At 53.2% G+C, this 288,358-nt stretch overlaps 1 protein-coding gene across 1 annotated transcript; it reads left to right on the top strand.

The window, feature by feature from the left end:
• Positions 1–82,678: 82,678 nt before the first annotated feature.
• Positions 82,679–236,759, top strand: LOC137373356 (trichohyalin-like). The gene is made up of 13 exons (XM_068038179.1): positions 82,679–82,824; positions 98,091–98,348; positions 184,121–184,355; positions 189,990–190,196; positions 190,899–191,164; positions 193,853–194,063; positions 196,863–197,069; positions 199,254–199,460; positions 202,686–202,892; positions 204,438–204,644; positions 211,566–211,817; positions 213,429–213,635; positions 236,439–236,759. The coding sequence occupies exons 1-13, from the start codon at positions 82,679–82,681 to the stop codon at positions 236,757–236,759; spliced, it is 2,931 nt and encodes a 976-aa protein (XP_067894280.1).
• Positions 236,760–288,358: the final 51,599 nt, after the last annotated feature.

Here is a 288,358-nt window from a genome sequence, read left to right as displayed (position 1 = left end):
AGAGCCTCAGTGACTTCCTTTATGAAGCAGTGTACTGAAATTTGAGAGGCGGTAATATTCCCAGAGCAGCCTGGAAGGAGCCGGACATGTAAAAGGTAAGAGCCATGGTCACTTTGACAGCACAGGCAATGTCGTCTTTGCCTTGTTTCGAGGTTGCAGTGGTGGCTGCAGGAGTTGGTAGATTTCAGTCACAACCCCTTCAACAAAGACATCTCATGCATTGGTCCTTGCTGAAGTTGAGGTCTTAGAATTGCTCCCTAAAAACTCTGGGCAGATATGACCTCCTGCTGAGAGCTCTTCTGACCCTCCTCCCTCTTCTGCCAGCTTGTCCTGCTCTGTGTAGCCTCTCATACAGCTGAATATGTGTTCAACAACATGAAGAACCCTGCACCTGTGCTACGTAAGGGGATCATAAACTACTTACAGGTTAGTTGCTATATTATTTCTCCGGCTGCTGGTGTTATTCTACATGTTTTTGGAGCTTTTCTATATTTGTCTAAACTTTCAGTAGTTTACAGGGAGTGAACTGGCTGGTCCTGAAGTACTTTTTTTGGTGTTTTAAAGGCATTTGCTGAAATAAGTTGCTTCCAGCTTTTGGAAGCCTGGTAGCCCTTTCTCTTGGAATTGAGCATGACTTTGGGAGGTGAAGAGAGGACATTGGCTGGAATGTGGCATTCTAAAATGGCAGTGCTGGCATCAAATCAGTGTTGCACATTGATTGTTGTCATAATTTACCTGCCCTGCATACTGCCAGTGGTCATTAGGTGCATACACGCTAGTTACTGTACCAAGCTGGGGTCTGCTGCATGTCCCATCTGAAGTGTAGGTGCGCATCTAGGACCCCATTTGCAGCTAGTAGGAGTCTGATTAGTGCTTAAAAAGCGGGCCCAATTTCTCCCACAAAGATTCTATGTAAACCATTGGTGTATATTTGAAATTCTGCCCACAGTCTTTCACAGGTTAATCTGCACTACTAGCCTTAACTTTCCTTTCATCTCACATTGAGCTATATACAAGACTTACAGCAATGAGCTGTCAGCAAATAAATACATTAGAATCTCATCCGTCATTACTGTTGCTTTAAGTACTCTTAATGATGGTCACGGTCCTCATTAAATTCACATTAGGACTTGTTTATTTGATATGCCAGCTTTTTGTGACTCTAACCATAATGTAGTTCCCATGATTCACTCCCCACTCAGTCGCTGACAATATTTATAACTAATCTGCACAATTGCAGATGGATATCTTTATTGATGTGCCCCACAGTTTGGGCACTGTGCTCCCCTGCTTCCATTCAACAGTTTTACCTCTGCTCTTACCTCAGCTGACCATCACTACTGTTACTGTGCTGTTCTGATAGGCAGAGTCACTTTGCTCTTTGTGTGTGTGTGATAACATCAAAAAGAAAGAACTTGCACTTATACAGCACCTTTCACAACCTCAGGATGTCCCAAAATGCTTTACAGCCAATGAAGTACTTTTGAAGTGTAGTCATTACATTGATGTAACGTAGGAAACGTGGCAGACAATTTGTACACAGCAAACTCCATCAAAGAGCAAGGTGATAATGATCGGATAATCTGTTTTTTGTTAAGTGATGGTTGAAGGATAAATATTGACCAGGACACCCAGGAGAACTCCGCTTCTCTTCAAAATAGTGCCGTAGGATCTTTTGCATCCAATTGTAAGGGCAAATGGGGCCTTGATTCAAAACCTGATCCAAAAGACAGCAACTCTGACAGTGCAGCATTCCTGCAGTACTACACTAGAACATCAGCCTGGATTATGTATTTAAGTTCCTGGAGTGGGACTTGAACCCACAACCTTCTGAGTTAATGATAACAATGCTACCAACTGAGCCACTATTTTTACTACGCAGCTTGAATTAAATTCAGTTAGCTGATGAAGTAAAGATAGGCTTGCGTTTATGTCCCTTTTTACCGTGTCCCGGTAATGTCATGAGGTACTTCATGTACAAGGAAATCCATTTGAAGGGAAGTAACTTCTGTGGGTAAATGCAGCAGTCATTTTGTACCAAACACGATTCTATGTACAGCAGTTGACCTGTTTTAGTGGCATTGGTTGACGGCAGAATTACCTCGATGGGCAGGTTAAGTTGAAAATTATCCATCAAGTCTTCAGAAGCTTTGGAAAGGGTCCAGAGGAGGGCCTCAAGATTGACTTCTAGTTTAAAGCATCTTGGTTACCAAGATACACTCAAAGAACTGGGTCGGTATACTTCAGAGGAGGATATACACAGGGCTGATTAAATCAAAGCTTATAAGATGATGAAGGGAGAAGATTGTGTTTGTATAGACAGATTGTTTCAACCATATAGGTTAGGGAGGACGGCGGCCCAGAGGAATAATCCCCGATGTCCTGTCCAATAAACAATTTATCTGAAGAAGGGTCACTGACCTGAAACGTTAACTCTGCTTCTCTCCCCACAGATGCTGCCAGACCTGCTGAGTATTTCCAACACTTTCTGTTTTTATTTCAAATTACCAGCATCAGCAGTATTTTGTTTTTATTTATCTGGTCATTTATCACATTGCTATTTGTGGGACCTTGTTGTGCACAAATTAGCTGCTGCATTTCCGACATTACAGCAGTGACTCGGTTTTAAAAAGTACTTTATTGACTGTAAAGCGCTTAGGGATGTCCTGAGGTTATGAAAAGCACTCGGTCAAAGCAACTCTTTCTTTATTCTTTCAGCACTAGATTGCCAATCGCATCCAGGCCCCAGGATAGCTGGTGGAGCAAATGGGAAATCTCAGACTGGTAAAAGTGGAATGCTTTTGTGAAACTGGGACCAAGGCATAGTTTAGAGGCAGAGTAGACCAAGCTTAGCCTGACCTTGGCCCATGCTATACCTGACGTAGGATGTTTGATTCTGAGATAAAAACAAGAAATGCTGGAAATACTCAGCAGGTCTGGCAGCATCTGTGGAGAGAGAAACAGAGTTAACGTTTCAGGTCAGTGACCCTTCATCAGAACTGACAGAGCCAGAATTATCTTTTATTCATTCATGGCATGTGGGTGTCACTGGCCAGGCCACCATTTATTGCCCATCCCTAATTGCCCTTGAGAAGGTGGTGGTGTGCAGCCTTCTTGAACCGCTGCAGTCCATGTGAGGTAGGTACACCCACAATGCAGTTAGGAAGGGAGTTCCAGGATTTTGACCCAGAGAGAGTGAAGGAACAGCGATATAGTTCCAAGTCAAGATGGTGTGTGACTTGGAGGAGAACTTCCAGGTAGTGGTGTTCCCATGCCTTGTGCATTGCTGCAGTGCATCTCGTAGATGGTACACACTGCTGCCACTGTGCGTCGGTGGTGGAGGGAGTGAATGTTTGTAGATGGGGTGCCAATCAAGCGGGCTGCTTTGTCCTGGATGGTGTCGAGCTTCTCGAGTGTTGTTGGAGCTGCACCCATCGAGGCAAATGGAGAGTATTCCATCACACTCCTGACTTGTGCCTTGTAGATGGTGGACAGGCTTTGGGGAGTCAGGAGATGAGTTACTCACTGCAGGATTCCTAGCCTCTGACCTGCTCATGTAGCCATGGTATTTATATGGCTACTCCAGTTCAGTTTCTGGTTAATGGTAGCCCTTCGGATTTTGATAGTGGGGGATTCAGCGATGGTAATGCCATTGAATGTCAAGAGAAATGGTTAGATTCTGTCTTGTTGGAGATGGTCATTGCCTGGCACTTGTGTGGCGCAAATGTTACTTGCCACTTATCAGACCACGCCTGGATAGTGTCTGATGAGTGTCAGATAGAGGAGCAGATATGTAGACAGATTTTGGAAAGATGTAAAGGTGACAGGGTTGTAGTGGTGGGTGATTTTAACTTCCCCTATATTGACTGGGACTCACTTAGTGCTAGGGGCTTGGATGGGGCAGAATTTGGAAGGAACATCCAGGAGAGCTTCTTAAAACAATATGTAGATAGTCCAACTAGGGATGGGGCCGTACTGGACCTGGCATTGGGGAATGAGTCCGGCCAAGTGGCCGAAGTCTCAGTAGGGGAAGCATTTCGGGAACAGTGACCATAATTCCGTAAGTTTTAAGGTACTTGAGGATAAGGATAGGAGTAGTCCTCGGGTGAAGGTGCTAAATTGGGGCAAGGCTAATTATAACAATATTAGGCAGGAACTGAAGAATTTAGATTGGGGGCAGCTGTTTGAGGGTAAATCAACATCTGACATTTGGGAGTCTTTCAAACGTCAGTTGATTAGAATCCAGGACCGCCATGTTCCTGTGAGGAAGAAGGATAAGTTGAGCAAGTTTCGGGAACCTTGGATAACGAGGGATATTGTGAGCCCAGCCAAAAAAAAATAGGAAGCATTTGTAAGGGCTAGAAGACTGGGAACAGACGAATCCCTTGAGGAATATAAAGACAGTAGAAAGGAACTTAAGCAAGGAGTCAGGAGGGCTAAAAGGGGTCATGAAAAGTCATTGGCAAACAGGATTAAGGAGAATCCCAAGGCTTTTTATACGTATATAAAGAGCAAGAGGGTAACCAGGGAAAGGGTTGGCCCACTCAAGGACAGAGGAGGGAATCTATGTGTGGAGCCAGAGGAAATGGGCGAGGTACTAAATGAGTACTTTGCATCAGTATTCACCAAAGAGCAGGTCTTGGTGGATGATGAGTCTAGGGAAGGGAGTGTAGATAGTCTGGGTCATGTCGTTATCAAAAAGGCGGAGGTGTTGGGCGTCTTGCAAAGCATTAAGATAGATAAGTCCCCAGGGCCTGAGGGAGGCAAGGGAAGAAATTGCTGGTGCCTTGAAAGAAATCTTTGTATCCTCATTGGCTACAGGTGAGGGCCCAGAGAACTGGAGAATAGCCAATGTTGTTCCTTTGTTTAAGAAGGGTAGCAAGGATAATCCAGGAAATTATAGGCCGGTGAGCCTTGTGTCAGTGTAGGGAAATTATTAGAGAGGATTCTTCGGGACAGGATTTACTCCCATTTGGAAACAAATGAACTTATTAGCGAGAGGCAGCATGGTTTTGTGAAGGGGAGGTCGTGTCTCACTAACTTGATTGAAGTTTTTTGAGGAAGTGACGAAGATGATTGATGAAGGAAGGGCAGTGGATGTTGCCTACATGGACTTCAGTAAAGCCTTTGACAAGGTCCCTCATGGCCGACTGGTACAAAAAGTGAAGTCACACGGGATCAGAGGTTAGCTGGCAAGATGGATACAGAACTGGCTTGGTCATAGTAGACAGAGGGTAGCAGTGGAAGGGTGCTTTTCTGAATGGAGGGCTGTGACTAGTGATGTTCCGCAGGGATCAGTGCTGGGACCTTTGCTGTTTGTATTATATATAAATGATTTGGAGGAAAATGTAGCTGGTCTGATTCATAAGTTTGCGGACAACACAAAGGTTGGTGGAGTTGCGGATAGTGATGAGGATTGTCAGAGGATACAGCAGAATATAGATCGGTTGGAGACTTGGGAGGAGAAATGGCAGATGGAGTTTAATCCGGACAAATGTAATGTAATGCATTTTGGAAGATCTAATACAGGTGGGAAGTATGCAGTAAATGGCAGAACCCTTAGGAGTATTGACAGGCAGAGAGATCTGGGCGTACAGGTCCACAGGTCACTGAAAGTGGCAATGCAGGTGGATAAGATAGTCAAGAAGGCATACGGAATGCTTGCCTTCATTGGTCGGGGCACAGAGTATAGAAATTGGCAAGTCATGCTGCAGCTGTACAGAACCTTAGTTAGGCCACACTTAGAATATTGCATACAATTCTGGTCGCCACACTACCAGAAGGATGTGGAGGCTTTGGAGAGGGTACAGAAGAGGTTTACCAGGATGTTGCCTGGTCTGGAGGGCATTAGCTATGAGGAGAGGTTGGATAAACTTGGATTGTTTTCACTGGAACGACGGAGGTGGCGGGGCGACATGATAGAGGTTTACAAAGTTATGAGTGGCATGGACAGAGTGGATAGTCAGTAGCTTTTTCCCAGGGTGGAAGAGTCAGTTACTAGGGGACATAGGTTTAAGGTGCGAGGGGCAAAGTTTAGAGGGGATGTGCGAGGCAAGTTCTTTACACAGAGGGTGGTGAGTGCCTGGAACTTGCTGCCGGGGGAGGTGGTGGAAGCAGGTACGATAGCGACGTTTAAGAGACATCTTGACAAATACACGAATAGGATGGGAATAGAGGGATACAGTCTCCGGAAGTGCAGAAGGTTTTAGTTTAGACAGGCATCAAGATCGGCGCAGGCTTGGAGGACCGAATGGCCTGTTCCTGTGCTGTACTGTTCTTTGTTCTTTGTTCTTTGAGTTGTGAATGGTGCTGAACATTGTGCAATCATCAGTGAACATCCCCACTTCTGACCTTATGATTGAAGGACATTGATGAAGCAGCTGAAGATGGTTGGGCCTAGGACACTACCCCTGAGGAACTTCTGCAGTGATGTCCTGGACCTCAGATGATTGACTTCCAACAACCACAATCATCTTCCTTTGCACTAGGTATGACTTCAACCAGCAGAGAGTTTTCCCCCTGACTCCCATTGACTCCAGTTTTGCTAGGGCTCCTTGATGCCATACTCGGTCAAATGCTGCCTTGATGTCAAGGGCAGTCACTCTCACCTCACCTCTTGAGTTCAGCTCTTTTGTCCATGTTTGAACCAAGGGTGTAATGAGGTAAGGAGCTGAGTGGCCATGGCGGAACTGAAGCTGAGCGTCACTGAGCAGGTTATTGCTGAGCAAGTGCTGCTTGATGGCACTGTTGATGACACCTTCCATCACTTTATTGATGATTGAGAGTAGACTGATGGGGTGGTAATTGGCCGGGTTGGACTTGTCCTGCCCTTTGTGTACAGGACATACCTGGGCAATTTTCCACATTGCTGGGTAAATGCCAGTGTTGTAGTTGTACTTGAACAGCTTGGCTCAGGGCGCGGCAAGTTCTGGAGCACAGGTCTTCAGTACTATTGCCGGAATATTGTCAGGGCCAAAGCCTTTGCAGTATCCAGTGCCTTCAGTCGTTTCTTGTTGTCACATGGAGTGAATCGAATTGGCTGAAATCTGGCATCTGTGATGCTGGGGACTTCAGGAGGAGGCCGAGATGGATCATCAACTCGGCACTTCTGGCTGCAGATTGTTGCAAATGCCTCTGCCTTATCTTTCGCGCTGATGTGCTGGGCTCCCCCATCATTGAAGATGGGGATATTTGTGGAGCCACTTCCTCCAGTTATTTGTTTAATTGGCCACCACCATTCACGGCTGGATGTGGCAGGACTGCAGAGCTTAGATCTGTTCCGTTGGTTATGGGTTCAGTTAGCTCTGTGTATTACATGATGCTTACACAGTTTGGCACACAAGTAGTTCTCTGTTGTAGCTTCACCAGGTTGACACCTCATTTTGAGGTATGCCTGGTGCTGCTCCTGGCATGCCCTCCTGCGCTCTTCATTGAACCAGGGTTGGTCTCCTGGCTTGATGGTAATGGTAGAGTGGGGGATATGCTGGACCATGGGGTTACAGATTGTGGTTGAGTACAATTCTGCTGCTGCTGATTGCCCACAGCGCCTCATGGATGCCCAGTTTTACATTGCTAGATATGTTCACAATCTATCCCATTTAACACGGTGATAGTGCCACACAACACGATGGAGGGTATCCTCAATGTGAAGGCGGGACTTTGTCTCCACAAGGATTGTGCGGTGGTCACTCCTACCAATACTGTCATGGACAGATGCATCTGCGGCAAGCAGATTGGTGAGGACGAGGTGAAGTATATTTTTCCCTCGTGTTGGTTCCCTCACCACCTGCCGCAGACCCGGTCTAGCAGCTATGTCCTTTAGGACTCCGCCCGCTTGGTCAGTAGTGGTGCTACCGAGCCACTCTTGGCGATGGACATTGAAGTCCCCAACCCAGAGTACATTCTGTGCCCTTGCCACCCTCAGTGCTTCCTCCAAGTATTGTTCAACATGGAGGAGTACTGACTCATCAGCTGAGGGAGGGCGGTAGGTGGTAATCAGCAGGAGGTTTCCTTGCCCATGTTTGACCTGATGCCATGAGTCCTCATGGGGTCCAGAGTCGATGTTGAGGACTCCCAGGGCAACTCCCTCCCTACTGTATACCACTGTGCCGCCACAGTAGGACAGGACATACCTGGGAATAGTGATGGCAGTATCTGGGACCTTGTAAGGTATGATTCTGTGAGTATGACTATGTCAGGCTGTTGCTTGACTAGTCTGTGGGAAAGCTCTCCCAACTTTGGCACAAGCCCCCAGATGTTAGTAAGGAGGATTTTGCAAGGTTCACAGGACTGGGTTTGCCATTGTCGTTTCCAGTGCCTTGGTCGATGCTGGGTGATCAGTCCGGTTTCATTCCTTTTTATTGACTTTGTAGCAGTTATATACAACCGAGTGTCTTGCTAGGCCATTTCAGAGGGCATGTAAGAGTCAACCTGTAATAGGTTTTAAGCAAGTAAAGCGGGGGTGGGGCAAGAGATAACAAAAGAGAAGGTGTTGATAGGACAAGGTCACAGAGAATAACTGACCAGAAGGTCATGGAGCAAAGGCAAACGATATGTTAATGGTGTGGTGAAAGACAAAGCGTTAGTACAGAGGGTGTTAATTGATAGAAAAATGAACAGCCCTGGCCCCAAGCACAAACATGAAAAAAACAGTGGGTAGGCACAGTAGAAACAAACTAAACAAACTAAAAATAAAAATAAAAATAAAATGGGGGCCCATCATGCTCTGAAATGATTGAACTTAATGTTCAGTCCAGCAGGCTGTAGTGTGTCTAATCGGTAAATGAGATGCCGTTCTTCGAGCTTGCGTTGATGTTCACTGGAATGCTGCAGCAATCCCAGGACAGAGATGTGGGCATGAGAGCAGTGGGGAGTGTTGAAATGGCAAGCAACCGGAAGCTTGGGGTCATGCTTTCAGACTGAGCGGAGGTGTTCCACAAAGTGGTCATCCAATCTGCATTTTTGTGAGCAGCGAATACAGTATACTAAATTGAAAGAAGTACAAGTAAATCGCTGCTTCACCTGAAAGGAGTGTTTGGGGCCTGGGATAGTGAGGAGAGAGGAAGTAAATGGGCAGGTATTACACCTCCTGCGATTGCAGGGGAAGGTGCCGTGGGAAGGGGACGAGATGGTGGGGGTAATTGAGGAGTGGACCAGGGTGTCGCAGAGGGAATGATCCCTTCGGAATGCTGACAGGGGAAGGGAGAGGAAGATGCGTTTGGTAGTGGCATCACGCTGGAGGTGTTGGAAATGGCGGAGGATGATCCTTTGGATGTGGAGGGGTGGAAAGTGAGGATAAGGGGAACCCTGTCGCGGTTCTGGGAGGGAGGGGAAGGGGTGAGGGTAGAGATGCGGGAAATGGGCCAGACACGGGTTGAGGGCCCTGTCAACCACAGTGGGAGGGGAATCCTCGGTTGAGGAAAAAGGAAGACATATCAGAAGCGCTGTCATGGAAGGTAGCATCATCAGAGCAGATGCGTCGGAGACGGATTCTGATGCTGATTGTTCAAGAACCACATATTCCATTCCTTAACATTCAGCAATGTCAAATGAAACCTCCGCACAATGGGGCTCATGATTTATTCATTAACTGTAAAACGACTGAGAGTATGTTTGGATTACACTCATTACCACACCTCCCCCCACCTAGTCAGCAAGGCATTGCCTTCAACATAGGATCCATAATCATACTTGCTCTGTTAATGCTCCTTTCCCCAAATAAGCTGTTGAGGCTGGGGTCAACTGAAAATTGTAAAACTGCAATTGATAGATTTTTGCTGGCAAGGGTAAAGATGGATATGGAGTTAAGATGCAGGTCAGCTAATTGGATAGGGGAACAGGTTTGAGGGGCAAAATGGCCTACTCCTGTTCTTATGTTTCTTCTGCTGCTAAACCAGGATAACTGGGAATTGTTCAATTCCTTGCATGACCCTATATTCCCTAGGTTTCTAGCTCACCTAAATCTCTCATTCTAGGACTCTGATATTGAATGTAAAAGCAGAAGTGGGATATTCAATTTGACTAGATTACAAAGAATACTTCTTCCTGTTTAGAACTCCAAAGTGCTGAAACAGGCTTTAATGGAGTTGACTATATTAAAGGATAGTTCCGACTTAAATGTTTAACGAGGTTGAACAGATCCAAGACTAGAGATTTGAATGTTATAAGTGTAATTAGTTAGAATGCTGAAACATTCAACTCTTGATTACCTTATAATAGTTTCAGTGAAAGGCAGAAGTTTTCTTCTAATTTAAAGTTACGAAAGCACATTGGAACAAGAGTAGAAATTTCAGTCCCTCAGTTCTATTTCGCCGTTCAGTTAGATCATGCCTGATCTTTATTTTAACTCAGTTTACGTGCCTGGGTTCCATAACCCTTAATAACCTCACCTAACCAAAATATATCAATCTCAGTTTTGAAATTATCCATAGATTCAGCCTCAGCAGCTTTTTGGGGGAGCTTTGTCAAAGAAGTCGGTTTTAAGCAGTGTCTTACAAGAGGAGAGAGAGTTGGAGAGGTCTATGGAGAGAATTCCAGAGTTTAGGGCCTAGGCAGCTGAAGACACGACCGCGAATGATGGCACAAAAAGGGCGGGATGTACAAGAAAAAATATTTCCTCCCTCTTGCGGTCTGTGTTTCCTGTCCTCAGCTCTGTAAAGCATTCCGAAATTTGTACATGAGGAGTGCTACAGAACTTGTTGAGTAACAGTGGAACCCTTCACATTCTCTTGAACACAGGTATCTGAAAACCAAGACATCTAACAACGCAGCAATCCCTCAGTACTGCACTGCCAAGTACTTACTTGGGCAGTGTGGAAGGGGATTGACTGGAATCCTCATGAATTAGAATTAAAATTTCAATCAAAGTGAACATCTCAAATGAACTTAACAGAGGACAAGACAAGCTGTGAGGTAATGATGAGGGGATGATCAGCTTAAGTTTAAAAGATTCCAGATTATATAAGGAAGGAGTGTCTGAGAGAGATAAAGAGGTCTTCAGTTTTGTGGTCCCAAGAAAGGCCAGCTTAGACTCGCATATTAGTCTTGATTGCAACAGTGAGGACACAAGGAGGAGATGGAGTACAGATTATAAAGCAGGGGTCGGCAACATGTCCGTACACGGACACCAGTAGTCCGTGGTTAAAAATTTTGAGATCCTTGATAATTTTAAATTCAGGGATGAGAAATTTCCACCAAATGGTGGATTTACATTATCGGGGTTTTGGAAATCCACCATTGGCTTCTTCCTTTACCTGCTGGGTATTTATTTCAAATTTCAAGCATTTGCAGTAATTTGCTTCTGTTCTAGTTAGAGACATCGGCGAAGGACTGATCACCAGCATTAAAGATGGCTGTAGTTGTTATTAGCATTGACTGAAGGTGCTATGCCAGTATTAAAGGTGGCGGTGAATATGCATTGAGCAATGGCACGAAAATGCGTCTCTTCACCAGCCAATAAACATACAGGACCCACAGAGAGAGGAGACATGTTGGGGAGGGGGGCGGTGGTGGTGGGAGGGGTGGCACAGAGAGACAGGGAGGACACAGAGATGGGGGATACAGTTGGGGGGACACAGAGAGAGGAGGGGCACCAAGATGGGGGGACACAGAGATGGGATCCACAGAGAAGGAAGGAGGGACATGGGGAACACAGAGAGGGGGGACACACTGGGGTGGGGGGGCACACAGAGAGGGGGAACACAGAGAGGCACAGAGAGAGAGAGAGAGACAGACTCAGAGACACAGAGAGAGAAAGACAAACAAGGGGAAAGATAGACAGACAGACACTAAGAGAGAGGGATACAGACACTGAGAGAGAGGGAGACAGACACAGAGAAAGAGAGGGAGACAGACACGGAGAGAGGGAGGGAGACAGACACAGAGAAAGAGAGGGAGACAGACACGGAGAGAGAGAGGGAGACAGAGAGAGAGAGAGAGAGAGACGGACACAGAGAGGGGAGAGAGAGACAAATATAAAGGGGGACATTTTATGCTCTCCCCCGCAGCTGGTTTGGAGGGGGACAGAGCATAAAATCGAGTGGGATGGTGGCTGAGGGTGGGGGATGGGGGGAGGGGAGTGCTTTGCCACCACCATCCTGCCTCTGCTGAAATTTAGTCCGGGGTGGGAAGGCCTGTGAACAACCTTCCCGCCCTGCTGCCAATTGTCCCTCTTCCCACCACAGTCGCACTTACCTGTGCAGTGGGTGCCCTGTCACCACACGGGAAGCACAGTAGGGTCGCCACCAACAACACCACCCCCCCCACCGCCCTTGCTGCCGACCCCTTCCCCCCCTCCCCCGTGACCCCCCGCCCCAAGAGATCCCTCCCACCCTGACTTACCTGAGGCCTGGCTCCAGCGACGCAGCTCGGCCTCCGGTAGGTGCAGCTACAGCAGCAGTCACTGCCTCTGCGGTGGTGCTGCAGCTGCCAGGCTTTGATTGGCTGGCAGCTCTCCAAGGGCAGGACCGCTGCGACGAGGTCCTAAATCCTATGGAACGCCCGCTACTGTCCACTTAAGTGCCTGATTGGCACTAAATTTGGCAGGCCTTCCAGAAAACAGACAATGAAGAGATCTCGGCGTTGGTTTCCCGTAACGTCGAGACCCCCATCGGCAGTTTAAAATTCCCCCCACAGAGAGTGGGGGAGGAGAGTGAGCGATCAAAATCACTCCTGACAGATGGACATCTATCCGGAATACTCCGTGTTGATACATCAAGTGTGCGGGAAAAAACAATGCCAAATATCTCAGTAAATAGGGGGAAGTGTGTTTTAAATCTGACTGTGTTTTGGTGGCATTAGATTGGCTATACACTTTACGTACATATTAATTGCCCTCATGTCCATGGCTGAGTCAATAATTTTGTCAAATGTCCATGGTGCAACATGTTGGTGTCTATCCCTGTTCTAAAGTGACCAATCCTTGTCCCTCAGAGAGGTCCATTTGTCAGAATCTCTAGAAATGTTTAACTTCTAATCAGGTTTTATTAGAAATTACAGGCTTGTAGTTGGATATGGGCATGCATTGTAATGCTCCCTCACGGGGTGAAGGTCACAGTTTTAGAGCAGTAAGATTGGATTTTCCATAGAAGATGCTGCGGTCCTTTCTGCTTAAGTAACGCTGCAGTTGATTAGATTTGAGACTCGGAGATTTGCTTGGAATTTTCATCGAATTGTTCCGCTTGTCTAAATTCACCAAGGTCACACTCACTTACAAAAAAAAGAAGTCTAGCTATAGGTGGCTCGCTTTGCACAATTGTGAATGCTTTTGACTTGGTGCCAGAGAATCACTCGGCTGACGAGTGCAAGCCAATTTTTGTGAGGTAAACATCGGCATCAAACAGAGTCACAATCAGGTCTGTGTGCTATTCATTAGCTAAATGGTCAGGGTATTGAAAGTCTCCAAAGGGCATTTCTATATTGAGATATATTGATTAGAACTAATTACTCTTTGTTAGAATAATAGAGGCAACAATCCAGAGGGACTAGGATGCAAGATGTCCCCAGCATTAGGTAAAACCAGCTGAATGTATTTGACTCCATTTTGACACAAGAAGCCCTCCAGGTTGTCCTATTCCCCATCCCACATAAAATAAGAGGGCTCAGTATTACCCCCCCCCCCACCCCACCCCAATAATACCTGCTCAGACCATTAGACCCATCCCGTCACCCATTTTTCTGGCCATGCAATCTTTTGGGTGAAGCAAAAGATTATAAAACCTTACGCCATTTTAGGGGGGAATAAAAAGCTCCTGTCCAGCTCAGGAGGCAATCAGCTAAGTTCCAGAAGACCAAGATGACTGACATCATTTGTCCCTGTTAACCCCCCTAACTAATGTCTTCCAATCACAACAGCTTGTCCAGTTCGCTACTTGAACATTTGCAGCTCGTCCACACTCATTGCTTGCACTGGTAACTTAATGCAGAGGTCAACAAGTCTCTGTGGAATGCACTTCGTAGCCTCGAAGCTTTGCTCTGTTCTTTCTCTAATTGAGGAGCCAGAATGAAGAGCCACGTCCTGTGGTGCAGGACACTGCAAAGGTTCAAAAGAATGGTGAAGTAGTTCAAGATTGGGTGCAACTGACCTTGGGTTTTATTGTCCTATTTCAGAGAGTTATTATGGGAAGGAGACACAACAGTAGAGACAGAAAGGGAGAGGAAAATGTAGGATTTGAATGAAAGAACTTGCATTTAAGCAGAACCTTTCATGACCACAGGACTATATGTTTTGCAGCCAATGAAGTATTGTAAATGATGTAAATGTAGTCCCTCTTGTAATGTTGGTAAACATGGCAGCCAATTTTTGGCACAGCAAGCTCCCACAAACAGCAACATGGTTCTGATAATCTGTTTCAAGGATGCGGTTGACAGATAAATATTGGCAAGGACACTGATAAAACCCTGGCCCTCTTCTTTGAAATAGTGCCATGTATCATTTTCTGCCTACCTGAGAGGGCGGATGGAGCCTAGGTTTAACCTCTCATCTAATAGACAGTGTCTCTGACAGTGCAGCAGTCCCTCAGTACTGCACCGAAGTGTCAGCATGGATTATGTGCTCCAATTTCTGGAATGGGGACCGCTGCAGAAGGCTGCAGCTTTCTTCTAGGAGTTAGCTTTACTGGGAAGAGGTTGGTCTGGTAATATTCCAGGTATCTGAGAAGAGGTGCTGCCATTATGTTCCCTCAATGAACTCTCGATGTGAAATCACTGATTCATTCATATAAACAGGACACAGAGCAGCAAGAGCAATAAGTAATTGCTGTGGCAGCAGCTGTCACAGTAGTTTAGAGTCGTAACACTAGGCATGCACCTGGGTTTTCACAATGCAGTGAGTACTTTGCAGGATAACTGGTATTTTAAAAAATTCAACAGGAGATTTCCTGCGAGATTGCTTACTGATGAAAGAATAAAGGGTTTAATGTTGAGGGATGACTCTCGTTCTCTTGCACTTGTCTTCAGAACAGCGCAGGCCGTCCTCTACCTCTCCTGACAGAACAGAGTTCCCCACTACTCTCCTGACGGGCCAGAGCCACCCACCTCCCTTTCCTGAAGAGCAGAGCCTGCTCCCCCCCCAACAACACCAACAACACCCCCACCACCCCACTGCCACCCCCCCCACCGATGGGAGAGAGCCCCCCCCCCAACTCTTTTACAGGACAGAGTCCCTGACCCCTCCCTCTCCTGATGGTACAGTGTTCCCCCTACACTCTTTAATTTCCTGCTTTTGTTACTAATAATGTACAGCATGATTTCACCCATTTGTGTCCAGCAAAACAATGTTGCAAGAGCCTAACGGTACTGCAGGTGGCACTATTGGCATCATGTTATGTGACTAATTGAGCACATGAGTCTTTACCTAAGATTACTACATGGCAGTCCCAGTGTACGGATGTTGGAACTCAATCATAACAGGTATTTACTTTCTAAATAAAGTAAAGTAAGTTTAGAAAGTACAGTAAGTTTCTTCCAGCCTTAGGCAGGGATTAACATGTTCTACTGCAGAGTAGCTGATTAGTTAAGTAGCTAACTAGACCAATCTGGTTGCTGCAGTTTCAGCTTCCAAAAGTATAAATGTGGAGGTCTGGGTGCAGCCTGCAAACGGAGTGCAGATTGCAAGCAGAGTGTGGAGATATGAGTTTGGTGAGTGGGGAGTTCAGTGAAGGGTCCTTTTTTTCGACTTTTTTCACTCTCCAGTGTTTGGTTCTTACTTCAGTGCAGTGGAAGGAGCTGGTTGGTGAGCAACTGGTAAGCTATTCTATTTATAAATCATCTTAAAGTTAAGGTATGGCAGGGCAGCTCAGCTGAGTGGAATGTACAGCCTGTGGCATGTAGGAAATCATGGACGCACCATGTGTCCCAGACAAACACATCTGCAGAAGCTTGAGCTCCGGGTTTCAGAACTTGAGCGGCGGCTGGAGTCACTGTTGTGCAACAGCGAGGCAGAGAACTACATGGATAGCACATTTATGGAGGTAGTCACACCACAGGTTAGGAGCATGCAGGCAGATAGGGAATGGGTGACTGCCGGGTAGTCTAAGAGAACCAGGCAGGTAGTTCAGGAGACCCCTGAGTCAATCTCGCTTGCCAATCATTTTTCCATTTTGGATGCTGGTGAGGGCAAGGGTTCCTCTGAGCAATGCAGCAAGAGCCAAGTTCATGGCACCATGGGTGGCTTAGCTGCATGGGAGGGGTGGAAGAAGAGTGGAAGGGCAACAGTGATAGGGCATTTGCTAGTTAGAGGAAAAGACAGGCGCTTCTGTAACCGCAGACATGATTCCAGGATGGTATGTTGCCTCCCTGGTGCCCAGGTCAAGGATGTCACAGAGTGACTGCAGGACATTCTTCTGGGAGAAGAGGTTGTGGTCCACCTTGGTACTAACGACATAGGTAAGAAGAGGGTTGAGGTCCTGAAAGCAGAGTTTAAGGAGTTAGGAAAGAAATTAAAAAGCAGGACCTCAAAAGCAGTAATCTCAGGATTACTGCCAGTGTTACATGCTAGGGAGCATAGCAATAGGAGGATTAAGTGTTTTAACACGTGGCTGGGGAATTGGTGCCGAAGGGAGGGCATCAGATCTCTGAGGCATTGGGATATTGGGATCTCTTCTGGGGTAGGTGGGACCTGTACAAGATGGACGGATTTCACCTTAGCAGGACCGGAACTAACATCCTCGCAGGGAGGTTTGCTAGTGCTATGGGCGAAGGTTTAAACTAAATTGTCGGGGGGTTGGGAACCTGAGAGGGACCTCAGATTGGAGGGAAGCAAAACTGGTTACAGGAAGTAGAGAAGTAGTAAGCAAAATTGGAAGGCAGACAGACGAAGGCACACATCAAATAGGAACAGAATGAGGAATAATGTTATAACAAAGTTAAGGGCACTCTATCTGAATGCATGCAGCATTCGCAACAAGGTAGATGATTTGAAGGCACAAATCGAGGTAAATGGGTATGATTTAATTGCAATTACAGGAACATAGTTACAGGGTGACCAGGACTGGGAACTGAATATTCAGGGATATTCGTCATTTAAGGGGGATAAGCGAGGGGGGAAAAGGAGGTGGGGTAGCGCTGTTAATAAGGGATGAGAGCAGTACATTAGTGAGAGAGGATCTTTGATCGAAGAAACAAGATGTAGAATCAGTTTGGGTGGAGCTAAGAAACAGCAAGGGGCAGCAAATATCGGTCAGAGTTGTTTATAGGCCACCAAACTGTAGTGGTAATGTTGGGCACAGTATAAATCAGGAAATTAGAACTGCATGTAGCATGCGTGATACAGTAATAATGGACGACTTCAATTTACATATAGATTAGGTAAACCTAATTAGCACTAATGCTATGGAGGATGAATTCCTGGAGTGTGTACAAGATGAGTTTCTGGAGCAGTATGTTGAAAATCAACTAGGGATTGGGCTAGTTTCGATTTAGTAGTTTGCAATGAGAAATTGCTAATTAGTAACCTTGCTGTAAAGGAGCCATTAGGAAATAATGACCACAATATGATACAATTCTACATTCAGTTTGAAAGATATATAGTTCATTCTGAAACTAGGCTCTTAAATCAGAACATAGGAAACTATGAAGGTATGAGGGGCAAGTTGGTTATGGTGGATTGGGAAAATACATGAAAAGATTTGATGGTAGACAGGCAATGGCTAGTATTCAAAGAAGTATTACATAGTTTACAACAAATATACATTCCTCTAAGATACAAAAGCCCAACAGGAAAGGCGAATTAACTGTGGCTAACAAAGCAAGTTGAGGATTGCATTAGATGAAAGGTAATGGCTGCACAGGCAGAAAACAGATCGGTGACCACCAGACGGAGTAGTAGGCACAGGCAGGTAGTGCAGGAGTCCCCTGTGGCCATCCCCCTCTCAAACAGATATACCGCTTTGGATACTGTTGGGGGGGGATGACCTCCCAGGGGAAAGCAGCAACAGCCAAGTTTGTGGCACCACGGAGGGCTCTGCTGCACAGCAGGGGAGGAAAAGGGTTGGAAGAGCTATAGTGATAGGGGATTTTATCGTAAGGGGTGCAGATAGGCGTTTCTGTGGCCACAAACGAGACTCCAGGATGGTATGTTGCCTCCCTGGTGCTAGGGTCAAGGATGTCTCGGAGCGGCTGCAGGACATTCTGAAAGGGGAGGGTGAGCAGCCAGAGGTCGTGCACCATATTGGTACTAACGACATAGGCAGGAAGAGAGAAGAGAGATGCAAAGTGAATATAGGGAGTTAGGCAGAAGGACCTCTATGGTTATAATCTCAGGATTACTCCCTGTGCCACGTGCTAGTGAGGGGAGGAATAGGAGGATTAGGCAAATGAATGCATGGCTTAAGAGCTGGTGTAGGCGGGAGGGCTTCAGCTGCTTGGATCATTGGGATCTCTTCTGGTGCAGAGGTGACCTGTACAAGAATGACGCGTCGCATCTAAACCGGAGGTGGACCAATATCCTTGTGGGGAGGTTTGCTAGTACTACTCGGGAGGGTTTAAACTAGTCTTGCAGGGGATGGGACCCAAAGTAGTAGTCTCTCCAGTGAAATAGTTGAGGCAAATGTAGAGGTTAAAGCAAGCAAGTCCAGTAGGCAGGCCGTGCAGGGGCAGGACAGGGAACGTGGAAGGTCTGATAGGCTAACCTGCATTTACCTTAATGCAAGAAGCCTTACAGGTAAGGCAGGTGAACTCAGAGCATGGATCGGTACATGGGATTGTGATATTATAGCTATTATGGAAACGTGCTTGCCTTCATCGGTCGGGGCATAGAGTATAAAAATTGGCAAGTCATGCTGCAGCTGTACAGAACTTTACTTAGGCCACACGTAGAATATTGCGTGCAATTCTGGTCGCCACACTATCAGAAGGACGTGGAGGCTTTGGAGAGGGTACAGAGGAGGTTTACCAGAATGTTGCCTGGTCTGGAGGGCATTTGCTATGAGGAGAGGTTGAAAAAACTCAGATTGTTTTCACTGGAACGACGGAGGTGGAGGGGCGACATGATAGAGGTTTACAAAGTTATGAGCGGCATGGACAGAGTGGATAGTCAGAAGCTTTTTCCCAGGGTGGAAGAGTCAGTTACTAGGGGGCATAGGTTTAAGGTGCAAGGGGCAAAGTTTAGAGGGGATGTGCGAGGCAAGTTCTTGACACAGAGGGTGGTGAGTGCCTGGAACTTGCTGCCGGGGGAGGTGGTGGAAGCAGGTACGATAGCGACGTTTAAGAGGCATCTTGACAAATACATGAATAGGATGGGAATAGAGGGATATGGACCCCGGAAGTGCAGAAGATTTTAGTTTAGGCAGGCATCATGATCGGCGCAGGCTTAGAGGGCCGAATGGCCTGTTCCTGTGCTGTACTGTTCTTTGTTCTTTGTGGTTGAGGATGGGCAAGACTGGCAGCTCAATGTGCCGGGGTACCGATCCTTCCGGTGTGACAGAGGTGGAGGTAAGAGAGGAGGGGGAGTTGCACTATTGATTAGGGAGGACATTACGGCAGCACTTAGAGAGGAAATCCCGGGGGGAATGTCCAGCCAGGCCATATGGGTAAAACTTAGAAATAAGAAAGGGGTGATCACTTTGATGGGATTATCCTATAGGCCCCCCAATAGTCAGAGGGAAGTGGAGGAGCATATATGTAGGGAAATCAAAGATAGGTGTAGCAATTATAGGGTTGTATTGGTAGGTGATTTTAACTTCCCTAATATTGACTGGGACTGCCTTAGTGCTGAGGGATCAGATGGGGAAGAATTTGTTAAGTGTGTCCAGGATAGTTTTCTGAAGCAGTATGTGGATGGCCCTACTAGAGAAGGGGCTACACTCGACCTCCTGTTAGGAAATGAGGATGGGCAGGTGGTTGATGTGTCAGTGGGGGAGCACTTTGGGACCAGTGACCATAACTCTATTAGCTTCAAGATAGTTATGGAAAAGGATAGGACTGGTCCTCAGGTTGAAGTCCTAAATTGGGGGAAGGCTAATTTCGATGGCATCAGACAGGAACTCTCAAAAGTTGAATGGGAGAGGCTGTTTACAGGTAAAGGGACTTCTGGCAAGTGGGAGGCTTTTAAAAGTGAGATAGGAAGAGTTCAGGGCCGGCATGTTCCTGTTAGATGGAAGGGCAAGGCTGGCAAGTTTAGGGAACCTTGGTTGACGAGGGATATTGAGGATCTGGTCAGGACAAAGAAGGAGGCATATGTCAGGTGTAGGCAGCTGGGATCGAGCGAGTCCCTTGAGGAGTATAGGGGATGTAGGACTACACTTAAGAAGGAAATTAGGAGGGTGAAAAGGGGCCATGAGATTTCCCTGGCAGATAAGATAAAGGAGAATCCTAAAAGATTCTATAAGTCTATTCAGAGCAAAAAGGTAGCGAGGGAGAGAGTAGGTCCCCGTAAGGATCAGTGTGGCAATCTATGTGTGGAGCCACAGGAAATGGGCGAGGTCTTAAATGAATATTTCTCGTCCGTATTTACCGTGGAGAAGGTCATGGAAGCCAGTGACGTCAAGGGAGGTAACAGCGATATCCTGGAGCATATCAACATTACAAAGAAGGAGGTGTTGGAGGTTTTGAAGTGCATTAAGGTGGATAAATCCCCAGGGCCTGACCAAGTGTATTTTAGGATGTTATGGGAAGCAAGGGAGGAGATTGCTGGGGCCCTGGCAGAGATTTTTGTATCATCGTTCGTCACGGGTGAGGTACCAGAAGACTGGAGGATAGCTAATGTTGTGCCTTTATTTAAGAAGGGCTGCAGGGATAAGCCAGGGAACTACAGGCCGGTGAGCCTTACATCAGTGGTGGGAAAGTTATTGGAAGGGATTCTGAGAGACAGGATTTATATGCATCTGGAAAGGCATGGTCTGATTAGGGATAGTCAGCATGGCCTTGTGTGTGGGAAATCATGTCTCACGAATTTGATTGAGTTTTTCGAGGAGGTGACCAAGAGGATTGACGAGGGCAGGGTGATGGACGTTGTCTACATGGACTTTAGCAAGGCCTTTGACAAGGTCCCGCATGGTAGTCTGGTCCGGAAGGTTCGAAAACATGGGATCCAGGATGAGCTAGCAAATTGGATCCAAAAGTGGCTTGGTGATAGGAGGCAGAGGCTGGTAGTGGAGGGTTATTTTTCAGATTGGAGGCAAGTGACCAGTGCTGTGCCGCAGAGATCGGTGCTGGGCCCTCTGTTGTTTGTCATATATATTAATGACTTGGATGTGAATGTAAGGGGCATGATTAGTAAGTTTGCAGATGACACCAAAATTGGAGGTATAGTGGACAGTGAAGAAGGTTGTTTTTTTTTCAGAGATACAGCACTGAAACAGGCCCTTCGGCCCACCGAGTCTGTGCCGACCATCAACCACCCATTTATACTAATCCTACACTAATCCCATATTCCTATCACATCCCCACCTGTCCCTATATATTTCCCTACCACCTACCTATACTAGGGGCAATTTATAATGGCCAATTAACCTATCAACCTGCAAGTCTTTGGCTTGTGGGAGGAAACCGGAGCACCCGGAGGAAACCCACGCAGACACAGGGAGAACTTGCAAACTCCACACAGGCAGTACCCAGAATCGAACCCGGGTCCCTGGAGCTGTGAGGCTGCGGTGCTAACCACTGCGCCACTGTGCCGCCCCGCTACAACAGGATATAGATCAACTGGGAAAGTGGGCAAGGGAGTGGCAAATGGAATTTAACGCAGACAAGTGTGAAGTGATGCATTTTGGGAAGTTAAACCAGGGCAGGACATATACAGTGAATGGCAGGGCCCTGGGGAGTGTTCTTGAGCAGAGAGACCTTGGGGTGCAAGTACATAGTTCCCTGAAAATGGCAACACAGGTCGACAGGGTGGTGAAGAAGGCATATGGCATGCTTGCCTTCATCGACCAAGGCATTGAGTACAAGAGTTGGGACGTCATGTTGCAGTTCTACATAATGTCGTTGGGCTGCATTTGGAGTACTGTGTGCAGTTTTGGTTGCCGCACTACAGGAAGGATGTGATTAAGCTAGAGAGGGTGCAGAAAAGATTCACAACGATGTTGCCTGGTTTGGAGGGCTTGAGTTATAAAGAGAGATTGGATAGGCTGGGTCTGTTTTCCCTGGAGCGAAGGAGGCTGGGAGGGGACATGATAGACGTATATAAAATTATGAGAGGCATAGATAGGGTAGATAGCCAGAGTCTGTTTCCCATGGTAGGGGTGACTAAAACTAGAGGGCATAGATTTAAGGTGAGAGGGAGGAGGTTTAAAGGGGATCAAAGGGGTAAATTTTTCACACAAAGAATAGTGGGTATCTGGAATGAGCTGCCAGAGGAGGTGGTGGAGGCAGGAGCAGTAGAGACATTTAAGAAGCATCTGGACAGGTACTTGAATGAGCAAGGCATAGAGGGATATGGAATTAATGCAGGCAGGTGGGATTAGTATAGATAGGCATTATGGTCAGCATGGACGCGGTGGGCCGAAGGGCCTGTTTCTATGCTGTACGACTCTATGACTCTAATTGGCTGATAAGGTCACCAGAAAAGTGGTAAGCCTGAAGACTGGGAGCAATTTAGAGTCCAACAAAGCAGGACCAAGAAACTGATAAAGAAAGGGAAAAGAGATTATGAATGTAAGCTAGCTAGAAACATAAAGGCAGACTGTAAAAGCTTTTTTGGTATGTGAAAAGGAAACAATTAACAAGGATAAATGTGAGTCCATTGCAGGCAGAGACAGGAGAGTTTGTGGTGGAGAATGAAGAAATGGCGGAGAGACTAAATAATTACTTGTGTCTGTCTTCACAGAGGAAAGCACAGAATCTCTCCCAGAAATACTGCGGAACCAAGGAACTTGAAAAAATGAGGAACTGAGAGAAATTAGTATCAGTAAAGAGGTAGTTCTCAAAAAACTAATTGGATTGAAAGTTGATAAATCCCCTGGACTAGATGAGTTACATCCCAGAGTATTGAAGGAGATGGCTATAAAGTTAATGGATGCATTGGTGGTTATCTTTCAAAATTCTATAGATTCTGGAAAGGTTCCTGCAGACTGGAAGGTAGCAAATGTAACCCCACTATTTACAAAGGGAGCAAGAGAGAAAATGGAGAACTACAGATCTGTTAGTTTGATGTCTGCAGTGGGGAAAATATTCGAATCGATTATAAAGGATAAGATAACTGGATACTTGGAAAATAATGATATGATTGGGCAGAGTCAACATGGATTTGTGAAAGGAAAATCATGCTTGACAAACTTGTTGGAGTTTTTTGAGGATGTTACTTGTAACATAGATAAAAGAAAACCAGTGGATGTGGTGTATTTGGATTTTCAGAAGGCTTTCAATAAGGACCCACACAAGAGGTTTAGTAAACAAAATTAGAGCAAATGGGGTTGGGGGTAATATACTGGAATGGATTGAGAATTGGTTAACACACAGAAAGCAGAGAGTAGGAATAAACGGGTCATTCTCAGGATTGCAGACTATTACTAGTAGGGTATTGCAAGGATCAGTGCTTGGGCCACAGCTGTTTACAATTTATATAAATGATCTGGATGTGGGGACCAATTGCAATACTTCCAAATTTGCGGATGACACAAAATTAGGAGGGAATACAAGTCGTGAGGAGAATGCAAGGAGGTTTCAAGGCAATTTGGACAGGCGAAGTGAATGGGAAAGAACATGGCAGATGAAATATTATGTGAATAAGTGTGAAGTGATCCACTTTGGCAGAAAAAACAGAAAGGCAGAGTATTTCTTAAATTGTGAGGGGTTGGGAAGTGTTGATGTCCAAAGAGATTTGGGTGTCCTTGTTCATGAGTCACTAAAAGCTAGCACGCTGGTGCAGCAAGCAATTAAGAAGGCTAATGGTAGGTTGGCCTTCATTGCAAAGGGGTTTTGAGTACACGAGTAAAGATATCTTGCTGCAATTGTATAGAGCCTTGGTGGCACCGCACCTGGAGTATTGTGTACAGTTTTGGTCTCCTGATCTAAGGAAAGATATACTTGCCATAGAGGGAGTGCAATGGAGGGTCACCAGACTAATCCCTGGGATGGCGGGATTGTCTTCTGAGGAGAGATTGCAGAAACTGAGCCTGTATTCTCCAGAGTTTCAAAGAATGAGAGGTGATCTCATTGAAACATTCACAATTCTTACAGGGTGTGACAGGGTAGATGTGGATATGATGTTTCCTCTGGCTGGTGAGTCTGGAACCAGGGGACACAGTCTCAGAATAAGGGGCAGGCCATTTAAGACTGAGATAAGGAGGAATTTCTTTACTCAGAATCTGGAGAATCTGTGGAATTCTCTATCCAGAGGACAGTGGAAGTTCAATCATTATCCATTTCTGTCTTGAACATGCTCAGATATCTGGATGCTGATATCAAGGGATATGGGGATAGTGGGGAAAAATGACGTAGCGGTAGATGATCAGCCATGATCTGTTTGAATGGCGGAGCAGGCTCGATGGGCCAAATGGCCTACTCCTGCTCCTATTTCCGATGATCCTATAAACTCAAGGTAAAAAGTTGAAACAATTCTAATTTGCATGTTCTTTCAGTTGGGCCAAGCGATTTAGGAAAGGCTGGCATTAACCTCCAGATTGTGGATAGCAACATTCTCAGTGATGTTGATCATAAAACTACCAGGTTATCGTAAAAACCCATCTGGTTCACTAATGTTGTTTAGGGAAGAAAATCTGCCATCCTTGCCTGCTCAGGCCTACATGTATCTCCAGACCCACGGCAATGCGGTTTGTTCTTAACTGCCTTCTGGAATGGCCTAGCAAGCCACTCAGTTGTCTCAAAGTAAGAATAAAACAGGATGGACCACCTGACATCGACCTAGGCATTGGATCTGTTCTCACTAACATCTGGAGACTTGTGTTAAAAAGGGCTAAGCACACTGGACATAGCAAAGGTTATGGGTAGCTTCCAGGTTGTAGTGCTGACGCCTTGTGCTCCAAAACTAGCTGTTCCCCCTAGTCAAGTAGTTCCAGTACAGCTACAACACCGGCATCTACCCTACAATATGGAAGATTGTTCTGGTATGTCCTGTCCACAAAAAGCAGGACAAATCCAATCCAGCCAATTACCGCCCCATCAAAGTGATGGAAGGTGTCACTAACAGTGCTATCAAGTGGCACTTAGACAGCAACAACCTGCTCACTGATGCTTGGCTTGGATTCCATTAGGATCACTCAATTTCAGACCTCATTATAGCCTTGGTCCAAACATGGACAAAAGAGCTGAATTGCAGAGGTGAGGTGAGGTGAGGTGAAGATGATTGCCCGTGACATCAAGGTAGCATTTAACAAGTATGGCGTCAAGGAGCCTTAGTAAAATTGAAGTCAATGAGCATTGGGGGAAAACTCTTCACTGGATGGAGTCATACCTACCACAAATGAAGATGATTGTGGTTGTTGGAGGTCAATCATCTCAGCCCCAGGATATTGCTAGAGTTCCTCAAGGTAGTGTCTAGGCCTAACCACCTTCAGCTGCTTCATCAATGACCTTCCCTCCATCATAAAGTCAGAAGTGGGCATGTTTGCTAATGATAGTACTCTCCCATTCATAACTCCTCAGCTACTGAAGCAGCCCATACCCGCATGCAGCAAGACCTGGTCAACATTTGGGTTTGGGCTGATAATTGGCAAGTAACATTCATGTTATACAAGTGCCAGGTAATGACCATCTTCAACAAGAGAGAGTGTCCAACCATCTCTCCTTTACATTCAACAGCATTATCATCACCAAATTCCTCACCATCAACATCCTGGGAGTTACCATTGACCAGGAATCTTAACTGGTCCAGCCACATAAATATTGTAGCTACAAGGTCAGGTCAGAGGTTGGGAATTCTTCAGTGAGTAACTCACCTCCTGACTCCTCAAAGCCTGTCCACCATCTGCAAAGCACAAGTCAGGAGTGTGATAGAATACCCTCCACTTGCCTGGATGTGTGCAGCTCCAACAACACACAAGAAATGTGACACTATCCAGGACAAAGCATCCCATCCACCATCTTAAATATTCACTCCCTCCACCACCAATGCACAGTGGCCACAGTGTGTACCATCTACAAGATGCACTGCAGCAACTCAACAAGGCTCCTTTGACAGCACCTTCCAAACCCGCGACCTCTACCATCAAGGACAAGGCAGCAGATGCATGGGAACACCACCACCTGCAGGTTCCCCTCCAAGCTACGCACCCTCCTGAATTGGAATTATACTGCCATTCCTTCATTGTCTCTGGGTCAAAATCCTGGAACTCCCTCCCTAACAGCACTTTGGGAGTACCTACGCTACATAGATTGCAGTGGTTGAAGAAGGCAGCTCACCACCACCTTCTCAAGGGCAATTAGGGATCTGCAGTAAATGCTGGGCTTGCCAACAACACCCACATCCCATGAACGAATAAAAAAAAGACCTGAAGTTGACTTGATAGTTGACACATAGGAGGCTGATCTAAAGATTTAATTCTACATTTGAGAATGTCAGAAATATTGAAGAGAACTTCATAAGTAAAGATTTGGGGATGTTGACTCCACCACCTAGTAACTTAAGCTCTTAAATCCCAAAGACCATTTCCAGAATGCCAACTACCATGCATAACAGCTGATCGGAGATGCTACATAGAATAGATGTACAGCAAGTATACGCCTGTACTTCTCTGAAAAACAGCATCTCTATGCACCCTACAACCCCCTCATGAAAACCTCCCTCCTTTCCCTTTGTCTGCATCCTCTCCCTTCAGAACTCCCTACCCAATTCCTCCGTTCCCCTTTCTCTCCTTCCTTTTCCCAGCTGCCGCCTCTCCTCACCCCTGCTGTCTCTTTCCTTCATCTACCATCTGCTTCCAGTTTTCTCCTCACCCTCGAGCACTGAATGACCTTTGGCCACTGTCCTCTACAGTCAAACTTGATTTCACACTATTATTTTTTTTTGCTGATCTCTACTATCTTAAAATATTTGTGCTATTTCTCTGTAAGATGAATGAATGATGGTCAGGCACATCAGGAGGTCAGATGTTTTAGAAAAAAGCTAATAACTGTGAGAAAAGATCATTAAATATAAATGTTTTTCCATTGATGTATTGAACACCAGAATAAATAGATGGCAGTTTGAAGGTCGTGCATGAGATGAAAAGCTTTACAGAGACCTAGTTAAAAACATTGGAAGGTTTAATCTAAAAATGATTTAAAATGTTTGAAATAAGGATAATAAAGTTGGGATGGAACTGGCACTGGTATCAAGAGAGGGCCTTAAATTCTCTGAAAGAATTGGGTAGAAGTCCAAATCAATTCAGGTGGAAATTAGTGTTGCTAAAGGGAAAGAACCAAGAAAGAATTATTGGAACTGAGTGTCGCAGGGAGTGCTTTCACCTCTGAGACCAAGGTTCAAAACTTACCCTAAAGGTACCGCTTAGCTAAGGGCTCCACATGCGTTTGGCAAGTATCATCCCAGTTCCAAATGGCTATGTGTAACCTTTATAATGTTTCAGCCCCAATTTGACCATTCTTGTCAATTAATTTAAAAATGTGGGAATTTGGATGGACTCCCTGAGAGGTGTGCAATCCTCCCAGCCCAGATGTGTTCTCATCACTGTGTCCAAACCATGAAGCACAGGAAGAGAAAGAAATAAAGAACTTGCATTTATCAAGCACCTTTCACGACCTCAGGAGGTCCCAAAACTCTTTACTGCCAATGAAGTACTTTTGAAGTGTAGTCACTGTTGTAAAGTCAGAAACTCAATCATCAATTTTCACACAACAGCAATGGCCAGATCAGCCATGCTTTTTTTTTAAAAAAAAAGTGACGTTGGTTGCAACATCCTAAACTTATGTGCTTAAGTCGTTGGAGTGTGACTTGAACTGTCAACCATCTAACTCAGAAGCAACAGTACTAGCACAGCTAATACCTAAAGAGCAGTTCTAACCTCCCTATTTTCTCTCTCTCTCTCTTGTCTATGAGGTGGGATTGTGGGCAAATGTAATAAGGCCAGATTTCTTACAACTTGACCCTCCCAGGTGCCAGGGTTCGTGATGTCTCGGATCGTGTTTTTGGGATCCTTAAGGGGGAGGGGGAGCAGCTCCATGTCGTGGTCCACGTAGGCACCAACGACATAGGTAGGAAGAGAGATGGGGATTTAAGACAGAAATTCAGGGAGCTAGGGTGGAAGCTTAGAGCGAGAACAAACAGAGTTGTTATCTCTGGGTTGTTGCCCGTGCCACGTGATAGCGAAGCGAGGAATAGGGAGAGAGAGGAGTTGAACACGTGGCTGCAGGGATGGTGTAGGAGGGAGGGTTTTGGTTTCCTGGAAAATTGGGGCTCTTTCTGGGGTAGGTGGGACCTCTACAAACAGGATGGTCTTCACCTGAACCAGAGGGGTACCAATATCCTGGGGGGGAGATTTGCTAGTGCTCTTCGGAGGGGTTTAAACTAATTCAGCAGGGGAATGGGAACCTAAATTGAAGTTCCAGTGTACAGGATGTTGAGAGTAGTGAGGTCAGGGATAAGGTTACAAGGACGCAAGAGGGCACTGGCAAGCAAGAACTTGGTTTAAAGTGTGTCTACTTCAACGCCAGGAGCATCCGGAATAAGGTGGGTGAGCTTGCAGCATGGGTTGGTACCTGGGATCTCGATGTAGTGGCCATTTCGGAGACATGGGTAGAGCAGGGGCAGGAATGGATGTTGCAGGTTCCGGGATTTAGATGTTTCAGTAAGAACAGCGAAGATGGTCAAAGAGGGGGGGGTGTGGCATTGTTAATCAAGGAGAGTATTACAGCGACAGAAAGGACGTTTGAGGACTCGTCTACTGAGGTAGTATGGGCCGAGGTTAGAAACAGGAGAGGAGAGGTCACCCTGTTGGGAGTCTTCTATAGACCTCCGAATAGTTCCAGAGATGTAGAGGAAAGGATAGCGAAGATGATTCTCGACAGGGGCGAGAGTAACAGGGTAGTTGTTATGGGGGACTTTAACTTTCCGAATATTGACTGGAAATACTATAGTTCGAGTACTTTAGATGGGTCAGTTTTTGTCCAGTGTGTGCAGGAGGATTTTCTGACACAGTATGTAGACAGGCCAACCAGGGGCGATGCCACATTGGATTTGGTACTGGGTAATGAAACCGGCCAGGTGTTAGATTTAGATGTAGGTGAGCACTTTGGTGATAGTGATCACAATTTGGTTAGGTTTACCTTAGCGATGGGCAGGGACAGGTATATACCACAGGGCAAGAATTATAGCTGGGGGAAAGGAAATTATGATGCGATTAGGCAAGATTTAGGATGCGTAGGATGGGGAAGGAAACTGCAGGGGATGGGAACAATCGAGATGTGGAGCTTATTCAAGGAGCAGCTACTGCGTGTCCTTGATAAGTATGTACCTGTCAGGCAGGGAGGAAGTTGTCGAGCGAGGGAGCCGTGGTTTACTAAAGAAGTTGAAGCGCTTGTCAAGAGGAAGAAGAAGGCTTATGTTAGGATGAGACGTGAAGGCTCAGTTAGGGCGCTTGAGAGTTACAAGCTAGCCAGGAAGGATCTAAAGGGAGAGCTAAGAAGAGCAAGGAGAGGACAGGAGAAGTCATTGGCGGATAGGATCAGGGAAAACCCTAAGGCTTTCTATAGGTATATCAGGAATAAAAGAATGACTAGAGTTAGATTAGGGCCAATCAAGGATAGTAGTGGGAAGTTGTGTGTGGAATCAGAGGAGATAGGGGAAGCGTTAAATGAATATTTTGCGTCAGTATTTACAGTAGAGAAAGAAAATGTTGTCGAGGAGAATACTGAGATTCAGACTACTAGGCTAGATGGGATTGAGGTTCACAAGGAGGAGGTGTTAGCAATTTTGGAAAGTGTGAAAATAGATAAGTCCCCTGGGCCAGATGGGATTTATCCTAGGATTCTCTGGGAAGCTAGGGAGGAGATTGCAGAGCCTTTGTCCTTGATCTTTATGTCGTCATTGTCGACAGGAATAGTGCCGGAAGACTGGAGGATAGCAAATGTTGTCCCCTTGTTCAAGAAGGGGAGTAGAGACAGCCCTGGTAATTATAGACCTGTGAGCCTTACTTCGGTTGTGGGTAAAATGTTGGAAAAGGTTATAAGAGACAGGATTTATAATCATCTTGAAAAGAATAAGTTCATTAGCGATAGTCAGCACGGTTTTGTGAAGGGTAGGTCGTGCCTCACAAACCTTATTGAGTTTTTCGAGAAGGTGACCAAACAGGTGGATGAGGGTAAAGCAGTGGATGTGGTGTATATGGATTTCAGTAAGGCGTTTGATAAGGTTCCCCACGGTAGGCTATTGCAGAAAATATGGAAGTATGGGGTTGAAGGTGATTTAGAGCTTTGGATCAGAAATTGGCTTGCTGAAAGAAGACAGAGGGTGGTGGTTGATGGCAAATGTTCATCCTGGAGTTTAGTTACTAGTGGTGTACCGCAAGGATCTGTTTTGGGGCCACTGCTGTTTGTCATTTTTATAAATGACCTGGAAGAGGGTGTAGAAGGGTGGGTTAGTAAATTTGCGGATGACACTAAGGTTGGTGGAGTTGTGGATAGTGCCGAAGGGTGTTGTAGGGTACAGAGGGACATAGTCAGGCTGCAGAGCTGGGCTGAGAGATGGCAAATGGAGTTTAATGCGGAAAAGTGTGAGGTGATTCACTTTGGAAGGAGTAACAGGAATGCAGAGTACTGGGCTAATGGGAAGATTCTTGGTAGTGTAGATGAACAGAGAGATCTTGGTGTCCAGGTACATAAAGCCCTGAAAGTTGCTACCCAGGTTAATAGGGCTGTTAAGAAGGCATATGGTGTGTTAGCTCTTATTAGTAGGGGGATCAAGTTTCGGAGCCACGAGGTCATGCTGCAGCTGTACAAAACTCTGGTGAGACCGCACCTGGAGTATTGCGTGCAGTTCTGGTCACTGCATTATAGGAAGGATGTGGAAGCTTTGGAAAGGGTGCAGAGGAGATTTACTAGGATGTTGCCTGGTATGGAGGGAAGGTCTTACGAGGAAAGGCTGAGGGACTTGAGGTTGTTTTCGTTGGAGAGAAGGAGGAGGAGAGGTGACTTAATAGAGACATATAAGATAATCAGAGGGTTAGATAGGGTGGATAGTGAGAGTCTTTTTCCTCGGATGGTGATGGCAAACACAAGGGGACATAGCTTTAAGTTGAGGGGTGATAGATATCGGACAGATGTTAGAGGTAGTTTCTTTACTCAGAGAGTAGTAGGGGCGTGGAACGCCCTGCCTGCAACAGTAGTAGACTCGCCAACTTTAAGGGCATTTAAGTGGTCATTGGATAGACATATGGATGAAAATGGAATAGTGTAGGTCAGATGGTTTCACAGGTCGGTGCAACATCGAGGGCCGAAGGGCCTGTACTGCGCTGTCATGTTCTAATTCTAATTCTAATTCTAATTAATGATTGCCGGGAGTACAGAAATACAACCTGCATGACCCAGCCGCTAATGGATAATACACTAGTAGATATTCCAGGTATATATAGTCTAATTACATACGAGCATATGAATTAGGAGCAGACGGAGACCCCTCGAGCTAAAGGCCGGCTCGGGTCTGCAAATGAAACCTGACCCAAGCCCGACAGAACCATCTGTGTTGCCAGGTCCCGTCGGGTTTGGGTCGGGTAGCCATGCTCTACCTCGAGCCTGCTCCATCATTCAACAAGATCATGGCTGATCTGTTGGTGAACAGGAAAACCTGTAATCAAAGCAAAATACTGTGGATGCTGGAAATCTGAAACAATAACAGAAAATGCTGGAAATACTCAGCAGGTCTGGCAGCATCTGTGGAGAGAGAAACAGAGTTAACATTTCAGGTTTGTGACCTTTCATCAGAACTGGCAAAGTTTTGAATGACATCAAGTTTACGGAAGGTGGAGAATGGGAGGCGGCCAGGAGTGCTTTGGAATAGTTGATAGTTAACAAAGGCATGGATGAGGGTTTCAGCAGCAGATGGGCTGAGGCAGGTGTCACATCTCACGCTGAAGAATCACACTTGAGGTCCAACATCTAAGAAGCTTGAATAAAAAGACTTCTATAGAGTTCTTGCTTACTGCTGCTCACTACAGGAGCATATGCTTATCTAAATTTACAACAACCCCCAGATTAAGTGTTTTCCCCAAAACGCTGAGTTACTTTCAGTTTCATTTCCAAGTACCTTATATTCTTTAATACTCAAGCCCACACATACAATCATGACAGCAGGGAAGAGTTGGGTGATGTTACCATGATGCATGTTTTTGAGATCTCGTAGCTATTGTAGGTGGCTCAGTGGTAGCACTCTCACCTCTGTATTGGGAGGTTGTGGATTCAAGTCCCAATGCAGGGACTTGATTACATAATCTAGGCTGACACACCCTGTGCAGTACTGAGGGAGTGGAGCACTATTGGCGGAGTGTGTCTTTTGGGATTTGATGTTAAATGAAGGCCCTGTTTGCCTTCTCAGGTGGATGTAAAAGACCTCATGGAACTCTTTGAAAAAGAGGAAAGGTTTTCCCAGTGTCCGGACCAATATTTATCCCTCAACCGACACCTAAAATAGATGATCCGATTATCGCTGCTTGTGAAACCTGGCTGTGTGAAAATTGCTGATGCATTTTCGACATTACCACAGTGACGAAACTTCAAAAGCACCTCACTGGCATGTGAAGCGCTTTGGGACATCCTGCGGTTATAAAAAGCAATAATTAATCTTTGCGTGAGGTACATTATCCAAAACATTTTGGAAATCTAGGTACACGACATTAGCAGGGAGACCATTACCACGATCAGGCCACATCCTGAAATAATTCAGTCAAGTTAATGAAGCAGAACCTTTGCTTCCTGAAGCCATGCTGAGAGGCTCGAATACCTACTGTACTGTCTAATTAAGTGATCATAAAACACAGCAGCATCCCTACAAACTGATGTCAAACCGACAGGCCTGTAATTCCTAGTCTCCAATTTCTTCCCTTTCTTACAAACTAGGACTGCATGTGCCTCCCTCCAATCTATTGGCACCAGCCAGACTGCAAAGAGCTAGATGCTTACAGACCAACTTCATCATTTTGTGAAGGACTCAGGGGATAAATAAAGTCACATGCAGCAGCACAAACATCTTGAAGTGCCTTAATCCTAGTGAGGAGTTTATCAACAGTTATTTTGGGTAGAGCAACACTGGAAGTGTGCAACACTGGAAGTGTAAGCTAAAGCAAAGAATCTAGTTTGGTCGTCAACAATGGCTGTAAATCTGACACAGTTAGATCCTTCAAAGAACCAATGTGTTTAATTGTTTCCTGATTTGCAACATAATTGAAAAAAGCTTAGGCATCACTGCTGCAAGTATCGACTATCCCTTTTAGCATTCCGAATTCTAACTTTAGCTATCTCCAGCTGCTTTTATACTCATTCTTATTCTCTTGATGATGTGCCTTTATGTATAGGCAAATACCTTTATTTCTAGTTTAATTTCTCTACCAACCTCCCTATATAAGCATTTAGGCTTCATTTCGCTGCAAACCTTTCTTTTATGTGGCTCACCTCTGAGTCAGAAGGTTCCTCTCCATAGGTGAATGTAGACTGACGCTCCTAGTGCAGTACTGACGGAGTGCTACAGTGACGGAGGTGCTGTCTTTCAGCTGAGATGTTAAGCTGAGATCCCACCTGTCCTCTCTGGTGGCCATAAAAGTTTCCATGGCACTGCTCTAAGAAAAGTAAAGGGAGTTTTCTTGGTGTCCTGGCAAATATTTATCCCATAACCAACATCTCTAAAAGAGCTAATCCAGCCATTATCACATTGCTGTTGGTGGGACCTTGCTGTGTGCAAATTGGCTGCCATGTTTCTTGCATGAAATGATGACTGCACTTCAAAAGTACTCATTAGCTGTAAAGTATTTTGGGATGTCCTGAAGTTGTGAAAGGCGCTATATAAATGTAAGTCTTTCTTTTTAGTCAGCTTTTGCTGGCTTTGCAACATTTGTTTGCGGTATCCATTTCTGTCCGCAGAGGATCATCAAATACTGCCTGTCAGTGGGAGAGGAATGACCCATTTGGAGCTAATCCAGCATGTAGGTAAAAGCACAAAACAGAACAGAATCATTGGTAGCTGTTCCACTGAGGGAAATTCTGGGTGGTGGGGACATTTTTTTAATTCTTTCAAGAGTTGTGGGCATCGCTGTCAAGGCCAGCATTTGTTGCCCATCCCTAAATGCCCTTGACAACTGAGTGGCTTGCATTTCCGAGGGCAGTTAAGAGTCAACCACATTCTGTGTGTCTGGAGTCACATGCAGACCAGGCCAGGCAAGGACAACAGATTTCCTTCCCGAAAGGATATTAATGAACCAGATGGATTTTTAATGACAATCGATGATAAGTCCCTGACACCAATTCCAGATTTTAAAAAAACGAATTAATTGAATTTAAATTCCACCAGCTGCTGTGGTGGGATTTGAACCTGTCTCTCCAGGGCATTAGCCTGGGCCTCTGGATTACTAACTTAATGACATTACCATTGTGCCACCATCTTACCCCAAATGAAGATGGTCCAGTGTATAGTGGAATAAAGATAATTTATGGAACATGCTTTGGTGCCAAGTCTAGTTGGAGATCTTCCTGGAAGTGTCATTACACAACCTCCTGTCTCCAACCACCTCCTACCGACATGCCTGCCATTGGTCAACCAACTTGTCCATATTCGCAGAGAACCGCCTTCTCACACCAATCCCAAAATGAACAGATTCTTCACTAACCAATTGGATGATTCTTGACTGTCAGTCAAACAGCCATTTTTGCAAAGTCCAACCGTTCTTTTTAATGTTAATTCTAAATGTAAAGCACCTATTTGGGGATATATTCAATGAGAAGCTTCAAGAGAATGCATTGTTTTAAACCACAACTAAATGTCTTCCACCACAGATATAGACCAAAACATTTCCACAGAGTGAAAGATATCAAGAGGGAGCCGATATACAACTTCTGCTGAGGGGAAAACTAGGACTTTGTCTAAAAATTAGAGCCAGACATTTCAGTGTGAGTTTAGGAAATACTTCTGCACACAAATGTTTGGAACTTTCTTCCACAAACGGTAATTGATCCTAGATCAATTCATTTTAAAATTGAGATTGATAGATTTTTAAAATCAAAGGTATTAAGAAATATATGTTTAGACTGGCGAAGCTGGGGTTGTTCTCCTTTGAGAAGGTTGCGATGAAGTCCTGATGAAAGATCACAGAACTGAAACGTTAACTCTGTTTCTCTCTCCACAGATGCTGCCTGACCTGCTGATTATTTCCAGCACTTTCTGTTTTTATTTAAGGTTGAGAGGAGATTTGACAGAAATGTTCAAAATAATGAGTAGTCTAGACAGAGGAGATAGAGAGAAACAGTTCCCTTTGGCAGAAGGGTCGGGAGCCAGAGGCATCAGATTTAAATTGACTGGCAAAAGAACCAAATGTGACGAGGAAATACAGTTTTATGAAGTGAGTGCTTACGATCTGCAATGCACTGCCAGAGAGTGTGTTGGATGTAGATACATTCATAGCTTCCAAAAGGGAATTAGATAAAGGTGATAGCTGAAGTCGGGGTGGTAGGTTGTGTCGTACCATTATAACCAGATTGTCTGCTGTCCTCAACAATATGTGAAAAGTAACTCACGGTTATAGTCCAGAAAATATATTGAGCTTTTTCAAAAAGAGGATACGGTAGATTCCATGTATGACAGCGGGATGGTGATATAGTTACATACCTCATAGTATTATGGCAGTAGAGACTTTCTCATGATGCATGATTTTAAGTTTGTTCGCTAACTCTCAACAACAATGGGAAAGAATTTGCAGGGGTAGCGAGACGAGCCAAATAGTTCTTGCAGTGAGTCGGCAGGCAGCAGCAACAGGTGAAGACTAGGCAGCAGCAGCAGGTGAAGACCAGGCAGCAGCAGCAGGACAACACCAGGCAGCAGCAAGAGAACACCAGGCAACAGCAACAGGAGAACACCAGGCTGCAGCAACTGGAGAACATCAGGCAGCAGCAACAGGAGAACACCAGGCAGCAGCAAGAGAACACCAGGCAGCAGCAACAGGAGAACATCAGGCTGCAGCAACTGGAGAACATCAGGCAGCAGCAACAGGAGAACACCAGGCAGCAGCAACAGGAGAACACCAGGCAGCAACAGGAGAACACAAGGCAGCAGCAACAGGAGAACACCAGGCAGCAACAGGAGACCACCAGGCAGCAGTAACAGGAGAACAACAGGCAGCAGCAACAGGAGAACACCAGGCAGCAGCAACAGGAGAACACCAGGCAGCAGCAGCAGGAGAACACCAGGCAGCAGCAACAGGAGAACATCAGGCAGCAACAGGAGAACACCAGGCAGCAGCAACAGGAGAACACCAGGCAGCAACAGGAGAACACCAGGCAGCAGCAACAGGAGAACACCAGGAAGCAGCAGCAGGAGAACACCAGGCAACAGCAGGTGAACACCAGACAACAGCAGCAGGAGAACACCAGGCAGCAGCCACAGGAGAACACCAGGCAGCAGCCGATGAACACCAGACAACAGCAACAGGAGAACACCAGGCAGCAACAACAACAGGAGAACACCAGGCAGCAGCAGGAGAGCACCAGACAGCAGCAACAGGTGAACACCAGACAGCAGCAACAGAAGAACACCAGGGAGCAGCAACAGGAGAACACCAGGCATCAGCAGGTGAACACCAGACAGCAGCAACAGGAGAACACCAGGCAGCAGCAACAGGAGAACACCAGGCAGTAGCAACAGGAGAACACCAGGCAGCAGCAACAGGAGAACACCAGACAGCAGCAACAGGAGAACACCAGGCAACAGCAGGAGAACACCAGACAGCAGCAACAGGAGAACACCAGGCATCAGCAGCTGAACACCAGGCAGCAGCAGGTGAAAACCAGGCAGCAGCAACAGGAGAACACCAGGCAGCAGCAGGAGAACACCAGACAACAGCAGCAGGAGAACACCAGGCATCAGCAGGTGAACACCAGGCAGCAGCAGGTGAACACCAGGCAGCAGCAACAGGAGAACACCAGGCAGCAGCAACAGGCGAACACCAGCCAGAAACAGGAGTACACCAGGCAGCAGCAACAGGAGAACACCAGGGAGCAGCAACAGGAGAACACCAGGCATCAGCAGGTGAACACCATACAGCAGCAACAGGAGAACACCAGGCAGCAGCAACAGGAGAACACCAGGCAGCAACAGGAGAACACCAGACAGCAGCAACAGGAGAACACCAGGCAGCAACAGGAGAACACCAGGCAGCAACAGGAGAACACCAGACAGCAGCAACAGGAGAACACCAGGCAGCAGCAACAGGAGAACACCAGACAGCAGCAACAGGAGAACACCAGGCAGCAACAGGAGAACACCAGGCAGCAGCAACAGGAGAACACCAGGAAGCAGCAGCAGGAGAACACCTGGCAACAGCAGGTGAACACCAGACAACAGCAGCAGGGGAACACCAGGCAGCAGCCACAGGAGAACACCAGGCAGCAGCCGATGAACACCAGACAACAGCAACAGGAGAACACCAGGCAGCAACAACAACAGGAGAACACCAGGCAGCAGCAGGAGAGCACCAGACAGCAGCAACAGGTGAACACCAGACAGCAGCAACAGAAAAACACCAGGGAGCAGCTACAGGAGAACACCAGGCATCAGCAGGTGAACACCAGGCAGCAACAGGAGAACACCAGGCAGCAGCAACAGGAGAACACCAGGCAGTAGCAACAGGAGAACACCAGACAGCAGCAACAGGAGAACACCAGGCAACAGCAGGAGAACACCAGACAGCAGCAACAGGAGAACACCAGGCATCAGTAGCTGAACACCAGGCAGCAGCAGGTGAAAAACAGACAGCAGCAACAGGAGAACACCAGGCAGCAGCAGGAGAACACCAGACAACAGCAGCAGGAGAACACCAGGCATCAGCAGGTGAACACCAGGCAGCAGCAGGTGAACACCAGGCAGCAGCAACAGGAGAACACCAGGCAGCAGCAACAGGCGAACACCAGCCAGAAACAGGAGTACACCAGGCAGCAGCAACAGGAGAACACCAGGGAGCAGCAACAGGAGAACACCAGGCATCAGCAGGTGAACACCAGACAGCAGCAACAGGAGAACACCAGGCAGCAGCAACAGGAGAACACCAGGCAGCAACAGGAGAACACCAGGCAGCAGCAACAGGAGAACACCAGGCAGCAACAGGAGAACACCAGGCAGCAACAGGAGAACACCAGACAGCAGCAACAGGAGAACACCAGGCAGCAGCAACAGGAGAACACCAGACAGCAGCAACAGGAGAACACCAGGCATCAGCAGGTGAACACCAGGCAGCAGCAACAGGAGAACACCAGGCAGCAGCAGGAGAACACCAGACAACAGCAGCAGGAGAAAACCAGACATCAGCAGGTGAACACCAGGCAGCAGCAACAGGAGAACACCAGGCAGCAGCAACAGGCGAACACCAGGCAGAAACAGGAGAACACCAGGCAGCAGCAACAGGAGAACACCAGGCAGCAGCAACAGGAGAACACCAGGCAGCAGCAGGTGAACACCAGACAACAGCAGCAGGAGAACACCAGGCAACAGCAGGGGAACACCAGACAACAGCAGCAGGAGAACACCAGGCATCAGCAGGTGAACACCAGGCAGCAGCAGGTGAACACCAGGCAGCAGCAACAGGAGAACACCAGGCAGCAGCAACAGGCGAACACCTGGCAGAAACAGGAGAACACCAGGCAGCAGTAACAGGAGAACACCAGGCAGCAGCAACAGGAGAACACCAGGCAGCAGCAGCAGGAGAACACCAGGCAGCAGCAACAGGAGAACACCAGGCAGCAGCAGCAGGAGAACACCAGGCAGCAGCAACAGGAGAACATCAGGCAGCAACAGGAGAACACCAGGCAGCAGCAACAGGAGAACACCAGGCAGCAACAGGAGAACACCAGGCAGCAGCAACAGGAGAACACCAGGAAGCAGCAGCAGGAGAACACCAGGCAACAGCAGGTGAACACCAGACAACAGCAGCAGGAGAACACCAGGCAGCAGCAGATGAACACCAGACAACAGCAACAGGAGAACACCAGGCAGCAGCCACAGGAAAACACCAGGCAGCAAGAGGAGAACATTAGGCAGCAGCAACAGGAGAACACCAGGCAGCAATAGGAGAACATTAGGCAGCAACAGGAGAACACCAGACAGTAGCAACAGGAGAACACCAGGCATCAGCAGCTGAACACCAGGCAGCAGCAGGTGAACACCAGGCAGCAGCAACAGGAGAAAACCAGGCAGCAGCAGGAGAACACCAGACAACAGCAGCAGGAGAACACCAGGCATCAGCAGGTGAACACCAGGCAGCAGCAACAGGAGAACATCAGGCAGCAGCAACAGGCGAACACCAGGCAGAAACAGGAGAACACCAGGCAGCAGCAACAGGAGAACACCAGGCAGCAGCAACAGGAGAACACCAGGCAGCAGCAAGTGAACACCAGACAACAGCAGCAGGAGAACACCAGACAACAACAGCAGGAGAACATCAGGCAACAGCAGGTGAACACCAGACAGCAGCAGCAGGAGAACACCAGGCATCAGCAGGTGAACACCAGACAGCAACAGGTGAACACCAGCCAGCAGCAACAGGAGAACACCAGGCAGCAGCAGCAGTAGAACACCAGGCAGCAGCAACAGGAGAACAACAGGGAGCAGCAGCAGGAGAACACCAGGCAGCAGCAGCAGGAGAACACCAGGCAGCAGTAACAGGAGAACACCAGGCAGCAGCAACAGGTGAACACCAGGCCGCAGCAGCAGGAGAACACCAGGCAGCAGTAACAGGAGAACACCAGGCAGCAGTAACAGGAGAATACCAGGCAGCAGCAGCAGGAGAACACCAGGTAGCAGCAGGAGAACAGGAGGCAGCAACAACAAGCGGAGAACACCAGGCAGCAGCCAATGAATAGCAGACAACAGCAACAGGAGAACACCAGGCAGCAACAACAACAGGAGAACACCAGGCAGTAGCAACAGAAGAACACCAGGCAGCAGCAGCAGGAGAACACCAGACAGCAGCAACAGGAGAACACCAGGCATCAGCAGCTGAACACCAGGCAGCAGCAGGTGAACACCAGACAGCAGCAACAGGAGAACACCAGGCAGCAGCAACAGGAGAACACCAGGCATCAGCAACAGGCGAACACCTGGCAGAAACAGGAGAACACCAGGCAGCAGTAACAGGAGAACACCAGGCAGCAGCAAAAGGAGAACACCAGGCAGCAGCAGCAGGAGAACACCAGGCAGCAGCAACAGGAGAACACCAGGCAGCAGCAGCAGGAGAACACCAGGCAGCAGCAACAGGAGAACATCAGGCAGCAATCGGAGAACACCAGGCAGCAGCAACAGGAGAACACCAGGCAGCAACAGGAGAACACCAGGCAGCAGCAGGTGAACACCAGACAACAGCAGCAGGAGAACACCAGGCAGCAGCCACAGGAAAACACCAGGCAGCAGCCGATGAACACCAGACAACAGCAACAGGAGAACACCAGGCAGCAGCAACAGGAGAACACCAGGCAGCAAGAGGAGAACATTAGGCAGCAACAGGAGAACACCAGACAGCAGCAACAGGAGAACACCAGGCAGCAGCAACAGGAGGACACCAGACAGCAGCAACAGGAGAACACCAGGCAGCAGCAGGAGAACACCAGACAGCAGCAACAGGAGAACACCAGGCATCAGCAGCTGAACACCAGGCAGCAGCAGGTGAAAACCAGGCAGCAGCAACAGGAGAACACCAGGCAGCAGCAGGAGAACACCAGACAACAGCAGCAGGAGAACACCAGGCATCAGCAGGTGAACACCAGGCAGCAACAGGAGAACACCAGGCAGCAAAAACAGGCGAACACCAGGCAGAAACAGGAGTACACAAGGCAGCAGCAACAGGAGAACACCAGGGAGCAGCAACAGGAGAACACCAGGCAGCAAGAGGAGAACATTAGGCAGCAACAGGAGAACACCAGACAGTAGCAACAGGAGAACACCAGGCAGCAGCAACAGGAGAACACCAGACAGCAGCAACAGGAGAACACCAGGCAGCAGCAGGCGAACACCAGACAGCAGCAACAGGAGAACACCAGGCATCAGCAGCTGAACACCAGGCAGCAGCAGGTGAACACCAGGCAGCAGCAACAGGAGAACACCAGGCAGCAGCAGGAGAACACCAGACAACAGCAGCAGGAGAACACCAGGCATCAGCAGGTGAACACCAGGCATCAGCAGGTGAACACCAGGCAGCAACAGGAGAACACCAGGCAGCAAAAACAGGCGAACACATGGCAGAAGCAGGAGTACACAAGGCAGCAGCAACAGGAGAACACCAGGGAGCAGCAACAGGTGAACACCAGGCATAAGCAGGTGAACACCAGACAGCAGCAACAGGAGAACACCAGGCAGCAGCAACAGGAGAACACCAGGCAGCAACAGGAGAACACCAGGCAGCAGCAACAGGAGAACACCAGGCAGCAACAGGAGAACACCAGGCAGCAACAGGAGAACACCAGACAGCAGCAACAGGAGAACACCAGGCAGCAGCAACAGGAGAACAACAGACAGCAGCAACAGGAGAACACCAGGCAGCAACAGGAGAACACCAGGCAGCAGCAACAGGTGAACACCAGGCCGCAGCAGCAGGAGAACACCAGGCAGCAGGAACAGGAGAACACCAGGCAGCAGTAACAGGAGAATACCAGGCAGCAGCAGCAGGAGAACACCAGGTAGCAGCAGGAGAACAGGAGGCAGCAACAACAAGCGGAGAACACCAGGCAGCAGCCAATTAATAGCAGACAACAGCAACAGGAGAACACCAGGCAGCAACAACAACAGGAGAACACCAGGCAGTAGCAACAGGAGAACACCAGGCATCAGCAGCTGAACACCAGGCAGCAGCAGGTGAACACCAGGCAGCAGCAACAGGAGAACACCAGGCAGCTGCAGGAGAAAACCAGACGACAGCAGCAGGAGAACACCAGGCATCAGTAGGTGAAAACCAGGCAGCAGCAACAGGAGAACACCAGGCAGAAGCAACAGGCGAACACCAGGCATCAGCAGGTGAACACCAGACAGCAGCAACAGGAGAACACCAGGCAGCAGCAACAGGAGAACACCAGGCATTAGCAGGTGAACACCAGACAGCAGCAACAGGAGAACAACAGGCAGCAGCAACAGGAGAACACCAGGCAGCAACAGGAGAACACCAGGCAGCAGCAACAGGAGAACACCAGGCAGCAACAGGAGAACACCAGGCAGCAACAGGAGAACACCAGACAGCAGCAACAGGAGAACACCAGGTGGCAGCAACAGGAGAACACCAGACAGCAGCAAAAGGAGAACACCAGGCAGCAGCAGGAGAACACCAGACAGCAGCAACAGGAGAACACCAGGCATCAGCAGCTGAACACCAGGCAGCAGCAGGTGAACACCAGGCAGCAGCAACAGGAGAACATCAGGCAGCAGCAGGAGAACACCAGACAACAGCAGCAGGAGAACACCATGCAACAGCAGGTGAACACCAGGGAGCAGCAACAGGAGAACACCAGGCAGCAGCAACAGGCGAACACCAGGCAGAAACAGGAGAACACCAGGCAGCAGCAACAGGAGAACACCAGGCAGCAGCAACAGGAGAACACCAGGCAGCAGCAGGTGAACACCAGACAACAGCAGCAGGAGAACACCAAGCAACAGCAGGTGAACACCAGACAACAGCAGCAGGAGAACACCAGGCATCAGCAGGTGAACACCAGGCAGCAGCAGGTGAACACCAGGCAGCAGCAACAGGAGGACACCAGGCATCAGCAACAGGCGAACACCTGGCAGAAACAGGAGAACACCAGGCAGCAGCAGCAGTAGAACACCAGGCAGCAACAACAGGAGAACAACAGGGAGCAGCAGCAGGAGAACACCAGGCAGCAGCAGCAGGAGAACACCAGGCAGCAGTAACAGGAGAACACCAGGCAGCAGCAACAGGTGAATACCAGGCCGCAGCAGCAGGAGAACACCAGGCAGCAGTAACAGGAGAACACCAGGTAGCAGCAGGAGAACAGGAGGCAGCAACAACAAGCGGAGAACACCAGGCAGCAGCCAATGAATACCAGACAACAGCAACAGGAGAACACCAGGCAGCAACAACAACAGGAGAACACCAGGCAGCAGCAGGAGAACACCAGACAGCAGCAACAGGAGAACACCAGACAACAGCAGCAGGAGAACACCAGGCATCAGCAACAGGAGAACACCAGGCAGCAACAGGAGAAAAGCAGGAGCAACAGGAGAACACCAGACAGCAGCAACAGGAGAACACCAGGCATCAGCAGGTGAACACCAGACAGCAGCAACAGGAGAACACCAGGCAGCAGCAACAGCAGAACACCAGGAAGCAACAGGAGAACACCAGTCAGCAGCAACAGGAGAACACCAGGCATCAGCAGGTGAACACCAGACAGCAGCAACAGGAGAACACCAGGTAGCAACAACAGGCGAACACCAGGCAGCAACAGGAGAACACAAGACAGCAGCTACAGGAGAACACCAGGCATCAGCAACAGGAGAACACCAGGCAGCAACAGGAGAATACCAGGCAGCAACAGGAGAACACCAGACAGCAGCAAAAGGAGAACACCAGGCATCAGCAGGTGAACACCAGACAGCAGCAACAGGAGAACACCAGGCAGTAGCAACAGGTGAACACCAGGAAGTAACAGGAGAACACCAGGCAGCAGCAACAGGAGAACACCAGGCATCAGCAGGTGAACACCAGACAGCAGCAACAGGAGAACACCAGGCAGCAGCAACAGGAGAACAACAGACAGCAGCAACAGGAGAACACCAGGCAGCAACAGGAGAACACCAGGCAGCAGCAACAGGTGAACACCAGGCCGCAGCAGCAGGAGAACACCAGGCAGCAGGAACAGGAGAAAACCAGGCAGCAGTAACAGGAGAATACCCGGCAGCAGCAGCAGGAGAACACTAGGTAGCAGCAGGAGAACAGGAGGCAGCAACAACAAGCGGAGAACTCCAGGCAGCAGCCAATGAATAGCAGACAACAGCAACAGGAGAACACCAGGCAGCAACAACAACAGGAGAACACCAGGCAGTAGCAACAGAAGAACACCAGGCAGCAGCAGCAGGAGAACACCAGACAGCAGCAACAGGAGAACACCAGGCATCAGCAGCTGAACACGAGGCAGCAGCAGGTGAACACCAGGCAGCAGCAACAGGAGAACACCAGGCAGCAGCAGGAGAACACCAGACGACAGCAGCAGGAGAACACCAGGCATCAGTAGGTGAACACCAGGCAGCAGCAGGTGAAAACCAGGCAGCAGCAACAGGAGAACACCAGGCAGCAGCAACAGGAGAACACCAGGCATTAGCAGGTGAACACCACACAGCAGCAACAGGAGAACACCAGACAGCAGCAACAGGAGAACACCAGGTTGCAGCAACAGGAGAACACCAGACAGCAGCAAAAGGAGAACACCAGGCAGCAGCAGGAGAACACCAGACAGCAGCAACAGGAGAACACCAGGCATCAGCAGCTGAACACCAGGCAGCAGCAGGTGAAAACAAGGCAGCAGCAACAGGAGAACATCAGGCAGCAGCAGGAGAACACCAGACAACAGCAGCAGGAGAACACCAGGCAACAGCAGGTGAACACCAGGCAGCAGCAACAGGAGAACACCAGGCAGCAGCAACAGGCGAACACCAGGCAGAAACAGGAGAACACCAGGCAGCAGCAACAGGAGAACACCAGGCAGCAGCAACAGGAGAACACCAGGCAGCAGCAGGTGAACACCAGACAACAGCAGCAGGAGAACACCAAGCAACAGCAGGTGAACACCAGACAACAGCAGCAGGAGAATACCAGGCATCAGCAGGTGAACATCAGGCAGCAGCAGGTGAACACCAGGCAGCAGCAACAGGAGGACACCAGTCATCAGCAACAGGCGAACACCTGGCAGAAACAGGAGAACACCAGGCAGCATCAGCAGTAGAACACCAGGCAGCAACAACAGGAGAACAACAGGGAGCAGCAGCAGGAGAACACCAGGCAGCAGCAGCAGGAGAACACCAGGCAGCAGCAACAGGTGAATACCAGGCCGCAGCAGCAGGAGAACACCAGGCAGCAGTAACAGGAGAACACCAGGTAGCAGCAGGAGAACAGGAGGCAGCAACAACAAGCGGAGAACACCAGGCAGCAGCCAATGAATACCAGACAACAGCAACAGGAGAACACCAGGCAGCAACAACAACAGGAGAACACCAGGCAGCAGCAATAGAACACCAGACAGCAGCAACAGGAGAACACCAGACAACAGCAGCAGGAGAACACCAGGCAGCAGCAACAGGAGAACACCAGGCAGCAACAGGAGAAAAGCAGGCAGCAACAGGAGAACACCAGACAGCAGCAACAGGAGAACACCAGGCATCAGCAGGTGAACACCAGACAGCAGCAACAGGAGAACACCAGGCAGCAGCAACAGGAGAACACCAGGAAGCAACAGGAGAACACCAGTCAGCAGCAACAGGAGAACACCAGGCATCAGCAGGTGAACACCAGACAGCAGCAACAGGAGAACACCAGGTAGCAACAACAGGCGAACACCAGGCAGCAACAGGAGAACACAAGACAGCAGCAACAGGAGAACACCAGGCATCAGCAACAGGAGAACACCAGGCAGCAACAGGAGAATACCAGGCAGCAACAGGAGAACACCAGACAGCAGCAACAGGAGAAGACCAGGCATCAGCAGGTGAACACCAGACAGCAGCAACAGGAGAACACCAGGCAGTAGCAACAGGCGAACACCAGGAAGCAACAGGAGAACACCAGGCAGCAGCAACAGGAGAACACCAGGCATCAGCAGGTGAACACCAGACAGCAGCAACAGGAGAACACCAGGTAGCAACAACAGGCGAACACCAGGCAGCAACAGGAGAACACCAGACAGCAGCAACAGGAGAACACCAGGCAGCAGCAACAGGAGAACACCAGACAACAGCAGCAGGAGAACACCAGACAACAGCAGCAGGAGAACACCAGACAACAGCAGCAGGAGAACATCAGGCAACAGCAGGTGAACACCAGACAACAGCAGCAGGAGAACACCAGGCATCAGCAGGTGAACACCAGGCAGCAACAGGTGAACACCAGCCAGCAGCAACAGGAGAACACCAGGCATCAGCAGCAGTAGAACACCAGGCAGCAGCAACAGGAGAACAACAGGGAGCAGCAGCAGGAGAACACCAGGCAGCAGCAGCAGGAGAACACCAGGCAGCAGTAACAGGAGAACACCAGGCAGCAGCAACAGGAGAACACCAGGAAGCAACAGGAGAACACCAGTCAGCAGCAACAGGAGAACACCAGGCATCAGCAGGTGAACACCAGACAGCAGCAACAGGAGAACACCAGGTAGCAACAACAGGCGAACACCAGGCAGCAACAGGAGAACACAAGACAGCAGCAACAGGAGAACACCAGGCATCAGCAACAGGAGAACACCAGGCAGCAACAGGAGAATACCAGGCAGCAACAGGAGAACACCAGACAGCAGCAACAGGAGAAGACCAGGCATCAGCAGGTGAACACCAGACAGCAGCAACAGGAGAACACCAGGCAGTAGCAACAGGCGAACACCAGGAAGCAACAGGAGAACACCAGGCAGCAGCAACAGGAGAACACCAGGCATCAGCAGGTGAACACCAGACAGCAGCAACAGGAGAACACCAGGTAGCAACAACAGGCGAACACCAGGCAGCAACAGGAGAACACCAGACAGCAGCAACAGGAGAACACCAGGCAGCAGCAACAGGAGAACACCAGACAGCAGCAACAGGAGAACACCAGGCATCAGCAGCTGAACACCAGGCAGCAGCAGGTGAACACCAGGCAGCAGCAACAGGAGAACACCAGGCAGCAGCAGGTGAACACCAGACAACAGCAGCAGGAGAACACCAGACAACAGCAGCAGGAGAACATCAGGCAACAGCAGGTGAACACCAGACAACAGCAGCAGGAGAACACCAGGCATCAGCAGGTGAACACCAGGCAGCAACAGGTGAACACCAGCCAGCAGCAACAGGAGAACACCAGGCAGCAGCAGCAGTAGAACACCAGGCAGCAGCAACAGGAGAACAACAGGGAGCAGCAGCAGGAGAACACCAGGCAGCAGCAGCAGGAGAACACCAGGCAGCAGTAACTGGAGAACACCAGGCAGCAGCAACAGGAGAACACCAGGCAGCAGCAGGAGAACACCAGACAAAAGCAGCAGGAGAACACCAGGCATCAGCAGGTGAACACCAGGCATCAGCAGGTGAACACCAGGCAGCAACAGGAGAACACCAGGCAGCAAAAACAGGCGAACACCAGGCAGAAACAGGAGTACACAAGGCAGCAGCAACAGGAGAACACCAGGGAGCAGCAACAGGAGAACACCAGGCATCCGCAGGTGAACACCAGGCAGCAGCAACAGGAGAACACCAGGCAGCAACAGGAGAACACCAGGCAGCAGCAACAGGAGAACACCAGGCAGCAACAGGAGAACACCAGGCAGCAACAGGAGAACACCAGACAGCAACAACAGGAGAACACCAGGCAGCAGCAACAGGAGAACAACAGACAGCAGCAACAGGAGAACACCAGGCAGCAACAGGAGAACACCAGGCAGCAGCAACAGGTGAACACCAGGCCGCAGCAGCAGGAGAACACCAGGCAGCAGTAACAGGAGAACACCAGGCGGCAGTAACAGGAGAATACCAGGCAGCAGCAGCAGGAGAACACCAGGTAGCAGCAGGAGAACAGGAGGCAGCAACAACAAGCGGAGAACACCAGGCATCAGGCAATGAATAGCAGACAACAGCAACAGGAGAACACCAGGCAGCAACAACAACAGGAGAACACCAGGCAATGGCAACAGAAGAACACCAGGCATCAGCAACAGGAGAACACCAGGCAGCAACAGGAGAAAAGCAGGCAGCAACAGGAGAACACCAGGTAGCAACAACAGGCGAACACCAGGCAGCAACAGGAGAACACAAAACAGCAGCAACAGGAGAACACCAGGTAGCAACAACAGGCGAACACCAGGCAGCAACAGGAGAACACAAGACAGCAGCAACAGGAGAACACCAGGCATCAGCAACAGGAGAACACCAGGCAGCAACAGGAGAATACCAGGCAGCAACAGGAGAACACCAGACAGCAGCAACAGGAGAAGACCAGGCATCAGCAGGTGAACACCAGACAGCAGCAACAGGAGAACACCAGGCAGTAGCAACAGGCGAACACCAGGAAGCAACAGGAGAACACCAGGCAGCAGCAACAGGAGAACACCAGGCATCAGCAGGTGAACACCAGACAGCAGCAACAGGAGAACACCAGGTAGCAACAACAGGCGAACACCAGGCAGCAACAGGAGAACACCAGACAGCAGCAACAGGAGAACACCAGGCAGCAGCAACAGGAGAACACCAGACAGCAGCAACAGGAGAACACCAGGCATCAGCAGCTGAACACCAGGCAGCAGCAGGTGAACACCAGGCAGCAGCAACAGGAGAACACCAGGCAGCAGCAGGTGAACACCAGACAACAGCAGCAGGAGAACACCAGACAACAGCAGCAGGAGAACATCAGGCAACAGCAGGTGAACACCAGACAACAGCAGCAGGAGAACACCAGGCATCAGCAGGTGAACACCAGGCAGCAACAGGTGAACACCAGCCAGCAGCAACAGGAGAACACCAGGCAGCAGCAGCAGTAGAACACCAGGCAGCAGCAACAGGAGAACAACAGGGAGCAGCAGCAGGAGAACACCAGGCAGCAGCAGCAGGAGAACACCAGGCAGCAGTAACAGGAGAACACCAGGCAGCAGCAACAGGAGAACACCAGGCAGCAGCAGGAGAACACCAGACAAAAGCAGCAGGAGAACACCAGGCATCAGCAGGTGAACACCAGGCATCAGCAGGTGAACACCAGGCAGCAACAGGAGAACACCAGGCAGCAAAAACAGGCGAACACCAGGCAGAAACAGGAGTACACAAGGCAGCAGCAACAGGAGAACACCAGGGAGCAGCAACAGGAGAACACCAGGCATCCGCAGGTGAACACCAGGCAGCAGCAACAGGAGAACACCAGGCAGCAACAGGAGAACACCAGGCAGCAGCAACAGGAGAACACCAGGCAGCAACAGGAGAACACCAGGCAGCAACAGGAGAACACCAGACAGCAACAACAGGAGAACACCAGGCAGCAGCAACAGGAGAACAACAGACAGCAGCAACAGGAGAACACCAGGCAGCAACAGGAGAACACCAGGCAGCAGCAACAGGTGAACACCAGGCCGCAGCAGCAGGAGAACACCAGGCAGCAGTAACAGGAGAACACCAGGCAGCAGTAACAGGAGAATACCAGGCAGCAGCAGCAGGAGAACACCAGGTAGCAGCAGGAGAACAGGAGGCAGCAACAACAAGCGGAGAACACCAGGCATCAGGCAATGAATAGCAGACAACAGCAACAGGAGAACACCAGGCAGCAACAACAACAGGAGAACACCAGGCAATGGCAACAGAAGAACACCAGGCATCAGCAACAGGAGAACACCAGGCAGCAACAGGAGAAAAGCAGGCAGCAACAGGAGAACACCAGGTAGCAACAACAGGCGAACACCAGGCAGCAACAGGAGAACACAAAACAGCAGCAACAGGAGAACACCAGGCATCAGCAACAGGAGAACACCAGGCAGCAACAGGAGAATACCAGGCAGCAACAGGAGAACACCAGACAGTAGCAACAGGAGAACACCAGGCATCAGCAGGTGAACACCAGACAGCAGCAACAGGAGAACACCAGGCAGTAGCAACAGGCGAACACCAGGAAGCAACAGGAGAACACCAAGCAGCAACAACAGGAGAACACCAGGCATCAGCAGGTGAACACCAGACAGCAGCAACAGGAGAACACCAGGTAGCAACAACAGGCGAACACCAGGCAGCAACAGGAGAACACCAGACAGCAGCAACAGGAGAACACCAGGCAGCAGCAACAGGAGAACACCAGACAGCAGCAACAGGAGAACACCAGGCATCAGCAGCTGAACACCAGGCAGCAGCAGGTGAACACCAGGCAGCAGCAACAGGAGAACACCAGGCAGCAGCAGGTGAACACCAGACAACAGCAGCAGGAGAACACCAGACAACAGCAGCAGGAGAACATCAGGCAACAGCAGGTGAACACCAGACAACAGCAGCAGGAGAACACCAGGCATCAGCAGGTGAACACCAGGCAGCAACAGGTGAACACCAGCCAGCAGCAACAGGAGAACACCAGGCAGCAGCAGCAGTAGAACACCAGGCAGCAGCAACAGGAGAACAACAGGGAGCAGCAGCAGGAGAACACCAGGCAGCAGCAGCAGGAGAACACCAGGCAGCAGTAACAGGAGAACACCAGGCAGCAGCAACAGGAGAACACCAGGCAGCAGCAGGAGAACACCAGACAACAGCAGCAGGAGAACACCAGGCATCTGCAGGTGAACACCAGGCATCAGCAGGTGAACACCAGGCAGCAACAGGAGAACACCAGGCAGCAAAAACAGGCGAACACCAGGCAGAAACAGGAGTACACAAGGCAGCAGCAACAGGAGAACACCAGGGAGCAGCAACAGGAGAACACCAGGCATCAGCAGGTGAACACCAGACAGCAGCAACAGGAGAACACCAGGCAGCAGCAACAGGAGAACACCAGGCAGCAACAGGAGAACACCAGGCAGCAGCAACAGGAGAACACCAGGCAGCAACAGGAGAACACCAGGCAGCAACAGGAGAACACCAGACAGCAGCAACAGGAGAACACCAGGCAGCAGCAACAGGAGAACAACAGACAGCAGCAACAGGAGAACACCAGGCAGCAACAGGAGAACACCAGGCAGCAGCAACAGGTGAACACCAGGCCGCAGCAGCAGGAGAACACCAGGCAGCAGGAACAGGAGAACACCAGGCAGCAGTAACAGGAGAATACCAGGCAGCAGCAGCAGGAGAACACCAGGTAGCAGCAGGTGAACACCAGACAGCAGCAACAGGAGAACACCAGGTAGCAACAACAGGCGAACACCAGGCAGCAACAGGAGAACACAAGACAGCAGCAACAGGAGAACACCAGGCAGCAGCAACAGGAGAACACCAGACCGCAGCAACAGGAGAATACCAGGCAGCAACAGGAGAACACCAGACAGCAGCAACAGGAGAACACCAGGCATCAGCAGGTGAACACCAGACAGCAGCAACAGGAGAACACCAGGCAGTAGCAACAGGCAAACACCAGGAAGCAACAGGAGAACACCAGGCAGCAGCAACAGGAGAACACCAGGCATCAGCAGGTGAACACCAGACAGCAGCAACAGGAGAACACCAGGTAGCAACAACAGGCGAACACCAGGCAGCAACAGGAGAACACCAGACAGCAGCAACAGGAGAAAACCAGGCAGCAGCAACAGGAGAACACCAGACAGCAGCAACAGGAGAACACCAGGCAGCAGCAACAGGAGAACACCAGGAAGCAACAGGAGAACACCAGTCAGCAGCAACAGGAGAACACCAGGCATCAGCAGGTGAACACCAGACAGCAGCAACAGGAGAACACCAGGTAGCAACAACAGGCGAACACCAGGCAGCAACAGGAGAACACAAGACAGCAGCAACAGGAGAACACCAGGCATCAGCAACAGGAGAACACCAGGCAGCAGCAACAGGAGAACACCAGGCAGCAGCAGGTGAACACCAGACAACAGCAGCAGGAGAACACCAAGCAACAGCAGGTGAACACCCAAGAACAGCAGCAGGAGAACACCAGGCATCAGCAGGTGAACACCAGGCAGCAGCAGGTGAACACCAGGCAGCAGCAACAGGAGGACACCAGGCATCAGCAACAGGCGAACACCTGGCAGAAAAAGGAGAACACCAGGCAGCAGCAGCAGTAGAACACCAGGCAGCAACAGGAGAACACCAGGCAGCAGCAACAGGAGAACACCAGGCAGCAACAGGAGAACACCAGGCAGCAACAGGAGAACACCAGACAGCAACAACAGGAGAACACCAGGCAGCAGCAACAGGAGAACAACAGACAGCAGCAACAGGAGAACACCAGGCAGCAACAGGAGAACACCAGGCAGCAGCAACAGGTGAACACCAGGCCGCAGCAGCAGGAGAACACCAGGCAGCAGTAACAGGAGAACACCAGGCGGCAGTAACAGGAGAATACCAGGCAGCAGCAGCAGGAGAACACCAGGTAGCAGCAGGAGAACAGGAGGCAGCAACAACAAGCGGAGAACACCAGGCATCAGGCAATGAATAGCAGACAACAGCAACAGGAGAACACCAGGCAGCAACAACAACAGGAGAACACCAGGCAATGGCAACAGAAGAACACCAGGCATCAGCAACAGGAGAACACCAGGCAGCAACAGGAGAAAAGCAGGCAGCAACAGGAGAACACCAGGTAGCAACAACAGGCGAACACCAGGCAGCAACAGGAGAACACAAAACAGCAGCAACAGGAGAACACCAGGTAGCAACAACAGGCGAACACCAGGCAGCAACAGGAGAACACAAGACAGCAGCAACAGGAGAACACCAGGCATCAGCAACAGGAGAACACCAGGCAGCAACAGGAGAATACCAGGCAGCAACAGGAGAACACCAGACAGCAGCAACAGGAGAAGACCAGGCATCAGCAGGTGAACACCAGACAGCAGCAACAGGAGAACACCAGGCAGTAGCAACAGGCGAACACCAGGAAGCAACAGGAGAACACCAGGCAGCAGCAACAGGAGAACACCAGGCATCAGCAGGTGAACACCAGACAGCAGCAACAGGAGAACACCAGGTAGCAACAACAGGCGAACACCAGGCAGCAACAGGAGAACACCAGACAGCAGCAACAGGAGAACACCAGGCAGCAGCAACAGGAGAACACCAGACAGCAGCAACAGGAGAACACCAGGCATCAGCAGCTGAACACCAGGCAGCAGCAGGTGAACACCAGGCAGCAGCAACAGGAGAACACCAGGCAGCAGCAGGTGAACACCAGACAACAGCAGCAGGAGAACACCAGACAACAGCAGCAGGAGAACATCAGGCAACAGCAGGTGAACACCAGACAACAGCAGCAGGAGAACACCAGGCATCAGCAGGTGAACACCAGGCAGCAACAGGTGAACACCAGCCAGCAGCAACAGGAGAACACCAGGCAGCAGCAGCAGTAGAACACCAGGCAGCAGCAACAGGAGAACAACAGGGAGCAGCAGCAGGAGAACACCAGGCAGCAGCAGCAGGAGAACACCAGGCAGCAGTAACAGGAGAACACCAGGCAGCAGCAACAGGAGAACACCAGGCAGCAGCAGGAGAACACCAGACAAAAGCAGCAGGAGAACACCAGGCATCAGCAGGTGAACACCAGGCATCAGCAGGTGAACACCAGGCAGCAACAGGAGAACACCAGGCAGCAAAAACAGGCGAACACCAGGCAGAAACAGGAGTACACAAGGCAGCAGCAACAGGAGAACACCAGGGAGCAGCAACAGGAGAACACCAGGCATCCGCAGGTGAACACCAGGCAGCAGCAACAGGAGAACACCAGGCAGCAACAGGAGAACACCAGGCAGCAGCAACAGGAGAACACCAGGCAGCAACAGGAGAACACCAGGCAGCAACAGGAGAACACCAGACAGCAACAACAGGAGAACACCAGGCAGCAGCAACAGGAGAACAACAGACAGCAGCAACAGGAGAACACCAGGCAGCAACAGGAGAACACCAGGCAGCAGCAACAGGTGAACACCAGGCCGCAGCAGCAGGAGAACACCAGGCAGCAGTAACAGGAGAACACCAGGCAGCAGTAACAGGAGAATACCAGGCAGCAGCAGCAGGAGAACACCAGGTAGCAGCAGGAGAACAGGAGGCAGCAACAACAAGCGGAGAACACCAGGCATCAGGCAATGAATAGCAGACAACAGCAACAGGAGAACACCAGGCAGCAACAACAACAGGAGAACACCAGGCAATGGCAACAGAAGAACACCAGGCATCAGCAACAGGAGAACACCAGGCAGCAACAGGAGAAAAGCAGGCAGCAACAGGAGAACACCAGGTAGCAACAACAGGCGAACACCAGGCAGCAACAGGAGAACACAAAACAGCAGCAACAGGAGAACACCAGGCATCAGCAACAGGAGAACACCAGGCAGCAACAGGAGAATACCAGGCAGCAACAGGAGAACACCAGACAGTAGCAACAGGAGAACACCAGGCATCAGCAGGTGAACACCAGACAGCAGCAACAGGAGAATACCAGGCAGTAGCAACAGGCGAACACCAGGAAGCAACAGGAGAACACCAAGCAGCAACAACAGGAGAACACCAGGCATCAGCAGGTGAACACCAGACAGCAGCAACAGGAGAACACCAGGTAGCAACAACAGGCGAACACCAGGCAGCAACAGGAGAACACCAGACAGCAGCAACAGGAGAACACCAGGCAGCAGCAACAGGAGAACACCAGACAGCAGCAACAGGAGAACACCAGGCATCAGCAGCTGAACACCAGGCAGCAGCAGGTGAACACCAGGCAGCAGCAACAGGAGAACACCAGGCAGCAGCAGGTGAACACCAGACAACAGCAGCAGGAGAACACCAGACAACAGCAGCAGGAGAACATCAGGCAACAGCAGGTGAACACCAGACAACAGCAGCAGGAGAACACCAGGCATCAGCAGGTGAACACCAGGCAGCAACAGGTGAACACCAGCCAGCAGCAACAGGAGAACACCAGGCAGCAGCAGCAGTAGAACACCAGGCAGCAGCAACAGGAGAACAACAGGGAGCAGCAGCAGGAGAACACCAGGCAGCAGCAGCAGGAGAACACCAGGCAGCAGTAACAGGAGAACACCAGGCAGCAGCAACAGGAGAACACCAGGCAGCAGCAGGAGAACACCAGACAACAGCAGCAGGAGAACACCAGGCATCTGCAGGTGAACACCAGGCATCAGCAGGTGAACACCAGGCAGCAACAGGAGAACACCAGGCAGCAAAAACAGGCGAACACCAGGCAGAAACAGGAGTACACAAGGCAGCAGCAACAGGAGAACACCAGGGAGCAGCAACAGGAGAACACCAGGCATCAGCAGGTGAACACCAGACAGCAGCAACAGGAGAACACCAGGCAGCAGCAACAGGAGAACACCAGGCAGCAACAGGAGAACACCAGGCAGCAGCAACAGGAGAACACCAGGCAGCAACAGGAGAACACCAGGCAGCAACAGGAGAACACCAGACAGCAGCAACAGGAGAACACCAGGCAGCAGCAACAGGAGAACAACAGACAGCAGCAACAGGAGAACACCAGGCAGCAACAGGAGAACACCAGGCAGCAGCAACAGGTGAACACCAGGCCGCAGCAGCAGGAGAACACCAGGCAGCAGGAACAGGAGAACACCAGGCAGCAGTAACAGGAGAATACCAGGCAGCAGCAGCAGGAGAACACCAGGTAGCAGCAGGTGAACACCAGACAGCAGCAACAGGAGAACACCAGGTAGCAACAACAGGCGAACACCAGGCAGCAACAGGAGAACACAAGACAGCAGCAACAGGAGAACACCAGGCAGCAGCAACAGGAGAACACCAGACCGCAGCAACAGGAGAATACCAGGCAGCAACAGGAGAACACCAGACAGCAGCAACAGGAGAACACCAGGCATCAGCAGGTGAACACCAGACAGCAGCAACAGGAGAACACCAGGCAGTAGCAACAGGCAAACACCAGGAAGCAACAGGAGAACACCAGGCAGCAGCAACAGGAGAACACCAGGCATCAGCAGGTGAACACCAGACAGCAGCAACAGGAGAACACCAGGTAGCAACAACAGGCGAACACCAGGCAGCAACAGGAGAACACCAGACAGCAGCAACAGGAGAAAACCAGGCAGCAGCAACAGGAGAACACCAGACAGCAGCAACAGGAGAACACCAGGCAGCAGCAACAGGAGAACACCAGGAAGCAACAGGAGAACACCAGTCAGCAGCAACAGGAGAACACCAGGCATCAGCAGGTGAACACCAGACAGCAGCAACAGGAGAACACCAGGTAGCAACAACAGGCGAACACCAGGCAGCAACAGGAGAACACAAGACAGCAGCAACAGGAGAACACCAGGCATCAGCAACAGGAGAACACCAGGCAGCAGCAACAGGAGAACACCAGGCAGCAGCAGGTGAACACCAGACAACAGCAGCAGGAGAACACCAAGCAACAGCAGGTGAACACCCAAGAACAGCAGCAGGAGAACACCAGGCATCAGCAGGTGAACACCAGGCAGCAGCAGGTGAACACCAGGCAGCAGCAACAGGAGGACACCAGGCATCAGCAACAGGCGAACACCTGGCAGAAAAAGGAGAACACCAGGCAGCAGCAGCAGTAGAACACCAGGCAGCAACAACAGGAGAACAACAGGGAGCAGCAGCAGGAGAACACCAGGCAGCTGCAGCAGGAGAACACCAGGCAGCAGTAACAGGAGAACACCAGGCAGCAGCAACAGGTGAATACCAGGCCGCAGCAGCAGGAGAACACCAGGCAGCAGTAACAGGAGAACACCAGGTAGCAGCAGGAGAACAGGAGGCAGCAACAACAAGCGGAGAACACCAGGCAGCAGCCAATGAATACCAGACAACAGCCACAGGAGAACACCAGGCAGCAACAACAACAGGAGAACACCAGGCAGCAGGAGGAGAACACCAGACAGCAGCAACAGGAGAACACCAGACAACAGCAGCAGGAGAACACCAGGCATCAGCAACAGGAGAACACCAGGCAGCAACAGGAGAAAAGCAGGCAGCAACAGGAGAACACCAGACAGCAGCAACAGGAGAACACCAGGCCTCAGCAGGTGAACACCAGACAGCAGCAACAGGAGAACACCAGGCAGCAGCAACAGACGAACAGCAGGAAGCAACAGGAGAACACCAGGCAGCAGCAACAGGAGAACACCAGGCATCAGCAGGTGAACACCAGGCAGCAACAGGAGAACACCAGACAGCAGCAACAGGAGAACACCAGGTTGCAGCAACAGGAGAACACCAGACAGCAGCAAAAGGAGAACACCAGGCAGCAACAGGAGAACACCAGACAGCAGCAACAGGAGAACACCAGGCATCAGCAGCTGAACACCAGGCAGCAGCAGGTGAACACCAGGCAGCAGCAACAGGAGAACATCAGGCAGCAGCAGGAGAACACCAGACAACAGCAGCAGGAGAACACCAGGCAACAGCAGGTGAACACCAGGCAGCAGCAACAGGAGAGCACCAGGCAGCAGCAACAGGCGAACACCAGGCAGAAACAGGAGAACACCAGGCAGCAGCAACAGGAGAACACCAGGCAGCAGCAACAGGAGAACACCAGGCAGCAGCAGGTGAACACCAGACAACAGCAGCAGGAGAACACCAAGCAACAGCAGGTGAACACCAGACAACAGCAGCAGGAGAACACCAGGCATCAGCAGGTGAACACCAGGCAGCAGCAGGTAAACACCAGGCATCAGCAACAGGCGAACACCTGGCAGAAACAGGAGAACACCAGGCAGCAGCAGCAGTAGAACACCAGGCAGCAACAACAGGAGAACAACAGGGAGCAGCAGCAGGAGAACACCAGGCAGCAGCAGCAGCAGGAGAACACCAGGCAGCAGTAACAGGAGAACACCAGGCAGCAGCAACAGGTGAATACCAGGCCGCAGCAGCAGGAGAACACCAGGCAGCAGTAACAGGGGAACACCAGGTAGCAGCAGGAGAACAGGAGGCAGCAACAACAAGCGGAGAACACCAGGCAGCAGCCAATGAATACCAGACAACAGCAACAGGAGAACACCAGGCAGCAACAACAAAAGGAGAACACCAGGCAGCAGCAGGAGAACACCAGACAGCAGCAACAGGAGAACACCAGACAACAGCAGCAGGAGAACACCAGGCATCAGCAACAGGAGAACACCAGGCAGAAACAGGAGAAAAGCAGGCAGCAACAGGAGAACACCAGGCATCAGCAGGTGAACACCAGGCAGCAACAGGAGAACACCAGACAGCAGCAACAGGAGAACACCAGGTTGCAGCAACAGGAGAACACCAGACAGCAGCAAAAGGAGAACACCAGGCAGCAGCAGGAGAACACCAGACAGCAGCAACAGGAGAACACCAGGCATCAGCAGCTGAACACCAGGCAGCAGCAGGTGAACACCAGGCAGCAGCAACAGGAGAACATCAGGCAGCAGCAGGAGAACACCAGACAACAGCAGCAGGAGAACACCAGGCAACAGCAGGTGAACACCAGGCAGCAGCAACAGGAGAACACCAGGCAGCAGCAACAGGCGAACACCAGGCAGAAACAGGAGAACACCAGGCAGCAGCAACAGGAGAACACCAGGCATCAGCAGGTGAACACCAGACAGCAGCAACAGGAGAACACCAGGTAGCAACAACAGGCGAACACCAGGCAGCAACAGGAGAACACCAGACAGCAGCAACAGGAGAACACCAGGCATCAGCAACAGGAGAACACCAGGCAGCAACAGGAGAATACCAGGCAGCAACAGGAGAACACCAGACAGCAGCAACAGGAGAACACCAGGCATCAGCAGGTGAACACCAGACAGCAGCAACAGGAGAACACCAGGCAGCAGCAACAGGCGAACACCAGGAAGCAACAGGAGAACACCAGGCAGCAGCAACAGGAGAACACCAGGCATCAGCAGGTGAACACCAGACAGCAGCAACAGGAGAACACCAGGTAGCAACAACAGGCGAACACCAGGCAGCAACAGGAGAACACCAGACAGCAGCAACAGGAGAACACCAGGCAGCAGCAACAGGAGAACACCAGACAGCAGCAACAGGAGAACACCAGGCAGCAGCAGGTGAACACCAGGCAGCAGCAACAGGAGAACACCAGGCAGCAGCAGGTGAACACCAGACAACAGCAGCAGGAGAACACCAAGCAACAGCAGGTGAACACCAGACAACAGCAGCAGGAGAACACCAGGCATCAGCAGGTGAACACCAGGCAGCAGCAGGTGAACACCAGGCAGCAGCAACAGGAGGACACCAGGCATCAGCAACAGGCGAACACCTGGCAGAAAAAGGAGAACACCAGGCAGCAGCAGCAGCAGAACACCAGGCAGCAACAACAGGAGAACAACAGGGAGCAGCAGCAGGAGAACACCAGGCAGCTGCAGCAGGAGAACACCAGGCAGCAGTAACAGGAGAACACCAGGCAGCAGCAACAGGTGAATACCAGGCCACAGCAGCAGGAGAACACCAGGCAGCAGTAACAGGAGAACACCAGGTAGCAGCAGGAGAACAGGAGGCAGCAACCACAAGCGGAGAACACCAGGCAGCAGCCAATGAATACCAGACAACAGCAACAGGAGAACACCAGGCAGCAACAACAACAGGAGAACACCAGGCAGCAGCAGGAGAACACCACACAGCAGCAACAGGAGAACACCAGACAACAGCAGCAGGAGAACACCAGGCATCTGCAACAGGAGAACACCAGGCAGCAACAGGAGAAAAGCAGGCAGCAACAGGAGAACACCAGACAGCAGCAACAGGAGAACACCAGGCCTCAGCAGGTGAACACCAGACAGCAGCAACAGGAGAACACCAGGCAGCAGCAACAGGCGAACACCAGGAAGCAACAGGAGAACACCAGGCAGCAGCAACAGGAGAACACCAGGCATCAGCAGGTGAACACCAGACAGCAGCAACAGGAGAACACCAGGCAGCAACAGGAGAACACCAGACAGCAGCAACAGGAGAACACCAGGCAGCAGCAACAGGAGAACACCAGACAGCAGCAACAGGAGAACACCAGGCAGCAGCAGGAGAACACCAGACAGCAGCAACAGGAGAACACCAGGCATCAGCAGCTGAACACCAGGCAGCAGCAGGTGAACACCAGGCAGCAGCAACAGGAGAACACCAGGCAGCAGCAGGAGAACACCAGACAACAGCAGCAGGAGAACACCAGGCATCAGCAACAGGAGAACACCAGGCAGCAACAGGAGAAAAGCAGGCAGCAACAGGAGAACACCAGACAGCAGCAACAGGAGAACACCAGGCCTCAGCAGGTGAACACCAGACAGCAGCAACAGGAGAACACCAGGCAGCAGCAACAGGCGAACACCAGGAAGCAACAGGAGAACACCAGGCAGCAGCAACAGGAGAACACCAGGCATCAGCAGGTGAACACCAGACAGCAGCAACAGGAGAACACCAGGCAGCAACAGGAGAACACCAGACAGAAGCAACAGGAGAACACCAGGCAGCAGCAACAGGAGAACACCAGACAGCAGCAACAGGAGAACACCAGGCAGCAGCAGGAGAACACCAGACAGCAGCAACAGGAGAACACCAGGCATCAGCAGCTGAACACCAGGCAGCAGCAGGTGAACACCAGGCAGCAGCAACAGGAGAACACCAGGCAGCAGCAGGAGAACACCAGAAATCAGCAGGTGAACACCAGGCAGCAGCAACAGGAGAACACCAGGCAGCAGCAACAGGCGAACACCAGGCAGAAACAGGAGAACACCAGGCAGCAGCAACAGGAGAACACCAGGCAGCAGCAACAGGAGAACACCAGGCAGCAGCAGGTGAATACCAGACAACAGCAGCAGGAGAACACCAGACAACAGCAGCATGAGAACACCAGGCATCAGCAGGTGAACACCAGGCAGCAGCAGGTGAACACCAGGCAGCAGCAACAGGAGAACACCAGGCAGCAACAGGAGAACACCAGACAGCAGCAACAGGAGAACACCAGGCAGCAGCAACAGGAGAACACCAGAAGCAGCAACAGGAGAACACCAGGCAGCAGCAGGAGAACACCAGACAGCAGCAACAGGAGAACACCAGGCATCAGCAGCTGAACACCAGGCAGCAGCAGGTGAACACCAGGCAGCAGCAACAGGAGAACACCAGGCAGCAGCAGGTGAACACCAGACAACAGCCGCAGGAGAACACCAAGCAACAGCAGGTGAACACCAGACAACAGCAGCAGGAGAACACCAGGCATCAGCAGGTGAACACCAGGCAGCAGCAGGTGAACACCAGGCAGCAGCAACAGGAGGACACCAGGCATCAGCAACAGGCGAACACCTGGCAGAAAAAGGAGAACACCAGGCAGCAGCAGCAGTCGAACACCAGGCAGCAACAACAGGAGAACAACAGGGAGCAGCAGCAGGAGAACACCAAGCAGCTGCAGCAGGAGAACACCAGGCAGCAGTAACAGGAGAACACCAGGCAGCAGCAACAGGTGAATACCAGGCCTCAGCAGCAGGAGAACACCAGGCAGCAGTAACAGGAGAACACCAGGTAGCAGCAGGAGAACAGGAGGCAGCAACAACAAGCGGAGAACACCAGGCAGCAGCCAATGAATACCAGACAACAGCAACAGGAGAACACCAGGCAGCAACAACAACAGGAGAACACCAGGCAGCAGCAGGAGAACACCAGACAGCAGCAACAGGAGAACACCAGACAACAGCAGCAGGAGAACACCAGGCATCAGCAACAGGAGAACACCAGGCAGCAACAGGAGAAAAGCAGGCAGCAACAGGAGAACACCAGACAGCAGCAACAGGAGAACACCAGGCCTCAGCAGGTGAACACCAGACAGCAGCAACAGGAGAACACCAGGCAGCAGCAACAGGCGAACACCAGGAAGCAACAGGAGAACACCAGGCAGCAGCAACAGGAGAACACCAGGCATCAGCAGGTGAACACCAGACAGCAGCAACAGGAGAACACCAGGTAGCAACAACAGGCGAACACCAGGCAGCAACAGGAGAACACCAGACAGCAGCAACAGGAGAACACCAGGCAGCAGCAACAGGAGAACACCAGACAGCAGCAACAGGAGAACACCAGGCAGCAGCAGGAGAACACCAGACAGCAGCAACATGAGAACACCAGGCATCAGCAGCTGAACACCAGGCAGCAGCAGGTGAACACCAGGCACCAGCAACAGGAGAACACCAGGCAGCAGCAGGAGAACACCAGACAACAGCAGCAGGAGAACACCAGGAATCAGCAGGTGAACACCAGGCAGCAGCAACAGGAGAACACCAGGCAGCAGCAACAGGCGAACACCAGGCAGAAACAGGAGAACTCCAGGCAGCAGCAACAGGAGAACACCAGGCAGCAGCAACAGGAGAACACCAGGCAGCAGCAGGTGAATACCAGACAACAGCAGCAGGAGAACACCAGACAACAGCAGCATGAGAACACCAGGCATCAGCAGGTGAACACCAGGCAGCAGCAGGTGAACACCAGGCAGCAGCAACAGGAGAACACCAGGCAGCAGCAACAGGCGAACACCTGGCAGAAACAGGAGAACACCAGGCAGCAGTAACAGGAGAATACCAGGCAGCAGCAGCAGTTGAACACCAGGCAGCAGCAACAGGAGAACAACAGGGAGCAGCAGCAGGAGAACACCAGGCAGCAGCAGCAGGAGAACACCAGGCAGCAGTAACAGGAGAACACCAGGCAGCAGCAACAGGTGAACACCAGGCCGCAGCAGGAGAACACCAGGCAGCAGTAACAGGAGAACACCAGGCAGCAGCAACAGGTGAACACCAGGCCGCAGCAGCAGGAGAACACCAGGCAGCAGTAACAGGAGAACACCAGTTCGCAGCAGGAGAACAGGAGGCAGCAACAACAAGCGGAGAACACCAGGCAGCAGCCAATGAATTCCAGACAACAGCAACAGGAGAACACCAGGCAGCAACAACAACAGAAGAGCACCAGGCAGCAGCAGGAGAACACCAGACAGCAGCAACAGGAGAACACCAGACAACAGCAGCAGGAGAACACCAGGCATCAGCAACAGGAGAACAGCAGGCAGCAACAGGGGAATACCAGGCAGCAACAGGAGAACACCAGACAGCAGCAACAGGAGAACACCAGGCATCAGCAGGTGAACACCAGACAGCAGCAACAGGAGAACACCAGGCAGCAGCAACAGGCGATCCCCAGGAAGCAACAGGAGAACACCAGGCAGCAGCAACAGGAGAACACCAGGCATCAGCAGGTGAACACCAGACAGCAGCAACAGGAGAACACCAGGTAGCAACAACAGGCGAACACCAGGCAGCAACAGGAGAACACCAGACAGCAGCAACAGGAGAACACCAGGCAGCAGCAAAAGGAGAACACCAGACAGCAGCAACAGGAGAACACCAGGCAGCAGCAGGAGAACACCAGACAGCAGCAACAGGAGAACACCAGGCATCAGCAGCTGAACACCAGGCAGCAGCAGGTGAACACCAGGCAGCAGCAACAGGAGAACACCAGGCAGCAGCAGGTGAACACCAGACAACAGCAGCAGGAGAACACCAAGCAACAGCAGGTGAACACCAGACAACAGCAGCAGGAGAACACCAGGCATCAGTAGGTGAACACCAGGCAGCAGCAGGTGAACACCAGGCTGCAGCAACAGGAGGACACAAGGCATCAGCAGGTGAACACCAGGCAGCAGCAGGTGAACACCAGGCAGCAGCAACAGGAGAACACCAGGCAGCAGCAACAGGCGAACACCTGGCAGAAACAGGAGAACACCAGGCAGCAGTAACAGGAGAACACCAGGCAGCAGCAACAGGTGAACACCAGGCCGCAGCAGCAGGAGAACACCAGGCAGCAGTAACAGGAGAACACCAGTTCGCAGCAGGAGAACAGGAGGCAGCAACAACAAGCGGAGAACACCAGGCAGCAGCCAATGAATTCCAGACAACAGCAACAGGAGAACACCAGGCAGCAACAACAACAGGAGAGCACCAGGCAGCAGCAGGAGAACACCAGACAGCAGCAACAGGAGAACACCAGACAACAGCAGCAGGAGAACACCAGGCATCAGCAACAGGAGAACAGCAGGCAGCAACAGGGGAATACCAGGCAGCAACAGGAGAACACCAGACAGCAGCAACAGGAGAACACCAGGCATCAGCAGGTGAACACCAGACAGCAGCAACAGGAGAACACCAGGCAGCAGCAACAGGCGATCCCCAGGAAGCAACAGGAGAACACCAGGCAGCAGCAACAGGAGAACACCAGGCATCAGCAGGTGAACACCAGACAGCAGCAACAGGAGAACACCAGGTAGCAACAACAGGCGAACACCAGGCAGCAACAGGAGAACACCAGACAGCAGCAACAGGAGAACACCAGGCAGCAGCAAAAGGAGAACACCAGACAGCAGCAACAGGAGAACACCAGGCAGCAGCAGGAGAACACCAGACAGCAGCAACAGGAGAACACCAGGCATCAGCAGCTGAACACCAGGCAGCAGCAGGTGAACACCAGGCAGCAGCAACAGGAGAACACCAGGCAGCAGCAGGTGAACACCAGACAACAGCAGCAGGAGAACACCAAGCAACAGCAGGTGAACACCAGACAACAGCAGCAGGAGAACACCAGGCATCAGTAGGTGAACACCAGGCAGCAGCAGGTGAACACCAGGCTGCAGCAACAGGAGGACACAAGGCATCAGCAGGTGAACACCAGGCAGCAGCAGGTGAACACCAGGCAGCAGCAACAGGAGAACACCAGGCAGCAGCAACAGGCGAACACCTGGCAGAAACAGGAGAACACCAGGCAGCAGTAACAGGAGAATACCAGGCAGCAGCAGCAGTTGAACACCAGGCAGCAGCAACAGGAGAACAACAGGGAGCAGCAGCAGGAGAACACCAGGCAGCAGCAGCAGGAGAACACCAGGCAGCAGTAACAGGAGAACACCAGGCAGCAGCAACAGGTGAACACCAGGCCGCAGCAGGAGAACACCAGGCAGCAGTAACAGGAGAACACCAGGCAGCAGCAACAGGTGAACACCAGGCCGCAGCAGCAGGAGAACACCAGGCAGCAGTAACAGGAGAACACCAGGTAGCAGCAGGAGAACAGGAGGCAGCAACAACAAGCGGAGAACACCAGGCAGCAGCCAATGAATTCCAGACAACAGCAACAGGAGAACACCAGGCAGCAACAACAACAGGAGAGCACCAGGCAGCAGCAGGAGAACACCAGACAGCAGCAACAGGAGAACACCAGACAACAGCAGCAGGAGAACACCAGGCATCAGCAACAGGAGAACAGCAGGCAGCAACAGGGGAATACCAGGCAGCAACAGGAGAACACCAGACAGCAGCAACAGGAGAACACCAGGCATCAGCAGGTGAACACCAGACAGCAGCAACAGGAGAACACCAGGCAGCAGCAACAGGCGATCCCCAGGAAGCAACAGGAGAACACCAGGCAGCAGCAACAGGAGAACACCAGGCATCAGCAGGTGAACACCAGACAGCAGCAACAGGAGAACACCAGGTAGCAACAACAGGCGAACACCAGGCAGCAACAGGAGAACACCAGACAGCAGCAACAGGAGAACACCAGGCAGCAGCAAAAGGAGAACACCAGACAGCAGCAACAGGAGAACACCAGGCAGCAGCAGGAGAACACCAGACAGCAGCAACAGGAGAACACCAGGCATCAGCAGCTGAACACCAGGCAGCAGCAGGTGAACACCAGGCAGCAGCAACAGGAGAACACCAGGCAGCAGCAGGTGAACACCAGACAACAGCAGCAGGAGAACACCAAGCAACAGCAGGTGAACACCAGACAACAGCAGCAGGAGAACACCAGGCATCAGTAGGTGAACACCAGGCAGCAGCAGGTGAACACCAGGCTGCAGCAACAGGAGGACACAAGGCATCAGCAGGTCAACACCAGACAGCAGCAACAGGAGAACACCAGGCAGCAACAGGAGAAAAGCAGGCAGCAACAGGAGAACACCAGACAGCAGCAACAGGAGAACATCAGGCATCAGCAGGTGAACACCAGACAGCAGCAACAGGAGAACACCAGGCAGCAGCAACAGGCGAACACCAGGAAGCAACAGGAGAACACCAGGCAGCAGCAGCAGGAGAACACCAGGCATCAGCAGGTGAACACCAGACAGCAGCAACAGGAGAACACCAGGTAGCAACAACAGGCGAACACCAGGCATCAGCAGGTGAACACCAGGCAGCAGCAGCAGGAGAACACCAGGCATCAGCAGGTGAACACCAGACAGCAGCAACAGGAGAACACCAGGTAGCAACAACAGGCGAACACCAGGCAGCAACAGGAGAACACCAGGCAGCAGCAACAGGAGAACACCAGGCAGCAGCAGGTGAATACCAGACAACAGCAGCAGGAGAACACCAGGCAACAGCAGGTGAACACCAGACAACAGCAGCATGAGAACACCAGGCATCAGCAGGTGAACACCAGGCAGCAGCAGGTGAACACCAGGCAGCAGCAACAGGAGAACACCAGGCAGCAGCAACAGGCGAACACCTGGCAGAAACAGGAGAACACCAGGCAGCAGTAACAGGAGAATACCAGGCAGCAGCAGCAGTCGAACACCAGGCAGCAGCAACAGGAGAACAACAGGGAGCAGCAGCAGGAGAACACCAGGCAGCAGCAGCAGGAGAACACCAGGCAGCAGTAACAGGAGAACACCAGGCCGCAGCAACAGGTGAACACCAGGCCGCAGCAGCAGGAGAACACCAGGCAGCAGTCACAGGAGAACACCAGGCAGCAGTAACAGGAGAATACCAGGCAGCAGCAGCAGGAGAACACCAGGTAGCAGCAGGAGAACAGGAGGCAGCAACAACAAGCGGAGAACACCAGGTAGCAGACACTGAATACCAGACAACAGCAACAGGAGAACACCAGGCAGCAACAGGAGAACACCAGACAGCAGCAACAGGAGAACACCAGGCAGCAGCAACAGGAGAACACCAGACAGCAGCAACAGGAGAACACCAGGCAGCAGCAGGAGAACACCAGACAGCAGCAACAGGAGAACACCAGGCATCAGCAGCTGAACACCAGGCAGCAGCAGGTGAACACCAGGCAGCAGCAACAGGAGAACACCAGGCAGCAGCAGGTGAACACCAGACAACAGCAGCAGGAGAACACCAAGCAACAGCAGGTGAACACCAGACAACAGCAGCAGGAGAACACCAGGCAGCAGCATGTGAACACCAGGCAGCAGCAACAGGAGGCCACCAGGCATCAGCAACAGGCGAACACCTGGCAGAAAAAGGAGAACACCAGGCAGCAGCAGCAGTAGAACACCAGGCAGCAACAACAGGAGAACAATAGGGAGCAGCAGTAGGAGAACACCAGGCAGCAGCAGCAGCAGGAGAACACCAGGCAGCAGTAACAGGAGAACACCAGGCAGCAGCAACAGGTGAATACCAGGCCGCAGCAGCAGGAGAACACCAGGCAGCAGTAACAGGAGAACACCAGGTAGCAGCAGGAGAACAGGAGGCAGCAACAACAAGCGGAGAACACCAGGCAGCAGCCAATGAATACCAGACAACAGCAACAGGAGAACACCAGGCAGCAACAACAACAGGAGAACACCAGGCAGCAGCAGGAGAACACCAGACAGCAGCAACAGGAGAACACCAGACAACAGCAGCAGGAGAACACCAGGCATCAGCAACAGGAGAACACCAGGCAGCAACAGGAGAAAAGCAGGCAGCAACAGGAGAACACCAGACAGCAGCAACAGGAGAACACCAGGCATCAGCAGGTGAGCACCAGACAGCAGCAAAAGGAGAACACCAGGCAGCAGCAAAAGGCGAACACCAGGAAGCAACAGGAGAACACCAGGCAGCAGCAACAGGAGAACACCAGGCATCAGCAGGTGAACACCAGACAGCAGTAACAGGAGAACACCAGGTAGCAACAACAGGCGAACACCAGGCAGCAACAGGATAACACCAGACAGCAGCAACAGGAGAGCACCAGGCAGCAGCAGCAGGAGAACACCAGGCAGCAACAGGAGAACAACAGGGAGCAGCAACAGGAGTACACCAGGCAGCAACAGGAGGACACCAGGCCTCAGCAACAGGCGAACACCTGGCAGAAAAAGGAGAACACCAGGCAGCAGCAGCAGTAGAACACCAGGCAGCAACAACAGGAGAACAACAGGGAGCAGCAGCAGGAGAACACCAGGCAGCAGTAACAGAAGAACACCAGGCAGCAGCAACAGGTGAATACCAGGCCGCAGCAGCAGGAGAACACCAGGCAGCAGTAACAGGAGAACACCAGGTAGCAGCTGGAGAACAGGAGGCAGCAACAACAAGCGGAGAACACCAGGCAGCAGCCAATGAATACCAGACAACAGCAACAGGAGAACACCAGGTAGCAACAACAACAGGAGAACACCAGGCAGCAGCAGGAGAACACCAGACAGCAGCAACAGGAGAACACCAGACAACAGCAGCAGGAGAACACCAGGCATCAGCAACAGGAGAACACCAGGCAGCAACAGGAGAAAAGCAGGCAGCAACAGGAGAACACCAGGCAGCAGCAACAGGAGAACACCAGGCATCAGCAGGTGAACACCAGACAGCAGTAACAGGAGAACACCAGGTAGCAACAACAGGCGAACACCAGGCAGCAACAGGATAACACCAGACAGCAGCAACAGGAGAACACCAGGCAGCAGCAGGAGAACACCAGACAGCAGCAACAGGAGAACACCAGGCATCAGCAGCTGAACACCAGGCAGCAGCAGGTGAACACCAGGCAGCAGCAACAGGAGAACACCAGGCAGCAGCAGGAGAACACAAGACAACAGCAGCAGGAGAACACCAGGAATCAGCAGGTGAACACCAGGCAGCAGCAACAGGAGAACACCAGGCAGCAGCAACAGGCGAACACCAGGCAGAAACAGGAGAACACCAGGCAGCAGCAACAGGAGAACACCAGGCAGCAGCAACAGGAGAACACCAGGCAGCAGCAGGTGAATACCAGACAACAGCAGCAGGAGAACACCAGGCAAAAGCAGGTGAACACCAGACAACAGCAGCATGAGAACACCAGACATCAGCAGGTGAACACCAGGCAGCAGCAGGTGAACACCAGGCAGCAGCAACAGGAGAACACCAGGCAGCAGCAACAGGCGAACACCTGGCAGAAACAGGAGAACACCAGGCAGCAGTAACAGGAGAATACCAGGCAGCAGCAGCAGTCGAACACCAGGCAGCAGCAACAGGAGAACAACAGGGAGCAGCAGCAGGAGAACACCAGGCAGCAGCAGCAGGTGAACACCAGGCAGCAGTAACAGGAGAACACCAGGCAGCAGCAACAGGAGAACACCAGGCAGCAGCAACAGGTGAACACCAGGCCGCAGCAGCAGAACACCAGGCAGCAGTCACAGGAGAACACCAGGCAGCAGTAACAGAATACCAGGCAGCAGCAGCAGGAGAACACCAGGTAGCAGCAGGAGAACAGGAGGCAGCAACAACAAGCGGAGAACACCAGGTAGCAGCCAATGAATACCAGACAACAGCAACAGGAGAACACCAGGCAGCAACAACAACAGGAGAACACCAGGCAGCAGCAGGAGAACACCAGACAGCAGCAACAGGAGAACACCAGACAACAGCAGCAGTAGAACACCAGGCATCAGCAACAGGAGAACACCAGGCAGCAACAGGAGAATACCAGGCAGCAACAGGAGAACACCAGGCAGCAGCAACAGGAGAACACCAAGCAGCAACAGGAGAACACCAGCATCAGCAACAGGAGAACATCAGGCAGCAGCAACAGGAGAACACCAGGCAGCAGCAGCAGGAGACACCAGGCAGCAGCAACAGGATAACACCAGGCAGCAACAGGAGAACACCAGGCAGTAGCACCAGGAGAACACCAGGCAGCAACAGGAGAACACCAGGCAGCAGCAACAGGAGAACACCAGGCAGCAGCAACAGGAGAACACCAGGCAGCAACAGGAGAACACCAGGCAGCAGCAACAGGAGAACACCAGGCAACAATAGGAGAACACCAGGCAGCAGCAACAGGAGAACACCAGGCAGCAACAGGAGAACACCAGGCAGCAGCAGCAGGAGACACCAGGCAGTAGCACCAGGAGAACACCAGGCAGCAGCAGCAGGAGAACAGCAGGCAGCAACAGGAGAACACGAGGCAGCAGCAACAGGACAACACCCGGCAGCAACAGGAGAACACCAGACAGCAGCAACATGAGAACACCAGGCAGCAACAGGAGAACACCAGCAGCAGCAACAGGAGAACACTAGGCAGCAGCAACAGGAGAAGACCAAGCAGCAACAGGAGAACACCAGCATCAGCAACAGGAGAACATCAGGCAGCAGCAACATGAGAACACCAGGCAGCAGCAACAGGAGAACACCAGGCAGCAGCAACAGGTGAACACCAGGCAGCAACAGGAGAACACCAGGCAGCAGCAACAGGAGAACACCAGGCAACAACAGGAGAACACCAGGCAGCAGCAGCAGGAGAACACCAGGCAGCAGCAGGTGAACACCAGACAACAGCAACAGGAGAACACCAGGTAGCAGCAGGAGAACAGGAGGCAGCAACAACAACAGGAGAACACCAGGCAGCAGCAACAGGAGAACACCAGGCAGCTGCAACAGGAGAACACCAGGCAGCAGCAACAGGCGAACACCAGGCAGCAACAGGAGAACACCAGGCAGCAGCAACAGGAGAACACCAGGCAACAACAGGAGAACGCCAGGCAGCAGCAGCAGGAGAACACCAGGCAGCAGCTGCAGGAGAACACCAGGTAACAGCAGGTGAACACCAGACAACAGCAGCAGGAGAACACCAGGCAGCAACAGGAGAACACCGGGCAGCAACAGGAGAACACCAGGGAGCAGCAGCAGGTGAGCACGAGGCAGCAGCAACAGGAGAACATCAGGCAGCTGTAACAGGAGAACACCAGGGAGAAACAGCAGGAGAACACCAGGCAGCAGCAACAGGGGAACACCAGGGAGAAGCAGCAGGAGAACACCTGGGAGCATCAACAGGTGAACACCAGGCAGCAGCAGCAGGAGAACACCAGGGAGATGCAGCATGAGAACACCAGGGAGAAACAGCAGGCGAACACCAGGCAGCAGCAACAGGAGAACACCAGGCAGCAACAGGAGAACACCAGGCAGCAGCAACAGGAGAACACCAGGCAGCAACAGGAGAACACCAGCAGCAGCAACAGGTGAACACCAGGCAGCAGCAACAGGAGAACACCAGGCAGCAGCAGGTGAATACCAGACAACAGGAGCAGGAGAACACCAGGCAACAGCAGGTGAACACCAGACAACAGCAGCATGAGAACACCAGGCATCAGCAGGTGAACACCAGGCAGCAGCAGGTGAACACCAGGCAGCAGCAACAGGAGAACACCAGGCAGCAGCAACAGGCGAACACCTGGCAGAAACAGGAGAACACCAGGCAGCAGTAACAGGAGAATACCAGGCAGCAGCAGCAGTCGAACACCAGGCAGCAGCAACAGGAGAACAACAGGGAGCAGCAGCAGGAGAACACCAGGCAGCAGCAGCAGGTGAACACCAGGCAGCAGTCACAGGAGAACACCAGGCAGCAGTAACAGGAGAATACCAGGCAGCAGCAGCAGGAGAACACCAGGTAGCAGCAGGAGAACAGGAGGCAGCAACAACAAGCGGAGAACACCAGGTAGCAGCCAATGAATACCAGACAACAGCAACAGGAGAACACCAGGCAGCAACAACAACAGGAGAACACCAGGCAGCAGCAGGATTACACCAGACAGCAGCAACAGGAGAACACCAGACAACAGCAGCAGTAGAACACCAGGTATCAGCAACAGGAGAACACCAGGCAGCAACAGGAGAATACCAGGCAGCAACAGGAGAACACCAGGCAGCAGCAACAGGAGAACACCAAGCAGCAACAGGAGAACACCAGCATCAGCAACAGGAGAACATCAGGCAGCAGCAACAGGAGAACACCAGGCAGCAGCAGCAGGAGACACCAGGCAGCAGCAACAGGATAACACCAGGCAGCAACAGGAGAACACCAGGCAGTAGCACCAGGAGAACACCAGGCAGCAACAGGAGAACACCAGGCAGCAGCAACAGGAGAACACCAGGCAGCAGCAACAGGAGAACACCAGGCAGCAACAGGAGAACACCAGGCAGCAGCAACAGGAGAACACCAGGCAACAACAGGAGAACACCAGGCAGCAGCAACAGGAGAACACCAGGCAGCAACAGGAGAACACCAGGCAGCAGCAGCAGGAGACACCAGGCAGTAGCACCAGGAGAACACCAGGCAGCAGCAGCAGGAGAACAGCAGGCAGCAACAGGAGAACACCAGGCAGCAGCAACAGGACAACACCTGGCAGCAACAGGAGAACACCAGACAGCAGCAACATGAGAACACCAGGCAGCAACAGGAGAACACCAGCAGCAGCAACAGGAGAACACCAGGCAGCAGCAACAGGAGAACACCAAGCAGCAACAGGAGAACACCAGCATCAGCAACAGGAGAACATCAGGCAGCAGCAACATGAGAACACCAGGCAGCAGCAACAGGAGAACACCAGGCAGCAGCAACAGGTGAACACCAGGCAGCAACAGGAGAACACCAGGCAGCAGCAACAGGAGAACACCAGGCAACAACAGGAGAACACCAGGCAGCAGCAGCAGGAGAACACCGGGCAGCAGCAGGTGAACACCAGACAACAGCAACAGGAGAACACCAGGTAGCAGCAGGAGAACAGGAGGCAGCAACAACAACAGGAGAACACCAGGCAGCAGCAACAGGAGAACACCAGGAAGCTGCAACAGGAGAACACCAGGCAGCAGCAACAGGCGAACACCAGGCAGCAACAGGAGAACACCAGGCAGCAGCAACAGGAGAACACCAGGCAACAACAGGAGAACGCCAGGCAGCAGCAGCAGGTGAACACCAGACAACAGCAGCAGGAGAACACCAGGCAGCAACAGGAGAACACCGGGCAGCAACAGGAGAACACCAGGGAGCAGCAGCAGGTGAGCACGAGGCAGCAGCAACAGGAGAACATCAGGCAGCTGTAACAGGAGAACACCAGGGAGAAACAGCAGGAGAACACCAGGCAGCAGCAACAGGTGAACACCAGGGAGAAGCAGCAGGAGAACACCTGGGAGCAGCAACAGGTGAACACCAGGCAGCAGCAGCAGGAGAACACCAGGGAGATGCAGCATGAGAACACCAGGGAGAAACAGCAGGCGAACACCAGGCAGCAGCAACAGGAGAACACCAGGCAGCAACAGGAGAACACCAGGCAGCAGCAACAGGAGAACACCAGGCAGCAGCAGCAGGAGAACACCAGGCAGCAGTAACAGGTGAACACCGGGCAGCAGCAACAGGTGAACATCAGGCAGCAGTAACAGTAGAACACCAGGCAGCAGCAGCAGGAGAACAGCAGGCAGCAGCTCCAGGTGAACACCAGGAAGCAGCAACAGGAGAACACCAGGCAGCAGTAACAGGAGAACATCAGGCAGCAGTAACAGGAGAACAGCAGGCAGCAGCAACAGGAGAACACCAGGCAGCTGTAACAGGAGAACATCAGGCAGCAGTAACAGGAGAACACCAGGCAGCAGCAGCAGTAGAACACCAGGCAGCAGCAACAGGTGAACACCAGGGAGCAGTAACAGGAGAACACCAGGCAGCAGTAACAGGAGAACACCAGGCCGCAGCAACAGGAGAACACCAGGCAGCAGCAGGAGAACACCAGGCAGCAGCAACAGGAGACCACCAGACAACAGCAACAGGAGAACACCAGGCAGCAGCAGGAGATCACCAGACAGCAGCAGATGAACAACAGACAACAGCAACAGGAGAACAGCAGACAGCAGCAATAGGAGAACAGCAGGCAGCAGCAGGAGAACACCAGGCAACCGTAACAGGAGAACACCAGGCAGCAGCAGGAGATCACCAGACAACAGCAGATGAACAACAGACAACAGGAGCAGGAGAACACCAGACAGCAGTAGGAGAACACCAGGCAACAGTAACAGGAGAACACCAGACAGCAGCAGGAGATCACCAGACAGCAGCAGATGAACAACAGACAACAGCAACAGGAGAACACCAGGAAGCAACAACAACGGGAGAACACCAGGCAGCAGCATGAGAACACCAAGCAGCAGCAGCAGGAGAACACCAGGCACCAGCAACAGGAGAACACCAGGCAGCAACAGGAGAACACCAGGCAGCAGCAACAGGAGAACACCAGGCAGCAACAGGAGAACACCAGGCAGCAGCAACAGGAGAACACCAGGCAGCAACAGGAGAGCACCAGGCAGCAGCAGCAGGAGAACACCAGGCAGCAACAGGAGAACACCAGGCAGCAGCAGCAGGAGAACACCAGGCAGCAGCAACAGGAGAGCACCAGGCAGCAGCAGCAGGAGAACACCAGGCAGAAACAGGAGAACAACAGGGAGCAGCAACAGGAGAACACCAGGCAGCAACAGGAGAACACCAGGCAGCAGCAGCAGGAGAACACCAGGCAGCAACAGGAGAACACCAGGCAGCAGCAGCAGGAGAACAGCAGGCAGCAACAGGAGTACACCAGGCAGCAGCAACAGGACAACACCTGGCAGCAACAGGAGAACACCAGAAAGGAGCAACAGGAGAACATCAGGCAGCAGTAACAGTAGAACACCAGGCAGCAGCAACAGGTGAACATCAGGCAGCAGTAACAAGGAGAACACCAGGCAGCAGCAGCAGGAGAACACCAGGCAGCAGCTACAGCTGAACACCAGGAAGCAGCAACAGGAGAACACCAGGCAGCATTAACAGGAGAACAACAGGCAGCAGTAACAGGAGAACAGCAGGCAGCAGCAACAGGAAAACACCAGGCAGCTGTAACAGGAGAACGTCAGGCAGCAGTAACAGGAGAACACCAGGCAGCAGCAGCAGTAGAACACCAGGCAGCAGCAACAGGAGAACACCAGGGAGCAGTAACAGGAGAACACCAGGGAGCAGTAACAGGAGAACACCAGGCCGCAGCAACAGGAGAACACCAGGCAGCAGCAGGAGAACACCAGGCAGCAGCAGCAGGAGACCACCAGACAACAGCAACAGGAGAACACCAGGCAGCAGCAGGAGATCACCAGACAGCAGCAGATGAACAACAGACAACAGCAACAGGAGAACAGCAGACAGCAGCAACAGGAGAACACCAGGCAGCAGCAGGAGAACACCAGGCAACCGTAACAGGAGAACACCAGGCAGCAGCAGGAGATCACCAGACAGCAGCAGATGAACAACAGACAACAGCAGCAGGAGAACACCAGACAGCAGCAGGAGAACACCAGGCAACAGTAACAGGAGAACACCAGGCAGCAGCAGGAGATCACCAGACAGCAGCAGATGAACAACAGACAACAGCAACAGGAGAACACCAGGAAGCAACAACAACGGGAGAACACCAGGCAGCAGCAGGAGAACACCAAGCAGCAGCAGCAGGAGAACACCAGGCACCAGCAACAGGAGAACACCAGGCAGCAACAGGAGAACACCAGGCAGCAGCAACAGGAGAACACCAGGCAGCAACAGGAGAACACCAGGCAGCAGCAACAGGAGAACACCAGGCAGCAACAGGAGAGCACCAGGCAGCAGCAGCAGGAGAACACCAGGCAGCAACAGGAGAACACCAGGCAGCAGCAGCAGGAGAACACCAGGCAGCAGCAACAGGAGAGCACCAGGCAGCAGCAGCAGGAGAACACCAGGCAGCAACAGGAGAACAACAGGGAGCAGCAACAGGAGAACACCAGGCAGCAACAGGAGAACACCAGACAGCAGCAACAGGAGAACACCAGGCATCAGCAGGTGAACACCAGACAGCAGCAACAGGAGAACACCAGGCAGCAGCAAGAGGCGAACACCAGACAGCAACAGGAGAACACCAGTCCGCAGCAGCAGGTGAACACCAGGCAGCAGTAACAGGAGAACACCAGGCAGCAGCAACAGGTGAACACCAGTCCGCAGCAGCAGGAGAACACCAGGCAGCAGTCACAGGAGAACACCAGGCAGCAGTAACAGGAGAATACCAGGCAGCAGCAGCAGTCGAACACCAGGCAGCAGCAACAGGAGAACAACAGGGAGCAGCAGCAGGAGAACACCAGGCAGCAGCAGCAGGTGAACACCAGGCAGCAGTAACAGGAGAACACCAGGCAGCAGCAACAGGTGAACACCAGTCCGCAGCAGCAGGAGAACACCAGGCAGCAGTCACAGGAGAACACCAGGCAGCAGTAACAGGAGAATACCAGGCAGCAGCAGCAGGAGAACACCAGGTAGCAGCAGGAGAACAGGAGGCAGCAACAACAAGCGGAGAACACCAGGTAGCAGCCAATGAATACCAGACAACAGCAACAGGAGAACACCAGGCAGCAACAACAACAGGAGAACACCAGGCAGCAGCAGGAGAACACCAGACAGCAGCAACAGGAGAACACCAGACAACAGCAGCAGTAGAACACCAGGCATCAGCAACAGGAGAACACCAGGCAGCAACAGGAGAATACCAGGCAGCAACAGGAGAACACCAGGCAGCAGCAACAGGAGAACACCAAGCAGCAACAGGAGAACACCAGCATCAGCAACAGGAGAACATCAGGCAGCAGCAACAGGAGAACACCAGGCAGCAGCAGCAGGAGACACCAGGCAGCAGCAACAGGATAACACCAGGCAGCAACAGGAGAACACCAGGCAGTAGCACCAGGAGAACACCAGGCAGCAGCAACAGGAGAACACCAAGCAGCAGCAACAGGAGAACACCAGGCAGCAGCAACAGGAGAACACCAGGCAGCAACAGGAGAACACCAGGCAGCAGCAACAGGAGAACACCAGGCAACAACAGCAGGAGAACACCAGGCATCAGCAACAGGAGAACACCAGGCAGCAACAGGAGAAAAGCAGGCAGCAACAGGAGAACACCAGACAGCAGCAGCAGGAGAACACCAGACAACAGCAGCAGGAGATCACCAGGCATCAGCAACAGGAGAACACCAGGCAGCAACAGGAGAAAAGCAGGCAGCAACAGGAGAACACCAGACAGCAGCAACAGGAGAACACCAAGCAGCAACAGGAGAACACCAGGCAGCAGCAACAGGAGAACACCAGGCAACAACAGCAGGAGAACACCAGGCATCAGCAACAGGAGAACACCAGGCAGCAACAGGAGAAAAGCAGGCAGCAACAGGAGAACACCAGACAGCAGCAGCAGGAGAACACCAGACAACAGCAGCAGGAGATCACCAGGCATCAGCAACAGGAGAACACCAGGCAGCAACAGGAGAAAAGCAGGCAGCAACAGGAGAACACCAGACAGCAGCAACAGGAGAACACCAGGCATCAGCAGGTGAACACCAGACAGCAGCAAAAGGAGAACACCAGGCAGCAGCAACAGGTGAACACCAGGAAGCAACAGGAGAACACCAGGCAGCAGCAACAGGAGAACACCAGGCATCAGCAGGTGAACACCAGACAGCAGTAACAGGGGAACACCAGGTAGCAACAACAGGCGAACACCAGGCAGCAACAGGATAACACCAGACAGCAGCAACAGGAGAACACCAGGCAGCAGCAGGAGAACACCAGACAGCAGCAACAGGAGAACACCAGGCATCAGCAGCTGAACACCAGGCAGCAGCAGGTGAACACCAGGCAGCAGCAACAGGAGAACACCAGGCAGCAGCAGGAGAACACAAGACAACAGCAGCAGGAGAACACCAGGAATCAGCAGGTGAACACCAGGCAGCAGCAACAGGAGAACACCAGGCAGCAGCAACAGGCGAACACCAGGCAGAAACAGGAGAACACCAGGCAGCAGCAACAGGAGAACACCAGGCAGCAGCAACAGGAGAACACCAGGCAGCAGCAGGTGAATACCAGACAACAGCAGCAGGAGAACACCAGGCAACAGCAGGTGAACACCAGACAACAGCAGCATGAGAACACCAGGCATCAGCAGGTGAACACCAGGCAGCAGCAGGTGAACACCAGGCAGCAGCAACAGGAGAACACCAGGCAGCAGCAACAGGCGAACACCTGGCAGAAACAGGAGAACACCAGGCAGCAGTAACAGGAGAATACCAGGCAGCAGCAGCAGTCGAACACCAGGCAGCAGCAACAGGAGAACAACAGGGAGCAGCAGCAGGAGAACACCAGGCAGCAGCAGCAGGTGAACACCAGGCAGCAGTAACAGGAGAACACCAGGCAGCAGCAACAGGTGAACACCAGGCCGCAGCAGCAGGAGAACACCAGGCAGCAGTCACAGGAGAACACCAGGCAGCAGTAACAGGAAAATACCAGGCAGCAGCAGCAGGAGAACACCAGGTAGCAGCAGGAGAACAGGAGGCAGCAACAACAAGCGGAGAACACCAGGTAGCAGCCAATGAATACCAGACAACAGCAACAGGAGAACACCAGGCAGCAACAACAACAGGAGAACACCAGGCAGCAGCAGGAGAACACCAGACAGCAGCAACAGGAGAACACCAGACAACAGCAGCAGTAGAACACCAGGCATCAGCAACAGGAGAACACCAGCAGCAACAGGAGAATACCAGGCAGCAACAGGAGAACACCAGGCAGCAGCAACAGGAGAACACCAGCATCAGCAACAGGAGAACATCAGGCAGCAGCAACAGGAGAACACCAGGCAGCAGCAGCAGGAGACACCAGGCAGCAGCAACAGGATAACACCAGGCAGCAACAGGAGAACACCAGGCAGTAGCACCAGGAGAACACCAGGCAGCAACAGGAGAACACCAGGCAGCAGCAACAGGAGAACACCAGGCAGCAGCAACAGGAGAACACCAGGCAGCAACAGGAGAACACCAGGCAGCAGCAACAGGAGAACACCAGGCAACAACAGGAGAACACCAGGCAGCAGCAACAGGAGAACACCAGGCAGCAACAGGAGAACACCAGGCAGCAGCAGCAGGAGACACCAGGCAGTAGCACCAGGAGAACACCAGGCAGCAGCAGCAGGAGAACAGCAGGCAGCAACAGGAGAACACCAGGCAGCAGCAACAGGACAACACCCGGCAGCAACAGGAGAACACCAGACAGCAGCAACATGAGAACACCAGGCAGCAACAGGAGAACACCAGCAGCAGCAACAGGAGAACACTAGGCAGCAGCAACAGGAGAAGACCAAGCAGCAACAGGAGAACACCAGCATCAGCAACAGGAGAACATCAGGCAGCAGCAACATGAGAACACCAGGCAGCAGCAACAGGAGAACACCAGGCAGCAGCAACAGGTGAACACCAGGCAGCAACAGGAGAACACCAGGCAGCAGCAACAGGAGAACACCAGGCAACAACAGGAGAACACCAGGCAGCAGCAGCAGGAGAACACCAGGCAGCAGCAGGTGAACACCAGACAACAGCAACAGGAGAACACCAGGTAGCAGCAGGAGAACAGGAGGCAGCAACAACAACAGGAGAACACCAGGCAGCAGCAACAGGAGAACACCAGGCAGCTGCAACAGGAGAACACCAGGCAGCAGCAACAGGAGAACACCAGACAACAGCAGCAGTAGAACACCAGGCATCAGCAACAGGAGAACACCAGGCAGCAACAGGAGAATACCAGGCAGCAACAGGAGAACACCAGGCAGCAGCAACAGGAGAACACCAAGCATCAACAGGAGAACACCAGCATCAGCAACAGGAGAACATCAGGCAGCAGCAACAGGAGAACACCAGGCAGCAGCAGCAGGAGACACCAGGCAGCAGCAACAAGATAACACCAGGCAGCAACAGGAGAACACCAGGCAGTAGCACCAGGAGAACACCAGGCAGCAACAGGAGAACACCAGGCAGCAGCAACAGGAGAACACCAGGCAGCAGCAACAGGAGAACACCAGGCAGCAACAGGAGAACACCAGGCAGCAGCAACAGGAGAACACCAGGCAACAACAGCAGGAGAACACCAGGCATCAGCAACAGGAGAACACCAGGCAGCAACAGGAGAAAAGCAGGCAGCAACAGGAGAACACCAGACAGCAGCAGCAGGAGAACACCAGACAACAGCAGCAGGAGATCACCAGGCATCAGCAACAGGAGAACACCAGGCAGCAACAGGAGAAAAGCTGGCAGCAACAGGAGAACACCAGACAGCAGCAACAGGAGAACACCAGGCATCAGCAGGTGAACACCAGACAGCAGCAAAAGGAGAACACCAGGCAGCAGCAACAGGTGAACACCAGGAAGCAACAGGAGAACACCAGGCAGCAGCAACAGGAGAACACCAGGCATCAGCAGGTGAACACCAGACAGCAGTAACAGGGGAACACCAGGTAGCAACAACAGGCGAACACCAGGCAGCAACAGGATAACACCAGACAGCAGCAACAGGAGAACACCAGGCAGCAGCAGGAGAACACCAGACAGCAGCAACAGGAGAACACCAGGCATCAGCAGCTGAACACCAGGCAGCAGCAGGTGAACACCAGGCAGCAGCAACAGGAGAACACCAGGCAGCAGCAGGAGAACACAAGACAACAGCAGCAGGAGAACACCAGGAATCAGCAGGTGAACACCAGGCAGCAGCAACAGGAGAACACCAGGCAGCAGCAACAGGCGAACACCAGGCAGAAACAGGAGAACACCAGGCAGCAGCAACAGGAGAACACCAGGCGGCAGCAACAGGAGAACACCAGGCAGCAGCAGGTGAATACCAGACAACAGCAGCAGGAGAACACCAGGCAACAGCAGGTGAACACCAGACAACAGCAGCATGAGAACACCAGGCATCAGCAGGTGAACACCAGGCAGCAGCAGGTGAACACCAGGCAGCAGCAACAGGAGAACACCAGGCAGCAGCAACAGGCGAACACCTGGCAGAAACAGGAGAACACCAGGCAGCAGTAACAGGAGAATACCAGGCAGCAGCAGCAGTCGAACACCAGGCAGCAGCAACAGGAGAACAACAGGGAGCAGCAGCAGGAGAACACCAGGCAGCAGCAGCAGGTGAACACCAGGCAGCAGTAACAGGAGAACACCAGGCAGCAGCAACAGGTGAACACCAGGCCGCAGCAGCAGGAGAACACCAGGCAGCAGTCACAGGAGAACACCAGGCAGCAGTAACAGGAAAATACCAGGCAGCAGCAGCAGGAGAACACCAGGTAGCAGCAGGAGAACAGGAGGCAGCAACAACAAGCGGAGAACACCAGGTAGCAGCCAATGAATACCAGACAACAGCAACAGGAGAACACCAGGCAGCAACAACAACAGGAGAACACCAGGCAGCAGCAGGAGAACACCAGACAGCAGCAACAGGAGAACACCAGACAACAGCAGCAGTAGAACACCAGGCATCAGCAACAGGAGAACACCAGGCAGCAACAGGAGAATACCAGGCAGCAACAGGAGAACACCAGGCAGCAGCAACAGGAGAACACCAGCATCAGCAACAGGAGAACATCAGGCAGCAGCAACAGGAGAACACCAGGCAGCAGCAGCAGGAGACACCAGGCAGCAGCAACAGGATAACACCAGGCAGCAACAGGAGAACACCAGGCAGTAGCACCAGGAGAACACCAGGCAGCAACAGGAGAACACCAGGCAGCAGCAACAGGAGAACACCAGGCAGCAGCAACAGGAGAACACCAGGCAGCAACAGGAGAACACCAGGCAGCAGCAACAGGAGAACACCAGGCAACAACAGGAGAACACCAGGCAGCAGCAACAGGAGAACACCAGGCAGCAACAGGAGAACACCAGGCAGCAGCAGCAGGAGACACCAGGCAGTAGCACCAGGAGAACACCAGGCAGCAGCAGCAGGAGAACAGCAGGCAGCAACAGGAGAACACCAGGCAGCAGCAACAGGACAACACCCGGCAGCAACAGGAGAACACCAGACAGCAGCAACATGAGAACACCAGGCAGCAACAGGAGAACACCAGCAGCAGCAACAGGAGAACACTAGGCAGCAGCAACAGGAGAAGACCAAGCAGCAACAGGAGAACACCAGCATCAGCAACAGGAGAACATCAGGCAGCAGCAACATGAGAACACCAGGCAGCAGCAACAGGAGAACACACGGCAGCAGCAACAGGTGAACACAAGGCAGCAACAGGAGAACACCAGGCAGCAGCAACAGGAGAACACCAGGCAACAACAGGAGAACACCAGGCATCAGCAGCAGGAGAACACCAGGCAGCAGCAGGTGAACACCAGACAACAGCAACAGGAGAACACCAGGTAGCAGCAGGAGAACAGGAGGCAGCAACAACAACAGGAGAACACCAGGCAGCAGCAACAGGAGAACACCAGGCAGCTGCAACAGGAGAACACCAGGCAGCAGCAACAGGCGAACACCAGGCAGCAACAGGAGAACACCAGGCAGCAGCAACAGGAGAACACCAGGCAACAACAGGAGAACGCCAGGCAGCAGCAGCAGGAGAACACCAGGCAGCAGCTGCAGGAGAACACCAGGTAACAGCAGGTGAACACCAGACAACAGCAGCAGGAGAACACCAAGCAGCAACAGGAGAACACCGGGCAGCAACAGGAGAACACCAGGGAGCAGCAGCAGGTGAGCACAAGGCAGCAGCAACAGGAGAACATCAGGCAGCTGTAACAGGAGAACACCAGGGAGAAACAGCAGGAGAACACCAGGCAGCAGCAACAGGGGAACACCAGGGAGAAGCAGCAGGAGAACACCTGGGAGCATCAACAGGTGAACACCAGGCAGCAGCAGCAGGAGAACACCAGGGAGATGCAGCATGAGAACACCAGGGAGAAACAGCAGGCGAACACCAGGCAGCAGCAACAGGAGAACACCAGGCAGCAACAGGAGAACACCAGCAGCAGCAACAGGAGAACACCAGGCAGCAGCAACAGGAGAACACCAGGCAGCAGCAGGTGAATACCAGACAACAGGAGCAGGAGAACACCAGGCAACAGCAGGTGAACACCAGACAACAGCAGCATGAGAACACCAGGCATCAGCAGGTGAACACCAGGCAGCAGCAGGTGAACACCAGGCAGCAGCAACAGGAGAACACCAGGCAGCAGCAACAGGCGAACACCTGGCAGAAACAGGAGAACACCAGGCAGCAGTAACAGGAGAATACCAGGCAGCAGCAGCAGTCGAACACCAGGCAGCAGCAACAGGAGAACAACAGGGAGCAGCAGCAGGAGAACACCAGGCAGCAGCAGCAGGTGAACACCAGGCAGCAGTAACAGGAGAACACCAGGCAGCAGCAACAGGTGAACACCAGGCCGCAGCAGCAGGAGAACACCAGGCAGCAGTCACAGGAGAACACCAGGCAGCAGTAAACAGGAGAATACCAGGCAGCAGCAGCAGGAGAACACCAGGTAGCAGCAGGAGAACAGGAGGCAGCAACAACAAGCGGAGAACACCAGGTAGCAGCCAATGAATACCAGACAACAGCAACAGGAGAACACCAGGCAGCAACAACAACAGGAGAACACCAGGCAGCAGCAGGAGTACTCCAGACAGCAGCAACAGGAGAACACCAGACAACAGCAGCAGTAGAACACCAGGTATCAGCAACAGGAGAACACCAGGCAGCAACAGGAGAATACCAGGCAGCAACAGGAGAACACCAGGCAGCAGCAACAGGAGAACACCAAGCAGCAACAGGAGAACACCAGCATCAGCAACAGGAGAACATCAGGCAGCAGCAACAGGAGAACACCAGGCAGCAGCAGCAGGAGACACCAGGCAGCAGCAACAGGATAACACCAGGCAGCAACAGGAGAACACCAGGCAGTAGCACCAGGAGAACACCAGGCAGCAACAGGAGAACACCAGGCAGCAGCAACAGGAGAACACCAGGCAGCAGCAACAGGAGAACACCAGGCAGCAACAGGAGAACACCAGGCAGCAGCAACAGGAGAACACCAGGCAACAACAGGAGAACACCAGGCAGCAGCAACAGGAGAACACCAGGCAGCAACAGGAGAACACCAGGCAGCAGCAGCAGGAGACACCAGGCAGTAGCACCAGGAGAACACCAGGCAGCAGCAGCAGGAGAACAGCAGGCAGCAACAGGAGAACACCAGGCAGCAGCAACAGGACAACACCTGGCAGCAACAGGAGAACACCAGACAGCAGCAACATGAGAACACCAGGCAGCAACAGGAGAACACCAGCAGCAGCAACAGGAGAACACCAGGCAGCAGCAACAGGAGAACACCAAGCAGCAACAGGAGAACACCAGCATCAGCAACAGGAGAACATCAGGCAGCAGCAACATGAGAACACCAGGCAGCAGCAACAGGAGAACACCAGGCAGCAGCAACAGGTGAACACCAGGCAGCAACAGGAGAACACCAGGCAGCAGCAACAGGAGAACACCAGGCAACAACAGGAGAACACCAGGCAGCAGCAGCAGGAGAACACCGGGCAGCAGCAGGTGAACACCAGACAACAGCAACAGGAGAACACCAGGTAGCAGCAGGAGAACAGGAGGCAGCAACAACAACAGGAGAACACCAGGCAGCAGCAACAGGAGAACACCAGGAAGCTGCAACAGGAGAACACCAGGCAGCAGCAACAGCCGAACACCAGGCAGCAACAGGAGAACACCAGGCAGCAGCAACAGGAGAACACCAGGCAACAACAGGAGAACGCCAGGCAGCAGCAGCAGGAGAACACCAGGCAGCAGCTGCAGGAGAACACCAGGTAACAGCAGGTGAACACCAGACAACAGCAGCAGGAGAACACCAGGCAGCAACAGGAGAACACCGGGCAGCAACAGGAGAACACCAGGGAGCAGCAGCAGGTGAGCACGAGGCAGCAGCAACAGGAGAACATCAGGCAGCTGTAACAGGAGAACACCAGGGAGAAACAGCAGGAGAACACCAGGCAGCAGCAACAGGTGAACTCCAGGGAGAAGCAGCAGGAGAACACCTGGGAGCAGGAACAGGTGAACACCAGGCAGCAGCAGCAGGAGAACACCAGGGAGATGCAGCATGAGAACACCAGTGAGAAACAGCAGGCGAACACCAGGCAGCAGCAACAGGAGAACACCAGGCAGCAACAGGAGAACACCAGGCAGCAGCAACAGGAGAACACCAGGCAGCAGCAGCAGGAGAACACCAGGCAGCAGTAACAGGTGAACACCGGGCAGCAGCAACAGGTGAACATCAGGCAGCAGTAACAGTAGAACACCAGGCAGCAGCAGCAGGAGAACACCAGGCAGCAGCTCCAGGTGAACACCAGGAAGCAGCAACAGGAGAACACCAGGCAGCAGTAACAGGAGAACATCAGGCAGCAGTAACAGGAGAACAGCAGGCAGCAGCAACAGGAGAACACCAGGCAGCTGTAACAGGAGAACATCAGGCAGCAGCAGCAGTAGAACACCAGGCAGCAGCAACAGGTGAACACCAGGGAGCAGTAACAGGAGAACACCAGGGAGCAGTAACAGGAGAACACCAGGCCGCAGCAACAGGAGAACACCAGGCAGCAGCAGGAGAACACCAGGCAGCAGCAACAGGAGACCACCAGACAACAGCAACAGGAGAACACCAGGCAGCAGCAGGAGATCACCAGACAGCAGCAGATGAACAACAGACAACAGCAGCAGGAGAACACCAGACAGCAGCAGGAGAACACCAGGCAACAGTAACAGGAGAACACCAGGCAGCAGCAGGAGATCACCAGACAGCAGCAGATGAACAACAGACAACAGCAACAGGAGAACACCAGGAAGCAGCAGGAGAACACCAGGCAACCGTAGCAGGAGAACACCAGGCAGCAGCAGGAGATCACCAGACAACAGCAGATGAACAACAGACAACAGCAGCAGGAGAACACCAGACAGCAGCAGGAGAACACCAGGCAACAGTAACAGGAGAACACCAGGCAGCAGCAGGAGATCACCAGACAGCAGCAGATGAACAACAGACAACAGCAACAGGAGAACACCAGGAAGCAACAACAACGGGAGAACACCAGGCAGCAGCAGGAGAACACCAAGCAGCAGCAGCAGGAGAACACCAGGCACCAGCAACAGGAGAACACCAGGCAGCAACAGGAGAACACCAGGCAGCAGCAACAGGAGAACACCAGGCAGCAACAGGAGAACACCAGGCAGCAGCAACAGGAGAACACCAGGCAGCAACAGGAGAGCACCAGGCAGCAGCAGCAGGAGAACACCAGGCAGCAACAGGAGAACACCAGGCAGCAGCAGCAGGAGAACACCAGGCAGCAGCAACAGGAGAGCACCAGGCAGCAGCAGCAGGAGAACACCAGGCAGCAGCAGGAGAACAACAGGGAGCAGCAACAGGAGAACACCAGGCAGCAACAGGAGAACACCAGGCAGCAGCAGCAGGAGAACACCAGGCAGCAACAGGAGAACACCAGGCAGCAGCAGCAGGAGAACAGCAGGCAGCAACAGGAGTGCACCAGGCAGCAGCAACAGGACAACACCTGGCAGCAACAGGAGAACACCAGAAAGGAGCAACAGGAGAACATCAGGCAGCAGTAACAGTAGAACACCAGGCAGCAGCAACAGGTGAACATCAGGCAGCAGTAACAGGAGAACACCAGGCAGCAGCAGCAGGAGAACACCAGGCAGCAGCTACAGCTGAACACCAGGAAGCAGCAACAGGAGAACATCAGGCAGCAGTAACAGGAGAACAGCAGGCAGCAGCAACAGGAGAACACCAGGCAGCTGTAACAGGAGAACGTCAGGCAGCAGTAACAGGAGAACACCAGGCAGCAGCAGCAGTAGAACACCAGGCAGCAGCAACAGGAGAACACCAGGGAGCAGTAACAGGAGAACACCAGGGAGCAGTAACAGTAGAACACCAGGGAGCAGTAACAGGAGAACACCAGGCCGCAGCAACAGGAGAACACCAGGCAGCAGCAGGAGAACACCAGGCAGCAGCAGCAGGATACCACCAGACAACAGCAACAGGAGAACACCAGGCAGCAGCAAGAGATCACCAGACAGCAGCAGATGAACAACAGACAACAGCAACAGGAGAACAGCAGACAGCAGCAACAGGAGAACACCAGGCAGCAGCAGGAGAACACCAGGCAACCGTAACAGGAGAACACCAGGCAGCAGCAGGAGATCACCAGACAGCAGCAGATGAACAACAGACAACAGCAGCAGGAGAACACCAGACAGCAGCAGGAGAACACCAGGCAACAGTAACAGGAGAACACCAGGCAGCAGCAGGAGATCACCAGACAGCAGCAACAGGAGAACACCAGGCAGCAGCAACAGGAGAACACCAGGCAGCAGCAATAGGAGAACACCAGGGAGCAGTAACAGGAGAACACCAGGCAGCAGCAGGAGATCACCAGACAGCAGCAGATGAACAACAGACAACAGCAACAGGAGAACACCAGGAAGCAACAACAACGGGAGAACACCAGACAGCAGCAACAGGAGAACACCAGGCAGCAGCAACAGGAGAACACCAGGCAGCAGCAATAGGAGAACACCAGGGAGCAGTAACAGGAGAACACCAGGCAACCGTAACAGGAGAACACCAGGCAGCAGCAGGAGATCACCAGACAACAGCAGATGAACAAGAGACAACAGCAGCAGGAGAACACCAGACAGCAGCAGGAGAACACCAGGCAACAGTAACAGGAGAACACCAGGCAGCAGCAGGAGATCACCAGACAGCAGCAGATGAACAACAGACAACAGCAACAGGAGAACACCAGGAAGCAACAACAATGGGAGAACACCAGGCAGCAGCAGGAGAACACCAAGCAGCAGCAGCAGGAGAACACCAGGCACCAGCAACAGGAGAACACCAGGCAGCAACAGGAGAACACCAGGCAGCAGCAACAGGAGAACACCAGGCAGCAACAGGAGAACACCAGGCAGCAGCAACAGGAGAACACCAGGCAGCAACAGGAGAGCACCAGGCAGCAGCAGCAGGAGAACACCAGGCAGCAACAGGAGAACACAAGGCAGCAGCAGCAGGAGAACACCAGGCAGCAGCAACAGGAGAGCACCAGGCAGCAGCAGCAGGAGAACACCAGGCAGCAACAGGAGAACAACAGGGAGCAGCAACAGGAGAACACCAGGCAGCAACAGGAGAACACCAGGCAGCAGCAACAGGAGAGCACCAGGCAGCAGCAGCAGGAGAACACCAGGCAGCAACAGGAGAACACCAGGCAGCAGCAGCAGGAGAACAGCAGGCAGCAACAGGAGTACACCAGGCAGCAGCAACAGGACAACACCTGGCAGCATCAGGAGAACACCAGAAAGGAGCAACAGGAGAACATCAGGCAGCAGTAACAGTAGAACACCAGGCAGCAGCAACAGGTGAACATCAGGCAGCAGTAACAGGAGAACACCAGGCAGCAGCAGCAGGAGAACACCGGGCAGCAGCTACAGCTGAACACCAGGAAGCAGCAACAGGAGAACACCAGGCAGCATTAACAGGAGAACATCAGGCAGCAGTAACAGGAGAACAGCAGGCAGCAGCAACAGGAGAACAACAGGCAGCTGTAACAGGAGAACGTCAGGCAGCAGTAACAGGAGAACACCAGGCAGCAGCAGCAGTAGAACACCAGGCAGCAGCAACAGGAGAACACCAGGGAGCAGTAACAGGAGAACACCAGGGAGCAGTAACAGGAGAACACCAGGGAGCAGTAACAGGAGAACACCAGGCCGCAGCAACAGGAGAACACCAGGCAGCAGCAGGAGAACACCAGGCAGCAGCAGCAGGAGACCACCAGACAACAGCAACAGGAGAACACCAGGCAGCAGCAGGAGATCACCAGACAGCAGCAGATGAACAACAGACAACAGCAACAGGAGAACAGCAGACAGCAGCAACAGGAGAACACCAGGCAGCAGCAGGAGAACACCAGGCAACCGTAACAGGAGAACACCAGGCAGCAGCAGGAGATCACCAGACAGCAGCAGATGAACAACAGACAACAGCAGCAGGAGAACACCAGACAGCAGCAGGAGAACACCAGACAACAGCAACAGGAGAACACCAGGAAGCAACAACAACGGGAGAACACCACACAGCAGCAGGAGAACACCAAGCAGCAGCAGCAGGAGAACACCAGGCACCAGCAACAGGAGAACACCTGGCAGCAACAGGAGAACACCAGGCAGCAGCAACAGGAGAACACCAGGCAGCAACAGGAGAACACCAGGCAGCAGCAACAGGAGAACTCCAGGCAGCAACAGGAGAGCACCAGGCAGCAGCAGCAGGAGAACACCAGGCAGCAACAGGAGAACACCAGGCAGCAGCAGCAGGAGAACACCAGGCAGCAGCAACAGGAGAGCACCAGGCAGCAGCAGCAGGAGAACACCAGGCAGCAACAGGAGAACAACAGGGAGCAGCAACAGGAGAACACCAGGCAGCAACAGGAGAACACCAGGCAGCAGCAACAGGAGAGCACCAGGCAGCAGCAGCAGGAGAACACCAGGCCGCAACAGGAGAACACCAGGCAGCAGGAACAGGAGAACACCAGGCAGCAACAGGAGAACACCAGGCAGCAGCAACAGGAGAACACCAGGCAGCAGCAACAGGAGATCAGCAGGCAGCAGCAGCAGGAGAACACCAGGCAGCAGTAACAGGTGAACACCAGGCAGCAGCAAAAGGTGAACATCAGGCAGCAGTAACAGTAGAACACCAGGCAGCAGCAGCAGTAGAACACCACGCAGCAGCAACAGGAGAACACCAGGCAGCAACAACCGGAGAAAACCAGGGAGCAGCAGCAGGAGTACGCCAGGGAGCAGTAACAGGAGAATATCAGGCAGCAGTGACAGGAGAACACCAGGCAGCAGCAGTAGAACACCAGGCAGCAGCAGCAGGAGAACACCAGGCAGCAGGAACAGGAGAACGCCAGGCCGCAGTAACAGGAGAACACCAGGCAGCAGTAACAGGAGAACACCAGGCAGCAGCAGTCGAACACCAGGCAGCAGCAGCAGGAGAACACCAGGCAGCAGTAACAGGAGAACGCCAGGCCGCAGTAACAGGAGAACACCAGGCAGCAGCAGCAGAACAGCAGGCAGCAACAGGAGAACACCAGGCAGCAGCAACAGGAGAACGCCAGGCCGCAGTAACAGGAGAACACCAGGCAGCAGCAGCAGGAGAACACCAGGCAGCAGTCACAGGAGAACATCAGGCAGCACTAACAGGAGAACATCAGGCAGCAACAGGAGAACACCAGGCTGCAGCAGGTGAACACCCGACAACAGCAGCAGGAGAACAGGAGGCAGCAACAGCAACAGGAGAACACCAGGCAGCAGCAGGAGAACACCAGGCAGCAGCCGGTGAACACCAGACAAAAGCAGCAGGAGAACACCAGGCACCAACAGAAGAACACCAGGCAGCAGCAGGTGAACACCAGACAACAGCAGCATGAGAACACCAGGCAGCAGCAGCTGAATATCAGGCAGCAGTAACAGTAGAACACCAGACAACAGCAACAGTAGAACACCAGACAGCAACAGGAGAACACCAGGGATCAGCAGCAGGTGAACACCAGGCAGCAGCAGCAGGAGAAAACGAGGCAGCAGCAACAGGAGAACATCAGGCAGCATTAACAGGAGAACACCAGGCAGCAGCAGCAGTAGAACACCAGACAACAGCAACAGTAGAACACCAGACAGCAACAGGAGAACACCAGGGAGCAGCAGCAGGTGAACACCAGGCAGCAGCAGCAGGAGAACACCAGACAGCAGTAACAGGAGAATATCAGGCAGCATTAACAGGAGAACATCAGGCAGCAGTAACAGGAGAACACCAGGCAGCAGCAACAGGAGAACATCAGGCAGCTGTAACAGGAGAACATCAGGCAGCAGTAACAGGAGAACATCAGGCAGCAGTAACAGGAGAACACCAGGCAGCAGCAACAGGAGAACACCAGGCAGCAGTAACAGGTGAACACCAGGCAGCAGCACCAGGTGAACATCAGGCAGCAGTAACAGTAGAACACCAGGCAGCAGCAACAGGTGAACATCAGGCAGCAGTAACAGGAGAACACCAGGCAGCAGCAGCAGGAGAACACTAGGCAGCAGCTACAGCTGAACACCAGGAAGCAGCAACAGGAGAACACCAGGCAGCATTAACTGGAGAACATCAGGCAGCAGTAACAGGAGAACAGCAGGCAGCAGCAACAGGAGAAAACCAGGCAGCTGTAACAGGAGAACGTCAGGCAGCAGTAACAGGAGAACACCAGGCAGCAGCAGCAGTAGAACACCAGGCAGCAGCAACAGGAGAACACCAGGGAGCAGTAACAGGAGAACACCAGAGAGTAGTAACAGGAGAACACCAGGGAGCAGTAACAGGAGAACACCAGGCCGCAGCAACAGGAGAACACCAGGCAGCAGCAGGAGAACACCAGGCAGCAGCAGCAGGAGACCACCAGACAACAGCAACAGGAGAACACCAGGCAGCAGCAGGAGATCACCAGACAACAGCAGATGAACAACAGACAACAGCAACAGGAGAACAGCAGACAGCAGCAACAGGAGAACACCAGGCAGCAGCAGGAGAACACCAGGCAACCGTAACAGGAGAACACCAGGCAGCAGCAGGAGATCACCAGACAGCAGCAGATGAACAACAGACAACAGCAGCAGGAGAACACCAGACAGCAGCAGGAGAACACCAGGCAACAGTAACAGGAGAACACCAGGCAGCAGCAGGAGATCACCAGACAGCAGCAGCATGAGAACACCAGGCATCAGCAGGTGAACACCAGGCAGCAGCAGGTGAACACCAGGCAGCAGCAACAGGAGAACACCAGGCAGCAGCAACAGGCGAACACCTGGCAGAAACAGGAGAACACCAGGCAGCAGGAACAGGAGAATACCAGGCAGCAGCAGCAGTAGAACACCAGGCAGCAGCAACAGGAGAACAACAGGGAGCAGCAGCAGGAGAACACCAGGCAGCAGCAGCAGGAGAACACCAGGCAGCAGTAACAGGAGAACACCAGGCAGCAGCAACAGGTGAACACCAGGCCGCAGCAGCAGGAGAACACCAGGCAGCATTCACAGGAGAACACCAGGCAGCAGTAACAGGAGAATACAAGGCAGCAGCAGCAGGAGAACACCAGGTAGCAGCAGGAGAACAGGAGGCAGCAACAACAAGCGGAGAACACCAGGTAGCAGCCAATGAATACCAGACAACAGCAACAGGAGAACACCAGGCAGCAACAACAACAGGAGAACACCAGGCAGCAGCAGGAGAACACCAGACAGCAGCAACAGGAGAACACCAGACAACAGCAGAAGTAGAACACCAGGCATCAGCAACAGGAGAACACCAGGCAGCAACAGGAGAATACCAGGCAGCAACAGGAGAACACCAGACAGCAGCAACAGGAGAACACCAGGCATCAGCAGGTGAACACCAGACAGCAGCAACAGGAGAACACCAGGCTGCAGCAACAGGCGAACACCAGGAAGCAACAGGAGAACACCAGGCAGCAGCAACAGGAGAACACCAGGCATCAGCTGGTGAACACCAGGCAGCAGCAACAGGCGAACACCAGGCAGCAACAGGAGAACACCAGGCAGCAGCAAAAGGCGAACACCAGACAGCAACAGGAGAACACCAGACAGCAGCAACAGGAGAACACCAGGCATCAGCAGGTGAACACCAGACAGCAGCAACAGGAGAACACCAGGCAGCAGCAACAGACGAACACCAGGCAGCAACAGGAGAACACCAGGCAGCAGCAACAGGAGAACACCAGGCAGCAGCAACAGGAGAACACCAGGCAGCAACAGCAGAACACCAGGAAGCAGCAACAGGAGAACACCAGGCAGCAGCAGCAGGAGAACAGCAGGCAGCAACAGGAGAGCACCAGGCAGTAGCACCAGGAGAACACCAGGCAGCAGCAACAGGAGAACACCAGGCATCAGCAGGTGAACACCTGGCAGCAGCAACAGGCGAACACCAGGCAGCAACAGGAGAACACCAGGCATCAGCAACAGGAGAACACCAGGCAGCAACAGCAGAACACCAGGAAGCAGCAACAGGAGAACACCAGGCAGCAGCAGCAGGAGAACAGCAGGCAGCAACAGGAGAACACCAGGCAGCAGCAACAGGACAACACCTGGCAGCAACAGGAGAACACCAGAAAGGAGCAACAGGAGAACACCAGGCAGCAACAGGAGAACACCAGCAGCAGCAACAGGAGAACACCAGGCAGCAGCAACAGGAGAACACCCAGCAGCAGCAGGAGAACACCAGCAGCAGCAACAGGAGAACATCAGGCAGCAGCAACAGGAGAACACCGGGCAGCAGCAGCAGGAGACACCAGGCAGCAGCAACAGGATAACACCAGGCAGCAACAGGAGAACACCAGGCAGTAGCACCAGGAGAACACCAGGCAGCAGCAACAGGAGAACACCAGGCATCAGCAGGTGAACACCTGGCAGCAGCAACAGGCGAACACCAGGCAGCAACAGGAGAACACCAGGCAGCAGCAACAGGCGAACACCAGACAGCAACAGGAGAACACCAGACAGCAGCAACAGGAGAACACCAGGCATCAGCAGGTGAACACCAGACAGCAGCAACAGGAGAACACCAGGCAGCAGCAACAGGCGAACACCAGGCAGCAACAGGAGAACACCAGGCAGCAGCAACAGGAGAACACCAGGCAGCAGCAACAGGAGAACACCAGGCAGCAACAGCAGAACACCAGGAAGCAGCAACAGGAGAACACCAGGCAGCAGCAGCAGGAGAACAGCAGGCAGCAACAGGAGAACACCAGGCAGCAGCAACAGGAGAACGCCAGGCCGCAGTAACAGGAGAACACCAGGCAGCAGCAGCAGGAGAACACCAGGCAGCAGTCACAGGAGAACATCAGGCAGCACTAACAGGAGAACATCAGGCAGCAACAGGAGAACACCAGGCTGCAGCAGGTGAACACCCGACAACAGCAGCAGGAGAACAGGAGGCAGCAACAGCAACAGGAGAACACCAGGCAGCAGCAGGAGAACACCAGGCAGCAGCAGGTGAACACCAGACAAAAGCAGCAGGAGAACACCAGGCACCAACAGGAGAACACCAGGCAGCAGCAGGTGAACACCAGACAACAGCAGCATGAGAACACCAGGCAACAGCAGCTGAATATCAGGCAGCAGTAACAGTAGAACACCAGACAACAGCAACAGTAGAACACCAGACAGCAACAGGAGAACACCAGGGACCAGCAGCAGGTGAACACCAGGCAGCAGCAGCAGGAGAAAACGAGGCAGCAGCAACAGGAGAACACCAGACAGCAGCAACAGGAGAACACCAGGCAGCAGCAGGAGAACACCAGACAGCAGCAACAGGAGAACACCAGGCATCAGCAGCTGAACACCAGGCAGCAGCAGGTGAATATCAGGCAGCAGTAACAGTAGAACACCAGACAACAGCAACAGTAGAACACCAGACAGCAACAGGAGAACACCAGGGAGCAGCAGCAGGTGAACACCAGGCAGCAGCAGCAGGAGAACACCAGACAGCAGTAACAGGAGAATATCAGGCAGCATTAACAGGAGAACATCAGGCAGCAGTAACAGGAGAACACCAGGCAGCAGCAACAGGAGAACATCAGGCAGCAGTAACAGGAGAACATCAGGCAGCAGTAACAGGAGAACACCAGGCAGCAGCAACAGGAGAACACCAGGCAGCAGTAACAGGTGAACACCAGGCAGCAGAAACAGGTGAACATCAGGCAGCAGTAACAGTAGAACACCAGGCAGCAGCAACAGGTGAACATCAGGCAGCAGTAACAGGAGAACACCAGGCAGCAGCAGCAGGAGAACACCAGGCAGCAGCTACAGCTGAACACCAGGAAGCAGCAACAGGAGAACACCAGGCAGCATGAACAGGAGAACATCAGGCAGCAGTAACAGGAGAACAGCAGGCAGCAGCAACAGGAGAAAACCAGGCAGCTGTAACAGGAGAACGTCAGGCAGCAGTAACAGGAGAACACCAGGCAGCAGCAGCAGTAGAACACCAGGCAGCAGCAACAGGAGAACACCAGGGAGCAGTAACAGGAGAACACCAGGGAGCAGTAACAGGAGAACACCAGGCCGCAGCAACAGGAGAACACCAGGCAGCAGCAGGAGAACACAAGGCAGCAGCAGCAGGAGACCACCAGACAACAGCAACAGGAGAACACCAGGCAGCAGCAGGAGATCACCAGACAGCAGCAGATGAACAACAGACAACAGCAGCAGGAGAACACCAGACAGCAGCAGGAGAACACCAGGCAACAGTAACAGGAGAACACCAGGCAGCAGCAGGAGATCACCAGACAGCAGCAGCATGAGAACACCAGGCATCAGCAGGTGAACACCAGGCAGCAGCAGGTGAACACCAGGCAGCAGCAACAGGAGAACACCAGGCAGCAGCAACAGGAGAACACCAGGCAGCAGCAACAGGCGAACACCTGGCAGAAACAGGAGAACACCAGGCAGCAGGAACAGGAGAATACCAGGCAGCAGCAGCAGTCGAACACCAGGCAGCAGCAACAGGAGAACAACAGGGAGCAGCAGCAGGAGAACACCAGGCAGCAGCAGCAGGAGAACACCAGGCAGCAGTAACAGGAGAACACCAGGCAGCAGCAACAGGTGAACACCAGGCCGTAGCAGCAGGAGAACACCAGGCAGCAGTCACAGGAGAACACCAGGCAGCAGTAACAGGAGAATACAAGGCAGCAGCAGCAGGAGAACACCAGGTAGCAGCAGGAGAACAGGAGGCAGCAGCAACAAGCGGAGAACACCAGGTAGCAGCCAATGAATACCAGACAACAGCAACAGGAGAACACCAGGCAGCAACAACAACAGGAGAACACCAGGCAGCAGCAGGAGAACACCAGACAGCAGCAACAGGAGAACACCAGACAACAGCAGCAGTAGAACACCAGGCATCAGCAACAGGAGAACACCAGGCAGCAACAGGAGAATACCAGGCAGCAACAGGAGAACACCAGACAGCAGCAACAGTAGAACACCAGGCATCAGCAGGTGAACACCAGACAGCAGCAACAGGAGAACACCAGGCAGCAGCAACAGGCGAACACCAGGAAGCAACAGGAGAACACCAGGCAGCAGCAACAGGAGAACACCAGGCATCAGCAGGTGAACACCAGGCAGCAGCAACAGGCGAACACCAGGCAGCAACAGGAGAACACCAGGCAGCAGCAACAGGCGAATACCAGACAGCAACAGGAGAACACCAGACAGCAGCAACAGGAGAACACCAGGCATCAGCAGGTGAACACCAGACAGCAGCAACAGGAGAACACCAGGCAGCAGCAACAGGCGAACACCAGGGAGCAGCAATTGGCGAACACCAGGCAGCAACAGGAGAACACCAGGCAGCAGCAATAGGAGAACACCAGGCAGCAGCAACAGGAGAACACCAGGCAGCAACAGCAGAACACCAGGAAGCAGCAACAGGAGAACTCCAGGCAGCAGCAGCAGGAGAACAGCAGGCAGCAACAGGAGAACACCAGGCAGCAGCAACAGGACAACACCTGGCAGCAACAGGAGAACACCAGAAAGGAGCAACAGGAGAACACCAGGCAGCAACAGGAGAACACCAGCAGCAGCAACAGGAGAACACCAGGCAGCAGCAACAGGAGAACAACCAGCAGCAACAGGAGAACACCAGCAGCAGCAACAGGAGAACATCAGGCAGCAGCAACAGGAGAACACCGGGCAGCAGCAGCAGTAGACACCAGGCAGCAGCAACAGGATAACACCAGGCAGCAACAGGAGAACACCAGGCAGTAGCACCAGGAGAACACCAGGCAGCAGCAACAGGAGAACACCAGGCATCAGCAGGTGAACACCAGGCAGCAGCAACAGGCGAACACCAGGCAGCAACAGGAGTACACCAGGCAGCAGCAACAGGCGAACACCAGACAGCAACAGGAGAAAACCAGACAGCAGCAACAGGAGAACACCAGGCATCAGCAGGTGAACACCAGACAGCAGCAACAGGAGAACACCAGGCAGCAGCAACAGGCGAACACCAGGCAGCAACAGGAGAACACCAGGCAGCAGCCACAGGAGAACAGCAGGCAGCAGCAACAGGAGAACACCAGGCAGCAACAGCAGAACACCAGGAAGCAGCAACAGGAGAACACCAGGCAGCAGCAGCAGGAGAACAGCAGGCAGCAACAGGAGAACACCAGGCAGCATCAACTGGACAACACCTGGCAGCAACAGGAGAACACCAGAAAGGAGCAACAGGAGAACATCAGGCAGCAGTAACAGTAGAACACCAGGCAGCAGCAACAGGTGAACATCAGGCAGCAGTAACATGAGAACACCAGGCAGCAGCAGCAGGAGAACTCCAGGCAGCAGCTACAGCTGAACACCAGGAAGCAGCAACAGGAGAACACCAGGCAACATTAACAGGAGAACACCAGGCAGCAGCAACAGGAGAACACCAGGGAGCAGTAACAGGAGAACACCAGGGAGCAGTAACAGGAGAACACCAGGCCGCAGCAACAGGAGAACACCAGGCAGCAGCAGGAGAACACCAGGCAGCAGCAGCAGGAGACCACCAGACAACAGCAACAGGAGAACACCAGGCAGCAGCAGGCGATCACCAGACAGCAGCAGATGAACAACAGACAACAGCAACAGGAGAACAGCAGACAGCAGCAACAGGAGAACACCAGGCAGCAGCAGGAGAACACCAGGCAACCGTAACAGGAGAACACAAGGCAGCAGCAGGAGATCACCAGACAGCAGCAGATGAACAACAGACAACAGCAGCAGGAGAACACCAGACAGCAACAGGAGAACACCAGGCAGCAGCAACAGGAGAACACCCAGCAGCAACAGGAGAACACCAGCAGCAGCAACAGGAGAACATCAGGCAGCAGCAACAGGAGAACACCGGGCAGCAGCAGCAGGAGACACCAGGCAGCAGCAACAGGATAACACCAGGCAGCAACAGGAGAACACCAGGCAGTAGCACCAGGAGAACACCAGGCAGCAGCAACAGGAGAACACCAGGCATCAGCAGGTGAACACCAGGCAGCAGCAACAGGCGAACACCAGGCAGCAACAGGAGTACACCAGGCAGCAGCAACAGGCGAACACCAGACAGCAACAGGAGAAAACCAGACAGCAGCAACAGGAGAACACCAGGCATCAGCAGGTGAACACCAGACAGCAGCAACAGGAGAACACCAGGCAGCAGCAACAGGCGAACACCAGGCAGCAACAGGAGAACACCAGGCAGCAGCCACAGGAGAACAGTAGGCAGCAGCAACAGGAGAACACCAGGCAGCAACAGCAGAACACCAGGAAGCAGCAACAGGAGAACACCAGGCAGCAGCAGCAGGAGAACAGCAGGCAGCAACAGGAGAACACCAGGCAGCATCAACTGGACAACACCTGGCAGCAACAGGAGAACACCAGAAAGGAGCAACAGGAGAACATCAGGCAGCAGTAACAGTAGAACACCAGGCAGCAGCAACAGGTGAACATCAGGCAGCAGTAACAGGAGAACACCAGGCAGCAGCAGCAGGAGAACTCCAGGCAGCAGCTACAGCTGAGCACCAGGAAGCAGCAACAGGAGAACACCAGGCAACATTAACAGGAGAACACCAGGCAGCAGCAACAGGAGAACACCAGGGAGCAGTAACAGGAGAACACCAGGGAGCAGTAACAGGAGAACACCAGGCCGCAGCAACAGGAGAACACCAGGCAGCAGCAGGAGAACACCAGGCAGCAGCAGCAGGAGACCACCAGACAACAGCAACAGGAGAACACCAGGCAGCAGCAGGCGATCACCAGACAGCAGCAGATGAACAACAGACAACAGCAACAGGAGAACAGCAGACAGCAGCAACAGGAGAACACCAGGCAGCAGCAGGAGAACACCAGGCAACCGTAACAGGAGAACACAAGGCAGCAGCAGGAGATCACCAGACAGCAGCAGATGAACAACAGACAACAGCAGCAGGAGAACACCAGACAGCAGCAGGAGAACACCTGGCAACAGTAACAGGAGAACACCAGGCAGCAGCAGGAGATCACCAGACAGCAGTAGCAGGAGAACACCAGGCATCAGCAGGTGAACACCAGGCAGCAGCAGGTGAACACCAGGCAGCAGCAACAGGAGAACACCAGGCAGCAGCAACAGGCGAACACCTGGCAGAAACAGGAGAACACCAGGCAGCAGGAACAGGAGAATACCAGGCAGCAGCAGCAGTAGAACACCAGGCAGCAGCAACAGGAGAACAACAGGGAGCAGCAGCAGGAGAACACCAGGCAGCAGCAGCAGGAGAACACCAGGCAGCAGTAACAGGAGAACACCAGGCAGCAGCAACAGGTGAACACCAGGCCGCAGCAGCAGGAGAACACCAGGCAGCAGTCACAGGAGAACACCAGGCAGCAGTAACAGGAGAATACAAGGCAGCAGCAGCAGGAGAACACCAGGTAGCAGCAGGAGAACAGGAGGCAGCAACAACAAGCGGAGAACACCAGGTAGCAGCCAATGAATACCAGACAACAGCAACAGGAGAACACCAGGCAGCAACAACAACAGGAGAACACCAGGCAGCAGCAGGAGAACACCAGACAGCAGCAACAGGAGAACACCAGACAACAGCAGCAGTAGAACACCAGGCATCAGCAACAGGAGAACACCAGGCAGCAACAGGAGAATACCAGGCAGCAACAGGAGAACACCAGACAGCAGCAACAGGAGAACACCAGGCATCAGCAGGTGAACACCAGACAGCAGCAACAGGAGAACACCAGGCAGCAGCAACAGGCGAACACCAGGAAGCAACAGGAGAACATCAGGCAGCAGCAACAGGAGAACACCAGGCATCAGCAGGTGAACACCAGGCAGCAGCAACAGGCGAACACCAGGCAGCAACAGGAGAACACCAGGCAGCAGCAACAGGCGAACACCAGACAGCAACAGGAGAACACCAGACAGCAGCAACAGGAGAACACCAGGCATCAGCAGGTGAACACCAGACAGCAGCAACAGGAGAACACCAGGCAGCAGCAAGAGGCGAACACCAGGCAGCAACAGGAGAACACCAGGCAGCAGCAACAGGAGAACACCAGGCAGCAGCAACAGGAGAACAGCAGGCAGCAACAGGAGAACACCAGGCAGCAGCAACAGGACAACACCTGGCAGCAACAGGAGAACACCAGAAAGGAGCAACAGGAGAACACCAGGCAGCAACAGGAGAACACCAGCAGCAGCAACAGGAGAACATCAGGCAGCAGCAACAGGAGAACACCGGGCAGCAGCAGCAGGAGACACCAGGCAGCAGCAACAGGATAACACCAGGCAGTACAGGAGAACACCAGGCAGTAGCACCAGGAGAACACCAGGCAGCAACAGGAGAACACCAGGCAGCAGCAACAGGAGAACACCAGGCAGCAGCTATAGGAGAACACCAGGCAGCAACAGGAGAACACCAGGCAGCAGCAACAGGAGAACACCAGGCAACAACAGGAGAACACCAGGCAGCAGCAACAGGAGAACACCAGGCAGCAACATGAGAACACCAGCAGCAGCAACGGGAGAACATCAGGCAGCTGCAACAGGAGAACACCAGGCAGCAGCAGCAGGAGACACCAGGCAGTAGCACCAGGAGAATACCAGGCAGCAACAGGGGAACACCAGGCAGCAGCAACAGGAGAACACCAGGCAGCAGCAACAGGCGAACACCAGGCAGCAACAGGAGAACACTAGGCAGCAGCAACAGGAGAACACCAGGCAACAACAGGAGAACACCAGGCAGCAGCAGCAGGAGAACAACAGGCAGCAGCAGCAGGAGAACACCAGGCAGCAGCAGGAGAACACCAGGCAGCAGCTACAGGTGAACACCAGGAAGCAGCAACAGGAGAACACCAGGCAGCAGTAACAGGAGAACATCAGGCAGCAGTAACAGGAGAACAGCAGGCAGCAGCAACAGGAGAACACCAGGCAGCTGTAACAGGTGAACATCAGGCAGCAGTAACAGGAGAACACCAGGCAGCAGCAGCAGTAGAACACCAGGCAGCAGCAACAGGAGAACACCAGGGAGCAGTAACAGGAGAACACCAGGCAGCAGCAACAGGAGAACACCAGGCAGCAGCAGAAGATCACCAGACAGCAGCAGATGAACAACAGACAACAGCAACAGGAGAACAGCAGACAGCAGCAACAGGAGAACACCAGGCAGCAGCAGGAGAACACCAGGCAACCGTACAGGAGAACACCAGGCAGCAGCAGGAGATCACCAGACAGCAGCAGATGAACAACAGACCACAGCAGCAGGAGAACACCAGACAGCAGCAGGAGAACACCAGGCAACAGTAACAGGAGAACACCAGGCAGCGGCAGGAGATCACCAGACAGCAGCAGATGAACAACAGACAACAGCAACAGGAGAACACCAGGAAGCAACAACAACAGGAGAACACCAGGCAGCAGCAGAACACCAAGCAGCAGCAACAGGAGAACACCAGGCAGCAACAGGAGAACATCAGGCAGCAGCAACAGGAGAACACCAGGCAGCAACAGGAGAGCACCAGGCAGCCGCAGCAGGAGAACACCAGGCAGCAACAGGAGAACACCAGGCAGCAGCAACAGGAGAACACCAGGCAGCAACAGAAGAACACCAGGCAGCAGCAACAGGAGAGCACCAGGCAGCAGCAGCAGGAGAACACCAGGCAGCAACAGGAGAACAACAGGGAACAGCAACAGGAGAACACCAGGCAGCAACAGGAGAACACCAGGCAGTAGCAACAGGAGAACACCACGTAGCAACAGGAGAACACCAGGGAGCAGCAGCAGGAGACCACCAGAAAACAGCAACAGGAGAACACCAGGCAGCAGCAGGAGATCACCAGACAGCAGCAGATGAACAACAGACAACAGCAACAGGAGAGCAGCAGACAGCAGCAACAGGAGAACACCAGGCAGCAGCAGGAGAACACCAGGCAACAGTAACAGGAGAACACCAGGCAGCAGCAGGAGATCACCAGACAGCAGCAACAGGAGAACACCAGGCATCAGCAGGTGAACAGCAGGCAGCAGCAGGTGAACACCAGGCAGCAGCAACAGGAGAACACCAGGCAGCAGCAACAGGCGAACACCTGGCAGAAACAGGAGAACACCAGGCAGCAGGAACAGGAGAATACCAGGCAGCAGCAGCAGTAGAACACCAGGCAGCAGCAACAGGAGAACAACAGGGAGCAGCAGCAGGAGAACACCAGGCAGCAGCAGCAGGAGAACACCAGGCAGCAGTAACAGGAGAACACCAGGCAGCAGCAACAGGTGAACACCAGGCCGCAGCAGCAGGAGAACACCAGGCAGCAGTCACAGGAGAACACCAGGCAGCAGTAACAGGAGAATACAAGGCAGGAGCAGCAGGAGAACACCAGGTAGCAGCAGGAGAACAGGAGGCAGCAACAACAAGCGGAGAACACCAGGTAGCAGCCAATGAATACCAGACAACAGCAACAGGAGAACACCAGGCAGCAACAACAACAGAAGAACACCAGGCATCAGCAACAGGAGAACACCAGGCAGCAACAGGAGAATACCAGGCAGCAACAGGAGAACACCAGAAAGCAGCAACAGTAGAACACCAGGCATCAGCAGGTGAACACCAGACAGCAGCAACAGGAGAACACCAGGCAGCAGCAACAGGAGAACACCAGGAAGCAACAGGAGAACATCAGGCAGCAGCAACAGGAGAACACCAGGAATCAGCAGGTGAACACCAGGCAGCAGCAACAGGCGAACACCAGGCAGCAACAGGAGAACACCAGGCAGAAGTAACAGGCGAACACCAGACAGCAACAGGAGAACACCAGACAGCAGCAACAGGAGAACACCAGGCATCAGCAGGTGAACACCAGACAGCAGCAACAGGAGAACACCAGGCAGCAGCAACAGGCGAACACCAGGCAGCAGCAACAGGAGAACACCAGGCAGCAACAGCAGAACACCAGGAAGCAGCAACAGGAGAACACCAGGCAGCAGCAGCAGGAGAACAGCAGGCAACAACAGGAGAACACCAGAAAGGAGCAACAGGAGAACACCAGGCAGCAACAGGAGAACACCAGCAGCAGCAACAGGAGAACACCAGGCAGCAGCAACAGGAGAACACCCAGCAGCAACAGGCGAACACCAGCAGCAGCAACAGGAGAACATCAGGCAGCAACAACAGGAGAACACCGGGCAGCAGCAGCAGGAGACACCAGGCAGCAGCAACAGGATAACACCAGGCAGCAACAGGAGAACACCAGGCAGTAGCACCAGGAGAACACCAGGCAGCAACAGGAGAACACCAGGCAGCAGCAACAGGAGAACACCAGGCAGCAGCAATAGGAGAACACCAGGCAGCAACAGGAGAACACCAGGCAGCAGCAACAGGAGAACACCAGGCAGCAACAGGAGAACACCAGCAGCAGCAACGGGAGAACATCAGGCAGCTGCAACAGGAGAACACCAGGCAGCAGCAGCAGGAGACACCAGGCAGTAGCACCAGGAGAACACCAGGCAGCAACAGGAGAACACCAGGCAGCAGCAACAGGAGAACACCAGGCAGCAGCAACAGGCGAACACCAGGCAGCAACAGGAGAACACCAGGCAGCAGCAACAGGAGAACACCAGGCAACAACAGGAGAACACCAGGCAGCAGCTACAGGTGAACACCAGGAAGCAGCAACAGGAGAACACCAGGCAGCAGTAACAGGAGAATATCAGGCAGCAGTAACAGGAGAACAGCAGGCAGCAGCAACAGGAGAACACCAGGCAGCTGTAAGAGGAGAACATCAGGCAGCAGTAACAGGAGAACACCAGGCAGCAGCAGCAGTAGAACACCAGGCAGCAGCAACAGGAGAACACCAGGGAGCATTAACAGGAGAACACCAGGGAGCAGTAACAGGAGAACACCAGTCCGCAGCAACAGGAGAACACCAGGCAGCAGCAACAGGAGAACACCAGGCAGCAGCAGAAGATCACCAGACAGCAGCAGATGAACAACAGACAACAGCAACAGGAGAACAGCAGACAGCAGCAACAGGAGAACACCAGGCAGCAGCAGGAGAACACCAGGCAACCGCAACAGGAGAACACCAGGCAGCAGCAGGAGATCACCAGACAGCAGCAGATGAACAACAGACAACAGCAACAGGAGAACACCAGGAAGCAACAACAACAGGAGAACACCAGGCAGCAGCAGGAGAACACCGAGCACCAGCAACAGGAGAACACCAGGCACCAGCAACAGGTGAACACCAGGCAGCAACAGGAGAACACAAGGCAGCAGCAACAGGAGAACACCAGGCAGCAACAGGAGAACATCAGGCAGCAGCAACAGGAGAACACCAGGCAGCAACAGGAGAGTACCAGGCAGCCGCAGCAGGAGAACACCAGGCAGCAACAGGAGAACACCAGGCAGCAGCAACAGGAGAACACCAGGCAACAACAGAAGAACACCAGGCAGCAGCAACAGGAGAGCACCAGGCAGCAGCAGCAGGAGAACACCAGGCAGCAACAGGAGAACAACAGGGAACAGCAACAGGAGAACACCAGGCAGCAACAGGAGAACACCAGGCAGTAGCAACAGGAGAACACCACGTAGCAACAGGAGAACACCAGGCAGCAGCAACAGGAGAACACCAGGCAGCAGCAACAGGAGAACACCAGGCAGCAACAGGAGAACACCAGGCAGCAGCAGCAGGAGAACACCAGGCAGCAGTAACAGGTGAACACCAGGCAGCAGCAACAGGTGAACATCAGGCAGCAGTAACAGCAGAACACCAGGCAGCAGCAGCAGTAGAACACCAGGCAGCAGCAACAGGAGAACACCAGGCAGCAACAACCGGAGAACACCAGGGAGCAGCAGCAGGAGAACATCAGGGAGCAGTAACAGGAGAATATCAGGCAGCAGTAACAGGAGAACATCAGGCAGCAGTAACAGGAGAACACCAGGCAGCAGCAGTAGAACACCAGGCAGCAGCAGCAGGAGAACACCAGGCAGCAGTAACAGGAGAACGCCAGGCCGCAGTAACAGGAGAACACCAGGCAGCACTAACAGGAGAACATCAGGCAGCAACAGGAGAACACCAGGCTGCAGCAGGTGAACACCCGACAACAGCAGCAGGAGAACAGGAGGCAGCAACAGCAACAGGAGAACACCAGGCAGCAGCAGGAGAACACCAGGCAGCAGCAGGTGAACACCAGACAAAAGCAGCAGGAGAACACCAGGCACCAACAGCAGAACACCAGGCAGCAGCAGGTGAATCCCAGACAACAGCAGCATGAGAACACCAGGCAACAGCAGCTGAATATCAGGCAGCAGTAACAGTAGAACACCAGACAACAGCAACAGTAGAACACCAGACAGCAACAGGAGAACACCAGGGAGCAGCAGCAGGTGAACACCAGGCAGCAGCAGCAGGAGAACACCAGGCGTTAGCAACAGGAGAACATCAGGCAGCATTAACAGGAGAACACCAGGCAGCAGCAGCAGTAGAACACCAGACAACAGCAACAGTAGAACACCAGACAGCAACAGGAGAACACCAGGGAGCAGCAGCAGGTGAACACCAGGCAGCAGCAGCAGGAGAACACCAGACAGCAGTCACAGGAGAATATCAGGCAGCATTAACAGGAGAACATCAGGCAGCAGTAACAGGAGAACACCAGGCAGCAGCAACAGGAGAACATGAGGCAGCAGTAACAGGATAACATCAGGCAGCAGTAACAGGAGAACACCAGGCAGCAGCAGCAGGAGAACACCAGGCAGCAGTAACAGGTGAACACCAGGCAGCAGCAACAGGTGAACATCAGGCAGCAGTAACAGTAGAACACCAGGCAGCAGCAGCAGGAGAACACCAGGCAGCAGCTACAGGTGAACACCAGGAAGCAGCAACAGGAGAACACCAGGCAGCAGTAACAGGAGAACATCAGGCAGCAGTAACAGGAGAACAGCAGGCAGCTGTAACAGGAGAACATCAGGCAGCAGTAACAGGAGAACATCAGGCAGCAGTAACAGGAGAACACCAGGCAGCAGCAGCAGTAGAACACCAGGCAGCAGCAACAGGAGAACACCAGGGAGCAGTAACAGGAGAACACCAGGGAGCAGTAACAGGAGAACAACAGGCCGCAGCAACAGGAGAACACCAGGCAGCAGCAGGAGATCACCAGACAGCAGCAGATGAACAACAGACAACAGCAACAGGAGAACAGCAGACAGCAGCAACAGGAGAACACCAGGCAGCAGCAGGAGAACACCAGGCACACGTAACAGGAGAACACCAGGCAGCAGCAGGAGATCACCAGACAGCAGCAGATGAACAGTAGACAGCAGCAACAGGAGAACACCAGGCAGCAGCAGGAGAACACCAGGCACACGTAACAGGAGAACACCAGGCAGCAGCAGGAGATCACCAGACAGCAACAAAAACAGGAGAGCACCAGTCAGCAGCAGGAGAACACCAAGCAGCAGCAACAGGAGAACACCAGGCACCAGCAACAGGAGAACACCAGGCAGCAACAGGAGAACACCAGGCAGCAGCAACAGGAGAACACCAGGCAGCAACAGGAGAACACCAGGCAGCAGCAACAGGAGAACACCAGGCAGCAACAGGAGAGCACCAGGCAGCAGCAGCAGGAGAACACCAGGCAGCAACAGGAGAACACCAGGCAGCAGCAACAGGAGAACACCAGGCAGCAACAGAAGAACACCAGGCAGCAGCAACAGGAGAGCACCAGGCAGCAGCAGCAGGAGAACACCAGGCAACAACAGGAGAACACCAGGCAGCAGCAACAGGCGAACACCAGGCAGCAACAGGAGAACACCAGACAGTAGCAACAGGAGAACACCAGGCATCAGCAGGTGAACGTCAGATAGCAGCAACAGGAGAACACCAGGCAGCAGCAACAGGCGAACACCTGACAGCAACAGGAGAACACCAGGCAGCAGCAACAGGAGAACACCAGGCAGCAGCAATAGGAGAACACCAGGCAGCAAAAGCAGGACACCAGGCAGCAGCAACAGGAGAACACCAGGCAACAGCAGCAGGAGAACAGCAGGCAGCAACAGGAGAACACCAGGCAGCAGCAACAGGACAACACCCGGCAGCAACAGGAGAACACCAGACAGCAGCAACAGGAGAACACCAGGCAGCAACAGGAGAACACCAGCAGCAGCAACAGGAGAACATCAGGCAGCAGCAACAGGAGAACACCAGGCAGCAGCAGCAGGAGACACCTGGCAGCAGCAACAGGAGAACACCAGGCAGCAGCAACAGGAGAACACCAGGCAGCAACAGGAGAACACCAGGCAGCAGCAACAGGAGAACCCCAGGCAACAACAAGAGAACACCAGGCAGCAGCAACAGGAGAACACCAGGCAGCAACAGGAGAACACCAGCAGCAGCAACAGGAGAACATCAGGCAGAAGCAACAGGAGAACACCAGGCAGCAGCAGCAGGAGACACCAGGCAGTAGCACCAGGAGAACACCAGGCAGCAACAGGAGAACACACGGCAGCAGCAACAGGAGAACACCAGGCAGCAGCAACAGGCGAACACCAGGCAGCAACAGGAGAACACCAGGCAGCAGCAACAGGAGAACACCAGGCAACAACAGGAGAACACCAGGCAGCAGCAGCAGGAGAACACCAGGAAGCAGCAGCAGGAGAACACCAGGCAGCAGCAGGTGAACACCAGACAACAGCAACAGGAGAACACCAGGTAGCAGCAGGAGAACAGGAGGCAGCAACAACAACAGGAGAACACCAGGCAACAACAGGAGAACACCAGGCAGCAGCAACAGGAGAACAACAGGCAGCAGCAACAGGAGAACACCAGGCAGCAGCAACAGGCGAACACCAGGCAGCAACAGGAGAACACCAGGCAGCAGCAACAGGAGAACACCAGGCAACAACAGGAGAACACCAGGCAGCAGCAGCAGGAGAACACCAGGAAGCAGCAGCAGGAGAACACCAGGCAACAGCAGGTGAACACCAGACAACAGCAGCAGGAGAACACCGGGCAGCAACAGGAGAACAACAGGGAGCAGCAGGTGAACACGAGGCAGCAGCAACAGGAGAACATCAGGCAGCACTAACAGGAGCACATCAGGCAGCAACAGGAGAACACCAGGCTGCAGCAGGTGAACACCCGACAACAGCAGCAGGAGAACAGGAGGCAGCAACAGCAACAGGAGAACACCAGGCAGCAGCAGGAGAACACCAGGCAGCAGCAGGTGAACACCAGACCAAAGCAGCAGGAGAACACCAGGCACCAACAGCAGAACACCAGGCAGCAGCAGGTGAATCCCAGACAACAGCAGCATGAGAACACCAGGCAACAGCAGCTGAATATCAGGCAGCAGTAACAGTAGAACACCAGACAACAGCAACAGTAGAACACCAGACAGCAACAGGAGAACACCAGGCAGCAGCAACAGGAGAACACCAGGCAACAACAGGAGAACACCAGGTAGCAGCAACAGGAGAACACCAGGCAGCAACAGGAGAACACCAGCAGCAGCAACAGGAGAACATCAGGCAGCAGCAACAGGAACACACCAGGCAGCAGCAGCAGGAGACACCAGGCAGTAGCACCAGGAGAACACCAGGCAGCAACAGGAGAACACCAGGCAGCAGCAACAGGAGAACACCAGGCAGCAACAACAGGCGAACACCAGGCAGCAACAGGAGAACACCAGGCAGCAGCAACAGGAGAACACCAGGCAACAACAGGAGAACACCAGGCAGCAGCAGCAGGAGAACACCAGGCAGCAGCAGCAGGAGAACACCAGGCAGCAGCAGGTGAACACCAGACAACAGCAACAGGAGAACACCAGGTAGCAGCAGGAGAACAGGAGGCAGCAACAACAACAGGAGAACACCAGGCAACAACAGGAGAACACCAGGCAGCAGCAACAGGAGAACAACAGGCAGCAGCAACAGGAGAACACCAGGCAGCAGCAACAGGCGAACACCAGGCAGCAACAGGAGAACACCAGGCAGCAGCAACAGGAGAACACCAGGCAACAACAGGAGAACACCAGGCAGCAGCAGTAGGAGAACACCAGGAAGCAGCAGCAGGAGAACACCAGGCAACAGCAGGTGAACACCAGACAACAGCAGCAGGAGAACACCAGGCAGCAACAGGAGAACACCGGGCAGCAACAGGAGAACAACAGGGAGCAGCAGGTGAACACGAGGCAGCAGCAACAGGAGAACATCAGGCAGCACTAACAGGAGAACATCAGGCAGCAACAGGAGAACACCCGACAACAGCAGGTGAACACCCGACAACAGCAGCAGGAGAACAGGAGGCAGCAACAGCAACAGGAGAACACCAGGCAGCAGCAGGAGAACACCAGGCAGCAGCAGGTGAACACCAGACCAAAGCAGCAGGAGAACACCAGGCACCAACAGCAGAACACCAGGCAGCAACAGGTAAATCCCAGACAACAGCAGCATGAGAACACCAGGCAACAGCAGCTGAATATCAGGCAGCAGTAACAGTAGAACACCAGACAACAGCAACAGTAGAACACCAGACAGCAACAGGAGAACACCAGGGAGCAGCAGCAGGTGAACACCAGGCAGCAGCAGCAGGAGAACACCAGGCAGCAGCAACAGGAGAATATCAGGCAGCATTAACAGGAGAACACCAGGCAGCAGCAGCAGTAGAACACCAGACAACAGCAACAGTACAACACCAGACAGCAACAGGAGAACACCAGGGAGCAGCAGCAGGTGAACACCAGGCAGCAGCAGCAGGAGAACACCAGACAGCAGTAACAGGAGAACATCAGGCAGCATTAACAGGAGAACATCAGGCAGCAGTAACAGGAGAACACCAGGCAGCAGCAACAGGAGAACATCAGGCAGCAGTAACAGGATAACATCAGGCAGCAGTAACAGGAGAACACCAGGCAGCAGCAGCAGGAGAACACCAGGCAGCAGTAACAAGTGAACACCAGGCAGCAGCAACAGGTGAACATCAGGCAGCAGTAACAGTAGAACACCAGGCAGCAGCAGCAGGAGAACACCAGGCAGCAGCTACAGGTGAACACCAGGAAGCAGCAACAGGAGAACACCAGGCAGCAGTAACAGGAGAACATCAGGCAGCAGTAACAGGAGAACAGCAGGCAGCAGCAACAGGAGAACACCAGGCAGCTGTAACAGGAGAACATCAGGCAGCAGTAACAGGAGAACGCCAGGCAGCAGCAGCAGTAGAACACCAGGCAGCAGCAACAGGAGAACACCAGGGAGCAGTAACAGGAGAACACCAGGCCGCAGCAACAGGAGAACACCAGGCAGCAGCAGGAGATCACCAGACAGCAGCAGATGAACAACAGACAATAGCAACAGGAGAACAGCAGACAGCAGCAGGAGAACACCAGGCACACGTAACAGGAGAACACCAGGCAGCAGCAGGAGATCACCAGACAGCAGCAGATGAACAGTAGACAGCAGCAACAGGAGAACACCAGGCAGCAGCAGGAGAACACCAGGCACACGTAACAGGAGAACACCAGGCAGCAGCAGGAGATCACCAGACAGCAGCAGACGAACAACAGACAAAAGCAACAGGAGAACACCAGGCAGCAACAAAAACAGGAGAGCACCAGGCAGCAGCAGGAGAACACCAAGCAGCAGCAACAGGAGAACACCAGGCACCAGCAACAGGAGAACACCAGGCAGCAACAGGAGAACACCAGGCAGCAGCAACTGGAGAACACCAGGCAGCAACAGGAGAACACCAGGCAGCAGCAACAGGAGAACACCAGGCAGCAACAGGAGAGCACCAGGCAGCAGCAGCAGGAGAACACCAGGCAGCAACAGGAGAACACCAGGCAGCAGCAACAGGAGAACACCATGCAGCAACAGAAGAACACCAGGCAGCAGCAACAGGAGAGCACCAGGCAGCAGCAGCAGGAGAACACCAGGCAGCAACAGGAGAACACCAGGCAGCAGCAACAGGCGAACACCAGGCAGCAACAGGAGAACACCAGACAGCAGCAACAGGAGAACACCAGGCATCAGCAGGTGAATGCCAGTTAGCAGCAACAGGCGAACACCAGACAGCAACAGGAGAACACCAGGCAGCAGCAACAGGAGAACACCAGGCAGCAGCAATAGGAGAACACCAGGCAGCAACAGCAGAACACCAGGCAGCAGCAACAGGAGAACACCAGGCAGCAGCAGCAGGAGAACAGCAGGCAGCAACAGGAGAACACCAGGCAGCAGCAACAGGACAACACCCGGCAGCAACAGGAGAACACCAGACAGAAGCAACAGGAGAACACCAGGCAGCAACAGGAGAACACCAGCAGGCAGCAACAGGAGAACACCAGGCAGCAGCAACAGGACAACACCCGGCAGCAACAGGAGAACACCAGACAGAAGCAACAGGAGAACACCAGGCAGCAACAGGAGAACACCAGGCAGCAGCAGCAGGAGAACACCAGGCAGCAGCAGGTGAACACCAGACAACAGCAACAGGAGAACACCAGGTAGCAGCAGGAGAACAGGAGGCAGCAACAACAACAGGAGAACACCAGGCAACAACAGGAGAACACCAGGCAGCAGCAACAGGAGAACAACAGGCAGCAGCAACAGGAGAACACCAGGCAGCAGCAACAGGCGAACACCAGGCAGCAACAGGAGAACACCAGGCAGCAGCAACAGGAGAACACAAGGCAACAACAGGAGAACACCAGGCAGCAGCAGTAGGAGAACACCAGGAAGCAGCAGCAGGAGAACACCAGGCAACAGCAGGTGAACACCAGACAACAGCAGCAGGAGAACACCAGGCAGCAACAGGAGAACACCGGGCAGCAACAGGAGAACAACAGGGAGCAGCAGGTGAACACGAGGCAGCAGCAACAGGAGAACATCAGGCAGCAGTAACAGGAGAACACCAGAGAGAAACAGCAGGAGAACACCAGGCAGCAGCAACAGGTGAACACCAGGGAGAAGCAGCAGGAGAACACCAGGCAGCAACAGCAACAGGAGAACACCAGGCAGCAGCAGGAGAACACCAGGCAGCAGCAGGTGAACACCAGACCAAAGCAGCAGGAGAACACCAGGCACCAACAGCAGAACACCAGGCAGCAGCAGGTGAATCCCAGACAACAGCAGCATGAGAACACCAGGCAACAGCAGCTGAATATCAGGCAGCAGTAACAGTAGAACACCAGACAACAGCAACAGTAGAACACCAGACAGCAACAGGAGAACACCAGGGAGCAGCAGCAGGTGAACACCAGGCAGCAGCAGCAGGAGAACACCAGGCAGCAGCAACAGGAGAATATCAGGCAGCATTAACAGGAGAACACCAGGCAGCAGCAGCAGTAGAACACCAGACAACAGCAACAGTACAACACCAGACAGCAACAGGAGAACACCAGGGAGCAGCAGCAGGTGAACACCAGGCAGCAGCAGCAGGAGAACACCAGACAGCAGTAACAGGAGAACATCAGGCAGCATTAACAGGAGAACATCAGGCAGCAGTAACAGGAGAACACCAGGCAGCAGCAACAGGAGAACATCAGGCAGCAGTAACAGGATAACATCAGGCAGCAGTAACAGGAGAACACCAGGCAGCAGCAGCAGGAGAACACCAGGCAGCAGTAACAGGTGAACACCAGGCAGCAGCAACAGGTGAACATCAGGCAGCAGTAACAGTAGAACACCAGGCAGCAGCAGCAGGAGAACACCAGGCAGCAGCTACAGGTGAACACCAGGAAGCAGCAACAGGAGAACACCAGGCAGCAGTAACAGGAGAACATCAGGCAGCAGTAACAGGAGAACAGCAGGCAGCAGCAACAGGAGAACATCAGGCAGCAGTAACAGGAGAACGCCAGGCAGCAGCAGCAGTAGAACACCAGGCAGCAGCAACAGGAGAACACCAGGGAGCAGTAACAGGAGAACACCAGGCCGCAGCAACAGGAGAACACCAGGCAGCAGCAGGAGATCACCAGACAGCAGCAGATGAACAACAGACAACAGCAACAGGAGAACAGCAGACAGCAGCAACAGGAGAACACCAGGCAGCAGCAGGAGAACACCAGGCACACGTAACAGGAGAACACCAGGCAGCAGCAGCAGATCACCAGACAGCAGCAGATGAACAGTAGACAGCAGCAACAGGAGAACACCAGGCAGCAGCAGGAGAACACCAGGCACACGTAACAGGAGAACACCAGGCAGCAGCAGGAGATCACCAGACAGCAGCAGACGAACAACAGACAAAAGCAACAGGAGAACACCAGGCAGCAACAAAAACAGGAGAGCACCAGGCAGCAGCAGGAGAACACCAAGCAGCAGCAACAGGAGAACACCAGGCACCAGCAACAGGAGAACACCAGGCAGCAACAGGAGAACACCAGGCAGCAGCAACTGGAGAACACCAGGCAGCAACAGGAGAACACCAGGCAGCACCAACAGGAGAACACCAGGCAGCAACAGGAGAGCACCAGGCAGCAGCAGCAGGAGAACACCAGGCAGCAACAGGAGAACACCAGGCAGCAGCAACAGGAGAACACCAGGCAGCAACAGAAGAACACCAGGCAGCAGCAACAGGAGAGCACCAGGCAGCAGCAGCAGGAGAACACCAGGCAGCAACAGGAGAACACCAGGCAGCAGCAACAGGCGAACACCAGGAAGCAACAGGAGAACACCAGACAGCAGCAACAGGAGAACACCAGCCATCAGCAGGTGAACGCCAGGTAGCAGCAACAGGCGAACACCAGACAGCAACAGGAGAACACCAGGCAGCAGCAACAGGAGAACACCAGGCAGCAGCAATAGGAGAACACCAGGCAGCAACAGCAGAACACCAGGCAGCAGCAACAGGAGAACACCAGGCAGCAGCAGCAGGAGAACAGCAGGCAGCAACAGGAGAACACCAGGCAGCAGCAACAGGACAACACCCGTCAGCAACAGGAGAACACCAGACAGAAGCAACAGGAGAACACCAGGCAGCAACAGGAGAACACCAGCAGCAGCAACAGGAGAACACCAGGCAGCAGCAACAGGAGAACACCAAGCAGCAACAGGAGAACACCAGCAGCAGCAACAGGAGAACATCAGGCAGCAGCAACAGGAGAACACCAGGCAGCAGCAGCAGGAGACACCAGGCAGCAGCAACAGGAGAACACCAGGCAGCAACAGGAGACCACCAGGCAGTAGCACCAGGACAACACCAGGCAGCAACAGGAGAACACCAGACAGCAGCAACAGGAGAACACCAGGCATCAGCAACAGGAGAACACCAGGCATCAGCAACAGGAGAACACCAGGCAGCAACAGGAGAACACCAGGCAGCAGCAACAGGAGAACACCAGGCAACAACAGGAGAACACCAGACAGCAGCAACAGGAGAACACCAGGCAGCAACAGGAGAACACCAGCAGGAGCAACAGGAGAACATCAGGCAGCAGCAACAGGAGAACACCAGGCAGCAGCAGCAGGAGTCACCAGGCAGTAGCACCAGGAGAACACCAGGCAGCAACAGGAGAACACCAGGCAGCAGCAACAGGAGAACATCAGGCAGCATTAACAGGAGAACACCAGGCAGCAGCAGCAGTAGAACACCAGACAACAGCAACAGTACAACACCAGGCAGCAACAGGAGAACACCAGGGAGCAGCAGCAGGTGAAAACCAGGCAGCAGCAGCAGGAGAACACCAGACACCAGTAACAGGAGAACATCAGGCAGCATTAACAGGAGAACATCAGGCAGCAGTAACAGGAGAACACCAGGCAGCAGCAACAGGAGAACATCAGGCAGCAGTAACAGGATAACATCAGGCAGCAGTAACAGGAGAACACCAGGCAGCAGCAGCAGGAGAACACCAGGCAGCAGTAACAGGTGAACACCAGGCAGCAGCAACAGGTGAACATCAGGCAGCAGTAACAGTAGAACACCAGGCAGCAGCAGCAGGAGAACACCAGGCAGCAGCTACAGGTGAACACCAGGAAGCAGCAACAGGAGAACACCAGGCAGCAGTAACAGGAGAACATCAGGCAGCAGTAACAGGAGAACAGCAGGCAGCAGCAACAGGAGAACACCAGGCAGCTGTAACAGGAGAACATCAGGCAGCAGTAACAGGAGAACACCAGGCAGCAGCAGCAGTAGAACACCAGGCAGCAGCAACAGGAGAACACCAGGGAGCAGTAACAGGAGAACACCAGGCCGCAGCAACAGGAGAACACCAGGCAGCAGCAGGAGATCACCAGACAGCAGCAGATGAACAACAGACAACAGCAACAGGAGAACAGCAGACAGCAGCAACAGGAGAACACCAGGCAGCAGCAGGAGAACACCAGGCACACGTAACAGGAGAACACCAGGCAGCAGCAGGAGATCACCAGACAGCAGCAGATGAACAGTAGACAGCAGCAACAGGAGAACACCAGGCAGCAGCAGGAGAACACCAGGCACACGTAACAGGAGAACACCAGGCAGCAGCAGGAGATCACCAGACAGCAGCAGACGAACAACAGACAAAAGCAACAGGAGAACACCAGGCAGCAACAAAAACAGGAGAGCACCAGGCAGCAGCAGGAGAACACCAAGCAGCAGCAACAGGAGAACACCAGGCACCAGCAACAGGAGAACACCAGGCAGCAACAGGAGAACACCAGGCAGCAGCAACTGGAGAACACCAGGCAGCAACAGGAGAACACCAGGCAGCAGCAACAGGAGAACACCAGGCAGCAACAGGAGAGCACCAGGCAGCAGCAGCAGGAGAACACCAGGCAGCAACAGGAGAACACCAGGCAGCAGCAACAGGAGAACACCAGGCAGCAACAGAAGAACACCAGGCAGCAGCAACAGGAGAGCACCAGGCAGCAGCAGCAGGAGAACACCAGGCAGCAACAGGAGAACACCAGGCAGCAGCAACAGGCGAACACCAGGCAGCAACAGGAGAACACCAGACAGCAGCAACAGGAGAACACCAGGCATCAGCAGGTGAACGCCAGGTAGCAGCAACAGGAGAACACCAGGCAGCAACAGCAGAACACCAGGCAGCAGCAACAGGAGAACACCAGGCAGCAGCAGCAGGAGAACAGCAGGCAGCAACAGGAGAACACCAGGCAGCAGCAACAGGACAACACCCGGCAGCAACAGGAGAACACCAGACAGAAGCAACAGGAGAACACCAGGCAGCAACAGGAGAACACCAGCAGCAGCAACAGGAGAACACCAGGCAGCAGCAACAGGAGAACACCAAGCAGCAACAGGAGAACACCAGCAGCAGCAACAGGAGAACATCAGGCAGCAGCAACAGGAGAACACCAGGCAGCAGCAACAGGAGAACACCAGGCAGCAACAGGAGACCACCAGGCAGCAGCACCAGGACAACACCAGGCAGCAACAGGAGAACACCAGGCAGCAGCAACAGGAGAACACCAGGCATCAGCAACAGGAGAACACCAGGCATCAGCAACAGGAGAACACCAGGCAGCAACAGGAGAACACCAGGCAGTGAGCAACAGGAGAACACCAGGCAACAACAGGAGAACACCAGGCAGCAGCAACAGGAGAACACCAGGCAGCAACAGGAGAACACCAGCAGCAGCAACAGGAGAACTTCAGGCAGCAGCAACAGGAGAACACCAGGCAGCAGCAGCAGGAGTCACCAGGCAGTAGCACCAGGAGAACACCAGGCAGCAACAGGAGAACACCAGGCAGCAGCAACAGGAGAACACCAGGCAGCAGCAACAGGCGAACACCAGGCAGCAACAGGAGAACACCAGGCAGCAGCAACAGGAGAACACCAGGCAACAACAGGAGAACACCAGGCAGCAGCAGCAGGAGAACACCAGGCAGCAGCAGCAGGAGAACACCAGGCAGCCGCAGGTGAACACCAGACAACAGCAACAGGAGAACACCAGGTAGCAGCAGGAGAACAGGAGACAGCAACAACAACAGGAGAAAACCAGGCAACAACAGGAGAACACCAGACAGCAGCAACAGGAGAACAACAGGCAGCAGCAACAGGAGAACACCAGGCAGCAGCAACAGGCGAACACCAGGCAGCAACAGGAGAACACCAGGCAGCAGCAACAGGAGAACACCAGGCAACAACAGGAGAACACCAGGCAGCAGCAGCAGGAGAACACCAGGCAGCAGCAGCAGGAGAACACCAGGCAACAGCAGGTGAACACCAGACAACAGCAGCAGGAGAACACCAGGCAGCAACAGGAGAACACCGGGCAGCAACAGGAGAACAACAGGGAGCAGCAGGAGAACACAAGGCAGCAGCAACAGGAGAACACCAGGCATCAGCAACAGGAGAACACCAGGCAGCAACAGGAGAACACCAGGCAGCAGCAATAGGAGAACACCAGGCAGCAACAGCAGAACACCAGGCAGCAGCAACAGGAGAACACCAGGCAGCAGCAGCAGGAGAACAGCAGGCAGCAACAGGAGAACACCAGGCAGCAGCAACAGGACAACACCCGGCAGCAACAGGAGAACACCAGACAGAAGCAACAGGAGAACACCAGGCAGCAACAGGAGAACACCAGCAGCAGCAACAGGAGAACACCAGGCAGCAGCAACAGGAGAACACCAAGCAGCAACAGGAGAACACCAGCAGCAGCAACAGGAGAACATCAGGCAGCAGCAACAGGAGAACACCAGGCAGCAGCAACAGGAGAACACCAGGCAGCAACAGGAGACCACCAGGCAGTAGCACCAGGACAACACCAGGCAGCAACAGGAGAACACCAGGCAGCAGCAACAGGAGAACACCAGGCATCAGCAACAGGAGAACACCAGGCATCAGCAACAGGAGAACACCAGGCAGCAACAGGAGAACACCAGGCAGCAGCAACAGGAGAACACCAGGCAACAACAGGAGTACACCAGGCAGCAGCAACAGGAGAACACCAGGCAGCAACAGGAGAACACCAGCAGCAGCAACAGGAGAACATCAGGCAGCAGCAACAGTAGAACACCAGGCAGCAGCAGCAGGAGTCACCAGGCAGTAGCACCAGGAGAACACCAGGCAGCAACAGGAGAACACCAGGCAGCAGCAACAGGAGAACACCAGGCAGCAGCAACAGGCGAACACCAGGCAGCAACAGGAGAACACCAGACAGCAGCAACAGGAGAACACCAGGTAGCAGCAGGAGAACACCAGGCACACGTAACAGGAAAACACCAGGCAGCAGCAGGAGATCACCAGACAGCAGCAGATGAACAGTAGACAGCAGCAACAGGAGAACACCAGGCAGCAGCAGGAGAACACCAGGCACACGTAACAGGAGAACACCAGGCAGCAGCAGGAGATCACCAGACAGCAGCAGACGAACAACAGACAAAAGCAACAGGAGAACACCAGGCAGCAACAAAAACAGGAGAGCACCAGGCAGCAGCAGGAGAACACCAAGCAGCAGCAACAGGAGAACACCAGGCACCAGCAACAGGAGAACACCAGGCAGCAACAGGAGAACACCAGGCAGCAGCAACTGGAGAACACCAGGCAGCAACAGGAGAACACCAGGAAGCAGCAACAGGAGAACACCAGGCAGCAACAGGAGAGCACCAGGCAGCAGCAGCAGGAGAACACCAGGCAGCAACAGGAGAACACCAGGCAGCAGCAACAGGAGAACACCAGGCAGCAACAGAAGAACACCAGGCAGCAGCAACAGGAGAGCACCAGGCAGCAGCAGCAGGAGAACACCAGGCAGCAACAGGAGAACACCAGGCAGCAGCAACAGGCGAACACCAGGCAGCAACAGGAGAACACCAGACAGCAGCAACAGGAGAACACCAGGCATCAGCAGGTGAACGCCAGGTAGCAGCAACAGGAGAACACCAGGCAGCAGCAACAGTCGAACACCAGACAGCAACAGGAGAACACCAGGCAGCAGCAACAGGAGAACACCAGGCAGCAGCAATAGGAGAACACCAGGCAGCAACAGCAGAACACCAGGCAGCAGCAACAGGAGAACACCAGGCAGCAGCAGCAGGAGAACACCAGGCAGCAACAGGAGAACACCAGGCAGCAGCAACAGGACAACACCCGGCAGCAACAGGAGAACACCAGACAGAAGCAACAGGAGAACACCAGGCAGCAACAGGAGAACACCAGCAGCAGCAACAGGAGAACACCAGGCAGCAGCAACAGGAGAACACCAAGCAGCAACAGGAGAACACCAGCAGCAGCAACAGGAGAACATCAGGCAGCAGCAACAGGAGAACACCAGGCAGCAGCAACAGGAGAACAGCAGGCAGCAACAGGAGACCACCAGGCAGTAGCACCAGGACAACACCAGGCAGCAACAGGAGAACACCAAAGCAGCAACAGGAGAACACCAGGCATCAGCAACAGGAGAACACCAGGCATCAGCAACAGGAGAACACCAGGCAGCAACAGGAGAACACCAGGCAGCAGCAACAGGAGAACACCAGGCAACAACAGGAGAACACCAGGCAGCAGCAACAGGAGAACAACAGGCAGCAACAGGAGAACACCAGCAGCAGCAACAGGAGAACATCAGGCAGCAGCAACAGGAGAACACCAGGCAGCAGCAGCAGGAGTCACCAGGCAGTAGCACCAGGAGAACACCAGGCAGCAACAGGAGAACACCAGGCAGCAGCAACAGGAGAACACCAGGCAGCAGCAACAGGCGAACACCAGGCAGCAACAGGAGAACACCAGGCAGCAGCAACAGGAGAACACCAGGCAACAACAGGAGAACACCAGGCAGCAGCAGCAGGAGAACACCAGGCAGCAGCAGCAGGAGAACACCAGGCAGCAGCAGGTGAACACCAGACAACAGCAACAGGAGAACACCAGGTAGCAGCAGGAGAACAGGAGACAGCAACAACAACAGGAGAAAACCAGGCAACAACAGGAGAACACCAGACAGCAGCAACAGGAGAACAACAGGCAGCAGCAACAGGAGAACACCAGGCAGCAGCAACAGGCGAACACCAGGCAGCAACAGGAGAACACCAGGCAGCAGCAACAGGAGAACACCAGGCAACAACAGGAGAACACCAGGCAGCAGCAGCAGGAGAACACCAGGCAGCAGCAGCAGGAGAACACCAGGCAACAGCAGGTGAACACCAGACAACAGCAGCAGGAGAACACCAGGCAGCAACAGGAGAACACCGGGCAGCAACAGGAGAACAACAGGGAGCAGCAGGAGAACACAAGGCAGCAGCAACAGGAGAACATCAGGCAGCAGCAACAGGAGAACACCAGGCATCAGCAGGTGAACGCCAGGTAGCAGCAACAGGAGAACACCAGGCAGCAGCAACAGTCGAACACCAGACAGCAACAGGAGAACACCAGGCAGCAGCAACAGGAGAACACCAGGCAGCAGCAAAAGGAGAACACCAGGCAGCAACAGCAGAACACCAGGCAGCAGCAACAGGAGAACACCAGGCAGCAGCAGCAGGAGAACAGCAGGCAGCAACAGGAGAACACCAGGCAGCAGCAACAGGACAACACCCGGCAGCAACAGGAGAACACCAGACAGAAGCAACAGGAGAACACCAGGCAGCAACAGGAGAACACCAGCAGCAGCAACAGGAGAACACCAGGCAGCAGCAACAGGAGAACACCAAGCAGCAACAGGAGAACACCAGCAGCAGCAACAGGAGAACATCAGGCAGCAGCAACAGGAGAACACCAGGCAGCAGCAACAGGAGAACACCAGGCAGCAACAGGAGACCACCAGGCAGTAGCACCAGGACAACACCAGGCAGCAACAGGAGAACACCAGGCATCAGCAACAGGAGAACACCAGGCATCAGCAACAGGAGAACACCAGGCAGCAACAGGAGAACACCAGGCAGCAGCAACAGGAGAACACCAGGCAACAACAGGAGAACACCAGGCAGCAGCAACAGGAGAACACCAGGCAGCAACAGGAGAACACCAGCAGCAGCAACAGGAGAACATCAGGCAGCAGCAACAGGAGAACACCAGGCAGCAGCAGCAGGAGTCACCAGGCAGTAGCACCAGGAGAACACCAGGCAGCAACAGGAGAACACCAGGCAGCAGCAACAGGAGAACACCAGGCAGCAGCAACAGGCGAACACCAGGCAGCAACAGGAGAACACCAGGCAGCAGCAACAGGAGAACACCAGGCAACAACAGGAGAACACCAGGCAGCAGCAGCAGGAGAACACCAGGCAGCAGCAGCAGGAGAACACCAGGCAGCAGCAGGTGAACACCAGACAACAGCAACAGGAGAACACCAGGTAGCAGCAGGAGAACAGGAGACAGCAACAACAACAGGAGAAAACCAGGCAACAACAGGAGAACACCAGACAGCAGCAACAGGAGAACAACAGGCAGCAGCAACAGGAGAACACCAGGCAGCAGCAACAGGCGAACACCAGGCAGCAACAGGAGAACACCAGGCAGCAGCAACAGGAGAACACCAGGCAGCAACAGGAGAACACCAGCAGCAGCAACAGGAGAACACCAGGCAGCAGCAACAGGAGAACACCAAGCAGCAACAGGAGAACACCAGCAGCAGCAACAGGAGAACATCAGGCAGCAGCAACAGGAGAACACCAGGCAGCAGCAACAGGAGAACACCAGGCAGCAACAGGAGACCACCAGGCAGTAGCACCAGGACAACACCAGGCAGCAACAGGAGAACACCAGGCATCAGCAACAGGAGAACACTAGGCATCAGCAACAGGAGAACACCAGGCAGCAACAGGAGAACACCAGGCAGCAGCAACAGGAGAACACCAGGCAACAACAGGAGAACACCAGGCAGCAGCAACAGGAGAACACCAGGCAGCAACAGGAGAACACCAGCAGCAGCAACAGGAGAACATCAGGCAGCAGCAACAGGAGAACACCAGGCAGCAGCAGCAGGAGTCACCAGGCAGTAGCACCAGGAGAACACCAGGCAGCAACAGGAGAACACCAGGCAGCAGCAACAGGCGAACACCAGGCAGCAACAGGAGAACACCAGGCAGCAGCAACAGGAGAACACCAGGCAACAACAGGAGAACACCAGGCAGCAGCAGCAGGAGAACACCAGGCAGCAGCAGCAGGAGAACACCAGGCAGCAGCAGGTGAACACCAGACAACAGCAACAGGAGAACACCAGGTAGCAGCAGGAGAACAGGAGACAGCAACAACAACAGGAGAAAACCAGGCAACAACAGGAGAACACCAGACAGCAGCAACAGGAGAACAACAGGCAGCAGCAACAGGAGAACACCAGGCAGCAGCAACAGGCGAACACCAGGCAGCAACAGGAGAACACCAGGCAGCAGCAACAGGAGAACACCAGGCAACAGCAGGTGAACACCAGACAACAGCAGCAGGAGAACACCAGGCAGCAACAGGAGAACACCGGGCAGCAACAGGAGAACAACAGGGAGCAGCAGGAGAACACAAGGCAGCAGCAACAGGAGAACATCAGGCAGCAGCAACAGGAGAACACCAGGCATCAGCAGGTGAACGCCAGGTAGCAGCAACAGGAGAACACCAGGCAGCAGCAACAGTCGAACACCAGACAGCAACAGGAGAACACCAGGCAGCAGCAACAGGAGAACACCAGGCAGCAGCAATAGGAGAACACCAGGCAGCAACAGCAGAACACCAGCCAGCAGCAACAGGAGAACACCAGGCAGCAGCAGCAGGAGAACAGCAGGCAGCAACAGGAGAACACCAGGCAGCAGCAACAGGACAACACCCGGCAGCAACAGGAGAACACCAGACAGAAGCAACAGGAGAACACCAGGCAGCAACAGGAGAACACCAGCAGCAGCAACAGGAGAACACCAGGCAGCAGCAACAGGAGAACACCAAGCAGCAACAGGAGAACACCAGCAGCAGCAACAGGAGAACATCAGGCAGCAGCAACAGGAGAACACCAGGCAGCAGCAACAGGAGAACACCAGGCAGCAACAGGAGACCACCAGGCAGTAGCACCAGGACAACACCAGGCAGCAACAGGAGAACACCAGGCAGCAGCAACAGGAGAACACCAGGCATCAGCAACAGGAGAACACCAGGCATCAGCAACAGGTGAACACCAGGCAGCAACAGGAGAACACCAGGCAGCAGCAACAGGAGAACACCAGGCAACAACAGGAGAACACCAGGCAGCAGCAACAGGAGAACACCAGGCAGCAACAGGAGAACACCAGCAGCAGCAACAGGAGAACATCAGGCAGCAGCAACAGGAGAACACCAGGCAGCAGCAGCAGGAGTCACCAGGCAGTAGCACCAGGAGAACACCAGGCAGCAACAGGAGAACACCAGGCAGCAGCAACAGGAGAACACCAGGCAGCAGCAACAGGCGAACACCAGGCAGCAACAGGAGAACACCAGGCAGCAGCAACAGGAGAACACCAGGCAACAACAGGAGAACACCAGGCAGCAGCAGCAGGAGAACACCAGGCAGCAGCAGCAGGAGAACACCAGGCAGCAGCAGGTGAACACCAGACAACAGCAACAGGAGAACACCAGGTAGCAGCAGGAGAACAGGAGACAGCAACAACAACAGGAGAAAACCAGGCAACAACAGGAGAACACCAGACAGCAGCAACAGGAGAACAACAGGCAGCAGCAACAGGAGAACACCAGGCAGCAGCAACAGGCGAACACCAGGCAGCAACAGGAGAACACCAGGCAGCAGCAACAGGAGAACACCAGGCAACAACAGGAGAACACCAGGCAGCAGCAGCAGGAGAACACCAGGCAGCAGCAGCAGGAGAACACCAGGCAACAGCAGGTGAACACCAGACAACAGCAGCAGGAGAACACCAGGCAGCAACAGGAGAACACCGGGCAGCAACAGGAGAACAACAGGGAGCAGCAGGTGAACACAAGGCAGCAGCAACAGGAGAACATCAGGCAGCAGTAACAGGAGAACACCAGAGAGAAACAGCACGAGAACACCAGGCAGCAGCAACAGGTGAACACCAGGGAGAAGCAGCAGGAGAACACCAGGCATCAGCAACAGGTGAACACCAGGCAGCAGCAGCAGGAGAACACCAGGGAGATGCAGCAGGAGAACACCAGGGAGAAACAGCAGGAGAACAGCAGGCAGCAGCAACAGGAGAACACCAGGCTGCAACAGGAGAACACCAGGCAGCAGCAACAGGAGAACACCAGGCAGCAGCAACAGGAGAACACCAGGCAGCAGCAGCAGGAGAACACCAGGCAGCAGTAACAGGTGAACACCAGGCAGCAGCAACAGGTGAACATCAGGCAGCAGTAACAGTAGAACACCAGGCAGCAGCAGCAGGAGAACACCAGGCAGCAGCTACAGGTGAACACCAGGAAGCAGCAACAGGAGAACACCAGGCAGCAGTAACAGGAGAACATCAGGCAGCAGTAACAGGAGAACAGCAGGCAGCAGCAACAGGAGAACACCAGGCAGCTGTAACAGGAGAACATCAGGCAGCAGTAACAGGAGAACACCAGGCAGCAGCAGCAGTAGAACACCAGGCAGCAGCAACAGGAGAACACCAGGGAGCAGTAACAGGAGAACACCAGGCAGCAACAGGAGAACACCAGGCATCAGCAACAGGAGAACACCAGGCAGCAACAGGAGAACACCAGGCAGCAGCAACAGGAGAACACCAGGCAACAACAGGAGAACACCAGGCAGCAGCAACAGGAGAACACCAGGCAGCAACAGGAGAACACCAGCAGCAGCAACAGGAGAACATCAGGCAGCAGCAACAGGAGAACACCAGGCAGCAGCAGCAGGAGTCACCAGGCAGTAGCACCAGGAGAACACCAGGCAGCAACAGGAGAACACCAGGCAGCAGCAACAGGAGAACACCAGGCAGCAGCAACAGGCGAACACCAGGCAGCAACAGGAGAACACCAGGCAGCAGCAACAGTAGAACACCAGGCAACAACAGGAGAACACCAGGCAGCAGCAGCAGGAGAACACCAGGCAGCAGCAGGTGAACACCAGACAACAGCAACAGGAGAACACCAGGTAGCAGCAGGAGAACAGGAGACAGCAACAACAACAGGGGAACACCAGGCAACAACAGGAGAACACCAGGCAGCAACAACAGGAGAACAACAGTCAGCAGCAACAGGAGAACACCAGGCAGCAGCAACAGGCGAACACCAGGCAGCAACATGAGAACACCAGGCAGCAGCAACAGGAGAACACCAGGCAACAACAGGAGAACACCAGGCAGCAGCAGCAGGAGAACACCAGGCAGCAGCAGCAGGAGAACACCAGGCAACAGCAGGTGAACACCAGACAACAGCAGCAGGAGAACACCAGGCAGCAACAGGAGAACACCGGGCAGCAACAGGAGAACAACAGGGAGCAGCAGGTGAACACGAGGCAGCAGCAACAGGAGAACATCAGGCAGCAGTAACAGGAGAACACCAGAGAGAAACAGCAGGAGAACACCAGGCAGCAGCAACAGGTGAACACCAGGGAGAAGCAGCAGGAGAACACCAGGCAGCAGCAACAGGTGAACACCAGGCAGCAGCAGCAGGAGAACACCAGGGAGATGCAGCAGGAGAACACCAGGGAGAAACAGCAGGAGAACAGCAGGCAGCAGCAACAGGAGAACACCAGGCTGCAACAGGAGAACACCAGGCAGCAGCAACAGGAGAACACCAGGCAGCAGCAGCAGGAGAACACCAGGCAGCAGTAACAGGTGAACACCAGGCAGCAGCAACAGGTGAACATCAGGCAGCAGTAACAGTAGAACACCAGGCAGCAGCAGCAGGAGAACACCAGGCAGCAGCTACAGGTGAACACCAGGAAGCAGCAACAGGAGAACACCAGGCAGCAGTAACAGGAGAACATCAGGCAGCAGTAACAGGAGAACAGCAGGCAGCAGCAACAGGAGAACACCAGGCAGCTGTAACAGGAGAACATCAGGCAGCAGTAACAGGAGAACACCAGGCAGCAGCAGCAGTAGAACACCAGGCAGCAGCAACAGGAGAAAACCAGGGAGCAGTAACAGGAGAACACCAGGGAGCAGTAACAGGAGAACACCAGGCCGCAGCAACAGGAGAACACCAGGCAGCAGCAGGAGAACACCAGGCAGCAGCAACAGGAGACCACCAGACGACAGCAACAGGAGAACACCAGGCAGCAGCAGGAGATCACCAGACAGCAGCAGATGAACAAAAGACAACAGCAACAGGAGAACAGCAGACAGCAGCAACAGGAGAACACCAGGCAGCAGCAGGAGAACACCAGGCAACCGTAACAGGAGAACACCAGGCAGCAGCAGGAGATCACCAGACAGCAGCAGATGAACAACAGACAACAGCAACAGGAGAACACCAGGCAGCAACAACAACAGGAGAACACCAGGCAGCAGCAGGAGAACACCAAGCAGCAGCAACAGGAGAACACCAGGCACCAGCAACAGAAGAACACCAGGCAGCAACAGGAGAACACCAGGCAGCAGAAGCAGGAGAACACCAGGCAGCAACAGGAGAACACCAGGCAGCAGCGACAGGAGAACACCAGGCAGCAACAGGAGAGCACCAGGCATCAGCAGCAGGAGAACACCAGGCAGCAACAGGAGAACACCAGGCAGCAGCAACAGGAGAACACCAGGCAGCAACAGAAGAACACCAGGCAGCAGCAACAGGAGAGCACCAGGCAGAAGCAGCAGGAGAACACTAGGCAGCAACAGGAGAACACCAGGCAGCAGCAACAGGAGAACACCAGGCAGCAGCAGAAGAACACCAGGCAGCAGCAACAGGAGAACACCAGGCAGCAACAGGAGAACACCAGACAGCAGCAACAGGAGAACACCAGGCATCAGCAGGTGAACACCAGGCAGCAGCAGCAGGAGAACACCAGGCAGCAGCAGCAGGAGAACACCAGGCACCAGCAGGTGAACACCAGACAACAGCAGCAGGAGAACACCAGGCAGCAGCAGCAGGAGAACACCGGGCAGCAACAGGAGAACAACAGGGAGCAGCAGGTGAACACGAGGCAGCAGCAACAGGAGAACATCAGGCAGCAGTAACAGGAGAACACCAGAGAGAAACAGCAGGAGAACACCAGGCAGCAGCAACAGGTGAACACCAGGGAGAAGCAGCAGGAGAACACCAGGCAGCAGCAACAGGTGAACACCAGGCAGCAGCAGCAGGAGAACACCAGGGAGATGCAGCAGGAGAACACCAGGGAGAAACAGCAGGAGAACAGCAGGCAGCAGCAACAGGAGAACACCAGGCTGCAACAGGAGAACACCAGGCAGCAGCAACAGGAGAACACCAGGCAGCAGCAGCAGGAGAACACCAGGCAGCAGTAACAGGTGAACACCAGGCAGCAGCAACAGGTGAACATCAGGCAGCAGTAACAGTAGAACACCAGGCAGCAGCAGCAGGAGAACATCAGGCAGCAGCTACAGGTGAACACCAGGAAGCAGCAACAGGAGAACACCAGGCAGCAGTAACAGGAGAACATCAGGCAGCAGTAACAGGAGAACAGCAGGCAGCAGCAACAGGAGAACACCAGGCAGCTGTAACAGGAGAACATCAGGCAGCAGTATCAGGAGAACACCAGGCAGCAGCAGCAGTAGAACACCAGGCAGCAGCAACAGGAGAACTCCAGGGAGCAGTAACAGGAGAACACCAGGGAGCAGTAACAGGAGCACACCAGGCCGCAGCAACAGGAGAACACCAGGCAGCAGCAGGAGAACACCAGGCAGCAGCAACAGGAGACCACCAGACAACAGCAACAGGAGAACACCAGGCAGCAGCAGGAGATCACCAGACAGCAGCAGATGAACAAAAGACAACAGCAACAGGAGAACAGCAGACAGCAGCAACAGGAGAACACCAGGCAGCAGCAGGAGAACACCAGGGAGCAGTAACAGGAGCACACCAGGCAGCAACAACAACAGGAGAACACCAGGCAGCAGCAGGAGAACACCAAGCAGCAGCAACAGGAGAACACCAGGCACCAGCAACAGGAGAACACCAGGCAGCAACAGGAGAACACCAGACAGCAGCAGCAGGAGAACACCAGGCAGCAACAGGAGAACACCAGGCAGCAGCAACAGGAGAACACCAGGCAGCAACAGGAGAGCACCAGGCATCAGCAGCAGGAGAACACCAGGCAGCAACAGGAGAACACCAGGCAGCAGCAACAGGAGAACACCAGTCAGCAACAGAAGAACACCAGGCAGCAGCAACAGGAGAGCACCAGGCAGAAGCAGCAGGAGAACACTAGGCAGCAACAGGAGAACACCAGGCAGCAGCAACAGGAGAACACCAGGCAGCAGCAGAAGAACACCAGGCAGCAGCAACAGGAGAGCACCAGGCAGCAGCAGCAGGAGAACACCAGGCAGCAACAGGAGAACACCAGGCAGCAGCAACAGGCGAACACCAGGCAGCAACAGGAGAACACCAGACAGCAGCAACAGGAGAACACCAGGCATCAGCAGGTGAACACCAGACAGCAGCAACAGGAGAACACCAGGCAGCAGCAAGAGGCGAACACCAGACAGCAACAGGAGAACACCAGGCAGCAGCAACAGGAGAACACCAGGCAGCAGCAATAGGAGAACACCAGGCAGCAACAGCAGAACACCAGGCAGCAGCAATAGGAGAACACCAGGCAGCAGCAGCAGGAGAACAGCAGGCAGCAACAACAACAGGAGAACACCAGGCAGCAGCAGGAGAACACCAAGCAGCAGCAACAGGAGAACACCAGGCACCAGCAACAGGAGAACACCAGGCAGCAACAGAAGAACACCAGGCAGCAGCAACAGGAGAGCACCAGGCAGAAGCAGCAGGAGAACACTAGGCAGCAACAGGAGAACACCAGGCAGCAGCAACAGGAGAACACCAGGCAGCAGCAGAAGAACACCAGGCAGCAGCAACAGGAGAGCACCAGGCAGCAGCAGCAGGAGAACACCAGGCAGCAACAGGAGAACACCAGGCAGCAGCAAAAGGCGAACACCAGGCAGCAACAGGAGAACACCAGACAGCAGCAACAGGAGAACACCAGGCATCAGCAGGTGAACACCAGACAGCAGCAACAGGAGAACACCAGGCAGCAGCAAGAGGCGAACACCAGACAGCAACAGGAGAACACCAGGCAGCAGCAACAGGAGAACACCAGGCAGCAGCAATAGGAGAACACCAGGCAGCAACAGCAGAACACCAGGCAGCAGCAATAGGAGAACACCAGGCAGCAGCAGCAGGAGAACAGCAGGCAGCAACAGCAACAGGAGAACACCAGGCAGCAGCAGGAGAACACCAAGCAGCAGCAACAGGAGAACACCAGGCACCAGCAACAGGAGAACACCAGGCAGCAACAGGAGAACACCAGGCAGCAGAAGCAGGAGAACACCAGGCAGCAACAGGAGAACACCAGGCAGCAGCGACAGGAGAACACCAGGCAGCAACAGGAGAGCACCAGGCATCAGCAGCAGGAGAACACCAGGCAGCAACAGGAGAACACCAGGCAGCAGCAACAGGAGAACACCAGGCAGCAACAGAAGAACACCAGGCAGCAGCAACAGGAGAGCACCAGGCAGAAGCAGCAGGAGAACACTAGGCAGCAACAGGAGAACACCAGGCAGCAGCAACAGGAGAACACCAGGCAGCAGCAGAAGAACACCAGGCAGCAGCAACAGGAGAACACCAGGCAGCAACAGGAGAACACCAGACAGCAGCAACAGGAGAACACCAGGCATCAGCAGGTGAACACCAGGCAGCAGCAGCAGGAGAACACCAGGCAGCAGCAGCAGGAGAACACCAGGCAACAGCAGGTGAACACCAGACAACAGCAGCAGGAGAACACCAGGCAGCAACAGGAGAACACCGGGCAGCAACAGGAGAACAACAAGGAGCAGCAGGTGAACACGAGGCAGCAGCAACAGGAGAACATCAGGCAGCAGTAACAGGAGAACACCAGGCAGCAGCAGGAGAACACCAGGCAGCAGCAACAGGAGAACACCAGGCACCAGCAACAGGAGAACACCAGGCAGCAGAAGCAGGAGAACACCAGGCAGCAACAGGAGAACACCAGGCAGCAGCGACAGGAGAACACCAGGCAGCAACAGGAGAGCACCAGGCATCAGCAGCAGGAGAACACCAGGCAGCAACAGGAGAACACCAGGCAGCAGCAACAGGAGAACACCAGGCAGCAACAGAAGAACACCAGGCAGCAGCAACAGGAGAGCACCAGGCAGAAGCAGCAGGAGAACACTAGGCAGCAACAGGAGAACACCAGGCAGCAGCAACAGGAGAACACCAGGCAGCAGCAGAAGAACACCAGGCAGCAGCAACAGGAGAACACCAGGCAGCAACAGGAGAACACCAGACAGCAGCAACAGGAGAACACCAGGCATCAGCAGGTGAACACCAGGCAGCAGCAGCAGGAGAACACCAGGCAGCAGCAGCAGGAGAACACCAGGCAACAGCAGGTGAACACCAGACAACAGCAGCAGGAGAACACCAGGCAGCAACAGGAGAACACCGGGCAGCAACAGGAGAACAACAAGGAGCAGCAGGTGAACACGAGGCAGCAGCAACAGGAGAACATCAGGCAGCAGTAACAGGAGAACACCAGAGAGAAACAGCAGGAGAACACCAGGCAGCAGCAACAGGTGAACACCAGGGAGAAGCAGCAGGAGAACACCAGGCAGCAGCAACAGGTGAACACCAGGCAGCAGCAGCAGGAGAACACCAGGGAGATGCAGCAGGAGAACACCAGGGAGAAACAGCAGGAGAACAGCAGGCAGCAGCAACAGGAGAACACCAGGCTGCAACAGGAGAACACCAGGCAGCAGCAACAGGAGAACACCAGGCAGCAGCAGGAGAACACCAGGCAGCAGTAACAGGTGAACACCAGGCAGCAGCAACAGGTGAACATCAGGCAGCAGTAACAGTAGAACACCAGGCAGCAGCAGCAGGAGAACATCAGGCAGCAGCTACAGGTGAACACCAGGAAGCAGCAACAGGAGAACACCAGGCAGCAGTAACAGGAGAACATCAGGCAGCAGTAACAGGAGAACAGCAGGCAGCAGCAACAGGAGAACACCAGGCAGCTGTAACAGGAGAACATCAGGCAGCAGTATCAGGAGAACACCAGGCAGCAGCAGCAGTAGAACACCAGGCAGCAGCAACAGGAGAACACCAGGGAGCAGTAACAGGAGAACACCAGGGAGCAGTAACAGGAGCACACCAGGCCGCAGCAACAGGAGAACACCAGGCAGCAGCAGGAGAACACCAGGCAGCAGCAACAGGAGACCACCAGACAACAGCAACAGGAGAACACCAGGCAGCAGCAGGAGATCACCAGACAGCAGCAGATGAACAAAAGACAACAGCAACAGGAGAACAGCAGACAGCAGCAACAGGAGAACACCAGGCAGCAGCAGGAGAACACCAGGGAGCAGTAACAGGAGCACACCAGGCAGCAACAACAACAGGAGAACACCAGGCAGCAGCAGGAGAACACCAAGCAGCAGCAACAGGAGAACACCAGGCACCAGCAACAGGAGAACACCAGGCAGCAACAGGAGAACACCAGACAGCAGCAGCAGGAGAACACCAGGCAGCAACAGGAGAACACCAGGCAGCAGCAACAGGAGAACACCAGGCAGCAACAGGAGAGCACCAGGCATCAGCAGCAGGAGAACACCAGGCAGCAACAGGAGAACACCAGACAGCAGCAACAGGAGAACACCAGGCATCAGCAGGTGAACACCAGACAGCAGCAACAGGAGAACACCAGGCAGCAGCAAGAGGCGAACACTAGACAACAGCAGCAGGAGAACACCAGGCAGCAGCAACAGGAGAACACCAGGCAGCAGCAATAGGAGAACACCAGGCAGCAACAGCAGAACACCAGGCAGCAGCAATAGGAGAACACCAGGCAGCAGCAGCAGGAGAACAGCAGGCAGCAACAGCAACAGGAGAACACCAGGCAGCAGCAGGAGAACACCAAGCAGCAGCAACAGGAGAACACCAGGCACCAGCAACAGGAGAACACCAGGCAGCAGAAGCAGGAGAACACCAGGCAGCAACAGGAGAACACCAGGCAGCAGCGACAGGAGAACACCAGGCAGCAACAGGAGAGCACCAGGCATCAGCAGCAGGAGAACACCAGGCAGCAACAGGAGAACACCAGGCAGCAGCAACAGGAGAACACCAGGCAGCAACAGAAGAACACCAGGCAGCAGCAACAGGAGAGCACCAGGCAGAAGCAGCAGGAGAACACTAGGCAGCAACAGGAGAACACCAGGCAGCAGCAACAGGAGAACACCAGGCAGCAGCAGAAGAACACCAGGCAGCAGCAACAGGAGAACACCAGGCAGCAACAGGAGAACACCAGACAGCAGCAACAGGAGAACACCAGGCATCAGCAGGTGAACACCAGGCAGCAGCAGCAGGAGAACACCAGGCAGCAGCAGCAGGAGAACACCAGGCAACAGCAGGTGAACACCAGACAACAGCAGCAGGAGAACACCAGGCAGCAACAGGAGAACACCGGGCAGCAACAGGAGAACAACAAGGAGCAGCAGGTGAACACGAGGCAGCAGCAACAGGAGAACATCAGGCAGCAGTAACAGGAGAACACCAGAGAGAAACAGCAGGAGAACACCAGGCAGCAGCAACAGGTGAACACCAGGGAGAAGCAGCAGGAGAACACCAGGCAGCAGCAACAGGTGAACACCAGGCAGCAGCAGCAGGAGAACACCAGGGAGATGCAGCAGGAGAACACCAGGGAGAAACAGCAGGAGAACAGCAGGCAGCAGCAACAGGAGAACACCAGGCTGCAACAGGAGAACACCAGGCAGCAGCAACAGGAGAACACCAGGCAGCAGCAGGAGAACACCAGGCAGCAGTAACAGGTGAACACCAGGCAGCAGCAACAGGTGAACATCAGGCAGCAGTAACAGTAGAACACCAGGCAGCAGCAGCAGGAGAACATCAGGCAGCAGCTACAGGTGAACACCAGGAAGCAGCAACAGGAGAACACCAGGCAGCAGTAACAGGAGAACATCAGGCAGCAGTAACAGGAGAACAGCAGGCAGCAGCAACAGGAGAACACCAGGCAGCTGTAACAGGAGAACATCAGGCAGCAGTATCAGGAGAACACCAGGCAGCAGCAGCAGTAGAACACCAAGCAGCAGCAACAGGAGAACTCCAGGGAGCAGTAACAGGAGAACACCAGGGAGCAGTAACAGGAGCACACCAGGCCGCAGCAACAGGAGAACACCAGGCAGCAGCAGGAGAACACCAGGCAGCAGCAACAGGAGACCACCAGACAACAGCAACAGGAGAACACCAGGCAGCAGCAGGAGATCACCAGACAGCAGCAGATGAACAAAAGACAACAGCAACAGGAGAACAGCAGACAGCAGCAACAGGAGAACACCAGGCAGCAGCAGGAGAACACCAGGGAGCAGTAACAGGAGCACACCAGGCAGCAACAACAACAGGAGAACACCAGGCAGCAGCAGGAGAACACCAAGCAGCAGCAACAGGAGAACACCAGGCACCAGCAACAGGAGAACACCAGGCAGCAACAGGAGAACACCAGACAGCAGCAGCAGGAGAACACCAGGCAGCAACAGGAGAACACCAGGCAGCAGCAACAGGAGAACACCAGGCAGCAACACGAGAGCACCAGGCATCAGCAGCAGGAGAACACCAGGCAGCAACAGGAGAACACCAGGCAGCAGCAACAGGAGAACACCAGTCAGCAACAGAAGAACACCAGGCAGCAGCAACAGGAGAGCACCAGGCAGAAGCAGCAGGAGAACACTAGGCAGCAACAGGAGAACACCAGGCAGCAGCAACAGGAGAACACCAGGCAGCAGCAGAAGAACACCAGGCAGCAGCAACAGGAGAGCACCAGGCAGCAGCAGCAGGAGAACACCAGGCAGCAACAGGAGAACACCAGGCAGCAGCAACAGGCGAACACCAGGCAGCAACAGGAGAACACCAGACAGCAGCAACAGGAGAACACCAGGCATCAGCAGGTGAACACCAGACAGCAGCAACAGGAGAACACCAGGCAGCAGCAAGAGGCGAACACCAGACAGCAACAGGAGAACACCAGGCAGCAGCAACAGGAGAACACCAGGCAGCAGCAATAGGAGAACACCAGGCAGCAACAGGAGAACACCAGGCAGCAGCAACAGGAGAACACCAGGCATCAGCAGGTGAACACCAGACAGCAGCAACAGGAGAACACCAGGCAGCAGCAAGAGGCGAACACTAGACAACAGCAGCAGGAGAACACCAGGCAGCAGCAACAGGAGAACACCAGGCAGCAGCAATAGGAGAACACCAGGCAGCAACAGCAGAACACCAGGCAGCAGCAATAGGAGAACACCAGGCAGCAGCAGCAGGAGAACAGCAGGCAGCAACAGCAACAGGAGAACACCAGGCAGCAGCAGGAGAACACCAAGCAGCAGCAACAGGAGAACACCAGGCACCAGCAACAGGAGAACACCAGCAGCAGAAGCAGGAGAACACCAGGCAGCAACAGGAGAACACCAGGCAGCAGCGACAGGAGAACACCAGGCAGCAACAGGAGAGCACCAGGCATCAGCAGCAGGAGAACACCAGGCAGCAACAGGAGAACACCAGGCAGCAGCAACAGGAGAACACCAGGCAGCAACAGAAGAACACCAGGCAGCAGCAACAGGAGAGCACCAGGCAGAAGCAGCAGGAGAACACTAGGCAGCAACAGGAGAACACCAGGCAGCAGCAACAGGAGAACACCAGGCAGCAGCAGAAGAACACCAGGCAGCAGCAACAGGAGAACACCAGGCAGCAACAGGAGAACACCAGACAGCAGCAACAGGAGAACACCAGGCATCAGCAGGTGAACACCAGGCAGCAGCAGCAGGAGAACACCAGGCAGCAGCAGCAGGAGAACACCAGGCAACAGCAGGTGAACACCAGACAACAGCAGCAGGAGAACACCAGGCAGCAACAGGAGAACACCGGGCAGCAACAGGAGAACAACAAGGAGCAGCAGGTGAACACGAGGCAGCAGCAACAGGAGAACATCAGGCAGCAGTAACAGGAGAACACCAGAGAGAAACAGCAGGAGAACACCAGGCAGCAGCAACAGGTGAACACCAGGGAGAAGCAGCAGGAGAACACCAGGCAGCAGCAACAGGTGAACACCAGGCAGCAGCAGCAGGAGAACACCAGGGAGATGCAGCAGGAGAACACCAGGGAGAAACAGCAGGAGAACAGCAGGCAGCAGCAACAGGAGAACACCAGGCTGCAACAGGAGAACACCAGGCAGCAGCAACAGGAGAACACCAGGCAGCAGCAGGAGAACACCAGGCAGCAGTAACAGGTGAACACCAGGCAGCAGCAACAGGTGAACATCAGGCAGCAGTAACAGTAGAACACCAGGCAGCAGCAGCAGGAGAACATCAGGCAGCAGCTACAGGTGAACACCAGGAAGCAGCAACAGGAGAACACCAGGCAGCAGTAACAGGAGAACATCAGGCAGCAGTAACAGGAGAACAGCAGGCAGCAGCAACAGGAGAACACCAGGCAGCTGTAACAGGAGAACATCAGGCAGCAGTATCAGGAGAACACCAGGCAGCAGCAGCAGTAGAACACCAAGCAGCAGCAACAGGAGAACTCCAGGGAGCAGTAACAGGAGAACACCAGGGAGCAGTAACAGGAGCACACCAGGCCGCAGCAACAGGAGAACACCAGGCAGCAGCAGGAGAACACCAGGCAGCAGCAACAGGAGACCACCAGACAACAGCAACAGGAGAACACCAGGCAGCAGCAGGAGATCACCAGACAGCAGCAGATGAACAAAAGACAACAGCAACAGGAGAACAGCAGACAGCAGCAACAGGAGAACACCAGGCAGCAGCAGGAGAACACCAGGGAGCAGTAACAGGAGCACACCAGGCAGCAACAACAACAGGAGAACACCAGGCAGCAGCAGGAGAACACCAAGCAGCAGCAACAGGAGAACACCAGGCACCAGCAACAGGAGAACACCAGGCAGCAACAGGAGAACACCAGACAGCAGCAGCAGGAGAACACCAGGCAGCAACAGGAGAACACCAGGCAGCAGCAACAGGAGAACACCAGGCAGCAACACGAGAGCACCAGGCATCAGCAGCAGGAGAACACCAGGCAGCAACAGGAGAACACCAGGCAGCAGCAACAGGAGAACACCAGTCAGCAACAGAAGAACACCAGGCAGCAGCAACAGGAGAGCACCAGGCAGAAGCAGCAGGAGAACACTAGGCAGCAACAGGAGAACACCAGGCAGCAGCAACAGGAGAACACCAGGCAGCAGCAGAAGAACACCAGGCAGCAGCAACAGGAGAGCACCAGGCAGCAGCAGCAGGAGAACACCAGGCAGCAACAGGAGAACACCAGGCAGCAGCAACAGGCGAACACCAGGCAGCAACAGGAGAACACCAGACAGCAGCAACAGGAGAACACCAGGCATCAGCAGGTGAACACCAGACAGCAGCAACAGGAGAACACCAGGCAGCAGCAAGAGGCGAACACCAGACAGCAACAGGAGAACACCAGGCAGCAGCAACAGGAGAACACCAGGCAGCAGCAATAGGAGAACACCAGGCAGCAACAGCAGAACACCAGGCAGCAGCAATAGGAGAACACAAGGCAGCAGCAGCAGGAGAACAGCAGGCAGCAACAGGAGAACACCAGGCAGCAGCAACAGGACAACACCCAGCAGCAACAGGAGAACACCAGGCAGCAGCAACAGGAGAACACCAAGCAGCAACAGGAGAACACCAGCAGCAGCAACAGGAGAACACCAGGCAGCAGCAGCAGTAGAACACCAAGCAGCAGCAACAGGAGAACTCCAGGGAGCAGTAACAGGAGAACACCAGGGAGCAGTAACAGGAGCACACCAGGCCGCAGCAACAGGAGAACACCAGGCAGCAGCAGGAGAACACCAGGCAGCAGCAACAGGAGACCACCAGACAACAGCAACAGGAGAACACCAGGCAGCAGCAGGAGATCACCAGACAGCAGCAGATGAACAAAAGACAACAGCAACAGGAGAACAGCAGACAGCAGCAACAGGAGAACACCAGGCAGCAGCAGGAGAACACCAGGGAGCAGTAACAGGAGCACACCAGGCAGCAACAACAACAGGAGAACACCAGGCAGCAGCAGGAGAACACCAAGCAGCAGCAACAGGAGAACACCAGGCACCAGCAACAGGAGAACACCAGGCAGCAACAGGAGAACACCAGACAGCAGCAGCAGGAGAACACCAGGCAGCAACAGGAGAACACCAGGCAGCAGCAACAGGAGAACACCAGGCAGCAACACGAGAGCACCAGGCATCAGCAGCAGGAGAACACCAGGCAGCAACAGGAGAACACCAGGCAGCAGCAACAGGAGAACACCAGTCAGCAACAGAAGAACACCAGGCAGCAGCAACAGGAGAGCACCAGGCAGAAGCAGCAGGAGAACACTAGGCAGCAACAGGAGAACACCAGGCAGCAGCAACAGGAGAACACCAGGCAGCAGCAGAAGAACACCAGGCAGCAGCAACAGGAGAGCACCAGGCAGCAGCAGCAGGAGAACACCAGGCAGCAACAGGAGAACACCAGGCAGCAGCAACAGGCGAACACCAGGCAGCAACAGGAGAACACCAGACAGCAGCAACAGGAGAACACCAGGCATCAGCAGGTGAACACCAGACAGCAGCAACAGGAGAACACCAGGCAGCAGCAAGAGGCGAACACCAGACAGCAACAGGAGAACACCAGGCAGCAGCAACAGGAGAACACCAGGCAGCAGCAATAGGAGAACACCAGGCAGCAACAGCAGAACACCAGGCAGCAGCAATAGGAGAACACAAGGCAGCAGCAGCAGGAGAACAGCAGGCAGCAACAGGAGAACACCAGGCAGCAGCAACAGGACAACACCCAGCAGCAACAGGAGAACACCAGGCAGCAGCAACAGGAGAACACCAAGCAGCAACAGGAGAACACCAGCAGCAGCAACAGGAGAACATCAGGCAGCAGCAGCAGGAGACACCAGGCAGCAGCAACAGGAGAACACCAGGCAGCAACAGGAGAACACCAGGCAGTAGCACCAGTAGAACATCAGGCAGCAGCAGGAGAACACCAGGCAGCAGCAACAGGAGAACACCAGCAGCAGCAACAGGAGAACATCAGGCAGCAGCAACAGGAGAACACCAGGCAGCAGCAGCAGGAGACACCAGGCAGTAGCACAAGGAGAACACCAGGCAACAGCAGGTGAACACCAGACAACAGCAGCAGGAGAACAACAGGCAGCAACAGGAGAACACCGGGCAGCAACAGGAGAACACCAGGGAGCAGCAGGTGAACACAAGGCAGCAGCAACAGGAGAACATCAGGCAGCGGTAACAGGAGAACACCAGAGAGAAACAGCAGGAGAACACCAGGCAGCAGCAACAGGTGAACACCAGGGAGAAGCAGCAGGAGAACAGCAGGCAGCAGCAACAGGTGAACACCAGGCAGCAGCAGCAGGAGAACACCAGGGAGATGCAGCAGGAGAACACCAGGGAGAAACAGCAGGAGAACAGCAGGCAGCAGCAACAGGAGAACATCAGGCAGCAGTAACAGGAGAACACCAGAGAGAAACAGCAGGAGAACACCAGGCAGCAGCAACAGGTGAACACCAGGGAGAAGCAGCAGGAGAACACCAGGCAGCAGCAACAGGTGAACACCAGGCAGCAGCAGCAGGAGAACACCAGGGAGATGCAGCAGGAGAACACCAGGGAGAAACAGCAGGAGAACAGCAGGCAGCAGCAACAGGAGAACACCAGGCTGCAACAGGAGAACACCAGGCAGCAGCAACAGGAGAACACCAGGCAGCAGCAGGAGAACACCAGGCAGCAGTAACAGGTGAACACCAGGCAGCAGCAACAGGTGAACATCAGGCAGCAGTAACAGTAGAACACCAGGCAGCAGCAGCAGGAGAACATCAGGCAGCAGCTACAGGTGAACACCAGGAAGCAGCAACAGGAGAACACCAGGCAGCAGTAACAGGAGAACATCAGGCAGCAGTAACAGGAGAACAGCAGGCAGCAGCAACAGGAGAACACCAGGCAGCTGTAACAGGAGAACATCAGGCAGCAGTATCAGGAGAACACCAGGCAGCAGCAGCAGTAGAACACCAAGCAGCAGCAACAGGAGAACTCCAGGGAGCAGTAACAGGAGAACACCAGGGAGCAGTAACAGGAGCACACCAGGTCGCAGCAACAGGAGAACACCAGGCAGCAGCAGGAGAACACCAGGCAGCAGCAACAGGAGACCACCAGACAACAGCAACAGGAGAACACCAGGCAGCAGCAGGAGATCACCAGACAGCAGCAGATGAACAAAAGACAACAGCAACAGGAGAACAGCAGACAGCAGCAACAGGAGAACACCAGGCAGCAGCAGGAGAACACCAGGGAGCAGTAACAGGAGCACACCAGGCAGCAACAACAACAGGAGAACACCAGGCAGCAGCAGGAGAACACCAAGCAGCAGCAACAGGAGAACACCAGGCACCAGCAACAGGAGAACACCAGGCAGCAACAGGAGAACACCAGACAGCAGCAGCAGGAGAACACCAGGCAGCAACAGGAGAACACCAGGCAGCAGCAACAGGAGAACACCAGGCAGCAACACGAGAGCACCAGGCATCAGCAGCAGGAGAACACCAGGCAGCAACAGGAGAACACCAGACAGCAGCAACAGGAGAACACCAGTCAGCAACAGAAGAACACCAGGCAGCAGCAACAGGAGAGCACCAGGCAGAAGCAGCAGGAGAACACTAGGCAGCAACAGGAGAACACCAGGCAGCAGCAACAGGAGAACACCAGGCAGCAGCAGAAGAACACCAGGCAGCAGCAACAGGAGAGCACCAGGCAGCAGCAGCAGGAGAACACCAGGCAGCAACAGGAGAACACCAGGCAGCAGCAACAGGCGAACACCAGGCAGCAACAGGAGAACACCAGACAGCAGCAACAGGAGAACACCAGGCATCAGCAGGTGAACACCAGACAGCAGCAACAGGAGAACACCAGGCAGCAGCAAGAGGCGAACACCAGACAGCAACAGGAGAACACCAGGCAGCAGCAACAGGAGAACACCAGGCAGCAGCAATAGGAGAACACCAGGCAGCAACAGCAGAACACCAGGCAGCAGCAATAGGAGAACACAAGGCAGCAGCAGCAGGAGAACAGCAGGCAGCAACAGGAGAACACCAGGCAGCAGCAACAGGACAACACCCAGCAGCAACAGGAGAACACCAGGCAGCAGCAACAGGAGAACACCAAGCAGCAACAGGAGAACACCAGCAGCAGCAACAGGAGAACATCAGGCAGCAGCAGCAGGAGACACCAGGCAGCAGCAACAGGAGAACACCAGGCAGCAACAGGAGAACACCAGGCAGTAGCACCAGTAGAACATCAGGCAGCAGCAGGAGAACACCAGGCAGCAGCAACAGGAGAACACCAGCAGCAGCAACAGGAGAACATCAGGCAGCAGCAACAGGAGAACACCAGGCAGCAGCAGCAGGAGACACCAGGCAGTAGCACAAGGAGAACACCAGGCAACAGCAGGTGAACACCAGACAACAGCAGCAGGAGAACAACAGGCTGCAACAGGAGAACACCGGGCAGCAACAGGAGAACACCAGGGAGCAGCAGGTGAACACAAGGCAGCAGCAACAGGAGAACATCAGGCAGCAGTAACAGGAGAACACCAGAGAGAAACAGCAGGAGAACACCAGGCAGCAGCAACAGGTGAACACCAGGGAGAAGCAGCAGGAGAACACCAGGCAGCAGCAACAGGTGAACACCAGGCAGCAGCAGCAGGAGAACACCAGGGAGATGCAGCAGGAGAACACCAGGGAGAAACAGCAGGAGAACACCAGGCAGCAGCAACAGGAGAACACCAGGCTGCAACAGGAGAACACCAGGCAGCAGCAACAGGAGAACACCAGGCAGCAGCAACAGGAGAACACCAGGCAGCAGCAGCAGGAGCACACCAGGCAGCAGTGACAGGTGAACACCAGGCAGCAGCAACAGGTGAACATCAGGCAGCAGTAACAGGAGAACACCAGGCAGCAGCAGCAGGAGAACACCAGGCAGCAGCTACAGGAGAACACCCGGCAGCTGTAACAGGAGAATATCAGGCAGCAGTAACAGGAGAACACCAGGCAGCAGCAGCAGTAGAACACCAGGCAGCAGCAACAGGAGAACACCAGGGAGCAGTAACAGGAGAACACCAGGGAGCAGTAACAGGAGAACACCAGGGAGCAGTAACAGGAGAACACCAGGCCGCAGCAACAGGAGAACACCAGGCAGCAGCAGGAGAACACCAGGCAGCAGCAACAGGAGACCACCAGACAACAGCAACAGGAGAACACCAGGCAGCAGCAGGAGATCACCAGACAGCAGCAGATGAACAACAGACAACAGCAGCAGGAGAACACCAGACAGCAGCAGGAGAACACCAGGCAACAGTAACAGGAGAACACCAGGCAGCAGCAGGAGATCACCAGACAGCAGCAGATGAACAACAGACAACAGCAAAAGGAGAACACCAGGCAGCAACAACAACAGGAGAACACCAGGCAGCAGCAGGAGAACACCAAGCAGCAGCAACAGGAGAACACCAGGCACCAGCTACAGGAGAACACCAGGCAGCAACAGGAGAACACCAGGCAGCAACAACAGGAGAACACCAGGCAGCAACAGCAGAACACCAGGCAGCAGCAACAGGAGCACACCAGGCAGCAACAGGAGAGCACCAGGCAGCAGCAGCAGGAGAACACCAGGCAGCAACAGGAGAACACCAGGCAGCATCAACAGGAGAACACCAGGCAGCAGAAGGAGAACACCAGGCAACCGTAACAGGAGAACACCAGGCAGCAGCAGGAGATCACCAGACAGCAGCAGCAGTAGAACACCAGGCAGCAGCAACAGGAGAACACCAGACAGCAGCAGGAGAACACCAGGCATCCGTAACAGGAGAACACCAGGCAGCAGCAGGAGATCACCAGACAGCAGCAGATGAACAACAGACAACAGCAGCAGGAGAACACCAGACAGCAGCAGGAGAACACCAGGCAACAGTAACAGGAGAACACCAGGCAGCAGCAGGAGATCACCAGACAGCAGCAGATGAACAACAGACAACAGCAACAGGAGAACACCAGGCAGCAACAACAACAGGAGAACACCAGGCAGCAGCAGGAGAACACCAAGCAGCAGCAACAGGAGAACACCAGGCACCAGCTACAGGAGAACACCAGGCAGCAACAGGAGATCACCAGGCAGCAGCAACAGGAGAACACCAGGCAGCAACAGCAGAACACCAGGCAGCAGCAACAGGAGCACACCAGGCAGCAACAGGAGAGCACCAGGCAGCAGCGGCAGGAGAACACCAGGCAGCAACAGGAGAACACCAGGCAGCATCAACAGGAGAACACCAGGCAGCAACATAAGAACACCAGTCAGCAGCAACAGGAGAGCACCAGGCAGCAGCAGCAGGAGAACACCAGGCAGCAGCAGCAGGTGAACACCAGGAAGCAGCAACAGGAGAACACCAGGCAGCAGTAACAGGAGAACATCAGGAAGCAGTAACAGGAGACCAGCAGGCAGCAGCAACAGGAGAACACCCGGCAGCTGTAACAGGAGAACATCAGGCAGCAGTAACAGGAGAACACCAGGCAGCAGCAGCAGCAGAACACCAGGCAGCAGCAACAGGAGAACACCAGGGAGCAGTAACAGGAGAACACCAGGGAGCAGTAACAGGAGAACACCAGGCCGCAGCAACAGGAGAACACCAGGCAGCAGCAGGAGAACACCAGGCAGCAGCAACAGGAGACCACCAGACAACAGCAACAGGAGAACACCAGGCAGCAGCAGGAGATCACCAGACAGCAGCAGATGAACAACAGACAACAGCAACAGGAGAACAGCAGACAGCAGCAACAGGAGAACACCAGGCAGCAGCAGGAGAACACCAGGCAACCGTAACAGGAGAACACCAGGCAGCAGCAGGAGATCACCAGACAGCAGCAGGAGAACACCAGGCAACAGTAACAGGAGAACACCAGGCAGCAGCAGGAGATCACCAGACAGCAGCAGATGAACAACAGACAACAGCAACAGGAGAACACCAGGCAGCAACAACAACAGGAGAACACCAGTCAGCAGCAGGAGAACACCAAGCAGCAGCAACAGGAGAACACCAGGCAGCAGCAGGAGATCACCAGACAGCAGCAGATGAACAACAGACAACAGCAGCAGGAGAACACCAGACAGCAGCAGGAGAACACCAGGCAACAGTAACAGGAGAACACCAGGCAGCAGCAGGAGATCACCAGACAGCAGCAGATGAACAACAGACAACAGCAACAGGAGAACACCAGGCAGCAACAACAACAGGAGAACACCAGGCAGCAGCAGGAGAACACCAAGCAGCAGCAACAGGAGAACACCAGGCACCAGCTACAGGAGAACACCAGGCAGCAACAGGAGAACACCAGGCAGCAGCAACAGGAGAACACCAGGCAGCAACAGCAGAACACCAGGCAGCAGCAACAGGAGAATACCAGGCAGCAACAGGAGAACACCAGGCAGCATCAACAGGAGAACACCAGGCAGCAACAGAAGAACACCAGGCAGCAGTAACAGGAGAGCACCAGGCAGCAGCAGCAGGAGAACACCAGGCAGCAACAGGGGAAAAACAGGGAGCAGCAACAGGAGAACACCAGGCAGCAACAGGAGAACACCAGGCAGTAGCAACAGGAGAACACCAGGCAGCAACAGGAGAACACCAGGCAGCAGCAACAGGAGAACACCAGGCAGCAGCAACAGGAGAACACCAGGCAGCAACAGTAGAACACCAGGCAGCAGCAACAGGAGAACACCAGGCAGCAGCAACAGGAGATCAGCAGGCAGCAGCAGCAGGAGAACACCAGGCAGCAGTAACAGGTGAACACCAGGCAGCAGCAACAGGTGAACATCAGGCAGCAGTAACAGTAGAACACCAGGCAGCATCAGCAGTAGAACACCAGGCAGGAGCAACAGGAGAACACCAGGCAGCAGCAACCGGAGAACACCAGGGAGCAGCAGCAAGAGAACACCAGGGAGCAGCAACAGGATAATATCAGGCAGCAGTAACAGGAGAACATCAGGCAGCAGTAACAGGAGAACACCAGGCAGCAGCAGTAGAACACCAGGCAGCAGCAGCAGGAGAACACCAGGCAGCAGTAACAGGAGAACGCCAGGCCGCAGTAACAGGAGAACACCAGGCAGCAGCAGCAGGAGAACACCAGGGAGCAGTAACAGGAGAACATCAGGCAGCACTAACAGGAGAACATCAGGCAGCAACAGGAGAACACCAGGCTGTAGCAGGTGAACACCCGACAACAGCAGCAGGAGAACAGGAGGCAGCAACAGCAACAGGAGAACACCAGGCAGCAGCAGGAGAGCACCAGGCAGCAGCAGGTGAACACCAGACAAAAGCAGCAGGAGAACAACAGGCACCAACAGGAGAACACCAGGCAGCAGCAGGTGAACACCAGACAACAGCAGCATGAGAACACCAGGCAACAGCAGCTGAATATCAGGCAGCAGTAACAGTAGAAAACCAGACAACAGCAACAGTAGAACATCAGACAGCAACAGGAGAACACCAGGGAGCAGCAGCAGGTGAACACCAGGCAGCAGCAGCAGGAGAACACCAGGCAGCAGCAACAGGAGAACATCAGGCAGCATTAACAGGAGAACACCAGGCAGCAGCAGCAGTAGAACACCAGACAACAGCAACAGTAGAACACCAGACAGCAGCAGCAGGAGAACACCAGACAGCAGTAACAGGAGAATATCAGGCAGCATTAACAGGAGAACATCAGGCAGCAGTAACAGGAGAACACCAGGCAGCAGCAACAGGAGAACATCAGGCAGCAGTAACAGGAGAACATCAGGCAGCAGTAACAGGAGAACATCAGGCAGCAGTAACAGGAGAACACCAGGCAGCAGCAGCAGGAGAACACCAGGCAGCAGTAACAGGTGAACACCAGGCAGCAGCAACAGGTGAACATCAGGCAGCAGTAACAGTGGAACACCAGGCAGCAGCAGCAGGAGAACACCAGGCAGCAGCTACAGGTGAACACCAGGAAGCCGGAACAGGAGAACACCAGGCAGCAGTAACAGGAGAACATCAGGCAGCAGTAACAGGAGAACAGCAGGCAGCAGCAACAGGAGAACACCAGGCAGCTGTAACAGGAGAACATCAGGCAGCAGTAACAGGAGAACACCAGGCAGCAGCAGCAGTAGAACACCAGGCAGCAGCAACAGGAGAACACCAAGCAGCAGCAACAGGAGAACACCAGGCACCAGCAACAGGAGAACACCAGGCAGCAACAGGAGAACACCAGGCAGCAGCAAATTGGAGAACACCAGGCAGCAACAGGAGAACACCAGGCAGCAGCAACATGAGAACACCACGCAGCAACAGGAGAGCACCAGGCAGCAGCAGCAGGAGAACACCAGGCAGCAACAGGAGAACACCAGGCAGCAGCAACAGGAGAACACCAGGCAGCAACAGAAGAACACCAGGCAGCAGCAACAGGAGAGCACCAGGCAGCAGCAGCAGCAGGAGAACACCAGGCAGCAACAGGAGAACAACAGGGAGCAGCAACAGGAGAACACCAGGCAGCCACAGGAGAACACCAGGCAGTAGCAACAGGAGAACACCAGGCAGCATCAACAGGAGAACACCAGGCAGCAACAGGAGAACACCAGGCAGCAGCAACAGGAGAACACCAGGCAGCAGCAACAGGAGATCAGCAGGCAGCAGCAGCAGGAGAACACCAGGCAACAGTAACAGGTGAACACCAGGCAGCAGCAACAGGTGAACATCAGGCAGCAGTAACAGTAGAACACCAGACAGCAGCAGCAGTAGAACTCCAGGCAACAGCAACAGGAGAACACCAGGCAGCAACAACCGGAGAACACCAGGAAGCAGCAGCAGGAGAACACAAGGGAGCAGTAACAGGAGAATATCAGGCAGCAGTAACAGGAGAACATCAGGCAGCAGTAACAGGAGAACACCAGGCAACAGCAGTAGAACACCAGGCAGCAGCAGCAGGAGAACACCAGGCAGCAGTAACAGGAGAACGCCAGGCCGCAGTAACAGGAGAACACCAGGCAGCAGCAGCAGGAGAACACCAGGCAGCAGTAAAAGGAGAACATCAGGCAGCACTAACAGGAGAACATCAGGCAGCAACAGGAGAACACCAGGCAGCAGCAGGAGAACACCAGGCAGCAAAAGGTGAACACCAGACAAAAGCAGCAGGAGAACACCAGGCACCAACAGGAGAACACCAGGCAGCAGCAGGTGAACACCAGACAACAGCAGCATGAGAACACCAGGCAACAGCAGCTGAATATCAGGCAGCAGTAACAGTAGAACACCAGACAGCAGCAACAGTAGAATACCAGACAGCAACAGGAGAACACCAGGGAGCAGCAGCAGGTGAACACCAGGCAGCAGCAGCAGGAGAACACCAGGCAGCAGCAACAGGAGAACATCAGGCAGCATTCACAGGAGAACACCAGGCAGCAGCAGCAGTAGAACACCAGACAACAGCAGCAGTAGAACACCAGACTGCAACAGGAGAACACCAGGGAGCAGCAGCAGGTGAACACCAGGCAGCAGCAGCAGGAGAACACCAGACAGCAGTAACAGGAGAATATCAGGCAGCATTAACAGGAGAACATCAGGCAGCAGTAACAGGAGAACACCAGGCAGCAGCAACAGGAGAACATCAGGCAGCAGTAACAGGAGAACATCAGGCAGCAGTAACAGGAGAACACCAGGCAACAGCAACAGGAGAGCACCAGGCAGCAACAGCAGGAGAACACCAGGCAGCAGTAACAGGTGAACACCAGGCAGCAGTAACAGGAGAACACCAGGCAGCAGCAACAGGTGAACATCAGGCAGCAGTAACAGTAGAACACCAGGCCGCAGCAGCAGTAGAACACCAGGCAGCAGCAACAGCAGAACACCAGGCAGCAGCAGCAGTAGAACACCAGGCATCAAAAACAGGAGAACACCAGGCAGCAGCAGGTGAACACCAGACAACAGCAGCATGAGAACACCAGGCAACAGCAGCTGAATATCAGGCAGCAGTAACAGTAGAACACCAGACAACAGCAACAGTAGAACACCAGACAGCAACAGGAGAACACCAGGGAGCAGCAGCAGGTGAACACCAGGCAGCAGCAGCAGGTGAACACCAGGCAGCAGCAGCAGGAGAACACCAGGCAGCAGCAACAGGAGAACATCAGGCAGCATTAACAGGAGAACACCAGGCAGCAGCAGCAGTAGAACACCAGACAACAGCAACAGTAGAACACCAGACAGCAACAGGAGAACACCAGGGAGCAGCCGCAGGTGAACACCAGGCAGCAGCAGCAGGAGAACACCAGGCAGCAGTAACAGGTGAACACCAGGCAGCAGCAGCAGGAGAACACCAGGCAGCAGTAACAGGTGAACACCAGGCAGCAGCAACAGGTGAACATCAGGCAGCAGTAACAGTAGAACACCGGGCAGCAGCAGCAGGAGAACACCAGGCAGCAGCTACAGGTGAACACCAGGAAGCAGCAACAGGAGAACACCAGGCAGCAGTAACAGGAGAACATCAGCCAGCAGTAACAGGAGAACAGCAGGCAGCAGCAACAGGAGAACACCAGGCAGCTGTAACAGGAGAACATCAGGCAGCAGTAACAGGAGAACACCAGGCAGCAGCAGCAGTAGAACACCAGGCAGCAGCAACAGGAGAACACCAAGCAGCAGCAACAGGAGAACACAAGGCACCAGCAACAGGAGAACAGCAGGCAGCAACAGGAGAACACCAGGCAGCAGCAAATTGGAGAACACCAGGCAGAAACAGGAGAACACCAGGCAGCAGCAACAGGAGAACACCAGGCAGCAACAGGAGAGCACCAGGCAGCAGCAGCAGGAGAACACCAGGCAGCAACAGAACACCAGGCAGCAGCAACAGGAGAACACCAGGCAGCAACAGAAGAACACCAGGCAGCAGCAACAGGAGAGCACCAGGCAGCAGCAGCAGGAGAACACCAGGCAGCAACCGGAGAACAACAGGGAGCAGCAACAGGAGAACACCAGGCAGCAACAGGAGAACACCAGGCAGTAGCAACAGGAGAACACCAGGCAGCAACAGGAGAACACCAGGCAGCAGCAACAGGAGAACACCAGGCAGCAGCAACAGGAGATCACCAGGCAGCAACAGGAGAACACCAGGCAGCAACAGGAGAACACCAGGGAGCAGCCGCAGGTGAACACCAGGCAGCAGCAGCAGGAGAACACCAGGCAGCAGTAACAGGTGAACACCAGGCAGCAGCAGCAGGAGAACACCAGGCAGCAGTAACAGGTGAACACCAGGCAGCAGCAACAGGTGAACATCAGGCAGCAGTAACAGTAGAACACCGGGCAGCAGCAGCAGGAGAACACCAGGCAGCAGTAACAGGTGAACACCAGGCAGCAGCAACAGGAGAACACCAGACAACAGCAACAGTAGAACACCAGACAGCAACAGGAGAACACCAGGGAGCAGCCGCAGGTGAACACCAGGCAGCAGCAGCAGGAGAACACCAGGCAGCAGTAACAGGTGAACACCAGGCAGCAGCAGCAGGAGAACACCAGGCAGCAGTAACAGGTGAACACCAGGCAGCAGCAACAGGTGAACATCAGGCAGCAGTAACAGTAGAACACCGGGCAGCAGCAGCAGGAGAACACCAGGCAGCAGCTACAGGTGAACACCAGGAAGCAGCAACAGGAGAACACCAGGCAGCAGTAACAGGAGAACATCAGGCAGCAGTAACAGGAGAACAGCAGGCAGCAGCAACAGGAGAACACCAGGCAGCTGTAACAGGAGAACATCAGGCAGCAGTAACAGGAGAACACCAGGCAGCAGCAGCAGTAGAACACCAGGCAGCAGCAACAGGAGAACACCAAGCAGCAGCAACAGGAGAACACAAGGCACCAGCAACAGGAGAACACCAGGCAGCAACAGGAGAACACCAGGCAGCAGCAACAGGAGAACACCAGGCAGCAACAGGAGAGCACCAGGCAGCAGCAGCAGGAGAACACCAGGCAGCAACAGAACACCAGGCAGCAGCAACAGGAGAACACCAGGCAGCAACAGAAGAACACCAGGCAGCAGCAACAGGAGAGCACCAGGCAGCAGCAGCAGGAGAACACCAGGCAGCAACCGGAGAACAACAGGGAGCAGCAACAGGAGAACACCAGGCAGCAACAGGAGAACACCAGGCAGTAGCAACAGGAGAACACCAGGCAGCAACAGGAGAACACCAGGCAGCAGCAACAGGAGAACACCAGGCAGCAGCAACAGGAGATCACCAGGCAGCAACAGGAGAACACCAGGCAGCAGCAACAGGAGAACACCAGGCAGCAGCAACAGGAGATCAGCAGGCAGCAGCAGCAGGAGAACACCAAGCAGCAGTAACAGGTGAACACCAGGCAGCAGTAACAGGAGAACACCAGGCAGCAGCAACAGGTGAACATCAGGCAGCAGTAACAGGAGAACACCAGGCCGCAGCAGCAGTAGAACACCAGGCAGCAGCAACAGCAGAACACCAGGCAGCAGCAGCAGTAGAACACCAGGCAGCAGCAACAGGAGAACACCAAGCAGCAGCAACAGGAGAACACCAGGCACCAGCAACAGGAGAACACCAGGCAGCAACAGGAGAACACCAGGCAGCAGCAAATTGGAGAACACCAGGCAGCAACAGGAGAACACCAGGCAGCAGCAACATGAGAACACCAGGCAGCAACAGGAGAGCACCAGGCAGCAGCAGCAGGAGAACACCAGGCAGCAACAGGAGAACACCAGGCAGCAGCAACAGGAGAACACCAGGCAGCAACAGAAGAACACCAGGCAGCAGCAACAGGAGAGCACCAGGCAGCAGCAGCAGCAGGAGAACACCAGGCAGCAACAGGAGAACAACAGGGAGCAGCAACAGGAGAACACCAGGCAGCCACAGGAGAACACCAGGCAGTAGCAACAGGAGAACACCAGGCAGCAACAGGAGAACACCAGGCAGCATCAACAGGAGAACACCAGGCAGCAACAGGAGAACACCAGGCAGCAGCAACAGGAGAACACCAGGCAGCAGCAACAGGAGATCAGCAGGCAGCAGCAGCAGGAGAACACCAGGCAGCAGTAACAGGTGAACACCAGGCAGCAGCAACAGGTGAACATCAGGCAGCAGTAACAGTAGAACACCAGACAGCAGCAGCAGTAGAACTCCAGGCAACAGCAACAGGAGAACACCAGGCAGCAACAACCGGAGAACACCAGGAAGCAGCAGCAGGAGAACACAAGGGAGCAGTAACAGGAGAATATCAGGCAGCAGTAACAGGAGAACATCAGGCAGCAGTAACAGGAGAACACCAGGCAGCAGCAGTAGAACACCAGGCAGCAGCAGCAGGAGAACACCAGGCAGCAGTAACAGGAGAACGCCAGGCCGCAGTAACAGGAGAACACCAGGCAGCAGCAGCAGGAGAACACCAGGCAGCAGTAAAAGGAGAACATCAGGCAGCACTAACAGGAGAACATCAGGCAGCAACAGGAGAACACCAGGCAGCAGCAGGAGAACACCAGGCAGCAAAAGGTGAACACCAGACAAAAGCAGCAGGAGAACACCAGGCACCAACAGGAGAACACCAGGCAGCAGCAGGTGAACACCAGACAACAGCAGCATGAGAACACCAGGCAACAGCAGCTGAATATCAGGCAGCAGTAACAGTAGAACACCAGACAGCAGCAACAGTAGAATACCAGACAGCAACAGGAGAACACCAGGGAGCAGCAGCAGGTGAACACCAGGCAGCAGCAGCAGGAGAACACCAGGCAGCAGCAACAGGAGAACATCAGGCAGCATTCACAGGAGAACACCAGGCAGCAGCAGCAGTAGAACACCAGACAACAGCAGCAGTAGAACACCAGACTGCAACAGGAGAACACCAGGGAGCAGCAGCAGGTGAACACCAGGCAGCAGCAGCAGGAGAACACCAGACAGCAGTAACAGGAGAATATCAGGCAGCATTAACAGGAGAACATCAGGCAGCAGTAACAGGAGAACACCAGGCAGCAGCAACAGGAGAACATCAGGCAGCAGTAACAGGAGAACATCAGGCAGCAGTAACAGGAGAACACCAGGCAACAGCAACAGGAGAGCACCAGGCAGCAACAGCAGGAGAACACCAGGCAGCAGTAACAGGTGAACACCAGGCAGCAGTAACAGGAGAACACCAGGCAGCAGCAACAGGTGAACATCAGGCAGCAGTAACAGTAGAACACCAGGCCGCAGCAGCAGTAGAACACCAGGCAGCAGCAACAGCAGAACACCAGGCAGCAGCAGCAGTAGAACACCAGGCATCAAAAACAGGAGAACACCAGGCAGCAGCAGGTGAACACCAGACAACAGCAGCATGAGAACACCAGGCAACAGCAGCTGAATATCAGGCAGCAGTAACAGTAGAACACCAGACAACAGCAACAGTAGAACACCAGACAGCAACAGGAGAACACCAGGGAGCAGCAGCAGGTGAACACCAGGCAGCAGCAGCAGGTGAACACCAGGCAGCAGCAGCAGGAGAACACCAGGCAGCAGCAACAGGAGAACATCAGGCAGCATTAACAGGAGAACACCAGGCAGCAGCAGCAGTAGAACACCAGACAACAGCAACAGTAGAACACCAGACAGCAACAGGAGAACACCAGGGAGCAGCCGCAGGTGAACACCAGGCAGCAGCAGCAGGAGAACACCAGGCAGCAGTAACAGGTGAACACCAGGCAGCAGCAGCAGGAGAACACCAGGCAGCAGTAACAGGTGAACACCAGGCAGCAGCAACAGGTGAACATCAGGCAGCAGTAACAGTAGAACACCGGGCAGCAGCAGCAGGAGAACACCAGGCAGCAGCTACAGGTGAACACCAGGAAGCAGCAACAGGAGAACACCAGGCAGCAGTAACAGGAGAACATCAGGCAGCAGTAACAGGAGAACAGCAGGCAGCAGCAACAGGAGAACACCAGGCAGCTGTAACAGGAGAACATCAGGCAGCAGTAACAGGAGAACACCAGGCAGCAGCAGCAGTAGAACACCAGGCAGCAGCAACAGGAGAACACCAAGCAGCAGCAACAGGAGAACACAAGGCACCAGCAACAGGAGAACACCAGGCAGCAACAGGAGAACACCAGGCAGCAGCAAATTGGAGAACACCAGGCAGAAACAGGAGAACACCAGGCAGCAGCAACAGGAGAACACCAGGCAGCAACAGGAGAGCACCAGGCAGCAGCAGCAGGAGAACACCAGGCAGCAACAGAACACCAGGCAGCAGCAACAGGAGAACACCAGGCAGCAACAGAAGAACACCAGGCAGCAGCAACAGGAGAGCACCAGGCAGCAGCAGCAGGAGAACACCAGGCAGCAACCGGAGAACAACAGGGAGCAGCAACAGGAGAACACCAGGCAGCAACAGGAGAACACCAGGCAGTAGCAACAGGAGAACACCAGGCAGCAACAGGAGAACACCAGGCAGCAGCAACAGGAGAACACCAGGCAGCAGCAACAGGAGATCACCAGGCAGCAACAGGAGAACACCAGGCAGCAGCAACAGGAGAACACCAGGCAGCAGCAACAGGAGATCAGCAGGCAGCAGCAGCAGGAGAACACCAAGCAGCAGTAACAGGTGAACACCAGGCAGCAGCAACAGGTGAACATCAGGCAGCAGTAACAGTGGAACACCAGGCAGCAGCAGCAGGAGAACACCAGGCAGCAGCAACAGGAGATCAGCAGGCAGCAGCAGCAGGAGAACACCAAGCAGCAGTAACAGGTGAACACCAGGCAGCAGCAACAGGTGAACATCAGGCAGCAGTAACAGTGGAACACCAGGCAGCAGCAGCAGTAGAACTCCAGGCAACAGCAACAGGAGAACACCAGGCAGCAACAACCGGAGAACACCAGGGAGCAGCAGCAGGAGAACACAAGGGAGCAGTAACAGGAGAATATCAGGCAGCAGGAACAGGAGAACATCAGGCAGCAGTAACAGGAGAACACCAGGCAGCAGCAGCAGGAGAACACCAGGCAGCAGCAGCAGGAGAACATCAGGCAGCAGTAACAGGAGAACATCAGGCAGCAGTAACAGGAGAACACCAGATGGCAGCAACAGGTGAGCACCAGGCAGCAGCAGCAGGAGAACACCAGGCAGCAGCAACAGGAGAACACCAGGCAGCAGTAACAGGAGAACATCAGGCAGCAGGAACAGGAGAACACCAGGCAGCAGTAACAGGAGAACACCAGGCAGCAGTAACAGGAGAACATCAGGCAGCAGTAACAGGAGAACACCAGGCAGAGGCAAGTGAACACCAGGCAGCAGCAGGAGAACACCAGGCAGCAACAACAGGAGAACACCAGGGAGCAGCAGCAGGAGAACACCAGGCAGCAACAACAGGAGAACACCAGGGAGCAGCAGCAGGAGAACAGCAGGCAGCAGTAGCTGGAGAACATCAGGCAGCAGCAACAGGAGAACACCAGGCAGCAACAACAGGAGAACACCAGGGAGCAGCAGCAGGAGAACAGCAGGCAGCAGTAACAGGAGAATATCAGGCAGCATTAACAGGAGAACATCAGGCAGCAGTAACAGGAGAACATCAGGCAGCAGTAACAGGAGAACATTAGGCAGCAGTAACAGGAGAACACCAGGCAGCAGCAGCAGGAGAACACCACGCAGCAGCAACAGGTGAACATCAGGCAGCAGTAACAGTAGAACACCAGGCCGCAGCAGCAGTAGAACACCAGGCAGCAGCAACAGCAGAACACCAGGCAGCAGCAGCAGTAGAACACCAGGCATCAACAACAGGAGAACACCAGGGAGCAGCAGCAGGAGAACACCAGGCAGCAGTTACAGGTGAACATCAGGCAGCAGCAGCAGTAGAACACCAGGCAGCAGCAGCAGTAGAACACCACGCAGCAGCAACAGGAGAACACCAGGCATCAACAACAGGAGAACACCAGGGAGCAGCAGCAGCAGAACACCAGGCAGCAGCAGCAGGAGAATACCAGGCAGCAGTAACAGGAGAACACCAGGCAGCAGCAGCAGGAGAACACCAGGCAGCAGCAACAGGACAGCACCATGCAGCAGCAACAGGAGATCACCAGGCAGCAGTAACAGGAGAACACCAGGCAGAAGCACCAGGAGAACACCAGGCAGCAGTAACAGGAGAACATCAGGCAGCAGTAACAGGAGAACATCAGGCAGCAGTAACAGGAGAACACGAGACAGCAGCAACTGGTGAACACCACGCAGCAGCAGCAGGAGAACACCAGGCAGCAGCAACAGTAGAACACCAGGCAGCAGTAACAGGAGAACATCAGGCAGCAGCAGCAGTAGAACACCAGGCAGCAGCAACAGGAGAACATCAGGCAGCAAGAACAGGAGAACACCAGGGAGCAGCAGCAGGAGAACACCAGGCAGCAGTAACAGGAGAACACCAGGCAGCAACAACAGGAGAAAACCAGGGAGCAGCAGCAGGAGAACACCAGACAGCAGCAACAGGAGAACATCAGGCAGCTGTAACAGGAGAACACCAGGCAGCAGCAACAGGAGAACACCAGGCAGCAGCAACAGGAGAACATCAGGCAGCAGTAACAGGAGAACATCAGGCAGCAGCAACAGGAGAACACCAGGCAGCAGCAACAGGAGAACACCAGGCTGCAGCAGCAGGAGAACACCAGGCAGCAGTAACAGGTGAACACCAGGCAGCAGTAACAGGAGAACACCAGGCAGCAGCAACAGGTGAACATCAGGCAGCAGTAACAGTAGAACACCAGGCAGCAGCAGCAGCAGTAGAACACCAGGCAGCAGCAACAGGAGAACACCAGGCAGCAGCAGCAGTAGTACACCAGGCATCAACAACAGGAGAACACCAGGAAGCAGCAGCAGGAGAACACCAGGCAGCAGTAACAGGTGAACATCAGGCAGCAGTAACAGGAGAACACCAGGCAGCAGCAGCTGGAGAACACCAGGCAGCAGTAACAGGAGTACACCAGACAGCAGCAACAGGTGAGCACCAGTCAGCAGCAGCAGGAGAACAACAGGCAGCAGTAACAGGAGAACATCAGGCAGCAGTAACAGGAGAACACCAGATGGCAGCAACAGGTGAGCACCAGGCAGCAGCAGCAGGAGAACACCAGGCAGCAGCAACAGGAGAACACCAGGCAGCAGTAACAGGAGAACATCAGGCAGCAGGAACAGGAGAACACCAGGCAGCAGTAACAGGAGAACACCAGGCAGCAGTAACAGGAGAACATCAGGCAGCAGTAACAGGAGAACACCAGGCAGAGGCAAGTGAACACCAGGCAGCAGCAGGAGAACACCAGGCAGCAACAACAGGAGAACACCAGGGAGCAGCAGCAGGAGAACACCAGGCAGCAACAACAGGAGAACACCAGGGAGCAGCAGCAGGAGAACAGCAGGCAGCAGTAGCTGGAGAACATCAGGCAGCAGCAACAGGAGAACACCAGGCAGCAACAACAGGAGAACACCAGGGAGCAGCAGCAGGAGAACAGCAGGCAGCAGTAACAGGAGAATATCAGGCAGCATTAACAGGAGAACATCAGGCAGCAGTAACAGGAGAACATCAGGCAGCAGTAACAGGAGAACATTAGGCAGCAGTAACAGGAGAACACCAGGCAGCAGCAGCAGGAGAACACCACGCAGCAGCAACAGGTGAACATCAGGCAGCAGTAACAGTAGAACACCAGGCCGCAGCAGCAGTAGAACACCAGGCAGCAGCAACAGCAGAACACCAGGCAGCAGCAGCAGTAGAACACCAGGCATCAACAACAGGAGAACACCAGGGAGCAGCAGCAGGAGAACACCAGGCAGCAGTTGCAGGTGAACATCAGGCAGCAGCAGCAGTAGAACACCAGGCAGCAGCAGCAGTAGAACACCACGCAGCAGCAACAGGAGAACACCAGGCATCAACAACAGGAGAACACCAGGGAGCAGCAGCAGCAGAACACCAGGCAGCAGCAGCAGGAGAATACCAGGCAGCAGTAACAGGAGAACACCGGGCAGCAGCAGCAGGAGAACACCAGGCAGCAGCAACAGGACAGCACCATGCAGCAGCAACAGGAGATCACCAGGCAGCAGTAACAGGAGAACACCAGGCAGAAGCACCAGGAGAACACCAGGCAGCAGTAGCAGGAGAACATCAGGCAGCAGTAACAGGAGAACATCAGGCAGCAGTAACAGGAGAACACGAGACAGCAGCAACTGGTGAACACCACGCAGCAGCAGCAGGAGAACACCAGGCAGCAGGAACAGTAGAACACCAGGCAGCAGTAACAGGAGAACATCAGGCAGCAGCAGCAGTAGAACACCAGGCAGCAGCAACAGGAGAACACCAGGCAGCAAGAACAGGAGAACACCAGGGAGCAGCAGCAGGAGAACACCAGGCAGCAGTAACAGGAGAACACCAGGCAGCAACAACAGGAGAAAACCAGGGAGCAGCAGCAGGAGAACACCAGACAGCAGCAACAGGAGAACATCAGGCAGCTGTAACAGGAGAACACCAGGCAGCAGCAACAGGAGAACACCAGGCAGCAGCAACAGGAGAACATCAGGCAGCAGTAACAGGAGAACATCAGGCAGCAGTAACAGGAGAACACCAGGCAGCAGCAACAGGAGAACACCAGGCAGCAGCAACAGGAGAACACCAGGCAGCAGCAGCAGGAGAACACCAGGCAGCAGTAACAGGTGAACACCAGGCAGCAGTAACAGGAGAACACCAGGCAGCAGCAACAGGTGAACATCAGGCAGCAGTAACAGTAGAACACCAGGCAGCAGCAGCAGCAGTAGAACACCAGGCAGCAGCAACAGGAGAACACCAGGCAGCAGCAGCAGTAGAACACCAGGCATCAACAACAGGAGAACACCAGGAAGCAGCAGCAGGAGAACACCAGGCAGCAGTAACAGGTGAACATCAGGCAGCAGCAACATTAGAACACCAGGCAGCAGCAGCAGTAGAACACCAGGCAGCAGCAACAGGGGAACACCAGGCATCAACAACAGGAGAACAACAGGGAGCAGCAGCAGCAGAACACCAGGCAGCAGCAGCACGAGTACCCCAGGCAGCAGCAGCAGCAGAACAACAGGCAGCAGTAACAGGAGAACACCAGGCAGCAGCAGCAGGAGAACACCAGGCAGCAGCAACAGGACAGCACCAGGCGGCAGCAACAGGAGAACACTAGGCAGCAGTAACAGGAGAACACCAGGCAGAAGCACCAGGAGAACACCAGGCAGCAGTAACAGTAGAACATCAGGCAGCAGCAACAGGTGAACACCACGCAGCAGCAGCAGGAGAACACCAGACAGCAGCAACAGGAGAACATCAGGCAGCTGTAACAGGAGAACACCAGGCAGCAGCAACAGGAGAACACCAGGCAGCAGCAACAGGAGAACATCAGGCAGCAGTAACAGGAGAACATCAGGCAGCAGTAACAGGAGAACACCAGGCAGCAGCAACAGGAGAACACCAGGCAGCAGCAACAGGAGAACACCAGGCAGCAGCAGCAGGAGAACACCAGGCAGCAGTAACAGGTGAACACCAGGCAGCAGTAACAGGAGAACACCAGGCAGCAGCAACAGGTGAACATCAGGCAGCAGTAACAGTAGAACACCAGGCAGCAGCAGCAGCAGTAGAACACCAGGCAGCAGCAACAGGAGAACACCAGGCAGCAGCAGCAGTAGAACACCAGGCATCAACAACAGGAGAACACCAGGAAGCAGCAGCAGGAGAACACCAGGCAGCAGTAACAGGTGAACATCAGGCAGCAGCAACATTAGAACACCAGGCAGCAGCAGCAGTAGAACACCAGGCAGCAGCAACAGGAGAACACCAGGGAGCAGTAACAGGAGAACACCGGGCAGCAGCAGCTGGAGAACACCAGGCAGCAGTAACAGGAGTACACCAGACAGCAGCAACAGGTGAGCACCAGTCAGCAGCAGCAGGAGAACAACAGGCAGCAGTAACAGGAGAACATCAGGCAGCAGTAACAGGAGAACACCAGATGGCAGCAACAGGTGAGCACCAGGCAGCAGCAGCAGGAGAACACCAGGCAGCAGCAACAGGAGAACACCAGGCAGCAGTAACAGGAGAACATCAGGCAGCAGGAACAGGAGAACACCAGGCAGCAGTAACAGGAGAACACCAGGCAGCAGTAACAGGAGAACATCAGGCAGCAGTAACAGGAGAACACCAGGCAGAGGCAAGTGAACACCAGGCAGCAGCAGGAGAACACCAGGCAGCAACAACAGGAGAACACCAGGGAGCAGCAGCAGGAGAACACCAGGCAGCAACAACAGGAGAACACCAGGGAGCAGCAGCAGGAGAACAGCAGGCAGCAGTAGCTGGAGAACATCAGGCAGCAGCAACAGGAGAACACCAGGCAGCAACAACAGGAGAACACCAGGGAGCAGCAGCAGGAGAACAGCAGGCAGCAGTAACAGGAGAATATCAGGCAGCATTAACAGGAGAACATCAGGCAGCAGTAACAGGAGAACATCAGGCAGCAGTAACAGGAGAACATTAGGCAGCAGTAACAGGAGAACACCAGGCAGCAGCAGCAGGAGAACACCACGCAGCAGCAACAGGTGAACATCAGGCAGCAGTAACAGTAGAACACCAGGCCGCAGCAGCAGTAGAACACCAGGCAGCAGCAACAGCAGAACACCAGGCAGCAGCAGCAGTAGAACACCAGGCATCAACAACAGGAGAACACCAGGGAGCAGCAGCAGGAGAACACCAGGCAGCAGTTACAGGTGAACATCAGGCAGCAGCAGCAGTAGAACACCAGGCAGCAGCAGCAGTAGAACACCACGCAGCAGCAACAGGAGAACACCAGGCATCAACAACAGGAGAACACCAGGGAGCAGCAGCAGCAGAACACCAGGCAGCAGCAGCAGGAGAATACCAGGCAGCAGTAACAGGAGAACACCAGGCAGCAGCAGCAGGAGAACACCAGGCAGCAGCAACAGGACAGCACCATGCAGCAGCAACAGGAGATCACCAGGCAGCAGTAACAGGAGAACACCAGGCAGAAGCACCAGGAGAACACCAGGCAGCAGTAACAGGAGAACATCAGGCAGCAGTAACAGGAGAACATCAGGCAGCAGTAACAGGAGAACACGAGACAGCAGCAACTGGTGAACACCACGCAGCAGCAGCAGGAGAACACCAGGCAGCAGCAACAGTAGAACACCAGGCAGCAGTAACAGGAGAACATCAGGCAGCAGCAGCAGTAGAACACCAGGCAGCAGCAACAAGAGAACATCAGGCAGCAAGAACAGGAGAACACCAGGGAGCAGCAGCAGGAGAACACCAGGCAGCAGTAACAGGAGAACACCAGGCAGCAACAACAGGAGAAAACCAGGGAGCAGCAGCAGGAGAACACCAGACAGCAGCAACAGGAGAACATCAGGCAGCTGTAACAGGAGAACACCAGGCAGCAGCAACAGGAGAACACCAGGCAGCAGCAACAGGAGAACATCAGGCAGCAGCAACAGGAGAACACCAGGCTGCAGCAGCAGGAGAACACCAGGCAGCAGTAACAGGTGAACACCAGGCAGCAGTAACAGGAGAACACCAGGCAGCAGCAACAGGTGAACATCAGGCAGCAGTAACAGTAGAACACCAGGCAGCAGCAGCAGCAGTAGAACACCAGGCAGCAGCAACAGGAGAACACCAGGCAGCAGCAGCAGTAGTACACCAGGCATCAACAACAGGAGAACACCAGGAAGCAGCAGCAGGAGAACACCAGGCAGCAGTAACAGGTGAACATCAGGCAGCAGTAACAGGAGAACACCAGGCAGCAGCAGCTGGAGAACACCAGGCAGCAGTAACAGGAGTACACCAGACAGCAGCAACAGGTGAGCACCAGTCAGCAGCAGCAGGAGAACAACAGGCAGCAGTAACAGGAGAACATCAGGCAGCAGTAACAGGAGAACACCAGATGGCAGCAACAGGTGAGCACCAGGCAGCAGCAGCAGGAGAACACCAGGCAGCAGCAACAGGAGAACACCAGGCAGCAGTAACAGGAGAACATCAGGCAGCAGGAACAGGAGAACACCAGGCAGCAGTAACAGGAGAACACCAGGCAGCAGTAACAGGAGAACATCAGGCAGCAGTAACAGGAGAACACCAGGCAGAGGCAAGTGAACACCAGGCAGCAGCAGGAGAACACCAGGCAGCAACAACAGGAGAACACCAGGGAGCAGCAGCAGGAGAACACCAGGCAGCAACAACAGGAGAACACCAGGGAGCAGCAGCAGGAGAACAGCAGGCAGCAGTAGCTGGAGAACATCAGGCAGCAGCAACAGGAGAACACCAGGCAGCAACAACAGGAGAATATCAGGCAGCATTAACAGGAGAACATCAGGCAGCAGTAACAGGAGAACATCAGGCAGCATTAACAGGAGAACATCAGGCAGCAGTAACAGGAGAACATCAGGCAGCAGTAACAGGAGAACATTAGGCAGCAGTAACAGGAGAACACCAGGCAGCAGCAGCAGGAGAACACCACGCAGCAGCAACAGGTGAACATCAGGCAGCAGTAACAGTAGAACACCAGGCCGCAGCAGCAGTAGAACACCAGGCAGCAGCAACAGCAGAACACCAGGCAGCAGCAGCAGTAGAACACCAGGCATCAACAACAGGAGAACACCAGGGAGCAGCAGCAGGAGAACACCAGGCAGCAGTTGCAGGTGAACATCAGGCAGCAGCAGCAGTAGAACACCAGGCAGCAGCAGCAGTAGAACACCACGCAGCAGCAACAGGAGAACACCAGGCATCAACAACAGGAGAACACCAGGGAGCAGCAGCAGCAGAACACCAGGCAGCAGCAGCAGGAGAATACCAGGCAGCAGTAACAGGAGAACACCAGGCAGCAGCAGCAGGAGAACACCAGGCAGCAGCAACAGGACAGCACCATGCAGCAGCAACAGGAGATCACCAGGCAGCAGTAACAGGAGAACACCAGGCAGAAGCACCAGGAGAACACCAGGCAGCAGTAGCAGGAGAACATCAGGCAGCAGTAACAGGAGAACATCAGGCAGCAGTAACAGGAGAACACGAGACAGCAGCAACTGGTGAACACCACGCAGCAGCAGCAGGAGAACACCAGGCAGCAGGAACAGTAGAACACCAGGCAGCAGTAACAGGAGAACATCAGGCAGCAGCAGCAGTAGAACACCAGGCAGCAGCAACAGGAGAACACCAGGCAGCAAGAACAGGAGAACACCAGGGAGCAGCAGCAGGAGAACACCAGGCAGCAGTAACAGGAGAACACCAGGCAGCAACAACAGGAGAAAACCAGGGAGCAGCAGCAGGAGAACACCAGACAGCAGCAACAGGAGAACATCAGGCAGCTGTAACAGGAGAACACCAGGCAGCAGCAACAGGAGAACACCAGGCAGCAGCAACAGGAGAACATCAGGCAGCAGTAACAGGAGAACATCAGGCAGCAGTAACAGGAGAACACCAGGCAGCAGCAACAGGAGAACACCAGGCAGCAGCAACAGGAGAACACCAGGCAGCAGCAGCAGGAGAACACCAGGCAGCAGTAACAGGTGAACACCAGGCAGCAGTAACAGGAGAACACCAGGCAGCAGCAACAGGTGAACATCAGGCAGCAGTAACAGTAGAACACCAGGCAGCAGCAGCAGCAGTAGAACACCAGGCAGCAGCAACAGGAGAACACCAGGCAGCAGCAGCAGTAGAACACCAGGCATCAACAACAGGAGAACACCAGGAAGCAGCAGCAGGAGAACACCAGGCAGCAGTAACAGGTGAACATCAGGCAGCAGCAACATTAGAACACCAGGCAGCAGCAGCAGTAGAACACCAGGCAGCAGCAACAGGGGAACACCAGGCATCAACAACAGGAGAACAACAGGGAGCAGCAGCAGCAGAACACCAGGCAGCAGCAGCACGAGTACCCCAGGCAGCAGCAGCAGCAGAACAACAGGCAGCAGTAACAGGAGAACACCAGGCAGCAGCAGCAGGAGAACACCAGGCAGCAGCAACAGGACAGCACCAGGCGGCAGCAACAGGAGAACACTAGGCAGCAGTAACAGGAGAACACCAGGCAGAAGCACCAGGAGAACACCAGGCAGCAGTAACAGTAGAACATCAGGCAGCAGCAACAGGTGAACACCACGCAGCAGCAGCAGGAGAACACCAGACAGCAGCAACAGGAGAACATCAGGCAGCTGTAACAGGAGAACACCAGGCAGCAGCAACAGGAGAACACCAGGCAGCAGCAACAGGAGAACATCAGGCAGCAGTAACAGGAGAACATCAGGCAGCAGTAACAGGAGAACACCAGGCAGCAGCAACAGGAGAACACCAGGCAGCAGCAACAGGAGAACACCAGGCAGCAGCAGCAGGAGAACACCAGGCAGCAGTAACAGGTGAACACCAGGCAGCAGTAACAGGAGAACACCAGGCAGCAGCAACAGGTGAACATCAGGCAGCAGTAACAGTAGAACACCAGGCAGCAGCAGCAGCAGTAGAACACCAGGCAGCAGCAACAGGAGAACACCAGGCAGCAGCAGCAGTAGAACACCAGGCATCAACAACAGGAGAACACCAGGAAGCAGCAGCAGGAGAACACCAGGCAGCAGTAACAGGTGAACATCAGGCAGCAGCAACATTAGAACACCAGGCAGCAGCAGCAGTAGAACACCAGGCAGCAGCAACAGGGGAACACCAGGCATCAACAACAGGAGAACAACAGGGAGCAGCAGCAGCAGAACACCAGGCAGCAGCAGCACGAGTACCCCAGGCAGCAGCAGCAGCAGAACACCAGGCAGCAGTAACAGGAGAACACCAGGCAGCAGCAGCAGGAGAACACCAGGCAGCAGCAACAGGACAGCACCAGGCGGCAGCAACAGGAGAACACTAGGCAGCAGTAACAGGAGAACACCAGGCAGAAGCACCAGGAGAACACCAGGCAGCAGTAACAGTAGAACATCAGGCAGCAGTAACAGGAGAACACCAGACAGCAGCAACAGGTGAACACCACGCAGCAGCAGCAGGAGAACACCAGGCAGCAGCAACAGTAGAACACCAGGCAGCAGTAACAGGAGAACATCAGGCAGCAGCAGCAGTAGAACACCAGGCAGCAGCAACAGGAGAACACCAGGCAGCAAGAACAGGAGAACACCAGGGAGCAGCAGCAGGAGAACACCAGGCAGCAGTAACAGGAGAACACCAGGCAGCAACAACAGGAGAACACCAGGGAGCAGCAGCAGGAGAACAGCAGGCAGCAGTAGCTGGAGAACATCAGGCAGCAGCAACAGGAGAACACCAGGCAGCAACAACAGGAGAACACCAGGGAGCAGCAGCAGGAGAACACCAGGCAGCAGCAACAGTAGAACACCAGGCAGCAACAACAGGAGAACACCAGGCAGCAGCAACAGGAGAACATCAGGCAGCAGTAACAGGAGAAGACCAGGCAGCAGCAGTAGAACACCAGGCAGCAGTAACAGGAGAACATCAGGCAGCAGTAACAGGAGAAGACCAGGCAGCAGCAGTAGAACACCAGGCAGCAGCAGCAGGAGAACACCAGGCAGCAGTAACAGGAGAACATCAGGCAGCAGTAACAAGAGAACACCAGGCAGCAGCAACAGGAGAACACCAGGGAGCAGTAACAGGAGAACACCAGGCAGCAGCAGCAGGAGAACACCAGGCAGCAGCAACAGGACAGCACCAGGCGGCAGCAACAGGAGAACACCAGGCAGCAATAACAGGAGAACACCAGGCAGAAGCACCAGGAGAACACCAGGCAGCAGTAACAGAAGAACATCAGGCAGCAGCAACAGGAGAACATCAGGCAGCAGTAACAGGAGAACACCAGACAGCAGCAGCAGGTGAACACCACGCAGCAGCAGCAGGAGAACACCAGGGAGCAGCAGCAGGAGAACAGCAGGCAGCAGTAACAGGAGAACATCAGGCAGCAGCAACAGGAGAACACCAGGCAGCAACAACAGGAGAACACCAGGGAGCAGCAGCAGGAGAACACCAGGCAGCAGCAACAGGAGAACACCAGGCAGCAACAACAGGAGAACACCTGGGAGCAGCAGCAGGAGAACACCAGGCAGCAGTAACTGGAGAACATCAGGCAGCAGTAACAGGAGAAGACCAGACAGCAGCAACAGGTGAGCACCAGGCAGCAGCAGCAGGAGAACACCAGGCAGCAGTAACAGGAGAACACCAGACGGCAGCAACAGGTGAGCACCAGGCAGCAGCAGCAGGAGAACACCAGGCAGCAGCAACAGGAGAACACCAGGCAGCAGTAACAGGAGAACATCAGGCAGCAGGAACAGGAGAACACCAGGCAGCAGTAACAGGAGAACACCAGGCAGCAGTAACAGGAGAACATCAGGCAGCAGGAGCAGGAGAACTTCAGGCAGCAGTAACAGGAGAATACCAGGCAGAGGCAGGTGAACACCAGGCAGCAGCAGCAGGAGAACACCAGGCAGCAGCAGGAGAACACCAGGCAGCAGCAGAAGAACACCAGGCAGCAGCAGAAGAACACCAGGCAGCTGTAGGAAAACACCAGGCAGCAACAACAGGAGAACACCAGGCAGCAGCCGAAGAACACCAGGCAGCTGCAGGAGAACACCAGGCAGCAACAACAGGAGAACACCAGGCAGCAGCAGAGGAACACCAGGCAGCAGCAGGTGAACAGCAGGCAGCTGCAGGAGAACACCAGGCAGCAGCAGCAGGAGAACACCAGGCAGCAGCAGGTGAACACCAGGCAGCATCAGCAGGAAAACACCAGGCAGCAACAACAGGAGAACACCAGGCAGCAGCAACTGGAGAACACCAGGCAGCAACAGGAGAACACCAGGCAGCACCAGGAGAACACCAGGCAGCAGCAACAGGAGAACACCAGGCAGCCACAGGAGAACACCAGGTCGCAACAACAGGAGAACAACAGGCAGCAGCAGGAGAGCACCAGGCAGCAAAAACAAGAGGAGAACATCAGGCAGGAGCTGGAGAACACCAGACAACAGCAGCAGGAGAACACCAGGCAGCAGCAGAAGAACACCAGGCAGCTGCAGGAGAACACCAGGCAGCAACAACAGGAGAACACCAGGCAGCAGCCAAAGAACACCAGGCAGCTGCAGGAGAACACCAGGCAGCAACAACAGAACACCAGGCAGCAGCAGAGGAACACCAGGCAGCAGCAGGTGAACACCAGGCAGCTGCAGGAGAACACCAGGCAGCAGCAGCAGAAGAACACCAGGCAGCAGCAGGTGAACACCAGGCAGCATCAGCAGGAAAACACCAGGCAGCAACAACAGGAGAACACCAGGCAGCAGCAACTGGAGAACACCAGGCAGCAACAGGAGAACACCAGGCAGCAACAGGAAAACACCTGGCAGCAGCAACAGGAGAACACCAGGCAGCCACAGGAGAACACCAGGTCGCAACAACAGGAGAACAACAGGCAGCAGCAGGAGAGCACCAGGCAGCAAAAACAAGAGGAGAACACAAGGCAGCAGCAGGAGAACATCAGGCAGCAACAGGAGAACACCAGACAGCAGCAGGTGAACACCAGACAACAGCAGCAGGAGAACACCAGGCAACAGCAGTTGAACCCCAGACAACAGCAGCAGGAGAACACCAGGCAGCAGCAGGTGAACAGCAGACAACAGCAGCAGGAGAACCCCAGGCAACAGCAGGTGAACGTCAGACAATAGCAGCAGGAGAACACCAGGCAGCAACAGGAGAACACCAGGCAGCAACAGGAGAACACCAGGGAGCATCAGCAGGTGAACACGAGGCAGCAGCAACAGGTGAACATCGGGCAGCAGCAACAGGAGAACACCAGGCAGCAGCAGCAGGAGAACACCAGGCAGCAGCAACAGGAGAACATCAGAGAGAAGCAGCAGGAGAACACCAGGCAGCAGCAATAGGTGAACACCAGGGAGAAGCAGCAGGAGAACACCAGGCAGCAGCAACAGGTGAACACCAGGCAGCAGCAGCAGAACACCAGGGAGATGCAGCAGGAGAACACCAGACAGCATCAGCAGGAGAACACCAGGCAGCAGCAACAGGAGAACATCAGGCAGCAGTAACAGGAGAACACCAGGCAGAAGCACCAGGAGAACACCAGGCAGCTGTAACAGGAGAACATCAGGCAGCAGTAACAGGAGAACATCAGGCAGCAGTAACAGGAGAACACCAGACAGCAGCAACAGATGAACACCACGCAGCAGCAGCAGGAGAACACCAGGCAGCAGCAACAGTAGAACACCAGGCAGCAGTAACAGGAGAACATCAGGCAGCAGCAGCAGTAGAACACCAGGCAGCAGCAACAGGAGAACACCAGGCAGCAAGAACAGGAGAACACCAGGGAGCAGCAGCAGGAGAACACCAGGCAGCAGTAACAGGAGAACACCAGGCAGCAACAACAGGAGAACACCAGGGAGCAGCAGCAGGGGAACAGCAGGCAGCAGTAACAGGAGAACATCAGGCAGCAGCAACAGGAGAACACCAGGCAGCAACAACAGGAGAACACCAGGGAGCAGCAGCAGGAGAACACCAGGCAGCAGCAACAGGAGAACACCAGACAGCAACAACAGGAGAACACCTGGGAGCAGCAGCAGGAGAACACCAGGAAGCAGTAACAGGAGAATATCAGGCAGCAGTAACAGGAGAACACCAGGCAGCAGCAGTAGAACACCAGGCAGCAGCACAGGAGAACACCAGGCAGCAGTATCAGGAGAACACCAGGCAGCAGTAACAAGAGAACACCAGGCAGCAGCAGCAGTCGAACACCAGGCAGCAGCAACAGGAGAACACCAGGGAGCAGTAACAGGAGAACACCAGGCAGCAGCAGCTGGAGAACACCAGGCAGCAGTAACAGGAGTACACCAGGCAGCAGCAACAGTAGAACACCAGGCAGCAGTAACAGGAGAACATCAGGCAGCAGCAGCAGTAGAACACCAGGCAGCAGCAACAGGAGAACACCAGACAGCAGCAACAGGTGAACACCACGCAGCAGCAGCAGGAGAACACCAGGCAGCAGCAACAGTAGAACACCAGGCAGCAGTAACAGGAGAACATCAGGCAGCAGCAGCAGTAGAACACCAGGCAGCAGCAACAGGAGAACACCAGGCAGCAAGAACAGGAGAACACCAGGGAGCAGCAGCAGGAGAACACCAGGCAGCAGTAACAGGAGAACACCAGGCAGCAACAACAGGAGAACACCAGGGAGCAGCAGCAGGAGAACACCAGGCAGCAACAACAGGAGAACAACAGGGAGCAGCAGCAGGAGAACAGCAGGCAGCAGTAACAGGAGAACATCAGGCAGCAGCAACAGGAGAACACCAGGCAGCAACAACAGGAGAACACCAGGGAGCAGCAGCAGGAGAACACCAGGCAGCAGCAACAGGAGAACACCAGACAGCAACAACAGGAGAACACCTGGGAGCAGCAGCAGGAGAACACCAGGCAGCAGTAACAGGAGAATATCAGGCAGCAGTAACAGGAGAACACCAGGCAGCAGCAGTAGAACACCAGGCAGCAGCACAGGAGAACACCAGGCAGCAGTATCAGGAGAACACCAGGCAGCAGTAACAAGAGAACAACAGGCAGCAGCAGCAGTAGAACACCAGGCAGCAGCAACAGGAGAACACCAGGGAGCAGTAACAGGAGAACACCAGGCAGCAGCAGCTGGAGAACACCAGGCAGCAGTTACAGGAGTACACCAGACAGCAGCAACAGGTGAGCACCAGTCAGCAGCAGCAGGAGAACAACAGGCAGCAGTAACAGGAGAACATCAGGCAGCAGTAACAGGAGAACACCAGATGGCAGCAACAGGTGAGCACCAGGCAGCAGCAGCAGGAGAACACCAGGCAGCAGCAACAGGAGAACACCAGGCAGCAGTAACAGGAGAACATCAGGCAGCAGGAACAGGAGAACACCAGGCAGCAGTAACAGGAGAACATCAGGCAGCAGTAACAGGAGAACATCAGGCAGCAGTAACAGGAGAACACCAGGCAGAGGCAGGTGAACACCAGGCAGCAGCAGGAGAACACCAGGCAGCAACAACAGGAGAACACCAGGGAGCAGCAGCAGGAGAACACCAGGCAGCAACAACAGGAGAACACCAGGGAGCAGCAGCAGGAGAACAGCAGGCAGCAGTAGCTGGAGAACATCAGGCAGCAGCAACAGGAGAACACCAGGCAGCAACAACAGGAGAACACCAGGGAGCAGCAGCAGGAGAACACCAGGCAGCAGCAACAGTAGAACACCAGGCAGCAACAACAGGAGAACACCAGGGAGCAGCAGCAGGAGAACACCAGGCAGCAGTAACAGGAGAACATCAGGCAGCAGTAACAGGAGAAGACCAGGCAGCAGCAGTAGAACACCAGGCAGCAGTAACAGGAGAACATCAGGCAGCAGTAACAGGAGAAGACCAGGCAGCAGCAGTAGAACACCAGGCAGCAGCAGCAGGAGAACACCAGGCAGCAGTAACAGGAGAACATCAGGCAGCAGTAACAAGAGAACAACAGGCAGCAGCAACAGGAGAACACCAGGGAGCAGTAACAGGAGAACACCAGGCAGCAGCAGCAGGAGAACACCAGGCAGCAGCAACAGGACAGCACCAGGCGGCAGCAACAGGAGAACACCAGGCAGCAATAACAGGAGAACACCAGGCAGAAGCACCAGGAGAACACCAGGCAGCAGTAACAGAAGAACATCAGGCAGCAGCAACAGGAGAACATCAGGCAGCAGTAACAGGAGAACACCAGACAGCAGCAGCAGGTGAACACCACGCAGCAGCAGCAGGAGAACACCAGGGAGCAGCAGCAGGAGAACAGCAGGCAGCAGTAACAGGAGAACATCAGGCAGCAGCAACAGGAGAACACCAGGCAGCAACAACAGGAGAACACCAGGGAGCAGCAGCAGGAGAACACCAGGCAGCAGCAACAGGAGAACACCAGGCAGCAACAACAGGAGAACACCTGGGAGCAGCAGCAGGAGAACACCAGGCAGCAGTAACTGGAGAACATCAGGCAGCAGTAACAGGAGAAGACCAGACAGCAGCAACAGGTGAGCACCAGGCAGCAGCAGCAGGAGAACACCAGGCAGCAGTAACAGGAGAACATCAGGCAGCAGTAACAGGAGAACACCAGACGGCAGCAACAGGTGAGCACCAGGCAGCAGCAGCAGGAGAACACCAGGCAGCAGCAACAGGAGAACACCAGGCAGCAGTAACAGGAGAACATCAGGCAGCAGGAACAGGAGAACACCAGGCAGCAGTAACAGGAGAACACCAGGCAGCAGTAACAGGAGAACATCAGGCAGCAGGAGCAGGAGAACTTCAGGCAGCAGTAACAGGAGAATACCAGGCAGAGGCAGGTGAACACCAGGCAGCAGCAGCAGGAGAACACCAGGCAGCAGCAGGAGAACACCAGGCAGCAACAGGTGAACACCAGGCAGCAGCAGAAGAACACTAGGCAGCAGCAGAAGAACACCAGGCAGCTGTAGGAAAACACCAGGCAGCAACAACAGGAGAACACCAGGCAGCAGCCGAAGAACACCAGGCAGCTGCAGGAGAACACCAGGCAGCAACAACAGGAGAACACCAGGCAGCAGCAGAGGAACACCAGGCAGCAGCAGGTGAACAGCAGGCAGCTGCAGGAGAACACCAGGCAGCAGCAGCAGAAGAACACCAGGCAGCAGCAGGTGAACACCAGGCAGCATCAGCAGGAAAACACCAGGCAGCAACAACAGGAGAACACCAGGCAGCAGCATCTGGAGAACACCAGGCAGCAACAGGAGAACACCAGGCAGCACCAGGAGTACACCAGGCAGCAGCAACAGGAGAACACCAGGCAGCCACAGGAGAACACCAGGTCGCAACAACAGGAGAACAACAGGCAGCAGCAGGAGAGCACCAGGCAGCAAAAACAAGAGGAGAACATCAGGCAGGAGCTGGAGAACACCAGACAACAGCAGCAGGAGAACACCAGGCAGCAGCAGAAGAACACCAGGCAGCTGCAGGAGAACACCAGGCAGCAACAACAGGAGAACACCAGGCAGCAGCCAAAGAACACCAGGCAGCTGCAGGAGAACACCAGGCAGCAACAACAGAACACCAGGCAGCAGCAGAGGAACACCAGGCAGCAGCAGGTGAACACCAGGCAGCTGCAGGAGAACACCAGGCAGCAGCAGCAGAAGAACACCAGGCAGCAGCAGGTGAACACCAGGCAGCATCAGCAGGAAAACACCAGGCAGCAACAACAGGAGAACACCAGGCAGCAGCAACTGGAGAACACCAGGCAGCAACAGGAGAACACCAGGCAGCAACAGGAAAACACCAGGCAGCAGCAACAGGAGAACACCAGGCAGCCACAGGAGAACACCAGGTCGCAACAACAGGAGAACAACAGGCAGCAGCAGGAGAGCACCAGGCAGCAAAAACAAGAGGAGAACACAAGGCAGCAGCAGGAGAACATCAGGCAGCAACAGGAGAACACCAGACAGCAGCAGGTGAACACCAGACAACAGCAGCAGGAGAACACCAGGCAACAGCAGTTGAACCCCAGACAACAGCAGCAGGAGAACACCAGGCAGCAGCAGGTGAACAGCAGACAACAGCAGCAGGAGAACCCCAGGCAACAGCAGGTGAACGTCAGACAACAGCAGCAGGAGAACACCAGGCAGCAACAGGAGAACACCAAGCAGCAACAGGAGAACACCAGGGAGCATCAGCAGGTGAACACGAGGCAGCAGCAACAGGTGAACATCGGGCAGCAGCAACAGGAGAACACCAGGCAGCAGCAGCAGGAGAACACCAGGCAGCAGCAACAGGAGAACATCAGAGAGAAGCAGCAGGAGAACACCAGGCAGCAGCAATAGGTGAACACCAGACAACAGCAGCAGGAGAACACCAGGCAGCAGCAGAAGAACACCAGGCAGCTGCAGGAGAACACCAGGCAGCAACAACAGGAGAACACCAGGCAGCAGCCAAAGAACACCAGGCAGCTGCAGGAGAACACCAGGCAGCAACAACAGAACACCAGGCAGCAGCAGAGGAACACCAGGCAGCAGCAGGTGAACACCAGGCAGCTGCAGGAGAACACCAGGCAGCAGCAGCAGAAGAACACCAGGCAGCAGCAGGTGAACACCAGGCAGCATCAGCAGGAAAACACCAGGCAGCAATAACAGGAGAACACCAGGCAGCAGCAACTGGAGAACACCAGGCAGCAACAGGAGAACACCAGGCAGCAACAGGAAAACACCAGGCAGCAGCAACAGGAGAACACCAGGCAGCCACAGGAGAACACCAGGTCGCAACAACAGGAGAACAACAGGCAGCAGCAGGAGAGCACCAGGCAGCAAAAACAAGAGGAGAACACAAGGCAGCAGCAGGAGAACATCAGGCAGCAACAGGAGAACACCAGACAGCAGCAGGTGAACACCAGACAACAGCAGCAGGAGAACACCAGGCAGCAGCAACAGTTGAACCCCAGACAACAGCAGCAGGAGAACACCAGGCAGCAGCAGGTGAACAGCAGACAACAGCAGCAGGAGAACCCCAGGCAACAGCAGGTGAACGTCAGACAATAGCAGCAGGAGAACACCAGGCAGCAACAGGAGAACACCAGGCAGCAACAGGAGAACACCAGGGAGCATCAGCAGGTGAACACGAGGCAGCAGCAACAGGTGAACATCGGGCAGCAGCAACAGGAGAACACCAGGCAGCAGCAGCAGGAGAACACCAGGCAGCAGCAATAGGTGAACACCAGGGAGAAGCAGCAGGAGAACACCAGGCAGCAGCAACAGGTGAACACCAGGCAGCATCAGCAGAACACCAGGGAGATGCAGCAGGAGAACACCAGACAGCATCAGCAGGAGAACACCAGGCAGCAGCAACAGGAGAACATCAGGCAGCAGTAACAGGAGAACACCAGGCAGAAGCACCAGGAGAACACCAGGCAGCTGTAACAGGAGAACATCAGGCAGCAGTAACAGGAGAACATCAGGCAGCAGTAACAGGAGAACACCACGTAGCAGCAGCAGGAGAACACCAGGCAGCAGCAACAGTAGAACACCAGGCAGCAGTAACAGGAGAACATCAGGCAGCAGCAGCAGTAGAACACCAGGCAGCAGCAACAGGAGAACACCAGGCAGCAAGAACAGGAGAACACCAGGGAGCAGCAGCAGGAGAACACCAGGCAGCAGTAACAGGAGAACACCAGGCAGCAACAACAGGAGAACACCAGGGAGCAGCAGCAGGAGAACACCAGGCAGCAACAACAGGAGAACAACAGGGAGCAGCAGCAGGAGAACAGCAGGCAGCAGTAACAGGAGAACATCAGGCAGCAGCAACAGGAGAACACCAGGCAGCAACAACAGGAGAACACCAGGGAGCAGCAGCAGGAGAACACCAGGCAGCAGCAACAGGAGAACACCAGACAGCAACAACAGGAGAACACCTGGGAGCAGCAGCAGGAGAACACCAGGCAGCAGTAACAGGAGAATATCAGGCAGCAGTAACAGGAGAACACCAGGCAGCAGCAGTAGAACACCAGGCAGCAGCACAGGAGAACACCAGGCAGCAGTATCAGGAGAACACCAGGCAGCAGTAACAAGAGAACACCAGGCAGCAGCAGCAGTAGAACACCAGGCAGCAGCAACAGGAGAACACCAGGGAGCAGTAACAGGAGAACACCAGGCAGCAGCAGCTGGAGAACACCAGGCAGCAGTAACAGGAGTACACCAGGCAGCAGCAACAGTAGAACACCAGGCAGCAGTAACAGGAGAACATCAGGCAGCAGCAGCAGTAGAACACCAGGCAGCAGCAACAGGAGAACACCAGACAGCAGCAACAGGTGAAAACCACGCAGCAGCAGCAGGAGAACACCAGGCAGCAGCAACAGTAGAACACCAGGCAGCAGTAACAGGAGAACATCAGGCAGCAGCAGCAGTAGAACACCAGGCAGCAGCAACAGGAGAGCACCAGGCAGCAAGAACAGGAGAACACCAGGGAGCAGCAGCAGGAGAACACCAGGCAGCAGTAACAGGGGAACACCAGGCAGCAACAACAGGAGAACACCAGGGAGCAGCAGCAGGAGAACACCAGGCAGCAACAACAGGAGAACAACAGGGAGCAGCAGCAGGAGAACAGCAGGCAGCAGTAACAGGAGAACATCAGACAACAGCAGCAGGAGAACACCAGGCAGCAACAGGAGAACACTGGGCAGCAACAGGAGAACACCAGGGAGCAGCAGCAGGTGAACATGAGGCAGCAGCAACAGGTGAATATCGGGCAGCAGCAACAGGAGAACACCAGGCAGCCACAGGAGAACACCAGGTCGCAACAACAGGAGAACAACAGGCAGCAGCAGGAGAGCACCAGGCAGCAAAAACAAGAGGAGAACACAAGGCAGCAGCAGGAGAACATCAGGCAGCAACAGGAGAACACCAGACAGCAGCAGGTGAACACCAGACAACAGCAGCAGGAGAACACCAGGCAGCAGCAACAGTTGAACCCCAGACAACAGCAGCAGGAGAACACCAGGCAGCAGCAGGTGAACAGCAGACAACAGCAGCAGGAGAACCCCAGGCAACAGCAGGTGAACGTCAGACAATAGCAGCAGGAGAACACCAGGCAGCAACAGGAGAACACCAGGCAGCAACAGGAGAACACCAGGGAGCATCAGCAGGTGAACACGAGGCAGCAGCAACAGGTGAACATCGGGCAGCAGCAACAGGAGAACACCAGGCAGCAGCAGCAGGAGAACACCAGGCAGCAGCAATAGGTGAACACCAGGGAGAAGCAGCAGGAGAACACCAGGCAGCAGCAACAGGTGAACACCAGGCAGCATCAGCAGAACACCAGGGAGATGCAGCAGGAGAACACCAGACAGCATCAGCAGGAGAACACCAGGCAGCAGCAACAGGAGAACATCAGGCAGCAGTAACAGGAGAACACCAGGCAGAAGCACCAGGAGAACACCAGGCAGCTGTAACAGGAGAACATCAGGCAGCAGTAACAGGAGAACATCAGGCAGCAGTAACAGGAGAACACCACGTAGCAGCAGCAGGAGAACACCAGGCAGCAGCAACAGTAGAACACCAGGCAGCAGTAACAGGAGAACATCAGGCAGCAGCAGCAGTAGAACACCAGGCAGCAGCAACAGGAGAACACCAGGCAGCAAGAACAGGAGAACACCAGGGAGCAGCAGCAGGAGAACACCAGGCAGCAGTAACAGGAGAACACCAGGCAGCAACAACAGGAGAACACCAGGGAGCAGCAGCAGGAGAACACCAGGCAGCAACAACAGGAGAACAACAGGGAGCAGCAGCAGGAGAACAGCAGGCAGCAGTAACAGGAGAACATCAGGCAGCAGCAACAGGAGAACACCAGGCAGCAACAACAGGAGAACACCAGGGAGCAGCAGCAGGAGAACACCAGGCAGCAGCAACAGGAGAACACCAGACAGCAACAACAGGAGAACACCTGGGAGCAGCAGCAGGAGAACACCAGGCAGCAGTAACAGGAGAATATCAGGCAGCAGTAACAGGAGAACACCAGGCAGCAGCAGTAGAACACCAGGCAGCAGCACAGGAGAACACCAGGCAGCAGTATCAGGAGAACACCAGGCAGCAGTAACAAGAGAACACCAGGCAGCAGCAGCAGTAGAACACCAGGCAGCAGCAACAGGAGAACACCAGGGAGCAGTAACAGGAGAACACCAGGCAGCAGCAGCTGGAGAACACCAGGCAGCAGTAACAGGAGTACACCAGGCAGCAGCAACAGTAGAACACCAGGCAGCAGTAACAGGAGAACATCAGGCAGCAGCAGCAGTAGAACACCAGGCAGCAGCAACAGGAGAACACCAGACAGCAGCAACAGGTGAAAACCACGCAGCAGCAGCAGGAGAACACCAGGCAGCAGCAACAGTAGAACACCAGGCAGCAGTAACAGGAGAACATCAGGCAGCAGCAGCAGTAGAACACCAGGCAGCAGCAACAGGAGAGCACCAGGCAGCAAGAACAGGAGAACACCAGGGAGCAGCAGCAGGAGAACACCAGGCAGCAGTAACAGGGGAACACCAGGCAGCAACAACAGGAGAACACCAGGGAGCAGCAGCAGGAGAACACCAGGCAGCAACAACAGGAGAACAACAGGGAGCAGCAGCAGGAGAACAGCAGGCAGCAGTAACAGGAGAACATCAGACAACAGCAGCAGGAGAACACCAGGCAGCAACAGGAGAACACTGGGCAGCAACAGGAGAACACCAGGGAGCAGCAGCAGGTGAACATGAGGCAGCAGCAACAGGTGAATATCGGGCAGCAGCAACAGGAGAACACCAGGCAGCAGCAGCAGGGGAACACTAGGCAGCAGCAACAGGAGAACATCAGGCAGCAGTAACAGGAGAACACCAGGTAGAAGCAGCAGGAGAACACCAGGCAGCAGCAACAGGTGAACACCAGGGAGAAGCAGCAGGAGAACACCAGGCAGCAGCAACAGGTGAACACCAGAGAGATGCAGCAGGAGAACACCAGGCAGCAACAGCAGGAGAACACCAGGCAGCAGCAACAGGTGAACACCAGGAAGCAGCAACAGGAGAACACCAGGCAGCAGTAACAGGAGAACATCAGGCAGCAGTAACAGGAGAACATCAGGCAGCAGTATCAGGAGAACAGCAGGCAGCAGCAACAGGAGAACACCAGGCAGCAGTAACAGGAGAACATCAGGCAGCAGTAACAGGAGAACACCAGGGAGCAGTAACAGGAGAACACTAGGCCGCAGCAACAGGAGAACACCAGGCAGCAGCAGGAGAACACCAGGCAGCAGCAACAGGAGACCACCAGACAACAGCAACAGGAGAACACCAGGCAGCAGCAGGAGATCACCAGACAGCAGCAGATGAACAACAGACAACAGCAACAGGAGAACACCAGACAGCAGCAACAGGAGAACACCAGGCAGCAGCAGGAGAACACCAGGCAACAGTAACAGGAGAACACCAGGCAAAAGCAGGAGATCACCAGACAGCAGCAGATGAACAACAGACAACAGCAGCAGGAGAACACCAGACAGCAGCAGGAGAACACCAGACAACAGTAACAGGAGAACACCAGGCAGCAGCAGGAGATCACCAGACAGCAGCAGATGAACAACAGACAACAGCAACAGGAGAACACCAGGCAGCAACAACAACAGGAGAACACCAGGCAACAGCAGGAGAACACCAGTCAGCAGCAACAGGAGAACGCCAGGCAGCAGCAACAGGAGAACACCAGGCAGCAACAGGAGAACACCAGGCAGCAGCAAATTGGAGAACACCAGGCAGCAACAGGAGAACACCAGGCAGCAACAGGAGAGGACCAGGCAGCAGCAGCAGGAGAACACCAGGCAGCAACAGGAGAACACCAGGCAGCAGCAAGAGGAGAACAGCAGGCAGCAACAGGAGAACACCAGGGAGCAGCAACAGGAGAACACCAGGCAGCAGCAACAGGAGAACACCAGGCAGCAGCAGCAGGAGAACACCAGGCAGCAATAACAGGTGAACACCAGGCAGCAGCAACAGGTGAACATCAGGCAGCAGTAACAGTAGAACACCAGGCAGCAGCAAGAGGAGAATACCAGGCAGCAACAGGAGAACACCAGGCAGCAGCAACAGGAGAGCACCAGGCAGCAGCAGCAGGAGAACACCAGGCAGCAACAGGAGAACAACAGGGAGCAGCAACAGGAGAACACCAGGCAGCAAAAGGAGAACACCAGGCAGTAGCAACAGGAGAACACCAGGCAGCAACAGGAGAACACCAGGCAGCAGCAACAGGAGAACACCAGGCCGCAGCAACAGGAGAAGAGCAGGCAGCAACAGGAGAACACCAGGGAGCAGCAACAGGAGAACACCAGGCAGCAGCAACAGGAGAACATCAGGCAGCAGCAGCAGGAGAACACCAGGCAGCAGTAACAGGTGAACACCAGGCAGCAGCAACAGGTGAACATCAGGCAGCAGTAACAGTAGAACACCAGGCAGCAGCAACAGGAGAACACCAGGCAGCAGCAACAGGAGAACACCAGGCAGCAACAACAGGAGAACACCAGGGAGCAGCAGCAGGAGAACACCAGGCAGCAGTAACAGGAGAAGACCAGGCAGCAGCAGTAGAACACCAGGCAGCAGCAGCAGGAGAACACCAGGCAGCAGTAACAGGAGAACATCAGGCAGCAGCAGCAGTAGAACACCAGGCAGCAGCAACAGGAGAACACGAGGCAGCAAGAACAGGAGAACACCAGGCAGCAAAAGGAGAACACCAGGCAGTAGCAACAGGAGAACACCAGGCAGCAACAGGAGAACACCAGGCAGCAGCAGCAGGAGAACACCAGGCCGCAGCAACAGGAGAACAGCAGGCAGCAACAGGAGAACACCAGGGAGCGGCAACAGGAGAACACCAGGCAGCAGCAACAGGAGAACACCAGGCAGCAGCAGCAGGAGAACACCAGGCAGCAGTAACAGGTGAACACCAGGCAGCAGCAACAGGTGAACATCAGGCAGCAGTAACAGTAGAACACCAGGCAGCAGCAACAGGAGAACACCAGGCAGCAACAACAGGAGAACACCAAGGAGCAGCAGCAGGAGAACACCAGGCAGCAGTCACAGGAGAAGACCAGGCAGCAGCAGTAGAACACCAGGCAGCAGCAGCAGGAGAACACCAGGCAGCAGTAACAGGAGAACATCAGGCAGCAGCAACAAGAGAACACCAGGCAGCAGCAACAGGAGAACACCAGGGAGCAGTAACAGGAGAACACCAGGCAGCAGCAGCAGGAGAACACCAGGCAGCAGCAGCACGAGTACCCCAGGCAGCAGCAGCAGCAGAACACCAGGCAGCAGTAACAGGAGAACACCAGGCAGCAGCAGCAGGAGAACACCAGGCAGCAGCAACAGGACAGCACCAGGCGGCAGCAACAGGAGAACACTAGGCAGCAGTAACAGGAGAACACCAGGCAGAAGCACCAGGAGAACACCAGGCAGCAGTAACAGTAGAACATCAGGCAGCAGTAACAGGAGAACACCAGACAGCAGCAACAGGTGAACACCACGCAGCAGCAGCAGGAGAACACCAGGCAGCAGCAACAGTAGAACACCAGGCAGCAGTAACAGGAGAACACCAGACAGCAGCAACAGGTGAACACCACGCAGCAGCAGCAGGAGAACACCAGGCAGCAGCAACAGTAGAACACCAGGCAGCAGTAACAGGAGAACATCAGGCAGCAGCAGCAGTAGAACACCAGGCAGCAGCAACAGGAGAACACCAGGCAGCAAGAACAGGAGAACACCAGGGAGCAGCAGCAGGAGAACACCAGGCAGCAGTAACAGGAGAACACCAGGCAGCAACAACAGGAGAACACCAGGGAGCAGCAGCAGGAGAACACCAGGCAGCAACAACAGGAGAACACCAGGGAGCAGCAGCAGGAGAACAGCAGGCAGCAGTAGCTGGAGAACATCAGGCAGCAGCAACAGGAGAACACCAGGCAGCAACAACAGGAGAACACCAGGGAGCAGCAGCAGGAGAACACCAGGCAGCAGCAACAGTAGAACACCAGGCAGCAACAACAGGAGAACACCAGGGAGCAGCAGCAGGAGAACACCAGGCAGCATTAACAGGAGAACATCAGGCAGCAGTAACAGGAGAAGACCAGGCAGCAGCAGTAGAACACCAGGCAGCAGTAACAGGAGAACATCAGGCAGCAGTAACAGGAGAAGACCAGGCAGCAGCAGTAGAACACCAGGCAGCAGCAGCAGGAGAACACCAGGCAGCAGTAACAGGAGAACATCAGGCAGCAGTAACAAGAGAACAACAGGCAGCAGCAACAGGAGAACACCAGGGAGCAGTAACAGGAGAACACCAGGCAGCAGCAGCAGGAGAACACCAGGCAGCAGCAACAGGACAGCACCAGGCGGCAGCAACAGGAGAACACCAGGCAGCAATAACAGGAGAACACCAGGCAGAAGCACCAGGAGAACACCAGGCAGCAGTAACAGAAGAACATCAGGCAGCAGCAACAGGAGAACATCAGGCAGCAGTAACAGGAGAACACCAGACAGCAGCAGCAGGTGAACACCACGCAGCAGCAGCAGGAGAACACCAGGGAGCAGCAGCAGGAGAACAGCAGGCAGCAGTAACAGGAGAACATCAGGCAGCAGCAACAGGAGAACACCAGGCAGCAACAACAGGAGAACACCAGGGAGCAGCAGCAGGAGAACACCAGGCAGCAGCAACAGGAGAACACCAGGCAGCAACAACAGGAGAACACCTGGGAGCAGCAGCAGGAGAACACCAGGCAGCAGTAACTGGAGAACATCAGGCAGCAGTAACAGGAGAAGACCAGACAGCAGCAACAGGTGAGCACCAGGCAGCAGCAGCAGGAGAACACCAGGCAGCAGTAACAGGAGAACATCAGGCAGCAGTAACAGGAGAACACCAGAGGGCAGCAACAGGTGAGCACCAGGCAGCAGCAGCAGCAGGAGAACACCAGGCAGCAGCAACAGGAGAACACCAGGCAGCAGTAACAGGAGAACATCAGGCAGCAGGAACAGGAGAACACCAGGCAGCAGTAACAGGAGAACATCAGGCAGCAGGAGCAGGAGAACTTCAGGCAGCAGTAACAGGAGAATACCAGGCAGAGGCAGGTGAACACCAGGCAGCAGCAGCAGGAGAACACCAGGCAGCAGCAGGAGAACACCAGGCAGCAACAGGTGAACACCAGGCAGCAGCAGAAGAACAACAGGCAGCAGCAGAAGAACACCAGGCAGCTGTAGGAAAACACCAGGCAGCAACAACAGGAGAACACCAGGCAGCAGCAGAGGAACACCAGGCAGCAACAGGTGAACACCAGGCAGCAGCAGAAGAACACCAGGCAGCAGCCGAAGAACACCAGGCAGCTGCAGGAGAACACCAGGCAGCAACAACAGGAGAACACCAGGCAGCAGCAGAGGAACACCAGGCAGCAGCAGGTGAACAGCAGGCAGCTGCAGGAGAACACCAGGCAGCAGCAGCAGAAGAACACCAGGCAGCAGCAGCAGGTGAACACCAGGCAGCATCAGCAGGAAAACACCAGGCAGCAACAACAGGAGAACACCAGGCAGCAGCAACTGGAGAACACCAGGCAGCAACAGGAGAACACCAGGCAGCACCAGGAGAACACCAGGCAGCAGAAACAGGAGAACACCAGGCAGCCACAGGAGAACACCAAGTCGCAACAACAGGAGAACAACAGGCAGCAGCAGGAGAGCACCAGGCAGCAAAAACAAGAGGAGAACATCAGGCAGGAGCTGGAGAACACCAGACAACAGCAGCAGGAGAACACCAGGCAGCAGCAGAAGAACACCAGGCAGCTGCAGGAGAACACCAGGCAGCAACAACAGGAGAACACCAGGCAGCAGCCAAAGAACACCAGGCAGCTGCAGGAGAACACCAGGCAGCAACAACAGAACACCAGGCAGCAGCAGGAGAACACCAGGCAGCAGCAACAGGACAGCACCAGGCGGCAGCAACAGGAGAACACTAGGCAGCAGTAACAGGAGAACACCAGGCAGAAGCACCAGGAGAACACCAGGCAGCAGTAACAGTAGAACATCAGGCAGCAGTAACAGGAGAACACCAGACAGCAGCAACAGGTGAACACCACGCAGCAGCAGCAGGAGAACACCAGGCAGCAGCAACAGTAGAACACCAGGCAGCAGTAACAGGAGAACACCAGACAGCAGCAACAGGTGAACACCACACAGCAGCAGCAGGAGAACACCAGGCAGCAGCAACAGTAGAACACCAGGCAGCAGTAACAGGAGAACATCAGGCAGCAGCAGCAGTAGAACACCAGGCAGCAGCAACAGGAGAACACCAGGCAGCAAGAACAGGAGAACACCAGGGAGCAGCAGCAGGAGAACACCAGACAGCAGCAACAGGTGAGCACCAGGCAGCAGCAGCAGGAGAACACCAGGCAGCAGTAACAGGAGAACATCAGGCAGCAGTAACAGGAGAACACCAGACGGCAGCAACAGGTGAGCACCAGGCAGCAGCAGCAGCAGGAGAACACCAGGCAGCAGCAACAGGAGAACACCAGGCAGCAGTAACAGGAGAACATCAGGCAGCAGGAACAGGAGAACACCAGGCAGCAGTAACAGGAGAACACCAGGCAGCAGGAACAGGAGAACATCAGGCAGCAGGAGCAGGAGAACTTCAGGCAGCAGTAACAGGAGAATACCAGGCAGAGGCAGGTGAACACCAGGCAGCAGCAGCAGGAGAACACCAGGCAGCAGCAGGAGAACACCAGGCAGCAACAGGTGAACACCAGGCAGCAGCAGAAGAACACCAGGCAGCAGCAGAAGAACACCAGGCAGCTGTAGGAAAACACCAGGCAGCAACAACAGGAGAACACCAGGCAGCAGCAGAGGAACACCAGGCAGCAACAGGTGAACACCAGGCAGCAGCAGAAGAACACCAGGCAGCAGCCGAAGAACACCAGGCAGCTGCAGGAGAACACCAGGCAGCAACAACAGGAGAACACCAGGCAGCAGCAGAGGAACACCAGGCAGCAGCAGGTGAACAGCAGGCAGCTGCAGGAGAACACCAGGCAGCAGCAGCAGAAGAACACCAGGCAGCAGCAGCAGGTGAACACCAGGCAGCATCAGCAGGAAAACACCAGGCAGCAACAACAGGAGAACACCAGGCAGCAGCAACTGGAGAACACCAGGCAGCAACAGGAGAACACCAGGCAGCACCAGGAGAACACCAGGCAGCAGAAACAGGAGAACACCAGGCAGCCACAGGAGAACACCAGGTCGCAACAACAGGAGAACAACAGGCAGCAGCAGGAGAGCACCAGGCAGCAAAAACAAGAGGAGAACATCAGGCAGGAGCTGGAGAACACCAGACAACAGCAGCAGGAGAACACCAGGCAGCAGCAGAAGAACACCAGGCAGCTGCAGGAGAACACCAGGCAGCAACAACAGGAGAACACCAGGCAGCAGCCAAAGAACACCAGGCAGCTGCAGGAGAACACCAGGCAGCAACAACAGAACACCAGGCAGCAGCAGGAGAACACCAGGCAGCAGCAACAGGACAGCACCAGGCGGCAGCAACAGGAGAACACTAGGCAGCAGTAACAGGAGAACACCAGGCAGCATTAACAGGAGAACATCAGGCAGCAGTAACAGGAGAAGACCAGGCAGCAGCAGTAGAACACCAGGCAGCAGTAACAGGAGAACATCAGGCAGCAGTAACAGGAGAAGACCAGGCAGCAGCAGTAGAACACCAGGCAGCAGCAGCAGGAGAACACCAGGCAGCAGTAACAGGAGAACATCAGGCAGCAGTAACAAGAGAACAACAGGCAGCAGCAACAGGAGAACACCAGGGAGCAGTAACAGGAGAACACCAGGCAGCAGCAGCAGGAGAACACCAGGCAGCAGCAACAGGACAGCACCAGGCGGCAGCAACAGGAGAACACCAGGCAGCAATAACAGGAGAACACCAGGCAGAAGCACCAGGAGAACACCAGGCAGCAGTAACAGAAGAACATCAGGCAGCAGCAACAGGAGAACATCAGGCAGCAGTAACAGGAGAACACCAGACAGCAGCAGCAGGTGAACACCACGCAGCAGCAGCAGGAGAACACCAGGGAGCAGCAGCAGGAGAACACCAGGCAGCAACAACAGGAGAACACCAGGGAGCAGCAGCAGGAGAACACCAGGCAGCAGCAACAGGAGAACACCAGGCAGCAACAACAGGAGAACACCTGGGAGCAGCAGCAGGAGAACACCAGGCAGCAGTAACTGGAGAACATCAGGCAGCAGTAACAGGAGAAGACCAGACAGCAGCAACAGGTGAGCACCAGGCAGCAGCAGCAGGAGAACACCAGGCAGCAGTAACAGGAGAACATCAGGCAGCAGTAACAGGAGAACACCAGACGGCAGCAACAGGTGAGCACCAGGCAGCAGCAGCAGCAGGAGAACACCAGGCAGCAGCAACAGGAGAACACCAGGCAGCAGTAACAGGAGAACATCAGGCAGCAGGAACAGGAGAACACCAGGCAACAGTAACAGGAGAACACCAGGCAGCAGGAACAGGAGAACATCAGGCAGCAGGAGCAGGAGAACTTCAGGCAGCAGTAACAGGAGAATACCAGGCAGAGGCAGGTGAACACCAGGCAGCAGCAGCAGGAGAACACCAGGCAGCAGCAGGAGAACACCAGGCAGCAACAGGTGAACACCAGGCAGCAGCAGAAGAACACCAGGCAGCAGCAGAAGAACACCAGGCAGCTGTAGGAAAACACCAGGCAGCAACAACAGGAGAACACCAGGCAGCAGCCGAAGAACACCAGGCAGCTGCAGGAGAACACCAGGCAGCAACAACAGGAGAACACCAGGCAGCAGCAGAGGAACACCAGGCAGCAGCAGGTGAACAGCAGGCAGCTGCAGGAGAACACCAGGCAGCAGCAGCAGAAGAACACCAGGCAGCAGCAGGTGAACACCAGGCAGCATCAGCAGGAAAACACCAGGCAGCAACAACAGGAGAACACCAGGCAGCAGCAACTGGAGAACACCAGGCAGCAACAGGAGAACACCAGGCAGCACCAGGAGAACACCAGGCAGCAGAAACAGGAGAACACCAGGCAGCCACAGGAGAACACCAGGTCGCAACAACAGGAGAACAACAGGCAGCAGCAGGAGAGCACCAGGCAGCAAAAACAAGAGGAGAACATCAGGCAGGAGCTGGAGAACACCAGACAACAGCAGCAGGAGAACACCAGGCAGCAGCAGAAGAACACCAGGCAGCTGCAGGAGAACACCAGGCAGCAACAACAGGAGAACACCAGGCAGCAGCCAAAGAACACCAGGCAGCTGCAGGAGAACACCAAGCAGCAACAACAGAACACCAGGCAGCAGCAGAGGAACACCAGGCAGCAGCAGTTGAACACCAGGCAGCTGCAGGAGAACACCAGGCAGCAGCAGCAGAAGAACACCAGGCAGCAGCAGGTGAACACCAGGCAGCATCAGCAGGAAAACACCAGGCAGCAACAACAGGAGAACACCAGGCAGCAGCAACTGGAGAACACCAGGCAGCCACAGGAGAACACCAGGTCGCAACAACAGGAGAACAACAGGCAGCAGCAGGAGAGCACCAGGCAGCAAAAACAAGAGGAGAACACAAGGCGGCAGCAGGAGAACATCAGGCAGCAACAGGAGAACACCAGACAGCAGCAGGTGAACACCAGACAACAGCAGCAGGAGAACACCAGGCCACAGCAGTTGAACCCCAGACAACAGCAGCAGGAGAACACCAGGCAGCAGCAGGTGAACAGCAGACAACAGCAGCAGGAGAACCCCAGGCAACAGCAGGTGAACGTCAGACAACAGCAGCAGATGAACACCAGGCAGCAACAGGAGAACACCAGGCAGCAACAGGAGAACACCAGGGAGCATCAGCAGGAGAACACGAGGCAGCAGCAACAGGTGAACATCGGGCAGCAGCAACAGGAGAACACCAGGCAGCAGCAGCAGGAGAACATCAGAGAGAAGCAGCAGGAGAACACCAGGCAGCAGCAATAGGTGAACACCAGGGAGAAGCAGCAGGAGAACACCAGGCAGCAGCAACAGGTGAATACCAGGCAGCAGCAGCAGAACACCAGGGAGATGCAGCAGGAGAACACCAGACAGCATCAGCAGGAGAACACCAGGCAGCAGCAACAGGAGAACATCAGGCAGCAGTAACAGGAGAACACCAGGCAGAAGCACCAGGAGAACACCAGGCAGCTGTAACAGGAGAACATCAGGCAGCAGTAACAGGAGTACATCAGGCAGCAGTAACAGGAGAACACCAGGCAGCAGCAACAGTAGAACACCGGGCAGCAGTAACAGGAGAACACCAGGCAGCAGCAACAGGTGAATACCAGGCAGCAGCAGCAGAACACCAGGGAGATGCAGCAGGAGAACATCAGGCAGCAGGAGCAGGAGAACTTCAGGCAGCAGTAACAGGAGAATACCAGGCAGAGGCAGGTGAACACCAGGCAGCAGCAGCAGGAGAACACCAGGCAGCAGCAGGAGAACACCAGGCAGCAACAGGTGAACACCAGGCAGCAGCAGAAGAACACCAGGCAGCAGCAGAAGAACACCAGGCAGCTGTAGGAAAACACCAGGCAGCAACAACAGGAGAACACCAGGCAGCAGCCGAAGAACACCAGGCAGCTGCAGGAGAACACCAGGCAGCAACAACAGGAGAACACCAGGCAGCAGCAGAGGAACACCAGGCAGCAGCAGGTGAACAGCAGGCAGCTGCAGGAGAACACCAGGCAGCAGCAGCAGAAGAACACCAGGCAGCAGCAGGTGAACACCAGGCAGCATCAGCAGGAAAACACCAGGCAGCAACAACAGGAGAACACCAGGCAGCAGCAACTGGAGAACACCAGGCAGCAACAGGAGAACACCAGGCAGCACCAGGAGAACACCAGGCAGCAGAAACAGGAGAACACCAGGCAGCCACAGGAGAACACCAGGTCGCAACAACAGGAGAACAACAGGCAGCAGCAGGAGAGCACCAGGCAGCAAAAACAAGAGGAGAACATCAGGCAGGAGCTGGAGAACACCAGACAACAGCAGCAGGAGAACACCAGGCAGCAGCAGAAGAACACCAGGCAGCTGCAGGAGAACACCAGGCAGCAACAACAGGAGAACACCAGGCAGCAGCCAAAGAACACCAGGCAGCTGCAGGAGAACACCAAGCAGCAACAACAGAACACCAGGCAGCAGCAGAGGAACACCAGGCAGCAGCAGTTGAACACCAGGCAGCTGCAGGAGAACACCAGGCAGCAGCAGCAGAAGAACACCAGGCAGCAGCAGGTGAACACCAGGCAGCATCAGCAGGAAAACACCAGGCAGCAACAACAGGAGAACACCAGGCAGCAGCAACTGGAGAACACCAGGCAGCCACAGGAGAACACCAGGTCGCAACAACAGGAGAACAACAGGCAGCAGCAGGAGAGCACCAGGCAGCAAAAACAAGAGGAGAACACAAGGCGGCAGCAGGAGAACATCAGGCAGCAACAGGAGAACACCAGACAGCAGCAGGTGAACACCAGACAACAGCAGCAGGAGAACACCAGGCAACAGCAGTTGAACCCCAGACAACAGCAGCAGGAGAACACCAGGCAGCAGCAGGTGAACAGCAGACAACAGCAGCAGGAGAACCCCAGGCAACAGCAGGTGAACGTCAGACAACAGCAGCAGATGAACACCAGGCAGCAACAGGAGAACACCAGGCAGCAACAGGAGAACACCAGGGAGCATCAGCAGGAGAACACGAGGCAGCAGCAACAGGTGAACATCGGGCAGCAGCAACAGGAGAACACCAGGCAGCAGCAGCAGGAGAACATCAGAGAGAAGCAGCAGGAGAACACCAGGCAGCAGCAATAGGTGAACACCAGGGAGAAGCAGCAGGAGAACACCAGGCAGCAGCAACAGGTGAATACCAGGCAGCAGCAGCAGAACACCAGGGAGATGCAGCAGGAGAACACCAGACAGCATCAGCAGGAGAACACCAGGCAGCAGCAACAGGAGAACATCAGGCAGCAGTAACAGGAGAACACCAGGCAGAAGCACCAGGAGAACACCAGGCAGCTGTAACAGGAGAACATCAGGCAGCAGTAACAGGAGTACATCAGGCAGCAGTAACAGGAGAACATCAGGCAGCAGCAACAGTAGAACACCGGGCAGCAGTAACAGGAGAACATCAGGCAGCAGCAGCAGTAGAACACCAGGCAGCAGCAACAGGAGAACACCAGGCAGCAAGAACAGGAGAACACCAGGGTGCAGCAGCAGGAGAACACCAGGCAGCAGTAACAGGAGAACACCAGGCAGCAACAACAGGAGAACACCAGGGAGCAGCAGCAGGAGAACACCAGGCAGCAACAACAGGAGAACAACAGGGAGCAGCAGCAGGAGAACAGCAGGCAGCAGTAACAGGAGAACATCAGGCAGCAGCAACAGGAGAACACCAGGCAGCAACAACAGGATCACACCAGGGAGCAGCAGCAGGAGAACACCAGGCAGCAGCAACAGGAGAACACCAGACAGCAACAACAGGAGAACACCTGGGAGCAGCAGCAGGAGAACACCAGGCAGCAGTAACAGGAGAATATCAGGCAGCAGTAACAGGAGAACACCAGGCAGCAGCAGTAGAACACCAGGCAGCAGCACAGGAGAACACCAGGCAGCAGTATCAGGAGAACACCAGGCAGCAGTAACAAGAGAACACCAGGCAGCAGCAGCAGTAGAACACCAGGCAGCAGCAACAGGAGAACACCAGGGAGCAGTAACAGGAGAACACCAGGCAGCAGCAGCTGGAGAACACCAGGCAGCAGTAACAGGAGTACACCAGACAGCAGCAACAGGTGAGCACCAGTCAGCAGCAGCAGGAGAACAACAGGCAGCAGTAACAGGAGAACATCAGGCAGCAGTAACAGGAGAACACCAGACGGCAGCAACAGGTGAGCACCAGGCAGCAGCAGCAGGAGAACACCAGGCAGCAGCAACAGGAGAACACCAGGCAGCAGTAACAGGAGAACATCAGGCAGCAGTAACAGGAGAACACCAGGCAGCAGTAACAGGAGAACATCAGGCAGCAGTAACAGGAGAACATCAGGCAGCAGTAACAGGAGAACACCAGGGAGCATCAGCAGGAGAACACCAGGCAGCAGCAACAGGAGAACATCAGGCAGCAGCAGCAGTAGAACACCAGGCAGCAGCAACAGGAGAACACCAGGCAGCAAGAACAGGAGAACACCAGGGAGCAGCAGCAGGAGAACACCAGGCAGCAGTAAGAGGAGAACACCAGGCAGCAACAACAGGAGAACACCAGGGAGCAGCAGCAGGAGAACACCAGGCAGCAACAACAGGAGAACAGCAGGGAGCAGCAGCAGGAGAACAGCAGGCAGCAGTAACAGGAGAACATCAGGCAGCAGCAACAGGAGAACACCAGGCAGCAACAACAGGAGAACACCAGGGAGCAGCAGCAGGAGAACACCAGGCAGCAGCAACAGGAGAACACCAGACAGCAACAACAGGAGAACACCTGGGAGCAGCAGCAGGAGAACACCAGGCAGCAGTAACAGGAGAATATCAGGCAGCAGTAACAGGAGAACACCAGGCAGCAGCAGTAGAACACCAGGCAGCAGCACAGGAGAACACCAGGCAGCAGTATCAGGAGAACACCAGGCAGCAGTAACAAGAGAACACCAGGCAGCAGCAGCAGTAGAACACCAGGCAGCAGCAACAGGAGAACACCAGGGAGCAGTAACAGGAGAACACCAGGCAGCAGCAGCTGGAGAACACCAGGTAGCAGTAACAGGAGTACACCAGACAGCAGCAACAGGTGAGCACCAGTCAGCAGCAGCAGGAGAACAACAGGCAGCAGTAACAAGAGAACATCAGGCAGCAGTAACAGGAGAACACCAGACGGCAGCAACAGGTGAGCACCAGGCAGCAGCAGCAGGAGAACACCAGGCAGCAGCAACAGGAGAACACCAGGCAGCAGTAACAGGAGAACATCAGGCAGCAGGAACAGGAGAACACCAGGCAGCAGTAACAGGAGAACACCAGGCAGCAGTAACAGGAGAACATCAGGCAGCAGTAACAGGAGAACATCAGGCAGCAGTAACAGGAGAACACCAGGGAGCAAGAACAGGAGAACACCAGGCAGCAACAACAGGAGAACAACAGGGAGCAGCAGCAGGAGAACAGCAGGCAGCAGTAACAGGAGAACACCAGGGAGCAGCAGCAGGCGAACACCAGGCAGCAACAACAGGAGAACAACAGGGAGCAGCAGCAGGAGAACAGCAGGCAGCAGTAACAGGAGAACATCAGGCAGCAGCAACAGGAGAACACCAGGCAGCAACAACAGGATCACACCAGGGAGCAGCAGCAGGAGAACACCAGGCAGCAGCAACAGGAGAACACCAGACAGCAACAACAGGAGAACACCTGGGAGCAGCAGCAGGAGAACACCAGGCAGCAGTAACAGGAGAATATCAGGCAGCAGTAACAGGAGAACACCAGGCAGCAGCAGTAGAACACCAGGCAGCAGCACAGGAGAACACCAGGCAGCAGTATCAGGAGAACACCAGGCAGCAGTAACAAGAGAACACCAGGCAGCAGCAGCAGTAGAACACCAGGCAGCAGCAACAGGAGAACACCAGGGAGCAGTAACAGGAGAACACCAGGCAGCAGCAGCTGGAGAACACCAGGCAACAGTAACAGGAGTACACCAGACAGCAGCAACAGGTGAGCACCAGTCAGCAGCAGCAGGAGAACAACAGGCAGCAGTAACAGGAGAACATCAGGCAGCAGTAACAGGAGAACACCAGACGGCAGCAACAGGTGAGCACCAGGCAGCAGCAGCAGGAGAACACCAGGCAGCAGCAACAGGAGAACACCAGGCAGCAGTAACAGGAGAACATCAGGCAGCAGTAACAGGAGAACACCAGGCAGCAGTAACAGGAGAACATCAGGCAGCAGTAACAGGAGAACATCAGGCAGCAGTAACAGGAGAACACCAGGCAGAGGCAGGTGAACACCAGGCAGCAGCAGAAGAACACCAGGCAGCAGCAGAAGAACACCAGGCAGCTGCAGAAGAACACCAGGCAGCCATAACAGGAGAACACCAGGCAGCAGCAGAAGAACACCAGGCAGCTGCAGGAGAACACCAGGCAGCAACAACAGGAGAACACCAGGCAGCAGCAGAGGAACACCAGGCAGCAGCAGGTGAACACCAGGCAGCTGCAGGAGAACACCAGGCAGCAGCAGCAGAAGAACATCAGGCAGCAGCAGGTGAACACCAGGCAGCATCAGCAGGAAAACACCAGGCAGCAACAACAGGAGAACACCAGGCAGCAACAGGAGAACACCAGGCAGCAGCAACAGGAGAACACCAGGCAGCAACAGGAGAACACCAGGCAGCAGCAACAGGAGAACACCAGGCAGCAACAGGAGAACACAAGGCAGGAGCTGGAGAACACCAGACAACAGCAGCAGGAGAACACCAGGCAGCAACAGGAGAACACCAGACAACAGCAGCAGGAGAACACCAGGGAAAAGCAGTTGAACACCAGACAACAGCAGCAGGAGAACACCAGGCAGCAGCAGGTGAACAGCAGACAACAGCAGCAGGAGAACACCAGGCAACAGCAGGTGAACACCAGACAACAGCAGCAGGAGAACACCAGGCAGCAACAGGAGAACACTGGGCAGCAACAGGAGAACACCAGGGAGCAGCAGCAGGTGAACATGAGGCAGCAGCAACAGGAGAACATCAGGCAGCAGTAACAGGAGAACACCAGGTAGAAGCAGCAGGAGAACACCAGGCAGCAGCAACAGGTGAACACCAGGGAGAAGCAGCAGGAGAACACCAGGCAGCAGCAACAGGTGAACACCAGAGAGATGCAGCAGGAGAACACCAGGCAGCAACAGCAGGAGAACACCAGGCAGCAGCAACAGGTGAACACCAGGAAGCAGCAACAGGAGAACACCAGGCAGCAGTAACAGGAGAACATCAGGCAGCAGTAACAGGAGAACATCAGGCAGCAGTATCAGGAGAACAGCAGGCAGCAGCAACAGGAGAACACCAGGCAGCAGTAACAGGAGAACATCAGGCAGCAGTAACAGGAGAACACCAGGCAGCAGCAGCAGTAGAACACCAGGCAGCAGCAACAGGAGAACACCAGTGAGCAGTAACAGGAGAACACCAGGGAGCAGTAACAGGAGAACACCAGGCCGCAGCAACAGGAGAACACCAGGCAGCAGCAGGAGAACACCAGGCAGCAGCAACAGGAGACCACCAGACAACAGCAACAGGAGAACACCAGGCAGCAGCAACAGGAGAACACCAGGCAGCAACAGGAGAACACAAGGCAGGAGCTGGAGAACACCAGACAACAGCAGCAGGAGAACACCAGGCAGCAACAGGAGAACACCAGACAACAGCAGCAGGAGAACACCAGGGAAAAGCAATTGAACACCAGACAACAGCAGCAGGAGAACACCAGGCAACAGCAGTTGAACACCAGTCAACAGCAGCAGGAGAACACCAGGCAGCAACAGGAGAACACTGGGCAGCAACAGGAGAACACCAGGGAGCAGCAGCAGGTGAACATGAGGCAGCAGCAACAGGAGAACATCAGGCAGCAGTAACAGGAGAACACCAGGTAGAAGCAGCAGGAGAACACCAGGCAGCAGCAACAGGTGAACACCAGGGAGAAGCAGCAGAAGAACACCAGGCAGCAGCAACAGGTGAACACCAGAGTGATGCAGCAGGAGAACACCAGGCAGCAACAGCAGGAGAACACCAGGCAGCAGCAACAGGTGAACACCAGGAAGCAGCAACAGGAGAACACCAGGCAGCAGTAACAGGAGAACATCAGGCAGCAGTAACAGGAGAACATCAGGCAGCAGTATCAGGAGAACAGCAGGCAGCAGCAACAGGAGAACACCAGGCAGCAGTAACAGGAGAACATCAGGCAGCAGTAACAGGAGAACACCAGGCAGCAGCAGCAGTAGAACACCAGGCAGCAGCAACAGGAGAACACCAGTGAGCAGTAACAGGAGAACACCAGGGAGCAGTAACAGGAGAACACCAGGCCGCAGCAACAGGAGAACACCAGGCAGCAGCAGGAGAACACCAGGCAGCAGCAACAGGAGACCACCAGACAACAGCAACAGGAGAACACCAGGCAGCAGCAGGAGATCACCAGACAGCAGCAGATGAACAACAGACAACAGCAACAGGAGAACACCAGGCAGCAACAGGAGAACACCAGACAGCAGCAGAAGAACACCAGGCAGCAGCAGGAGAACACCAGAAAAAAGCAGGAGGACACCAGGCAGCAGCAATAGAACACCAGAAAAAAGCAGGAGGACACCAGGCAGCAGCAAGAGAACACCAGACAACAACAGGAGAACATTAGGGAGCAGCAACAGGAGAACACCAGGCAGCAACAGGAGAACACCAGGCAGCAGCAGAAGAACACCAGGCAGCAGCAGGAGAACACCAGGCAGCAGCAGCTGAACACCAGACAACAGCAACAGGAGAACACCAGGCAGCAGCAACAGGAGAGCACCAGGCAGCAGCAGCAGGAGAACACCAGGCAACAGCAGCTGAACACCAGACAACAGCAACAGGAGAACACCAGGCAGCAACAGGAGAACACCAGGCAGCAGCAGAAGAACACCAGGCAGCAGCAGGAGAACACCAGGCAGCAACAGGAAAACACCAGGCAGCAGAAACAGGAGAACACCAGGCAGCAGCAACAGGAGAACACGAGGCAGCAACAGGAGAACACCAGGCAGCAGCAACAGGAGAACACCAGGCAGCAACAGGAGAACACTAGGCAGCAGCAACAGGAGAACACCAGGCAGCAGCAACAGGAGAACACCAGGCAGCAACAGGAGAACACCAGACAGCAGCAGAAGAACACCAGGCAGCAGCAACAGGAGACCACCAGGCCGCAACAGGAGAACACCAGGCAGCAGTAGGTGAACACCAGGCAGCAGGAACAGGAGAACACCAGGCAGCAACAGGAGAACACCAGACAGCAGCAGAAGAACACCAGGCAGCAGCAGGAGAACACCAGAAAAAAGCAGGAGGACACCAGGCAGCAGCAAGAGAACACCAGAAAAAAGCAGGAGGACACCAGGCAGCAGCAAGAGGACACCAGACAACAACAGGAGAACACCAGGCAGCAACAGGAGAACACCAGACAGCAGCAGAACACCAGGCAGCAGCAGGAGAACACCAGACAGTAGCAAGAGAACACCAGACAACAACAGGAGAACACTAGGGAGCAGCAGCAGGAGAACACCAGGCAGCAACAGGAGAACACCAGGCAGCAGCAACAGGAGAACACCAGGCAGCAAGAGGAGAACACCAGGCAGCAGCAACAGGAGAACACCAGGCAGCAACAGGAGAACACCAGGCAGCAGCAACAGGAGAACACCAGGCAGAAGCAACAGGAGAACACCAGGCAGCAACAGGAGAACACCAGGCAGCAGCAACAGGAGAACACCAGGCAGCAACAGGAGAACACCAGGCAGCAGCAACAGGAGAACACCAGGCAGCAGCAACAGGAGAACACCAGGCAGCAACAGGAGAACACCAGACAGCAGCAACAGGAGAACACCAGGCAGCAACAGGAGAACACCAGACAGCAGCAGAAGAACACCAGGCAGCAGCAGGAGAACACCAGAAAAAAGCAGGAGGACACCAGGCAGCAGCAAGAGAACACCAGAAAAAAGCAGGAGGACACCAGGCAGCAGCAAGAGGACACCAGACAACAACAGGAGAACACCAGGCAGCAACAGGAGAACACCAGACAGCAGCAGAACACCAGGCAGCAGCAGGAGAACACCAGACAGTAGCAAGAGAACACCAGACAACAACAGGAGAACACTAGGGAGCAGCAGCAGGAGAACACCAGGCAGCAACAGGTGAACACCAGGCAGCAGCAGAAGAACACCAGGCAGCAGCAGAAGAACACCAGGCAGCTGCAGAAGAACACCAGGCAGCAACAACAGGAGAACACCAGGCAGCAGCAGAAGAACACCAGGCAGCTGCAGGAGAACACCAGGCAGCAACAACAGGAGAACACCAGGCAGCAGCAGAGGAACACCAGGCAGCAGCAGGTGAACACCAGGCAGCTGCAGGAGAACACCAGGCAGCAGCAGCAGAAGAACATCAGGCAGCAGCAGGTGAACACCAGGCAGCATCAGCAGGAAAACACCAGGCAGCAACAACAGGAGAACACCAGGCAGCAACAGGAGAACACCAGGCAGCAGCAACAGGAGAACACCAGGCAGCAACAGGAGAACACAAGGCAGGAGCTGGAGAACACCAGACAACAGCAGCAGGAGAACACCAGGCAGCAACAGGAGAACACCAGACAACAGCAGCAGGAGAACACCAGGGAAAAGCAGTTGAACACCAGACAACAGCAGCAGGAGAACACCAGGCAGCAGCAGGTGAACAGCAGACAACAGCAGCAGGAGAACACCAGGCAACAGCAGGTGAACACCAGACAACAGCAGCAGGAGAACACCAGGCAGCAACAGGAGAACACTGGGCAGCAACAGGAGAACACCAGGGAGCAGCAGCAGGTGAACATGAGGCAGCAGCAACAGGAGAACATCAGGCAGCAGTAACAGGAGAACACCAGGTAGAAGCAGCAGGAGAACACCAGGCAGCAGCAACAGGTGAACACCAGGGAGAAGCAGCAGGAGAACACCAGGCAGCAGCAACAGGTGAACACCAGAGTGATGCAGCAGGAGAACACCAGGCAGCAACAGCAGGAGAACACCAGGCAGCAGCAACAGGTGAACACCAGGAAGCAGCAACAGGAGAACACCAGGCAGCAGTAACAGGAGAACATCAGGCAGCAGTAACAGGAGAACATCAGGCAGCAGTATCAGGAGAACAGCAGGCAGCAGCAACAGGAGAACACCAGGCAGCAGTAACAGGAGAACATCAGGCAGCAGTAACAGGAGAACACCAGGCAGCAGCAGCAGTAGAACACCAGGCAGCAGCAACAGGAGAACACCAGTGAGCAGTAACAGGAGAACACCAGGGAGCAGTAACAGGAGAACACCAGGCCGCAGCAACAGGAGAACACCAGGCAGCAGCAGGAGAACACCAGGCAGCAGCAACAGGAGACCACCAGACAACAGCAACAGGAGAACACCAGGCAGCAGCAGGAGATCACCAGACAGCAGCAGATGAACAACAGACAACAGCAACAGGAGAACACCAGGCAGCAACAGGAGAACACCAGACAGCAGCAGAAGAACACCAGGCAGCAGCAGGAGAACACCAGAAAAAAGCAGGAGGACACCAGGCAGCAGCAATAGAACACCAGAAAAAAGCAGGAGGACACCAGGCAGCAGCAAGAGAACACCAGACAACAACAGGAGAACATTAGGGAGCAGCAACAGGAGAACACCAGGCAGCAACAGGAGAACACCAGGCAGCAGCAGAAGAACACCAGGCAGCAGCAGGAGAACACCAGGCAGCAGCAGCTGAACACCAGACAACAGCAACAGGAGAACACCAGGCAGCAGCAACAGGAGAGCACCAGGCAGCAGCAGCAGGAGAACACCAGGCAACAGCAGCTGAACACCAGACAACAGCAACAGGAGAACACCAGGCAGCAACAGGAGAACACCAGGCAGCAGCAGAAGAACACCAGGCAGCAGCAGGAGAACACCAGGCAGCAACAGGAAAACACCAGGCAGCAGAAACAGGAGAACACCAGGCAGCAGCAACAGGAGAACACGAGGCAGCAACAGGAGAACACCAGGCAGCAGCAACAGGAGAACACCAGGCAGCAACAGGAGAAGACTAGGCAGCAGCAACAGGAGAACACCAGGCAGCAGCAACAGGAGAACACCAGGCAGCAACAGGAGAACACCAGACAGCAGCAGAAGAACACCAGGCAGCAGCAACAGGAGACCACCAGGCCGCAACAGGAGAACACCAGGCAGCAGTAGGTGAACACCAGGCAGCAGGAACAGGAGAACACCAGGCAGCAACAGGAGAACACCAGACAGCAGCAGAAGAACACCAGGCAGCAGCAGGAGAACACCAGAAAAAAGCAGGAGGACACCAGGCAGCAGCAAGAGAACACCAGAAAAAAGCAGGAGGACACCAGGCAGCAGCAAGAGGACACCAGACAACAACAGGAGAACACCAGGCAGCAACAGGAGAACACCAGACAGCAGCAGAACACCAGGCAGCAGCAGGAGAACACCAGACAGTAGCAAGAGAACACCAGACAACAACAGGAGAACACTAGGGAGCAGCAGCAGGAGAACACCAGGCAGCAACAGGAGAACACCAGGCAGCAGCAACAGGAGAACACCAGGCAGCAAGAGGAGAACACCAGGCAGCAGCAACAGGAGAACACCAGGCAGCAACAGGAGAACACCAGGCAGCAGCAACAGGAGAACACCAGGCAGAAGCAACAGGAGAACACCAGGCAGAAGCAACAGGAGAACACCAGGCAGCAGCAACAGGAGAACACCAGGCAGCAACAGGAGAACACCAGGCAGCAGCAACAGGAGAACACCAGGCAGCAGCAACAGGAGAACACCAGGCAGCAACAGGAGAACACCAGACAGCAGCAACAGGAGAACACCAGGCAGCAACAGGAGAACACCAGACAGCAGCAGAAGAACACCAGGCAGCAGCAGGAGAACACCAGAAAAAAGCAGGAGGACACCAGGCAGCAGCAAGAGAACACCAGAAAAAAGCAGGAGGACACCAGGCAGCAGCAAGAGGACACCAGACAACAACAGGAGAACACCAGGCAGCAACAGGAGAACACCAGACAGCAGCAGAACACCAGGCAGCAGCAGGAGAACACCAGACAGTAGCAAGAGAACACCAGACAACAACAGGAGAACACTAGGGAGCAGCAGCAGGAGAACACCAGGCAGCAACAGGTGAACACCAGGCAGCAGCAGAAGAACACCAGGCAGCAGCAGAAGAACACCAGGCAGCTGCAGAAGAACACCAGGCAGCAACAACAGGAGAACACCAGGCAGCAGCAGAAGAACACCAGGCAGCTGCAGGAGAACACCAGGCAGCAACAACAGGAGAACACCAGGCAGCAGCAGAGGAACACCAGGCAGCAGCAGGTGAACACCAGGCAGCTGCAGGAGAACACCAGGCAGCAGCAGCAGAAGAACATCAGGCAGCAGCAGGTGAACACCAGGCAGCATCAGCAGGAAAACACCAGGCAGCAACAACAGGAGAACACCAGGCAGCAACAGGAGAACACCAGGCAGCAGCAACAGGAGAACACCAGGCAGCAACAGGAGAACACAAGGCAGGAGCTGGAGAACACCAGACAACAGCAGCAGGAGAACACCAGGCAGCAACAGGAGAACACCAGACAACAGCAGCAGGAGAACACCAGGGAAAAGCAGTTGAACACCAGACAACAGCAGCAGGAGAACACCAGGCAGCAGCAGGTGAACAGCAGACAACAGCAGCAGGAGAACACCAGGCAACAGCAGGTGAACACCAGACAACAGCAGCAGGAGAACACCAGGCAGCAACAGGAGAACACTGGGCAGCAACAGGAGAACACCAGGGAGCAGCAGCAGGTGAACATGAGGCAGCAGCAACAGGAGAACATCAGGCAGCAGTAACAGGAGAACACCAGGTAGAAGCAGCAGGAGAACACCAGGCAGCAGCAACAGGTGAACACCAGGGAGAAGCAGCAGGAGAACACCAGGCAGCAGCAACAGGTGAACACCAGAGAGATGCAGCAGGAGAACACCAGGCAGCAACAGCAGGAGAACACCAGGCAGCAGCAACAGGTGAACACCAGGAAGCAGCAACAGGAGAACACCAGGCAGCAGTAACAGGAGAACATCAGGCAGCAGTAACAGGAGAACATCAGGCAGCAGTATCAGGAGAACAGCAGGCAGCAGCAACAGGAGAACACCAGGCAGCAGTAACAGGAGAACATCAGGCAGCAGTAACAGGAGAACACCAGGCAGCAGCAGCAGTAGAACACCAGGCAGCAGCAACAGGAGAACACCAGTGAGCAGTAACAGGAGAACACCAGGGAGCAGTAACAGGAGAACACCAGGCCGCAGCAACAGGAGAACACCAGGCAGCAGCAGGAGAACACCAGGCAGCAGCAACAGGAGACCACCAGACAACAGCAACAGGAGAACACCAGGCAGCAGCAGGAGATCACCAGACAGCAGCAGATGAACAACAGACAACAGCAACAGGAGAACACCAGGCAGCAACAGGAGAACACCAGACAGCAGCAGAAGAACACCAGGCAGCAGCAGGAGAACACCAGAAAAAAGCAGGAGGACACCAGGCAGCAGCAATAGAACACCAGAAAAAAGCAGGAGGACACCAGGCAGCAGCAAGAGAACACCAGACAACAACAGGAGAACATTAGGGAGCAGCAACAGGAGAACACCAGGCAGCAACAGGAGAACACCGGGCAGCAGCAGAAGAACACCAGGCAGCAGCAGGAGAACACCAGGCAGCAGCAGCTGAACACCAGACAACAGCAACAGGAGAACACCAGGCAGCAGCAACAGGAGAGCACCAGGCAGCAGCAGCAGGAGAACACCAGGCAACAGCAGCTGAACACCAGACAACAGCAACAGGAGAACACCAGGCAGCAACAGGAGAACACCAGGCAGCAGCAGAAGAACACCAGGCAGCAGCAGGAGAACACCAGGCAGCAACAGGAAAACACCAGGCAGCAGAAACAGGAGAACACCAGGCAGCAGCAACAGGAGAACACGAGGCAGCAACAGGAGAACACCAGGCAGCAGCAACAGGAGAACACCAGGCAGCAACAGGAGAACACTAGGCAGCAGCAACAGGAGAACACCAGGCAGCAGCAACAGGAGAACACCAGGCAGCAACAGGAGAACACCAGACAGCAGCAGAAGAACACCAGGCAGCAGCAACAGGAGACCACCAGGCCGCAACAGGAGAACACCAGGCAGCAGTAGGTGAACACCAGGCAGCAGGAACAGGAGAACACCAGGCAGCAACAGGAGAACACCAGACAGCAGCAGAAGAACACCAGGCAGCAGCAGGAGAACACCAGAAAAAAGCAGGAGGACACCAGGCAGCAGCAAGAGAACACCAGAAAAAAGCAGGAGGACACCAGGCAGCAGCAAGAGGACACCAGACAACAACAGGAGAACACCAGGCAGCAACAGGAGAACACCAGACAGCAGCAGAACACCAGGCAGCAGCAGGAGAACACCAGACAGTAGCAAGAGAACACCAGACAACAACAGGAGAACACTAGGGAGCAGCAGCAGGAGAACACCAGGCAGCAACAGGTGAACACCAGGCAGCAGCAGAAGAACACCAGGCAGCAGCAGAAGAACACCAGGCAGCTGCAGAAGAACACCAGGCAGCAACAACAGGAGAACACCAGGCAGCAGCAGAAGAACACCAGGCAGCTGCAGGAGAACACCAGGCAGCAACAACAGGAGAACACCAGGCAGCAGCAGAGGAACACCAGGCAGCAGCAGGTGAACACCAGGCAGCTGCAGGAGAACACCAGGCAGCAGCAGCAGAAGAACATCAGGCAGCAGCAGGTGAACACCAGGCAGCATCAGCAGGAAAACACCAGGCAGCAACAACAGGAGAACACCAGGCAGCAACAGGAGAACACCAGGCAGCAGCAACAGGAGAACACCAGGCAGCAACAGGAGAACACAAGGCAGGAGCTGGAGAACACCAGACAACAGCAGCAGGAGAACACCAGGCAGCAACAGGAGAACACCAGACAACAGCAGCAGGAGAACACCAGGGAAAAGCAGTTGAACACCAGACAACAGCAGCAGGAGAACACCAGGCAGCAGCAGGTGAACAGCAGACAACAGCAGCAGGAGAACACCAGGCAACAGCAGGTGAACACCAGACAACAGCAGCAGGAGAACACCAGGCAGCAACAGGAGAACACTGGGCAGCAACAGGAGAACACCAGGGAGCAGCAGCAGGTGAACATGAGGCAGCAGCAACAGGAGATCATCAGGCAGCAGTAACAGGAGAACACCAGGTAGAAGCAGCAGGAGAACACCAGGCAGCAGCAACAGGTGAACACCAGGGAGAAGCAGCAGGAGAACACCAGGCAGCAGCAACAGGTGAACACCAGAGAGATGCAGCAGGAGAACACCAGGCAGCAACAGCAGGAGAACACCAGGCAGCAGCAACAGGTGAACACCAGGAAGCAGCAACAGGAGAACACCAGGCAGCAGTAACAGGAGAACATCAGGCAGCAGTAACAGGAGAACATCAGGCAGCAGTATCAGGAGAACAGCAGGCAGCAGCAACAGGAGAACACCAGGCAGCAGTAACAGGAGAACATCAGGCAGCAGTAACAGGAGAACACCAGGCAGCAGCAGCAGTAGAACACCAGGCAGCAGCAACAGGAGAACACCAGTGAGCAGTAACAGGAGAACACCAGGGAGCAGTAACAGGAGAACACCAGGCCGCAGCAACAGGAGAACACCAGGCAGCAGCAGGAGAACACCAGGCAGCAGCAACAGGAGACCACCAGACAACAGCAACAGGAGAACACCAGGCAGCAGCAGGAGATCACCAGACAGCAGCAGATGAACAACAGACAACAGCAACAGGAGAACACCAGGCAGCAACAGGAGAACACCAGACAGCAGCAGAAGAACACCAGGCAGCAGCAGGAGAACACCAGAAAAAAGCAGGAGGACACCAGGCAGCAGCAATAGAACACCAGAGAAAAGCAGGAGGACACCAGGCAGCAGCAAGAGAACACCAGACAACAACAGGAGAACATTAGGGAGCAGCAACAGGAGAACACCAGGCAGCAACAGGAGAACACCAGGCAGCAGCAGAAGAACACCAGGCAGCAGCAGGAGAACACCAGGCAGCAGCAGCTGAACACCAGACAACAGCAACAGGAGAACACCAGGCAGCAGCAACAGGAGAGCACCAGGCAGCAGCAGCAGGAGAACACCAGGCAACAGCAGCTGAACACCAGACAACAGCAACAGGAGAACACCAGGCAGCAACAGGAGAACACCAGGCAGCAGCAGAAGAACACCAGGCAGCAGCAGGAGAACACCAGGCTGCAACAGGAAAACACCAGGCAGCAGAAACAGGAGAACACCAGGCAGCAGCAACAGGAGAACACGAGGCAGCAACAGGAGAACACCAGGCAGCAGCAACAGGAGAACACCAGGCAGCAACAGGAGAACACTAGGCAGCAGCAACAGGAGAACACCAGGCAGCAGCAACAGGAGAACACCAGGCAGCAACAGGAGAACACCAGACAGCAGCAGAAGAACACCAGGCAGCAGCAACAGGAGACCACCAGGCAGCAACAGGAGAACACCAGGCAGCAGTAGGTGAACACCAGGCAGCAGGAACAGGAGAACACCAGGCAGCAACAGGAGAACACCAGACAGCAGCAGAAGAACACCAGGCAGCAGCAGGAGAACACCAGAAAAAAGCAGGAGGACACCAGGCAGCAGCAAGAGAACACCAGAAAAAAGCAGGAGGACACCAGGCAGCAGCAAGATGACACCAGACAACAACAGGAGAACACCAGGCAGCAACAGGAGAACACCAGACAGCAGCAGAAGAACACCAGGCAGCAGCAGGAGAACACCAGAAAAAAGCAGGAGGACACCAGGCAGCAGCAAGAGAACACCAGAAAAAAGCAGGAGGACACCAGGCAGCAGCAAGAGAACACCAGACAACAACAGGAGAACATTAGGGAGCAGCAACAGGAGACCACCAGGCCGCAACAGGAGAACACCAGGCAGCAGTAGGTGAACACCAGGCAGCAGGAACAGGAGAACACCAGGCAGCAACAGGAGAACACCAGACAGCAGCAGAAGAACACCAGGCAGCAGCAGGAGAACACCAGAAAAAAGCAGGAGGACACCAGGCAGCAGCAAGAGAACACCAGAAAAAAGCAGGAGGACACCAGGCAGCAGCAAGAGGACACCAGACAACAACAGGAGAACACCAGGCAGCAACAGGAGAACACCAGACAGCAGCAGAACACCAGGCAGCAGCAGGAGAACACCAGACAGTAGCAAGAGAACACCAGACAACAACAGGAGAACACTAGGGAGCAGCAGCAGGAGAACACCAGGCAGCAACAGGAGAACACCAGGCAGCAGCAACAGGAGAACACCAGGCAGCAAGAGGAGAACACCAGGCAGCAGCAACAGGAGAACACCAGGCAGCAACAGGAGAACACCAGGCAGCAGCAACAGGAGAACACCAGGCAGAAGCAACAGGAGAACACCAGGCAGAAGCAACAGGAGAACACCAGGCAGCAGCAACAGGAGAACACCAGGCAGCAACAGGAGAACACCAGGCAGCAGCAACAGGAGAACACCAGGCAGCAGCAACAGGAGAACACCAGGCAGCAACAGGAGAACACCAGACAGCAGCAACAGGAGAACACCAGGCAGCAACAGGAGAACACCAGACAGCAGCAGAAGAACACCAGGCAGCAGCAGGAGAACACCAGAAAAAAGCAGGAGGACACCAGGCAGCAGCAAGAGAACACCAGAAAAAAGCAGGAGGACACCAGGCAGCAGCAAGAGGACACCAGACAACAACAGGAGAACACCAGGCAGCAACAGGAGAACACCAGACAGCAGCAGAACACCAGGCAGCAGCAGGAGAACACCAGACAGTAGCAAGAGAACACCAGACAACAACAGGAGAACACTAGGGAGCAGCAGCAGGAGAACACCAGGCAGCAACAGGTGAACACCAGGCAGCAGCAGAAGAACACCAGGCAGCAGCAGAAGAACACCAGGCAGCTGCAGAAGAACACCAGGCAGCAACAACAGGAGAACACCAGGCAGCAGCAGAAGAACACCAGGCAGCTGCAGGAGAACACCAGGCAGCAACAACAGGAGAACACCAGGCAGCAGCAGAGGAACACCAGGCAGCAGCAGGTGAACACCAGGCAGCTGCAGGAGAACACCAGGCAGCAGCAGCAGAAGAACATCAGGCAGCAGCAGGTGAACACCAGGCAGCATCAGCAGGAAAACACCAGGCAGCAACAACAGGAGAACACCAGGCAGCAACAGGAGAACACCAGGCAGCAGCAACAGGAGAACACCAGGCAGCAACAGGAGAACACAAGGCAGGAGCTGGAGAACACCAGACAACAGCAGCAGGAGAACACCAGGCAGCAACAGGAGAACACCAGACAACAGCAGCAGGAGAACACCAGGGAAAAGCAGTTGAACACCAGACAACAGCAGCAGGAGAACACCAGGCAGCAGCAGGTGAACAGCAGACAACAGCAGCAGGAGAACACCAGGCAACAGCAGGTGAACACCAGACAACAGCAGCAGGAGAACACCAGGCAGCAACAGGAGAACACTGGGCAGCAACAGGAGAACACCAGGGAGCAGCAGCAGGTGAACATGAGGCAGCAGCAACAGGAGATCATCAGGCAGCAGTAACAGGAGAACACCAGGTAGAAGCAGCAGGAGAACACCAGGCAGCAGCAACAGGTGAACACCAGGGAGAAGCAGCAGGAGAACACCAGGCAGCAGCAACAGGTGAACACCAGAGAGATGCAGCAGGAGAACACCAGGCAGCAACAGCAGGAGAACACCAGGCAGCAGCAACAGGTGAACACCAGGAAGCAGCAACAGGAGAACACCAGGCAGCAGTAACAGGAGAACATCAGGCAGCAGTAACAGGAGAACATCAGGCAGCAGTATCAGGAGAACAGCAGGCAGCAGCAACAGGAGAACACCAGGCAGCAGTAACAGGAGAACATCAGGCAGCAGTAACAGGAGAACACCAGGCAGCAGCAGCAGTAGAACACCAGGCAGCAGCAACAGGAGAACACCAGTGAGCAGTAACAGGAGAACACCAGGGAGCAGTAACAGGAGAACACCAGGCCGCAGCAACAGGAGAACACCAGGCAGCAGCAGGAGAACACCAGGCAGCAGCAACAGGAGACCACCAGACAACAGCAACAGGAGAACACCAGGCAGCAGCAGGAGATCACCAGACAGCAGCAGATGAACACCAGGCAGCAGCAACAGGAGAACACCAGGCAGCAACAGGAGAACACCAGACAGCAGCAGAAGAACACCAGGCAGCAGCAACAGGAGACCACCAGGCCGCAACAGGAGAACACCAGGCAGCAGTAGGTGAACACCAGGCAGCAGGAACAGGAGAACACCAGGCAGCAACAGGAGAACACCAGACAGCAGCAGAAGAACACCAGGCAGCAGCAGGAGAACACCAGAAAAAAGCAGGAGGACACCAGGCAGCAGCAAGAGAACACCAGAAAAAAGCAGGAGGACACCAGGCAGCAGCAAGAGGACACCAGACAACAACAGGAGAACACCAGGCAGCAACAGGAGAACACCAGACAGCAGCAGAACACCAGGCAGCAGCAGGAGAACACCAGACAGTAGCAAGAGAACACCAGACAACAACAGGAGAACACTAGGGAGCAGCAGCAGGAGAACACCAGGCAGCAACAGGTGAACACCAGGCAGCAGCAGAAGAACACCAGGCAGCAGCAGAAGAACACCAGGCAGCTGCAGAAGAACACCAGGCAGCAACAACAGGAGAACACCAGGCAGCAGCAGAAGAACACCAGGCAGCTGCAGGAGAACACCAGGCAGCAACAACAGGAGAACACCAGGCAGCAGCAGAGGAACACCAGGCAGCAGCAGGTGAACACCAGGCAGCTGCAGGAGAACACCAGGCAGCAGCAGCAGAAGAACATCAGGCAGCAGCAGGTGAACACCAGGCAGCATCAGCAGGAAAACACCAGGCAGCAACAACAGGAGAACACCAGGCAGCAACAGGAGAACACCAGGCAGCAGCAACAGGAGAACACCAGGCAGCAACAGGAGAACACAAGGCAGGAGCTGGAGAACACCAGACAACAGCAGCAGGAGAACACCAGGCAGCAACAGGAGAACACCAGACAACAGCAGCAGGAGAACACCAGGGAAAAGCAGTTGAACACCAGACAACAGCAGCAGGAGAACACCAGGCAGCAGCAGGTGAACAGCAGACAACAGCAGCAGGAGAACACCAGGCAACAGCAGGTGAACACCAGACAACAGCAGCAGGAGAACACCAGGCAGCAACAGGAGAACACTGGGCAGCAACAGGAGAACACCAGGGAGCAGCAGCAGGTGAACATGAGGCAGCAGCAACAGGAGATCATCAGGCAGCAGTAACAGGAGAACACCAGGTAGAAGCAGCAGGAGAACACCAGGCAGCAGCAACAGGTGAACACCAGGGAGAAGCAGCAGGAGAACACCAGGCAGCAGCAACAGGTGAACACCAGAGAGATGCAGCAGGAGAACACCAGGCAGCAACAGCAGGAGAACACCAGGCAGCAGCAACAGGTGAACACCAGGAAGCAGCAACAGGAGAACACCAGGCAGCAGTAACAGGAGAACATCAGGCAGCAGTAACAGGAGAACATCAGGCAGCAGTATCAGGAGAACAGCAGGCAGCAGCAACAGGAGAACACCAGGCAGCAGTAACAGGAGAACATCAGGCAGCAGTAACAGGAGAACACCAGGCAGCAGCAGCAGTAGAACACCAGGCAGCAGCAACAGGAGAACACCAGTGAGCAGTAACAGGAGAACACCAGGGAGCAGTAACAGGAGAACACCAGGCAGCAGCAGGAGAACACCAGGCAGCAGCAACAGGAGACCACCAGACAACAGCAACAGGAGAACACCAGGCAGCAGCAGGAGATCACCAGACAGCAGCAGATGAACAACAGACAACAGCAACAGGAGAACACCAGGCAGCAACAGGAGAACACCAGACAGCAGCAGAAGAACACCAGGCAGCAGCAGGAGAACACCAGAAAAAAGCAGGAGGACACCAGGCAGCAGCAATAGAACACCAGAGAAAAGCAGGAGGACACCAGGCAGCAGCAAGAGAACACCAGACAACAACAGGAGAACATTAGGGAGCAGCAACAGGAGAACACCAGGCAGCAACAGGAGAACACCGGGCAGCAGCAGAAGAACACCAGGCAGCAGCAGGAGAACACCAGGCAGCAGCAGCTGAACACCAGACAACAGCAACAGGAGAACACCAGGCAGCAGCAACAGGAGAGCACCAGGCAGCAGCAGCAGGAGAACACCAGGCAACAGCAGCTGAACACCAGACAACAGCAACAGGAGAACACCAGGCAGCAACAGGAGAACACCAGGCAGCAGCAGAAGAACACCAGGCAGCAGCAGGAGAACACCAGGCTGCAACAGGAAAACACCAGGCAGCAGAAACAGGAGAACACCAGGCAGCAGCAACAGGAGAACACGAGGCAGCAACAGGAGAACACCAGGCAGCAGCAACAGGAGAACACCAGGCAGCAACAGGAGAACACTAGGCAGCAGCAACAGGAGAACACCAGGCAGCAGCAACAGGAGAACACCAGGCAGCAACAGGAGAACACCAGACAGCAGCAGAAGAACACCAGGCAGCAGCAACAGGAGACCACCAGGCCGCAACAGGAGAACACCAGGCAGCAGTAGGTGAACACCAGGCAGCAGGAACAGGAGAACACCAGGCAGCAACAGGAGAACACCAGACAGCAGCAGAAGAACACCAGGCAGCAGCAGGAGAACACCAGAAAAAAGCAGGAGGACACCAGGCAGCAGCAAGAGAACACCAGAAAAAAGCAGGAGGACACCAGGCAGCAGCAAGAGGACACCAGACAACAACAGGAGAACACCAGGCAGCAACAGGAGAACACCAGACAGCAGCAGAAGAACACCAGGCAGCAGCAGGAGAACACCAGAAAAAAGCAGGAGGACACCAGGCAGCAGCAAGAGAACACCAGAAAAAAGCAGGAGGACACCAGGCAGCAGCAAGAGAACACCAGACAACAACAGGAGAACATTAGGGAGCAGCAACAGGAGAACACCAGGCAGCAACAGGAGAACACCAGGCAGCAGCAGCTGAACACCAGACAACAGCAACAGGAGAACACCAGGCAGCAGCAACAGGAGAGCACCAGGCAGCAGCAGCAGGAGAACACCAGGCAACAGCAGCTGAACACCAGGCAGCAGCAGCAGGAGAACACCAGGCAGCAACAGGTGAACACCAGACAGCAGAAACAGGAGAACACCAGCCAGCAGCAACAGGAGAACGCCAGGCAGCAACAGGAGAACACCAGGCAGCAGCAGCAGGAGAACACCAGGCAGCAACAGGTGAACACCAGACAGCAGAAACAGGAGAACACCAGGCAGCAGCAACAGGTGAATACCAGCCAGCAGCAACAGGAGAACGCCAGGCAGCAACAGGAGAACACCAGGCAGCAGCAACAAGAGAACACCAGGCATCAGGAGGTGAACACCAGACAGCAGAAACAGGAGAACACCAGGCAGCAGCAACAGGAGAATACCAGCCAGTGGCAACAGGAGAACGCCAGGCAGCAACAGGAGAACACCAGGCAGCAGCAACAGGAGAACACCAGGCAGCAGCAGCAGGAGAACACCAGGCAGCAACAGGAGAACACCAGCCAGCAGCAACAGGAGAACGCCAGGCAGCAGCAGATGAACACCAGACAACAGCAACAGGAGAACACCAGGCAGCAACAACAACAGGAGAACAGCAGGCAGCAGCAACAGGAGAACACCAGCCAGCAGCAACAGGAGAACGCCAGGCAGCAGCAGGTGAACAGCAGACAACAGCAGCAGGAGAACACCAGGCAACAGCAGGTGAACACCAGACAACAGCAGCAGGAGAACACCAGGCAGCAACAGGAGAACACTGGGCAGCAACAGGAGAACACCAGGGAGCAGCAGCAGGTGAACATGAGGCAGCAGCAACAGGAGAACATCAGGCAGCAGTAACAGGAGAACACCAGGTAGAAGCAGCAGGAGAACACCAGGCAGCAGCAACAGGTGAACACCAGGGAGAAGCAGCAGGAGAACACCAGGCAGCAGCAACAGGTGAACACCAGAGAGATGCAGCAGGAGAACACCAGGCAGCAACAGCAGGAGAACACCAGGCAGCAGCAACAGGTGAACACCAGGAAGCAGCAACAGGAGAACACCAGGCAGCAGTAACAGGAGAACATCAGGCAGCAGTAACAGGAGAACATCAGGCAGCAGTATCAGGAGAACAGCAGGCAGCAGCAACAGGAGAACACCAGGCAGCAGTAACAGGAGAACATCAGGCAGCAGTAACAGGAGAACACCAGGCAGCAGCAGCAGTAGAACACCAGGCAGCAGCAACAGGAGAACACCAGTGAGCAGTAACAGGAGAACACCAGGGAGCAGTAACAGGAGAACACCAGGCCGCAGCAACAGGAGAACACCAGGCAGCAGCAGGAGAACACCAGGCAGCAGCAACAGGAGACCACCAGACAACAGCAACAGGAGAACACCAGGCAGCAGCAGGAGATCACCAGACAGCAGCAGATGAACAACAGACAACAGCAACAGGAGAACACCAGGCAGCAACAGGAGAACACCAGACAGCAGCAGAAGAACACCAGGCAGCAGCAGGAGAACACCAGAAAAAAGCAGGAGGACACCAGGCAGCAGCAATAGAACACCAGAAAAAAGCAGGAGGACACCAGGCAGCAGCAAGAGAACACCAGACAACAACAGGAGAACATTAGGGAGCAGCAACAGGAGAACACCAGGCAGCAACAGGAGAACACCAGGCAGCAGCAGAAGAACACCAGGCAGCAGCAGGAGAACACCAGGCAGCAGCAGCTGAACACCAGACAACAGCAACAGGAGAACACCAGGCAGCAGCAACAGGAGAGCACCAGGCAGCAGCAGCAGGAGAACACCAGGCAACAGCAGCTGAACACCAGACAACAGCAACAGGAGAACACCAGGCAGCAACAGGAGAACACCAGGCAGCAGCAGAAGAACACCAGGCAGCAGCAGGAGAACACCAGGCAGCAACAGGAAAACACCAGGCAGCAGAAACAGGAGAACACCAGGCAGCAGCAACAGGAGAACACGAGGCAGCAACAGGAGAACACCAGGCAGCAGCAACAGGAGAACACCAGGCAGCAACAGGAGAACACTAGGCAGCAGCAACAGGAGAACACCAGGCAGCAGCAACAGGAGAACACCAGGCAGCAACAGGAGAACACCAGACAGCAGCAGAAGAACACCAGGCAGCAGCAACAGGAGACCACCAGGCCGCAACAGGAGAACACCAGGCAGCAGTAGGTGAACACCAGGCAGCAGGAACAGGACAACACCAGGCAGCAACAGGAGAACACCAGACAGCAGCAGAAGAACACCAGGCAGCAGCAGGAGAACACCAGAAAAAAGCAGGAGGACACCAGGCAGCAGCAAGAGAACACCAGAAAAAAGCAGGAGGACACCAGGCAGCAGCAAGAGGACACCAGACAACAACAGGAGAACACCAGGCAGCAACAGGAGAACACCAGACAGCAGCAGAAGAACACCAGGCAGCAGCAGGAGAACACCAGAAAAAAGCAGGAGGACACCAGGCAGCAGCAAGAGAACACCAGAAAAAAGCAGGAGGACACCAGGCAGCAGCAAGAGAACACCAGACAACAACAGGAGAACATTAGGGAGCAGCAACAGGAGAACACCAGGCAGCAACAGGAGAACACCAGGCAGCAGCAGCTGAACACCAGACAACAGCAACAGGAGAACACCAGGCAGCAGCAACAGGAGAGCACCAGGCAGCAGCAGCAGGAGAACAACAGGCAACAGCAGCTGAACACCAGGCAGCAGCAGCAGGAGAACACCAGGCAGCAACAGGTGAACACCAGACAGCAGAAACAGGAGAACACCAGCCAGCAGCAACAGGAGAACGCCAGGCAGCAACAGGAGAACACCAGGCAGCAGCAGCAGGAGAACACCAGGCAGCAACAGGTGAACACCAGACAGCAGAAACAGGAGAACACCAGGCAGCAGCAACAGGTGAATACCAGCCAGCAGCAACAGGAGAACGCCAGGCAGCAACAGGAGAACACCAGGCAGCAGCAACAAGAGAACACCAGGCATCAGGAGGTGAACACCAGACAGCAGAAACAGGAGAACACCAGGCAGCAGCAACAGGAGAATACCAGCCAGCGGCAACAGGAGAACGCCAGGCAGCAACAGGAGAACACCAGGCAGCAGCAACAGGAGAACACCAGGCAGCAGCAGCAGGAGAACACCAGGCAGCAACAGGAGAACACCAGCCAGCAGCAACAGGAGAACGCCAGGCAGCAGCAGATGAACACCAGACAACAGCAACAGGAGAACACCAGGCAGCAACAACAACAGGAGAACAGCAGGCAGCAGCAACAGGAGAACACCAGCCAGCAGCAACAGGAGAACGCCAGGCAGCAGCAGATGAACACCAGACAACAGCAACAGGAGAACACCAGGCCGCAACAACAACAGGAGAACACCAGGCAGCAGCAGCCGGAGAACACCAGGCAGCAACAGGAGAACACCAGGCAGCAGCAACAGGAGAACACCAGGCAGCAAGAGGAGAACACCAGGCAGCAGCAACAGGAGAACACCAGGCAGCAGCAACAGGAGAATACCAGCCAGCAGCAACAGGAGAACGCCAGGCAGCAACAGGAGAACACCAGGCAGCAGCAACAAGAGAACACCAGGCATCAGGAGGTGAACACCAGACAGCAGAAACAGGAGAACACCAGGCAGCAGCAACAGGAGAATACCAACCAGCGGAAACAGGAGAACGCCAGGCAGCAACAGGAGAACACCAGGCAGCAGCAACAGGAGAACACCAGGCAGCAGCAGCAGGAGAACACCAGGCAGCAACAGGAGAACACCAGCCAGCAGCAACAGGAGAACGCCAGGCAGCAGCAGATGAACACCAGACAACAGCAACAGGAGAACACCAGGCAGCAACAACAACAGGAGAACAGCAGGCAGCAGCAACAGGAGAACACCAGCCAGCAGCAACAGGAGAACGCCAGGCAGCAGCAGATGAACACCAGACAACAGCAACAGGAGAACACCAGGCAGCAACAACAACAGGAGAACACCAGGCAGCAGCAGCCGGAGAACACCAGGCAGCAACAGGAGAACACCAGGCAGCAGCAACAGGAGAACACCAGGCAGCAAGAGGAGAACACCAGGCAGCAGCAACAGGAGAACACCAGGCAGCAACAGGAGAACACCAGGCAGCAGCAACAGGAGAACACCAGGCAGAAGCAACAGGAGAACACCAGGCAGCAACAGGAGAACACCAGGCAGCAGCAACAGGAGAACACCAGGCAGCAACAGGAGAACACCAGGCAGCAGCAACAGGAGAACATCAGGCAGCAGCAACAGGAGAACACCAGGCAGCAACAGGAGAACACCAGACAGCAGCAACAGGAGAACACCAGGCAGCAACAGGAGAACACCAGACAGCAGCAGAAGAACACCAGGCAGCAGCAGGAGAACACCAGAAAAAAGCAGGAGGACACCAGGCAGCAGCAAGAGAACACCAGAAAAAAGCAGGAGGACACCAGGCAGCAGCAAGAGGACACCAGACAACAATAGGAGAACACCAGGCACCAACAGGAGAACACCAGACAGCAGCAGAACACCAGGCAGCAGCAGGAGAACACCAGACAGTAGCAAGAGAACACCAGACAACAACAGGAGAACACTAGGGAGCAGCAGCAGGAGAACACCAGGCAGCAGCAGAAGAACACCAGGCAGCAGCAGAAGAACACCAGGCAGCTGCAGAAGAACACCAGGCAGCAACAACAGGAGAACACCAGGCAGCAGCAGAAGAACACCAGGCAGCTGCAGGAGAACACCAGGCAGCAACAACAGGAGAACACCAGGCAGCAGCAGAGGAACACCAGGCAGCAGCAGGTGAACACCAGGCAGCTGCAGGAGAACACCAGGCAGCAGCAGCAGAAGAACATCAGGCAGCAGCAGGTGAACACCAGGCAGCATCAGCAGGAAAACACCAGGCAGCAACAACAGGAGAACACCAGGCAGCAACAGGAGAACACCAGGCAGCAGCAACAGGAGAACACCAGGCAGCAACAGGAGAACACAAGGCAGGAGCTGGAGAACACCAGACAACAGCAGCAGGAGAACACCAGGCAGCAACAGGAGAACACCAGACAACAGCAGCAGGAGAACACCAGGCAGCAACAGGAGAACACCAGACAACAGCAGCAGGAGAACACCAGGGAAAAGCAGTTGAACACCAGACAACAGCAGCAGGAGAACACCAGGCAGCAGCAGGTGAACAGCAGACAACAGCAGCAGGAGAACACCAGGCAACAGCAGGTGAACACCAGACAACAGCAGCAGGAGAACACCAGGCAGCAACAGGAGAACACTGGGCAGCAACAGGAGAACACCAGGGAGCAGCAACAGGTGAACATGAGGCAGCAGCAACAGGAGAACATCAGGCAGCAGTAACAGGAGAACACCAGGTAGAAGCAGCAGGAGAACACCAGGCAGCAGCAACAGGAGAACACCAGTGAGCAGTAACAGGAGAACACCAGGGAGCAGTAACAGGAGAACACCAGGCCGCAGCAACAGGAGAACACCAGGCAGCAGCAACAAGAGAACACCAGGCATCAGGAGGTGAACACCAGACAGCAGAAACAGGAGAACACCAGGCAGCAGCAACAGGAGAATACCAGCCAGCGGAAACAGGAGAACGCCAGGCAGCAACAGGAGAACACCAGGCAGCAGCAACAGGAGAACACCAGGCAGCAGCAGCAGGAGAACACCAGGCAGCAACAGGAGAACACCAGCCAGCAGCAACAGGAGAACGCCAGGCAGCAGCAGATGAACACCAGACAACAGCAACAGGAGAACACCAGGCAGCAACAACAACAGGAGAACAGCAGGCAGCAGCAACAGGAGAACACCAGCCAGCAGCAACAGGAGAACGCCAGGCAGCAGCAGATGAACACCAGACAACAGCAACAGGAGAACACCAGGCAGCAAGAGGAGAACACCAGGCAGCAGCAACAGGAGAACACCAGGCAGCAACAGGAGAACACCAGGCAGCAGCAACAGGAGAACACCAGGAAGAAGCAACAGGAGAACACCAGGCAGCAACAGGAGAACACCAGGCAGCAGCAACAGGAGAACACCAGGCAGCAACAGGAGAACACCAGGCAGCAGCAACAGGAGAACACCAGGCAGCAGCAGGAGAACACCAGGCAGCAACAGGAGAACACCAGACAGCAGCAACAGGAGAACACCAGGCAGCAACAGGAGAACACCAGACAGCAGCAGAAGAACACCAGGCAGCAGCAGGAGAACACCAGAAAAAAGCAGGAGGACACCAGGCAGCAGCAAGAGAACACCAGAAAAAAGCAGGAGGACACCAGGCAGCAGCAAGAGGACACCAGACAACAACAGGAGAACACCAGGCAGCAACAGGAGAACACCAGACAGCAGCAGCAGAACACCAGGCAGCAGCAGGAGAACACCAGACAGTAGCAAGAGAACACCAGACAACAACAGGAGAACACTAGGGAGCAGCAGCAGGAGAACACCAGGCAGCAACAGGTGAACACCAGGCAGCAGCAGAAGAACACCAGGCAGCAGCAGAAGAACACCAGGCAGCTGCAGAAGAACACCAGGCAGCAACAACAGGAGAACACCAGGCAGCAGCAGAAGAACACCAGGCAGCTGCAGGAGAACACCAGGCAGCAACAACAGGAGAACACCAGGCAGCAGCAGAGGAACACCAGGCAGCAGCAGGTGAACACCAGGCAGCTGCAGGAGAACACCAGGCAGCAGCAGCAGAAGAACATCAGGCAGCAGCAGGTGAACACCAGGCAGCATCAGCAGGAAAACACCAGGCAGCAACAACAGGAGAACACCAGGCAGCAACAGGAGAACACCAGGCAGCAGCAACAGGAGAACACCAGGCAGCAACAGGAGAACACAAGGCAGGAGCTGGAGAACACCAGACAACAGCAGCAGGAGAACACCAGGCAGCAACAGGAGAACACCAGACAACAGCAGCAGGAGAACACCAGGGAAAAGCAGTTGAACACCAGACAACAGCAGCAGGAGAACACCAGGCAGCAGCAGGTGAACAGCAGACAACAGCAGCAGGAGAACACCAGGCAACAGCAGGTGAACACCAGACAACAGCAGCAGGAGAACACCAGGCAGCAACAGGAGAACACTGGGCAGCAACAGGAGAACACCAGGGAGCAGCAGCAGGTGAACATGAGGCAGCAGCAACAGGAGAACATCAGGCAGCAGTAACAGGAGAACACCAGGTAGAAGCAGCAGGAGAACACCAGGCAGCAGCAACAGGTGAACACCAGGGAGAAGCAGCAGGAGAACACCAGGCAGCAGCAACAGGTGAACACCAGAGAGATGCAGCAGGAGAACACCAGGCAGCAACAGCAGGAGAACACCAGGCAGCAGCAACAGGTGAACACCAGGAAGCAGCAACAGGAGAACACCAGGCAGCAGTAACAGGAGAACATCAGGCAGCAGTAACAGGAGAACATCAGGCAGCAGTATCAGGAGAACAGCAGGCAGCAGCAACAGGAGAACACCAGGCAGCAGTAACAGGAGAACATCAGGCAGCAGTAACAGGAGAACACCAGGCAGCAGCAGCAGTAGAACACCAGGCAGCAGCAACAGGAGAACACCAGTGAGCAGTAACAGGAGAACACCAGGGAGCAGTAACAGGAGAACACCAGGCAGCAGCAACAGGAGAACACCAGGCAGCAGCAGGTGAACACCAGGCAGCAGCAACAGGAGACCACCAGACAACAGCAACAGGAGAACACCAGGCAGCAGCAGGAGATCACCAGACAGCAGCAGATGAACAACAGACAACAGCAACAGGAGAACACCAGGCAGCAACAGGAGAACACCAGACAGCAGCAGAAGAACACCAGGCAGCAGCAGGAGAACACCAGAAAAAAGCAGGAGGACACCAGGCAGCAGCAATAGAACACCAGAAAAAAGCAGGAGGACACCAGGCAGCAGCAAGAGAACACCAGACAACAACAGGAGAACATTAGGGAGCAGCAACAGGAGAACACCAGGCAGCAACAGGAGAACACCAGGCAGCAGCAGAAGAACACCAGGCAGCAGCAGGAGAACACCAGGCAGCAGCAGCTGAACACCAGACAACAGCAACAGGAGAACACCAGGCAGCAGCAACAGGAGAGCACCAGGCAGCAGCAGCAGGAGAACACCAGGCAACAGCAGCTGAACACCAGACAACAGCAACAGGAGAACACCAGGCAGCAACAGGAGAACACCAGGCAGCAGCAGAAGAACACCAGGCAGCAGCAGGAGAACACCAGGCAGCAACAGGAAAACACCAGGCAGCAGAAACAGGAGAACACCAGGCAGCAGCAACAGGAGAACACGAGGCAGCAACAGGAGAACACCAGGCAGCAGCAACAGGAGAACACCAGGCAGCAACAGGAGAACACTAGGCAGCAGCAACAGGAGAACACCAGGCAGCAGCAACAGGAGAACACCAGGCAGCAACAGGAGAACACCAGACAGCAGCAGAAGAACACCAGGCAGCAGCAACAGGAGACCACCAGGCCGCAACAGGAGAACACCAGGCAGCAGTAGGTGAACACCAGGCAGCAGGAACAGGAGAACACCAGGCAGCAACAGGAGAACACCAGACAGCAGCAGAAGAACACCAGGCAGCAGCAGGAGAACACCAGTAAAAAGCAGGAGGACACCAGGCAGCAGCAAGAGAACACCAGAAAAAAGCAGGAGGACACCAGGCAGCAGCAAGAGGACACCAGACAACAACAGGAGAACACCAGGCAGCAACAGGAGAACACCAGACAGCAGCAGAAGAACACCAGGCAGCAGCAGGAGAACACCAGAAAAAAGCAGGAGGACACCAGGCAGCAGCAAGAGAACACCAGAAAAAAGCAGGAGGACACCAGGCAGCAGCAAGAGAACACCAGACAACAACAGGAGAACATTAGGGAGCAGCAACAGGAGAACACCAGGCAGCAACAGGAGAACACCAGGCAGCAGCAGCTGAACACCAGACAACAGCAACAGGAGAACACCAGGCAGCAGCAACAGGAGAGCACCAGGCAGCAGCAGCAGGAGAACACCAGGCAACAGCAGCTGAACACCAGGCAGCAGCAGCAGGAGAACACCAGGCAGCAACAGGTGAACACCAGACAGCAGAAACAGGAGAACACCAGCCAGCAGCAACAGGAGAACGCCAGGCAGCAACAGGAGAACACCAGGCAGCAGCAGCAGGAGAACACCAGGCAGCAACAGGTGAACACCAGACAGCAGAAACAGGAGAACACCAGGCAGCAGCAACAGGAGAATACCAGCCAGCAGCAACAGGAGAACGCCAGGCAGCAACAGGAGAACACCAGGCAGCAGCAACAAGAGAACACCAGGCATCAGGAGGTGAACACCAGACAGCAGAAACAGGAGAACACCAGGCAGCAGCAACAGGAGAATACCAGCCAGCGGCAACAGGAGAACGCCAGGCAGCAACAGGAGAACACCAGGCAGCAGCAACAGGAGAACACCAGGCAGCAGCAGCAGGAGAACACCAGGCAGCAACAGGAGAACACCAGCCAGCAGCAACAGGAGAACGCCAGGCAGCAGCAGATAAATACCAGACAACAGCAACAGGAGAACACCAGGCAGCAACAACAACAGGAGAACAGCAGGCAGCAGCAACAGGAGAACACCAGCCAGCAGCAACAGGAGAACGCCAGGCAGCAGCAGATGAACACCAGACAACAGCAACAGGAGAACACCAGGCCGCAACAACAACAGGAGAACACCAGGCAGCAGCAGCCGGAGAACACCAGGCAGCAACAGGAGAACACCAGGCAGCAGCAACAGGAGAACACCAGGCAGCAAGAGGAGAACACCAGGCAGCAGCAACAGGAGAACACCAGGCAGCAGCAACAGGAGAATACCAGCCAGCAGCAACAGGAGAATGCCAGGCAGCAACAGGAGAACACCAGGCAGCAGCAACAAGAGAACACCAGGCATCAGGAGGTGAACACCAGACAGCAGAAACAGGAGAACACCAGGCAGCAGCAACAGGAGAATACCAGCCAGCGGAAACAGCAGAATACCAGGCAGCAACAGGAGAACACCAGGCAGCAGCAACAGGAGAACACCAGGCAGCAGCAGCGGGAGAACACCAGGCAGCAACAGGAGAACACCAGCCAGCAGCAACAGGAGAACGCCAGGCAGCAGCAGATGAACACCAGACAACAGCAACAGGAGAACACCAGGCAGCAACAACAACAGGAGAACAGCAGGCAGCAGCAACAGGAGAACACCAGCCAGCAGCAACAGGAGAACACCAGGCAGCAGCAGATGAACACCAGACAACAGCAACAGGAGAACACCAGGCAGCAACAACAACAGGAGAACACCAGGCAGCAGCAGCCGGAGAACACCAGGCAGCAACAGGAGAACACCAGGCAGCAGCAACAGGAGAACACCAGGCAGCAAGAGGAGAACACCAGGCAGCAGCAACAGGAGAACACCAGGCAGCAACAGGAGAACACCAGGCAGCAGCAACAGGAGAACACCAGGCAGAAGCAACAGGAGAACACCAGGCAGCAACAGGAGAACACCAGGCAGCAGCAACAGGAGAACACCAGGCAGCAACAGGAGAACACCAGGCAGCAGAACCAGGAGAACACCAGGCAGCAGCAACAGGAGAACACCAGGCAGCAACAGGAGAACACCAGACAGCAGCAACAGGAGAACACCAGGCAGCAACAGGAGAACACCAGACAGCAGCAGAAGAACACCAGGCAGCAGCAGGAGAACACCAGAAAAAAGCAGGAGGACACCAGGCAGCAACAAGAGAACACCAGAAAAAAGCAGGAGGACACCAGGCAGCAGCAAGAGGACACCAGACAACAACAGGAGAACACCAGGCAGCAACAGGAGAACACCAGACAGCAGCAGAACACCAGGCAGCAGCAGGAGAACACCAGACAGTAGCAAGAGAACACCAGACAACAACAGGAGAACACTAGGGAGCAGCAACAGGAGAATACCAGGCAGCAACAGGAGAACACCAGGCAGCAGCAACAGGAGAACACCATGCAGCAACAGGAGAACACCAGACAGCAGCAGAAGAACACCAGGCAGCAGCAACAGGAGAACACCAGGCAGCAACAGGAGAACACCAGACAGCAGCAGAAGAACACCAGGCAGCAGCAGGAGAACACCAGAAAAAAGCAGGAGGACACCAGGCAGCAGCAAGAGAACACCAGAAAAAAGCAGGATGACACCAGGCAGCAGCAAGAGGACACCAGACAACAACAGGAAAATACCAGGCAGCAACAGGAGAACACCAGACAGCAGCAGAAGAACACCAGGCAGCAGCAGGAGAACACCAGACAGTAGCAAGAGAACAACAGACAACAACAGGAGAACACTAGGGAGCAGCAACAGGAGAACACCAGGCAGCAACAGGAGAACACCAGGCCGCAACAGGAGAACACCAGGCAGCAGCAGGTGAATACCAGGCAGCAGCAACAGGAGAACACCAGGCAGCAACAGGAGAACACCAGACAGCAGCAGAAGAACACCAGGCAGCAGCAAGAGGACACCAGACAACAACAGGAGAACACCAGGCAGCAACAGGAGAACACCAGACAGCAGCAGAAGAACACCAGGCAGCAGCAGGAGAACACCAGACAGTAGCAAGAGAACAACAGACAACAACAGGAGAACACTAGGGAGCAGCAACAGGAGAACACCAGGCAGCAACAGGAGAACACCAGACAGCAGCAGAAGAACACCAGGCAGCACCAGGAGAACACCAGACAGTAGCAAGAGAACACCAGACAACAACAGGAGAACACTAGGGAGCAGCAACAGGAGAACACCAGGCAGCAACAGGAGAACACCAGGCAGCAGCAACAGGAGAACACCATGCAGCAACAGGAGAACACCAGACAGCAGCAGAAGAACACCAGGCAGCAGCAACAGGAGAACACCAGGCAGCAACAGGAGAACACCAGACAGCAGCAGAAGAACACCAGGCAGCAGCAGGAGAACACCAGAAAAAAGCAGGAGGACACCAGGCAGCAGCAAGAGAACACCAGAAAAAAGCAGGATGACACCAGGCAGCAGCAAGAGGACACCAGACAACAACAGGAAAACACCAGGCAGCAACAGGAGTACACCAGACAGCAGCAGAAGAACACCAGGCAGCAGCAGGAGAACACCAGACAGTAGCAAGAGAACAACAGACAACAACAGGAGAACACTAGGGAGCAGCAACAGGAGAACACCAGGCAGCAACAGGAGAACACCAGGCCACAACAGGAGAACACCAGGCAGCAGCAGGTGAACACCAGGCAGCAGCAACAGGAGAACACCAGGCAGCAACAGGAGAACACCAGACAGCAGCAGAAGAACACCAGGCAGCAGCAAGAGGACACCAGACAACAACAGGAGAACACCAGGCAGCAACAGGAGAACACCAGACAGCAGCAGAAGAACACCAGGCAGCAGCAGGAGAACACCAGACAGTAGCAAGAGAACAACAGACAACAACAGGAGAACACTAGGGAGCAGCAACAGGAGAACACCAGGCAGCAACAGGAGAACACCAGACAGCAGCAGAAGAACACCAGGCAGCACCAGGAGAACACCAGACAGTAGCAAGAGAACACCAGACAACAACAGGAGAACACTAGGGAGCAGCAACAGGAGAACACCAGGCAGCAACAGGAGAACACCAGACAGCAGCAGAAGAACACCAGGCAGCAGCAGGAGAACACCAGACAACAACAGGAGAACACCAGGCAGCAACAGGAGAACACCTGGCAGCGGCAGATGAACACCAGGCAGCAACAGGAGATCACCGGACAACAACATGAGAACACCAGGCACCAGCAACAGGAGAACACCAGACAGCAGCAGAAGAACACCAGGCAGCACCAGGAGAACACCAGACAGTAGCAAGAGAACACCAGACAACAACAGGAGAACATTAGGGAGCAGCAACAGGAGAACACCAGGCAGCAACAGGAGAACACCAGGCAGCAGCAGAAGAACACCAGGCAGCAGCAGGAGAACACCAGGCAGCAACAGGAGAACACCAGGCAGCAGAAACAGGAGAACACCAGGCAGCAGCAACAGGAGAACACCAGGCAGCAACAGGAGAACACCAGGCAGCAGCAACAGGAGAACACCAGGCAGCAACAGGAGAACACCAGGCAGCAGCAACAGGAGAACACCAGGCAGCAGCAACAGGAGAACACCAGGCAGCAACAGGAGAACACCAGACAGCAGCAGAAGAACACCAGGCAGCAGCAACAGGAGACCACCAGGCCGCAACAGGAGAACACCAGGCAGCAGCAGGTGAACACCAGGCAGCAACAGGAGAACACCAGACAGCAGCAGAAGAACACCAGGCAGCAGCAGGAGAACACCAGAAAAAAGCAGGAGGACACCAGGCAGCAGCAAGAGAACACCAGACAACAACAGGAGAACACCAGGCAGCAGCAACAGGAGAGCACCAGGCAGCAGCAGCAGGAGAACACCAGGCAACAGCAGCTGAACACCAGACAACAGCAACAGGAGAACACCAGGCAGCAACAGGAGAACACCAGGCAGCAGCAGAAGAACACCAGGCAGCAGCAGGAGAACACCAGGCAGCAGAAACAGGAGAACACCAGGCAGCAGCAACAGAACACGAGGCAGCAACAGGAGAACACCAGGCAGCAGCAACAGGAGAACACCAGGCAGCAACAGGAGAACACCAGGCAGCAGCAACAGGAGAACACCAGGCAGCAGCAACAGGAGAACACCAGACAGCAACAGGAGAACACCAGACAGCAGCAGAAGAACACCAGGCAGCAGCAACAGGAGACCACCAGGCTGCAACAGGAGAACACCAGGCAGCAGCAGGTGAACACCAGGCAGCAGCAACAGGAGAACACCAGGCAGCAACAGGAGAGCACCAGACAGCAGCAGAAGAACACCAGGCAGCAGCAGGAGAACACCAGAAAAAAGCAGGAGGACACCAGGCAGCAGCAAGAGAACACTAGAAAAAAGCAGGAGGACACCAGGCAGCAGCAAGAGGACACCAGACAACAACAGGAGAACACCAGGCAGCAACAGGAGAACACCAGACAGCAGCAGAAGAACACCAGGCAGCAGCAGGAGAACACCAGAAAAAAGCAGGAGGACAACAGGCAGCAGCAAGAGAACACCAGAAAAAAGCAGGAGGACACCAGGCAGCAGCAAGAGAACACCAGACAACAACAGGAGAACATTAGGGAGCAGCAACAGGAGAACACCAGGCAGCAACAGGAGAACACCAGGCAGCAGCAGCTGAACGCCAGACAACAGCAACAGGAGAACACCAGGCAGCAGCAACAGGAGAGCACCAGGCAGCAGGAGAACACCAGGCAACAGCAGCTGAACACCAGGCAGCAGCAGCAGGAGAACACCAGGCAGCAACAGGTGAACACCAGACAGCAGAAACAGGAGAACACCAGCCAGCAGCAACAGGAGAACGCCAGGCAGCAACAGGAGAACACCAGGCAGCAGCAGCAGGAGAACACCAGGCAGCAACAGGTGAACACCAGACAGCTGAAACAGGAGAACACCAGGCAGCAGCAACAGGAGAATACCAGCCAGCAGCAACAGGAGAACGCCAGGCAGCAACAGGAGAACACCAGGCAGCAGCAACAAGAGAACACCAGGCATCAGGTGGTGAACACCAGACAGCAGAAACAGGAGAACACCAGGCAGCAGCAACAGGAGAATACCAGCCAGCGGCAACAGGAGAACGCCAGGCAGCAACAGGAGAACACCAGGCAGCAGCAACAGGAGAACACCAGGCAGCAGCAGCAGGAGAACACCAGGCAGCAACAGGAGAACACCAGCCAGCAGCAACAGGAGAACGCCAGGCAGCAGCAGATGAACACCAGACAACAGCAACAGGAGAACACCAGGCAGCAACAACAACAGGAGAACAGCAGGCAGCAGCAACAGGAGAACACCAGCCAGCAGCAACAGGAGAACGCCAGGCAGCAGCAGATGAACACCAGACAACAGCAACAGGAGAACACCAGGCAGCAAAAACAACAGGAGAACACCAGGCAGCAGCAGCCGGAGAACACCAGGCAGCAACACCAGGCAGCAGCAACAGGAGAACACCAGGCAGCAAGAGGAGAACACCAGGCAGCAGCAACAGGAGAACACCAGGCAGCAACAGGAGAACACCAGGCAGCAGCAACAGGAGAACACCAGGCAGCAGCAACAGGAGAACACCAGGCAGAAGCAACAGGAGAACACCAGGCAGCAGCAACAGGAGAACACCAGGCAGCAACAGGAGAACACCAGGCAGCAGCAACAGGAGAACACCAGGCAGCAGCAACAGGAGAACACCAGGCAGCAACAGGAGAACACCAGACAGCAGCAGAAGAACACCAGGCAGCAGCAACAGGAGAACACCAGGCTGCAACAGGAGAACACCAGACAGCAGCAGAAGAACACCAGCCAGCAGCAGGAGAACACCAGAAAAAAGCAGGAGGACACCAGACAGCAGCAAGAGAACACCAGAAAAAAGCAGGAGGACACCAGGCAGCAGCAAGAGGACACCAGACAACAACAGGAGAACACCAGGCAGCAACAGGAGAACACCAGACAGCAGCAGAAGAACACCAGGCAGCAGCAGGAGAACACCAGACAGTAGCAAGAGAACGACAGACAACAACAGGAGAACACTAGGGAGCAGCAACAGGAGAACACCAGGCAGCAACAGGAGAACACCAGACAGCAGCAGAAGAACACCAGGCAGCAGCAACAGGAGACCACCAGGCCGCAACAGGAGAACACCAGGCAGCAGCAGGTGAACACCAGGCAGCAACAGGAGAACACCAGGCAGCAACAACAACAGGAGAACACCAGGCAGCAGCAGCCGGAGAACACCAGGCAGCATCAGGAGAACACCAGACAGCAGCAACAGGAGAACACCAGGCAGCAAGAGGAGAACACCAGGCAGCAGCAACAGGAGAACACCAGGCAGCAACAGGAGAACACCAGGCAGCAGCAACAGGAGAACACCAGGCAGCAGCAACAGGAGAACACCAGGGAGAAGCAACAGGAGAACACCAGGCAGCAGCAACAGGAGAACACCAGGCAGCAACAGGAGAACACCAGGCAGCAGCAACAGGAGAACACCAGGCAGCAACAGGAGAACACCAGACAGCAGCAGAAGAACACCAGGCAGCAGCAACAGGAGAACACCAGGCAGCAACAGGAGAACACCAGACAGCAGCAGAAGAACACCAGGCAGCAGCAGGAGAACACCAGAAAAAAGCAGGAGGACACCAGGCAGCAGCAAGAGAACACCAGAAAAAAGCAGGAGGACACCAGGCAGCAGCAAGAGGACACCAGACAACAACAGGAGAACACCAGGCAGCAACAGGAGAACACCAGACAGCAGCAGAAGAACACCAGGCAGCAGCAGGAGAACACCAGAAAAAAGCAGGAGGACACCAGGCAGCAGCAAGAGAACACCAGACAACAACAGGAGAACATTAGGGAGCAGCAACAGGAGAACACCAGGCAGCAACAGGAGAACACCAGGCAGCAGCAGAAGAACACCAGGCAGCAGCAGGAGAACACCAGGCAGCAGCAGGAGAACACCAGAAAAAAGCAGGAGGACACCAGGCAGCAGCAAGAGAAAACCAGAAAAAAGCAGGAGGACACCAGGCAGCAGCAAGAGAACACCAGACAACAACAGGAGAACATTAGGGAGCAGCAACAGGAGAACACCAGGCAGCAACAGGAGAACACCAGGCAGCAGCAGCTGAACACCAGACAACAGCAACAGGAGAACACCAGGCAGCAGCAACAGGAGAGCACCAGGCAGCAGCAGCAGGAGAACACCAGGCAACAGCAGCTGAACACCAGACAACAGCAACAGGAGAACACCAGGCAGCAACAGGAGAACACCAGGCAGCAGCAGGAGAACACCTGGCAGCAGAAACAGGAGAACACCAGGCAGCAGCAACAGGAGAACACGAGGCAGCAACAGGAGAACACCAGGCAGCAGCAACAGGAGAACACCAGGCAGCAACAGGAGAACACCAGGCAGCAGCAACAGGAGAACAGCAGGCAGCAGCAACAGGAGAACACCAGGCAGCAACAGGAGAACACCAGACAGCAGCAGAAGAACACCAGGCAGCAGCAACAGGAGACCACCAGGCTGCAACAGGAGAACACCAGGCAGCAGCAGGTGAACACCAGGCAGCAGCAACAGGAGAACACCAGGCAGCAACAGGAGAACACCAGACAGCAGCAGAAGAACACCAGGCAGCAGCAGGAGAACACCAGAAAAAAGCAGGAGGACACCAGGCAGCAGCAAGAGAACACCAGAAAAAAGCAGGAGGACACCAGGCAGCAGCAAGAGGACACCAGACAACAACAGGAGAACACCAGGCAGCAACAGGAGAACACCAGACAGCAGCAGAAGAACACCAGGCAGCAGCAGGAGAACACCAGAAAAAAGCAGGAGGACACCAGGCAGCAGCAAGAGAACACCAGAAAAAAGCAGGAGGACACCAGGCAGCAGCAAGAGAACACCAGACAACAACAGGAGAACATTAGGGAGCAGCAACAGGAGAACACCAGGCAGCAACAGGAGAACACCAGGCAGCAGCAGCTGAACACCAGACAACAGCAACAGGAGAACACCAGGCAGCAGCAACAGGAGAGCACCAGGCAGCAGGAGAACACCAGGCAACAGCAGCTGAACACCAGGCAGCAGCAGCAGGAGAACACCAGGCAGCAACAGGTGAACACCAGACAGCAGAAACAGGAGAACACCAGCCAGCAGCAACAGGAGAACGCCAGGCAGCAACAGGAGAACACCAGGCAGCAGCAGCAGGAGAACACCAGGCAGCAACAGGTGAACACCAGACAGCTGAAACAGGAGAACACCAGGCAGCAGCAACAGGAGAATACCAGCCAGCAGCAACAGGAGAACGCCAGGCAGCAACAGGAGAACACCAGGCAGCAGCAACAAGAGAACACCAGGCATCAGGAGGTGAACACCAGACAGCAGAAACAGGAGAACACCAGGCAGCAGCAACAGGAGAATACCAGCCAGCGGCAACAGGAGAAGGCCAGGCAGCAACAGGAGAACACCAGGCAGCAGCAACAGGAGAACACCAGGCAGCAGCAGCAGGAGAACACCAGGCAGCAACAGGAGAACACCAGCCAGCAGCAACAGGAGAACGCCAGGCAGCAGCAGATGAACACCAGACAACAGCAACAGGAGAACACCAGGCAGCAACAACAACAGGAGAACAGCAGGCAGCAGCAACAGGAGAACACCAGCCAGCAGCAACAGGAGAACGCCAGGCAGCAGCAGCAGGAGAACACCAGGCAGCAACAGGTGAACACCAGACAGCTGAAACAGGAGAACACCAGGCAGCAGCAACAGGAGAATACCAGCCAGCAGCAACAGGAGAACGCCAGGCAGCAACAGGAGAACACCAGGCAGCAGCAACAAGAGAACACCAGGCATCAGGTGGTGAACACCAGACAGCAGAAACAGGAGAACACCAGGCAGCAGCAACAGGAGAATACCAGCCAGCGGCAACAAGAGAACGCCAGGCAGCAACAGGAGAACACAAGGCAGCAGCAACAGGAGAACACCAGGCAGCAGCAGCAGGAGAACACCAGGCAGCAACAGGAGAACACCAGCCAGCAGCAACAGGAGAACGCCAGGCAGCAGCAGATGAACACCAGACAACAGCAACAGGAGAACACCAGGCAGCAACAACAACAGGAGAACAGCAGGCAGCAGCAACAGGAGAACACCAGCCAGCAGCAACAGGAGAACGCCAGGCAGCAGCAGATGAACACCAGACAACAGCAACAGGAGAACACCAGGCAGCAAAAACAACAGGAGAACACCAGGCAGCAGCAGCCGGAGAACACCAGGCAGCAACAGGAGAACACCAGGCAGCAGCAACAGGAGAACACCAGGCAGCAAGAGGAGAACACCAGGCAGCAGCAACAGGAGAACACCAGGCAGCAACAGGAGAACACCAGGCAGCAGCAACAGGAGAACACCAGGCAGCAGCAACAGGAGAACACCAGGCAGAAGCAACAGGAGAACACCAGGCAGCAGCAACAGGAGAACACCAGGCAGCAACAGGAGAACACCAGGCAGCAGCAACAGGAGAACACCAGGCAGCAGCAACAGGAGAACACCAGGCAGCAACAGGAGAACACCGGACAGCAGCAGAAGAACACCAGGCCGCAGCAACAGGAGAACACCAGGCTGCAACAGGAGAACACCAGACAGCAGCAGAAGAACACCAGCCAGCAGCAGGAGAACACCAGAAAAAAGCAGGAGGACACCAGACAGCAGCAAGAGAACACCAGAAAAAAGCAGGAGGACACCAGGCAGCAGCAAGAGGACACCAGACAACAACAGGAGAACACCAGGCAGCAACAGGAGAACACCAGACAGCAGCAGAAGAACACCAGGCAGCAGCAGGAGAACACCAGACAGTAGCAAGAGAACGACAGACAACAACAGGAGAACACTAGGGAGCAGCAACAGGAGAACACCAGGCAGCAACAGGAGAACACCAGACAGCAGCAGAAGAACACCAGGCAGCAGCAACAGGAGACCACCAGGCCGCAACAGGAGAACACCAGGCAGCAGCAGGTGAACACCAGGAAGCAACAGGAGAACACCAGGCAGCAACAACAACAGGAGAACACCAGGCAGAAGCAGCCGGAGAACACCAGGCAGCAACAGGAGAACACCAGGCAGCAGCAACAGGAGAACACCAGGCAGCAAGAGGAGAACACCAGGCAGCAGCAACAGGAGAACACCAGGCAGCAACAGGAGAACACCAGGCAGCAGCAACAGGAGAACACCAGGCCGCAGCAACAGGAGAACACCAGGGAGAAGCAACAGGAGAACACCAGGCAGCAGCAACAGGAGAACACCAGGCAGCAACAGGAGAACACCAGGCAGCAGCAACAGGAGAACACCAGGCAGCAACAGGAGAACACCAGACAGCAGCAGAAGAACACCAGGCAGCAGCAACAGGAGAACACCAGGCAGCAACAGGAGAACACCAGACAGCAGCAGAAGAACACCAGGCAGCAGCAGGAGGACACCAGGCAGCAGCAAGAGAACACCAGAAAAAAGCAGGAGGACACCAGGCAGCAGCAAGAGGACACCAGACAACAACAGGAGAACACCAGGCAGCAACAGGAGAACACCAGACAGCAGCAGAAGAACACCAGGCAGCAGCAGGAGAACACCAGAAAAAAGCAGGAGGACACCAGGCAGCAGCAAGAGAACACCAGACAACAACAGGAGAACATTAGGGAGCAGCAACAGGAGAACACCAGGCAGCAACAGGAGAACACCAGGCAGCAGCAGAAGAACACCAGGCAGCAGCAGGAGAACACCAGGCAGCAGCAGGAGAACACCAGAAAAAAGCAGGAGGACACCAGGCAGCAGCAAGAGAAAACCAGAAAAAAGCAGGAGGACACCAGGCAGCAGCAAGAGAACACCAGACAACAACAGGAGAACATTAGGGAGCAGCAACAGGAGAACACCAGGCAGCAACAGGAGAACACCAGGCAGCAGCAGCTGAACACCAGACAACAGCAACAGGAGAACACCAGGCAGCAGCAACAGGAGAGCACCAGGCAGCAGCAGCAGGAGAACACCAGGCAACAGCAGCTGAACACCAGACAACAGCAACAGGAGAACACCAGGCAGCAACAGGAGAACACCAGGCAGCAGCAGGAGAACACCAGGCAGCAGAAACAGGAGAACACCAGGCAGCAGCAACAGGAGAACACGAGGCAGCAACAGGAGAACACCAGGCAGCAGCAACAGGAGAACACCAGGCAGCAACAGGAGAACACCAGGCAGCAGCAACAGGAGAACAGCAGGCAGCAGCAACAGGAGAACACCAGGCAGCAACAGGAGAACACCAGACAGCAGCAGAAGAACACCAGGCAGCAGCAACAGGAGACCACCAGGCTGCAACAGGAGAACACCAGGCAGCAGCAGGTGAACACCAGGCAGCAGCAACAGGAGAACACCAGGCAGCAACAGGAGAACACCAGACAGCAGCAGAAGAACACCAGGCAGCAGCAGGAGAACACCAGAAAAAAGCAGGAGGACACCAGTCGGCAGCAAGAGAACACCAGAAAAAAGCAGGAGGACACCAGGCAGCAGCAAGAGGACACCAGACAACAACAGGAGAACACCAGGCAGCAACAGGAGAACACCAGACAGCAGCAGAAGAACACCAGGCAGCAGCAGGAGAACACCAGAAAAAAGCAGGAGGACACCAGGCAGCAGCAAGAGAACACCAGAAAAAAGCAGGAGGACACCAGGCAGCAGCAAGAGAACACCAGACAACAACAGGAGAACATTAGGGAGCAGCAACAGGAGAACACCAGGCAGCAACAGGAGAACACCAGGCAGCAGCAGCTGAACACCAGACAACAGCAACAGGAGAACACCAGGCAGCAGCAACAGGAGAGCACCAGGCAGCAGGAGAACACCAGGCAACAGCAGCTGAACACCAGGCAGCAGCAGCAGGAGAACACCAGGCAGCAACAGGTGAACACCAGACAGCAGAAACAGGAGAACACCAGCCAGCAGCAACAGGAGAACGCCAGGCAGCAACAGGAGAACACCAGGCAGCAGCAGCAGGAGAACACCAGGCAGCAACAGGTGAACACCAGACAGCTGAAACAGGAGAACACCAGGCAGCAGCAACAGGAGAATACCAGCCAGCAGCAACAGGAGAACGCCAGGCAGCAACAGGAGAACACCAGGCAGCAGCAACAAGAGAACACCAGGCATCAGGAGGTGAACACCAGACAGCAGAAACAGGAGAACACCAGGCAGCAGCAACAGGAGAATACCAGCCAGCGGCAACAGGAGAAGGCCAGGCAGCAACAGGAGAACACCAGGCAGCAGCAACAGGAGAACACCAGGCAGCAGCAGCAGGAGAACACCAGGCAGCAACAGGAGAACACCAGCCAGCAGCAACAGGAGAACGCCAGGCAGCAGCAGATGAACACCAGACAACAGCAACAGGAGAACACCAGGCAGCAACAACAACAGGAGAACAGCAGGCAGCAGCAACAGGAGAACACCAGCCAGCAGCAACAGGAGAACGCCAGGCAGCAGCAGATGAACACCAGACAACAGCAACAGGAGAACACCAGGCAGCAACAACAACAGGGGAACACCAGGCAGCAGCAGCCGGAGAACACCAGGCAGCAACAGGAGAACACCAGGCAGCAGCAACAGGAGAACACCAGGCAGCAAGAGGAGAACACCAGGCAGCAGCAACAGGAGAACACCAGGCAGCAACAGGAGAACACCAGGCAGCAGCAACAGGAGAACACCAGGCAGCAGCAACAGGAGAACACCAGGCAGAAGCAACAGGAGAACACCAGGCAGCAGCAACAGGAGAACACCAGGCAGCAACAGGAGAACACCAGGCAGCAGCAACAGGAGAACACCAGGCAGCAACAGGAGAACACCAGACAGCAGCAGAAGAACACCAGGCAGCAGCAACAGGTGAACACCAGGCAGCAACAGGAGAACACCAGACAGCAGCAGAAGAACACCAGCCAGCAGCAGGAGAACACCAGAAAAAAGCAGGAGGACACCAGGCAGCAGCAAGAGAACACCAGAAAAAAGCAGGAGGACACCAGGCAGCAGCAAGAGGACACCAGACAACAACAGGAGAACACCAGGCAGCAACAGGAGAACACCAGACAGCAGCAGAAGAACACCAGGCAGCAGCAGGAGAACACCAGACAGTAGCAAGAGAACAACAGACAACAACAGGAGAACACTAGGGAGCAGCAACAGGAGAACACCAGGCAGCAACAGGAGAACACCAGGCAGCAGCAACAGGAGAACACCATGCAGCAACAGGAGAACACCAGGCAGCAGCAACAGGAGAACACCAGGCAGCAGCAACAGGAGAACACCAGGCCGCAACAGGAGAACACCAGGCAGCAGCAGGTGAACACCAGGCAGCAGCAACAGGAGAACACCAGGCAGCAACAGGAGAACACCAGACAGCAGCAGAAGAACACCAGGCAGCAGCAGGAGAACACCAGAAAAAAGCAGGAGGACACCAGGCAGCAGCAAGAGAACACCAGAAAAAAGCAGGAGGACACCAGTCAGCAGCAAGAGGACACCAGACAACAACAGGAGAACACCAGGCAGCAACAGGAGAACACCAGACAGCAGCAGAAGAACACCAGGCAGCAGCAGGAGAACACCAGACAGTGGCAAGAGAACAACAGACAACAACAGGAGAACACTAGGGAGCAGCAACAGGAGAACACCAGGCAGCAACAGGAGAACACCAGACAGCAGCAGAAGAACACCAGGCAGCACCAGGAGAACACCAGACAGTAGCAAGAGAACACCAGACAACAACAGGAGAACACGAGGGAGCAGTAACAGGAGAACACCAGGCAGCAACAGCAGAACACCTGGCAGCGGCAGATGAACACCAGGCAGCAACAGGAGATCACCAGACAACAACAGGAGAACACCAGGCAGCAGCGGCAGATGAACACCAGACAACAACAACAGGAGAACACCAGGCAGCAACAACAACAGGAGAACACCAGGCAGCAGCAGCCAGAGAACACCAGGCAGCAACAGGAGAACACCAGGCAGCAGCAACAGGAGAACACCAGGCAGCAAGAGGAGAACACCAGGCAGCAGCAACAGGAGAACACCAGGCAGCAACAGGAGAACACCAGGCAGCAGCAACAGGAGAACACCAGGCAGAAGCAACAGGAGAACACCAGGCAGCAGCAACAGGAGAACACCAGGCAGCAACAGGAGAACACCAGGCAGCAGCAACAGGAGAACACCAGGCAGCAACAGGAGAACACCAGACAGCAGCAGAAGAACACCAGGCAGCAGCAACAGGAGAACACCAGGCAGCAACAGGAGAACACCAGACAGCAGCAGAAGAACACCAGCCAGCAGCAGGAGAACACCAGAAAAAAGCAGGAGGACACCAGGCAGCAGCAAGAGAACACCAGAAAAAAGCAGGAGGACACCAGGCAGCAGCAAGAGGACACCAGACAACAACAGGAGAACACCAGGCAGCAACAGGAGAACACCAGACAGCAGCAGAAGAACACCAGGCAGCAGCAGGAGAACACCAGACAGTAGCAAGAGAACAACAGACAACAACAGGAGAACACTAGGGAGCAGCAACAGGAGAACACCAGGCAGCAACATGAGAACACCAGGCAGCAGCAACAGGAGAACACCATGCAGCAACAGGAGAACAGCAGGCAGCAGCAACAGGAGAACACCAGGCAGCAGCAACAGGAGAACACCAGGCCGCAACAGGAGAACACCAGGCAGCAGCAGGTGAACACCAGGCAGCAGCAACAGGAGAACACCAGGCAGCAACAGGAGAACACCAGACAGCAGCAGAAGAACACCAGGCAGCAGCAGGAGAACACCAGATAAAAGCAGGAGGACACCAGGCAGCAGCAAGAGAACACCAGAAAAAAGCAGGAGGACACCAGTCAGCAGCAAGAGGACACCAGACAACAACAGGAGAACACCAGGCAGCAACAGGAGAACACCAGACAGCAGCAGAAGAACACCAGGCAGCAGCAGGAGAACACCAGACAGTGGCAAGAGAACAACTGACAACAACAGGAGAACACTAGGGAGCAGCAACAGGAGAACACCAGGCAGCAACAGGAGAACACCAGACAGCAGCAGAAGAACACCAGGCAGCACCAGGAGAACACCAGACAGTAGCAAGAGAACACCAGACAACAGCAGGAGAACACGAGGGAGCAGTAACAGGAGAACACCAGGCAGCAACAGGAGAACACCTGGCAGCGGCAGATGAACACCAGGCAGCAACAGGAGATCACCAGACAACAACAGGAGAACACCAGGCAGCAGCGGCAGATGAACACCAGACAACAACAACAGGAGAACACCAGGCAGCAGCAGGAGAACACCAGACAACAACAGGAGAACACCAGGCAGCAACAGGAGAACACCTGGCAGCGGCAGAAGAACACCAGGCAGCAACAGGAGATCACCAGACAACAACAGGAGAACACCAGGCAGCAGCAGAAGAACACCAGGCAGCAGCAGGAGAACACCAGGCAGCAGAAACAGGAGAACACCAGGCAGCAGCAACAGGAGAACACGAGGCAGCAACAGGAGAACACCAGGCAGCAGCAACAGGAGAACACCAGGCAGCAACAGGAGAACAGCAGGCAGCAGCAACAGGAGAACACCAGGCAGCAACAGGAGAACACCAGACAGCAGCAGAAGAACACCAGGCAGCAGCAACAGGAGACCACCAGGCTGCAACAGGAGAACACCAGGCAGCAGCAGGTGAACACCAGGCAGCAGCAACAGGAGAACACCAGGCAGCAACAGGAGAACACCAGACAGCAGCAGAAGAACACCAGGCAGCAGCAGGAGAACACCAGAAAAAAGCAGGAGGACACCAGGCAGCAGCAAGAGAACACCAGAAAAAAGCAGGAGGACACCAGGCAGCAGCAAGAGGACACCAGACAACAACAGGAGAACACCAGGCAGCAACAGGAGAACACCAGACAGCAGCAGAAGAACACCAGGCAGCAGCAGGAGAACACCAGAAAAAAGCAGGAGGACACCAGGCAGCAGCAAGAGAACACCAGAAAAAAGCAGGAGGACACCAGGCAGCAGCAAGAGAACACCAGACAACAACAGGAGAACATTAGGGAGCAGCAACAGGAGAGCACCAGGCAGCAGGAGAACACCAGGCAACAGCAGCTGAACACCAGGCAGCAGCAGCAGGAGAACACCAGGCAGCAACAGGTGAACACCAGACAGCAGAAACAGGAGAACACCAGCCAGCAGCAACAGGAGAACGCCAGGCAGCAACAGGAGAACACCAGGCAGCAGCAGCAGGAGAACACCAGGCAGCAACAGGTGAACACCAGACAGCTGAAACAGGAGAACACCAGGCAGCAGCAACAGGAGAATACCAGCCAGCAGCAACAGGAGAACGCCAGGCAGCAACAGGAGAACACCAGGCAGCAGCAACAAGAGAACACCAGGCATCAGGAGGTGAACACCAGACAGCAGAAACAGGAGAACACCAGGCAGCAGCAACATGAGAATACCAGCCAGCGGCAACAGGAGAACGCCAGGCAGCAACAGGAGAACACCAGGCAGCAGCAACAGGAGAACACCAGGCAGCAGCAGCAGGAGAACACCAGGCAGCAACAGGAGAACACCAGCCAGCAGCAACAGGAGAACGCCAGGCAGCAGCAGATGAACACCAGACAACAGCAACAGGAGAACACCAGGCAGCAACAACAACAGGAGAACAGCAGGCAGCAGCAACAGGAGAACACCAGCCAGCAGCAACAGGAGAACGCCAGGCAGCAGCAGATGAACACCAGACAACAGCAACAGGAGAACACCAGGCAGCAACAACAACAGGAGAACACCAGGCAGCAGCAGCCGGAGAACACCAGGCAGCAACAGGAGAACACCAGGCAGCAGCAACAGGAGAACACCAGGCAGCAAGAGGAGAACACCAGGCAGCAGCAACAGGAGAACACCAGGCAGCAACAGGAGAACACCAGGCAGCAGCAACAGGAGAACACCAGGCAGCAGCAACAGGAGAACACCAGGGAGAAGCAACAGGAGAACACCAGGCAGCAGCAACAGGAGCACACCAGGCAGCAACAGGAGAACACCAGGCAGCAGCAACAGGAGAACACCAGGCAGCAACAGGAGAACACCAGACAGCAGCAGAAGAACACCAGGCAGCAGCAACAGGAGAACACCAGGCAGCAACAGGAGAACACCAGACAGCAGCAGAAGAACACCAGACAGCAGCAGGAGAACACCAGAAAAAAGCAGGAGGACACCAGGCAGCAGCAGGAGAACACCAGAAAAAAGCAGGAGGACACCAGGCAGCAGCAAGAGGACACCAGACAACAACAGGAGAACACCAGGCAGCAACAGGAGAACACCAGACAGCAGCAGAAGAACACCAGGCAGCAGCAGGAGAACACCAGACAGTAGCAAGAGTACAACAGACAACAACAGGAGAACACTAGGGAGCAGCAACAGGAGAACACCAGGCAGCAACAGGAGAACACCAGGCAGCAGCAACAGGAGAACACCATGCAGCAACAGGAGAACACCAGGCAGCAGCAACAGGAGAACACCAGGCAGCAGCAACAGGAGAACACCAGGCCGCAACAGGAGAACACCAGGCAGCAGCAGGTGAACACCAGGCAGCAGCAACAAGAGAACACCAGGCAGCAACAGGAGAACACCAGACAGCAGCAGAAGAGCACCAGGCAGCAGCAGGAGAACACCAGAAAAAAGCAGGAGGACACCAGGCAGCAGCAAGAGAACACCAGAAAAAAGCAGGAGGACACCAGTCAGCAGCAAGAGGACACCAGACAACAACAGGAGAACACCAGGCAGCAACAGGAGAACACCAGACAGCAGCAGAAGAACACCAGGCAGCAGCAGGAGAACACCAGACAGTGGCAAGAGAACAACAGACAACAACAGGAGAACACTAGGGAGCAGCAACAGGAGAACACCAGGCAGCAGCAACAGGAGAACACCAGACAGCAGCAGAAGAACACCAGGCAGCACCAGGAGAACACCAGACAGTAGCAAGAGAACACCAGACAACAACAGGAGAACACGAGGGAGCAGTAACAGGAGAACACCAGGCAGCAACAGGAGAACACCTGGCAGCGGCAGATGAACACCAGGCAGCAACAGGAGATCACCAGACAACAACAGGAGAACACCAGGCAGCAGCGGCAGATGAACACCAGACAACAACAACAGGAGAACACCAGGCAGCAGCAGGAGAACACCAGACAACAACAGGAGAACACCAGGCAGCAACAGGAGAACACCTGGCAGCGGCAGAAGAACTCCAGGCAGCAACAGGAGATCACCAGACAACAACAGGAGAACACCAGGCAGCAGCAACAGGAGAACACCAGGCAGCAGCGGCAGATGAACACCAGACAGCAGCAGCAGGAGAACACCAGGCCGCAGCAGCAGCTAAACACCAGGCAGCAGCAGGAGAACACCAAACAGCAGCAGATGAACACCAGGCCGCAGCAGCAGCTAAACACCAGGCAGCAGCAGGAGAACACCAAGCAGCAACAGGAGAACACCAGACAACAGCAGCAGATGAACACCAGGCCGTAGCAGCAGCTAAACACCAGGCAGCAGCAGGAGAACACCAAGCAGCAACAGGAGAACACCAGACAACAGCAGCAGATGAACACCAGGCAGCAGCAGCAGGAGAACACCAGGCAGCAACAGGAGAACACCTGGCAGCAACAGGAGAACACCAGGCAGCAACAGCAGATGAACACCAGGCAGCAGCAGCAGGAGAACACCAGACAGCAACAGGAGAACATCATACAGCAACAGCAGGAGAACACCAGGCAGCAGCAACAGGCCAACACCAGGCAACAGCAACTGAACACCAGGCAGCAACAGGAGAACACCAGGCAGCAACAGCAGGAGAACACCAGGCAGCAGCAACAGGACAACACCGGGCTGCAGCAACAGGAGAACACCAGGCAGCAGCAACAGGAGGACACCAGGCAGCAGCAAGAGAACACCAGAAAAAAGCAGGAGGACACCAGGCAGCAGCAAGAGGACACCAGACAACAACAGGAGAACACCAGGCAGCAACAGGAGAACACCAGACAGCAGCAGAAGAACACCAGGCAGCAGCAGGAGAACACCAGACAGTAGCAAGAGAACAACAGACAACAACAGGAGAACACTAGGGAGCAGCAACAGGAGAACACCAGGCAGCAACAGGAGAACACCAGGCAGCAGCAACAGGAGAACACCATGCAGCAACAGGAGAACACCAGGCAGCAGCAACAGGAGAACACCAGGCCGCAACAGGAGAACACCAGGCAGCAGCAGGTGAACACCAGGCAGCAGCAACAGAAGAACACCAGGCAGCAGCAGGAGAACACCAGACAACAACAGGAGAACACCAGGCAGCAACAGGAGAACACCTGGCAGCGGCAGATGAACACCAGGCAGCAACAGGAGATCACCAGACAACAACAGGAGAACACCAGGCAGCAGCGGCAGATGAACACCAGACAACAACAACAGGAGAACACCAGGCAGCAGCAGGAGAACACCAGACAACAACAGGAGAACACCAGGCAGCAACAGGAGAACACCTGGCAGCGGCAGAAGAACACCAGGCAGCAACAGGAGATCACCAGACAACAACAGGAGAACACCAGGCAGCAGCAACAGGAGAGCACCAGGCAGCAACAGCAGATGAACACCAGACAGCAGCAGCAGGAGAACACCAGGCCGCAGCAGCAGCTAAACACCAGGCAGCAGCAGGAGAACACCAGACAACAGCAGCAGATGAACACCAGGCCGCAGCAGCAGCTAAACACCAGGCAGCAGCAGGAGAACACCAAGCAGCAACAGGAGAACACCAGACAACAGCAGCAGATGAACACCAGGCCGTAGCAGCAGCTAAACACCAGGCAGCAGCAGGAGAACACCAAGCAGCAACAGGAGAACACCAGACAACAGCAGCAGATGAACACCAGGCAGCAGCAGCAGGAGAACACCAGGCAGCAACAGGAGAACACCTGGCAGCAACAGGAGAACACCAGGCAGCAACAGCAGATGAACACCAGGCAGCAGCAGCAGGAGAACACCAGGCAGCAACAGGAGAACATCATACAGCAACAGCAGGAGAACACCAGGCAGCAGCAACAGGCCAACACCAGGCAACAGCAACTGAACACCAGGCAGCAACAGGAGAACACCAGGCAGCAACAGCAGGAGAACACCAGGCAGCAGCAACAGGACAACACCGGGCTGCAGCAACAGGAGAACACCAGACAGCAGGAGAAGAACACCAGGCAACAGCAACAGGAGAACACCAGGCAGCAGCAACTGAACACCAGGCAGCAGCAGCAGAAGAACAGCAGGCAAAAGCAACAGGAGAACACAAGGCAACTGCAAAAGGAGAACAGCAGCAGCAGGTGAACACCTGGGACCAACAGAAGAATACAAGGGAGCAGCAGGGGAACACTAGTCAACAGCAACTGGAGAACACCCGGCAGTAGCAGAAGAGGTCAATGCAACAGCAACTGGAGACCAGCAGGCAGCCGCAACAACAGGGGAACAGCAGGCAGCAGGAGCAGGAAGGAGTCCTTTGTGCAGGCAGCAATGAATGCATGGCTGGCATTTCTTTAAATATGATGCCCACCTTGCCACCTGCGTTACCACCTTGGGCCCTAGATTGGATGACCCCTGGCATCGTGCTGCTTAATTGGATGGCCGCGAGATCACATGCAGAACTCTAATGGGGTAATGACACCCACCTCCAGAGCAGCTACTCTGACCCGTGTCATCGGGTTTAAATTCAGTCCACAGTTTCTAACGCTGACTGCAGGAGCTGGATTTTTCAAGCCGGTGCGGGTGGGCACAGGTACATGTGCCATTGAAAATCGTGTTATCCGAGGCAGGCACTGTGTCCTGCTGCCTCAAAAACTTGGAGAGATTTTGAATGGGATGCCGGGAGTGGGGGAACAGCAGGCCCACAATCCTCCAATTAATTGGCTGTTGAGCTTTTTGAGGAGCTCATTGAAAGGTTTGTCAGGAGTAGTTTGTAGGTTTCAATCGAAGGGCACGGGGAAAACGCCATGTCTGGAAAACGGCAGTGTGTAGATGTCGTGATCTCTGCAGAGGGCCATGAAGGCAATTGGAAGGGCTATTTAACATATTGTCGAAGACTAAAATAAAGCTCACCTGTTCATACAGTGCCACAGAATAGCCATTGATGAAGCTGAAAGACTTGCCTTTGTGAGTGGTGAGTGATAATAATCTGGAGATGGACGTGAGACATCACCTGGGCAGCTGGGGTTGGAATGCCTGGTGAGCACACAAAGCCCAGCTGAGGGAGTTCAAATGGGAACAGGCTACTCTGACATTGGACAGAGCAGCCAGGATGAGCTGCAGCAGATGCAACCCCCTGTACAGCAGGAGGCCAGAGGAGCACAGCAGAGGGTTGGGGGAGTGGGGGGGGGGGGGGCGGGGGGTGGAGGTGGTGGTGCTGCAAGGGGAGGAAGGTGCTACCCAAGACATTGGGTGCACAGCCCAAGAGTCAGCTAACCGCTAATGACAGAGCACCAGTGCCGTAGGAGGCTGGACCTATCCAGGCAGATGCTCTTGGATATTTGTGCTCTAATCCACAATGACCTGAGGCCTCACGGCCCCCATGGCAATCCCTTACCTGCAGCCTTCAAGGTCACCGTGGTGTTGAATTTTAATGCAACTGGGTCGTTCCAGGCATCAGCTGCAGACCTAGGTGGCATCTCGCAGTCGGCAGCTCATCACGCCATCAGCCAGCTCACGACTGCATTCCCACAGGTCCAGGGGGTCATCGACTGCACCCACATAGCCATCAAGGCACCAATAGACCAGCCAGTCAGATTCCTGAACAGAAAGAGCTACCACTCATTAAATGTTCAGCTGGTCTGTAACCACAGGAGCTGAATCTTGTCGGTCTGTGTTGGGTGCCCAGGCACGTCACGATTCCTTTATCCTGTAAGAGTCTCAGAGGCCGCATCTCTTCAGGTTCACATTCAGATTCTGTGGGTAGCTGCTGGAAGATAAGGGTTATCCCCTAAAGAGATGGCTTCTGTCACCCGTCCACCACCCAGATACAGATGGAGAGAGGTGCTGCAACCAGAGCCATCTACTAACATGGACCTGCATTAAACAGACCATTGGCCTTTGAAGCTGTGCTTCTGTTGCCTTGACCAGTTGAGTGGTGCCCTCCAGTACAAGCCAGCCAGAGTGTTGTATTGTGGTTGTCTGCTGCTCCTCGCACAACATGACAATACAAAGAGGTCTGGAGATGGATGACGAGGAGGACCTAGAATGCCACTCCACCTTGGAGGACTGGGAGGAGGAGGAAGAGGAGGAGGAGGAAGGGATCGCTCCAGAGATGGCTGATGCCCAGGCATTGGAGGATGCCCGCCAGTGTTGTCTCGAACCTCAGGGTGAACTGCAGGCTGGCATGGCTGCAAGAGCCACGCTGATTCAGCAGCGTTTCTTTCTTTTTATTCATTCATGGGATGTGGGCGTCACTGGCCAGGCCAGCATTTATTGCCCATCCCTAATTGCCCTTGAGAAGGTGGTGGTGAGCTGCCTTCTTGAACCGCTGCAATCTATGTGGGGTAGGTATACACACAGTGCTGTTAGGAAGGGAGTTCCAGCATTTTGACCCAGCGACAATGAAGGAATGGCAATATAGTTCCAAGTCAGGATGGTGTGTGACTTGGTGGGGAACTTGCAGGTGGTGGTGTTCCCATGCATTTGCTGCCCTTGTCCTTCTAGTTGGTAGAGGTCGCGGGTTTGGAAGGTGCTGTCTAAGGAGCCTTGGTGCATTGCTGCAGCGCATCTTGTAGATGGTACACACTGCTGCCACTGTGCATCGGTGGTGGAGGGAGTGAATGTTTGTGGATGGGGTGCCAATCAAGCGGGCTGCTTTGTCCTGGATGGTGTTGAGCTTCTTGAGTGTTGTTGGAGCTGTACCCATCCAGGCAAGTGGAGAGTATTCCATCACACTCCTGACTTGTGTCTTGTAGATGGTGGACAGGCTTTGGGGAGTCAGGAGGTGAGTTACTCACCACAGGATTCCTCGCCTCTGACCTGCTCTTGTAGCCACGGTATTTATATGGCTACTCCAGTTCAGTTTCTGGTCAATGGTAGCCCCTAGGATGTTGATGGTGGGGGATTCAGCGATGGTAATGTCGTTGAATGTCAAGGGGAGATGGTTAGATTCTGTCTTGTTGGAGATGGTCATTGCCTGGCACTTGTGTGGCGCGAATGTTACTTGCAACTTATCAGCCCAAGCCTGGATATTGTCTAGGTCTTGCTGCATTTCTATGGACTGCTTCAGTATCTGAGGAGTCGCGACTAGTGCTGAACATTGTGCAATCATCAGCGAACATCCCGACTTCTGACCTTATGATTGAAGGAAGGTCATTGATGAAGCAGCTGAAGATGGTTGGGCCTAGGACACTACCCTGAGGAACTCCTGCAGTGATGTCCTGGAGCTCAGATGTTTGACCTCCAACAACCACAACCATTTTCCTTTGCGCTAGGTATGGCTCCAGCCAGCGGAGGGTTTTCCCCCTGATTCCCATTGACCTCAGTTTTGCTAGGGCTCCTTGATGCCATACTTGGTCAAATGCTGCCTTGTTGTCAAGGGCAGTCACTCTCACCTCACCTCTTGAGTTCAGCTCTTTTGTCCATGTTTGAACCAAGGCTGAAATGAGGTCAGGAGCTGAGTGGCCCTGGCGGAACCCAAACTGAGCGTCACTGAGCAGGTTATTGCGAAGCAAGTGCCGCTTGATGGCACTGTTGATGACACCTTCCATCACTTTACTGATGATAGAGAGTAGGCTGATGGGGCGGTAATTGGCCGGGTTGGACTTGTCCTGCTTTTTGTGTACAGGACATAACTGGGCAATTTTCCACATTGCAAGGTAGATGCCAGTGTTGTAGCTGTACTGGAACAGCTTGGCTCAGGGCGTGGCAAGTTCTGGAGCACAGGTCTTCAGTACTATTGCTGGAATATTGTCAGGGCCCATAGCTTTTGCAGTATCCAGTGCCCTCAGTCGTTTCTTGATATCACGCGGAGTGAATCGAATTGGCTGAAGGCTGGCATCTGTGATGCTGGGGACTTCCAGAGGAGGCTGAGATGGATCATCAACTCGCCACTTCTGGCTGAAGATTGTTGCAAATGCTTCAGCCTTATCTTTCGCACTGATGTGCTGGGCTCCCCCATCATTGAGGATGGGGTTTATTTGTGGAGCCACCTCCTCCAGTTAGTTGTTTAATTGTCCACCACCATTCACGGCTGGATGTGGCAGGACTGCAGAGATTAGATCTGATCCATTGGTTATGGGATCGCTTAGCTCTGTCTGCTTATGCAGTTTGGCATGCAAGTAGTCCTGGGTTGTAGCTTCACCAGGTTGACACCTCATTTTGAGGTATGCCTGGTGCTGCTCCTGGCATGCCCTCCTGCACTCTTCATTGAACCAGGGTTGGTCTCCTGGCTTGATGGTAATGGTAGAGTGGGGGATATGCCGGGCCATGAGGTTACAGATTGTCGTTGAGTACAATTCTGCTGTTGCTGATGGCCCACAGCACCTCATGGATGCCCAGTTTTGCATTGCTAGATCTGTTCGAAATCTATCCCATTTAGCACAGTGATAGTGCCACACAACACGGTGGACGGTATCCTCAATGTGAAGGCGGGACTTCGTCTCCACAAGGACGTGCGGTGGTCATTCCTACCAATACTATCATGGACAGAGGCATCTGCGGCAGGCAGATGGGTAAGGACGAGGTCAAGTATGTTTTTCTCTCGTGTTGGTTCCCCATCCACCTGCCGCAGACCCAGTTTGGCAGCTATGTCCTTTAGTACTCGGCCAGCTCGGTCAGTAGTGGTGCTACCGAGCCACTCTTGGTGATGGATATTGAAGTCCCCCATCCAGAGTACATTTTGTGCCCTTGCCACCCTCAGTGCTTCCTCCAAGTGGTGTTCAACATGGAGGAGTACCGACTGATCAGCTGAGGGAGGGCGATAGGTGGTAATCAGTAGGAGGTTATCTTGCCCATGTTTGACCTGATGCCATGAGACTTCATGGGATCCAGAGTCGATGTTGAGGACTCCCAGGGCAACTCCCTCCCTACTGTATACCACTGTGCCACCACCTCTGGTGGGTTTGTCCTGCCGGTGGGACAGGTCATACCCGGGGATAATGATGGCAGTGTCTGGGACATTGTCTGTAAGGTATGATTCCGTGAGTATGACTATGTCAGGCTGTTGCTTGACTAGTCTGTGGGACATCTCTCCCAACCTTGGCACAAGCCCCCAGATGTTTGTAAGGAGAATTTTGCTGGGTTGACAGGGCTGGGTTTGCTTTTGTCGTTTCCAGTGCCTAGGTCGATGCCAGGTGGTCCGTCCGGTTTCATTCCTTTTTATTGACTTTGTAGCGGTTAGGTACAACTGAGTGGCTTGCTAGGCCATTTCAGAGGGCATGTAAGAGTTAATCACATTGCTGTGGGTCTGGAGTCATATGTAGGCCAGACCAGGTAAGAACAGCAGATTTCCTTCCTTAAAGGACATTAGTGAACCAGATGGGTTTTTACAACAATCGACAATGGTTTTCATGGCCATCATTAGACTAGCTTTTAATTCCAGATTTTTATTAATTAAATTCAAATTCCACCTTCTGCTGTGATGGGATTTGAACCCATGTCCCCAGAGAAATACCCTGGGTCTCTGGGTTACTAGTCCAGTGATAATACCACTACGCCACCGTCTACCCCCTTTCACCTGATCGCCTCTGAACCCTTATAACAGATGATCCCAAAAGTCACCTTCCAGCATAGAGAGCAATCATTCCGTAATGACCCATATCTGAGGAGTCCCATTGCCAACCATGACCATGGAGAATGAGGTTTCCACCACCAACATTCTCCAACATCACAGAGCATGGAAATACAGCAATCCCAGAACCACCAACTTCGCACCCCTTCCCCCACCCACCCAACGAAAGTCCATCCCCCTTTGACATGAAGCATCAATAACACATATCAGATTGATTACATAAACACGTGGTATTGAAGTGAAAACAAAAGAGCAGACAAATGTGGAAAACAACACCCAGGTAACCAATCAAGTGGGTGACACAGGTGCCCGCTGAGGGGTGGCCCCTTCATCTGCTGCTTCGACTGCCTCAGCCCTTTCATGGTGCCCTTGGATGCTGGATGAGGCCACCGACTGAGATGCAGCTGGCATCCACTCCCAGGATCTTAGCGCCATCAGAGACACTGAGCGGTCAATGCTGCAGAGAGTCTCACTCTTCCTATGCATTTCAGCATGCTACTCATGCATGCACTCAGAGTGCAGCTGCATATGGCTCTCCAAGAGGTTGCTCAGTCTCTGCCTGTGGTACAGATGGTTCCTGAGTCAGAAGGGGCGAGGGGTCAAAGGGTGACACTGGTGCCTGCTGAGGGGTGGCCTCTTCATCTGCTGCTTCGACTGCCTCAGCCTTTTAATGGTGCCCTTTCTTTCTTTATCACTTCTACAGGGTGCTCCCGCTGTGGCAGAGGATGAGGTGGGGGCAGCCTGCTCTCTAGTCTTTGCCTCTGGCTGGGATGCCCCATGGCTTCCATCCTCATCTTGGAGGTGGCTGTGGCGGCTCCTCCTAGGCTGCCAAACCTGTGTTATTGCAGGGGGTAGCCTCAGTCACACAGCTTTGTGGTACAGATGAATCTTGAGCTGGAAGGGGTGAAGGGTCCAAAGGTGACACTGGTGCCCGCTGAGGGGTGGCCCTTTCATCTGCCACCTCGACTGCCTCAGCCCTTGGATGCTGGATGAGACAACTGACTGGGGCACAGCTGACATCCACTCCCAGGATCTTAGCGCCATCAGAGACATTGAGTGGTCAATGCTGCAGGACTTAGGGGTGCAGGTTTCATAGTTGGCACATGTGGCAACTTCCACAGTACTCCACCACATCTTTGTGGAGTTTTGGCCAGTCAAACTGCTGTCTTATGCAGGCTTTGGTTTTTCGTATACCCATATGTACAGCCACTGTAATCTCATGGGCTATTCTCAATATTTCTCTCTGGTATCTCTGTGGCACCACTAACTGGTGAACTACTGTCCACTCCTTGCTCTCAGGTCTGTGATGAGATCTGCATTTCCTCATCAGTATCTCATTCTTTAAATAGTAGCAATCAGGGACTCCCTCTGTTTCACTTTCAGACTGGGCAGCCTGTGCTAACTCTTGCAATATTGGATCAGCTTGCTGAACCTCAGCTCGGGAAAATCCATTTAATTCATTCCCTGGGTCTAACTTTCCAAAGAAAGTCTCAGACAGACAGACCTCATGGCCATCCTCCTGCAGTGCCAATTCAGTCTCCTCAGGGGGAACTGGCTTGATCATGGCCTGATCCACTACACATTCAGGGAAACTGCAGGGGACTGTCTCCTGCCGCTGCCCTGTCTCTCTAACCTCCTGTGGTCTTTCACTACTGGGAAAGCTACCACCTTCGCCCCCACCAGATCATTACCTAGAAGCAGGTCAACCCCGTCCACAGTCAAACTAGGGACAATCCCAGTCACCGGTGCCGAAACTAGGTTGCACTCCAAGTGCACCCAATGTGAAGTTACAGGCATATACCGCCCTCCAATACCATTCACCGCCATTTTGATGTTCACTGCACTCTCTGGGGAAAAGGTCAGGCCTTTTCCCAGTAAAAGGGATCTATGGCCCCTGTGTCCCTGGATTGTTATAGGCTTGCTTGCCCCACTCGAGGGGTATGGAGTTACTCTCCCTTCAGCCACAAAACCCTGATAACCTTCAGGAATCCTATTAAATTTTCCTGCACTTGCAGCTGTAAGCTTCCTGGGTCTCACTTTGATGGCAGTTAAAACCACAGCTTGTTCTGTTGTGCTTTCCATCAGGGTCCTTTCTCCTTCACTGATTGCCCTGATTCTCCATCTTCACAGACACTGGAACGTGAATTTTCTTACACCTTCAATGTCGAGTGATCAAAATCCATTTGAGTGTTTTGGACCAGGGAGTAGTTGCTTTGTCTCCACAAACATCATCTGTTAGTATACAAATGTCCTCCAGCCAAATGTCTGGTGATCTCTTTAAACAAGTAATTTCTTCACTCCAGCAACAGTTTAAAATTAATGTACATATGACGAAATTAATATGCCTCATACTTGGCAGGAGGGGGTCTTCGAGACAACAGCCATGGCTGGTAAAAGAGCACAATTTAACCAGACACCACCAGGCAATGTGTAACATTTAGCTTTTGTTGGGTATTGCACACCTTGTAATAAAAACAAAAAGATCTGGAAAGATTTAGGAGGTCAGGCAGCACCTGTGGAGGGAGAATACAAATCTACACAGACTGGACCTCATCTCCTCTGCCCCTACTCAGTGTAGCTTGTCCCAGGGTCCTTGTGCCCTGGACAATATTTGTCCCTCAACCAACATCAATAAAATATCTGGTCACAAATCTCATTGCTGTTTGCGGGATCTTGCTGTGTGCAAATTGTCTGCTGTATTTTCTACATTACAACTGCGACTACATTTCAAAAGTACTACGTTTGCTGTAAAGCACTTTGAACACCCTGAGGTCATGAAAGGCAGTACACAAATGCAAGTCTTTTTTGAACAAAGAACAAAGAACAGTACAGCATAGGAACAGGTCATTCAGCCCTCCAAGCCTGCGCCGATCTTGATGCCTGCCTAAACTAAAACCTTCTGCACTTCCGGAGACTGTATCCCTCTATTCCCATCCTATTCATGTATTTGTCAAGATGTCTCTTAAACGTCGCTATCGTCCTGCTTCCACCACCTCCCCGACAGCAAGTTCCAGGCACTCACCACCCTCTGTGTAAAGAACTTGCCTCGCACATCCCCTCTAAACTTTGCCCCTCGCACCTTAAACCTATGTCCCCCAGTAACTGACTCTTTCACCTTAGGAAAAAGCTTTTGACTATCCACTCTGTCCATGCCACTCATAACTTTGTAAACCTCTATCATGTCGCCCCTCCACCTCCGTCATTCCAGTGAAAACAATCCGAGTTTATCCAACCTCTCCTCATAGCTAATGCCTTCCAGACCAGGCAACATCCTGGTAAACCTCTCTGTACCCTCTCCAAAGCCTCCACATCCTTCTGGTAGTGTGGCGACCAGAATTGCACGCAATATTCTAAGTGTGGCCTAACTAAAGTTCTGTACAGCTGCAGCATGACTTGCCAATTTTTATATTCTATGCCCCGACCAATGAAGGCAAGCATGCCGTATGCCTTCTTGACTACCTTATCCACCTGCGTTGCCACTTTCAGTGACCTGTGGACCTGTACGCCCAGATCTCTGCCTGTCAATACTCCTAAGGGTTCTGCCATTTACTGTATACTTCCCACCTGCATTAGACCTTCCAGAATGCATTACCTCACATTTGTCCAGATTAAACTCCATCTGCCATTTCTCTGCCCAAGTCTCCAACCAATCTATATCCTGCTGTATCCTCTGACAATCCTCATCACTATCCGCAACACCACCAACCTTTGTGTCGTCTGCAAACTTACTAATCAGACCAGCTACATTTTCCTCCAAATCATTTATATATACTACAAAGAGCAAAGGTCCCAGCACTGATCCCTGCGGAACACCACTCGTCACATCCCTCCATTCAGAAAAGCACCCTTCCACTGCTACCCTCTGTCTTCTATGACTGAGCCAGTTCTGTATCCATCTTGCCAGCTCACCTCTGATCCCGTGTGACTTCACCTTTTGTATCAGTCTGCCATGAGGGACCTTGTCAAAGGCTTTACTGAAGTCCATATAGATAACATCCACTGCCCTTCCTTCATCAATCATCTTTGTCACTTCCTCAAAAAACTCAATCAAATTAGTGAGACACTACCTCCCCTTCACAAAACCATGCTGCCTCTTGCTAATAAGTTCGTTTGTTTCCAAATGGGAGTAAATCCTGTCCCGAAGAATCCTCTCTAATAATTTCCCTACCACTGACATAAGGCTCACCGGCCTATAATTTCCTGGATTATCCTTGCTACCCTTCTTAAACAAAGGAACAACATTATCTATTCTCCAGTCCTCTGGGACCTCAACTGTAGCCAATGAGGATGCAAAGATTTCTGTCAAGGCCCCAGCAATTTCTTCCCTTGCCTCCCTCAGTATTCTGGGGTAGATCCCATCAGGCCCTGGGGACTTATCTACTTTAATGCTTTGCAAGACACCCAACACCTCCTCCTTTTGGATAATGAGATGACTGAGACTATCTACACTCCCTTCCCTAGACTCATCATCCACCAAGTCCTTCTCTTTAGTGAATACTGATGCAAAGTACTCATTTAGTACCTCACCCATTTCCTCTGGCTCCACACATAGATTCCCTTCTCTGTCCTGGAGTGGACCAACCCTTTCCCTAGTTACCTTCCTGCTCTTTATATACGTTTACCCTCTTGCTCTTTATATAATTTTGCTGAAAATAATAAAAAGAAAGTGAGGGATACGTTGAACAGGACAGTAAATTACGATGTACATAGATCTGCCTCCACAGATGTTAACTGACTTTCTAAATGTTTTCAGCATTTCCTGCTTTTATTTCAGCTTTCCCACATCTGCAGTAGTTTGCTTTTATCTCGGTAACCTCCTCTCCTCCTACAACCCTCCGAGAACTCTGTGTTTTTCCAGTTCTGGCCTCTTGTGCATCCATGGTTGCCTTCCCTCTGCCATTGGCTTCCGTGCCTTCAGTTGTCAAGATCCTAAGCACTGGAATTCCCTGCACAAACCTCTTTGCCTCTCTACCTCTATCTCCCTCTTTAAGATGCTCCTTAAACCTACATCTTTGATCGAGCATTTGGCCACTGTCCTATAAAGGTGCTAAACTCAACTTGTTGTTGGAGACATGCTTGGAGACACTTCAATGTGTCAAGGTACCATATGAGCACAACTATTATCACTTAGGTTATTCCTCAGCAGCTACCCAGCGTACTGTACATCCACCTAATTGACTGGTTCGGTTCTGCAGATGACTGACAAAGGTACTTTGAATCAAATCTAATGCCTCCACATCAACCCTCAGAGCAGGTTGAGTGTTGTAGCGAAAGCTGTGGGCAGGACCGTGATGTTGAGGGGAATCGATAAACAGCAGAGACGCGTCCAGTGCACTCAAGAATCTCCAGAGACCCTCAGAATATTTTGAGCACTGTCCTTTATTAATAATAAAAAACACTTAAATGACACTGGAAGGGATCAAGATGACAGATATGTTGGCTCATTTAAATTTTCTGTGGATCTCATCACCTAATGTCGTCAATGTTTATCAAATCCACGATGACATAAATAATTTAAATTAGATTTCAGCAATTCCCATTTCCCCAAACAATGAATCCTGACATTAAACATGTGCACTTATTACCTCCATACTGTGGCTGTTTTCGTAACATTTTCTGGGATTGTCTTTTTTCTTTTAACTATGGGTCTATTCTCCAATCAAAATCACTTAATTCAATTGATTTAATAATTCCAAGTTTTTTGGGCATTGCATTCCCATTTTGCTGTTTTATTTTTGTTGCTTAATTCAGGTTAATTGGAGAATTCCCTTTTTGAAGAATCTCTTTCCCACTTTTCTCTCTGTGCTGCTTTGAAATTGTTGGATAATGCATTCATTTTTAAGTGTTTGATTTCAGGAGTAGATGGTGTAGCTTGAGTGAGGAGGTTTGATTGCTATGATGCAGGCTCACTCCTGATACTTTGCTGTCTCACATCCAACACAAAAGGCAACTGTTCCAGTGAGCCTGCAGAAAATAGCTTCATACAGACCAGGAGTTCTCAACTTTTTTTGTTTGTGAAGCCCCCCCACCTCTCTGTTATAAAAATTCCACAGACTCCCTGTATAAAATGTTGTAATCCTATTACTCATATTTTTAATCATTGTTTTTGTTTTACTTACATAATGTAAAAGTAAATGGGATATATATTGACCAGGGCACTGGGGAGAATTCCCTTCCTCTCATTCAAATAGTCCCCATGGGATCTTTCACATGCACCTGCGAGGGTAGACTGAGCCTTGATTTAATTTCTCATCTAAAAGACAGCACCTCTGAAACCCCTCTCAAATTGCAGGGAGTGCAAGCTAATAATGGCAGAGTGAGGTCAACGGGGCATCTGGAATGTTGGCAAACAATGGGACCAAGGATGCAAACCCATGGATTACTGAGCAGTGTTGAATCTGTAGCAATCAAATCCACGGATTATGAGGGGAATCACAATGGAATCTGCAGGGTCTATAGAGAAGAGATCCAGAGATTAAAGACCAGATGCGAAGTGAATCAGAGACCAGGCAAGAGGCGAGCCAGATAACAAGAATCAGAGTTTTCAGTTTACTATATTCAGGCCCACTGAAATCATCAAAATAACTGAATGACCAGATGGTAGGGATGTGTACAATCATAGTCCCAGCAGTGGTAATTATTTTTATATAACTTTGGAAGAACCCCGCTATTTCATCAGATCGCCCATCTGCTTACAATAACTGAGTTACATAAGAAGCATTTTTGTATATTTTATACCAAATTCCCATTGTGTTTGGACCCGATATCTCATCTGGAATTAGTTTCATGATCATTTAAAAATATATGAACTGTTGCATTTTGAAAATAAAAGAATAAAATAAAGTTTAATCTGTTAACTCCAACTAGCTGTTTCAGTCCAGTTACAACACTGGCATCTACCTGACAATGTTGAAAATTGCCCGGGTATGTCCTGTCCACAAAAAGCAGAACAAATCCAGTCCGGCCAATTACCACCCCATCAGTCTACTCTCAACCATCAGCAAAGTGATGGAAGGGGTCATCAGCAGTGCTATCAAGCAGCATTTACTTAGCAATAACCTGCTCACTGATGCTCAGTTTGGGTTCCTCCAGGGCGACTCAGCTTCAGACCTCATTCGAGCTTTGGTCCAAATATGGACAAAGGAGCTGAATTTCAGAGGTGAGGTGAGAGTGACTGCCCTTGATATCAAGGCAGCATTTGACCGTGTGTTGTGTCAAGGAGCCCTGGCCAAATTGAAGTGAATGGAAATCAGGGGCAAAACTCTCCACTGGTTGGACTCGTGCCTAGCATGAATGAAGATGGTTGTGGTTGTTGGAGGCCAATCATTTCAGCCTCAGGACATCACTGCAGGAGTTCTTCAGGGTGAGGTCCTAGGCCCAAACATCTTCAGCTCTTTCATCAATCATATTATCATAAGGTCAGAAGTGGGGATGTTCGCTGACGATTGCTCAATGCTCAATACCATTTGCAACCCTGCATGCAGCAAGACCTGGACAACATTTGGGCTTGAGCTGATAAGTGACAAGTAACATTCGCTTCACACAGGTTCCAGGCAATGACCATCTCCAACAAGAAAGAATCAAACCATCTCCCCATGACTTTCAATTACATTACCATTGCTGAATCCCCCACTATCAACATCCTGGGGGCGGGGAGCGGTGCGTTGGGGAGAGGTGTCAATTGACCAGAAATTTAATTGAATGAGCCATATAATTACTGTGGCTACAACAGCAGGTCAGAGGCTGGGAATTCTACGGCAAGTGACTCCCCAAAGCCTGTCCAGCATCTACAAGGTGCAACTGAGGTGTCTGACGGAATATTCACCACTTGCCTGGATGACAGCAGATCCAACAGCTCTCAAGAGTCTCCAGGAAGTACCATCCAGGAAAAAGCAGCCCTCTTGATTGGCACCCCATCCACAATATTAAACATTCATTCCCTCCATCAATGGCAGCAGTGTCTACCATCTACAAGATGCACTGCATCAACTCATCAAGGCTCCTTCAACAGCACCTTCCAAACCCACCACATCTACCACCTAGAAGGACGAGGGCAGCAGACACCAGGGAACACCATCACCTGCAGGTTTTCCTGCAAGTCGCACACCATCCTGACTTGGAACTATATCGCCATTCCTTCACTGTCACTGGGTCAAAATCCTGGAACTCCTTTCCTAACAGTGCTGTGGGTCTACCTACACCACATGGACTGCAGCAGTTCAAGAAGGCAGTTCACCTTCTCAAGGCAATTAGGGATGGGCAATAAATGCTGGCTTAGCCAGTGATGCCCACAGCCCAAGAATGAATCAAAAATAAAAATCCTGATAGCACCTTGAGAATACTTATACGAGGTGTGTTCTTGATGTCTGAAATACTTCAGAGGGTTATCTCAGTGGGATCAGTATCCATGGTTGAAAAGAACGGCCTTGTTCAAAGAGCTATTCATCCAGTGTTTCTTTCACCTTCAACTATCCAGACACCATACACAATGAAGGCATCACATCTGCTTCCTGGCTGAAGACTAGTCGATTGCCCAATGATGTTCCTGTGGTGAGATACCAGCTGGACAGTACTGGAGTGCAATCAGTTCCTGTTCATGAGGGCTGGTTGATTGATATGACTATGAAGAGTTCTGGTGACTATGTGGGGACTATTGCCTAGCAATTTGACCGTGGTCCAAAACGTGCATGCCGGAAGTGGGGGGGGGGGGGACAGGAATCGATCCCCATGCCTGAATGGGTAGACCAGAGGCATACATGGGCGTCAGGCTTGAGGTAAGTCCATAAAAGGGACAGAAAGGGATGGGGGGGGGGTGTCATTTGGGAACCACTCCCAGGTCAGATGCAGAGTAAAACTCCCTCTGCATTACCCCCATCAAGCTTTCCCAGGTCTAATGGGGAATAAATGCATGAGGGATCAAAAATGCAATCGATCAGCTGGACAGTGTCTACTAAACACTCCCAAAATAACACCTAAAGTAAGGAATAAATGTACTGCAAAGCTCTTACTATAGCACCCAATCAATAAAAGAATGACTTACATTTATATACCAACTTTTATGACATCAAAATTTCCCAAAGCGTTTTACAGCCAATGATATAGCTTTCATGTCTTGTCCTGTATGCTGCCCCATTGAGGTCCTCATCTGAGTCCTCTGCAGCAGTACCTCTGCCATCTCACCCTCTGGTAAGCTGGCAAATGAACCATCCTTTCTCCCTGGCCTGGTTGCAGCCCACTCATGCCCAGTGACTCACCTTGTGCTGATCCCAACTACATGCTAAACTCCAAGGTATGTGCAGTGCCAGTGTCTGAGCTGATGGCTGAGAGTGTCAGATCAAGTGATGGGGCGTCTTCATTAGTGCTGTGCTGTTGCTCTCTTTCCTCCTCCTCGGGTTCCTGTGGCTGGGCAAGTGGTAGTTCTTGGGTGTCTGAAAACAGGAACTCAGAAGGGGAAAGTTGGGATGAAGGAAGAAGGATGGGGTGAGAAGCAAGAAGTCCACGATTCCAGACATGAGGGACTTCAGTTAAGAAGATAGATTGGAGAAGTTGGGACTGTTTTCCTTGGAGCAGAGAAGGTTGAGAGGAGATTTGATGGAGGTATTCAAAATCATGAGGGGTCTGGATCGAATAGATAGAGAACAACGCTTCCCATTGGTGGAAGGATTGAAAATCAGAGGGCACAGATTTAAGGTAATTGGCAAAAGAACCAAATACGACATGAAGAAAAACTATTTCATGCAGTGACTGTTTAGGATCTGGAATGCACTGCCTGAGAGTATAGTGGAGGCACGTTCAATCAAGGCATTCAAGAGGGAATTGGATTGCTACATGAAAAGGAAGAATGTGCAGGACTATGGGGAGAAGGCATGGGAGTAGCACTCGGTAAATTGCTCCTTCAGAGAGCCAGCGCAGACATGATGAGCCAAATGGCCTCCTTCTGTGCTGTAACAATTCCGTGATTCTATGATTCTGTGACATTGTCACACCATCAACAGTTTTACATCATGCCAGATAGCAGGATGAGGGTGAGCTGGGAGTTGAGAAGGAGCTTATAGCAGGAAAATGCCATCATCTTCAATGTTCTCAGTGACATTGGATGCTATGGACTCCATCGCAGCCAGCACCATGATATGGAGAGCCATCTCTTCTCCGGGCTCAGGAGATGCAGTCACCCTTGTTACCCACTGGCTCTGCTCTGCTCTCTTCTGTTATGTGCACTGTGTTTGGGTGGTGTGTCTGCCATAGCTGAATAGCTGTCGATATGTGGAGGCAGGCAGCATTGGCAGGTGTGTGATGGTGAGGTATAGATGTTAGACGTGAGTCCAGAGTGCTGCTGTTGGGTACGTGATGGGAGTGTGATGCATTGAGCAGTGTGAGAGGTTGGTGGCGTGATGGGTCGGAGATGTCATGTGCAGATGCATTTGTCAGTACCTTGAGTACCCGCATGAGGTCATTAGACATCTTGTGGCATTGCTGTCAGGTCCTCTGGTCCAGACTCCGGGAATTGACCTTCCTGGCCAATTGCTCCCCCTCCCTTCTCAGGGTGATCTTTGAGGGTCTTCTGTTCCCCTGATGCAGCATGGCATCTCTCCGCCTGCTCACCTGCACCACGAATGCCTCCAGCACCGCGTCCGTTTTCCCTCAAGTTCAGTTTCCAAGAATTTCCATTGCAGCAATCTTTTTTGGCAGCTTCCCTTTAAGAGACAGTCTGTATTTAAGAGCAGGCTGCTTGTACCATGTGCTCTGTAACAACACTACACGGGCCTCCTGCTATGTGCAGAGCTCGCCAACAGTGTCGAGATGGAAAGAGCAGCATTGGAGGCACACCAGATCATTTAGATGAGGTGGGTAGACAAATATTGTATCATACCCACCTCGACCTGAATGGGCGTGGACATGGGCGCACCCTATATATATAAATCTCTGGTAGGTGATTTGAATCCACAATTCTCTAACTCAGAGACAAGAGTGCTACCACTGAGCCATGGCTGACATTTATCAGTCCCAACTCCAAAGACAAATCTCCGACTATGTTGAATAGTACCATTTTCTGTGAGCAGCCATCCAGATCTTTGTTAGATTCATGCAACTTGTGCTGAACTTATGCTTCGTGAAACTGTCCTCACTAGCAACTGGGTTGAGACTAGCCAAACTCACTTCACAAAGATCCTTAGAGCTGACATGAGTCTGAGCTAGCTGATAACCCAGATTCCAATAAATGAAAACATAGTACACCGAACGACTGCACATTTCCTTTTCTTGAAAGTGTTGACCCATTTTCATTAGGAAATGAGGTGTTGCATGTGCTCTGGCCTTCATCTGTGACTTCATCACTGCACAATCTGGCACTAGTCTCTGAACCATGATAACCACCAACCCAACCTATACCTAGTGGCTAGAAGAAACCGTCTTTACCAGTTGTTTTCAGGATCTATGCTCTATTCATATAGATTGCTGGTGTTGGCCAAAGGACAACTATCTAATCAACAATTCATCGATTAAATTAAGCTTGCAACCACTGATATTTTTGGCTTACGTCCATCGCCATGAATTTCCAGCTGCCTTGTTATTTTCTTTTCAAAATAAATCTTTAATGTTGGGAAGGGTTGCAGGGTAAAAACCACAAGTTAGTCATTATGTTTCGCTGATACATTACTGCAGTACTGGCACATGAAGCAATCTCCTTAGTGCATCCAATGCTTCGCTATGCTGTCAATCACAGTGTATGGGCCTGGTGTGTTTAACTCTAGTAAAATCTCTCTCCTGTGATGTCTAGCCTGTAGTGTAAGCTGTGGCTCAGTAGTAGTACACCTGCCTCTGAGTCAGTCCAAGGACTTGAACACAAAATTCATGTTGACACTCCAATGCAGCACTGAGAGGAGGCTACATTGTCACAGGTGCCTTCTTTCAGATGAGACATTAAACTGAGGCTCTGTCTGTCCTCGCATGTGGAAGTAAAAGATCTCATGGCCACTATTTTGAAAAAAGGGTAGTTCTTCCCAGTGTTCAGGCTAATATTTATGCCTTAACCCAACATCACTGTCACAACCTCAGTGAGACTGTTAATGCTAAAACACAAGATATGAACTCCCCAGACCAATTTAAAGAATTAGACACCAAGATTTCACATTTTAAGACTTTTATTATAACAACTAAATTAAAAGAAATCCCCATTAACTAAATAGCACTTTGTAAGTAGCTGATACCCTAAATGACAAAGAAAGGTCTTTTCCTTTACTTATAAAAACACTTGAAAACCTCACACCACACTTATACATTACACAGTCCTTGATAGCAAAGTCTTTGTGGTTAAAAGTCCCAAACTCCTCCCAGTTGCAATGGGTTGGATCTCCCAGACCTTTCTCAAAGTCAATGTCTTCCTTGCTTACTTCTCCGAGCACTTTCGACCCGGATGTCTGTGAATAAGGTGATTCCTGATGATCCTGTTGGGCTTTTACTTCTCTGCAAACCTCAACTATCAAAACAGGTTTAAGTCTTTGTAGTCTTTCAATGTATCAGTCTTTTCTGAGAGCAGGTATTCCCTCTCTCTCTCACTTGAGGCTGTCACCACTAGTTGTCTTCTTTAGCTGCCATCGCTGGTCTTCTGTACAGCCTGCCTGCCTTCAGAAAATCTGTTAAATTTATCTAGAATCAAAAGTCAATAACCCATTGTCCTTTTCCAATGTGCAAAGTCCACAAGTCCGGCTACAGCAGAGTCACCCAGGCTTCCCATTGTTTGAATTTGTTAGCAGCTGTCATGCACATTTACATCCTCAGAACCACTGACTCCTTGTTTATGATATGAAAGTCTGGGAGGGTGAAACCCAATGGTCTTCTGATGTTATACTCTTGCAGTCTCTGCTTTTCAGAAAGGTCTTCGATCTGGGATCTTTGTTGTCCTGATAACCAAGACCTCTATCTTGTCTTTCAGCAGCGTTGATGTGCGGGTGCCTGACTTCTTTGACTCCATCTTGAGCTACATTAAAAATCATAGTCTTTAAAACATAATCATGTTACAAAGTCTTGAGTTCATAACAATCACTAAACACAAATGATCTGGTTTTTATCACAATATTATTTGTGGGACCCGGCTGTATGCAAATTGGCTGCTATGTTTCCTACATTACAGTCAGTGACCATGCTTCAAAAGTACTTCATTGCTTGTAAATTGCTTTGGGATGTCCTGAGGTCATGAAAGGAGCTATATAAATAGACTGAAGATACTAAAGATGCAAGAAATTGCACAGATCACAAAGAGTTAACTCCTCATGCCATGGAGGAGTTTACTCATCTGGTAGCTGTTAAACTCCACCAGCCTGTGACTACATAACTTATTTGCCAGCGCCCTTTCCCAGCTTTGTTATAAGCAGGAGTGTGTTTTTCTATGTTGGTGAAAAGTCTAACCTGAGTATCAACTGAGGAAGCTTGACTTATGATCACACATCTCATTTGGCAGCCTTAGCAAATGAAACTATATCTCATTTGGTTCTAAAAGAGTTAGCTGCAGAGCTAGTAGATGCACTGCTTTTAAACTCCCAAAATTCCTGATATCTTAGAATGGTCTCAGTGAATTGGAAGATAGCAAATGTAACACTGCTTTTCAAGCAAGGAGGGAGAGAGAAAGCAGGGAACGACAGGTTAGTTAGCCCGACATCAGTTTTCGGGAAAATGCTGGAATTTATTATTATGGCGAAGCTAACAAGGCACTTAGAAAATCATAGTATGATCAGGCAAAGTCAACATGGTTTTATGAAAGGGAAATCATGTCTGACAAATTTATTAGAATTTTTTTTTGACGATGTAACTAACAGGGTATAAAGTTGAACCAGTGGACGCAGTATATCTGGATTTCCAAAAGGCTCTCAACAAGGTGTCACACAGAAGGTTAGTGCACAACATTGAGGCTCATGGAGTTGGGGGTAATATTTTAGCATGGATAGAGGATTGGTTAACAGACAGGAAGCAGAGAATAGGGATAAACGGGGCATTTTCAAGTTGGCAGGCTGTAACTAGTGGAGTGCTGTAAGGATCAGTGCTGAGGCCTCAGCTATTGACAGTCTATATTCATAACTTAGACTGTGATGAAATCTGCGATTTGCGGGACCCATGGGGAACGTATACGAGCTGTGGTCTGAACAGATGACTTGTTGAATGTTCTGGCAGGGGCATTGACACTGGCTTGCAATGTTTGTTTCATTTTTTTTGGAACAGACTGAATTAACAGCCTGAAACGAAGATTCGGGTTGCTGGGGTAACTAAAAAAGCTAGTTGGAGTCAGATAGAAGACAGAAAAGTCATCGCAGCAGATGACTAGAGGGTGCAGTGCAGGCAGATTGGGAAAGTAAAGGCTAGAACCAGGGGCTATTGCTGTTACTTAGAGTAACTGGTTAACCAGACCCAACCATACTGGGCACAGTGTGGTCACTAAAAGGCTAGAATAAAGGATAAAGGATAGTATTGGATTCATGCTGTTAAGCCTGTTATGAGAGGAGAACTGGGAAAGTTCCAGTGAAGTACGCTGTTTCTGAACTGAGAAAGTTCTAGAAAAGCAAACTGCTGTTGGAAGACCTTTATTGTGGGGTTCGTGTTGAAAGTGAATTGCTGTTGGAAGACTTTAACTGTCAAATTCATGTTGAAAGAAAATGGCTAAATTGTTGAATCCCGAGAAAGTTCAGATCTTTGAAAGTCTGTGGCGGTAATCAGTACTTTATATGCTGAGTAGGCTGACTAGTAAATCTGTAAGATTTATCTTTGTTGTATCTAATAGTGAATGCGTAATTTGTAATAAGTGGGATTGTAAGCTGTGAGAAGGACACGAAGAGGCTAAAAAGGGATATAGTCTGGTTAACTGAGTGGGCAATAAGGGGGCTGATGTAGTTTAATGCGGGGAAATAGAAGGTTACATACTATGGTAGTAAAATATTTTTTAAAAGGTGTGAAACTTCTAAATGTTGATGTTCAGAGAGACTTTGGTGTACTTGTACAAGGAACACAAAAAGCTAGTGTGCAGGAACAGCAAGCAATTAGGAAGGCAAATGGCACGTTGGCCTTTATTGCAAGGGAACTGGAGTACAAGACTGTGGAAGTCTTGCTATAATTGTACAGTGCTTTGGTGAGACCACACCTGGAGTACCGTGCACAGTTTTGGTCTCCATATCTAAGGAAGGATATGCTTGAATTGGAGGCGGTACAGTGAAGGCTCACTATATTGATTTCTGGGATGAGAGAGTTGTCCTATGCTGAGAGGTTGAGTAGATCGGGCCTATACTCTCTGAAGTTTAGAAGAATGAGAGATGGGTATGAATGTTTGCTCAAGGGTGGGGACCCCAATGTTGGGAGGATTTCCCCTACCCCTCACCATGTCAGCATCAGATGCCTGATGTAATTTTTGAAGGGTTGGCCAATTATTGGCTAGGGTGCATGCTCAACGTCCAATGAAGGATTGCAAGAGGGCTCCCTAAGGCTGGAGGGCCTAAGGCTCCCTAAGGCTGAGAGAGCACAGCCCCACCATTAGAGGTGGGTGCTACTGATGCAGGTAAGAGAGAGAGGGGGTGCCTCAAGGTGGAGGCACTCTCTCAAAGCTTATAAAATTTCTGCAATAAAAACTGACCACAGCTGCCAGAGCACCATTGTTGAAGGGGAGCCCTCCCAACAGGACAGCCTGTGGTCACAGCTGTGGTCATTTATAAATCATGGCTGTGTGGGGTGGGGGGAGCATTTAAAAAGCCAACTGGAGTGCTGGTCTCCCGGTCTGATGCTGGGAGTTCACCTTCATCCCCGGCTGGGTTCTGGCCACCATGGGGGGATCTGCCTGTTGACTAGAAAATTCCAGTTGGCAATGGGAGGGGTGCCTTAATCAGCCCTTTAAGATACCTCACTGTCTACCTGCTGCTTGTGGACCAGAACTGGCATGTTCAAAAGGGCCCAGAGGCGGGAACATGCTGGCAAACTAGCCTGCTGGCCGTGGTAAGTAATTGCGGGCCTGCCTGCGTCAGATCCCAACTCTTCATGCAATCGAAAATTCTACCTGTGATCTCATTGAAACTTATAAGATTCTGAAGGGGCTTGACAGGGTGAATGCTGAGAGTTTTTTTCCACTAGCTGGAGAGTCTAGACCGAGGGGACATAGTCTCAGGATAAGGGGTCGATCATTTAGGACGGAGATGAGAAGGATTTTCTTCACTCAGATGGTTGTGAATCTTTGGAGTTCTCTACCCAGAGGGCTGTGGATGCTCCATCGTTGAGAATATCCAAGGCTGATAGATGGATTCTTGAACTCTAGGGGGATCAAGGGATGTGGGGACTGCGTGGGAAAGTGGAATTGAAGTCAAAGATCAGCCATGATATTGAATGGCGGAGCAGTCTTGAGAAGTCATATGGCCTACTCCTGCTCCTAAAGATATGTCAAAGGATTCACTGGGATGCAATACATTAATCATTTAACTATGGGCTTTCAGTTGACTAAATAAAGAGCATCATTAGGCTGTTTTCAGCCAACTAGTGCCCAGTTTTTAAGAAATGGTTTCCTCTTCACCCACCCTGGAATGAAGTGTGGCATCCAGGTGGGAAAGGGAATGGAGAAATACAGAAAGAAAATGTTTTGAAAATTGTGTTTTTGAGAGGCAAAGTTAGTCAAAGGGTGATAGGAGACTTTAGAGTGGAAAAAACAAAGATTTTAAAATAGTTTCCAAAGAGAAATTGAGAAAATAGGGATTCCACAGAATTAAATATGTTAAGTTAAAATTATGCTTTATACACACTTAGATCTGTCTGGTTAATAATTCAGTATGAATGTATGAAAATGACAGGCAGGAGGAGACCAGCTGATCTATCAAGCATGGCCCACAATCAAGATGGTTGGAGCATCTCTTCCTAACCCCTATCCCGATATTTTTATCATGAGGACAATTGTTATTTTTTGCTGTTATTTATTTAAGTTTGTGGGAAAGCAAAGGTTGTTTCCTGATTGGTGGTTCCTTGTGACTGCCAGTCCTTGCCCAATCTCAGAATCAGCCTCCAGTGTGGCAGCTTAACAAATATCGACAGAAATTTCTCTGGACACATCAACAGTTTGAGATTAAGTCGAGAGTGCAGTAGAATGCATGCTTTCTCTAATAGTATGCACACCATCATTTTAAGTTTGTTCGATGGAATTATTGGAAAAGCCAGACGAGCTTGTGTAGTGAAGTGATGGGACTTGACAAACAAGATTAGTGTGGTGTATCTTGATTGAATGCGATCATGATAAAGGTATTAAAATATCCAAATTGAAGATTATACCAGATGATGAAGAAATGCAGGCATCTTGCAGAGCCATGCACTGAATTTAAGGAGAGTTTCTGGTACTGGAAATAAAAGTAAACTTGACAGAATGTGGTCTATCATTGCCTAATGTGAGTGAGGAGAAAGACTTAGTATCATAACTGATCAAATATTGACCAATATGATTAAGGTGTAGAACTGTCAAAAGCATTGTGAGCCTGGGGTATGGGATGATGGATCCTTTCAAGTTTTCCAAGTGCACTGGACTCTATTGCTCATTGACATAACTTAAAGACACAAGAGGTTCCACATCCAACTTATAATCTTCCACTATGTACAGTGTGACCCACCATCTAACAGTAAACATAATATCTATCCCCTCCCTGTGACACACCACCTCCCCCATTCCCCCTTCCTGCTGTGGCTCAGTGGGTCGCACTCTCCTCTTCAAAGTCAGAAGGTTCTGGGTTTGTGTCCCAATTCAGGGACTTAAGCATAAGGTCTAGGCTGTCACTCCAGTGCAGTACTGAGTGAGTGTTGCACCATTAGAGGTGCTATTTTTCAGACGAAACGCTAAACTGAGGCCTTGTCTGTTCTCTTTGGTGGATGTAAAAGATCTTATTTCAAAGAAGAGTAGGGGAGTTTTCCCTGGTGTCCAGGCTGGTATCCCTCAACCAACAAGTAGAAACAGCTGTCTGGTCAGTAATCACTTTGCTGTTTGTGGGAGTTTGCTGTGCTTAAATTGTGTTATGTTTCCTACATTACAACAGTGACTATACTTGAAAACTACTTCATTGGCTGTAAAGTGCTTTGGGATGACCTAAGGTCATGAAAGACAGCTAATAACCTGCAATTTATTTTTCCTTTCTTCTTGCCAGACACTTCCATGTGTACTGCCTGTGCGGAGTTTGCAAGTTCTCCCTGTGTCTGTGTGGGTTTTCGCCGGGTGCTCCGGTTTCCTCCCACAGCCAAAGACTTGCAGGTGATAAGTAAATTGGCCATTATAAATTTCCCATAGTGTAGGTAGGTGATAGGGAATATGGGATTCCTGTAGGGTTAGAATAAATGGGTGGTTGTTGGTTGGCACAGATTTGGTGGGCCGAAGGGCCTGTATCTCTAAATAAAAATAATAATAATAAAGTGCATTCCAGATCATACCAACTTGCTGAGTTTAAAAAGAAATTTCATCTCCCTGAAAGCTTATTTTCTAATTGACTAAAACATGTAACCTCTGGTTACTGACCATGCTGTCAGTGGAAACAATATCTCCCTATCCATTATATCAAAACCCCTCATAATTTTGAATACCTCTGTTAAATCTCCCATTAACAATTCCAGTTTCACGAGTTTGCACAAATCTGAAGCCTCTTATCCCTTGTACCATTTCTAATAAATGTCCTCTGCACCCTTTCTACCTTGACATCCTTCCTAAAGTGTTGTGCCTAGCATTGGTATTCTAGCTGATCTCTAACCAGGGATTCATAAAGGTTTATAACTTCCTTGCTTTCTTACTCCATATCACTATTTATAAAGCCAATGATCCCGTATGCTTTTTTCACAGCTTTATCAACCTGTGGTGCCACCTACAAAGATTTGTGTATGTGAACTCCCGGGCTACTCTGTTGCCTTCAAATTTTACCATTCAGTTTATTCTGCCACTCTTTGTCCTTCAAAAACGCAACATTTCACATTTCTCAGCATTAAATTTCATCTGCCATTTTGCCAGTCTATGAGCTCCTATAGAATGCTACTATCTTCCTCACTGTTTACTACATTTCCAAGCTTTCTATCATCCACAAACTATATCTAAATTAAGTCATTAATATCGATCAAGAAGAGAATGGTTTTAATACAACTCCTGGGGGACATCACTATGTATATCCCTCCAGTCTGAAAAACAACCATTCACAACTACTCTGCTTTCTGTCTCTTAGCTAACTTTGTATCCAAGCTGCCACTGCCCCTTTAATCCTATGAGCTTCAATTTTGCTAAGAAGTCTACTGTGTGGTACTTTATCAAATGCCTTTAGAAAATCCACCTATTCAACATCAACTACATTACCTTCATCAAGCCTCTCCATTATTTGATCTAAGAACTCAATATAATTAGTCAAACATAAATTGCCTTGAAAAAAATGTTTGTTGTCATTTATTAAGTGACAGTTCCTTTTGTCTTGTTTAACCCCATAGTTATGGGGAGCAAAGTGTCACAGATAGTTATAATGAAGGACAATCCATACTTATAGTGAAACATTTGTCACAGAGCTATAATGGAGGATGACCCACAGTTATAGTGAGCAATGTGTCACAGACAGGGTTATAGTTTTGAATGTATCATGGCAAGAGTATTTTGCATTTTACTTAATAACAAAAGCAGCCGTAAATATGAGACAGCTCCGTCCAACAAGGGCTAGAGAGGAGGGGCCACATTTACAATCCATGCCAATGAATCAAGTAACTTAACAGCTTCCAGTTTGGAATGGGGCTGTGCTGCCAATGGCTGCAGGGCTTCATTTTCTAGACTATTTCCTGTGTTTTCCTTTGTCAGGGGCTAGGAGATGCTACAGTTCTGCTCATGCTCTGTTTCATAACAGTGGAAGATTAGAGACCATAAAATAGCAGGTGCTTGAAATTTCAGAAAGTGTTTGCTGCTCTTCACTCCAACTTGGTATTCTTGGAGTTAAAATTTGAAATGTAGGGTGAAATTGGTCCATGACAGTAGGTCAAAGTGGGCTCATAACATACTCAGCAGCCAATTTTTTACTGCACCAAGTTTTATTTTCCATTGACTTGGAAAATATTAGCAACATTTTAAATTTCAAACCAAGTAAAAGTGACAGTGAGACTAGGAAATGAGGTCCAAAGACAGTTTGAACTGTGAACTTCAGTGGAAAGATGAACAGGTGTGGTGAAATGTCAGCTGCCAATTTGCTATAAGCCCATTTTGCGCTGCTGGCATGGACCAGTTTCACCCTGTAATGTTTGATTTGATTGTGTTACTTGATATTCCCCCTCCTCCATTTTCTTCCCTTGTCTGTTCGGCACACTGTCGTGGTGGAGGATGGCTCATCCAGCTTTCTCCTACCTTGTGCAAATGGTTATGCTTTACTCTTGCTAAAGGAGCCTAGGAAGTTGGGATGTACTTGGCCTTGGACAGCAATACAAACTGAGTAAATGTGAATCGGCAGCCTTGACTCAATGGAAAAGAGAATAGGGTAGGGTGTAAAATGGGCTGCCCACTGGCTATAACACATTTGGCATGACTGCCCAAGACCAAACTTACCCCTGGTGAATAAAACACGGAGGAAAACAGTGGTGACAAATCCTGTGCTCATCTGCCATGCAAAGACATACAAACTCACACTTAAAGATCATGCACACATTCTCAACCATTCACACACACTTTAACAACTTTCCCAAACATACAACAAACAATTACTCAAACACACATGCACACTCTCAAACAGGGACATATGCACATGCATTCGAACACACATACCCCCTCAAACATACAACACACTCACAAATAGTCAATCTGGAAATGCACATCCTCAAACATGCACAGGCACACTCTCAAACTTAGTAGAGTGCAATGTCTGATTTAGCAGGGTCGATGTCTGATTTAGCATTTTTACTCTTGGATTTAGCAGGGCTGCTGTGTGATTCTATAGGACTGATGGCTGATTTTGTTCATTAATCAGAGTCCACTTCAACAGAACAGGCATCTACAGAGTACTTAACTCGGGAATTTGAGTGTGGGAATTTGGTGCAGTGGAGGGAAGAGGTGGTGTTTTGGTACTTTAAAAATATCAAACGGCTCAAGACAGGGAATGAGTGATAGCAAAACCTGAGAGCTGAGGTCTCAAGGCATTATTTAGGTGAGCAGGTAGTTGGTTGGTGAGTTTTACATCTTTCTCTACACTAGATCAATAATTTAAATTATAAGATATAAGAACCGTATTAAATTTAAAGCTCAACTAGTTAAACTACTTCAAATAATCAGAGTGATATTTCAAACCTTGAAAACCTAATTTGTTAAATAAAATACAATAGAGATGGCAGGGCAGGAGATGTGCTGCTGCTGTAGCATGTGGAAGTTGTTGGAGACCAGTGTGATCCACTGCAACCACATCTGCACTAAGTGTCTGCAGGTCGAGGAACATTAACTCAGAGTTGATGATCTAGAGGCTGAGCTTCGGACACTGCGATGCATCAGGGAAGGAGAAAGTTACCTGGGCACTTTGTTCCAGAAGGCAGTCACATTCCTTAGGTTAAGTACTTCGGGTTTGGTCCTGTTCAGGTACAGGATGGTGTGACTCTAAGTGAGGCAGGTATGGGGATCTAGAAGGTAGCAATGGAGGAGCCTTAGCCCTCGCACTTGTCCAACAGATATGAAGTTCTTGTAGCCTGTGTGGATGAGAGCAGAGACTGCAGGGAGGATGAGCAGACTGACCACACTACAGGGGACCATTCAAGTTGGGGGAGTGAAAAGGAATGTAGTAATAGCAGGGGACAGTATGGTTAGGGGGATAGATACTGTTCTCTGCAGCCAAGAGCGTGTGGCCTGGAGGCTGTGTTGCCTTCCTGGTGCCAGGGTTAAGGACAATTACTTGGAGATGGAGAGGAACTTGAAGTGGAGGGGTGTGGGGTGGGTAGGAGGGGTCAGTTGTCATGGTCCATATAGGTACCGACGACATAGACAGGACTGAGCTTCCGGTTGCTTGCCATTTCAACACTCCCCCCTGCTCTCATGCTCACATCTCTGTCCTGGGATTGCTGCAGTGTTCCAGTGAACATCAACGCAAGCTCGAGGAACAGCATCTCATCTACCGATTAGGCACACTACAGCCTGCCGGACTGAACATTGAGTTCAATAATTTCAGAGCATGACAGCCCCCCACTTTACTTTCATTTTTAGTCATTTTTAGTTATTTTTTCTTCCTTTTTTTTGCATTCCTTTTTACATTTTTTGCATTTATTTCATTTCATCTTAGTTTGTTCAGTTTGCTTACCCACTGTTTTTTTCAGGTTGTTTTTCTTCAGGTTTGCACTTGCTGATGTTCAATATTCAGTCTATTCACACCTATTCTGTACTAATGCTTTGTCTTTCAACACACCATTAACATATTGTTTGCCTTTGCTCCGTGACCTTTTGGTCAGCTATGTGGCCTGGTCCAATCTGCACCTTCTCCTTTGTTATCTCTTGCCCAACCCCCACCTCACTTGTTTATAATCTGTGACTTTTCTAATATTTGTCAGTTCCGAAGAAGGGTCACTGACCCGAAACGTTAACTCTGCTTCTCTTTCCACAGATGCTGCCAGACCTGCTGAGTGAATCCAGCATTTCTTGTTTTTGTTTCAGATTTCCAGCATCCGCAGTATTTTGCTTTTATTATAGACAGGACTAAGGTTTTGTTAAGGGAGTATGAGTGGCTAGGGGCTAAATTAAAAAAAACAGAACCACATAGGTAATAATCTCTGGATTACTACCTGAGCCACAAGCAAATTGGCATAGGATAAATAAGATTAGAGAGTTGAATGTGCCGCTCAAAGATTGGTATGGGAGAAATGGGTTTCAATTCATGGGGCACTGACATCAGTACTGGGGAACGAGGGAGCTGTTCTGTTGTGACAGACTTCAGTTGAACCAAATTCCTGATGAATCATATAACTGGGACTGTAGGGAGGGCTTTAAACTAAATAGTGCTGGAGAGGGAAATGTACAAAGTTTACAAGAATGGGACAAGGCAATAGTGCAGGGTAGCAATATGTGTAATGATAACCAGAGTGTGACAGGCATGGGCATAAGAATGCACCAGCAAATGGGTCAGAGTAGGGAAAAATGGTACAAGGACAGAAGCGAAGCTATTTATCTGAATACACACAGCAGCTCTAACAAGATTGATGAATTGATGGCACAAACAGAAATAAATAGGTATGCTAAGTTAAACATTAGAGACTTGGTTGCAAGGTGACCAAGACTGGGAACAAATATTCAAGAGTAAGGAGAAAGGAAAATTAGGTGGGGTAATTCTGTTAATAAAGGAAGAGATCAGTACAGTAGTGAGAAATGATCTTGGCTCAGAAGATCAAGATGTAGAATCAGAATGGGTGGAGATAAGAAATAGCAAGTGAAAGAAGTCCCTGGTGGGAGTTGTTCATAGGCCCCCTAACAGTAACTACATTGTAAGACACTGAGGAGGCGGTGGCGTAGTGGTATTGTCACTGGACTAGTAGCCCAGAGACCCAGGGTATTGCTCTGGGGACATGGGTTCAAATCCCACCACAGCAGAAGGTGGAATTTGAATTCAATTACTAAATCTGGAATTAAAAAGCTAGTCTAATGATGGCCATGAAACCATTGTCGATTGTTGTAAAAACCCATCTGGTTCACTAATGTCCTTTAGGGAAGGAAATCTGCTGTCCTTACCTGGTCTGGCCGACATGTGACTCCAGACCCACAGCAATGTGGTTGACTCTTAAAATGCCCTCTGAAATGGCCTAGCAAGTCACTCAGTTGTATCTAACCGCTCACACTATCGGTGTACCTACCCCACATGGACTGCAGCAGTTCAAGAAGGCAGCTCACCGCCACCTTCTCAAGGGCAATTAGGGATGGGCAATAAATGCTGGCCTGGCCAGCGACACCCACATCCCATGAATGAATAAAAAAAAAGTAGAAATCAAGAAATAATGGGGGCTTATAAGAAAGACACTGCAGTAATCATGGGTGATTTTAATCTCCATATAGATTGGACAAATGAAATTGGCAAAGGCAGCCTTGCGGACAGTTCATAGAGTGTATTCGGGACAGTTTCTTACAACAATACATTGTGGAACCAACCAGGGAACAGGCTCTATTCGACTGGGTATGTATAATGAGACAGGATTAATTACTGGTCTCCTAGTAAAGGATCCTCTCAGGAAGAGTGATCATAACATGATGGAATTTCACATTCAGTTTGAAGATGAGAAACTTGGGTCTTAAACTAGTGTTTTAAACTTAAATAAATGCAATTACAAAGATATAAAGACTGAGTTGGCTAAAATGAACAGGGAAAATAGGTTAAAAGGGAAAATGGTGGATAAGCAGTGGCAGACATTTAAGGAGATATTTCACAACTCTCAACAAAGATATATTCCATTGAGAAAGAAAGAATCTACAAGAAGGTTGGACCATCCATGACTAACTAAGGAAGTTGAAAATGGTATCAAATTGAAAAAGTCGTACAATTCTGCAAAGATTAATGATGGCCAGAAGATGGAAGCCAGCAAAGGATGACTTAAAAAAAAATGAAGAGGGCGGTATTAGAATATGAGAATAAACTAGTAAGAAATCTAAAACCAGACAGTAAGAGCTGCGACAAGTATATAAAAAGCAAGAGAGTAGCTAAAGTAAAGTTTGGTCCCTTAGAGGATGAGACTGGGAAATTAGTAATGGGAAACAAGGAAATGGCAGAGACTTTAAACAAATATTTTCTATCTGTGTTCATGGTAGAAGCCACTAAAAGCATCCCAATAATAGGAGAAAATCAAGGCGCAAAAGGGAGGGAGGAGCTTGTAGCAATCACTAGAGAAAAATTACTGGAAAACTAATGAGACTAAAAGCTGACAAGTCCCTGGACCTAATGACCTGCATCCAAGGGGCTTCAAAGAAGTGGCTGCAGAGATAGTGGATGCATTAGTCATAACCTTCCAAAATTCCCTAGATTCTGGAAAGATCCCTGCGATTGGAAACTCACAAATGTAATGCCACTATTCAAGAAAGGAGGGAGAGAAAAAGCAGGAAACTATAGGCCAGTTAGCCTAACATCTATCATTTGGAAAATGCTGGAATCCCTCAATAAGGAAGTAGAAGCAGGACATTTAGAAAATCAGAATACAGCAGAGTCAACATGGTTTGATGAAAGGGAAATTGTGTTTGACAAATTTATTAGAGTTCTTTGAAGAGGTAATCAGCAAATTGTTCCCAATCAAAAAAAAGCAAGATTAATACAGGTTTTCTTGTGGTTGTGTGAGATTGAATACTAACATGTTTGCAACTGAAACTAGTAGCTCTCCAAGCCAGGGTGAATTAACTTGGGATAAGTTAAAAGCCAATAAGAGAGAGGCTTGAAGTTAACTAGGGGGCGACAGAGTAACCCCAGTGAAAGCATGGCCAATATGGAGGAGCATGATTCAGGGCTGGGTACAGAATTGTTAAAACTAGCTCAACTAATTCCAAAATTCAATGAGGAGGATGTAGAAGTTTTTTTTTTCCTTTGAGAAACTGGCAAGAGAGCTAAAATGGCCAGCTGACACCTGGCCTCTTTTACTGCAAAGCAAGCTAACTAGAAAAGCCCATGTGGTTTATTCCCTGTTGCCAGATGCGAGTTCATCAAATTATGAACTGACAAAAAGTGCTATCCTCGGGGCATATGAATTAGTCCCCGAAGCCTATCGTCATAAGTTTAGAACCCTCAAGAAGCAAGCTAATCAAACTTATCTGAAGTTTGAAAGAAGTAAGCAGCTGGATTTTGACCAGTAGCTGAGGGCTCTTAAAGTACAGCTCAGCTATGAGAATCTCAGGGAAGCAGTTCTGTTAGAGGAATTTAAAAACTCTCCATAAACCCCACTCTCCATGAAGACCCAAGTAGAGGAGCAGCGGGTTCAGAGAGCCCGGCAAGCAGCCGTTCCAGCTGATGAGTTTGCTTTAATTTATAGGTCGGTTTCCCAGGGGAGAACCTTTCCTAATCACCACCACAAATCTGAAAAGGACTAAGGGTGAGAAGATGATCGAGGCCCAGGCAGTCGTGGGAGAGAAAGGAAAGCAAGTGACACAGTGGACCCTCCTCCAGCCAAAAAGGAAGGTGCTGTGAGCAAGAGTGAGACTCTGAGACCTGTGTGCTTCCATTGTAATAAAGCAGGGCATTTAAAAGCTGACTGCTGGAAACTAAAGGGAAAACCTGTAGGGTTGATCAGGGCACACCTCCTCAGTGAAGATGGGACCCTGATAGAAAGCACAGCAGAACAAGCTATGACTTTAACTACAGTAAGAGTGAGATCCAGGAAGCTTACTCCTGCAAGTGCAGGAAAATTTAATAGGATTCCTGAAGGTTATCAGGGTTTTGTGTCTGAAGGGAGAGTAACCCCATACCCCTCGAGTGGGACCAGCAAGCCCATAGTAATTCTCGGACATAGGGGCCAATAGATCCCTTTTATTGGGAAAAGGCCTGACCTTTCCCCCAGAGAGTGCAGTGAACACCTGAATGGTATTGGAGGGCAGTGTATGTCTGTACTTGTACATTGGGTGCACCTGGAGTGCGACCTAGTTTCGGGACCGGTGACCGTAGGGATTGGCCCTAGTTTGCCTGTGGATGGCGTTGACCTGCTCCTCAGTAATGATCTGGCGGAGGTGAGGTTGGTAGACCCGAATAGTGAAAGAAAGACCACAGGATGTTAGCGAGACAGGGCAGTGGTGGGAGACGGACCCCTGCAGTTTCCCTGAATGTGTGTGGATCAGGCCATGATCAAACCAGCTCCCCCAGAGGAGACTGCACTGGCACTGCAGGCAGATGACCATGAGATTTGCCTGTCAGAAACTTTCTTTGGAAAGTTGGACTCAGGGAATGAATTAAATGGATTTTCCCCAGCTGAGACTCAGCGAGCCGCCCCAGTATTGCGAGAGTTAGCACAGGCCGCCCAGTCTGAAAGTGAAACAGAGGAAGTCCCTGATTGCTACTATTTAAAGAATGAGGTACTGATGAGGAAATGGAATTCTCCTCACAGACCTAAGAGCAAGGAGTGGACAGTAGTTCACCAGTTAGTGGTGCCGCAGAGGTACCAGAGAGAAATATTAAGAAGGGCCCATGAGACTACAGTGGCTGTACATGCCGGTCTACGGAAGACCAAAGCCCGCATAAGACAGCAGTTTGACTGGCCAAAACTCCACAAAGATGTGGTGGAGTACTGCAGGAGTTGCCACATGTGCCAGGTTGAGGAAAACTCCAACCTACAGTGAATCCTGCACCCCTAAGTCCTGTACTGGTGTTAGGAGGACCCTCCAGCAGAGGGCTGGTGAATTGTAAGGGACCCCCGCTGAGAACAATAGGGGACAGGCAGGTACACAGCCGGCAAAACGTTAGACAGGGAAAAGGAAAAAGTGACCAAGAGGGCAGGTTAAAGGAAGTCCAGGAGGAATCCCAGATGAAAATCCCCTACTGTCTGGTCAGCCAACCCCAAAACATTTGAAAAGGTAGACCCCACAATCCTCCTACATAAATGCAGACTCTAGAAGCACCCCACCAGAATTTCAAACAGCCTTTATCGGAACCTGAAAAGACAAAAAAAGACCTTTTAGGGGGCAGAGAAACAGTGAGGGTGATGCCTCACCTAGTCGAAGCGCGGTAGGGGAGTGCAGCAGAGACTGCACAAATACCTGCAGGCAGGAGTGTCCCAGAGAACAAAGGGGAGATTAACAAAGAATCCTCCCCCACAGTCAGGGGAAAAGGGAACCACCCACCCTCTGAAGTAAAAAGCCTTTGCATGATTCAGCAAAGCACTAAAAGAGAATTCAGGATAGATCTGCCCACGACTGACCGTCATTGGAAAAAAACTACAACTTAGGGCTAATTAAATCTAACCACCCCCTCCCCCCACAACTTGGCAGACCTCAGCAGGAACAAAGACCCTAGGCAGCCATGGAAATGGGAAAACTGAAGAAAAAGTTCCCCAAAGAACTGCATGGTTACTGGGATGTCAAAAAGGGAAAATTAAAGCAGCACTGGCACCAAGAAAAGACAGTGTTAGTAAGTTTTAGGATTCATGAATGTATGGAAATGAATGAGAGAAATGCGTGGTCTTTTCCTGTATCTTGTATATTTTCTCTCAACCTTTTTAATGAAATGCACTTTTTTTTCAAATCTCATTTCATTCTCCTGGATGTGGAGGTGTCATGAAGGCCCCCACCTACCAAGAATGAGGTACATTAATTTTGCCACATGGATATCAAATTTCAAATTGTTGCTGGGAAGAGAAGGTCTGTTATAAGGGGGTTTCCAGGTTAACAGACAGTGCTTGCAGACAAAGGAGATATTCCCTGCTCCAATTCAATCCACAAAGCCAGAAGTGGTTATACCTGTTGGTCACGTGACCACCCTGCTGGCCAACTTGGGGAGTTTTAAATTGTAGAGACCGTGTTTGAACTGGCAGAAAGCTCTTGGCTCCTGGACTGAAGCAGACCTCCTCTCCTCCTGTCTGCTCCCATCCCTTTTTCATGGTACTACAAAAACCAACTGAAGGTACATGAACCCCACGAAAGAAAAGTCTCCTACAGCGAACAAGGTTTAAGAAGAATACTGGGCCCCAACGAAAAGCAAGAACTACCTACAATCAAGGACTATACAGTGAGCTCGAAGACCCGTAACAAAAACTCTTCAGATATTGCCTCAAACCTTTCCACATTAATTTTTCTGCTCTTTTCTGTCTCTATTTGCAGGTGTGAATCATGTATACATGCTAGCGTGGGCGTGTTGTGTATCCGTAGAGTTTAATTAGCGTTTAAGTTTAATAAAATTTCACCTTTCTTCTTTAAACCTAAGGAAGCCTGCTTGTGTTAGTTTCTTTGCCTTATAATTGGAAAGCAGTGAACAAGGATTCACCAAGGGGGAGGTGGTGCACAAATGAGCAGTTTTTTCAGCATACAACACTTCACTCTCTTCTGTAGGCAGGCTTCAGCTGAAGGCTTTTAACTTAAACGCAGGAATTGCTGCCCTTTAACTAGGGCCCCAGCATCTCATACTCGCCTGACCCGAAGCCGATCACAATGGTGAAAATCCCGCCCCTTCCATGTCATCTGAGGGGGGGGGGGGGGGCGCGGCACATCGCGATGATGTTAATGAACTGCCGCGCTGAATATTGCTACGGATCCGCGACGGGCTGTCCATGTGGGCAGACCGCCATTTTGAATGCTCGCCACTGAGATCGGTGGCGAGCTAGCAAGATCCAGCCCAGAGTGTCTGGATAAATGGGTTATTTTCTGGTTAGCAAACTGTAACTAGTGGAATGCCACAGGGCTCAGTGCTGGGGCATCAACTATTTACAATCTATATTAATGACCTGGATGAAGGAACTGAGTGTATTGTAGCCAAATTTGCTGACGATACAAAGATAGGTGGGAATGCAAGTTGTGAGGAGGGATGTAGATAGGTTGTGAAGGGGCAGAAATTTGGCAGATGGAGCATAATGTGGGAAAATGTGAGGTTATCCTCTTTGGTAGGAAGAATAAAAAAGCAGAATATTATTTAAATGGAGAGAGACTGCAGAATGTTGTGGAACAGAGAGATCTGGGTGTTCCCGTACATGAATCACGAAAAGTTAGCATGCAGGTACAACAAGTAATTAGGAAGGCAAATGGAATGTTGGCCTTTATTGCCAGGAGGATGGAGTATAGATGTAGGGAAGTCTTGCTACAACTGTACAGGGCGTTGATGAGATCACACCTCGAGTACTGCGTCGAGTCTTGGTCTCCTTATTTAAGGACAGATATAGTTGCATTGGAGGCAGTTTAGAGATGTTTCACTGTTGATTTCTGGGATAAAGCAGTTGCCTTATCGAGGAAGGTTGAGCAGGTTAGGCGTCTACTCATTGAAGCTAAGCAGAATGAGAGGTGATCGTACTGAAACATATAAGATTCTAAGGGGGCTTGACAGCGTAGATGCTGAGAGGATGTTTCCCAATGTGAGAGAATCTAGAACTATGGGGCACAGTTTCAGAATTAGGGGGTCTCCCATTTAAGATGGAAATGAGGAATTTCTTTTCTCAGAGGGTTGTTAATCATTTGAATGCTCTTCCCCACAGAGCAGTGGAGCTGGGTCATTGAATATATTCAAGGCTGAGTTAAGACAGATTTTTGATCCACAAGGGAGTCCAGGGTTATGGGGTTCAGGCAGGAAAGTGGAGTTAAGGCCACAATCAGATCAGCCATGATCTTGTTGAATGGTGGAGCAGGCTCAAGGGGTCGAGTGGTCTATTCCTGCTCCTATTTCTTATATTCTTCTTACGTAGTGTCTCTCTCTGATTTAGTAGGGATACTATCTGATATCGTAGGATTAATACCTGAGTAATGAAGGTTAATGTCTGATAAAGTAGGGTTACTGTCTCATCCAAATCAGACAGTAATCTGAATAAAAGGGTTGCTGTCTGTTTTACTAGGTGTACTGGGCTGAATTTTGTACAGACCTTGGTGATGGGAATGGAGGGCAGGGGGTGAGGGGGCATAAAACCAGGACTGGAGGCGTGGATAGGAAGTCTGACGTCCCATTCCGATTTTGTCCATGGTAGCGAACATGGAGGGCGGAGAGCAGACATTGATGCGGCGGACAGGTAATTAGGGTATTTGAGGCCTATTGACAACGATGTTTTGTGGTTTTAAATTTTATTCATGGTGCACGGGATTCACGGGGCTTCAGAGCCTCGCCTGCTTTACGAGACGACATGGAGGTGGGAGCTTTGTGCAAGGGGAGGCCATCAGGAGAGGTAGCATCCACTGCCAGGCAGGGTGGAGAAGGGAAGGCATCGGGCATTGTCTGAGGAGTGGGGGCAAATGTCCCAGAACTGTGAGGATGCCATTCCAAGGAGGGCAGCGGACAAGTGCCACCTCATTAGAGGTGACAAGTTGGGGGATGGAGGGGGGCTGTTGGCGGGGAAGGACTTGTACAATGGGAGAGACCACTTATCATGGGCCTCATTCATCCAGGCTTCGGGGACCCCGTTGAAGTGGAGGTGCAGCAGAGTAGGAGGGAGGGCCAGGCACGTGCAGCAGCACCAAAACTACCTGTGAGTCCACAAGAGAGTCAGCAGTGGCCTCCAGACCCTGGAGAAGGTGCAGTGGGAAAAGACAGGTGACTCCCCATGAAGAAGAAGCTACCCTCTAGAGAGGGTGTACTGGTTGTGGCTGAACTACCTACAGATGTCCAAGAGGCAGTGCCAACGAGACCGTCATTGACCTATGTGTTATGATGCAGGACGGGCTGTGCCCCAGGGGACTTGGAAGAAATCCAATGCCAGTGGCCCTGGAGGTCACAGTGACACTGAACTTCTACACCTCTGGATCATTCCAGGGATCCACTGGGGACATGTGTGGAATCTCACAGTCAGCGGCCCATCAGTGCATCAAGGAGGTCACAAATCCCTTTTCAGGAAGGCCGGCGATGATGCGTTCTTCTGCATGGGTCCCAACTCATGGGCTGAAGGCCATCGGGGTCCGGGCTATCACTGGATTCCCCCAGGGACAGGGTGTCATCGACTGTACACATGTGGCCATCAAGGCTCCGGAACACCAGCCAGTGGCCTTCATCAACAGGAAGGGAACCTACTTCCTTGATGTACAACTGTTTTGTGACCACTGTAAATGGATTCTGCAGGTCTGTGCATGCTTCCCCGCAAGTTTTTACTATACCTACCTGTTGAGGCAGTCCCAGGTGCCAGATCTTTTCCGGCGTCCCTCATGCCATCAGGGATGGATCCTTGGAGACAAGGGCTACCCACTGAGGACATGACTACAGACACCTGTGAGGAACCCTCGCACAGATGCAGAGAACAGGTACAACACTTGCCATGGGGAAATGCAAGAAACCGTAGAGAAGGCCATTGGTCTTCAGGTTCCCAGATCGGTTGAGACCTTCACTATGTTTCAGCAAGGGTCGCATATCTCATGGTGGCCTGCTGTGCATTGTACAACCTGGCTCTACAGAGTGGGGGAGGAGTTGAACAATGAGGGACGAGAGGAGCACAACACCTTCTCAGATGAGGATGCAGAGAAGGAAGCTGATCAAACATCACCAGATGAAGGATCCCAGGGACAACAGGAGTGGCGCCATGAGATACGTGCAAGGGAGGCTCGCAATGCCCTTATACATTGGTGTTTTCTTTGATCCTTGGTGCCAGTTATAGGTTGATCAAGAAAGTCTTATCTTTATGCAGCCCTGTTGCATTCCTTCCTTCAGGAAGCATTCACTAAGTTCCCCCGTGCGCAGAGTTGACCCCTCGCAGCATGATCTCTCGTCTTGAGCCCCTTTGCAGAGGAAGGGTTGAAATGTAACGGCAAAGGCCATAAATCAGAGGAAGGAGATCTTGCGCAGTAGAAAATGTTTCTTATCCATGACCATAACCACTACCCTTTCTATTGGCATTACACAAACACCGTGAATGCCCTGTGCTTCTAGGAGCTCTTTATTCTTTTGCATTAACTCCTATGAGGTGCTTCCCCCTGCAGTGTCAGCTGAAGTGGAGGCAGACTGCCGACCTTGCTGCCGCTTGGCTAGGGATCACTTTGGCAGTCGTCCTCTGGATGTCTTAGGCCCAGTGGCCCCGGCATGTTGAGGGCCTCCTGCACAGAAGCAGTAGCACCCTCTGTTGTCAGGGATGATGGAGGCCCTGGCATCTCTGGCAGAGGGGTAGAGGAACAGCTGCCCGCACCAGGAGCACCCTGAGAGGAGACCCCAGCAGCGGTGGGCAGCTTCTCCTCCCTTGCAAGGCAAAGTTGTGCCTCCCTGCTGTCCTGAGAGGGTGGAGGACCTGATGGTGACTCCAGGCCCCTTGCATCCCCCCCCCCCCCCACCTCTTGCTTCACGACTGCTGTCTTGTGCTCAGGGTTAAGATGAGGGTTTGCAGGTCTGCATGAATATCCTGCAGACATTGGTGTTCTGCTAGATGTGGCTCTCCAGGAGAGTCACCAATATCTCCAGTGCAGGATACTACTCATGCACCAGTCAGACAGTGCAGCACACACAAGGCCAGGATGGACTCCTCCATTGTCCGCGCTTTGGCACACATTGCCTCTGGCATCTCTGCCAGATGTTGTCTGACCTCTGGCTGCAGCTGCAACATTTCCCATGAAGCTGGCGACACCAGAGGCATGTCATGAGCCTGGGGCTCAGCAAGGTTTTGGCCTCTGGCTGTCGGAGGCCTGGGCTACCACAGTCTCTGTCAGCTGCTCAGGCATTTGTGTTGTGTCTGCCAGGTTGTGTGCCTGAGTCCAACCAAGAGCGCATACAACAAGAGAGTATCTGTGCTGGTGGAGGGTGCAGGGATATGACTTGACAATGCACCCTCTGAGGCTCCGTCCTCCCCCTCTGAGGTTGCAGGCTCTCCCACAGTTGCGACAAAGCAAATCCAAGGTTGGAGATCCCTATAGGCACTGGATGCCTGATGAGCAGCATAGCTCCATCGCTGCTGATGCACCCTTATGCTCCATGGCGATTTTACTCACTGCCTTGGAAAGGTGCCCCTGTCTCTCCGTCCGCTATATATCGTCAGTCCTGCGGCCATGCCAGCTCCTCCTCCGTCAGGGTCAGGACGTGGAGAATCAGCAGTCCACCTCTGATCTTGGCCTGCTCTCTGTGAGCAATCTTCTCCTGTAGACACAAAGATGAATGTTATTGGTCTCCCAGCAGGGACAAGCCCAAGACACATTCTTGTGGTAGTCCAGCTGTTACTAATGGGGGCACAAATGCATCCTGCATGTGTCTCCTTTCTAGGGACTTTGTGAGGGTCTCCAATGATAAAAGGTCACTTTTCAGCACCTTTTCGCCATGCCTCAGGCAACTTGTCTGTAAGCCCTGACCCTTTGCCCACGTCTGGGTCGGCATTCCCTCTTGACCCAATGCAACCTCCTCCTCTGACAAATGCAAGGCCCAAAAGCTGAAGTCATTAAGAGGTACTCACTTTCAGATGAGGTCATTGAGCCACTTACGGCACTCAATCCAAGTCCTTGGCATGACCTCCCCCCGGCTGCTGACCTCCTCCACTATCTGCAGCCTATCTTGCTTGGTCAGTTACCCAGCTCTCCTCCGCCCGTCCCTAGGTAATAGTATCTCTCGCCTTTCCCTGGCAGCCTGTAAGAGAAGCTGCAGGGAGGCATCACTAAAGTGTGGGGCCACCTGGAGTCGTCTTCTGCTGTCGTTCTGCAGCCTTTCTCCCCTGAAGAAATCCTTGTAACTACAGAGCATACATTAAATGCAGGGCTGACAGCCCTTTAAATATGGTGCCAGCACCTGCCGCGGTGACAATGGTGTCTCCGTCTCCATCCCTGCCACTGTCCACTGTATTGGACGGCTCCCACATCTCATTTGCCTTAATTGGCCGGCCGCCCATGTTCCCGATGGAAACTGCACCCACTTACAGTCCTGACATCGGGACCTGTGGCTTCTACATAAAATCCGGCCCACTGCCTGATTTAGTCAGGTTACTGTATGATATAGTAGAATTGACGTCTGATTTGTTGGATTACGGTCTGACTTATTAACATTACTGTCTGATTTTTTTTTTGGATTACTGTCTCATACAGTAGCATTCCTGTCTGATTTTAGTAGGGTTACTATTTGAAATAGTAGAATTACTGTCTGCTTTTTGTAGGACTGCTGTATGATTTAGTAAGATTGCTGTCTTATTTATTGGGGTACTGTCTGATTTAGTAGAATTACATTGGGCAGAATTCGATGTGAACCTTGGGACAGGAAAGGAGGCTGGGGGGGTGGGAGGCCATAAAATCGGAACAAAACATGTCGGACAGAAAGTCTGAAGTCTGTGACATCCTATCTCAATTTTGTCCATGGCGGCAAGGATGGAGGGAGGATTTAAGACAGCAATATGGCAGGCAGGTAATTAAGATCATTAAAAGGCCTATTGACAGCGATCTTGTGCGAGGTTTTGGATTTTATAAAAGGCGCATGGGATTCAGGGGGCTTCAGAGGCTAGCCTCCTTTTGAGGAGGCAACATGGAGGCAGGAAACTCATTTCTGGCTGCAAGGGATGGTCATCGGGAGAGGAACCATTGTCTTGCAGGCGGGGTGGAGAAGGGAGGGCATTGAGAGAGGAGTGAGGGCAAAGGTCCCAGAACTGTGGAGGTGCTATTCCAAGGTGGAGGCAACAGGCAGGTGCCACCTTATCAAAAGTGACAAGTGGGGGGATGGATAGGGAGGGCCATTGCCAGGGAAGGCCTTGAACGCAGGGACAGACCACCAACCATGGGCCTTATTCATCCAGGCTTCCAGGACCCATTGAAGAGGAGGTGCAGCAGAGAGAGAGGGAGGTTCAGGCACCAGCAGCAGCACAGCAATGAGCTGTGAGCCCACAGGAGGATCAGCATTGGCCTCCAGATTCAGATAAGGGCACAGAGGTTAAAGCCAGCAGCCTCCCCCAGCAGAAAAAAGCTACCCTCCAGAGAGGCTCTACTGGTCGAGGCTCAACTACCTACAGATGTCCGAGAGGCAATGCCAACGAAGACTCCGCCTCTCCATGGAGGCCATCACTGACGGAGGTCGTAACTGACCGATGCACTGTGTTGCAGGACAAGCTGTGCCCCAGAGAACTTGGTGAAAATCCAATGCCAGTGGTGCTGATGTTCACTGTGACACTGAACTTCTACACCTCTGGATCATTCCAGGGATCCACTAGTGATGTGTCGAATCTCACAGTCAGCGGCCCATCGATGCATTAAGGAGGTCACCAATGCCTTTTTCAGGAGGGCCGGCGACAATGTGCGCTTCCACACGGATCCCAACTCTCAGGCTGAGTGGTCCATTGGGTTCAGGGCCATCGCTGGATTCCCCCAGGTGTAGGCATGTGGCCATCAGGCTCCTGAACAGGTCTGTGCACACTTCCCAGGAAGTTACCATGAGGCAGTCCAGGTGTCAGAACTTTTCTGGCCTCCCCTATGCTTTCAGGGATGGATCCTTGGAGACAAGGGCTACCCATTGAGGACGTGACTCCTGACGCCTATGAGGAACTCATGCACAGATGTGGAGAGGTACAACACCTGTCATGGGACAATGCGGCGACCATTGAGCAGGCCATTGGTCTGCTAAGGAAGAGATTTAGGTGCCTAGATTGGTCTGCTGGAGGCCTATGGCATGTCCCAGTGAGGGTTTTGCGTATCGTGGTGGTCTGCTGTATACCTGGTGCTACAAAGTGGGGGAGGCAATGTGCAGCAAGGATAGTGAGGATCGTGACACCTCCTCTGATGATGAGGATGCAGAGGAGGAAGATGCCCAAGCATTGCCAGATGAAGGACCCCAGGGTCAACAGCAAAGATGCCATGAGATAGGTACAAGGGAGGTTTGCGATGCCCTTATGCATTTGTGTTTCCTTTGATTCTTACTGCCAGTTGCACTTTAACCAATAAAGACTTACCTTTATACAGCCTTGTTGTTACCTTCCTTCAGGAAGCATTTGCTCATTGATCAGTCACGCAGCACTGAGCTGGCTAGGCTCTAGAGTTGACCCCTCGCAACATGATGCTTTGCCTCCAGCCTCTTCAGCACACAATCACCCATGACCACCCCATGTTTCTAGACGCTCTTCCTCATTCTTTTGTGGGCACTCCTATGAGGTGTTCCCCCTGCGCTGTCAGCTGAAGTGGAGGCAGGCTGTTGACCTTGCTGCCCCTTGGCTAGGGCTGGCCTTGGTCGTCCTCTGCTTGCCTGAGGTCTGGTGGCCCTGGCATGTTGGGGTCCTCTTGCACAGAAGCAGTAGCTCCCTCTCTCGTCAGGGATGTTGGAGACCCTGGCGTCACCGATACAGGGGCAGAGAATCTGCTGCCTACACCAGGAGTACCCTGAGAGGAGCCCCCAGCTGCGGTGGGCAGCCGCTCCTCCATTGAAAGGCAAACTTGTGCCTCCCTGCTGACCTGAGAGGGTGGAAAACCTGCTGGTGACTTCTGGTCCCCTCTCCCCCTCTTGCCTCACCACTGCTGTCTTGTGCTCATGACCAAGAGAAGGGTATGCAGATCTGCACGAGTATCCTGTAGACACTGAGTGCTTTGCTGGATATGACTCTCCATCAGAGCTGCCAATATCTCAGTGGAGGATGCCACTCGTGCACCAGTCAGAGACAGCGCAGCACTCGAGGCCTGGATGGGCTCCTCCATTGTCTACGCTTGGCCACACGTAGCCTCTGGCATCTCTACCAGATGTTGCCTGACCTCTGGCTGCAGCCGCAGCATTCCCCGTGGTGCTGGTGATGCCAGAGTCACGTCATGAGCCTGGGCTCAGCATGGGCCAGGCCTCTGGCTGTCAGAGGCCTGGGCTGTCACCGTCTCCGTCAGCTGATCAGGTGTGTGTGAGCTGTGTCCTCCTGGTTGTGTGCCTGATGTGAGAGTATCTGTGCTGGTGGAGGGTGTAGCGGTATGAGGTGATGATGGACCCTCTGAGGCTCACTCCTCCCGCTCAGAGGTGGCAGGTTCTCCCACAGTCTCGGAGACTCTTCCAGTACACACCACATGACCTGCATGAGAACAGAGATACTGAAGGGTCAAGGTCCTCTCCTCAAGACATAGCACACATGCACTACGCTGGAGATCCCTATAGGTGCCAGATGCCTGATGAGCAGCATGGCTCCATCGCTGCAGATGCTCCTTTGTGCCCCATGATGACCTCACTCACTGACTTGGGAAGTTGCCCCTGTCTCTCCATCTGCAACGCTCCATCCATCCTGCGATCCAGCCAGCTCCATATCTCCTCCTCCTCCATCAGGGTCAGGACATGGAGAATCAACAATCCAATGCCGATCATGGCCTGCTCTCTGCCATTGTGTGATATCTTCTCCTGCAGACTCAGTGATGAATGTTGTTGGTCTCCCAGCGGAAACAAGCCCAAGACATAAGCTGATGGTGGTCCAGCTGTTACTAATGGGGGTAACACTGATATCTCCTGCATGTGGTCCCTTCCCAGATACCTTGTGAGGATCTCAAATGACAAACAGCCTCCTTTCAGGGCCATTTCGCTATGCCTCAGGCAGTTAGCATGCATCCCCTGACCCGTTGCCCACGTTTGGCTGGGCATTGCCTCTCCACCACACACTCTCCTTCTTTGGCAGATGCAAGACCCAAGAGGTGAAATCATTAAGAGGTATTCACTTTCACTGTCCTGCTGAGGTCATTGAGCCACTTGGGGCACTGTATCCATGCCCTTGAGGCGACCCCATGGCTGACGAACTCCTCCGTAACTGCAGCAAGACCTTCTTGGTCAGGCTCCCAGCAATCCTCCTCCCATCCCAAGGGAATAGTACATCCTGCCTTTCCCTGGCAGCCTGTAGGAGCACCTGGAGGGAGGCATCACTGAAGAGTGAAGGTCCTGCGCTTGAACAAGGGGAACTACAATAGAATGAGGGAGGACTTGGCTAAAGTGGACTGGAATCAAAGATTTTATGATGGGACAGTTGACAGCAGTGGAGGACTTTCAAAGCAATTTTTCAAAATGCTCAGCAAAAGTATATTCCAGTGAAAAGGAAGGACTGGAAGAAAAGGGGTAATCTGCCATGGGTGTCAAAGGAAATAAGGCAGGCTATCAAATTGAAAGAGAAGGCATACAAAGTGGCCAAAAGCAGCATGAAACTAGAAGATTGGGAAAACTTTAAAGGTCAACAGAAAGCCACAAAAAGAGCTATAAAGAAAAGTAAGATAGAACATGAGAAAAAACTAGCACAGAATATAAAGACAGATAGCAAATGTTTCTATAAATACATAAAACGAAAAAGAGTGGCTAAAGTAAACGTTGGTCCTTTAGAGGATGAGAAGGGGAATTTAGTTATGGGATAAGATGAAATGGCCGAGGCATTGAACAGGTATTTTGTATCGGTCTTCACAGTGGAGGACATTAATAACATGCCAGTAATTGACAAAGAGACGAACGTAGGTGAGGACCTGGAAACAATCACTATTACGGAAGAGGTAGTGTTGGGCAAGCTAATGGAGCTAAGGATTGATAAGTCTCCTGGCCCTGATGGAATGCATCCCAGGGTACTAAAAGAGATGGCGGGAGAAATAGCAGGTGCACTGACGGTAATTTTCCAAAATTCGCTGGACTCTGGGGTAGTCCCAGCTGATTGGAAAACAGCAGATGTGACGCCACTGTTTAAAAAGGGAGGTAGACTAAAGATGGGGAATTATAGACCGGTTAGCTTAACCTCTGTAGTGGGGAAGATGCTTGAGTCTATTATCAAGGAAGAAATAGCAGGGCATCTTGATAGAAATTGTCCCATTGGGCAGACGCAGCATGGGTTCATGAAGGACAGGTCATGCTTGACAAATCCTTTGGAATTCTATGATGACATTACGAGCAAGGTGGACAATGGGGACCCAGTGGATGTGGTGTACCTAGATTTCCAAAAGGCCTTCGACAAGGTGCCACACAAGAGGCTGCTGCATAAGATAAGGATGCATGGCGTTAGGGGTAAAGTATTAGCATGGATAGAGGATTGGTTGACTAACAGGAAGCAGAGAGTGGGGATAAGTGAGTGCTATTCTGGTTGGCAATCAGTCACTAGTGGTGTGCCTCAGGGATTGGTGTTGGGACCGTAATTATTTACAATTTATATAGATGATTTGGAGTTGGGGACCACGTGTAGGGTGTCAAAGTTTTCAGATGACACTAAGATGAGTGGCAGAGCAAAGTGTGCAGATGACTGTGAAACTTTGCAGAGGAACATAGATACATTGAGTGAGTGGGCAAAGGTCTGGCAGATGGAATACAATGTTAATAAATGTGAAGTCATTCATTTCGGTAGGAGTAACAGTAAAAAGGATTATTACTTGAATGGTAAAAAGTTGCAGCATGCTGCTATGCAGAGGGACCTGGGTGTCCTTGTGCATGAATCGCAGAAGGTTGGTCTGCAGGTACAGCAAGTAATTAGGAAGGCAAATGGAATTTTGTCCTTCATTGTTAAAGGGATTGAGTTTAAAAGCAGAGAGGTTATGTTGCAGCTGTACAAGGTACTGGTGAGGCCGCACCTGGAGTACTGTGTGCAGTTTTGGTCTCCTTACTTGAGAAAGGATATACTGGCACTGGAGAGGGTGCAGAGGAGGTTCACTAGGTTGATTCCGGAGTTGAGGGGGTTGGCTTATGAGGAGAGACTGAGTAGAATGGGATTATATTCATTGGAGTTCAGAAGAATGAGGGGGGATCTTATAGAAACATATAAAATCATGAAGGGAATAGATAAGATACAAGTAGAGAGGATGTTTCCACTGGCAGGTGAAGCTAGGACAAGAGGGCATAGCCTCAAGATTAGAGGGAGCAGATTTAGGACTGAATTAAGAAGGAACTTCTTCACCCAGAGGGTTGTTAATCTATGGAATTCCTTGCCCAGTGAAGTAGTTGACGCTTCTTCAGTAAACGTTTTTAAAGCTAAGGTAGATATCTTTTTGAACAATAAAGGAATTAAGGGATACGGTGAGAGCGCGGGTAAGTGGATCTGGGTCCACAAAAAGATCAGCCATGATCTTATTGAATGGCGGAGCAGGCTCGAGGGGCCGGATGGCCTACTCCTTGCTCCTAGTTCTTATGATCTTATGATCTTATAAGAGTGGGGCCACCCGGGGTCTACTTTCTGCTGTCACTCTGCAGCTTCTCTGAATTCTGCCTCTCCTATGTCTGCAGTCAGCAAGGTGCAATGCAGGGCTGGCAGCCTTTTAAAAAGGGCACCAGCCCCATCCGAGGCATCAGCTGATGCCATGCTCTCAGCCTCTGCACCTGGCACCAAGCATGCAATTGATTGGGCCCCGCACCTCAAGGCCTTTAATTGGCCGGCCACCGCTGGATCGCATGTGCCGCACACACTGTGACTTAGTAGGTTTACTGGCTTATGTCATTGGGTTACTGTCTGATTTAGTAGCATTACGGTCTGATTTGGTAGGATTAATGTCTGAGAAAGTAGGATTATTGTCAAACAAAGTAGGGCGACTTTCTGTTTAGATTGGTTATTATCTGAAGATGGGCTACTGTCTGATGTAGTTGGATTACTGTCTGATTTAGTAGTTTTATTCTCTGATTTAGTAGGATTAATGTTTGATTTAATAACATTAATGTCTGATTTTCTTTTTAATTCATTCATGGGATGGAAGGGCCAATGGCAAGGCCAGCATTTATTGCCCAACCCCAATTGCCCTTGAGAAGGTGGTGGTGAACCGCTGCAATCCATCTGGTGTAGATACACCCACAATGTTGTTAGGAAGGAAGTTCCAGGATTTTGACCCAGCAACAGTGAAGGAATGGTGATCTAGTTCCAAGTCAGGATGGTGTGTGCCTTTGAGGGGAACTTGCAGTTTGTGGTGTTCCCATACATCTGCAGCCCTTGTCCTTCTAGGTGGTAGATGGTGTGGGTTTGGAAGGTGCTGTTAAAGGAGCATTAGTGAGTTGCTGCAGTGCATCTTGTAGACGGTACACACTGCTGCCACTGTGCATTGGTGGTGAAGGGAGTGAATGTTGAAGGCGGTGGATGGGTGCGGGCTGCTTTGTCCTGGATGGTGTCAAGATTCTTGAGTGTTGTTGGAGTTGCAGCCATCCAGGCAAGTGGAGAGTATTCCATCACACTCCTGACTTGTGCCTTGTAGATAGTGGATAAGCTTTGGGGAGTCCGGTGGTGAGTTACTTGCCGCAGAATTCCCATCCTCTGACCTCACCTGTCGCTACAGTATTAAAGTGGCTGGTCCAGTTCCGTTTCTGATCACTGGTAACCCCCAGGATGTTGATGGTGGATTCAGTAATGATAATGCCATTGAATGTCAAACAGAGATGATTAGATTCTCTTGTTGGAGGTGGTCATTGCCTGGTACTTCTGCAGCACGAATGTTATTTGCCACTTATCAGCCCAAGCCCGGATGTTGTCCAGTAAAGCCTGGCTCAAGTAGAAAATTAAAACCCGACCCAACCACAACCAACCCGATCCCGACCCGGGCTCGAGTCCTTCAATTTTTTTTCATGCCTGACCCGACCCGAAAATATCAAACATGTTATTAGTACAGGAAAAAAAAGCATCAAAACGTAGATTAAAAAGAAAACAATACAAAACAAAACCTGACCACAGCCAACCTGAACCCGACCCGAGCCCAAAAGCTGGGCACAGAACATAGACCCGACCCAACCTGAACCCGACACATGTAGTCGCGTTTGGTAGGGTAGCCAAGTTTTTGTCCAGGTCTTGCTGCATGTGGACACGGACTGCTTCAGTATCTGAGGAGTTGCGAATGGTACTGAACATTGTGCGATCATCAGTGAACATCCCCACTTCTGACCTTATGATGGAGGGAAGGACATGGATGCAGCAGCTGAAGATGGTTGGGCTTGGGATACTGCCCTGAAAAACTTCTGTGGCGAGGTCCTGGAGTTGAGATGATTGGCCTCCAACAACCACAACCATCTTCCTTTGTGCTAGGTGCAACTACAACCAGTGGATACTTTTGCCCCAATTCCCTTTGGCTTCAATTTTGCTAGGGCTCCTTGCTGCCTCAGTCAGTCAAATGCTGCCTTGATTTTAAGGGCAGTCGCTCTCACTTCACCTCTGGAATTCAGCTCTTTTGTCCATGTTTGGACAGAGGCTGTAATGAGATCAGGAGCTGAGTGGCCCTGGAAGAACCCAAACTGAGCATCGATGAACAGGTTGTTGCTGAGTAAGTGCCGCTTGGTAGCACTGTCAATGATACCTTCCATCACTTTGCTGATGATTGGGAGTAGACTGATAAGACAGTAATAGGCTGGTTTGGATTTGTCCTGCCTTTTGTGGACAGGACATACCTGGGCACGTTTCCACATTGTCATTTAAATGCCGGTGTTGTGGCTGTACTGGAACAGCTTGGCTAGGGACGCAGCTAGTTCCAGGGCACAAGTCTTCAATACTATTGCCGGGATGTTGTCAAGGTCCATAGCCTTTGCAGTATCCAGTGCCTTCAGTCATTTCTTGCAATCACGTGGAGTGAATGGAATTGTCTGAAAACTGACATCTATGATAGTGGGGACCTCTGGAGGAGGCTGAGATGGATCATTCACACAATACTTCTGGTTGAAGATAGTTGCAAATGCTTCAGCATTGTCTTTTTGCACCGAAATGCTGGGCTCCCCCATCATTGAGGATGTCAATGCTTGTTGTTTAATTGTCCACCACCATTCACGACTGGGTGCAGCAGGACGGCAGAGCTTTGACCTGATCCATTGGTTGTGGGATCGCTTTGCGTTGCCTATAATATGCTGCTTCTGCTGAACACCAGGAAGGAAATAAGAAGCAGTGAAGGTGAACAAGGTAAAAGAGTCAAATGGAAGTCCTGTCAGAGAGAAGAGCAGAAATCCTTCAAGGCAGGCATTCCTGGAAGAGAAGTGGCAGTGAATTAAACACCAAAAATAAAAGCAAAATACTGTGGATGCTGGAAATCTGAAATAAAAACAAAGTGATGGAAATACTCTGCAGGTCTGGCAGCATCTGTGGAGAGAGAAACAGAGTTAAGATTTCAGGTCAATGATCTTTTATTTGGATTACTGTATGATTTAGCAGGGTTCCTGTCTGATTTGGTAGGATTACTGGCCTATGATGCTATTTACAATTCTATGGTGAAATCTCCCTGCTCTTCTTTGAAACCGTGCCCTGGAATCATTTATGGTCACCTGAGAGGACAGACGTTTGATGTCTCATCCAATAGATGGTACCTCCGTCACCACAGCACTGGAGTGTCTGCCTAGATTATGTGCTCAAGTCGTACATGCACAAACGCACATACACACTTGTGCCTATGATTTATGCAGATAATAGGGTCTACATAAAGTCAGTGTTGGCAAGCTTAACAACCATGAGGTCGCAGCAAAACCCAATCCTGTCACACACACAGGACCACCAAGCATTGACCTGGCCTCTACCTCCTGCCATGCATGTTGTATGTTGCATGTGGCATCCTGTGGCAATGAGGATTTGGAGTGCCTCCACTCTGTCAGCCATTAAACAGGACAGTTGGGTGCACTGCCATTCAAGTGCTTACCCACGGATTCCATTTTTGGTCCCTCATTCATTTTGGATTCTATTGGTTCATTTTGTTTGCCAGTTTTAGCCTTTGGAAAGCCTGAGAAAGGGGCTGGTGTCCTTCACATGCCACAAGGAGGGCTGAAAACATATTTGTCCCCTCACGCGGCCACTCACCTTTAAGTGGCCGTGCCCTTTAACTGTGGCATGGAGCTCCAGAAGTCGCAGCCAAAGCATTGGCATCCCCCCTGCCCTTACTGGATGAATCCTCAGCCTCAAGCCAGGAGCACATATTGAGTACCAAAAGTGGGCTGAGTCCGGGGACCTGAATGGGTAGTCCCCTGAGCCAATTGTGAAGGAAAAATTTTCACTGTGCTGCTCTCAAGCTGTTTCCAAGAAAGAAGAAAGACTGGTTCCATTAGTGCCTTTTCAACCTCTGGACATCTCAAAGCGCTTTATAGCCAATGAAGTGCTTTTGAAGTGTAGTCACTACTGTAATGTAGGAAATACAGCAGCCAATTTGCTCACAGCAAGGCCCCATATAGCAGCAATGTGATTTAGCATCTGTTTTAGTATGTTGGCTGAGGACTAAATATTGACTAGGACACTAGGAAGAATTCCCCTAGCTCTTCTACAAAATAGCATCATGGGACCTTTTACATCCACCGGATAGGACAGACAGGCCCTTGGTTTAATGTCCCATCTGAGCAACAGCACCTCCAACAGTGCAGCACTCCCTCTGTACAGTACATAAGCACCAGCCTGGAATTTGTGCTTGGGACTTGAACCCACAACCTTCTCACTCAGTTAATCGTGCCATTATTGAGCAATGGCTGTTGCCTGCGCCAGGAATAGAAAATATACTTTCTTGCTTCCCAGATAGGGGTTTTGCAGAACAGAAACAGAACTGCAGTGAGAATGATTGATTGTTTCAATCTAATTTGTTGATCATAGAAAGCCTCACAATCATTTGATTTCTGCCGAAACACATGACTTCGCATCTTAATGAGATGTCGGAGCTTATTTAAAGACTGAACGGATTATTTCCTTTAGGAATCCTTTTCAAAGAACAAAGTAAACTAATTATGCCTGGGCACGTGATCTAACATTAATTTAATTAGCCGTCTTACCTTCATTTAAGCAGCCTGCCTAGTCATGCCCTTTGACCTGCAGCGGTTGAGCAGAGAGATGTATCATAGTGGCTTTTGAGAATTGGCGTTGGTTTTAATATTCTGTTTGCATCTAATTGTTTCGTGCTCAGTGGTAAGGTGCCAGCTCCAATTCACAATGCTGGCATAGATCGTTTATTATTTTCTCTAGCTTTCCTATTAGCTCTGTATAGTTTGATTTATCATGCATTTGTGTTTTTTGCTGTCTCCCATATATCACCACAGACTTACGTTTGCATGCAGGAACACTGTTTTCAGGCAATTGGAATACACCCTACCCACTCTCCCCCACTCCTCCCTCCCTCACCCTGTTTGACAATTGGCTTGCTTAAGATCAGGAATTAATGCTATGGGTTAATTGTGCAGGGTGTGGGAGAAACCCAGCTGTATCAATCTGTGGCCCTCCACACTGACACAATTTTGTAATGTCTTAACCTGAGCCATATTTTTGCATTCCACTACAGTGAACTTAAACTTGAGGTCATCCAAAACTCTGCTGCCCATATCCTAACTTGCACCAAGTCCCATTCACCCATCACCCCTGTGCGCGCTGACCTGCTTTGGCTCCTGGTTAAGCAATGCTTCGATTTTAAAATTCTCATCCTTGTTTTCAAATCCCTCTGTGACCTCGCCCCTCCCTATCTCTGTAATCCGCGCCAACCCCACAATCCTCAAATTTCTCTGGTCCTCCAATTCTAGCTTCTTGAGCTTCCCCTATTTTAATCGCTCCATCATTGGTGGCAGTGCCCTCAACTGCCTAGGCCCTAAGCTCTGCAATTCCCTCCCTAAACCTCTCTGCCTCTCTACCTCCTGTAAGATGCTCCTTAAAACCTACCCTTTTGGCCACCTGCCCTAATATCGCTTTGTGATTCGGTGACAAATTTTGCGATCGAACACTCTTGTGAAGCACCTTGGGATGTTTTATTCTGCTAATAATGCTATAGAAATACAAGCTGTTGTTGTTGCTGTCATTGTTGAACAATTGCACTTCAGAACGGTCATAAGATGTAAGTATCAATTACTGGAGCTCATGAACTCAGCCTGCAATTCAAACACAGCTTGACCG

This window comes from Heterodontus francisci, chromosome 9 (genome assembly GCF_036365525.1).
Source record: "Heterodontus francisci isolate sHetFra1 chromosome 9, sHetFra1.hap1, whole genome shotgun sequence".
Taxonomy (NCBI): domain Eukaryota; kingdom Metazoa; phylum Chordata; class Chondrichthyes; order Heterodontiformes; family Heterodontidae; genus Heterodontus; species Heterodontus francisci.
Note: the sequence above shows the minus strand (reverse complement) of the source record. Positions and strands in the feature narration are given on the sequence as shown.

Bases quoted from the DNA above. Each gene is read 5' to 3' on its own strand.
- LOC137373356 (XM_068038179.1), top strand. From the start codon at position 82,679: ATGCAGCATGAGAACACCAGGGAGAAACAGCAGGCGAACACCAGGCAG. The intron at 194,064-196,862 runs GTGAACAGCAGA...AACACCAGGCAG, and splicing joins AGAACACCAGGCAGCAGCAG to CAACAGGAGAACACCAGGCA. The intron at 213,636-236,438 runs GTGAACAGCAGA...ACTGAACACCAG, and splicing joins AGAACACCAGGCAGCAGCAG to GCAGCAACAGGAGAACACCA.